General features: G+C 43.1%; 3 protein-coding genes and 1 long non-coding RNA gene across 9 annotated transcripts; 2 read left to right on the top strand and 2 right to left on the bottom strand.

Moving 5' to 3' along the window:
- Positions 1 to 38,787: 38,787 nt before the first annotated feature.
- POLR3B (RNA polymerase III subunit B) lies at positions 38,788 to 169,409 on the bottom strand. Of its 2 annotated transcripts, none has more exons than XM_039514457.1 (28): positions 169,256 to 169,409; positions 165,790 to 165,822; positions 159,745 to 159,801; positions 159,597 to 159,661; positions 159,012 to 159,087; positions 156,796 to 156,896; positions 152,639 to 152,730; positions 150,237 to 150,354; positions 148,431 to 148,539; positions 133,963 to 134,085; positions 132,802 to 132,918; positions 129,082 to 129,216; positions 119,204 to 119,365; positions 112,970 to 113,170; positions 110,449 to 110,611; positions 107,850 to 108,003; positions 104,400 to 104,474; positions 103,484 to 103,582; positions 93,721 to 93,848; positions 86,381 to 86,590; positions 84,519 to 84,677; positions 82,829 to 82,946; positions 79,516 to 79,658; positions 59,300 to 59,403; positions 57,354 to 57,520; positions 55,701 to 55,814; positions 47,766 to 47,939; positions 38,788 to 39,352 (listed from the first exon to the last, which is right to left on the bottom strand). In XM_039514457.1, exons 1-28 carry the CDS (start codon positions 169,325 to 169,327, stop codon positions 39,223 to 39,225), a joined length of 3,399 nt encoding a protein of 1,132 aa, XP_039370391.1. In that variant the 5' UTR covers positions 169,328 to 169,409; the 3' UTR covers positions 38,788 to 39,222. The 2 variants fall into 2 exon arrangements, with proteins under 2 accessions (XP_039370391.1, XP_039370401.1); XM_039514467.1 differs by lacking the exon at positions 169,256 to 169,409 and adding an exon at positions 169,067 to 169,086.
- On the top strand, positions 44,034 to 67,478 carry LOC120391119. The gene is made up of 3 exons (XR_005591226.1): positions 44,034 to 44,529; positions 58,850 to 58,892; positions 67,350 to 67,478. It is a non-coding gene; the product is annotated as an uncharacterized LOC120391119 (long non-coding RNA).
- Positions 169,410 to 181,110: 11,701 nt separating the features above from the next.
- On the bottom strand, positions 181,111 to 214,495 carry TCP11L2 (t-complex 11 like 2). Of its 5 annotated transcripts, none has more exons than XM_039514312.1 (10): positions 214,322 to 214,495; positions 197,444 to 197,613; positions 196,027 to 196,162; positions 194,915 to 195,035; positions 194,153 to 194,373; positions 192,971 to 193,107; positions 191,884 to 192,074; positions 188,692 to 188,873; positions 186,534 to 186,706; positions 183,920 to 184,164 (listed from the first exon to the last, which is right to left on the bottom strand). In XM_039514312.1, the coding sequence occupies exons 2-10, from the start codon at positions 197,577 to 197,579 to the stop codon at positions 183,920 to 183,922; spliced, it is 1,542 nt and encodes a 513-aa protein (XP_039370246.1). In that variant the 5' UTR covers positions 197,580 to 197,613; positions 214,322 to 214,495. The 5 variants fall into 5 exon arrangements, with proteins under 5 accessions (XP_039370273.1, XP_039370246.1, XP_039370236.1 ...); XM_039514302.1 differs by lacking the exon at positions 214,322 to 214,495 and adding an exon at positions 213,439 to 213,569; XM_039514317.1 differs by lacking the exon at positions 214,322 to 214,495 and adding an exon at positions 213,380 to 213,492.
- A 13,261-nt stretch (positions 214,496 to 227,756) lies between these two features.
- CKAP4 (cytoskeleton associated protein 4) lies at positions 227,757 to 240,771 on the top strand. The gene is made up of 2 exons (XM_039520783.1): positions 227,757 to 228,478; positions 237,183 to 240,771. The coding sequence occupies exons 1-2, from the start codon at positions 228,116 to 228,118 to the stop codon at positions 238,515 to 238,517; spliced, it is 1,698 nt and encodes a 565-aa protein (XP_039376717.1). The 5' UTR covers positions 227,757 to 228,115; the 3' UTR covers positions 238,518 to 240,771.
- The last annotated feature ends 18,882 nt before the right edge of the window (positions 240,772 to 259,653 follow it).

The raw sequence follows: 259,653 nt of genomic DNA, 5'->3' as shown, positions 1-259,653 counted from the left end.
TTCGATTAATAGCACAACTTATATAGAACCCTTCATTTAGAAGGCTGACAAAGTATGTTACAAACTATAGTATGCACAATCCCCCCACCTCTTAATGCAGTCACCTATGGGATGAGACACAGCTGCTGTTTAACAATATACTGCAACACTAAACAATTTAGCGGCGAATCCCACACAACACTGTCTGCAGCACCCTGGGTTTTCTCCTGTGGTCTCACATTCAAGTATCTATCAAACCTCTTCCAGGATGAAAAATTATTTGACCTGCCAAGCAGCAAAGAATAGAGGAAACTAACCCTGAGTCTCAATGTTCAGGGGGTTACTGGCAAATTTACCAAATTACAGAGCACACTACAGAACCTGGCAGAAAAAGGTCTGCTTCTTTAAATGATGTGACTGGCATGATGAGCTGAGTGATGGAAATCTGGCTATCACAGCCAATGCTAATTGGTGCAGTCAGACATTCAGCCAGGCATTTGCTGTGCACCTGGATCAAGATTTCCAAAATTGGGTCCCTAAAATTAGGCTCCTAAAACCATATTTAGCACCTTTAATAAATGAGCTTTGCAAAAGTGCTGAGCACCCACCAGTTCTCACTGAAGTTGCAACAGTGATTTGCTGTATTTTTGCTTGAAATCAGCAGGACTCTGTCCATGTGGATCTAATTGTGGCATCAGGGCAGAGATTTGCAAATGAGGGCAGAATATGGATTACATTGTTTTGTAGAGCCCACCTGCCAAGTAGTTTTGGCCCCAAATTAACTGTAGAGGAAACTATTTTTAACTCTTATTTTTTAAAAAAGTTTTTACAAAATCTAACAGCCAACACTAATAAGAATATTTTCGTGCATTTCTTAAAAGCACAAACATGTCTTTGCAGAAATTTAAATATTGCCATCAGGGACTTGCAGATCCCAGATATGGCAGCAGGGCACTAATGAAAATTTAAAAAAAGAAGAGAGAGAAACTGACTAGAAACAAAAGTGAAACTGACTGGGCTAGTTTAGTTTCTCACTTGAGCAAAAAAATACAATAAAAAAACCAACCATATGGGCAGGCCCCTGAACGTGCACAGACCCTTACAGACTTCAGCGGGGCTCTAGGCAGGCCCTGGGTCTCACTGCATGGTTGTCTTTGCAGGATTGAGGCCCAAGTATTTTTCTATGGCCTTGGGGTCTACTTAGTGGTTGGTTAGCATAGCCAGGCACAGTCCCCACAATAACAATGCAAGCCTGAGCTCCGTGAAACAACAGAAGCACATCTGTTTATTGCAGGAATGGAGTCCAAAGGCAGCTCCCCTCCTGCAGCTAGGGCAGTTTCACTTTCTCCCTTCCATAGGAAGCACACACACCCATCCGCCCCTCTTCCTCTAAGAATTACTTCCCAATGCAGAAGTCCTTCCCGCATGGGAGAAGTCAGACCTTTTATGGGCTGTCTGTGGGTGTGCTAGTAATATTTAATGCAATCACCCCATGGGGACTCTGTATAGTAATGCAATACAGTAACTTTGTTACACTATTAGTAAAGGACGCAGGTAAGGATTTTTTTAAATATAGTTTTTGAGATGACAGTTCCTCTTTAAATAATACGTAAACATATCAGGGACTAAAAGTGGACTGTCAATAAACCTGTCATTTTACATGCTGCATTTTGCAAGCTTTTGTATATTTTTTTGATATGGAAGTGAAGACAAGCACATTATAAATATACCATTTCTCTATGACCAAAAGAAGCAGACTCTTGAAACCAAGGTAATTTTTCATTCTTGATTTTCTTGCTAAATAACTTGAGAACAGGACAATTAACTTCAGAGTACTTTCATAAAGAGGATTTGAAGGTGTTTCCTCAAAGTAATGAGCATTTCCTGGACTAAATGAAATTTTCCAAAGTATTTATCATAAAGAATGAGGCTGAAAACCAATGTGTTTATTAGCCCAAAATATTTTTATTATTGTGTCTAATGAAAGCACACTCAAATTATTTCTAAGTGGACATTTTTAATGTTCTAAGTTAAACTCAAATGGAAGGAAAGGACCTACAAAAAAATAAAATGGGTTCCCATGCTGTGAAAGGTCAGTTTTTAAAACAATTTTTAAAAGGTGTTATATATAAATTTACTTCCCACTTTTTGCCCAAGTCCTGCAAAGACTTGGAATCTGCTTAACTTGAGCATAGAATCATAGGGTTGGAAGGGACCTCAGAGGATCATCTAGTCCAACATCCTGCTCAAAGCAGGACCAATCCCCTTGCAGTTTTTTACCCCAGTTCCCTAAATAGCCCCCCTCAAGAATTGAACTCACAACCCCAGGTTTAGCAGGCCAATACTTAAACCACTGAGCTCTCCCTCCCCCCCTGCATCTAGTCTTATTAAATTCAGTGGGACTCCTCATATATTTAACAATGGGAGTAGACATGTGTTTAAAGTTAAACATGTGCCCAAGTCTTTTCAGGGCCGGGGCCTTTATCTGCCTTCTTAGCTCTTACTTATTCCCACCCATTTCCTTACCTAAAAGTCAGTAAGGCTCTTTCTCTCTAAAACAACTAGTATGTCTTTGTTTACATTGCATTTCAAAACTGAACTGGGAAAGAGGGGCTGGGATTCCCCAAAGGAAACACACATATATGTAGGCTTGGAAAGATTAGATTTTTATTGGTAAATGTTGGTAACCGTCAATTTCACCGTACATACACAAACCAATTAAAAAGTATTTCCATCGATGATAATCAAAACTTACAAATAGGCAAGGTAAGAAAAATGCTGCTTGAGAACTTATTGTGGTCTCATTTACTTTGTATCTTTTGACGTGCTGCCGACGATCTGTGTTTTCATGGTTATAAAGATTCAACCTTTTGAATCTCAACATTTACTGTCATTAAATAATAATTGACTGACACCTTCCACCCCCGTTGTCTGACAACCCCCATAATTTAAATTTTCACCATTGCAGGAAATCTATAACAATTTAAAAAATGCTTAAAACTCATAATTTTGTGTAACTGTGAAAATTTAAATAGTAAAAATTGGAGGGAAAGGGGCAAGGAAAGCCTAAAAACAAACACTGATATCCGCTGAAATTCTAAAAATATAAAAATCCAATTCTGCCAAGCCTAAATATATGACAGTTGTTCTGAGGACAAGAGCCTTGATGATCTGTAGGGAAAGAGGGAAGTTAGTCAAAAGCTTTTATTTTTTATAAATTCTCTCTCACAGAAGATTGACAGCATAATTTTCTTTCCTTGTTTTTTCTCTTCTGTCATGTAAATGTTGGTGTTTTTCTGCTTCAGGTGAAGGAATTGAGATGCTGAAGTAACAGGGGATGTTGTGAAGGCCAAAACTATAATAGGGTTCAAAAAAGAACCAGATAAGCTCATGGAGGATAGGTCCATCAATGGCTATTAGCCAAAATGGTTAGGGATGCAACCCCATAGTCTGGGCATCCCTAAACCTTGGACTGCCAGATGCTGAGAGAGGACACCAGGGGATAGATCACTTGATGATTATCTGTTCTATTTATTCTGTCTGAAGCACCAGGCATTTAGCACTGTTGGAAAACAGCATACTGGGCTAGCTGGACCATTGGTCTGACCCAGTATGGCTGTTCTTATGTTCTTATATGTATTGCTGGCAAACAGCTTGAAGAAATTCTCATTACAGGAGCTAATTGGAGCTGAGAGATTATAGTAACCAATAAGACTTTGTAAACTTGCATATTCAAAGACTAGCTATTGAGATTGAGATATACTGTGTTTATGTAAATTCCTACATTTTGACTGGCTAATAACAACTGTTAGCCAGAGTAGATTGTAGTTGATGTTATATATGTGAATAATTGTACTGAAGGGGGAATTCATACAGTCATAGATTTAAGGTCAAGAGAGACCATTATGAGCATCTAATCTGCCCTTTATTTTGTCTCAGCCAATCACAGTGCAGGGATTTTCAACCAGTTATGCAATATTCTGTAATCTGGTTGTATGATTGTCATAATCATTGTATGGTTATTTCTCAGTATCCATAACTCCAATGTGCAAATCTCTCCACTCTGTAAACCTTCTGGTGTGATTGCCTGCTGAACTCAGAATTTTCAAGTGATTTAACAACAATAAATAGGACCATTTACTTCAGCTTTGCACAGGGATCAGGATTCATCCTATATGGATTGCTTCGATTTGCCGATTGCTGAGTCACCTCTGAAGTGGGATATGGCTGCCGTTAGAACTAGAAATGTGCCAAAAGAAAACATTTTGATTCAACCACCCATAACTGAACCTGAATGAGATCCACTCCTATCACTTTCATTATAGCCTTCCAACAATACTACAAAGCAGATTTAAAACTGGGTGCTAAGCAACTGAAGTAGAGGGGAAGTTATGTCTACAGATTGTGAATAGTGAAAGCAAAAACTGGCCTGCACACTACACTTGCAAAGAGTGCCAGGAGATATTTAATATCCAGATGTAGTCAAGGAGACTTCATTTTACCTGAGAGAGGGCAGTTCCTGCAACACACTTGAACCTTACTATCACGCTGTGGTATTGGTTCGACATTTTCAGAGGGAAGAGTTGCATCTACTACATCAGTCACTGCCACCTCGTTCTGCAGCCAATCCCAGTGCTGACCCAGTCAGCCACAATTAGCTATTCTTGTGACATCTCAAGACAAGGGGGTGTGGCTTGGGACAAAAATTATAGCAGGTATAAGGAGGGACTGGATAGCTCAGGGGACTGCCCCTAGGACATGGAATCTTCCATCTGTAGTTCTCCAGATCAAATGCAGCCCTCCATCTTACTACCCAAATATCATTACTAGAGAAAGACTGTCCAATGCCCTACATGAACTAACTTGTGATCTTACACCTATTCCTAGTGGATATGTGTTCACATCAGGAAAAACATGGCTCTAATAGGCACCCATGGTGGCAATCACTGGAGAAAGGCTGCTGACTGAGTGGTTTATGGAGACTGAACTCTTTTCTCGTCTCTAGAGGTGGTCTCTCTAGCCTGAAGCACATTGATATGAAAGACCCTTGCATTCCTGCTGCCCATGTGGGTGGATAGAGAACTTCAGCCTCCACAACTATTAATCAGGCAATGTTCGTGAGCACTAAATTTGCATTGACCGTCACATATTCTGTGCTTGTACAGTGATCATCACAATGGGGTGACAATCCTGGTATGGGGTCTTTGCATGCTATTGCAATGCAAATAAGCAATAATGATAGTAAAAGGAAAAACAATAGTACATCTTATTCTAATATTTCTTCTGGGGAAAAAGAAGTCCACACATTACAACATTGTCATGACCTAAATCAATCAACCATATTAACACAGAGGACAAGTCAGGACTTTTAAACTCCCAAGCCGTATTCTCCTTAACAGAACAAAACACTTTTGGTCATTGGTCTCTGCAGGACAGCCACACCAGAGTATACCCAGCAAATCGTGAAGGGCCTAATCCAGCACTCACTGAAGTCAAAGGATAAACTCTCATTTATTTCAGTGGGCACAGGAGCAGGGCCTAACAGCTATCAACCGAAACAAAAAGTTCATATGATAGGATGTAATTGTTGAACATAACATTACTGCAATAGGGACCTGCAATAGCCCACTGAAGCAAGTAGGGTCTTTCTATTCCTTTCAACAGGCTTTGGATCAGACACTAAATACATAAAGCACTACCTGTATATAAATAAAACTTTCCTGGTGGCTTCATTTTCTGCAGGAGCTGTGCCTTCAGTGTCTTTCTTATTTATTTATTTATTTATTTATTTGTGAATACTACTGGTGGTGAAGAAAACCCTCTAGCAGGGACCAGAATGTAACCAGTCTATAGTTATTTCCTGAAACAATGGGTACGTCCAGACTACCCGCCAGATCAGCAGGTAGCGATCGATCTATCGGGGATCGATATATCGCGTCCCGTCTAGACACGATATATTGATCCCCGAATGCGATCCCGTCGACTCCGGAACTCCACCAGGGCAAGCGGCGGAAGCGGAGTCGACGGGGGAGCCGTGGCCATCAATCCCACGGCATGAGGATGGGAGGTAAGTCAAAATAAGATACGTCGACTTTAGCTACGCTATCTCCGTAGCTGAAGTTGCGTATCTTACATCGACCTTCCCCCCACCCCAGTGTAGACCAGGCCAATGAAACAATGGAGCAAATTCATCCCTGGCGTCTCTCCCCTGACTTTAACAGAGTTACCTCTGGATTGAATTTGACCTAATAGCTATAAGACACTTGTCTAGTTTATCACAAGGGGTGTCAACTGGGTAGCCTAATGACAACAGTTTTAAACTGACAACATTTAACTATTTCAGTGCTAATCATTTAAGCATTAACATCTAACTGTGTTTATCCACTGTGGTTGAGTAGCATGGAAATTAGCCTGGAAAAGATCTGGCAGGTCACTTTAACGACGTTCTGGGGCCCTGCTAGGGTTGTTCCCTACTGTGTATTCTAGTCTAGGGCTTTGTCTAGTCTAGTTTTAAATGTTCCATCCCTTCCCTGGAGATGTTATTATTCACTCTAATAGACTCTTCCCTACTAGGAAGTGTATCTTCAGCCTAATGTTTCTTTTTCTTAAATTCATCCCATTACTCCTAGTTATTATACCAAGGCTTGGAGTGCGCACTCCAGAAAGCAAGCTGCCCTGGGACGGGGGCGAGAGAAAAGGGAAGAGGGACAGCATCTATGAGAGGAAAGGTGAAGGAAGTAGCAGCCCACAGGAGAAGGTGGTGGGGGGGGAATGTTGAGGGGAGAGCAAACTAGGGTGAAAGCTTGGCAATGAGGCCATGAGTCAAGCACCACCAGAATATTCTCCCCCCAGTTCAACCCTTGCTGCCATTAAAACTAGTCTAGCAGAGTTGGGACTAGCTTCCTAATAGTGTGCACTGCAGGTGATTATAAAGCAGCCAGTCATGAACAGGCTTATAGCCATAGCTAGCTGTATGTCACTTGTTCTGACTAGAAACCCACTCATGTCTTGCTCCTTCCTTATCTCCTGTAACACACGCTGTTTAGTTGCTAGTTGCATACACCAAGTGCCTCCATCGCCTGAGAAGCACACTGTACTATGCACTGTTGGAAGTGTCCTAGGATAGACTACAGCAGAGCACTGGAAGCTTTTGAAAGAATCCCTCTCTTTTAAAGGGGGGAAAAAATCACGATCACTCTGAAAACTTCACCAAAACACTGAGATTTATTTCCTAGCCCCAGCCACCTGAAGTGGGACTGGGTTACAAACAATTATACTCCTGGTACATGGCAGGGGTCAGTCGCCATCGATTCTAGTGGCTGATGTTACATCTTTTTTTAAAACAGTCAAACAAACAAATGCAACTAATATACTATCAACCCAAACCACCAACAAAAATTAATATGGACAATTAATAAAACACTGAGAGACATTTAGGCTGTAGGTTAGAGTAGATGACATCAACCCTCAGGGCAAATGAAAGGATTCTTCTGCCTTCTCTGGACCATTAGTCAATAACAATTACCTGTCAAGCTCAGTGGCTTTCTGATCACATGGCCACCTGTTCTCAGAACAGTCCTTGAGGAGGATCTGCTACCTTGTGCCTGGATGTGCTGTTTTTTGTAATTTCATTGTCGTTGACTGGATGTGTATTGTGTGTCAGCCCGTCCAGGAGTATCTTGGTTGGCCTTAAGAAACTAAGTCAAAGTCCTTCTTGGTTTTGTGTAGTTGTCTTCTATTCCTCCTGTAGGACTGATCCTCAGGGATGCTTATGTCACATAACTTTGGTGCAGCTGGTATAGCCCATTACCTTGGCAAGTTCCCAGACATGGCCTCTTTGAAATCAAACATACTTTCCCACTCGCGACAGGGGTAAGTGTGTAGCATTTTGTTGTAGTAGTTTCTTTACGTTCTAGTTTCTTGGCCTATTGTTCTGTTGGAACTACTTCAGGGTTAATTGTCTTTGGTCCAAGAAACATGTTAAAGGTCTTTGTCCTTCCACCCATAAATTTGAACTGGTGGTACTAAGGAAGCATTGTGAGGGGTGTTGTGATATTCCAACAATGCCAAGTATGGACCCTGTAAATCCAGTGGGGCCCTTTTGTTCTGTTTATCCAGTTTTTTGCTCTTTGTATTGACTTGTCTGCTAACCCATTGCCCTGGTGTGCTTGAACTGATACAGCTAAGAGAGTTGTGAATTATAGCCCATTATTTGTTATTAACGCATCTGGAGTCCCACGGTGAGCAAACTGTGTTTACACTGTGCTATTACCTTATGACTCCATGAGTTGTGCAACAGCTCCATTTTAAAAATTTGGAGTAGTATTCCACCCAAGAGGGCATATTTCAATTTTAAAAGACTGGCCCAAACCTTGGACCAAGGACATTCAGGAATCTTAGATGGTTGCAATGGTTCATTCGCATTTTGATTCCTGTATTTCACTACAAATGTTGTTTTCCATAGCACCATTCATGGCTGGCAAGACAGGAAAATCTCAAACTCTGTCCTTACCCTCCTCAGGAACCACAGGGTGATTTATGTTTGGTATTTCTGACCTCATGCTGTGTGTGGAATTATGACGACACAGCCATTCTCCAGAATCTCGTCATCTGCAGCAATTCCATCCCTATATCCTCAGTAAGTTTTTGTGCTCTGGGTGCATTTTCAATTAAGTGTGTGCATATTAATTAGGTGCATTTCGGGTTTTCCTTTGCTTGCTAGCACATATTTTGGGCAATAGTTTTCATCAGCACTATAAGCATGCACTGTTCTTTGCAATGTCAAGTCCATTTCTCACAGTAGCCTTGCTTTGACCTAGTGATCTTATACCAGAAATAAACTGGTATCTAACTGATCCATCTGTTAACTATTCAAATTCACCTGACTTAGAGTCATTACATAGCTCTGCAACATGATGGTCAATCATCTGCCCCAGCACCTGGTTTCTTTTAAAGAATATATGCCTTTTCCAAGGGGTAATTTCACATGCCTCAAAGTATTCTTGAATTTTTTGGATGACTTTATCTGTCAGTTTGCAGTCACTTTCATGCTTTCATTTTAATGTATTATGTCGATCTCCAGTGATTCTGGGTCTGCCACACATAGCAGTATGGAAAATTTTACCTTCTCTGATTTCTATGCAACAACATTTCCTTGCAGGAAGATTTGAAAGTTCATAAACACCTCCTCCTTTTCTGTGCCAGGTTCATTCCCAGGCTGAAAGGCGGCTCCCTCTCGGCACTTTTGCCAAAAATTCCATTTACTTTGAACACCATGTAATTAATGTGTGACACACACAAATGTTCACAAGAAATTGGTCTTTGTTTCTCAGTCCCAGTCACATGGCAGGGGTTAGTATCCACTCACTAGTAGCTTTTTGGGGGAAATCATCATGATAGCCCTGGAGCCTCAACCCACTAGTGCATGTGAAGAGGCATGAAAGCCCCAGACCATTGATTCAGTCCCCCAGGGGTACAAAGCTAAAGTGAGTTGGCTGGATAGAATATCTGCGAGAAGCAGGTCTACACCAAGTGCCCATGCAATGCTTCCTTCTCTGCAACAGGTGCTGCTGAATCTAACAGCAAGCCAGGTTGACCCAGCACAGTGGTCAGTGCTTAAAGTGGCCTGAAAAAATGTGTGGGGTCTATAATAATCTGGGGGAGACAACTTTGGTAAAACTGTGCTTATTGTGTGCCCCTCAGCGACCTGCTTCGATTCTTAATTTTTTTTTTTGCCAGGTCTGTGACTCCTTGTGATCTCTCCCCCTACACACACTTTAAGCACTAGATGGTGCATCAGTAAGACAGGCAGGCAAAGAGGACAAAGCAACAAAACAAGGGGGAAGAGACAAGAAAACAATGGCAATGAGGATAAGGGATGAGGGAGACAATTGAGAAGGAAAAGGAAAGTGGGAGGAAGAGGAAATATGGTAAAAGGAGGTAGCCAAGGAGAAAGGAGGATGGAGAGACAGAAGATTAAGATGGAGAAGATACCAAACAGAGAAAAGGGAGACCAGGAGAAAAAAAAAAACTATACAAGAGCCAGAGAAATCTGTCCCATCAAAACAAACACCTCTTGCCAGACGCATACAGAAATCTCGACTCTCAAAAAAGTCTAGATGGGCCATCTGAATTGGCAACAGCACTATGGAAGGGCCAAAATCATCTGATTTGAGGATACGGAAAAAAAAACCCAGCAAAACAAAGCAATAGAAATGAAGATATAAAGGGTAAAAAAGAGAACAGTATTTCTTTTAGCATTTAAAAATGCATCTAGAGAACATTTGTTTTCCAAAATTAGAAGGGGTAGCAATCAATAATAAATAAAATAATATTAATTAATAAATAATGTGCTCTAGGCCACCTAGAGATCCCAGCAAAGATCAGTGTCCCACAGTACTATGGACTGTACATATACACACTAAGAGTTCTTGTCAGAAGCTGGGAATGGGTGACAGGGGATGGATCACTTGATGATTACCTGTTCTGTTCATTCCCTCTGGGGCACCTGGCATTGGCCACTGTCGGAAGACAGGATACTGGGCTAGATGGACCTTTGGTCTGATCCAGTATGGCCGTTATGGTCTTATGTTCTTATCCCACAACGCTTACCAGCAGAGCCGGCTCCAGACCCCAGTGCGCCAAGCGTGCGCTTGGGGTGGCGTCCCGCGGGAGGGCGGCAGGCGGCTCCGGTGGACCTCCCGCAGACGTGCCTGTGGAGGGTCTGCTGGTCCCGCGGCTCTGGTGGAGCATCCGCAGGCATGCCTGCGGGAGGTCCACCAGAGCCGCGGGACCAGCGGACCCTCCGCAGGCACGTCTGCAGGAGGTCCACCGGAGCCGCAGGACCGGCGACCGCCAGAGCACCCCCCGTGGTGTGCCGCCCTGCTTGGGGCGGCGCAAATCCTAGAGCCGCCCCTGCTTACCAGCTAAATATATTTCTGAGAGGTTTCTCAACAACTCTCCACTCAGCCCCCAATACACACAAATTAAAGATTCAAAACCTAGAGCAAATTCAATTCCTTCTGCTCCTTCTCCCCTCAGAAAATAGCACAGGTTGCTCAAACTGCGAGGCTGACTTCCCAGAGAAGGCTCCACTCTCCACTCCCCACCATGCACAAGCAAGCCCAGGGAACACAAAAAAGAAACAGGAGCCCCTTCCTGTTTCGCTTACGACACAACAAGACAAGAATCTAGTCCTGAGTATTCAGCACTGAATGCTAGCTGCTCAATATACAGGCTGTTTGTGGGAGCTCCAAGTGGAAATGATCCAGCAAGCTGGAGAAGTAAACAGGCTGCTCCGTCCATGGGATTAAAATGCTCTCTAACTGCAGCCTCCCAGTCCATGAGCCTTCCTCCCCTCCCCCAGGAATGCCCTTTGCTGCCCCTACCCACACCAATTAAAATGTTTATATTAGGGCTGTCAATTAATCACAGTTAACTCACGTGATACACTCCAAAAATTAATCATGATTAAAATAATTAATCACAATTAATCATGGTTTTAATCGCACTGTTAAACAATAGAATACCAATAGAAATTTATAAAATATTTTGGATGTTTTTCTACATTTTCATATTATTGTATTCTGTGTTGTAATTGAAATCAAAGTGCATATATTAGTTTTGATTATAAATATTTGCACTGTAGAAATGATAAACAAAAGAAATAGTATTTTTCAATTCATCTCATACAAGTACTGTAGTGCAATCTCTTTACAGTGAAAGTGAAACTTACAAATGTAGATTTTTTTTGTTACATAACTGCATACAAAAACAAAAACAATGTAAAACTTCAGAGCTTACAAGTCCATTCAGTCTTACTTCTTGTTCAGCCAATCGCTAAGACAAACAAGTTTATTTACATTTACAGGAGGTAATGCTGCCCTCTTCTTGTTTACAATGTCACCTGAAAGTGAGAACAGTTCTTATGGCACTGTTGTAGACGGTGTTGCAAGATATTTACATGCCAGATGCGCTAAAGCAGGGTTCTCAAACTGGGGGTCGGGACCCCTCAGAGGGTCACGAGGTTATTACCTGGGGGGTCGCGAGCTGTCAGCCTCCATCCCAAACCCCTCTTGTTTTATTTTTGAATGTAGTTTTTTTGGTACATAATTCTACCTTTGTAAGTTCAACTTTCATGATAAAGAAATTGCACTACAGTACCTATATTAGGTGAATTGAAAAATACGATTTATTTTGGTTTTTTACAGTGCAAATACTTGTAATCAAACATAAGCACTGTACACTTTGTATTCTGTGTTGTAATTGAAATCAATATTTGAAAATTTAGAAAACATCCCAAAATATTTAAATAAATGGTATTCTATTATTAACAGTGTGATTAATCAATATTAATTTTTTTAATTGCGCAATTAATCACAATTAATTTTTTTAAATCACTTGACAGCCCTAGTTTATATTGAGGTGAGGGGGCAAATATTGTCTCTGTCACCCTGTGTTTAGGAGAGGAATGTTGGCACCAAGTTTGGGAAACCCAGGGCTACAGAGCAGGGCCGACGAGGGGGGCATGGGAGGGAAGCCGGTACAAGTTACCAGGACCCGGCTTCGTTGGCCCTGTTTAGCTGGTCCACCCTTGCTGGGGGGTCCGAAAAAAATTTTCACCGGGGCCCGAACCCCCTCTCAGCAGCCCTGCTACAGAGTTGACCACACGTTTGGGCTCCATTATCATTGCCGTTGGTGAGAAAGGCAAAACAGAGGACCAGATCTTCAGAAGAGTTCAGCACTCAGCAGCTCTCATTGTTTTCAGAGGAGGCAGCGGGGTGGGTGGAGTAAATCTTAGGTACAAGCATGAGCCTTACTTTGCAATATAGTTTGAAGGTCTGTTTTTAAACTCCACTATTCCCATGTGTGATGGAGTTCAGGGCCATGAACCTGCAAGGAGCTCTGCTGGGGCAATGAGGCTGTGTGCAGGTGAAGAGGCCCACTCAAGCAGAACCCCTTTCAGGCCCCAGGGCTTCCTTCATGGCACAAAAATATGTCCAGTGGTAGATTTTAGAAGCCCAGGAGAACAGGCTTCGCCAGAAGCTGGACGTATGTTGTGCTGATTTAGGCCTTCCCCCCCCACACACCACATTACCTCTGGCAACTGGTTTTCATCACCAATAGCACGTGCGCTCTGTCTCCGTGTAGCTTTAGCACTCATCAGATATTGTGCAGAAATGAATACAATACAGGAAAAGTATGTTTTAACCCACTATGTCATTCCATTCAGTGGATCGCTAGTCACCCTACATCTCTTTTATCTGCTGTAATCAAGATGATTTCTTATGGTAATTTTCTTTGCCATTTTATTGCAGTATAAATGTACCACAGGCTAAGGGTGGAATCCAGTGTCTCTTGGCTTCAATGGAGAGACTCCCAGCGAACGACTCCATTAGGCTCTGGTTCAGGCCCTGTAAATCTGTGTAACAACCTAAAGTTCACAGCATCTGTATTTCAGTGTTTTGCTTACTCAGGGCCTGATTCTATAAATGCCTACTCCAGTGAGTAGCTGTTACTCCTGCAGGTAGCCACATCCAATGTAATGGGAATGCTCACATGAGTCCAGGTTTGTGGTGTCAGGCCCCGGTTAGCTGCATCATCTGAAATAGCTGTGCTGGAGAAAGCTGGCTACAGGAAGCCCATTAGTATTACTCTGATCAGAGCAGGTTTTACAAAAACTTTAAAAGTGAGTACTGATTAGAGGGAAGAAAAAAAAAGCAGTGACTCATATGTCTGAAGACATTTCTCCTTAATCCACTACAATTTCTAATCATCTGCTCTTGAAGTCCTGACTTCAGGCAAAACTCCTATTTCTTTCAAGACTGGCTATCAACTTTGTAACTGAATTAACCCACCCCCTTGAAGAACAGGGTTTACAATGGATGTGCTGACATAACATAAGAGCCTAACCCTGTAGTACTGATTTGCCCAAAGTTCCTATTGTCTTCAATGGCAGTTTTGTTCATGTAATGATTGCAGGATCAGGTCAGGAATAGCATAGAGAAATCATGAAATCAAAATGCATATCAAGAGCTGAATGCTTTAGAATAACTCTCTCTTTCTTAATGCTGTGGGTTTTAGTTGGGACTGTTTCTCTGAAAGACACCTGTCTATCCCGCTATCCTTGTTCTTCTGTTGTTGCTCATCATCATAATAGAAGAGCTCGTATTTAGAAAACCTGGTGAGAATTTGTTAATTGTGAACTCCGGTGCGCTAGCTGCTGAGAACTGGCTATTTCACTCACATAACAAAGACCATTTTAGAGAAATAATTTCACTTTCCAAACCCCCTCCCCCCCACACACACACTTAACTGCAGTCACAGGGAAAGAAACAACACATTCCTGAGCCCAGCATTTTGTCCTTTCTTGGACAGGTGGGGGCATTTTAAACTGCATGGGAGCCTTTTCTCAGTTATTGAAGCCAGTGGGCCCCATCCTCCTGCTGACCCCCTCTTTCTTTCTCGATGACAGATTTATCATGAAGGAGAAAACTTGCCAAAAACATTTAACATGATCAATTACTTATGCTCAGAGGGTGAAATCTTGGCCCCGTTTGAAGTCAATGCAGCTGATGTCTTATACTTAATGAACAGATCTTCATGCAAATCTCTAAGAAGAGAATAAACAGGAAGGGGGCAAACCCACAACTGCCAGTTACACATGTGACATGGATGCAAAATAAAATTACATATTCACAAGCATTATAAAAACTCATTATAGGTCAAGCCCTCTGTATGAGGAACTCCCATTTCCTTCAACAGGAGTTTTCCATGGAAGGGGTGGGGGGTGGAAATGGCAGGATGGGGCCCTCTATCAAGTAGAAAATTATACTATATACACACACTTACATATGAATGCAAATGAAACATGCACACACAGACACACATGTGCATACACAAATTATACCACCCATCATCCTAACTAGAATGTCAGCAGTCCATTTACTCAGCTGCTATGAGTTTCAGGCTCCAGCAGGATCAAGTCTTAGAGCATATTTGTTTTCAGTTACAATGGCATAAATATAAAATTCAGCACAGGTCCATGGAACTAGACATGAGGGGAGAAATCAGGAAATTCACCTACTTCAGTATTCATACAATAGCGAGTTGATTATTTTATTGTCCTATAATGTCAAATACCACTCAAAGTGCGGACTTTATACCTGCGTTAGGTACATGACAGCCCACCACTGCTCCAAAGGCTTCGTTACAGTTCTGACTGTACTCGAGCCCACCTCTTTGAGTCTTGACCTGAAGGGGGATGTGTGTTCAGACACCACCCACAGTTTAGCAATCCCAGCATTGCACCTTCATGTCAGGATTTTGCTGGGGGAGGCTCCAAAGTGTGGAACCCATTCCCCTTGACGTTCACCCCAATTCCTCTATTCCTACTTTATAAACAAACGAGAAAGCCTGGTGTTTTACAGTCAGATGCTACTGCCCCACCCAGCCTTTCCCCCTCTCCTCCATACTGCCCTTATTTTTATTGAACCCCTCCTCCCCGCGGACTGATTATTCTTTGCGGAGGAGGGTTAAAATAATAAGGGTGTCTTCAAATTATGCTTCATTATATTTTAATAATATTGGCATGTAGCACAGAACCCTAGTGTCTCAGCATGAGGGTGTTAAAAATAAAATAGTCCTCACTGTATGAACAGATTAAATATTCTATGTGAAACTTTAACTCAGTAGACAAGAACAACTGCAGTAAATCAGTTATTGGACTGTTCTGTATTTCAGATGAGAGTAGGGGGGGTCACCAGTGCACAATGTCCACTGGAAGCATCATTGCAGTCTCATGCACATGTCCAGAGGGCCCAGTTCTGGAGCCCTTTCTTCAACGGGAGTTTTGCCCAAGTAAAATGTTCAGGACTGTAACTTAAAAAAAGGATTTTCTCACTCTACTTGTGCAAAATGAGGCACTGTTGTGCCCCTCTCCAGGCTATTCATGTGCGTATTTTTGTTTTAAAACAAGCATTTATAAACAACAGGCAAATAATGCACCTTCACTCATTTTACACACACAGCTGAGAAAAATACCATGTTTTTCCCTCAATTTTTTGGAAATAATTCAATAGCAATTGAAGAAAATATAAATGATTTTTCTCCCCGACTAGAACTTTGAACGTCAATGTCTAACCTCAGTCCAAAAATCTCTGAAAAGCAAGATTTAATATAAATGCATTGATACAATGTAAGGGCTTGATCCTAGTGCCTATCCCGTTCTCACTAAGAGTTCCTCCAGCATAACACCCAAAATAATGCCAGCATCACCACGATAGTACACAGGAGAAAACATTTCTACCTCTTTCACTGGTGCATTTCTATGAAGTCAGATAATGCGGTTAACAGGATTTAGACCATATAGGACTCAACGCAGTATTCTTTGTGTATCCACACCTCATCAACTTCAAGGTGTAAAAGGAATACAGGCTCAGCCCAATTAACATAATGCACTATGTATATGGGAGTATAAAATCTAACAAGCATATTTCTACCACAACATAAGCGATCAATAAAGAAATATAACATACTCTTCAGCCATAATGAACAGTTTGTCTCCTAGATAACAATGCAAATTGTTTTGGAAACATCTTATGAAAAGATAGGTAGTTTTCCAGCAACAAAGTAAACCACTAATTTGCATTTCAAAAATCTTGAGATCTAAAGTTAAATACTGTATTATTCTTCAAATGTTTTAAAGTTTTATAATCAATCTCTTTGCCAACTAGGACACTAATATTTGTTAAGATTTAAAGTGGTTACATCTTTATATCAATTTGCATTAACAAAATCAGTGTATGAAAGCCTTTATTGCTATTATGAGTGAACGTTTACATTCTAGATTTTTTTGAAAAAACGCAAATGAATCAAACAGAATGTTTGTTACTAAAACATATGAGTTTATTTTAAAGCTATGTAGCTATAATGTCAGTTTCATTCACAGGGAATCATAATAATCCTCATGCAGTGATGAGAATATATCCCAAAATTAGACTAATGCTAAAATGCTTTCATTATTTCACGTGATTTAAGCATTTCAGGGTTCACACCAAAAGTGCTTTAAGGGCTCTCTGAAATCAATGTAAGCCTTTTGATTGGGTTTAATGGGCTTTGGATCAGGCCCGAAGTGTCAGCTTTAGGTCCCACCACTCCAAAAGGACCTGATCCCTCTCCCACTGAAGTAAGTGGAAGTTTTGCCATTGATTTCATTTGGAGCAACACGGGACTCAAAAATCTGTAGCAACAAGTGTCTCCATATTTTACACATACATCCAGCAGAAACGTTCTACTGCAAAACTATCTCCTTTCCATTATCCCCCAGCCCTGACATCCGGTGGTAAAGAGCAGTCTCAGAGGGTTTTATAATGCCTGGCAAGCTGGCAACACTTGCATGGTCTCTAGTTCCCTTCCTAGGAAAGAGACGCTGTTCTTCTGGAACCCAAAAGGATGGGAAGTGATGGAGATTTCGACCTCTGGGACATGGCTGAAGGTATGTGGAGGTAAAGCTACCCACCAAGGAAAAAGGACAACACACACACAACTGCCCTAAAAATAACTAAAACATCACCACCACCAAAACAAAGCTACTGTTTTGCTGAAAGGATTACATTCTGACACATCATGTGGGGGAGGGAGGGGAATCATTCATTGCAGAACCCTGTTTCTTGTGGCATCTCTGGATGTGAGGCCTGTTTGGTGTCTGTGTGACTCAGTGTATCATGCAATACTAAGATGACATGAGAGAATTCCTTTATTCTTTTGGGGAAACTAGCTCTTTGCCCTGTCCTGAAAATATAAGAGCTATACTGGTAGCCTGCTTATTCAACAGGTAGTAGACAGAGGCATTTCAAATCTTAGCTCAACACATCACTATTCTCCTTTGCCTTTGCACCTCTGCTTCTCTCTCTCTCTCTCTCTCTCTGTGACCGTTTGCTAGGTAGCTCTGTGGAGCACCTAAGAAGATTATGTCAACCAAAGGTGCTATGCAAAATCCAGCTACATTGTGTGAGCTGATGAAAAGAAGTGGGTAGGCTGCAAGGAAGATTGCTCTCCGAGGTGGCCAAAGAACTGATGGTTCTAGATGCCCGTCCCTCCCAAGTTTGTTTGGACAGGATTGTTAATGAGTGATTAAGAATGATTTGTTGGAGCTGTTCAGCAGGGTTTCGCCTCTTCTCTTCTGCATGGTTTTATTTCACAGCAAGCTGCAGGGGCTCCTGCATTGTATGAGGGGGGCACGCATGCTCCATTGGATCCTTGCTCCTTCCACTCACTCACTCCCCCTTTGTTGTGGGCTCGCTGCTGCTTTCTCGGTGCCCCCTGCTCCCAATCTCCTTTTAAAGCACCAAAACAAACAAACAAACAAACAAAACCCCAGCAAACTTATAATATTTTGCTACCCCCTTCCGGGAGCTGCACCCCCCCCCAGCTCCCTGCAGTTACCATGGTGATGTCAGTAGGGGGGGCTGTGGCTATGGAAATCTGTTATTAGTACTTACACTGCCTTGCAAACTTTTTCTTTCTGTGTGCGGGAAGGCGCAGAGCGGTCCTGTGCGTTCCAGCGGCTGGGCACCGCTCAGGGCGCGCAAGGTACCATCAGCGCGCACAAAGCACCGCTCTGCGCGCCCAAGGCTCCCTGAAGCCAACCCGAATTCTACGTGCGGTAACTCTCAGCCCTCTCCCTGCAGCAGCCCCTACTGGCCAGGACTCCCATTGATTTCAATGGGATTGGCCCACCCCGGGGAGCATTCCGCCCTGTGAAAGGCCCTAGAGGTGGCTGTGAAGGGATAGGCTATTCAAAGCAGCAGGGGCAGATGGTGATGATTTAAGGGCCAAATTCTGTTCTTACTCACACTTTGCCTACTTCAGTGGCGTTGCATCGCGGGGGGGGGTACTACACTTTGGCCCTTATTGTGAGGAGGCACAAGTCTGGAGATAACTTCCCTACCACAGAAGTCACTCTGCCCAGCTCTATGGAGAGGCTTCTATCTGCCTAGGTGCTTACCTGCAGAAGAGCGCTGAGTAGCTGGAAAGCTTGTCTCGCTCACCAATAGAGGTTGGACTAATAAAAGATAGTACCCCACCCACCTTGTCTCTCTGGGTGCTTACAGTGCAGCCATCAGCATGGTGCCCGAGCACCTAGCCCTGTCCCTGTGATTGCAGAATTGTGTCCAGAAACGAAGCCCTCCCCTCCAGTCCTCACCCTTGCAAGGCACGGTGGGCAATTGGGGGGGGGCGGTTAAAGACGGCAGGATCCGACCCTTCTTGGCTTGGTTCATAATGTGTGTGTGTGTGGCAGGTGTAGGCGTGTAGCCCTCTTGCATGCAACGCGACTGGCCAGACGGCGGCTACTCTCTCCACAGAGTCACTTCCTCCCTGGCCAGCCGCCCTAGGGAATGGCTCCCCCTCCAGCCCCCAGAGAAAGATCCTAGCTGGATGGCAAAGGGGGCTGCATGGAGCGCAGGAAGGAAGGGGACCCAGGAGGAACTGGGGAGGGGAGAGGAGGGGGGAACTGGCAGGGATTTGGGGGGAAATCCAAGATAGTGCAGTGGGTGTTGGACTCCCCCTTTGACAGGGGAGGTAAAGGGCATGTGGGGGTGGGGCCGAGGTAGGAGTAGGCAGGGGCTTGGTTGCGGGGTGGGATGGGCCTGGCCATGAATCTCTCTCCTTCACCCCAGGGCAAACAGGTACTAGTACTAGGCTGGTTGTTTGGGGTCCGTTTTAATGAGCCTGGAGGAGCCCTTGGAGGAAAAGCTCTCTCTGATTATGGCCATAAAACCCAACCCCTCGGTGAAGATCCCCCACTACTCTTTGCTCTTCCTTTGTACGTCTAAAACAAAGGGCAGGACGAGCTGCCAGCTAGCAGTGCGTCTGCAGGGCCTGGGTTTTTACACTTTTCTTCTGCAAGGCGCTGCAAGTTAAACAAAATCAATCTTTGCCCAACACTGGACCCTAAGTGCCTTTAAACAGCATCGCCAGCAAGAGTAGGGTTCCCCTTGCAAAAAATAACAACGGCCTATCTTCATCGGCTATTAAGGGAGGGGAAGGGCAGACACACTAATAACCGTCTATCCCGCGCGAAGAAATCTGGGGGCTTTTCCCTTCCTGAACACGGGTTGGGTTCTCTCCATATAGCAATCGCCTGTACAGCCTTGTTTGAACAATCGGGAAATGCCTCAGCTATCAGGGGCCAGGACCACCAGTTCTGTTGCTGCTTCCTCTTGTCTATTTCAATTAGTTTCCAGACCGGAGCTCCTGGATCCCTGCTGCTAATAAGAAGTGATTCTCTTCTTCTTCATCATCTCTCTGCCCTCCTGTCCCACACCTCAGCTAAAGGATATTTCTTTAGCAGAACAAAAAATGAGAAAGAAACTGAATCTCTCCCTGGGTGTGTGGATGCATCCTTCACTTTCACTCCAGCAAAATTTTGCCTTTGATTCTGAGCACTTGTTGCATATTAAGGGAGGGGGGTGTCTTTGAAGATTGCTGTTTAAAACAAAAATCCTACTAAAAATTCACAAGACGATGCTGAAGATCTCATTAAAAGGAGAGGGGATTTTGTAATACTTCCAGATTTGTAGCAATCGATTTCTTCTTTGAATTGGTTTAAAAATAACTAATTTCCATGCACGCTGTATGTTAATTGACTATTAGCTAGGCTGGATTTAAAGCAGATGACCTTTTATTTTACAAGGCAAAGATTATTAAGTGATTTCCGTGCCTTGCAATTAAAAGTTAGAGGGTGGTTGGGTTCCCCCCTAACAAAAAAAACCGATAAAGAGAAATTAAAACATGGCTGGTTTTTTTTTCCCCAATGAAGCTATATTTCTCTACAAACGCCATAGGATCTTTACATAACAACTGAAACTCAGAAGAAAAGCTAATTGGATTAAGTCCTCTGAAAGGGAGGCTAAGGTGTCTGAATGAGACAACTGCAAAGCTCCACTTTTCTTGCCATCTGTTTAGCAAGGCGAAAATGTTTTCTGATTAATATTATCTTCATCAATCGTTGCCATTTATCATAATCATACCGCACTTGAAGAACGGCAGCACAGAGAGGCGGCCGCAGGGGCACAGTTTTGACTGTTGGGATTGAAAGTATCTGTGATCCCAGTCGCCTGTTACACCGATAAGTAACAAGCAGTGCCCATAAATAAGTCTGGTTTGCGTCCCTGCTAAGAGGGGCAACTTTCTCCTACTGTTTAACGACTCTTCACTGAAAAGTAGGCGCAGTGTGGGCTGCCTTAGAGCGCGTCTTGCAAATCAGCCAGGACAACGCTTCATTCATTTCAAAACATTTTCATCCTGAGAAAACAAACTCAATTTTTTTTTGGTGAAAGGGTCACATCTTTTTGTAAATTAGCCCCAGTCAGACTTTTTTTTACCCCCTGAAAGGTTTTGAGTTCCAGCTGTTGCGTTTAGTTCTCAGTGCATGCACATAATTAGAGCTTCAGCAGCAAAAAGCCAGTACAATGATCTCACACTCTGCATTTAAAAAAAAAATCTATTAAAGATGTAAATATCGGGCGTTTGCTTATGTGGGTGCATGCAGGAAGGAAGCTCACATTTAGGTGGGGAAGCGTCTTGCTCTTTAAACTTGCATGCGATCCGGTAGTAGACTTTAGGCTTTCTTTATATCTGTGGCCCCTTTCAAAAGCCAGCATCGACTCCTACCCGAACCGGTGATAATTGGTAGAGAGCGGACAGGCTTTCAGGGGGTCTGAAATGTTACAATATTTTCACACACACATACCCACAACTTACTTCTGGAGAGTCCTTCTAATGCTAGCGGTAAGTCTCCCCTGGGTTCCTTCCCTCAGAACTGCCTAAAGACACTGACCTGGAGGAGAGAGGTTCTTTGCATCCGAGTGAAAGACACACACAGGAGAATTCCCAGTGGAAAATACAGCTCGGCCAGGGAGAAGGAGCCAAACAACAGAGAAGTTTTAGTTCGATTAGGGTGGATCCTGTCGGTCTTCCTCGGATAAAACTCTCATGGAGTCGCTGGGAGTTCTGAGCGCGTAAGGACTCGAGAATCTGGCCCATAATTACTCTTTGATCAATATTACAGGCACGATCCTGCACCCATTGAAGTCAATGGCAAAACTCCTACTGACTTCGTTGGGAGAAGGGTCGGGTCCCCAGTATTTGTTCAGCCCGGCAATATATAATTAATTATAAATTACTAAAACTCGATAGAAACCCGCATAAGGGGAATATAAGCAGCAAATCAGGGCAAACGTCCACTTACGATTTCTCAAGTGAAAAATGGAAATGATTCCAGGTTGGGCTTATTTTGAAACAGGACTTTGCCGACAGAGAGAGAGAGAGAGAGAGAGAGAGAGACACAGAGAGCCCGACCTGTTTGGAAAGTTTTTTCTTCTTAGAAAAGCGCAAAGGTTACTGGTGAATTCAGGGATCTGCTTCTGAGTGGGAACTGGTTTCCTATGTCAGGACAGGCTGGTGTGGCCCAATGTAAAATCCGTCTGGACATAGAATAAATCTAGAAATGTCAATTCTATGTGTGCACGATTTGTACATCGATTTCATAATGGGAAAAGGGGGGACGCCAGGTGACCGGTCCAAAAAGAGAGGTGGGTTCGTTTCGGGAGGTAGCTAACTGACAGCTGGCATTGGGAAGAAATGGAAGGCCTTACACGACTGGAGCTAATAAAGCATGTGTTTCAGTGAATACTCCGAACCTATCCACAACATTACAAGCCACCAAAGCTGCAATCCACTGGCACCTGATTTCCAAAGCACGAGCCTTGCCAACGCTGCAGTGCCAGGGGCTGGCAGGAACCGGACAAATACACTTTAGGATACTCCTCTGACTTAGCTCCGCATCCATCCCCTCTAGTCTAAGGAAGCCCGGGGCTCTCTTTGCATGCCGCGGTTACGAAGAGGTTAGCCACGATACCCGTTTCATTCCAACCAAGGTCTTTACACCTAACCCTGGCTTGAATTACAAAAAATCCGAAAAACTTCCTACTCAGTCAGTCCGCCCCAGCGATGGACTCCTTTCCAAACCGTCTTCAATTCTAGCTATTCCCACAAGACGCCATTTGGATGAGGTCATTAAAAAAACCCTTCCTTATTAATACCGTAATGTATTGCCCTGGAAAGGCTCCGCTCAGATCTAGTCACTGCCTAAAACTGAAGGCAGAGAGGAAATTAGTTTGCCGATATCCCGAGGAAAAATCCAGCCTGCACCGCAGCTACAAGTGTAAACTCAGGGCTCCAACCAACCCTGTACATTTTAACACAACTTTTTTGCCCCCACCCCACCCCCTTGGGCTCTTTCTGGTGAACTGAACACACACACACACACACACACACAAATGCACGTTTGATTGGAAGCCGGGTAACTTATCACCCTATTAGAGTCTAGTATATTTCCTCCGTGATCACTGTCAAGTTGAATAGCCTCCACTTGGCTGCAATGGGAGACTGCTGTCTCGAGTCTTGGACTAACCTGTGGAATCCATGTCAGGTTCCTCCAGTAACCCACAATGCATGCTCTTCCCATGGGCAGTACAGAAGCCCCAAAGTCCCGGGGTCTGGAGATCCCCTAGCTCAGAGATGCACACCAAGAACAGAGAGGGTGGGGGAGAGAGAAGGGTGGGGGGAGGTTAGAGAGAGGGAGAGAGAGGGACACTCAGTAATCCAGCAGGGCAAAGCCAGACCCGTCAAAATGTTTGCGGATGTTTCATGGGAAAAAGCATCATTTTATAGGAGCCCTGATGGGAGAAATGTCATTGATAGGCCAGCCAGCCTGATGAATGGCTGCTAGTCAGATGGGGATGTGGCAAGGCTCAATGTGAAGCCCATTGTGATGCTGTTTTGAATAAGAAAAGCTTTCCTCCAAAAAGGGGGGCCTTAGATCTACGCAATCCCAACACTTCGACTTCCCTCCTCGGTTAGAGCATTAGAAACGTTTTTCTGATTTAAAGTTCCAGCGGCCTTTCCACTCCTCCCCACCCCCCCACCCCCCAAGTATTTGGTTCATTACAGCCTGAGCTCAAATTTGGCTCAGCTCTTCAAACAAGCAGGAGATGTGGGTGCTGCTGTGTCTATCGATCGACACCCCCCGCCCCGCAGTTTAAATTGGGCTCTGCGCTGCCTTCCCCACAGGCCTTGCAAGCTCAGTTTGGCTGGGGAGGGGTAACGGAGAAAGTTGCCCGTGATCAGAGCTGACGGTCCAGTTTGTGTCCCTGGCACACACACCCTCCCCACCCCCCAGGCATTTTTGCTTGGCTCGCCGGGGACTGCACGTAAACTGCATGTGTTGTACAGGGCGGTGGCACGTTGTATAAGTTGTATGCACTTGACATGCCAGTCTGTAAGAGAAGGGAAGGTTGTGTGTGCTCCCCGGGATACGAGGAAAGAACAAAATGTTACCTGCGATGTTTAGGACAACGTTGTAGGGGTGGAAGGGAGCAGGGCTGCAAAGAAAGTTGCCTATTCTGCAGGCGGTTCTAGGTGCTGGAAGTGGAAGTAAAAGTGCAAAGCTCGGGCTCTGCTAAAGTGGCTGGTTTAGGGAAGGAAAAGCTGTGATTAGAATATGAATAGAGCTCCAGGAGAGGAAGAGAAAGGGGGATTACAGCTGAATTACTTTGACCATGGACAGAGCCAACGTTTTCTACTCTCTCCCCTACACCCAGACTTCCCCCTCCTTCCCTTCCCCTGGAAAAAAAAAAACCCAGCAAAACAAGCAGCGCTTCTGCTAAACAGGAAGCCGAACATTTCATAGTACCTTCAAATCCATATTAAGAGATGAAAGGAGACAAAAGCGCTCCTGCTAGTCGGCTGCCGCTGGCCCCTATTCGGATTCTGAGCACTCATGCAAAAAGTCTCTGGGCCGAGAAGGGAGATGCTGACACACTTGTCAGATTTGCCGAAAAGACAGTAACACAAAGATTGTCGTTCTGGGCAAAGGAGTGAGGAGCAAAACCTGGAAAACTCGAGGGGGGTTTGGGTGGGAAGCGAAGTATGGCTGAATAAGAGGTTGAAAAAGGAGTAAGACTGAGACAAAATAGCGCCTGAAGCAACGGGTGATCGATTGAAAAACCCTTCAGGGAAAGGTAAAGAAATTGGCCTGTTAAATTTCACAAATGCTTCCTGCTGCAAAAACATTCCCCCAAAAGACCTAGGAGCAGGGGCAGAGCAGGCTTCAGCAGCTGCTCCAGAGCAGCTCTGGAAAGGTTGGCTATTGCAGGCTGGGATCAGGCACACAACAAACTGACCCATTTGATCCTGGGTGTTTATTGAATCCCAGGGATGAGATGATAATGAGGTGATGGGACATAGTATCAACAGGAGCATATTGTATCGGGCCATTTGGGGGAGAATTTGGAGAGTCCTAAAGAGAAATCCCAATGTTGTTGGCTCAGCAATTCCAGGAATATTGGTATAGTGTAAAACCAGACTGTAGCCCCCATAGTGGTGTCAATAAGAACTATAAGCTTGGCTGTGTCCAGCTTGTTTGTGTCTATTGAAAGGAGGGAACAAGGGTGGAATTGCAATAGCAACATTTAGCAAAGAGAAAGCAAACCTTTCCTCTGCTGGGCACCATTTGGGGATTGTCCCTTTAGGTTGCTCCAGAGTGGCAAATCCCCTATTCCTCCCTGAAAGAAGAACTGAACTCACACGTGTTTGGGGAAGTCGAATCTGACAATTTAGAGACAGCTGCTTTTTGTTGCCCTTCTTTGAAAGAATGCCATTTTCCTTCCCTTCTGGTTGAATTATGATTTAGACACTGACCATTTCTTTTGATCAGGGCTAACGGGGGGGCCAGAGAGACCCAAAGGTTTGCAGCAGCTGTATTTGGAAGGCTGCCTTTTGTCCTTGCCGGAGTGTGCTAGGAAACACGTGATGGGTTAAAGTGGGATCATGCTGCAATAAGCAGCTGGGGGCATTCAGAGCATTCACCCCGTCTCCTGTGGGAGTCTGTTTGGGAATGAGGGCACTGAGCTCCAAGGCCATCAGCACAGAAGCTGTCCTACAGGCAGTGGAAAGGGGTGGAGGGATGAGGAAATTGGGGCCAAGATTTCTCCTTTTTAAGATGGTCAAAATTTCACATCCATGGGCCAGCTCTGCTGCAGCCTGTGTGCGATGGTGGGGCATGTGAGGGGCAGCTGCCAGCATCTGGACAGCAGGGAGCTGCAGCTTGGGCAGGTGACGGGCTTGCTCTCCTTCCCCTTTCCTGCAGGGCTCGCTGCTCCTTAGGCCTCACAGGTGAATGCAACAGAGAGTGAGCCCCCAGCCACAGTCCCAGCTCCCAATCATAGGCCCCCAGGAGACTCCTCTCCAGTGCAAAGTGCACTGTGAAACTGGCTCTCCTCTACTGCCAGACCTGCCCTCTGGCCATCCAGAACCTGACTTACCTTAGTGGCAAAGGAATTCTGCCCTGGCTCTGGATTCTAGGGCCAGCACAACTGGGAGGGAGGGAGCTGGGGGTGGGGGTCTATTCCTTCTTGTGCAGACACAGCATCATTAACTCAGGCCTGGTCTACACCACATGGGTAGGTCAACGTACTCTGCCTTGCGTCAACCTAGCTGCAGACGCGTCTTCACTTAAATCTGGCTCCCATCATCATAAGTGCATCTCTACACCGATTTAGTAATACCATCTCCCTGAGCAGTACAGAGTCATGCCTGACATAGTTAGGTGGACGTAGCATCAGTGTAGACACTGCGTTACTTACCTCAACTGTTACTGGCTTTCAGGAGCCATCTCACAATGCCTCGCGCTGGCGCTACAATTGACAAGCGCACCTGGGAGGACGCGCACCGCCGACCCATGGAGCCTTGTGTACACACTCACAAGCGATGTAATAACCTCAGTGGCTGTTGGTCAACAAAAGTTAGGTCAACATAATGTTGTAGTGTAGACTTGGTCTCAGTTCCAAGCACAGGGCCAATCACTTTTCCACCGCCACAAACCTGGGTGTATGAGAGCAGAGGTTAGCCCAGGGCTTTTATTTGGGGGTTCCCTGCTCAGCTGCAAGGTGGAATCAGGGCTCCATAATTGGCTGCTCCCTTTCTCTCAACTTGAGTTTATTTTTCCTCACGTTATGACTAGAACACTGTAAAATAGAAATAGTTTATTAGGTTTAAGGAAACAAGGTTCCCCCCACCCTGAATTCCTGGCCCTGCTGAAGCCCTGCATGCCCCAGTATGAGCACTCTTTGGAGCCTGCCCGTGTTTGCTGCTGTGCAAACCTTGTTTATGGTGTGGGGATGTGCATGTGGGTGTATGAATAAATATTTGGGGCAGGGGTAGCTGGAAGCCTGTGGTGCTTCTGGGGGAGTGGGGTGGAGGGGGTTAGTCAGCTTTGACCTAAAAATAGGAAAAGCTATATGTAATGGAGCTTCCAGAGCTGGGTGTGTACATGGAGGAGTTATCTGGTGACAGAAACTGCTCCCTCAGAAATTACTCAGAGGCACAGGCAGCAAGAAGGCCAGGTGTGCTATCAAAGCATCAGGCAGTGGGGCTGGAGTGAGGGCCAGTGAGCCTGTCTGGCCAGAGGCAGGCCTCCTAGTGTGGGGCCAGGCATCCACAGGGGAGAAACAACTCCTGCTTATATCAAACAACAGGCAGAGGAGCAATGTACAATGTTGGCCTGATTTTCAGAAGTGCTGAGCATCCAGAATGCCAGCTGAAGTCAGTGGGACCTACCTGTGCATAGCATAGGGTGACCAGATGTCCCGATTTTATAGGGACAGTCCCGATTTTGGGGTCTTTTTCTTATATAGGCTCCTATTACCCCCCACCCCCATCCTGATTTTTCATACTTCCTGTCTGGTCACCCTAGCATAGCACCTCTGCAAATCAGGTCCAAGTGTTCTAACGCTTCACGAAACCATCCCTGATGTCCCAGAGTTAAATAATTTGTTAGCGAGCAATACAGCAATTACTATGAACACGTTTCTTCTGTGCTGGTGACATGGATGCAGTTCACAAGTGATTACGTGCAGGATGGGATGGCCAAGACACAGCCCTCATAGAGCTGAATGCAGCCCAGGGCGGCCCTCTTCTTTAATTTAAACCAGAGGTTTGCCTCTGCAGAGATGACAAGTCCCAGCAAGTGATGCTCCATGTGAGCACTGTATACTTCCTCCTGCAGGCAGAACTTCCAGCTCAAAGATGAAGGTGGTTGCTAAAAGGGAGTTGAACAGGTATTTGTTTTGGTTCAGTTCAGAGTCGCGTTCAGTTGCATTCAGTGTCTTTGGGTTCAGTTCCAGATCAAGCCACCAATAAACCCCCACAAAAACAGTTCAGTTACCAGTGTGAAGTGGTTCAAATCAAATTTCAATCTTAGTGGAAGTAAATTTGAAAGAGAGAGTTGAAAAAATGAAACTATTTTGATTTTTGACCATTTATTTTTTAATTTTACATGAGTTTTCTTAATATTTTAGTGTTATCAAACAAATTTTTTATGAACAATTTGTTTGAGTGAACATCTAATATTTGGTCTGTCATATTGGACCTCTGTGATGAAAGGGCACATTTGAAGCCTAAAAGTGTTCTTTCAAAAATTAACTTGTGTTGCTGCAACTGCCAGGGACGGCTCCAGGCCCCAGCACGCCAAGCGAGTGCTTGGGGCGGCAAGCCGTGGGGGGTGCTCTGCTGGCGCCGCGGGGGGAGGTCCACCGAAGCCACGGGACCAGCGGACCCTCCGCAGGCAAACCACCGGAGGCAGCCTGCCTGCCATGCTTGGGGCGGCAAAATCCCTAGAGCCGCCCCTGGCAACTGCCAATACAATTTTTGCCAGTTGATACATCTCGGGCATGACATTTTTATGATGGATCCCTGTAGTTCAGTATGTTTTCTTTCTTACTGAGACCTGGCTCATCTTCAAATTATTCAAGAATTGGCCTAATCCTTTTTGGGCTTTCCTTCACCTAGATCTCACCTTCTTTTTGGAGATTTCATGAATTTTAACAAGTTCCAATTCATCATCTCATCTTTCAGTTTCAGACATCGATTCTATGACATCATTATTTTAGACTTTTGCCTGAAGCATTTCCATTTTCATTCACGTTCGGGGGCGGAAGGGAGGGGGGAAGTCTTGAAGACCGTTCATCAATCTCAGGGGCTCCTGGCTACCTCATATGGTGTACAGAGACAAGGTGGGTGAGGTAATCTCTTTTATGGGATCAACTTCTGTTGGTGAGAGAGACACGCTTTCGAGCCACACAGAGCTCTTTTTCAGGTCTGGGGAAGGTACTAAGAGTGTCACAGCTGAATACAGGATGGAACAGATAGTTTAGCGTAAGTAGTTAATACATATTCAAAGGGACCATTCAAGATGTCCAGTTAGCTGCTTAGCTTCCCTTCTCCCTCTCTTCTATTCTCTTCTCATTCTACTGGGGTGGGGCTTTCTGGCAGCAATCACATGCCCATTTGTTAGTTTGTTGTCTTGGTTTAACATGAAAATAAGATCCCACGGTTTTTTGAAAATATTGAGCTTAAAAATGCAGAACCTTTATTTTAATCCTTTCTGTGGTAACTGTGAACGTTCTTGTTATCTATATCTATGGATGCTCCTCTTTTGAATCCTGCTGACCTCTTGCCTTCAGTAACAGCTGGTGGCAATGAGTTCCACAGAATAATTGTGTGTTATGCAAAAAATGTTTGTTTTTAAACTTTTAAAAACATGCTGCCTTTCCATTTCATTGAGCCGCACTATGCTTTTTCATCTTGAGACAGGGTATATAGAATTGCCTAATCTGCCTTCCCTACATCATTCATTATTTTGGACACCTTTATCACATTCATCTTGTTCATCCCCTCTCTACCCGTCCCAGTCTTTTCAGTCTCTTCCTGTCACCACTCTTCCATCCCTCTACTCATTGATGTTCCTATCAAAGGACCTCCCTCAATTTTGCTATATCCTTTTTGAGATAAGATAAGCAGACTTGAACACGTGGTTTGGTATCATTAGAAAGACTGTAGTCCAGGCCACCTGGTGCAACAAGTGTTGAAGATAAATAAAAAGGAACCCAGGCTGTTTTATGTCTGAGCAACTACATTTCAGTATAAAAATAAAAACATTATAAAAAAAATAAAAATTTAAATAGTAAAAAAAGCAAAGCAGCTACCTGTAGCTGCTGCAGCCATCAGAGCAGAGCTGGAGAAGAAGAAGAGAATTTATAGGTTATTTAAAGACCATATGTCAATTACTGGAATGAATCAAGTTGTTCAGCAATGGCAGCAATGGGGTGGTTAGTCAGTCTTCAGTCAGTCTCCTCCTCCTCCTCCTCCTCTGGAGACAATGAAAAAAAAAAAAAAAAAAAAAAAAAAACAAACCAAAACAGAAAATATACGTGGTCCCGGGTGTGACTCAGGTGCAGAACAACAACAACTGGACTTTCAAATAAAAAGGGTAGCAGCATTTAGGAAAGAGCAGTAGCGTATTCTTTATAGGTAGAATGATAGCAAGAGTAACAGCTTGCCCAGATAGCTGAAAGCAACTTTGGGTAGCATTTTTAAAAGCACTTAGAACTGGCCTAACGCTGCTCTCCTTGAAGTCCATGTTTCACCATGGACTTCAAGGGAAGCAGAGTTGGGTCAGTACTGACTTGCTTTTCGAAATCCCAACAGTGATGACTTGTCAGGGGCAGCTCAGAGGGTTGGTAGAGATGCAAATTCCGCATATTAACTAGGGAAAGTATTGGTAGTCCAGGTATGTTTGACTTCTGGGGCAATGTAAGGCATCGTTTTAGAGCAAATACAAGTCTGGTGCCCAGGGATTGCCGAGTTCTGATCCCAGCTGTAGAACTGACCCCTTTTGTGGTCCTTGTCAAGTAGTATTCTTGGGGGTCAGGAAGAAGTAAAGAAGCTGGAATGGAATGAAAACTTTATGGCCCAGTTTCCTCACCACAGTACCCCGTAGGAAAGCCCTAGGATCATCAAGTATTGTTAGAACATTACATCTCCTTCAGCGATTAGACAACAAGTCATTACACAGCCGTTTTGAGGGAGCCCGGTCATAGCACTGGAGTCATCAGCTGACATTAGAATTGTGTGCACGGGGGGAAATTCATCCCTCTCCTATGTCCTCTTTGCACTAGTTACAGGGCTGTAAAGCCACCCTGAACTCCCGTTAGAGAATGACTCTCATGTAGAAGGCCTCTCTGGAAGGTGCAAAGTCAGCTCTGTCCCATTCCCCCGCCCCCGATTTTATTCTGTGGTGGAGCCAGGGTATGCCTACACTCCAGCTATTCTGTATTAGTACACTGGCTCCTATGGGGCATTGCATTAGGGATATAGGCCAGCACCAGCCTCAGGGATGCTCTATCTAACCTGTGAGGAAGGCCAAGCCAGCCCTCACCAGCCACAACCTAGGGGGAGCATTCTCCTCAGGGGGGGGGGGTGTCTCTGCACCAGTACAACAGCGATTTGGGCTTTGTTGATTTAGTTTGCCAAATGTAAAATCGGGATCATACTTACAAAACTGACTTACCAGGTGTGGTAGGAGAGTGACTTGTGAAGCACTTCGAAGGTGCAAAGCACTACTTATTAGTTTTAATTTCTTCCCATCACTAACAAATGAAACAATGGTTACTAACCTTCCATAAGTGTTGTTCTTTGTGATGTGTTGCTCATGTCCATTCCATGCCAGGTATGTGCATGCCACATGCACAGTCACTGGAGATTTTTCCCTCAGTGGTATCCATTGGGCCAGCTCTAGCACCCTCTTTCTGGTCATATGCCCCAGTATAAAGGGCCCCACTAGCCCACACCCTCTCAGTTCCTTCTTGCCAGTAACTCCGACAGAGGGGTAGGAGGATGAGTCATGGAATGGACATGAGCAACACATCTCTAAGAACTGTTACGGAAGGTTAATAACCGTTGTTTTTTCTTCCTCGAGTGCTTGCTCACGTCCATTCCATGCTAAGGTAATACTTGGAGCTATACCAATCTCCTAGAACTGGAAGGGACCTTGAAAGGTCATTGAGTCCAGCCCCCTGCCTTCACTAGCAGGACCAATTTTTGCCCCAGATCCCTAAGTAGCCTTCTCAAGGATTGAGCTCACAACCCTGGGTTTAGCAGGCCAATGCTCAAACCACTGAGCTATCCCTCCCCCTCCCATCTAGTACATGCTAGGTGACTCATAAGCAGTACCTTTGGAGGTGGGCTCAGAGTTCATGGACATGCTGATTGTAATACTGCTCTTCTGAAACCAGCATTGTCTCAAGCCTGTTGGCTGATGGCACAGTGGGACGTGAAGATATGCACTGATGACCAGGTTGTGGCCCTGCAGATGTCCTGGATCTGTAGCTGCACAAGGAACACTGCTGATGAACCCTGGGCTCTTGTGGAATGAGCAGTCATGATGGCAGGAGGTGAAACCTTTGCTGGCTTGTAGCAAGTTCGGATACAGGCAGTTATCCAGGATGAGATTCTTTGGGATGACAAAAGGTAGCCCTCTCATCCTTTCTGCTACTGCTACAAAGAGTTGTGTGGACTTCTGGAAGGACTTAGTTCTTTCAATATAAAAGGGAAGGGCCTGTCTAACATCCAATGTATGAAACAGACGTATCTTAGCAGTCTTGCGAGGTTTTGGGAAGAAGGCAGGTAGAAAAATGTCCTGGTTGTTGTGGAATTGTGACACCACCTTTCGCAGGAAGGCCTGGTGGGGGCGCAACTGGACCTTATCCTTGAAGAACACCATGTTAGGGGGTTCCAACATCAGGGCTTTGACCTCAGAGTCTCTTCTGGTCAAGGCGATTGCCACGAGCAAGGTGACCTTCCAAGAGGGAAGCAGCAGGGAGCATGATACCAACAGCTCAAAGGGGGGGTCCAATGAGCCTCACCAGGACCAGGTTTAAGTTCCATGGGGAGATTGGATCATGAACCTTAGGATAGAGTCTTTCCAGCCTCTTCAGAAACTTGACCATCATCTCACAGGAGAACATTGATCTGCCATTTAGTGGAGGGTGGAAGGGGAGATGGCTGCCAAGCGAACCTTAATAGATGAGAGCGCCAGACCCTGACTCTTTAGGTGGAGCAGATAGTCCAAGATAGACTGAAGAGAAGATCATGTGGATTAGGCTGTCTGCTGACCCCTTAAGATCCTCAACCTCCAGGCTCAAGTCCACAGCAACCCTTTTCAGGAGCTCCTGGGAGCAGGTTACTAGGGCCTGCAACTGCTGTGTCCGGGGGTGAGGAGGCGGAAGCCTGTGACAGAGATGGGGCTCCCTCCTCCTCCCTTCACCATGTCCACTGGGGTCGGTACCAGAGTCAGGTCCATTGCCGGATAGGAAGAGATGGGAGCTCACCTTTCTGACACCACCGAGTATGAGAGGTGGGGTGGGAAGGAGCGACCAGTACTGGGGGAAAAACCCCAAGGATTCCAGTACTGCCACTGCTTTGGCCAGTGGCCCGGTGGCCAGGCACTGGCAAGAGGGCTGGTACCGAAGTCTGGTGTGTAGGCTGGGTACTGGTAAGTTTCGGGTGGAGCAAAGAATTCCCCTTCAGACTCTGAAGTGGATTCTTCTCCTGGAGACCATGGTGGTGCAGTACTAGCTTCTGCCTCTGGGCAGTGCCAGGGAACTGCTGCCTCGGGACCATGGAGGCCTTGCTTACCTCTGGACAGTGCTGCGGTGGTCAATGCCATGGTGACGCTCGCTGCACCTTGCTCCTTTCTATCCCCAGTCACCTTAGCTGACAAGGGGCCTTGAGGGGTCGGCAGAATGAGGAGGGACAGCAAGTCCATTGCGCCTTGGAGAGCCTCCCAGATCGAAGGGGCCAGCAGACGCCTGACCCCGTGGCTGCTCCCGGGAGATGGTTGCAGGTCCCCTACTGGACTCAGCACCTAGGCAGAGTCAATGGTGTCATCAGAGGCTCTAGGGAGGATGAGAGGCCTGATGCAGGTCTCACTATGCTACTCGCTCCCCTCTTGTTCCTCCTCTGCCTGGGAGAACGTCCTCTCTTGGGCCTGGTCTACACTAAGGGGGGGGGGGGCTCGAACTAAGTTACGTGACTTCAGCTACGCAAATAGCGTAGCTGAAGTCGAAGTACCTTAGTTCGGGCTACTCACCAGTCCAGACGCCGCAGGAACGAAGTCCGCGGCTCCAAGGTCGACTCCGCCACCGCCGTTCATGGTGGAGGAGTTCCGGAGTCGACCGGAGCGCGTGGGGAGTTCGAACTATCGCGTCTTGATTAGACGCAATAGTTCGAACTCCGAGAAGTCGAACTCTCTGCGTCGACCCGCGCGGTAAGTATAGACCTACCCTTAGTGTGTTGTTTCTTATGCCTCTTCCTCAGCACCTGGGATGGGGAGCAGTGCTGGGAAGAGCACGGTGCCAGAGGAGTACTCTGCATGGATGTCAAGGTGCTCGGCACCGATTCAGAGGGGCTCAGCTCCGAGGCCAATCCGAGGGCCTTCAGCCAAATGGCCTTCAGCCAAATGTCACTATCCTTTCTCGTGCGGGGTTTGAAGTCTGGCACTTCTCTTTAATGTGAGACTCCCCCAGACACTTTAGACAGCTAGTGCGCAGGTCACTCACTGACATCAGCTTGCTGCACGAGGCACACAGCTTGAAGCCCAGGGAGCAGGGATACCCAGCCCTTGGGCAAAGAGTCTTTCGAGGACAGGGACAACTACTAACTACTATATACACTAACTGAGAACTATATACACTGACTGCAATAACTATCAGTGGTTTGAGCATCGGCCTGCTAAATCCAGGGTTGTGAGTTCAATCCTTGAGGGGGCCATTTAGGGATCTGGGGCAAAAAATCTGTCAGGGATGGTACTTGGTCCTGCTGTGAAGGCAGGGGAGTGGACTGGATGACCTTTCGAGGTCCCTTCCAGTTCTATGAGATGGGCATATCTCCTTATTAAATATGAACAGAGAAAGTCCAAACTACTGGGAAAGAAGCCTTGGTACAGCAAAAAGGGTCGTTCTAGCAACCATCATGTGCGGTAAGAAGAAACAGGGGGCACGGGGCCAGAGGCACCCTTTCTACTGGTGCATTTCCCAAAGTAGTAAAAAAAAAAACAACCTCCAGCCTTTTCATTAGTCCTTAAAATAAGCATTACACTTTTCAACAGCTTTTTTTTCCTGTGAAAAGTGTCAGATTTTATCATTTCATTTTAAAATCCAGAAATGCAAGTAATTATTGAAGGCAGTTTTCAGTTTCTCATCAGGACAAGAATGTGCGTGTGTTTGCATGGTTCTTCTGGGCTTATAAGCAGCAAAAAGTAACACCTATTCTGTAGGCATTGCTGCTATCCACTTATATATCCCAAATATATGTTTAAAGGGGACTCTGCCATTGCCAAGGGTCTGTAGTGAATTCTCCATCACTGGACATTTTAAAGTCAAGATTAGAGGTTTTTCTAATATATATTCTCTAGTTCAAAGAGGAATTAATTCAGGAAGTTCTATGGCCTATGTTATGCTGGAGGTCAGACTATATGATCACAATGGTTCCTTCTGGCCTTATAATCTCTGAAGACAAATACATTAAAACCAAACCAATTTAACCTATTATTACATTTAGATTTCAAAAAATGTTGAAAAAAATCTTTTCACTATTTATTTGCACTTTTTGCACAACATCCTGCATGAATAATGAAACAAAACTAGCCAATTTCACTTTTGTTTATAGTTAATTTCACTTTCTGGTTACAAGGCACAAGCACAATGCTGGAGCATTTGGGAATATTTACATAAAAACTTCATTAAAAGCACCTAAAAAATTTCACTGATCTGAATGGCCCTATAATGAGGCTGTTTTTCTAAAGCCTGAACAAGTGATTAGCTAAACCCAGCTTCAATTACAGCTACAAGTTCCGGATTTTATGAATGAACTGCACCTAAACATCTTTTAGCACCCTTCTTATTTAATTGTATTCCTCATAATTACACAGCATGGCTAGACATTTATGGTATTTTAAGGGATGGTTTTCAATTCATTCATGTGGACCCAGACTTCATTTTGCAGTGGAATAATAGACTTGATTACAGAAGTCTGGGCTGGAAACTAAGTTTAACAATTCTACATTTTTAATACTGTCAAATTCTTGTATCAGAATAAATGGGATGATTTAAAATGATTTATAGGGTAGGTCTCCCAGCTAGTAGCAAAATACACATTTGCTTGTGCTGGAAAGTGGATTGTGTTCAGCATTTCAGCTGGGAGTAATACTAGTGACCTTCATGTTGAATAGTACTTCTGGTAAAAAATTTCTCCTGGACACCAAGTAGGAAGAAATAAAGAAGCTGGAATAGAATGAAAACTTGATGGCGCAGTTTCCTAACCACAGTACCCTGTAGGAAAGCCCTAAGATCAAGTATTTGTTTAGAATGTTACATCTCCTTCAGTGATTAGACAAAAAGTCATTACACGGCTGTTTTGAGGAAGCCCAGTCATAGCACAGGAGTCATCAGCTGACATTAGAACTGTGTGTGATGGCATTTCACTTTACAAAGGAAAGATCAACTTGCAGAATGCGGACAGATACAACATCTCAAATTCCTTTTTGAATACTGCATGCTAGTTCCACAGAGCTGCAAGGATGAGATTCTGAGCTGAAAGTAGCATAGGAACTGGAGGAGCTTATTTGAAAGCATAGTTTTTCTGAGGCCAGTAGACTGGAATCCTCTACTCCAGCACCTCTACCTTGAGAAACATATCCTAGGACCTAGTCTATAAAAAGTTCTCACACTGTTTCTTAGATTTACTCTGCAGTGCTGATATCATACATAACACCATGTATTATTCCGAAGTGTCTTACTAGGTCAGTAAATGTAGGTGATCATTCTTAAAACATGCGGTGTAAACATAGGTAGTAAAATATTGAATTCAGCTGAATTCTACAGTCTTATTACTCTCCCATTGTATGAGAGGCAGATCTGGATGAAAGAAACCTGGATCTGACTTTACCTGGACAAGACAGTGGTAGGTGCTTATTGTTGGGGAACAGTTTTAGTGGAATTGGTGGAGGCAGCAATCTATTGAGATACACCTGCCTATTGCCACAACTGTTTGTAGTCTCTGCATTCTACTGGATGTATCAATGCTAGATATTTCTGATAGCTATTGGGGCCTATACTGCCTTTTCTCCCTCATCTTTGGCTACCCATCTTTCCTACCTCTCTAGCACAGGCCTCACAATCATTATCCCATGACTTTGCATCTCTAAGCTCAACTGCTGCACCATACTCTTAAGGCTACCCTTTAAGGTCACCAGAAGCCTGCTTTCTGAATGGAATAGGTTATTATGAACACATTCCTTTGCTCCTTCTGATCTCTGTTCTGGCTACCTGTTGATTTGCTGATACAATTTTAGATGTTGCTTACAATCTTCAGAGCCCTGAATGGCCTGTAATTCACCCCATACCATCACAGCAATTAAGACAGGACTAGGCAGCATGAACACCTGAGTCAGACTATATTTTCCAGGACCCAGGCCAGAGCTCTCTCAGGGGAAGGCCTTAGCATTTGAAGCTCACTCCCTCTGGTGGTCCACCAGAGCCTCAATTTGGCAGTCTCTGGGAACAATGTAGGTGCACTTTATTTGGCCAGGGCTTTTTGTTAATTTCCCACCCCCTTCTCACAGCCTGGCAGCACAAAGGTAATTTGTAATTTGGGTAGAGCAGTAGCTCATAAGTTACCTTTTTTTGGGAGGGGGGGGGCACATATAATTCTGTACATGCCTTAACTTTTTGTTAATAGCATCTTGTTGTTCAGGTCACAGTGTAGGTGACTAAAAAACCCACCCAAACCTTTCCAGGTCCAGTTATTACTCTGAATGCAAAGAAAAGGAGAGATCCACCCCCTCATTTGTGAGTCTCATTACTCAGACTTGGTTCATTAACCCAGACACAAAGCTACTGATCTAAATGTTTGGGAAGCAGCTAAAAATAGTGAGCCAGTCCAGTAGCACGTCATCAGAAAAGGTATGCAAGAAAATACGGAAGGCAAGTTTATTGAAATTTCTTGGCCATTCAGGAGGGTGTGTCGTCTCTCAAGATCTCCACTATGCAGCTAATATTTTACTTTCTTGCTTGTGATCCAGACTGTTCAGCTATTTCTCTCTGATGCACCTTGAAACCCTGATCCAATAATGTGCATGCTTAATTTTGACTTCAGTGGGACTATTCATGTGCTTAAAATTAAGATGTACTTCTATCCTTTGCTGAATCAGGGCCCAAGTGACTTCAGAGTGTTAATTCCACCCACTGCTTTAGCTCTAGCCCTGTATCCCATTAACAGAAGCACAGTTTTTTTTCCTTCTCTAAATCTTCTTCGGTCACTCATGTCTGTCTCTCTGCCAGCACATGATTGTCCTTTACAGTATATTTAATAAAGCTTTGTCAAGTTTAATTTTAAAATCCCAATTTTTCTTTTAAACACATCCTGGGAGACTCTCCATTATTAGCTATAGCACTTAAATCTTGCTTTTTCAGGCCTTCAACCCTTGGAAGGCAAGTTATTATGTACTAAAATATTGTACTCAATAAGAATCAAAATATCAATCTGTCTCTATAAACCAAATTCTGCCCTCCGATGCATGCATGCAATCCACTCTAGCTGAAGGCAGCATTCGACCTTATATTTGTATCACACACATGCATCTTTTCTTTATTTGCTTAGGAAAATATTGTTCAAAAAGGTGGAAGTTTTTCAGAAAGTAAGTTTAGTCTCTCCAAACTGTCTAAAGATTGTAAATAAATGCTTCAGCACAATAAATTTAGCAATGTTGACCCTTCAAAGTACTTACCATACCATCTTTTACAACATCAACAATGGTCACAAAAGCAAAACACAGGCAATATACTTGAAAAAATTTTTTATTAGTCTTTCATACACTGTCTGTCTGGAAAAATTAAACGAATACTTAAGCAATATGGATAAACCACTGTAGTTAATAAAACTTAAGCCCTGATCCAGAGAAGCACTTGCATCCTGAATGCATGACTATCACATGCTTAAAAGTTCCGTGTGTGCAGCGCTTTGCCGGATCAGGGCCTTATTACACAATTGCTACACATCTCATTCATCTGGGCTGCCTGAGTCCCCACCAATTGCTCTTGATGTTCTCTACAGCACAGTCTCCCAATCAACTGAAAATAGCAGAGGGAAAATAATAAGGGATTCATCAGCCCTCTTCCCTCCCTCCCCCACCCCCTCAGGTTTAACAGTCACTCCTTTTAACAGAAACTCCTTCCAGTTCTGCACATTTTTTTTAATTTCTTCTTAAATCTTTGTTTTGCTGGCTCATTCATTGTACTTAGCCAATTTTAGCCTGGGTATAATGTTCATAGACTGAAGTTCTTGGAATAATAGTTTACAGGCATATGGAATGCGCAGGGATGACACGTGGCAAGACGACTTGCAGTAATGGCACCTACGGAAACAACAAAAACAAATTCATTGCTGGTTAATACATGAAGCTCTGCTACAATTATCAAATGGTTCTTGTATCCCACTGCATTTAAACAATACATATTCTATTGCCTCCATCTTTGAATGTGCTGAGCACTCTGGCCCTGTTCCAGTATTTAAGGACGTGCATATCTGTAAGTCCCTGAATAATCTCATTGAAGCCAACAGGATTACTTAAAGTTAAGCCTGTGCTTTACTGGATTGGGACCTGAGTGCTCAGCATCTTGCAGGACTGCGTGCTATATCCCCCTCACACACTGGGAATATGGACACTCAAGAGACAGCATTACATAAACAAAGGGTCAAGAGGATTCAAAATCTAAATATTTCTAAACATTTGGCTAGTTGTTCAGTTTCCATTTTACTCATTTTCAAAACAGAGAGAAGGGGCCTTCAACCTTTGTTTTCTCATCTGAGATTTCTCCCATTACCAAAAAGTGCCCCAAATCCATTCATATTAATGTAGGACTATGCTGAATATTTCTCTTTCCTCCAGCCTCCGCAAACAAATAAGCAACCAAAGCAGCACAGGTTGCAATTCAAATGGGAAATTAGTGAAGCAGCCTTTAAATGTTGCCACCACTGGTGTTAAATAGAATCTTATGATAATTTAGGGTGTTTTTTTTGTTGGCTGTATAATTATTTTTAGTACATTTGTGCAACTGGGCACGTCAAATAAATTAGAATGAAAATGCCATTTGTTCAATAGTCTAATATCAGACTATCAGGCATTCTACAGCTTATCTTTATTTTACATGGAGATAAGAACCAGCAACATAAAATTTAGTATTTACTCCCTCTAACCTTACACATCATATGAAGAATTGGAAACTCCTCCTCAAATATCACATTGCTACTTTCCCATTTTTTGATTCATTTGTTCTTGATAATACTTTATAAAGTTTAGAAAGCAATCCACTGAGGAAATTCAATGATTCAGGAATCTGGAAGGGGCTATCAATCTTTTCAATCTCTAGATGCAGGTTCAAATCCTGTCTCAGATCATTAGATCCTAAACTTCCTATTTGATGGCTGTTTGCTAGTAGACTTATTCCAAAGTCAATGGGAGTTTTGCCAATATCCACAATGGTGAGAATCAATGCTTACTCAGTCACTTGATTCTGCTGTCCTTGGGCCTGATCCAAAGCCCACTGATGTCAATAGGATCAGGCCCAGTGAAGTCAATTGAAGTTTCAAAAACAACCTCAAGGGGCGATGGATGCAGTAAAGAGGCAGACCACAGGCCAAATCCAGACTGCCAGACACTTTTGAATGGGCCCTGAAATCTTTTTATTTACTTATTATCACAATTATTATTGTTATTTTTTCTGGAGTCTGGACCTTGACTATACCTTAACCAAGAAATTTGGACTGTGACAAAAAATAATTGGCTACCTGTAGACTTGATTCAAATTAAATGCAGTGATTTTTTATTAAATTACCAGGTTTCCACTCTTGGTGCTACAGTTTCAGGATCAGAGTGAAAAATCTATAATGCTACAATTTAAATCTACTCAGCATACACGGATTATATATGAAACAGCATGGATGATAAAATGAACTGATTTGCTACAGGACTCTCTATTCTGAGAGCCAACACCAAAGCCTGCAGTAGTTATTCCATGAAACCATGCCACTTCTTTCCTGTCCTGAAGGAGCGATAATAAATAAGGCTACGTTTATGCCATGGAGGTCATGGAAATCACAGAAAGTGTGACTTCCAGAGACAGTTCACCTGAACTGGAACCCATCTTAAACCTGGTGCTTTTCCATTTAGGAGAAGGGGTGGGGATCCAGAGAGACAAAAGATTCCCACCTTGTACCAAAGCTTTAAAAGGGGGTGGAACAGAATAAAGGAAGCTGCCAGTCATGAGAAATCCCCTAGTTACCACAGGAGCTGGAACAAACAAGGACTGTACCGGGGAAAGGATTGGGCCCAGACTAGGAAGGAGTCTAGTCTGTGAAAGAAGCTTATTGGAATAACTCTGAGGGCAAGATTTACCTGTATTCAGTTTCTTAATGTATCAGGCTTAGACTTGGAGTGTTTTGTTTTATTTTGCTTGGTAACTTACTTTGTTCTGTTGGCAGGGGCGGCTCCAGACCCCAGTACGCCAAGTGCGTGCTTGGGGCTGCATGCCGCGGGGGGCGCTCTGCCCGTCGCCAGGAGGGTGGCAGGCGGCTCCGGTGGACCTCCCACAGGCGTGCCTGTGGAGGGTCCGCCGGAGCCGCGGGACCGGCGACCGGCAGAGCGCCTCCCGTGGCATGCCGCCCTGCTTGGGGCGGCGAAATGTCTAGAGCTGCCCCTGTCTGTTGGTTATTACTTGAAACCACTTAAATCCTACTTTTTATATTTAATAAAATCACATTTGTTTATTAATTAACCCAGAGTAAGTGATTAATACCTGGGTGGGGGGGAGCAAACAGCTGTGCATATCACTGTATCAGTGTTATAGAAGGTGAACAATTTAGGAGTTTACCCTGTAGAAGCATTATACAGAGTAAAACGGATTTATTTGGGGTTTGGATCCCATTGGGAGCTGTGTCTGGGTGCTGGAGACAGGAGTACTTGCTGAGCTGTTTTCAGTTAAGTCAGCAGCTTTGGGGGCATGGACCCGACCTGGGTCTGTGTTTGTAGCAGGCTAGCGTGTCTGGCTGAACAAGACGGGGTTCTGAAGTCCCACACTACCAGGGAAAATGGGGTCAGAGGTAGTTTCAGCACATCAGGTGACAGTCCCAAGGGAGTCTCTGTGACTGAACCCATCGTAGAAAGCATGCATGTTTAGGGATGTGCAGTGCATAACTCAAGATACTTAGAGGGCCAAATTGTGTAAAGAGACAGCTATGCAGTGCAGTGTAAATTACATTCACAGAAAGGCTGAATTTAAACCAGAGGCCAACATTTTTTGTGTCCATAAATTTTCAAACACCCAAAATATTGCACCTGCACAATCTCCCAAAATATGTATGGTCTCCTATGTGTCATGAACATCTTCAGAGTAAGGATCAAACCCCTTTGCTGTATTCATCAGAGCACTGTCATTGAACTCTTTGGGACTATGTACAAGAGTAAGGGGAGTAGGACCTAGTACTTAATTGGTAACCCATAGTGAATTTTTTTTAAACCTTCACTGGGAGATGCTCAGCTGCAGGGGTCCCTCCTTGCCCACAGAGGAACCAATCCTGCCACTGAGATCAATATGTTGTTACTTCCCTCAGGAAAGTACAACCCAGATGAACCACCCTAGATTGGATATACGTATTAGAAGGACATCTTGTATGTAGTCATTTTTTTCCTGGTGACTAGTGCCCTTCCTGTCATCTACAGAACAATGCGTTGCTACAAGCTTTCCCAGAGCAGTGCCTCACTGATGCTTGAGTCTCTGACAAAGGCCAGTTGAAAGGTTCTGAGCTGCTCTAATTACCTAGTTTCTACTGTGTTGCTCATTACAGGTCACTTGCTGCAACTACGGATGGATACAGCTTATTTAATAACTGAAACCACCCATTATTGATTATTCTCCCTCACCAGGGAGCTTTTTACAGAATTCAAATTGCTTTGAATGTCGGTTCCTCTCTCTGGGAGAAACTTCACCTACAGTTTACAAACTTTAAACTTTGCAACAAAGTTGAACAAAAAGGGTTTGATTGTTTAACAAACCCCTAATTTAAAGGGTTAAAAGCTTATTTTTTTACTCTCACTAATATAAGGATCAATGATTTACTTTATGTAGCCTTTCTGATTCCTCCCACCTCCTCCAACTCATTCAAGGACCCATGTTGCAGCCGTCATCTTTATTAAAACTGGCCACGTCTGCATCTGAAGCTGTACAAAGCAGAGCCTTACACAGGTGGAAGGAGTTGCTGTTGAGAAACATAAGGCGTTCTCCTTCCGCTCAAAAGTAGATTACACTCTCGGCTCATCCTTGCCCGTGGAGCCAGAGCCTGGCATTGGAAAATGAACCCAGGTTTCTTGCTCCAGAGGTCACAGCACTTATCACATGTTCATTAGTCTGGCCCAAATATATATTTTTGGTATCATGACAGAAGTGCAAAGAGCACACTTGGCACTCGCATGCAGAGTGATGCCTGTCCACACAGCTGCTTAACAGGAGAGATTCAAGTCACAAACAATGATTTTGTCTTCCCTCATAGGACTCCACATCAAACTAGAATTAAACAATTATAAAGTACTAAACAATCCAAATACGGTCTTCTCCTAAGGCCTGACATCTTCAACAGCCATTGGCTGAGTCATATAACAGAAGCACAACTAGGAATCCAAACAGTTTAAACAACATTATCGGTAAGAAAACCAACAGGTGGTGTCCTGCTGCTAGGTAGTTCTGCTGTTATTTATTTGTATTGCAGCAGCACCGAGAGGCCTGAACCAGGGATCAAAGCCCTATTATATGCGACACTTTCCCCCCGCCCCCACTCACATGGGTGCGCACGCACACACACAACACACACAGCACACAATCGCTCTCTTAAAAAAAAAATCACTGATCATTGAGGGATGTTCAGAGCAGGCTTCATGCTCCTTTCAGGGAACATGGGTGTTTAACAACCTCAATCCTCAGACTATCCACCTAGACTTCAGCTATATGAGCACAAGAGTAGAGGAAAATGAAGAGAATCCGGGACGACTGTGACATCATAATCTTACCTGCAGAGAAATTTTTTTTTCTAAGAAGGCGGCATTTGGTTAAAGGGAGACTGACAGATGGTCATGTTCCAATAAGGAAGCTCCATCCTTGCTGGGCTAGTCATGCTCTGCCTTTTCCCAGAAATCAGTGCTTCTTTCTAACATCTCCAACAGGTGTACCTTGTCTTGTATGCCATAGTGAAAGGAAGTACTTATCAGGGCTCTCTGCACAGGAGCCAGTGGGGGGAGGCAAAGCACAGATGGTGGCAATGTGGGAAATTCAGTAATCGGGGGGGGGATTCCACAGCCAGAGAAGTACAACAAATAGAAGATGCCGATCACCACGCTCATCTCCCCATCCCTCTCTTCTGCGCTGCAAGACTCGCAGGAAATTATGAAGGTTTGAGTCTGTGGTGAACCTGATCTCAACTATTCAGTAATCTATGGCTGGGATTCAGGGACATTGATACAGCTGGTCCTCCCTTTTCTAAAAGGTAAATCATTCATTTACAATACAGATGACATGGCAATCAGGTCTTTGTCTCTATTCCTGTATCCAGTTAAAGAGCTTTTTTTGTTTCTCTAAAGTTTACACTTGGAAGATTTTCTAGTAGGGGCTGGAAGTTCTCCAGAGAAGAAAGTAAAGTAATTTTCCTGTGCCAAGCATAGGGGAGAGTCCAATTCCCCTTTAAATGATTTCTGTCCTGCAAAGACGTCATCCATCAGCTCTACAGGCACTACAAAGACTCAAGGAAAAATCTGAGCCAGCAGAACTCATTAGACAGTCTGAGAACATTTGCTTTTTTAAAAAAAACAAAAACAAACAAAACCATACATACAGATCTCTCTATTGTATTGAGATAAATCTCTGTAGTATTAGAACAGCAGCAGACATGGGGCCTGATTTTTCCAGTGTAGGATGCAAGTAACTCCCACTGTTTTAAATAAAAGAGTTGCTTTTATCCTAGGGCAAGTGAATAGAGCCCCTTGAATTTTACTACTAATGCATTCTTGTGTGCTCTTCATTGTTATTTCCTGTCCTCCACTGCCCCTGGATTGCCACAGGGGCAATCATTAAAACACCTGTGCCCCTGGAGTTTACTCTGGTTCCAGAACAAAATTTGGCCCAGAGACACCAGGAGAGTGGTAAACTCTGTTCTGTAGCAAGGACAAGCACGTGGCAATGGGAGACTAAAGCAATACTAACATCTCCAAAAGATCCTTGCGGTACTGAATTGGTACAGCATAGATCAGAGATTCAGAGTTGAGCTCAGGCTCTTCCTGCCTGGTCCTCCAACCCAAAAGAAAAAACATTCTCTACAAATGAACAAAACAAACATGCCCCCATCTACTCCCAGTTGGTGTGTTAGGTGGAGAAATGGCTTTAGAGAAGAGAATCCTGCAGACTTTGCTCCTGTAAAAGGAAATCAGAAAGTCTATTGCTCGTGAGAACATACAGAAAGTATTATGGGCTAAAGGGAACTGGAGTAGGTCAGAGAACATAGGTAGAATTACAGTACACCCCCCCCCCCGCTGCCCAGTCTCAGCAACTAAGAACACCAATGGTGCCCTTTGTGTATTTTGTAACTTGCGGAAAAAACAGTATGGTAGTAAAGATTTTTTTTCTATTCGGTAGTAAAATTAAGTATGAAAGGACTCTACACGCTTCTGAAAATCTTACTGAAAAAGAATAGCAGTCTTTAAAAAATATTTACGACTGCCTTAGAAATATATGGTCCTGCGTGATTTTTTTTGGTAAAAATCTCATCACTCCCCCTTAATCAAGATAAAAGTTAATTCAATTAAGTATGAAATGTGCTAGCCTGATAACTTGGAGGACTGATGGCGGCCATTAATTTTCACAGCTAGCTACAGAAGAGGTACAGTGAGTGGCAACGCAAGCTTCCCAACAGTACACTGCCAATGACTTAGAGCTTGTCTACACAGCGAAGCAAAGTGCACCAGAGGGGTGTGATCTGTAGAGCACTAACATGTTGCGTTCTAACTGCCCCATGTAGACCCAGCTGGCGTGCTCTAGTTCACGCTGATGTAGTTCCATTTCAAGCAGGATGACATTAATCTGAACTGGGTACCATTTAAAGCACCCCAGCGGGGTCTACACAGGTTGGCTACAGCCCAACACGTTAGAGATCACACCCTTCAGTGCACTTTGCCATGCTGGGCAGACAAGCTCTCAGAGACAATTAACTAAGCCCTGGTCTATACTCAAAATTGCACCATTTTAACTAAAGATGTGATTTTAAACCAATGTAGTTAAATCCATGCAATTGTGTGCGTGGACACTTAAAACTAATTTAAGTGTCAATCAATTTATCTTAAGCTGGTTTGTAAATGACCTAAGCTAAGTGATTTAAGACACAAACCCATCAAACAGCCTGTCCCCAGTAGGAGAGTTGCAATAACTGAATTAAGTCGGTTGAGTTAAATTGGCACACAAACTCTATGTAGAAAAGCCCCTAGAGCAGAGGTGGGCAAACCGTCCTGCCTGGCACCCGAGCTCCTGGCCCATGAGGCTAGCCCCCGGCCTCTCCCCTACTGTTCCCCCTCCCCCACAGCCTCAGCTTGCTCGCTCCGCCACAGGCGCAATGCTCTGGGCAGTGAGGCTGTGAGCTCCTGGGGCAGTGCAGCTGCAGAGCTCGGCCTGACCCGGTGCTCTGTGCTGTGTGGTGGTGGCGGCGTGGCCCAGCTCCAGCCGGGCAGTGCGGCTGTAGTGCCGCCAGCCACCGGTGCTCCAGGCAGCGCGGTAAGGGGGCAAGGAGCGGGAGGGGGGTTGGATAGAGGGCAGGGGAGTTTGGGGAGGTGGTCAGGGGTGTGGATAGGGGTCGGGGTGGTTGGGGGGGAACAGGGGGTTGAATGGGGGCAGGGGTCCCGGGGGGGGCAGTCAGGAAGGAGGGGTGGGTTGGATGGGGCGGCGGGGGGCAGTCAGGGGCAGGAGTTCCGGGGGCAGTCAGGGGACAGGGATGGGGTGGTTGGATGGGGCAGGAGTCCCGGGGGGAGGGGGCACATAGGAGGTGGGGGCTGGGCCACGACCCCCTCCCCTAACCGGCCCTCCATACAATTTATGAAACCCGATGCAGCCCTCAGGCCAAAAAGTTTGCCCGTCCCGCCCTAGAGAACGAGTGAGAGGGCAGTACAGTTTCCATGTTAATTCCAACCTTATCCTGTCTCAGGCTGCCAAAAGGTACCAACTGTGACTGAGTTTTGGGACATGGAAATTTATTCCCACTTTGAGAAATGGACCACAAAAGGCCAGATTTTGTTTTGCCTTGATCCCTCAACTTCAGTTAGGGCAGAATTTGGCCCAGAGATTACTAACATTTCCCACTTTGTGTGATAACTGCACTACCAAGTCAGAAGGAACCAGTGCCTTAATAGTGAAAAGCTCTATATCCTGTTACCAATCTCATGACCATTCAGAGTGCATCCCCCCTTATGCTTACCCGGTCATTGATGTAGATTAATTAAAATGTATGGAAATGTTAACTAATGTTTGCAAAGCACTTTGAAGATGAAAAGCACTACACAAGTGTTAAGTATTATTCTGTAGCTGTATTTACTGTGTTAATCAGTTTGCTTCACATAACTTAAAGGTTCAATGGCTTTCTTTAAAGTGGACATACAGAACATAATACTGCATGTGCAAAATAAGAGGGAAAGAGATCAGGATGTAAACCCACTAACAGGAAAACATTAAAATGAGTCAACTTACCAGCCAGAATATCCCAGCAAGCCACACTGTCCACAGACATCCACTTCAAAGGCATCACTTGAAATCATCAGTCTCTCCAGCAAAAGCATGCTGGCTCCATAACCTATTAAACAATCTCGTTCCATTTCTCCAAGACGTAAACCACCATCACGCGATCGCCCTTCAGTGGGTTGCCTTTGAAATAAGCAATTTAAAGAATAAAATAAATATTTCTAGAACATATGCCCTCAAATTTTAGGAATGTATTCCCTAAGGAATAGTACCAATAGGCTTAAATAAGAGGTCTACAACCACAGGGCAAATCCTGCAAACCTTTATACATGCAAGTAGTCCTTACTCATTCACGAGTAATATGCAGTAGTTACATGAGTAAGGATTGCAGAAACTGGACCATAGTTCTTTATTTCACAGATTTAGTGGAATAAATGCAAAATAACACGAGTTTTCCTTAGCCAAGAATCCAGTTATAACTACATACGTGGATGCAAAATTAGTAAACATTATGTTTACAGAGCATTCAAAGTACTGAAATTTTATTATCCAGCTAAATAAAAGAGGAGCCAAAACAGACATTGTGTTTTTAATTTGACATATATTCTAGCTAATAGGATCTAGGAAAAAAAGCTTCACACCTCTGATAAAATTTTAAATGAGTCATTTGATACATGTAGAAACAAACAAAAAAAACCTACTGGAAAAATGAGATGTGTGTTTTAATTTGACTTTTTTTTTTTTTTTTTTTTTTACACACAAGTAAATGTCCTTTTACAGTTTTTTTTAAAGTTTATTTCACTTTAAAATTCACATTAAAAGGAAGCACCTATGCTTCAGGTGCCCCTTGACATATTTTAAAAGCTGTGTTATACCAATCGCTATTCCAGGAATCCCCTTTTGCCCAATCTTTAATATAAGTCATAATACAACAGTGAGAAATATTATGATCTCTCACCAGTGTCCTATTGGTCTCTCTCAGCTAGTAAAATACAGGAGGCTTTGCAACATGTCCATCAATGTTTGCAAATAAACATCAATAAACTAGGACTATTTGGATCCAGGACAGCAAGTTTCAAAGCTGAAGGGCCCTTGAAGAAGGCCTGGCTTGCTGCTCCCTCTCTTTCGTGTGTGTAGTAAAAGATTATTTAACGGGAAATAATTTAAAAAGACTTTTCTTAACATGTATGCAGTTTGTCTAAGCAGAAATGCAAAACATATATAAATTTGTCAGTTCAGTGTTGCCATCTCATGATTTCATCACGAACCTCATGATATTGGGCATTTTACTTAGACCCAGCTCCTGAAGACAAGTGATTATGGGAAAATCTCAGCTTTTGTTTATAAAAATAGTAAGTTTCTGCCCCTTGTGGTTGTGGAGAAATGCTTCAAAATGTGATTCAAGTGCACACTAGAAGGCTCTGAAACCAGAATGCAAATCAAAATGCAAAACTGGCCAAAAACTTTTTTTTTTTAAATGAATCTCAATTTTGGAACACTTTAAGTTGGCAATACTGTAGTCTTTGATACTCACATACTAGCACACTGCAGCAATATTTGAGTTGCAAACAGCAGTTGAATGACAAAAAAGCAACTTAAAAAAATGTAATGGAGACATTTAAAAATATCACAATGTATTAAAGAAAATAATTTACATGCATTGCCTAAATCATTACAGGATCCCTTTAAGTAATTAAAGATAGGCTGCATTTTACCCTAAAAAATACTCATTTCTGAATCTTTTATCTTGACTCCTGGTTTTCCACTCCATGAAGGTAATTCTCTTGCATGGAGTTTTAATATAGTCTATTTTGTCCTGGGTACTTTGCAAACCAGAATATGCCACATGAAATATTTAAAAGAAGATAAAAGGTTTAGGAATGGACATAAAACGGCCATTGAAATCAATGGAAGTTTCTACTTCAATGAGCCATGGATCAGACCTTTAAACACCAAGGGATAAGAAGAATTGTTTATGGTGGTCCTAAAGCACAGGTTTACCGGGTGGTGGAGCTGGATATCTGGATGCTTTGCATCACTGGAGTGGCATAAAGCAGACAGTGTGTACTAGCAAATCGGGCCTGCAACTTTTGTAATATACATATTTTGTGTATAATAATTCAAACTATTATTTCCATAGTAAAGTTGCAATTTTAAAGTGAAAAATGGTTCCAAAATTAATGGTCCCAATATCTAATTATCCTGCTTAATAACTACAAAAAGTTATCCAAGTTACTACATTCAATGGATCTTGTCAAGGTTTAAACTGTATTTACTTTTCGAAGAAGTCTTTCCTTCTTTCTCTCACCACCTTGGGAACATAAAGCTAATCTGTTTGCAATTCAAATTTGTCCTTCCATTCATGTAACTGGTTTCATTTTCTTCCTTGTTGTGACAATCGGAAGAATCTGTTTACAGTTTAACATCCTAGTTCTCACACACGGACGGTGGCATCTTCATTGCTCAGATGCCTCTTTAATGACTGATCCTGGAGCTTATCCGGCAAGGCTGTGAGGGCCAGATTTTGAAAGGTATCTGAATAAAGATGCACCTTAAGATGCACATCCGACGCAGTGGGCATTCACCCACGAAAGCTCATGCTGCAAAATGTCTGTTAGTTTATAAGGTGCCACAGGATTCTTTGCTGCTTTTACAGAACCAGACTAACACGGCTACCTCTCTGATAATAGGCACCTAAGCACTTTTGAAAAATCTCACTAGACACTTATCTGCATCTTTCATGTGCCTACCTACCTTTGAAAATCTGCCTCTCAGAACCCACAACTCCCCTTCCAGTTAATGGAATAATGAGATTCTGGAAAAACTATGTGCACTCTTTCCTTGCCAGTCCTTAAAAATCTATAGTCTTTAAAGATACAGAGTAAAGCACCTAAGTCCCCCATTTTCAAAACTGGCACAGCTGCCTAAGTCTCACTGAAAGTCAATGGGACTTAGGTGCTTTAGAAAATTTTACCCAGAGAGTGGGGTTTTCAAAACCTCGTAAGTGAGCTAGCAGCACAAGGCCTACACGACATCAATGTGACTTGTTCTCTGCACTCACTGAGGTGCTTCTGAAATCTCCCCTCCCCTTTAAGTGTTCTTTAATATTATAAAATAAAATATTTATGAAGGGTTTGCGTGTGCCTTCTCTTTTTCATCCACCCAGCCACCTCAGCTGTTGTCCCTAGCAACTACTTCCTTTCTGCATTCTAAACAGAGGCTCAAGAGACCCAAAACATGGAAGCTTGAAAAACAGAAAACATTTCAAATTTCAAAAAACAAGACGACAAACACAAATAAAACCAGAAAGCACCAAAAGCACTGAAAGTAAAAACCACATCCTTAAATGAAAAACTGGGGCCAGTTGATTCTGATATTGTTTATTTACCTATTGCCGTTAGAACTGGAATAATCAAGCAATTAACGCCAATGTTTATTTTCTTTAAAACCTCAACCCAGATCAACAATTTAATGGCATTATTCAGAAGACTGGGCTCAATTTCTTGCCCTGATTCTTGCTTCCTAGGCCAGCAGAGGAAAAGGTACTCAACCCCTGGGGATAAAAGTAGGTCTCGCTCTGCTCAACAGTGATCCCACTCATACCTGTTAAACAACAGTGCTAGCTGGCTGAATTGCTGGGCCTCAAGGATGGGGATGTTATCAAAAGGACCTTCATATCTCTGACAGGAAGAGAGGGGACACTGTGCTCCAAGGCCTTGGGGAGTGGAGGGCAACATTGACCAGTATTACCAAATTATTTTCTTACAATGCACTATGAAACTGGCATGTCTGATTATTTCAAAATGCAAGCAGGCAACAAGCTAGGACTGAGTGATTCACCCTGATAATTTTATGTGTACGTACGCGCGCACGCACACACACACACACACACACAAAATTACCGGCAGAGGAGCCAACACCGATTTCCTGCATAGAAAAGTAAATGTAGTTACGTAATACATGGAGTTGACCAGGCAATAGGATTCTAGCTTCCTCTTTGATGCTGCCTGCGAGTTTTATTTGGGGCCTATGGCACCTGTTTATGTCTCAGGGATGGAGACCCATGAACCCCAAACATTTTGCTATAGAGCAGAGAGGATAGGATGAGGCTAAAATTAGGGACACTGCCCTAACCCTTGAAGCCTTTATATTCATACACCAGCTACTGTCAGCAGGAGCGGCTCTAGCTTTTTTAAAAGCAGCAAAGAGTCCTGTGGCACCTTATAGACTAACAGATGTTTTGGAGCATGAGCTTTCGTGGGTGAATATCCACTTTGTCGGATGCATGTAGTGGAAATTTCTAGGGGCAGGTGTATATATACACAAGCAAGAAACAAGGCTAGAGATAACGAGGTTAGTTCAATCAGGGAGGATGAGGCCCTGAAGTTTTTTTGCTGCAGGATGGCCACCTGAAGATCTGCTATTGTGTGGTCAGGGAGGTTGAAGTGTTCTCCTACAGGTTTTTGTATATTGCCATTCCTAATATCTGATTTGTGTCCATTTATCCTTTTCCATAGAGACTGTCCAGTTTGGCCGATGTACATAGCAGAGGGGCATTGCTGGCATATGATGGCATATATTACATTGGTGGACGTGCAGGTGAATGAACCGGTGATTTTTTGCCGCTCCAAGCACAGCAGGCAGGCTGCCTTTGGCGGCTTGCCTGCGGGAGGTCCCCAGTCCCGCAGATTCGGTGGCTTCCCTGCGGGAGGTCCGCCGGTCCCATGGATTCGGTGTACCCGCCGCCAAATTCCTGCCGAATCCGCGGGACTGGCAGACCTCCCGCAGACGCGCTGCCGAAGGCTGTCTGACTGCCGCCCTCGCAAGGACTGGCAGGCTGCCCCCCGCGGCTTGCTGCCCCAGGCACACGCTTGGAGCCGCCGCTGGCTGTCAGGTCTCTTTCTTTGCAGTGACATTTTGCTCCCACAGACACAGCTTTCTGAAACTGACCAATTTAGTCTAACAGGGGGAAAAAGGGTCTGATTCCAAGTCAACTTTGCTCCTCTGGCATAACAGAATTTTCTACGATGAGGGTGAAGCTGACCTGTGCAGGAGACGGAGCTTTCTCAGGGGCCACTCAGATGGTGAAAAGAGGTCCCCCAGGAACTAAGGACCTTCCCATCTTCTGCTCCATTGGCAAGGTGCACTTCTGTGACCTTGCCTTTTTTTATCAGAAACATATAGCTCTGTCTCTCTCGCTCTCTTTTTTTTTTTTTTAAACCAAACACTAAAACAAGACACTCCCCTGCACACATACCTCTCCCTGGGGAAAGGATAAGAGGACAAACGTGTGACAGATGTTAGTCACATTGCTTAATGCACTACTGGAAGGCCCTCAAATACTACAATGATGGTGTAAAAACCTATATAGAACAGAATAGCAGGTTAAATTCAGATGCAAGATAATACACATTAGAATAAATAAATATAAGACTATCCATATACATATATACAGGTTCTACCTCAACTAACTGCTCATGGGAAAAAAAAAACAAACAAAAAACTAGATATCAAGGAAATAAATGAACACATCAGCTCAATGCATAGCAATAGTAAAAAAGCAAAACCTGATGTTTAAGGCAACGAGGCTGGACAGATGTGTGTGGGCATCACTTAATCTGCAGAATCTTTAGTACTAGTGATGTTCAAGAAGGAAAGAATCCAGCTTTGACTCTCGGCTCCCAGGTGGAGTTTTCCACAGTTGTAAAGAGATAGTTTTACAAAGCAAAACTAAGCACATTTTGATATGAAAATGATTGAGACAATAACCAGTGAACCCCACAATGAAATGTCATTTTTATAGGAGTACTATTCAAAGCACAGAGTCACATTTTAAGATACAGTTAGTTCACTCTGTCCTCTGTAAAATGCAACGGATGAAGAAACAAACATGAAAGTCTGGAACTCATTCTCTTAGTGGAGGTGATGGTAATAAGAAAGGATGAATTAGTGGAGAAAAACAAACAGTTTCTAAGGCTGGTGGTCATAAGACAGCTTAAATAGAACAATCTGCTAGTTTCCTCAAAGGCAAGGGGAAAACCGGATAAAAGCAGACATGGACTACTATGCAGGCATGTGAGGGTAGGTTATAAAGGAGATAGTGATCAATTGCTGTCATTCCTTAACAAGAACGGATCAAAAGGTAATGATGCTAAGATTTAGGTGGGTGCATATAAGTACCAAGGCAGGGCTAGTTAGGTAAATAGGGTTCCAGAAGAGATTTTGGAATCATCTTCACTAGTGATATTCAAGACTAGACTGGACAACCAGCTGTCTCACAGGATTTAGGGATCATGCAAGCAATCCTACTATGATGCAGCGAGATGGACAAGGTAATCCACCAGAGGTCACTTCCAAGCAAAGTGATTCAGTGATACAAGGTTTGATGGATCCTCTTGGCCTACCAACTTGAAAGCAGCACAAGCAGCCATATGGACTATAGTTGAAGGGGATGAGTCTTTGTTTGGCCTCAAGGGCACAAAGCCAGATAAATCCAATTAAAGTAAAATATTTCAGAGTCATTGAACATGTAGATCATGGGTCTCAAACATGCGGCCCGCAGAGTTATTTCCTGCGGCCGCCAAGCTCCCCACCCCGGAGCGTGCCACATCCCCGCTCCTCTGCTTACCTCCAGGCACTTCCCACCGCCAAACAGCTGTTTGGCAGTGCTTAGCACTTTCCAGAAGGGAGGGGGGGAGGAACGGGGAGCCATGTGCTCAGGGGAGGAGGCGGGGATTTGGGGAAGGGGTTGGAAGAGGTGGGGCAGGGCCACATGGAAGAGGTGAAGTGGGGGCGGGGCCGGGGACAGCACGGGGTGCGGGGCTTTTGTACTTTTATATGAAAAAGGTGTCAGTGATGCGGCCCTCAGACTGATGTACTAGTCCTCATATGGCCCTTGTGGTGATTTGAATTTGAGATCCCTGATGTAGATGGAGGTAGTAAATCTCTGGAAGTATACTGCAATACATGCATGTTTTTTCAAGCACATCCTCTGACTCCTAAACTTGAAACTAAAGACACCAGTGTTGACCCTTTTTGCTCCTGATGTAGCTGGGTAGTGTAGACTTGCCCATGTTTATTCAAGGGGAAGCCAGATGAAAGCAAACGTGACTGGAGAATCCATATTTAGTGCAATGATAGCCGCACCACGGGAACTGAGGAAGCTTTATCAGATCTTTAATGAAACAGCTCAAAATGGAGACTTATCACAGGCTTCTTTGTAAGTTTAGACACTGATGAATTGCAGGGTGTGCTGATATTGCCAACAAGCACCATGTTGAATAATAACAGAAAGGTCACCGATTGGTAAATGCCGTCTTGGGGTATAGATCTTTCTTGGCCATACCACAGGGATTGGGGTTGGGTGGGAGGGGGAAAGAGACAGGGGTGTTTACATTAAATTGTAGCCAATCCATTCATTTCATAAAGGGCAAAAGTTGGTGTCACAACATTAATTGTACTATGTAAAAATACCAGTGACTGCTCCAATATCAAAAGAAGTTTTTCTTCCTTTCACACACTGTGTTGTGAGAACACTACAGTTAAATCAAAAACAGAAGAAAAAAAGCTTTTAAAATGCCAGTGAGGACTGAAACAAAAAGGGAGAGCAATGCTCTTAAACAACCCCATAGGTCTACGTATCTGATGTTAAAAACATCACCCAGTGATTCATGTCTACATTTGCCCAGACGCAACGAAATGAGTTAAGAACAGAGTAGAAGCCTCAACTTGAATTTTATGAAGCACTCTTTGGATTTGCAAACTAACTTCCTCCTATCACAGTATCACAAGGGTTTTGTTTTTTTTCCACAATTAATATTAAACAAGGAACATAAAATATGTTAACTACTAAGCGACAAACCACCTTAATCTTTTATCGGCTTAGTGAACTTAGCACATTTCTGATTATACAGCAAGTACTCTGCACACTTTCTTCAACAATACCTGGTAAGGACAGCTCTAGGGCCTCGAGCTCTGGCATGCATCTTATCCAACACCATATGCTTTAGTTTCTGATAATACACAGGACCAAAATAGATATATGCTTCCAAGGGTTCTCTAAAGGAATAAAAACAATAAACACAATCTTCTTGGTCAGCTCATTTTTACCCAAAGATATGAAACAGTCTACTAGATAGGAACAGCAGCAAAGCAATTTGAAATAACCCAAGAGTCATGAATTATTTAAAAAATGCATCTGGACTTTTAGGACAATCTGCAATGGAGTTATGAATAAACTTCTAGAGAAGAGTTTGGTAGTGCGTCCTCATAACAGTACAGTGTATTACTGTACATTCATGTGGAGAATAAGGCTTGGAATCTGCAACTGATAGCATGGGGGCCGACTGCTGTACGTGTGCAGAGCCCTTCTGACTTCAGTGAGGCTGTGAGCAGGGCCGGCTCCAGACCCCAGTGCGCCAAGCGCGCACTTGGGGCGGCATTTTGCCGGGAGGGCGGCAGGTGGCTCTGGCGGACCTCCTGCAGCCATGACTGCGGAGGGTCCGCTGGTCCCGCAGCTCCGGTGGAGCATCCGCAGGCATGCCTGCGGGAGGTCCACCAGAGCCACGGGACCAGCGGACCCTCCGCAGGCACGTCTGCAGGAGGTCCCCCGGAGCCGCGGGACCGGCGACCACCAAAGCGCGCCCCGCGGCGCGCCGCCCTGCTTGGGGCGGCGGAATTCCTAGAGCCGCCCCTGGCTGTGTGGGTGCTATCAGTGCAAACTAAGACTCACTGTTTGAGAGAAGTGGAACTGTGATTTAAGATATTATTCACATCATTTAAATTTGTATCATTCATATAACTTATGTTATCAATAGAAAGAAATGCATGCAGAATGTATACCTAATTTAGGGATCAAGGAGTAAATAGGGAACTTATATCTAGGTGTCTCTTGAATTAATTTATATTCTAATTGCCTTGCCAATTACCTTATTCCATATGTTGAGAGGGCTGTGGGGAGGGATAGCTCAGTGGTTTGAGCATTGGCTTGCTAAACCCAGGGTTGTGAGTTCAACCCTTGAGGGGGCCATTTAGGGATCTGGGGCAAAAGATCTGTCTGGGGCTTGGTCCTGCTTTGAGCAGGGGGTTGGACTAGATGATCTCCTAGAGTCCCTTCTAACCCTGATATTCTATGATTATCCTTTCCATTGAATACATTTGATTTGTTTCTGGAGGAGTGGAGGGAGGTGGGGGAGACTAGGAGGAATAGTGAAAAAGCAGGAAAGTGGGATTAAGAGACCTTTTTAAAAGGGCAAGCATGTTGGGCCATATGGGTTTTTCCTGTTCCTAAACTATCTCATGTTCTTTGCGCTCCTTGTCTCTAAAGACAGTCTTATCAACACAGTTACAGATCAGATAACTATGTAAGAGTGAATCACTGTATAATTAGCAAAAAAAGCACATGCAGATATAGCCTAAGGAACAGACACCTGCCTCCAATTCCATATTTTACAGTATTATTATAGTAAACGTGACATTGCAAATATATTCTAAGAGCACATAAAAATTCTGCCAATTTTTTAAAAAGAAAATTACTTTAAAATTGCTCTTTCCTCACTCCTACTCTGAAATGCCTAAATTTTTGCAGCAGATTCTTACCCAGTGATGCCAGATGTTACGTAGTCCTTCCCTAAGTAGTTATATCCATGGCGAATGAGATCTTCACACACATCCTTCACTTTGCTACCTCCAAAAGCTGTTCCATAGTGAAATCTGCCATCTAGGACGCCAGCTTTCCCTGCCAAGAGCTCAATTAACTTTCCCACCTGCGCAATGGAAAACATGATAAAGTTATAAAAGGAGGAGTACTTCCTTGATATACATGTTACACCTCTGAAACACCTCGAGTTTTAAAATGTAGCATCTTAATACAGGACTGACAATTCACTGGCATATGGAGGGCAAGACTTGCAAATTCACGGTCACCTGGCTCATCCTCATCATTCACATTTGGAAGGTGAACAGGACCTCTGATCTAGTCCCCACTACCAGAGAACCAAGGAGCTTAAAGTGTCGGAGATCAGTAGCAGGAGTAGAGGAGAGAAAGATAGTGGTGAGAAAAAAAGAAAACATAGAAGTTAAAAACCAACAAGGGAGAAAGGCTGAATAAATAAAGGGCCAGATGATAGCCTGACTAGCATGGCTGTGCAAGGGCATATGGGGGTGCAAAGCGCTCCCATAGGTCTATGTACCAGCTGCTTTCATCATGGACAGTAACTCATATGGGGAAGTAGGCTTCTGTAGAGCTTATACTTCCCTCACCCAGCTGGATGGCATGTTGGCTCTGCCCCCAGTACGTTCAGTGACATAGCTATGCTGGCATGTTGGGGAGAATATGCTGTGCCTGGCATAGACTCAAAGGTTACATCCTGCCTGGAGCAGTAGGGAGACCGGATGTGAGATTGTGACTCCTGAGAGCTCCCAAGTCAATAATCTCCCCCTCAGCTGCTCCTTATGCTGGGCAGATTGTAATGTCACAGTCTCGCTGAAAAGGAGGAATGTCCTGAAGAAAAAGTATGTATTAGAGTAACAAACACTGAAAGTCAATGAAAAATATTTTTAAGTTTAACAAGGGAAGAAAAGACACATGAGCTAGAAGAGATGCATCATGGTACTGAAGGGAGAGTGCACTGAATAGGAAGAGCAAAAGAATAAAACAAGGGAGCAATAAGAAGATTATATTTTATAGGAAGCTGGCTTCTAATTCAGGATCTATTTCATGGTGGTTTAGCAGTTTCTTGCCAAAAAGAAATTTGGAATCTGAAGTTTTCCTTGGTTTCTCTTTCAAAAGTTGACCAGTGCGCCAATTTTTCCCCATGCATTAATAGACACAAAATCTGAGCTTTAAATGGGTAGTTTATTTTCATTCTTTTTTGTTAAATAGTTCAATGAAAATCATTTATTTTACAGAGTTAGTCAAATACTCTATTAGGCCTCAATCTTACAAACATTTTAGCACCCAGTTAAACTTTACTGTGTGATGGTACAGAAGTGTTTAGACTGGATTACAATGATTTGAATAAATCCAAGCTTACCAACCCAACAGTGACACAGTCAGAACTATTAATGTTACCCTTGTGTTTCTCTCTCTCTAGATCTCTTTTGAAGCACACTGATGAAGGCCAGAAGAATAGATAGGTAAACTTCCCTTGGAATGAAGAAAGCTGATGCGTAGCTTGGACAGTACATGTTAAAACTGTGTTAAGGGAAGGATAGTATTCTCTCTCTCTCTCTCAAAAATGACTGAATCACTTGTATGTTTTGCTTTCCTACAAGTCTCAGGCACAGCACCTTATGTGTGGGATGTTCAGAAACTATATCACCATTTATTTTATATATCACATTTAGATATCTTATGACATATACAAAGCAGCCCACTGAAGCATCCCAGGGTAGACACCATGTGAAAGAATGAAGGCTGGAAGAACATTTTAAATGCAATGCTGCATCTTGTTGTCCAACTTTCACACCCTGTTTACTGTGGTTATCCACTTCACTGTCCATTTTTGGGACAGCGTCTTTTTAATCATAACATAATTACTAACCGTCATACGCGATGGGAAGCCGTGAGGATTCATAATGATATCTGGACAAATTCCTGTATCACAAAATGGCATGTCCTCCTGAGGTACTATCAGCCCACATACCCCTAGAGAAGAGAAAAATATTTCAATTCACAAAAAGCAAGACAACATGAGGACTGATACTACCAAACTTTCTTACTATTCAGCCCCTCTCCTCTCTTTTTCTCATGGGTCACTTTTTAGCAAGAATAAATTCCATTACGACGACAGTCCACACCATCCAAAACAGTGCCCTGGCAGCAGAACCAGTGAAGTTAACACACCCATACATAACTTCAGTGGTAATAATTTGCTCATTCACTGAGATAAGGCATTGGAGATGAAAATATTGGTTACATTTTTCAAAAGTGATTAAAGATTTTGGGCACTTAACTTGTGACACCTTAAAAGGGACCTAATTTTCAGAGTGGATGCTGCCTGCTTTCTGAAAATCAGACCCCTTTAAGATGTCTCGTTGGGCACCGAAAATTGCCAATCTTGGCCAACTTTTGTCTGAAGTGAAGCCTTTGAGAAAACTGACCCAAAATAATGTTTTCTGTTGGTACTTATTTATTGCGCAAAAGACTGTGTACTTGTTGCTTTCTGAAACCAAGGAAAACATGATCAAGTCCCAGACACCTTACAGTTTGTTAGACAGATATGAATCCCTCTACACTTTAAAAAAAAAAGTTTCAAAAATGTCAGTCAGTTTAAAGATCATAGGTGGGGGTAAGTAGGTTACCAATTCCAAAAGCTAGTCAGATGTGTGAAACCCATCCAAATTGGTTTAAGATACTTTACAAACCTTTCCTCCCCAAACCTGAACATTGTTTCCATACCTAATTCGACAGATTAAAAGACCACCACTATACAGGGCATACAGACTGATGTTGCATCTCTAATCAGGTGCTAAAATGCAAGCACTAAAAACCCTATTCCTTTGAACCAAGTCTAGTTTTTCAGTCAATCTTTTCCAGAAGCCCTCAGAGTGGAAAGAATCTGCAATCTATTTGAGATCAGTCTGGTGCAACTGCCAGAGCACACTTCGGTCAGAAAAGTCCTACGCTGGAGGGGGCTGAGCAAAGACTGAGGGTGCTGGTTACATCCCTAAAAAGGCATCCCCCAACCAGCCAGTTCACAGAGGGATATTGGCGTCTGCTCAGGAGGGAGCTCCTCATCCACTGTCCAAACAAGACAGGGATAGGTGCATGGGACAGTAGTTAATAGAATGAGAATGGTAAGTATGGGGGAGGGGGAAAAGGGGAAGACAACTGGAGCTTTTGTATTTTTATGTTTAGTTTGTAATCTAGTACAGACTAATTTGCACCATCTCTTTGCAACAAATCATTAACAATCCTTTCCCCCAGAAAGAGGTGATCATTTGGTGAATGCAGATTAGAATACAAGAGTTTTTATTAAATCTTCTGCATACTGCACATTCCCCCGCAAATATTTATGGATATATAAATTGTGAGTTTCGCCCCATACCCTTCTAATGTTTTCATAGATTGCATGTGGATTATGGGCACCTGTAAACCAAAAATTCAATTTTAGCTAACTTAAAATTACTTGAGGCTCTGAAAACCCTTTAATATGCCAAGACGGTTCCCATAGCAGACAGCCACTGTGTTGTTTGTTTTGTGTGAAAGTAAATGATAAAAGATCCATGAAATCGACACAGAAAGGCAGAACAGCAGAAAGAACTGAGGGCTCTCCATCATAGCGGCTTCTACCCTCTGCTGACTTGTATAACAATGGAATCTACACATCCAACTGCAGATCTAACACAGCTGTGCATTTCATTAGATGAAGAGCACTAGTGACACAAGTAAATAATTAACTTATTCTGGTCCGCTGACTGTGCTTATGAGACCAGTCATAGCTGACAGATTTTAATACAAGTTAACACAAAGAGAGCATAATGAGCTTAGAAGTTAAAACAAAATATTTAGACAGACTCTGATGATCTGAAACTGAGTAGGCCATTTTTAAAGTCCCTATTTCAAAAGGAAGTTCTAAATCTTAATTCTAAATCCAGATTTTAATTTTTTTTAAAGTTACAACAACATTATATATAGTGTACATCTATATTTGCAGAACATGACTGAAGATATTTTCCTACCACAAAATTCTAAGATCATCTCACACAAATAATCCCCAGAAACTTTTTATCTAGTCTTAAAAAAAAATCTTGATGGTCTGTATATTGCATGAATTTAATAATGTTAATGACGTATTTAAATTTAAAAAACAATTTTCTGAGGACCTTGGAAAAGCACAGAACACAAAATTCATCATGCAGAAATTATGTTGACATTAAACACACTATTTACAGGTTCATATTTAAGCCCCAGATTCCATGCCCCACCTCATGAAAAATTCTTGACCCATTGTTTACAGCACAACCGTCTATTTTGTTTTTCACCAAAACACATTGTAGGGTTAAAATCCCTCTGGGGAAACAAACAAACAAAAAAACACCGAAACAGGCAAATTAGCTCTATCCAGTGTAGCCTTTTGGCAATGAAAAATAAAATGAAATCATCCATCACAAAAGCAACACTACTTTGAAATTGTATAATAGAGCATTACCCCAAAAATGTAGCATATAAAACAACCTCAGGATTTAAAGAGCTTTCCCTGTCCAAGTATGAACTGAAATTCACTTTACCTACTGATTTTTTACCATGCCCATCGACAGAAAAAGAGCACACTCTGAACTAGGGTATAAACTTCCTCTGTGGCATTAAAAGGGAAATAAAATAGTTTTGCCTGAATTCCCTATTCATCATACTTAGGGAGCTAATAGTTTTGCTCATCACCTCAAAACTTTTTTCTCCATCACATATATATTTTAATGTACACCTCAGAGTCTCATGTAATGTTACTCCCTCCCCCCCTTTAAATGCCCCATCTCTTGTGAGAGATGAGTCTGAGACTGATCTACTTAAAAATGCCGTACTATTATGGGCCACATTCTGCCTTCACCTACATGTTTCAGTTCTCATATTGGGGACAGAGCTGAACATCTATAAAGAGTTCAGGAAATGATTCTGCACGTGTTCCTCTACACGGAGTGAAACTTGTTTTTTATTTAAAAAATATGTGGACTTACGTCAGGCTCATATTTGTAAGCAGGCAGATTGCCAGATGCTTTCTAGGTCTCTGCCTAGTCACTCAACTTAAAAAAAAAAAAACCCAACCAACCAAAAAAACCCTTTAATTCTGGAACAAACTTTTGTGAAGAATTTGTTGTCAAGATCACACATAATGTAATTATTTTTTTTAAAAAGATGTTACTGAAACAGTCTTATTCCAAATATTTCAATATAGATTTTATAAACTGAACTAACAGCATTTTTAAAAATCCAGTTAATGAGAAGTACTCCCCTGCTTTGCAATCAAATCTTTTCAAGCAACTTTTCTTCCGAACAGAAGATAACTAGGAGCTGTTCTTCAACTGGTGCCATACTGTGTTCAGATATGTGATAATTTCCTGACTACATATTGGCCCCACCCTGCAAAGGGATCCATGTAGGCATAAATATCCATTTGTATGGACTTCCACTCTGTTCATGGACTGGGTCTCACAATGTGGATCTCTTTGCAAAATCAGGGTCTTAAAGATACATTGATCTCTTCACTTTTTTTATTGAGAGATTTTACTTTTCTACCTACACAGAGACTCAAAACTCTAGAATTTGTTACCCTTATGTGTTGCTGTCCTTGCTTGTTAGCAGGTGTGAATACCACTCTAAACAAGGGTGGCTCCAGCTTTTTTGCCGCCCCAAGAGACTAAGGAAAAAAAAAAAAAGCCGCAATCGGCGGCAGCTCTACTGCGTGACTTCATTCTTCGACAGCAATTCGGCGGCCAGTCCTTCCCTCCAAGAGGGACTGAGGGACCCGCCACTGAAGACCCTGGATGTGCCGCCCCTTTCCATTGGCCGCCCCAAGCACCTGCTTCCTGCGCTGGTGCCTGGAGCCCGCCCTGACTCTAAAACACACTGTTTAACAATAAAAAATATCCAACAGTAGGGGTAAGTCTCTTTAACAAGCCACCATACGGCTACTTTCCATAAATAAAACACACACACACTCAAATAAAAAAATTAATTCAAAACAACCTAATATATAAAAGCCTAATTACTGTCAACAGGCAGCACACTGGAGAGCAAAGAGGACTAACTTAAGCGACTAGAAGTGGCAGCAGAATTACTACTAATTTCTGCTGGAGAGGTGAGAAGAAGCCCACTACTGGATGAACTTGTTTAGCTCCTTTACTCTTATATGGTTAGAAAAATAACCTTAATTCCTTAATAGGTGCACTCTGGACTTTTCAATACTAGATGTGTCCAATGACAGAGTACACACTGGAATTAAAGGGATGGGCTAAACTTCCAATAAGAAGGCTCTTTTCAAATACAATTGCTGTTTTATAGTTAAAGTATTTGGGGGAGAACAGATTTATAGACCAATCTGCAAATCAATATATGGTACCAGGCATGTTTGTGTCAAATTTCTCTAATTAGCCATCATGTTTATTACACAACTATATACACAACTCTGGGGGTGGGGGAGGGAGGAGTGCTAAATCATATTAGCTTTCTTCAACACCTGAATCATTTACAGATCTATCATATCACTTGCTACATCCCAGTTGACATAAGATAGAAAGAAGAACAGAATTAAAATTAACAGATAAATAATGCATAAGTAAACTTGATTAGCTCGCTTATTAAAAACATCACTCTAAATGAGAGGAGGCGCTAGAAGACAATACAGTTTGTACACGGCTTTCCCATGAGCTGCTGAATGGCTTGATGCGATAAATTTGCATAGTCTGAAGCACACAAAGAGCTGATTAATTGAAACCCTTACAATGCTTCTGGAAGCAGCTATTGTAAAACAATAACCATAGGAACTTTACAAAATACACATGGCTGAATGAGTCAAGAGCTTAATAAAATGTGTGTTCAGGATACTCTATAATGGAATAAGATTTTTATTTTGTGCCATAAAATGCGAAACCAGCCTAATTTCAAAGGTTCAGTTGGGGATTTACTGAAAAGGTCAGAAGGTTACCTGTTTGCTATTTGAGATAAAAAATGCTGTAATTTAGTTCTCTAGACAGCAAGTTAAGCAAAGGTTTGGTTAAACAATCAGGAGCTCTAACAGAAGTTCTATGGGATTTCATTTTCTTACACTTAACTTTTGAATATAAAAATGGCAAAAAAAAAAAAAGTCCTCCTATTCTAATCCCAAGCAAATGATATCCATCTCAAATCTCTGGAGCTGTCATCTCAATTACATATCAGTAGATATCAAGCCTATTTTTAAAATAAAAATCTGCTTAATATCGCTCCAAACATTTAATATGTATTAGACCAACATACATGTTTATTAGATATAATGCCTACTGTTATGAAACAATGAAGTATCAAATTAAGAGTTATGTATGGGAAAATGCTACAAATTGCCACTTAAAGCTATAATATTTTATTTCACATGCTCCTCTTATACATACAGAACAAGTATTCTTTAACAGAACAGATAAGCAGCATATTTCTTTATTTTGTCCACATTAAAATATTTTAATAATGATCAGTTTACATGTGGACAAATATTGTGTCCACAGCAGCTGCTCAAATCAAATCAAATCAGAATTCAATGAAGTAAACCCTAAACAAGACCACACTAACAGATATATGGTATTGCAATAAAATTTATATAGTTCACAATGCAGTGAATAGATTCTATTTTGACACTAAAGAACATTGTTCATTTAGGAAAACAAAGATGGTCTTTCATGAATTTAAACTTGCTTCCTTGTCTTTAGAGTAGTTTAAGTGTAGATACTTCAGAAAGGTTTAATCCTTTATCTTAGATCTTCAGCTATTAAAAAGCTTCTGTTTGCCAGTTCAAACAATCTCTTGCTTAAATACAGTTTTTCCACTCCTCAGGAATACTGTTCAGTATTGCTGCTTAGTTCTGTGATCTAGAGGACCTTTGTTGGAGGTGTTAATCCTTTTTCACATGAGAGGCTGAGAAATGTTCTTTCAGAGAAGTGATATATTGCTTTTTCCACATCAAAGGAGTCTAACTTTTTTCCTCATTGTGACTTGTAAAGAAGCAAGGGGAAATCTGGAAATATAATAATTTAGTTTTGTATGGAACGCAGATGAAGCTTGTTTAGTCGAGTGCTCTCTCAACCTTCTTTGCATCTAGAGATGATTTCGCTTGAAGAATTTAAGATAAAAAGAGCAAGGTAGGAAGTTTTCTTACCCTTCTTGGAAATACAGAAACAATCCTTCAGTTAAACCACATGGTCTCCTATCAGTTGGACAGTAAACTCTCTCTGATGGGTATATATTTGTTTACTAGCATTAGAAGTGTGCCAAGTACTTGGTAGGCAACCAAGACAAGGGTCACTGTCCCAAACAACATACAGATGAAGGCCAGAAAGTGTGAGACAGCTAGTGATTGACTGGTGCTATGTTCATTTCCCATTTTGTTTAATTTCTCTTTCCTCCTCGCTTCTATTTTGTTGATGTGTCTTGAAGGGAGGGCTGGGATTTACAGGCAGTTTAGGAGAAGAATGCTTAAGGGAAGGACCTGAAGGATGAAAGGACATGAGCAGACTGAGCAGGTAGTGGTATCCCAGGCCAAGTGGGCATTGAAATGAGTGTGGGAGAAGGACATGAAAAAGGCAGCAAGGCAAAACCTGGTAGCATATATCTAAATTATGAGAGACCCAGAAAGCCTTCCATTAAGCTTGCCTAGTAGCCTCTTCTTGGAGCATACCTTTTGGGAGAGGATTGGAGAGATTTTACTCCACTTTTTCCTAGCTACAGTCAAATTTTCTTAAGCCTTTATTTTCTTGCATTTAAACTACAGATCTTACTCCACAAGAATATAGAAAATATGTGAAGTCATTTTAAAATGTGGCTGTCCTGATCTCATTCTACTTATTTAGATGTTTAAAAGCTATGATTACAACCATGAGTTGCCTCGATTTATCTCCACCTACACTTCAAGAGGTGAGAAGACTTCAGAGGAGAGATTGGCAATGCAGAGCTTTAAACAATGTCCTTCTCATTGAATCAAGAAAAACTGTTAATATAAACTAAACAAAAAGTTAATTCACTTGCTGCATGTGATTTGGAAGATGGTCTGCTTTTTGGAGGACTTCGGCAAAGCCTGCCTGTTGTCTTGTAACAAGTTGAGTGTATGCCAATTTGTGAGGTAGGTAACTAGCTGTATTCAAAAAGGAAGTAGAGAGAAACAGAGTTAATTGTTACAATCTAGTGACAAATTCAGAGATGTCCAACTAGAGGTCTCTTATCTAAAAGCATTACTGTGAAGATTTACTGGATTTTTGGTAACCTTAATTTCCATTGTAATGATTTTCTTCCATTCTGACTAAACCACCTGTTTTTGATGTCAGAGAATCATGATGCTAGGAACATTTTAAAACAGCTGATGAAAGAAAGACTTACGCTCTCCTCAGCATGCCTTTCTCCAGTTACTGCTCAATCATTATTTATGGCTAAGCATTAATGTTGATGTCCAGTTATACCTTTGCCTGCCTTAGGACACCAGCTTGCTCTGATGTCTTCCAATTTTTTCTTAGCTTTTGTGTACCTAAAACACACATGTTCTCTCTCCCCTTCACACTCAAGTCTTCTCTTTTCCATCCTTTTAAATTCTCTCTCCTTATTAATGATAATTTCTTACAGGTAGATCAAGTAAAGTGCAATGAATAACAGTAACTATATGTATCCTAAAAGGTCTCTTGATTCCTTCAAAACTGTGTTAAGACTACATCCTGACAAACACTGACAAGAGATTTAGGGGGCATATAGAATGAGCATGTTCTGTAGAGACTCTGAATATTTGCAACAGACTAACAGGAATTGTTTCTAACAATTTTAATACGTGTTGAAAGCTTCCAATAGGATTTAAACAATCTGGGTAAAGGGGAATTTAGCATAAGTAAATTTTAAACTTACCTTTTGTTGTTGTTTTATTACAGACCCTGAAGTGCAGACATTCTGTGAATCACTGATTCCAATTGCATGTGATGCCACACCTACCAGTGGACAATTCTGAATGCTGCCTATAAAATGTAGGATAGCTTCTCTGCTTCTATGAGGTTTCCAAAGGGTTTTTAATTATTTTTAAGAGGAGAGACAAATGTATTACAAGTATTAAACACTTTAGAAAATTGCATAAATACTTGAGAACACACAGTCAGGCTCCTGTACCCTAAGCATCATTCCCTAGTGATTTTCAATGATGAGTGCAAAGTCACTAACAGCATATGTGAAGCATTAAGAGCATGAGAGCCAATAAGAGGTCTGCACTTAAAAAGGTGCTACAGAATAATGCACATCTTACTGAGCATTTAGCTTCCCCGCAAAGCAACTTGCTCTCTGAAGTCAGAGAATATAGGGTTTTGGAGGCTGCAGCATGTAGAGGTAGAAGTGGTACAGGTTCTCTCTGCTTCTGTAGAATACCTTTATTGTTGATCTCTGGAGAGCAATGAAACCAGGTCCATTGAAATCAGCTTAAAGCAATATTTTATTTCAGAAGATGCACATCAATGGCTCGTGCCAAAAAGTGTTATGATTTTGCCAGAAGTTAAATATTTTTACCTATTCTAATCTTTTATGTAAGGTGTCCAGGAGCATCTATGATGGTTAGGCACCTAATGAAGTTACTACTGCAATACCCAGACTATATTTTTTATACTAACTAGGACATTCATTGCACCAAATACTAACAACATTGTTATTTAATATTTATGTAAGTACAGCTCTCAGAGGCCACAGTCAGGAGCAGGTCTTGGATTGTGTTAAGTGCTGTACAAACAAAACAAAACACCACAACACCCAAAAAACCCACACACACAGCCATGGCCTCTGCCCTCAAAAAGATAACTTTTTTTTTTTTTTTAAACAAAAAGTCTTGCACAACCATCCTTAAATTTTGTGAAAACTCTGAACATCACTTGAAAGACTACACAGGAAGCTTCTTGGAAGGAGGCTCTATAGAAGGCATCTCAACTACTGAACTGTAGCTGCTTTTGCACTAAACAGTGACACAGTGAGTGCCTTGAAGTTGACTTTTGAAGCTAATGACCTCCCCTTCCCTTATTAAAACTGCATTAATATGGCAACAGTCAAAAATAAAATTGGAGACTAACCTGGAGTTTGCCCAAAGGAAAACCAAGGTTTATACTTGGCAGTACAATATAAATCTTCCTTGCTGGCTTTTTACTGTCCTAATGCTTCGAATGACTGTTTTTTCCCCAATAGTGTTAATGGAGTCATCATGGAAAGCTAACAAGGGAATCCAGAAGGTTCAGATGCTTTCCACTTTGGGATTAAAAGCCATCTTGACAATTAAGTCTACCAGGGCAAACTCCTCATTGCTAAGAAAAAGGTCATTAGAGCCATGCCAACAGGAATCCTTCCATTCGGTTTAATTTAGGACACATCTGCCTATACTACAAATTTTTGCCACCAAAAGTTACATTAGCATAAAGCTGCTGCAATTAGTATATTACCTGTGCATACTTGGCTCCTTGCGTGGGCACCGCACACATTCACCAGAAGTGCTTGTTTCAATGCACAGTGCTCTGCACCATGGGTAAGTATCCCAGTGTGCAACCCGCTACCATCCAGTGAGCTGTCTTTTGGGAAGTTTCAGGAATACATGGTGGGGTAGAAATGAGTTGCACAGTGGTGACTGGCAGCAAGGGGTCAACTTCCCAGCACACAACTTTCTCCGCCCCACAGTGTCATTCCTATTCCATAATTTTCATGTTTATTTTGAAAATCCCACAACCTCATGTGGGACTTGGCATTGTCCACCATTGCTCACAGAAGCATGAAGCTAGCACAGCTCTACTCTACTGTCATAAGTGTTGCAAGCACAGGATGCATGATCCTCCAGTATTTGCTGAGCCACAAGAAGAACCTCAGAGAAAAGACGGTTACTCACCGTAGTAACTGTTGTTCTTCGAGATGTGTTGCTCCTATCCATTCCAGTTAGGTGGCATCTCGGAACTTTTTTACCCTAGCAACTCCGGCGGGCCGGCTGGCGCCCCCTTGAGTGGCGCCGCTATGGCGCGTGATATATACCCCAGCCGGCCCGTCCGCTCCTCAGTTCCTTCTTGCCGGCTACTCCGACAGTGGGGAAGGAGGGCGGGTCTGGAATGGATAGGAGCAACACATCTCGAAGAACAACAGTTACTATGGTGAGTAACCGTCTTTTCTTCTTCGAGTGATTGCTCCTATGCATTCCAGTTAGGTGAATCCCAAGCCTTACCTAGGCGGTGGGGTCGGAGTGAGACGTGGCGGAGTGTAATACCGCGGAGCCGAAGGCTGCGTCGTCTTGAGACTGTTGCACCAACGCGTAGTGGGAGGCGAAGGTGTGGACCGAAGACCAGGTGGCCGCTCGACAGATGTCCTGGATTGGAACATTGGCCAGGAAGGCGGCCGACGAGGCGTGCGCCCTCGTCGAGTGTGCAGTGAGGCGAGCAAGCTCGTAGCAGGTCTGGATACACGCAGTGACCCAGGAGGAAATCCGCTGGGAGGATATCGGCTCGCCTTTCATGCGGTCAGCAACCGCTACGAACAGCTGGGGCGAACGCCGGAAGGGCTTAGTCCGATCGATGTAGAAAGCGAGCGCCCTGCGGACGTCGAGGGTATGCAGCTGTTGCTCCCGAGGCGAGGCATGTGGCTTCGGGAAGAACACCGGGAGGAAGATCTCCTGGTTGAGGTGGAATGCTGATACTATCTTCGTGAGGAAGGCCAGATGTGGGCGAAGCTGCACCTTGTCCCCATGGAAGACGGTGTATGGCGGACTAACCGTCAGAGCGCGGAGCTCAGAAACTCGTCTCGCTGATGTAATGGCGATGAGGAAGGCCGTCTTCCAGGAGAGGTAGAGCAGGGAGCACGTGGCTAAGGGCTCGAACGGAGGACCCATCAGCTTGGCCAGCACAAGGTTCAAATCCCAGGTCGGGCGGGTACAAGCGGTCCAGGCCTTTGAGGAAGCGGGAAACCATCTGGTTAGAGAAGATGGACCGACCTTCCACGGATGGACGAAAGGCGGACACTGCTGCCAGGTGAACTCTCAAGGAGAAGACCGCAAGACCTTGCTCCTTAAGGTACCAAAGGTAGTCGAGGATGGTAGGGACCGGGACTACTAATGGATTGAGACCTCGTTGATCACACCAGAGTGCGAATCTCTTCCATTTCGCGAGGTAAGTGGAGCGAGTGGAAGGCTTTCTGCTCTCAAGCAGGACTTGCTGAACTGCCGCGGAACAGTCCCTCTCCGCGTGGGTCAACCACTCAGGTACCAAGCTGTAAGATGGAGGGACTGCAGATTCGGATGGCGGAGTCTGCCAAAGTCCTGGGTGATGAGGTCCGGCCACAAAGGAAGGGGGATGGATTCCCGAACGGAGAGCTCGAGCAGCAGGGTGTACCAGTGGTGCCTCGGCCAGGCCGGCGCTACGAGTATGACATGGGCTCTGTCCCTCCGAAGCTTCAGGAGCACTCGGTGCACGAGCGGGAACGGAGGGAAGGCGTAGAGGAGGCGATCCGTCCAGGGGTAAAGGAAGGCGTCCGACAGGGAGCCTGGCAAGCGACCCTGGTATGAGCAAAACAGGTGGCACTTCCTGTTCCCCCTGGAGGCGAATAGGTCTATTTGGGGAAACCCCCACCTCCGGAAGATTGTGTGGACGACATCTGGATGGAGGGACCACTCGTGGGAGAGGAACGACCTGCTGAGATGGTCGGCCAGCGTGTTCTGCACTCCCGGAAGAAAGGACGCTTCCAGGTGAATGGAGTGGGTCACGCAGAAGTCCCACAGGAGCAAGGCTTCCTTGCAGAGGAGGGAGGAGCGTGCTCCACCCTGCTTGTTCACGTAGAACATTGCTGTGGTGTTGTCCGTGAACACTGTCACACAGCGGCGTTGCAGGTGGGTGCAGAAGGTGCGACAGGCCAGACGGATCGCTCGCAGCTCGCGGACATTGATGTGCAGGGCGAGCTCCTGGGGCGACCACAGGCCTTGGGTGTGAAGATCGCCCAGGTGAGCTCCCCAACCGAGCGCTGAGGCATCCGTGGTCAGAGTGGCCGACGGACGAGAAGGGTGGAACGGGACTCCGGCACACACGACCTCCGGGTCGAGCCACCAGCTGAGGGACTCGAGTGTCGGCCTGGTGACCGTGACCACCATGTCGATGATGTCTCGACGCAAGCCAAGACTGGAACGGGCGGAGGTGGAGCCGCGCGTATGCGGTGACATACGTGCATGAAGCCATGTGGCCCAGGAGGCTGAGGCAGGAGCGCACCGTCGTGGTCGGAAAGGTGACGAGGTCCCCGATGACGGAGACCATCGTCTGGTGTCGAGCGCGAGGGAGACAGGCCCTGGCCACCGTGGAGTCGAGGACCGCTCCAATGAACTCTACTCGCTGTGACGGAATCAAAGTGGACTTCTCGGCGTTGATGAGAAGACCGAGCCGCTGAAAGAGGGACAGGATTTCTGTCATCTGGCCCATCACGAGCTGTCGAGACTGCCCTCGAACCAGCCAGTCGTCGAGATATGGGTAGACGTGTATCTGATGACGTCGGAGGGCTGCGGCAACTACCGCCATGCATTTGGTAAATACCCTCGGTGCGGTGGAGAGTCCGAACGGCAACACGGCGAACTGGTAGTGGGTGTTGTTGACCACAAACCAGAGATAATGACGATGGGGAGGATAGATTGCGACATGGAAGTAGGTGTCCTTCATGTCGAGGGCGGCAAACCAATCTCCCGGATCCAGAGAGGGAATGATGGTCCCCAAGGTGACCATGCGAAACTTGGGCTTGAGCAGGTACTTGTTCAGCTCGCGAAGGTCCAGGATAGGACGTAGCCCCCCTTTCACCTTGGGGATGAGAAAATAACGGGAGTAGAATCCCCTGCCCCGCCTGTCTTGAGGCACTGCTTCTATGGCACCCACGCTCAACAGAGTCTGAACCTCTTGTAAGAGGACTTGCTCGTGAGAGGGGTCCCTGAAGAGGGACAGGGAAGGTGGGTGGGTAGGTGGGGGTGAAACAAATTGCAGGCGGTATCCCGACTGGACTGTTTGAAGCACCCAGTTGTCTGTTGTTAATTGGGACCACACCGAAAAGAAATGGGAAAGGCGGTTGTAAAATAACGGGGAAGGATCCAGTAGGGAGAGTGATGGGCCGCATCAAAGGCCTGCTTGGCCCCTGAGGGCCTTGGAAGAGGCCTGGCCTGGTTACGCCGGAAGGACGACGGCGATTTTGAGCCGGCTATTATATGGTGCTGATAGAAGGGCCGGGAGGGTTGCTGCGGAAGGACCTGCGCCGTGTGCATCCCGAGGGTGCGGATGGCTTCAGGGTCTGGATCCGAGAATCCGTCTTCTCGGAGAAGAGACCCTGTGTGTCAAAGGGCAGGTCCTGCAGAGTATACTGCATCTCCGGCGCAGGGTGGAGGACTGCAGCCAGGCGGAGGCTAAGGTCCGAGCTCCGGAGTCCGCAGCGTCGAGGGCAGCCGTGATGGAGGACCTAGATGATCTCCTGCCCTCTTCCAACAGCGCCGCGAACTCCTGGCGGGAGGCTGATGGCAGGAGCTCTGTGAACAGATGTCATAGACATACCTGGCGAGGAGGACCATCTGGTTAGCAATGCGCATCTGCAAACCGCCTGCCGAGTAGACCTTGCGGCCTAGCAGGTCCATGCGCCGGGCGTCCTTGGACTTAGGCACAGGGGCAGGTTGACACCGATTGCACAACCAGCGAGTCCGGGTCGGGTGGGTATAAAGGTACTCGGGGAACCGAGTATTTACGTTCAACCCCGCGGGCCATGGGAGGAATGGATGCGGGTGTTTGCCAGAGCGTGGTGGCGTTTTTTTGGATTGTTCTGACAAAGGGCAACGCCACGCGCATGGGAGCGTCCGCGCCCACCACATTGGTAATGGGGTCCTCGTCCTCCTGGACCTCCACTACTGGGAGATCCATGGCCGTCGCCACCCGGCGAAGCAGGTCCTGGTGGGCCTTCAGGTCAATGGGCGGCGGTTCCTTGGCTGAAGCACCGGCCGCCGCCTCGTCCGGGGAGGACGATGAGGACAAGCCCTGCACTACGGCCTCCGCCGCAGGGGCTGTTGACTGCGCCTCGGCCGGATCATGTTGCATGGAGGACTGGTGGTCCGGTGGAACGGAGGGCTCGCGTCGAGGAGAAGGAGCCGGCCAGCTAACCGTCACCTCGGGGACCCTGCGCTCGGAGTCCAAGTCTTTCATTCATGCTGGGCCCAGGGAACCCAGAAGCCCCACCGTTGAGACCCCTGAGGATCGCCGTGTGGGGTCGGTGGCAGGTGCGCGGTGCTGTCCACGCCGGAGGCCACCGATGCTGGGCGGGATGGCCAAGGAGGTGCTGAGGCGCTGACAGATTGTATAGCCGAAGGCGGCAGTCTCTCCGCAGACGGTACTGAGGGATGGCGTGAGTACCTGTGCCAGGAGCTTGACCGGTGCCGGAGCTCGACCGAGCGGGATCTGCGGTGCCGGGAGTGGCTGCAGGAGTCGCGATGTCGGGAGCGGCGCGGGACTGAGACCTCGGTGGTGCCGACGCGACGGCGATCGGGACCTGGATCGGTGCCGGAGCGAAGCGGTACCGAGATGACGACGACCGACTCGACCGACCGGGCGCGGCGCGGCGACGGTACGCCGGGGCGCGGGCGTGCGATCGAATGGCGAAGGCGAGCGATCCGCAGAGGGCGGCTGGATCATCATCGCCGGCTTTCCGACGGACGCGACAGCCCGCACCGGCGGTGCCGGGGGCCGGAGGCTCGGTGCCTCTACGAGCTGTATCAGCTCATGCGCCGCAGAGAATGTCTCCGGCGTCGACGGCAGTCGTGGCTCAACCGCGGATGGTGCCGGGGAGCGTGGCGGTGCCGGACTCGACGGCCCTTGCAGCGCCGGAGTCAACGGTCCGGTGCCTGCCTGGCGCACGGCCACCGCGGGAGTCGCAGATGGCGCAATAGTCATGGCTGAGTCCTGCGCGTGGGACTTAGCGATAGCCTTTGCTAGCCTGCGCTTCCTAGCAGGCGAAAGGGAGCGGTGCCGGGTCTTCTCAGTTCCTGACTGAGGCTGCGGTGCCGCGGTGCCAGAGCGGCTCGGAGCAGCCGGTGCGCTCTGCACCGATGAGGCTCTCGGTGCCGGCGCGGCCGGTGCCGGGGGCTGTAGCGACGCCTCCATAAGGAGCTGCTTTAGTCTATTGTCCCGCGGCTTGAAGGCGGAACAGATCTGGCACTTGTCTGTGCGATGACCCTCGCCGAGGCAACGAAGACAGGCGTCATGCGGGTCCCCGATCGGCATAGGCCTCTGGCAGATTGCGCAGGGCTTAAAGCCCGGTGCCTTGGGCATGAGCCCGCACCAGGGAAGGAAAGGGAGGGAAACCCCCCTAACCTTATCACTAAACCTAACTAACTAACTATAACTATAACAACTAACTATACGTACTATGATAACTATATACAAAAAACCTTTAGCGAGAGCTAGGGTAGTGGAGGACAGAGAGCACTCCACAGTTCCAACTGGCCGTCACGGGCGGTAAGAAGGAACTGAGGAGCGGACGGGCCGGCTGGGGTATATATCACGGGAGTTGCTAGGTAAAGTTCTGAGATGCCGAACTGGAATGCATAGGAGCAATCACTCGAAGAACATCATGATGGATTTCCTGGAGTTCAGACTGCTTGGGACATAGCAAGTACCAACTCAAGATTGTTGGTGGCATTCATGGAGCAGCTGTACATGGTGGAGTGCCTCTTCTGAGCCTGAGAAACAAGCACTGACTGTGGGATTGCATCAGAATGCGAACTTGTGTTGATGAGCAGTGGCTGTAGAATTTTTGGATGCACAAGGACACATTCCTGAATTTGTGTGCTGAGCTCATCCCAGCCCTCCAGCGCAGGGACACCAGGATGAGACCTGCAATCACAATGGGGAAGGAAGTGGTGATTGCACTGTGGAAACTTGCAACGCTGGATTGCTACCAGTCAGTGGAAAATAATTTTGGAGTTGGAAAATCCACCGTTGAGGGTTGATGTCATGCAACTGTGTGGGGCTATTAATCACCTGTGTGATGGTGTCCACTCACCATAGCAGGGCCTTCCGCTGGCTGTCACAGGGATTAGCTCTGCCAGCCGTGCACCCTCTCCTTGTGGTGCCTCTCCCATCATCTTCTCTGCCTGTAGACTCGCCTAGCAAGGCATTTCAAAAGTGTGCAGGACTTTAAAGGGGGGCAGAGGGGGTGTGCCTTCTGTAAACCCCCTGAGCAGTGGAGTTCACAATTGTGACCAGTGTGTCAGGCATTGTAGGATAGCTGCCAAAAGACTGTTCAGGTCAACATAAGTATTACAGTGTCTATACAGGCATTTTGTCAAGCTCAATACATTGCCTATGTCAGTGTAATAGTGAGCTTATGTCAGTGGGAGACAAATTTAAGTGTAGACACATGCACAATTAAGTTGATGAAAGGGGATTTACGCTGGACCTAATTGTAGTGTAGACCAGGCCTTAGAGATAGAAATAAATAAAACAGGATTTCCTCAGAATGCAGCAGGTTACATGCAAGTCAGTAACCAATGGCCTTTCAAAGCTTCTTACATCTTTACGTGCAGCCAAAATTGCTAACCCACACAGAAATGTCACTGTGTTTCAGTTTCTCCACTTCGTAAAAACAAGTGGAAAAGAAATTTGCAGTTTGCGATTTTCTTGTACAGGAGTTAGGGAATCCTCAGCTTATGAGCATTACTGATCATTTATTGATGAGAGATAAGCACTTTTTAATTGTAAATCATAGGACCAGGATTAAAACTGAGAACAGTTAGTTGGTGTTTAAGGAATTTGCATTGGTTTATTTATTTATGTACTGATATAACCCCTACCACCATAGAATCCAGAAACTCCCATTTACTGCTATTTCTATTTTTAAATCCCTCTCTTGCTTCCTTCCCAGCCTGTCAGAGAAAAAGCTGGATTAATTGGGTGTCTGTGCAGGTGGGTGGGTAGGTATCTGAAGGTACGGTGTAGACATTATTGAGGGAGAGACAACTCAAAAGGACTGGAGTTCTGCCTTTACTCCTGTACCTAGTGAGGCCCATGGTCATTTATCTCTTGTGAGAGGGAGCACCAAAGCCTACATCCAGCTTCTGTGAAAACTTCATCTCCTGTCTTATAAGCCTGAGTGTAAGGATTCCGATGGAATGCACCTGTCAAGAGGGGTCACAGACATGGAGGAAGAGGTGATCTCTCAGGTAGCTATGACTAATCCCACAAAGGGCTTTGAATAGGAAGAGAGTTTGTATTGGACTGTATTCAATGGAGAACTAGTGCAGAGAGTGGAAGGACTAGGGTGATATGATCATGGCAGCCTGCACTGCTAAGCAGACAGGCTGCTGCAGTTCCAGTAGTCAAACCTGGAGGTCATAAGTATGTGGATGACTGTGGCCAGATCCATGTCTGGTAGGATGGGAAGACGTGTTCTGTTTGGCCATAGACAGAAATGTGCATTTTTTTGCTGCCATGACTGGTTAGGTAATCCAGTAGCACTGACGGGCACAAAAGGACCCCAAGCCTATGGACTGCCTATCTGCTCTGAGGAAAGAAGTTACCAGTAGTGTGAAATATATATAGGAGACAAGTTCTTTGAAGTGTTTTACTTTCTACTATCATCACCTCACTCTTGTGTGGGTTTAGCTTTAGCCAGATGCTCTTCATCCACTTGTTGATTCAGGTAGACACCAAGAAAGCGATTCAATTGGATGTTGTGCGCATATTGCTGGCATTCAGCCCATGTCATCTCACTGGCTCTCCCAAGGCCTTTACACAGATGTAGAATAATATGAGAGAGAGAGAGAGAGAGAGGACTCATACTGATGGGACTGCATATACGAGGGCACTAGAGCTAATGAGGAACTCCTGTCCCTAACAACCCTTTGGGTTCAGTCTGAGGGCAAAGGTATGAGCCATTATAGTGAGTTTTGATTCACCTGAAGCCTCTTGAAGGTGGCAGAGGGTGATTTGATAATAATCAATAATCTAAAATGCTGCAAAGAGGTTGAGTAAGAGGAGTATGAACATACTTCCCTTGTATAAGGACAGCAGGAAGTTATCCATTGAAGCAAAAAGTGCTATCTCTCTACCATATCCTGGCCTGAAGCCTGAATAAGAGGAGTCCAGAGTCCTAGCAAAGAGAGGCCTCAGATTGTGAGACACTGATCCTTAGTTCATGCAGTAATTAGAACTGGTCATGTAACATTCACCTAAACTTGGACAAATTTATTTGAAAGTGTCAGATTCAACAGTTTCCTCCATTATTCACACAGGTGTAGCGATCACTATATTCCTCCCCACTCCATTTTGCTCTAGATGTGACTTTGGCAGACATTGACTCATGCTGCTGGAGTTGAGAGATTAATGCTTTACATCATTTGAATGCTGGTTTCAATTTCTCAGATGTCAGGCAGCACTGAATTTTAGTTCTGGTGGTTCTTGAAATGGTAGCAGCTAAATTCACATAATAAGTGAAAGGGGCGTACATGGTAAGTGATCAGAGTGGGATTTTAAGGTCAAATATCTTTAAAAATTGAAGCAAACTGGCCTGGCCAATTTGTTTCAAACTTTATAAACAAACACCCCCTGCCCTCCACACCCTCCTCTGGCATGAAATTGAGTAGGAATGTTCTCAAGCCAAAATAAGATTAAAAACAATTAAACAAAGTTACAGTATGTCAGGACTAGTATAGCACTCACAATAAAGTAGTATTTGCAACCCTAACTACAGTCATACCCATGACTATTTGAATAATCAATAAAATTCTATATTTGCCGCAGAATAGATTATATCCCGATGTAAAAATTTAAACCAAGCACACATTGTCTCATTATGGGGTCAAATGGGTTGAAAATGATTTTAAAAGCAGTTTATCATTCCCTCTCCCTTGAAACTCTCTGCTTCTCGAGCTTCTGAAACTGTACTCTCTTGAGGCCTGATTCAGCGCCATTAAGGGAACTTTTGCCATTGCTTTCAATGCACACAGGATCAAGCCCCTGGTTCTCATCCTATCCCTGACTACTCCTTTAATGTCCAATCCTGTATGTGGCTGAGCAGCTCCCTTGAAAGTGTTGACTATCCTTAACAATCATTAATTTTAAAAGGAATTGAGGTCACCCAGTGCTCTCCAGAGGTGCTCAGTTCCCACAGAACGTACTAAGGACCTAATCCTGGAAGGGGTACTTCTCCTCCCCCTTTCTGGTCTCTGTTGGTGCACCTCAGAACTCTATTCTTGGTCAACTTCTCCCTCTACATCCTGGCTTGGATTGACGTCATCTAGTCACCTACCTCCATGCTGATGATTCTCAGATATACCTTTCCATTTCTCACCCTGTCTTCAGAATTGAATTTTTGACTTCCTCTCCACTCTTTCTGGATAACCCATGACAAACTTATTAAAAACATGACTAAAATCACATGTCCTTAAAAGAGAATTCTCCCCATCCTCTTTCTTGGTCATGAATGGTGACTCCAACGTCTTTCAGGCTCATAACGTTGGTATGCTTACTTCCATCGACCTCCTTCCTCATTTCCTCCCATACAGTTACTAAATTAGGCAATTTCAACAGACTATGTGATAATATATGTTTTTCTAGTAGTAACACTTGTACACCAGGCCTCGCAAACGGACCTAATGAGAACAGGAAACGGGAAACGGGCTATAGGCTGAAAGCAAGCTCTTTTTTGATTAAGGACAGGCCTACACTTAAAATGCTGCAGCAGTTGCACTGCTGTAGTGCTACAGTGAAGACGCTACTATGCTGATCGGAGATCTTCTCCCATAGTTAATTCACCTCCACGAGAGGTGGTAGCTGTGTTGATGGGAGACACAGTGTTGTCTACACCGAGGATTAGGTCAATATAACCAAGTCGCTCAGGGGTGTGGATTTTTCACACCCCTGAGCGACACAGTTATACCAATGTAAATTTGTAGTGTAGACCTGACCTAAGTCAGTCTCAGTCCATAAAAATTCAAACCACATTTTACTACATACTCATATCATTTGAGGAGAAAATATAAAAGCTTCCATTACATCTAATTACCAATATACAGTTCAATAAAAAGACTCTTACCTTTTTGTCCATGACGACTGCTAAATTTATCTCCAATTTCTGGACGTCTAGTTTGTCTCAACAACATTTTGATCAAAAAAGCATCCTCTGCATTTGAAGAGATCATTACTTTCTCAATATATGAATCAGTTGCTCCTTTGTATCTAATAGAGAGACAAAAACACCTAGAGTGACCAGATAGAAAAAGTGTGAAAAATCAGGACAAGGAGTGGGGGCCTAATAGGCACCTATATAAGAAAAAGCCCCAAATGTCCGGACTGTCCCTATAAAATTGGGACCTATGGTCACCTTAAAAACACCATTTAAATGTATATACACATAGAACCAAGTGAAATTTATGAAGAGAAATGTATAGATCAGCAGGTTTCTGACTGTAAATGTAAATTTTGTGGGTGGTATGTATATGGAAGGCCACTGAAGCAAAATTGTAATATAGAATTCAAAAGACGGATGTATTCCTGGAGAACAGAGGCATTAAAAAGGCATAGCAAAAGAGCAAGAAGGTGGGATTAAGGTCAAATACAAGACAGCAGGTATAGTCTGATGGCCTCTTCCAGATAAAGTCTCTTTATATATTGTACATTGCTGGATTTTCCATAAGAATCAATAACTGCCCAAACCAAATTACAGGTTTATATTTGCAATAAGGAAGTCAGGGAATAAAGTGAGAGCAGAGAACAAAAATTAAGTCACCAATATCCCTCACTCAAATGTCAACTATTTCAAGTTGTGTTTGTTAAATAATGAAAAAACAATCGAATATTTTCATTTCCCCCTGCACTATGCAGAAGGAGAGTTGTATCAAATAACAGGTGCCAGTCGCAATGGATGCCAGTACATGGGCAGAAATACTACATGATATATACTCCTGAGGGCATTCTGCACCAAAAAATTAAAAATTCTGTGTAAAAAAAAATTAAAATACTGCACACAATATTTTAAAGTAATGCAAAATTCTGCAAGTTTTATTTGTCAATAAATACAAGCAGAGGCTCCAGCATGGCAGTGGGGAGCAAAGGCCACTGGCTGCATGAAGGTGGGAGATCACCCTGCAACCCTACCACCCCTGGGACATGGACTCAGCGGTGAGGCTGCACCTGACCCTGACACAGCACAAGCCTGGGCCTGCCCCAGAAACACCTTGGGGCCCTGCCCCTCTGCACCAGGCGCACGGCAGGCATGCTCAACCAGGCAGGATCCAACTCTGAAAGGACTCAGTGTGTGGGGGGGAATCCAGGTGTGGGGTGAGAGGGTTCTGTGTGGGACAATCTGAGTGCAGGCAGCTCAGTGGGGATCTGGATGCACAGAGGGGCGGGCGGCTCCAGGTGCAGTGGCAACGGGACTCTGCAGGGGCTTCCAGGTGAAGGTGGTTGGGGCTCAGCAAAAGGGTCTGGAAGTGGGGGTCTCAGCAGGGGAGTCTGGGTGCTGGGGGAGTGGGACTTGGTGGGGATCTGGGTGCAGCTAGTTAGGGGTCAGTGGCAGGGGGTCTGGATGTGGGGGCTCAGGATGGTGCAGGGTGGTGGGGGTCATCAGGTTGGGGGTTTGAGTGCAGGAAGCTCAATCAGAGGTGGTCTGGGTGCAGGGGTGGGGGTCCAGAGGCAGGGGGACTCCAGATGCAGGGGTTGATGTTCAGTGGGGTGGGGTTTAGGTATGGACAGTTAGGGGGATACTGGGTGTACAGGGTGAGGCTTGGCAGGGATGTCTGGGTATGGGAGGTCCAGATGCACAGGAGCTGGGTGAGCAGCTCCCCGTATAGTGACCCCTCCCCGCACAGCTGAGGCGTGATGTGGCAGGAAGCAGGGGAGGATGCTGAGCTTCCTGCAGCTGGTGGAGGTTTCTGGGGTGGGTCTGACACAGCCCCAGCCACTCCTTGCAGGGGAAGAGGAAATCCCAAATCCTCCCCTGTCTCCAGCCCAGCCGGGACTAGCAGCTGATCCTGGCTCAGGGTAGGAGCCACTGGCTGGGGTGTTCCCAACCCCGTGGTGATTTACCTCTCCACCAGCTGCTCTGCGTGCCTGAAATGATGTACCTGTGCAGCTAGGGAGTGGTGCATAACTGGTCTTGCAGCTTCCCTTTGCTTCCCTGTCAGAAAGTCATTTTTCTGCAGGGAAGCAAATACATCTGCAGGGGATATAAATTCTGTGCATGCACAGTGGTGCAGAATTCCTCCAGGAGCAGATATTAGTAAAATATGAGAGGTAGGGTATTATAATAGAAATGAATCAAGGAACAAACTGTTTTTGAGTTTGTTTATTTAAAAAAAAAATTAGCCAAACAAGAGTGAGAGTCCTTTGCATATACTAACAGGGAAGCTGCTCCAGACATAAGAAGATGAATCGAAGATTTACCAGGACATGAACTATCGATTGCTTTGGTGGTGCAACTTAAAGTTTATGTGGAAGGAGAATGCAGAGAGATTTGAGAAAAGTAGTTTGACACGGTAGAGTAGAGAGAAAAGGAGAATTGCTTTAGTGAAATACCAAATATCATCTGAATCATAGAAGCTAACCTAAAAGGTCAACGGAACCTCTCAGCCATCTTTGGTATGAGGCTCTCCTGTTATGGTATACAGACATGACAGCGGTGCCTGTTTGCCTGTAGACTACAGGTTTTCAGACCCTTCTATGGGGAAAACTGGCTGTCCTTCCCCATTCACTCACCTCCTGGGGGAGGACAACTAATCAGAGCTGCTACACAGGCTGACAGACAGCTCATTCTATCAGTCTGTGTAGCAGGCAGTGCACTGTCCCACACCGCCAACCTGGGTAAACAGAGGGTTGAACACTAGTGAAGCCCTCACTCCTTTGCTCTCAGAAGTGGCTGGGGAGCAGCTGCTTCCTGCTCACTCTGTGGCTACCCATGTGTGCCCTGCCCTTGAATGTACCTCTAACCTCCCACACCAGTGTCCTCATATTCCTCTGTCACCCCCATGTCCCCAACCTGTGACTCTGCCCACCCCCAAACACCAAACCTTGGGGGCTCAGCTCCTCCTCTTACAGTGTCATCTGGCAGAGGCCCTGATGACCCAACCACTTTCTGCCTGCAGGGAGTTTCTAGCTGCCACCCCAACTCCAATCCTTCAGGGGGCCAAAACGAACAGAGGTTAAGTGTCTAGGGACTTTTGAAAAATCCCACTAGGTGCCTATCTGCATCTTTAGGCACCTAAAAATTTGTCAAAAGTCTGGCCCATTCTACTGAATCTAACTTCTAAGGAAAATTTATGCCTTTTACTTTTCCAGCACTGAGCATATGCTACCTGTCCTTCCTTTCCTCACTTGTAGATTTTAAAGTAGGAGATTATAGTGTGACATACGTTACTGGTACATCTTTATACTGTGGCTGTTGAGGAACATTACTTCCTTCCAGAGGAGTCTGGGTCACAGTCGGCATGGACTTGTTCACAAGCACTTGTTTGTTTTCTACCTTTTCACCTAACAATAGAAAATAAACAAACAAACAAATAAATAGAAAACCCACAAGCATCGTGCAAGTATTTTTGACCTTCTACATCTATTCAGAAATACATTTTATAACGTTTAAAATGACAAGTACACTGGGAAAGGATGAATTGAGCAAGGCGCACGGGAAATGAGGTCTGTTATATTTGTAATGCATTGGCTTAAGAGACATATCATAATAGAGGAATCAAATTAGGACTTACCCAAAAAAGGGAACTCAAGTTGTTTTTAAGTTGATAACCATTTAATATGTCAGGGTACTAGGGACCCAAGAAAATATCTAAGATGATCTGGGGGTGGGGGGGGGGAAATCCTCCATTAAAATACTGCGACTCCTCTACACCTGCATTTCTTTTTTATATAAGCAGGAGTAAAACTGATATGTTTTGGTAGCTGATCTTCATACTTTGGACACTTGCATAACTCTCTAAAGAAAATTACATACGACACCGTTACCTTCTCCTCTCCCCCTCTGCCTTTACCAGCTTCTTCCTGTTCCTTCCACTCTTTCACTCACTTCATTTAAAAAAAGTCAACCAAGTTTGCAGCATGCCCACTGGCAGGCATCAATGTTTTAGCCCTCATCTGCACTGAAGCTCAATTTATGTTTGTTGACTGTTCAGGCTAAATTAGTTTCAACGGGGTTTGGCTAGCCATTATAGTCAAGGCTTTCCATTTGGAGCCAGGTACAATCCTCTCTATCCCAATACTTTTAAGTTACCAGGGAAAACAGGAACATTTTGAGAGCTTAAAAATATTCCAATGCCTTTAAAGAGCATAATTGGTACATTTTTAGAATAAAATTTCCTTCAGGGCTTCAGTGTTGAAATTAAATGTAGTGCTTTTACAATTGTTCTACCACTGGATCCCAACAGACTAATTTTTAGGCCACTTCCTAACTAAAAGATCCCCAATATTGGCAGGACCATTCTTACATAGGTATACATATCTACATTGTTAATTATAAGGGTATATTTAACCTTTTCCCACTCTGTCCTGCCAAAACATACTTTTAGAGAGTTAAAAGGAGCAGTCTCTTTTCTCTCCCTAAGTATCCTTATTGCTTGTTTGCAAATGTTGGTAGCTGTAGAGATGATACACGCAAAAATCGTAAGGGACACATTTTAAAGATGTAGATCTGATGACAGAAGAGAGACTTAAATAGTAAAAGTTCAATAATATTACAGATGTGAAGACTAGGAAAGTTAAGAGGAAGAAAACAAGTAGTGAGAGAATTGTTTTAACAATATAGTTTCATCATTTTCTGAGGTGTCAAAATACAGACATTTAAATTTAAATTTAGAGTTTCATTTTCACTCTGCATATTAAAAAAAACCCCAAAAAACAGTCACAGGTACCAGATTATTTTCTTAACTATAACTGTTTCTGCTTTCTAATGTCCACTAAAAAGATAGAGTACTCTAAGAAATATGAAATAATAAAAAGGTGCAAACATTTTAAAGCAAATTTATAAGAAATTAAATGCTAATTTCTCCTACCAAAAAGACAACTCAAATATCATTATTGGTAGAACGTCTTATATACCTGGAGAGCAAATACCATCAGCATCTAAAATTTCATGACGCCAAATTGGTTTACGTGTAGCTGCATCCAACATTGGACCCATCACTTTGTCGAATGTCTGATTTGTGTAGCGCTTCAGTGTACACTTGGCATTCTTATACACAAGACACCTTCCAAATCCTAAAATAGAACACAGAACCTCTTTCAAATTAATAATGTACAGAAATTATTTTATAATCAAGCAGTTCTCAAAAGAAAATTAAAAATGGTTAATTTAGCTAAAAATACAGGAAACAAATGCGTAATAGCTAAAACCCCAAAAAGGATTATTTTTAGAACACTTTCAGTATGTACAGCATTGTGCAATAGTCTTTGGCCTCAAGAAGCTGACAATTTAAAATCGGATCACACGCTATATATCAAAGGCATTTGACGATGATGGCCCAATTTTAAAGCTGTGCAGATTTAAAAGGAGAAGTTTGGCACATCTTTTCCTTTTCGTGGTTCTGACAGCTAAAGATTTTACTGGAAACTTTCAGTGGTAGCTGTTTGCTCAACAGGAAAGTGCCTATTTAGTGTTGTTTCATGTACCCCCCACCCCATGTTCTTTTTAAGTAAAAACAAACAAACAGAAAAGGAAGTTTGAATTATACATGTCTCCACAAAAATGGTTTTTTAGATGAAAAACTGTGTGCTCTTTAGAAAACTTTTCTCGGAAGCAATAGCTGGTTTACAAATCTTACCTGTCATTCCCATATTCAGAAATATAGTCAACTAGGAGCAATGCCTTCTAGTAAACTAATATTTTATCTGAAGGATAGCTGTAGCCATTTACAGTATGTCTATATCATTAGATTATGTCAAGTAATTCCTGACAAGCATCACATGGTCTTTAGATTTCCCTGTAAATGTTACCAGTCTACCAGAAAGGAAAACATTCAGTTTTAAATCATGCCTGTTGTTGTTTCAGAAAGAAAGGCATAAATTAAGTGCGGCAGACATTAATGCCAAAGATACATGTCTAGGAATACTATTATTGCTGCCTAGCAACAAGCAGGAGGCGTGTTAAGGAAGGGGTAAAAGGGAGACAGAATGAACTAATGGAAGAGTCTGGTTTTGGCCACCCGATACTAAAACTAACTCAATCAAAGTGAGAATTATTCTTGATTCTAAACAGTGCTGAAGAATATGTGCAGAACGAGTGACGTTTAACAGCAGGCAGCAGTACAAATTTTACTTACACACTAATTGAAAGGTAACTATGTTTTCCCACTATGTAGATTTTAAAGAGGACATAGATATTTGTTTTTCTCTATTTTGTTTGCTGGCATTATTTTCCTCTAGCATTAAGTTCATAATGACACAAAACTAAACATGCTCTCTTTCTTCTGCTGAATACATTCAAAAGTCTAATTTCATCTATCGCTTTCAATACTGGGGGAAAGAATGAGACTTTTTTCTCTCTGCTAGGCTCAAACAAAGGTCCAGGTCACCACTAAAAAGCAAGCCCCCCACCAACAGATTATCTAACACATTAAACTTTATGCAAGACAAATATTTTTGAAAAAGGATCGCTTATCCTTTGTTATTCAAGGTCAAAAGTCAGTCATTTGTTTTCATCATACCTATACTCATAGTTAACAAGCATCTTGTGTAATTTCACCACAAAAACACCATGTTCAGGCACATATATATGTACACACAGACATCCTCTCCCACTATATTTATAGAAAAAAGCATTTTACGAAGTTGATTTCCTAATTTTAAAAGTTTTAATCTTAATTTAGGCAATATTAATTCAATAAGCATGCAATGTAATAAAAACATAGGTTATTGTGCTTGCTTTACACAAGTGACAAAGAATACGCCCAGTTGTTTCTTACCTCTGTCCAAGGAGGCCTTGTTTAAGACAAGAGCATCTTCAATATCATAACCACTGTAGCTCATCACAGCAACTGTGGCATTCTGTCCAGCTGGCAGTTTCTCAAACTCTATCAGTTCAATGGTTTTTGTTTTAACCATTGGCTTTTGTGGATATGCTAACAGATACATAAGAGTATCAATTCTGTTCCGTTGATTGTATCCAATGGTACCTATATTTAAAAAGAAAAGCAATACCATGAAAACTTATTTTACTGCTTGAAATATTTTAGATGTAAATTATCAACAAGTAAAATAAACAATGCTACATTTCACAAATGTAGGTAACATATCTGGCAATGCAAGGTCTTCAGAAGAAACAGGAAAAAAAAAACCAGAAACCTTACAATTCATATTAGAGATTGTGCTGAAATAACTTCAAATTTTTTGTTAAAAAAAGATTTAAAATGGCTTTAAGATTCTAACAAAGATCCTCAAGAAAATCCTGATCAATTAAAAACAAAAACAAACAAAAAAATCAAAACAAAACAAAAGCCCCCAAACTAAACCTCAAGGTAAGTGCCTGTGTTACTCTGAACTAGAGCAGGTTGGTAAACGTCTAGCCCTGAATAAGTCAACAAAAGCCAAGTTCATTTTCACTGTTTTCTGTTAATTCTTAATAATTGCAGTTGTTGAGAGAGGCTGTGGGCTTGATCCAAAGCCCATCAAAATACATGGAAAGACTCCCATTGACTTTGAAGGGGCTTTGGATCAGCATCTGTGCGCTCCACATCATATTTACTTCCTTTTCTGGGTAATAATTAGTTCAACGGTGTGTGTTAGAATGTCCAAAAGCATGAATAAAGCATGCAGTTAGCAGCAGCCAAGACCGATTTACTTTCTGAAGTTATCAGAGGAGTCACTGCTGGTAGGACTACAGTAGAAGTTCACCCTCCATCTATTTGTCTTTTTACATGAAATTACTTTTAAATTTACGGTTCAGAATTCAACACTTTGTATAGACCTCCCAGCTTGATACTGAGATTCTGGCCATTTCCCACCAGACTGCCAAAGTGTCTTCTGAAATCTGTGAAGAAAAAATAATTAATACCCAGCGGGGGAACATAAACTGTTGTGTAGCAGAACAATAGTGAAAGCACTCGTATGTTACTACTGTTTGCTGTGCGAGGCCCTGTGCTAGGTCTCCAGGTCATTTATAACTTATGATCTTCAAGAACTAAATACAAAGTATGTTTAAAAACCATTTAGCAGTTATGCCCCGTGGGCTAGTTTTTCAAAACGTTTGCCTTGCCTGCAGTTATTTCAAAGGGACTGGTTGCTACTGTTAGGAGAAACGCAACACAAAGATTTTGGGCTGCCAAACAACACACCAAAACACAATTCTGCTAGTAGTGTTATGACAAAAATATGCTTTATATACAAATACTTGCACTAAGTATCTATATTTGAGAAAATACTACCAAAAAAACCCAAGTATCTAAAATGGCAACTGTCATAGTCAACTCCCAAGGTTTGCCCTCCCCTCGATGCTATATTGACTGTCATAAAACACTTCCAACGCAGTCCCCTTCCCAAGGCAGAGGGAGGGACAGAGAAATACTATAGTAGAAGATGGCAGCCCTCTCTGCTGGGTCCCACAAACTATCCTGATTTCTTGCTCTTTCCTGGAGTCTGCAAAGTGGCTGTGGAGCTCTGGAGTGTCAATATTGAAGAGCGGTCCAGAGTGCAAGTGAGGCCTTGGCACAGGTGATAAATGGCTTCAGTGGCATCTTACTGGTGACCAATTTACTTTCTTCTTGGGGAGAAGAGTGATTCACCATTTGTTCGGGGAGTTTGGCAGAGGCTGTTCCTCCCTCACTCACTTTGCAATGGGAGGGGAGGGGAAGAACTGGATACTTCAGCCGGCATCTTGGGTACAGAATCAGGCTTGTCATTTACCACCATGGAACGGTCCACACCCTGAAATTCCTACCCACTGAGACAACTTTTCAGACAACTTCGTCTTACTTTCCTACACTTTGAAAAACTGAAGTTTCTCCTACTGCAGAGCATGGGGATAATTTCCCCCAATGAAAGAAACTCATTTCCACCTCTATCTGAATAATCCTTTTTTTCTAGGGTGGGCTGAATCTGTGGCACTTACTACTCAAACAAATTAAGTTTTCAGGTGATCCTAAATGCAGTTCCCGATTCTTCAGTGGAAGTTGTTCCTGAATGAGAAATACACTTTTATCGTGGCTGTGAAACACATACACATCGTTCCTCACCTCTACCTCTTAAGGGTTTTATGCTCTCTTGTTATGTTATAGCAGTGGCTCTCAAGCTTTTGTACTGTTGACTCCTTTCACATGGCAAATCTCTGAGTGCGACCCCCCCCCTTATAAATTAAAAATACTTTTTTATATATTTAACACCATTATAAATGCTGGAGGCAAAGCGGGGTTTGGGGTGGGAGCTGACAGCTCGTGACCTCCCATGTAATAACCTCACGAAACCCTGAGGGGTCTCGACCCCCAGTTTGAGAATCCCTGTGTTATAGGCTATATCTGCCATGTTCCAGTGGCAAACCAGGGAAACCAAGAAAGAGGCCAAGGTTTATGGTGTTCAACCACAGCTCAACCACATACCTGCAATCTTAGTAATGTTCAGAGAGAAAGTGCCTTGTTTCCTAAAGTTGTGAGTGATGCCATTATAAATCTTGGGAAATTCTAGTGGAAATTTACTGGGCGTGAATATTATGGTTTTCTTTCACAATGGATATTCCTTATCTTTAAAGCTGGTATTTCATCACACCAGAAGGTAATTTGAACTCGATTATTTTTTTGCTTACATCACATTTGAATGGGCATGAATGACAAATTAAATGGCAATATTTTTGAGCACCAATACATACTGTTAGCTTTCCCAGCCACGGATGCAATAGTGCTCACAATAAAAACAAAGAAACAGGAAAAAAGCAAGTAGGGGTGAGATGCCCCAGTAGGAATGTAATTGATTGGAGGAAAACTCACTCAAGCATAAAAGTGAAATGTAAGCGTGCAATATATCAGCAGTAACCACCCTTAAAGGGTGCATCCTATACGAAAGGTAGCTCTCATTGAACTAGTACGAATATTAGTTCAATGAGCGCTACCTTTCGTATACAGTACTGTAGCTGCAATAGCATGGGGAGTGACAGCATAGCTTACCTGGGTTGCATACAAACCCACCCGAACCCTGTGGATATGTACTCACTGCTGCTGTCTGTGCTACCGTGGCTACACTACCATTTATTCTTGTGCTCTCTCACTGAGCTAGTGCAATCACGTGTACACGAGCTGGGAACCACACCCCTGGCTCACAGTGCACAGTCACAGAATGCCTTCCCCCCCCTGGCTGCCAAACCACTAGCCTCCTCTGTTTGTTTAAACCCCATCCAAAACTTACAGAGATAGGAGCTTTTTTTCCCCTCCCTGAGGTCTGCTGTGCTGCAACAAGGCCTCCATGTGGGTGTTGGAAAGAAGGGAGCCACTTTTTGCGGATACAGACTAACACGGCTGCTACTCTGAAAACTAACATTTATGTCTACTTTCTAAAAGGAACAGGGCTTTTGTTTACTTGCCTCAAAAAGCCAAGCAAAGTAAAAGCACAATGAACTTCAACAAATGTACAAAAAATAAAGTATGTTTAAATATGAACCAAAAGGAGCATTTTTGTGGGTCCCAAAAGAAGGGATTGCTGGTACTTCTGTATTTCCATTTACTTCACAGCAAACTTTCCACTCCTTCCTTTCTGCAGGGGCATGGAGCTGATAGAATGGAGCTCATTGGGAATTTTACATGCTAGGTGTTTCCTGGCTGGGATAATTAGTATTTGAAAGATCCCTTTTGGGGGGGTGAAGAGGGAGAACCACAACCTGTTAGAGATTATGGGTAAATTGGGACAGAGCATGAAAGCCTGGCTCAGTTTAGGCACTACTGTGCCTCCATCCATAGAGCGAAGATCTGGTAAAAGAGAACGCACAGTGTGCAGCACAAATGCTGCCCCTCGATGGCTGGTAGCAGAACCCAAGAATAGCTTGTACAGACCAGTAATAACCCACATTGGTTTTGCTTTTGTTTGTTTGTTTGTATTCTTCCCCCTCCATCCCCCGCCAATAAACTGTCTGTAGAAAATGCTGAGACACTTTACTTCTCAATACATTGAGAAATACATCACAGATGTTACCTTAAAAAAAAAAAAAAGCTATTCTCAGAGTTGCAATCTCCTTCCTCAGCCCATTTGTGAGAATTGGTACTAAATTTGATCTGTAATATACCAGTCATCAGGGACCTCTACAGTTCTCTAGGAGCAACTGACAATATGTAGATGGCAACGGTTCTTAGTACTAGAAGAATTATCTGCAGACGTCTGAGTAGAAGTCATCTTTGTCCACTTTTTTTTTTTTTTTTTATGGCTGCTGCGGGGAGCCCCGGGCCCTTTAAATCACTGCTGCAGCCCTCCCACCGTTACCTTAATATAACGGCGTTTCACCTATAACACAGTAGGGATTTTTGGCTCCCTACGACCGCGTTATATCGGGGTAGAGGTATATAAATAAAATGCAGTTGACTTTGTAGTAGAAAAAACATGTGTTGCATTTCCTGACCACAATCTGTGTTTGTGCAGCACCTAGCACAACAGGGTCCAGGTCCATGACTGGGACTCCTAGGTGCTACTGTGCATTAAATAAATAAATAATAGGTTTTATTCATCTCTATTTTCAGAGTCTTTGATCCTTATAGCATTATGCTAGCCACATATGGAACATTACTAATGCAGGGTATTGAATTATAATCTTAATAGCACACCATTGTCTTAAATTTGAAATTATTTCTGTACTGCAATGTGCACATGCAATCAGAAGATCTTGCAATCATAACTGTACTTGCAACCTAAGTAGAGGTAACACCCCCATCCCTGCATTATGCTACATGCATCATACTGTACATCCTCTGGATAAAGTGTGTTCCCACCACTTGATTGAATTCCGTATTACCTACTATTGAGTGCACCGGCACGTTAACAAGAACACTCATTCTGTCCATGAAATATATTTTTCAGTATAGTACATTTAATAGCATTATCCTGTAGAAATGCTGACTTTGAGATTTTAATAATCTCCACATTGCCAGTTATACTGCATTATTAATTTAATTCCTAAATTGAGGGATCCGGTCAATTTATCCCTGCTTCTCACCCATGACATTACTATGTTTCTGATTGAGGAGACTGAGGACTTCCTTCAAAGCCTGTCAATATAGCTTCCTCAAATCAGCAGAGCGGTCAGTGTTGAGCAATACAAGTCCCACCTTCTCTCTAGGGAGGCAGCATGCTCTCTCAATACTCCCAGTTCTTGACACCACAGGGAGTGAGTGGACATGGGTCCTTCCATATGGCTATGCAAAGCCAGTAGGGGAGAGAGAACATTTTAAAGCGCAAAACAAGCAACAGAAGTTTGAAGTACTTGTCAGCATTTGTGTAAATACAAAAATATATGCAAACAAATGAAATCAATTACATGAATATCCTGCAGGTTTCATTTTAATACAGCTAATCTACAAGCATATGTAACAATCTTCTACAGCTAGATATCACCTCCACTTAAAAAAAAAAAAAAACAAGCGTACACAAGCTTTTCATAAAGACTCAGGGTGTTTGCCGATATTTCAGTGTACAAAGTAACATACAGCCAGGTCATGTGCCAACTTTTAAAATGTGCTTTTATCTCACTGCTTATTCTTTGGAGTCAGGTGTTTTGTAATAACAAACCAAAACAAAGGCTTTTTTTATTGCTAAAGATATTCAATGGCTTTTGTGTTCCTAGCGTCAGCAGTAACGTCAGAGGATTGTATCCAAGGAGCTAAATGTGCAAGACCTAGGGTCAAAGCAGCTGAATACACCAACCTCAGAAAACACAGACAATGAATTGCAAATGACACTCAAAACAAAACGAGAAAAAAAACCTTCACACAGAAAACTACAAAAGAACTCCACAGATACTGAATTGGCTTTCTGTACACACTGATCCTGCTTAACTGTGTGTGGTAACTAACCAAACGTTCTGAGACTAATAGTCATAAAATAGAGACTCTTTTGGGGGAAGGAAACAAAAAAAAAAACTTGTAAAGGAAAAAAATTGCCTCGACTTTTTCTTTTTTAAAGTGGTAATGCATCTCTTGTTATTTTAATTGACAAGTATTTTGACACATTAAAGTTGACCATTAAGTACAAGGCAGCTATTCTTTCATTAATTCTCCTAGAGGATTTTCACAAAAGGTGTGCTGTTTCAATTTCAGAGTCACATCACAAAACAAATGATTTTGTAAACCTAACATACGAGATCATTTTTTTTCATGACACATGGGGTTCTTTTACTGTAATCTCAACTTGTCACAAACACACAAAATGTAAAACTGACACGTACAGCTGAAGTCTGAACAGGGCAGACTGAACTGATGTGCTGCCGTTCAGGTTTTCATTGGGACTTGCTGTGGCTTGACAAAACAGTACATTAGTTAGGTGTGCAAGTTAATAAGAAAATGTTAATGGTGGTTTAGCTACTTATCAAATGGCAAAACTAGAACCTACCTAACGTAAGATGGCAGTTAAAAGAAACCGTACCAACTATTATTAATTTAAAATTAATTAAAAACCCATGTTTAAAAAATTAACTTCATTTCTTGTTTCATTGAGATGACACCATAACTGTCTCTCCCAAAATAAAGCCACAGTATTTTATATTTTGAAGTGAGAGGTCACTGAGGAAGTACTCTCCCTTACCAGAAAAGACAGAAATTCTTAGTGCCATGGTATTGAGTCTTAATGAATATATATTAAAAAACGGCAGTAGTCTAACTATTCAGAGAAAAATCACTTCTCCGTGCTTTCACTCTCTTTGTGCAAACACTTTTTTTCCTCTTTTTTGTTTGGAAACCCACAGCACACTGCAGTATAAAAAGAAAGAAAAAAAAACCACTCACTGCCAATCTTCCAGCTATGCTGAAAACTTGAAAGTAATGACTGTTACAAAAATAGGAACAATAGTGTTATAGTTTCTTCAAATTTTCTTTTGAAGTATGAAAATCCCAGAAAATTGGACTCCATTTTACTAAGCTATTTCTTAAATAACAAACAAACAAAAACATATGAAAATTGGAACAAAGTCAATTTCTCCTGGCATCTACGCCATTGCTCATAAGAAATGTTCTAATTTCCTCTGAAACATTTTAAAATGATCTAGTAGACAAGAATATTTGTAGTATTTTAGGCTGTGTGATGTTTAAAATGACAACATTCCAATCCTGAAGCAGAAAAATCTTACCCATTGCTTGCTTCCCCATAGCACACTGGTAAGTGTTTCTTGGGGACTGGTTATGGTGAGGATATGGAATAAGCCCAGCACAGACGCCAAGAAGCGTGAAAGGTTCAATCTCCAAGTGTGTTGTATCTCTTAAAAAGAAAACATACATTCTGGTTATATTACACCTTTAGACAGCAGAATGACATGATTTTACTGAATTCATTTTAGTAAAGTCTGATAAATTATTTCAATTTAATTTGTTACCATTCAGAGAAATTTAAGTGAGTAAAACCTAAAAGCCTCAATGACAAATTCTAATATATTTTTATTCAAAGTTTTAATTTGGGCTTTCATTGGGTCCAAACGCAGAGAGGTAGAAAGGACGAAGGGTACAAATTTACATGGGCAAATAGAAGGAAAAAAAAGTAAGAGTAAACACACTGACCATAGTATCCAACAAGATATAAATAGATGTTATTTTATATACGAGTAGTGCTTAATATAAACTACAAAATAAAAAGGGAGGTCGCATAAGAATGTCCAGAAAGAGAGTGTTTAAAAAATTCCAGAGAAATATTTTTCTCACTTCTGATTACATGTTCCAACAAGCTAAAAGTCTATCATGAAAGATGGAAACTCGGACTCAATCATTGTGAAACCCTGACCATTTATTCCTACCCTTTCCCACACCCTAACTTTTAAACCAGTTACTGATCCCTGAGAGGACTTTTCCTTTTATCCCATGACTGCTTACCTTGCTTAAGAGCCTTTTGTGTGAGACCATGTCAAAAACTCTCAAAGTCCAAGTATACTATATCCACTAATCAACCTTGTCCACATGCTTGATGACACCCTCAAAAAATTCGAATAGATTTGTAAATGGAAATCAATCCCCAAGCTCACCAAAGTCATATTGACTCTTCCCCAACATACCACGTTCATCTACGTGTCTGTTCTTTACTACAGTTTCAACCAGTTTTCCTGGTACTGAAATTAGGCTTACCAGCCCAGGGCTGCCCAGAGGATTCAGGGGGCCTGAGGCAAAGCGGGGGAGCTGCGGTGCTTGTACTCACCCGGCGATGGTCTGGGTCTTCGGCGGCAGGGGGCCCTTCAGTCACTCTGCGCCTTCAGCAGCACTGAAGGGCCCTCTGCCACTGGGCCAGGGCTCACAGGGCCCCTCCGGGCCCCACTTACCCCCACCCCTCTGGGCGGCCCTGTACCAGCCTGTAATTGCCAGGATTGCCTCTGAAACCTTTTTAAAAAAAAAAAAAAAAAAATCAGCATTACATTAGCTACCTTCCAGTCATCTGGTACAGAGGCTGATTTAAGTAACAGGTTACATAGCAACCTGCCTTGGGAGGTTGTGGAAGCTTCTTACTGAAGGTTTTCAAAAGGATGCTGGATAGCCATCTGTCTTGGATGGTTTAGACACAAGAAATCCTGTATCTTGGCAGGGGGTTAGACTAGATGACTCTTGCAGTGCCCTCTAACCCTATGATTCTAGCACAGTTAGCAGTTCTACAATTCCATATTTGAGTTCCTTCAGAACTCTTGGGTGAATACCATCTGGTCTTGGTGATTTATTACTGTTTAATTTATCAGTTTGTTCCAAAACCTTCTCCAACATCTCAATCTGGGATAGTGCCTCAGATTTGTCACTTAAAAAAAAAAAAGGCAAAGGCTCAGGTGTGGGAATCTCCCTCAGATCATCTGCAGTGAAGACTGATGCAAAGAATTTATTTAGCCTCTCTGCAACAGCTTTGTCTTCCCTTAACACTTCTTCAGCAACTTGATCGACCAGTGACCCCATTGGTTGTTTGGCAGGCTTCCTGCTTCTGTTGTACTTAAAAAATTTGCTCGTCGTTTTCGTTTCTTTTGCTAGTTGCTCTTCAAATTCTTTGCTGACTTGCCTAATTATATCCTTACACTTGATTTCCCAGAACTTATACTCCTTTCCTGTTCTCCTTAATAGGCTCTGACTTCCAGTTTTTAAAGGATCCCTTTTTTTTTTTGCCTCTAACCACCTCTTTTACTCTGCTGTTCAGCCATGGTGGCATTTTTTTGGTCCTCATACCGTTGTGTTTTTTTAAATTATTTGGTGTATACATTTAGTTTGAACCTCTATTATGACGTTTTAAAATAGTTTCCATGCAGCTTGCAGGAATTTCACTCTTGTGACTGTTCCTTTTAATTTCCATTTAAGTAGCTTCCTCATTTTTGCGTAGTTCCCGTTTTAAAAAGTTAAATGCTGCTGTGGTGGGTTTCTTTGGTATTTTCCTCCCTACAAGGATGATAAACTTAATTATTTTATGGTCACTATTACTGAGCAGTTCAGCTGTATTCACCTTTTGGACCAGATCCTATGTGACATTTAGGATTAAATCAAGAATTGCCTCTCCCCTAGTGGATTCCAGGATTAGCTGCTCCAAGAAGCAGAAATTTTATCGCTGCACCCTGTCCTGAGGTGACATGTATTCAGTCAATAAAGCAATAGTTAAAATCCCCCATGGTTACTGTGCTTTTTGTTTTTGTAGTCTGTCTCATCTCCCAAAGCATTTCACAATCACCATTCTGGCCAGGTGGTCAGTAGTATATTCCTTCTGCTACACTCTTATTAATCAAGCACTGAATTTCTGTCCATAGAGATTCTATGCTACAGTTTGATTTCTGATTTTTATTATATTTGACTGATTTCCCCCCCCCCCACACACACACAGTGCCATTCCCCCACCAGCGTGACCTACTCCGTCATTCTTATATATTGTGTACCTCAGTATTACTGGGTCTCATCGTTCCACCAAGTTTTTGTGATGTCTATTATACCAATAGCCTCACTTAATACCAGGCACTCAAGTTCACCCATCATAGTACTTAGACTTGTAGCTTTTTTATATAAGCACTTATAAAATTTGTCAATTGTCTGCCTTCATGTGATATAACTGAATGGGACTCTTTCATTTGACTGTTCCTTTTCAGTTTCTATCTATACTTTACCAACTTCTACACTCTCCTCTTTATTAGGATATAGAGTATGCGCTTTAGTAAATCCTCCTTTAAGTGACGTCTCTGTCCAAACCATGTACTCCTCCACACTTGTTGGCTTTCCCACAGCCCTTATTTTAAACCAGGGGTAGGCAACCTATGGTACGCATGCCGAAGGCGGCATGCATGCCGATTTTCAGTGGCACTCACACTGCCCAGGTCCTGGCCACCGGTCCGGGGGACTCTGCATTTTAAATTTAATTTTAAATGAGGCTTCTTAAACATTTTTAAAACCTTATTTACTTTACATACAACAATAGTTTAGTTATATATTACAGACTTGTAGAGCGAGACCTTCTAAAAATGTTAAAATGTATTACTGGCACGTGAAACCTTAAATTAGAGTGAATAAATGAAGACTCGGCACACCACTTCTGAAAGGTTGCTGACCCCTGTTTTAAACAATTCTGTACAATCTTTTTAATTTTACATGCCTGCAATCTGGTTCTGTTTTAGTTTACATGGAGCCCATCCTTCCTGTATAGGCTCCTCCTTACCTAAAAGGTTCTCCAGTTCCTAATAAAACTAAATCCCTCCTCTCAACACCATCGTCTCATCCACATATTGAGACCTTGCAGTTGTCTATCTGTCTAACTGGCCCTGCACGTGGAACTGGAAGCACTTCAGAGAATGGCTGTCCTGGACTTTTCTCTCTTACCTAGCAGGCTAAATTTGGCCTCCAGGATCTTTCTGCTACCTTTCCCTAGGTTATTGGTACCTACATGTACCATAACCAGCTCCTCTCCAGCACTGCACATAAGTCTATCCAGATGTCTCGAGAGGTCCACAACCTCAATTCACCATGCAGTTTTCCCGGTCATCTATATTTTTGATAATCAAATCCCCTGTTAATGTTACCTGTCTCTTCCTAGTAGCTGGGGTCCCCTCCACTGGAGGGGATCCTCAGTGCAAGAGGATACCATAACATCACCTGGGAGGAGGGTCCCATGTCTAAACAAGACTATGTGTCACGGTTGATAAAACACTATGCATCATTTTATAAAACTATACACATGGTGTCCAAAAACACCTTAGAAAGCTGAATGGTGGGGGGAGAAATTAAGAAATATAGGCAAGTTATAAAAGGTACACTTTCAAAAGATTTGATAAGCGTTGGTGCATCAGAGAAAATTTGTTCAACATGGAAGGAGCTGCAGAAGAGAAAGCTCATGCACAATAGATAAATAGGCCATTTTATGTGGAGGGACAGAGGTGTCCAGCCCTAGACAAAGATTAGATACAAAGTCGTAAGAAAGGCTGGAGCAAGTCTATGGTTTTTAAATCAAAGTGGGCAATTATGAAGCAGGGAATTCTGAAATAGGGCCAAACACTTTGAACACATTTATTTTTAAAGCACATATCTGTGGCAGTGCTCCAGAGTCATTACATAGTGTGTGGATTTCAGGTATACGCCATATGGTGGCTTCCCAGTGGGAGCTGGGCACCCAATTTGAAAATCCCCCCACGCTCAGCCCTCTTTTCTTGCAATGTGGGACATCTCATATGTTGGCTAAAATTGGTAACCCGAATTGTGTGTTTTAAGACCGCCATAAAACAGAAATAATGGCAAGATCTTTTTAGTTGCAATATATTGCAAGGGATGGCAAAGCAATACAACTGTGAGGTGGATGAAGAATCCCCAATATATACTAGCAGGGAATGCCTGAGGACAACGACTAGCTGGAACATTCCATCATAGCATTGCATGCTTTGCTGGGGAAATTAAAACCCTTATAAATAGTTTAAGAAAACTAGCTGTTAGCCTCAGACTTAGAATCATAGAAGTAGAGGACTGGAAGGGACCTCAACAGGTCATCTGGGCCGGTCCCCTGCACTCCACACAGGACTAAGTAATAACTAGAGCATGTCTGACAGGTGTTTGTCTAACCTGTTCTTTAAAACCTGCAAGGGTGGAGAGTTCACAACCTCCGTAGGCAGTTTGTTTCAGTGCTTAACTACCTTGACAGGAAAATCTTCCTAATGTTCAACCTAAACCTCTCTTGCTGTAATTTAAGCCCATTGCTTCCTTGTCCTACCCTCAAGGGGTTAAGAACAATAATTTTTCTCCCTCCTCCTTGTAACAATCTTTTATGTACTTGAAGACTGTTGTCATGTCCCCCCTCATTCAGACTAAACGAACCCAATTGTTTCAAACTTTCCTCATAGGTCATGTTTTCTAGACATTTACACTCTCTCACCAGTTTGTACTAACAGTAATAGTTCTGCTTATATTAATTTGAGTAGCTTGGAAATTACTCACTGGCATGTCAACATATGCTACTGCTCTGCATTTGACAAAACAGGCATGTTAAATGGAGATCTGTCTTAGGAAATACGAGTATTAAAGCATCACCTGCAGATGAGCAAATCCAGAATAGCAGGGCTCTTGATCAGGTACTTTGATTATTCATCACACATTATATTGGTACAACCAAAACAATTTAAAGGACATTCTTAGCCAGGTAAAGAGATTTAGGGATAACTGTAAATAAATTGTATACTAGTTCCCAGTGTGATGCTAAAACTGACAGATTTACTTCATTTATATTCAGAAACAACTATTGTATGGCCAGGGTGTTATAGCAAAATTACTGGATAGATTTAGATCAAGTTTAGATGTGTTCATGGATAATGTAATAATCTTCCATACTTATAACAGGTAATTTAAACTAGATGACCAAGTAGGGTCTCGTCCCATTATTATGTAAGAGTTATCTGTGATTCCATGCAGATTGCCAGGAATGCTCCAGGCTACAGTCTATTCAGGTGCCTTGTAGTTACTCTTTTCAACTGCAGTATGATCTGAAGGCAATTAACTTTGCCATCAGTGGTAATATGTTCCTTTTGTCCTGATCTTTGCTGATGCACTCAGGAAATCAGCCAAGAGCCCCCCAGAGCAACTTGTTAAAAGTGAAAGGGCACAAGAAACAGCAATGCAATTAATTGATGGAATGACTGTTTCATTTGGCAAAGGTGGAAGATACCAGGGGTTTGATCCAGCTCCCCTGAAATCAACGTGAGTCTCTCCACTGACTTCAGTGGAGGTTGGATCAGGCCATAGGACTTTTGAGGTATGACTACGCTGCAATGTAAACCCAGGCTCACAGCTAACTCCCCTTGTGTCTACACTGCAATTGCACTAACCCAGGGTTCAGACCAACGGTCCCAGGGTCCGCAGAGCCAGAGGGTCCGAGCTCAAGTCAAGCCAGGACCCAGGGTCTGAGCCCTATTGCTATGCAGTGTAGATGCAGCCCTGCTTGACTCAGGTCCTCGGAGTCATCTGGAAGAATCCCACAATTCCATGTGAGAGCTTCCTTAGTTCTCTCTAACCAACAATCTGCAATGCACTCTATTGAAAACAGAAGCCCCACCTCCAGCAAACGGCAGATGCTCAGGTCTGTTCTGATCACTGCTCTGTAAGCACACTATCAGAGAATTACTTGCGTTTGCAACGAAGAGCAAACCACTCAAGCAGTAAAGTTTTCCCACAGTGCACCACGTTCCTAGGGCTAGAGAGGCCACACTTTGGGGGGGATGCATATGTGTGATGATGTATAATTGAAGATGACCATTTATATCATTGTTGCTACCAGAGTTTTACAATTGCAACAAGTCTTATACAAAGTAGGTCACGTAAGGTACAACTTTTCTGTTAATAATCTGCTAAGTATGATCTTGTTTATATGCATGTATCATCTTTGTACCTGACTTCATGAATATTTGCTATGTATTTGTATCTCAAACATGTGTTTTGTTCTTGGTTGACGCCCTCAAGGTAGTTTTACATCCCATCTAGCCAGCCCAGTGTTGATGAACCTTTCAATTGTGGATGGACCACTCAGGTGGTGACAGGCTATTAAAGGAGATCAGCTCTTCAATGAGTCTCCCTGCAAATGCCTAAAATAGCAAGGAGCCAATGGGTCACCCCTGTGACTTATCAAAAACATTTAAGGGCATGTGATGTGGAAATGTGATCTAGGCCTCCATCTTTGTCAGTAACTTTCCATACATAGGGATTGTGGGCTTTGTTTGGAACAGTAAATTTCCATGCACATGGCAGAGAATATAAGAAACACCTGAGACATCTCCATTTCACCATTTTCCTGCTCCAATTCTCTGGACTGTGGTTTTACAATGAAAAGGAGTATTTTGCACTATGGACTTAGGATCTCCCAATCTTTTGGAAGTTACCAGAGCAACTTTTGCAAACCAGCAGTTTATTCCATCACTGCTACAAACCTGATACAAGGACTTTGCAATCACTTGTGTGTATATATGATCTATTAACCATTTATAACTATTCTTTTCTTTTATTCATAAATCTTTAGTTAGTTTACTATGGATTGGCTGATAGCGTGATATTTGGGTAAGATCGGAGATAAATATTGACCTGGTGGTAAGTGTCTGACTGATCCTTTGGAATTATTAGAACCTCACATATGGTGAATTGGGTTTTCAATAACCTCTTTCTATATTAGATCTGATTGTTGGGATGGGAGCCAAGGGCTGGAATGCCTAGAGGGGATTGTGTTTGGTTAACCAGTGTGATGCTGCAGAAGCTCTTTTGTTACTGGCGTGGTGAATCTAATTAAAGAATAAACCACCAGTTATTGGGTACTGTCTGCCCTGTTTCTTGCAGTTTGCCCTGAGCATGGCATTCTCAGTGTGATCCATTCCAACCCCCTCCGGTCACAGTACGGACTCTGGGACATGGTTACTTTGACTCAGGTCTGTGCAGTGCTGTGTGGATGCCAGAGCTCAAGGTTCGAGCATGCATCAGAAAATTCTTAACCTCAGGTTAAAATACAACATAGATGCTCAAGCTCAAGGTTCCCTAACACAACTCTGCTGACTAAAGTCCCACTAACCCTGGGCTTATATTGCACTTTAGACATACTCTTGAAGAACTGTAAAAATCATGCAGCGTATATGACAAAGAGATGTTTCAGAGAGGTAACTTGGGATATATTAGACCTGGCTTTTGAGTCAATAGGATATTCGCAGCTCAATAAAAGCCTGAGAAAGTGTGAATTAGTAGTCTGGAAAGAAGGTTGTTTTAGTTTTAGTGCTCTTTGGCCACAAATAGGCAGACACGGTCTAGAAACTCTGAAGTACAGAAACAAGGTACCTGTCTTTAGATGTGGATGGATTTAAAAACAAAAACAAAAACCTAAAAAAACCACACCCCCTTAAAAGCTCTCTAAAGACATTCCAAAGTAGACTAGCATAACAGGATACATAATGGTGTGGTATAAAAGTTTTATCAGGAGCTGTTTGGATGACCTGCATAACTATTTAATGGTTTGGCCAATTATGAGTATAAGATCATGAAAAACCTCACACTGATTTAAAAAAAAAAAATCAAAAAAAAAATCACATATTCCATGTTTTTGTGGGTTAGAGTTTATAACCTTAATTTCTCACAAAAAAATCAAACACTAAATTCACTTATTTGTGACTATCCCATAGATGATTTAGGATTGCTGTAATCACAAATTGTTTCCTAAGCTTCTATTATCTCCTACTTGTACACCGTTATAAACATAAGCAAGAGCTTGGTGTGGAAACAGTATCACCACAACATAGTTAGGACCCTACCAAATTCATGATCCATTTTGGTCAATTTCATGGTCATAGAATTTAAAAAATAGTAAATTTCATGATTTCAGCTATTTAAATCTGAAATGTCATAGTGTTGTAATTGTAGGGGTCCTGGCCCAAAAAGGAGTTGGTGGGTGCGAGGGTCCACAAGATTATTGTAGAGGGGTTTGTGGTGCTTCTACCCTTACCTCTGCGCTGCTGCTGGTGGTGGCGCTGCCTTCAGAGCTGGGCAGCTGGAGAGGGGCAGCTGCTGGCTGGGAGCCCAGTTCTGAAGGCAGAGCCACTGCCAGCAGCAGCAGCACAGAAGTAAGGATGGCATAGTGTGTCATAGTGTGTATTGCCAACCTTACCTATGCAGTGCTGCCTGCAGAGCTGGGCCCTCAGTCAGCAGTTGCCACTCTCTGGCCATCCAGCTCTGAAGGCAGCAGCGCAGAAGTAAGGGTGGCATGGTATGGTATTGCCACCCTTACTTCTGCACTGCTGCTGGTGGGGTGCTGCTTTCAGAGCTGGGTACCTGGCCAACAGTCACCACTCTCTGGTCACCGAGCTCTGAAAGCAGCACAAAAGTATAGGTGGCAACAGGGGCGGCTCTAGGAATTTGGCCGCCCCAAGCAGGGCGGCACGCCGCAGGGGGCGCGTTGCCGGTCACCGGTCCGGCGGCTCCGGGGGACCTCTTGCAGACGTGCCTGCGGAGGGTGCGCTGGTCCCATGGCTCCGGTGGACCTCCCGCAGGCATGACTGCGGAAGGTCTGCCGGAGCCGCCTGCTGCCCTGCCGGCAAAATGCCGCCCCAAGCGTGCGCTTGGCGCGCTGGGGTCTGGAGCTGGCCCTGGGTGGCAATATCACAACCCCTCTAAAACAGCCTTCTGACCCCCTTGCAACTCCTTTTTGGGCAGGGCCCCCAATTTGAGAAACACTGGTCTCCCCCATGAAATCTGCACAGTATAGGGTAAAAGCACACAAAAGACCAGATTTCATGGGGAGAAACCAGATTTCATGGTCCATGACGTGTTTTTCATGGCCATGAATTTGGTAGGGCCCTAAACATAGATAATGAACTTACATTTCAGAGAACAGAAAGGAAGAAGGCTATAATATACATATTTTTATTGTACCAGTATTCAGTCTGAATGTACACTTACTTAGTAATTGTATGTTCATACAGTGCAATGTTGCAGTCATTTTCCTCGTTCACGTCCAAATATTCAACTAGGCCTTCATGCAAAAAATCTTCAAAATTCCTGTAATTGCGAAAAGAGGCACACACTGAGAAACACTTTATTCGTATGCAAAAATAAAGTTAAAGTTATTAAAAGGAATGGACTTTTGTAAGGAAAGCAAACTAAACAAGTGGTCCTCATCTGCACTGAGTTACACAGATCTGAGAGAATTCTCTCTAAATATTTGAAGCAGAAAAAACAATCTCTCTTACTTGTTTGCTTCAGGGGGATTCTTTTTTAAAATAGCTTTAATATTTTCATCATATCATAAAGGTAAGTATATTTTGTGGATGGACTAACAAATTTCCACGATTTTGCAAAACTGATTAGAAACTAAACTGAGATGCTTATATATGTATAATATATATATTATACACCTTCTCTCTCAGACATGTGTGTACTCTTTCAAGAGTGATTAGTGATTTTTAATGCCTCAATTTCTGAGAGCCCAAGCTCACACTCCTGATTAAAGGTGCCTGATTTTCAGAGAGCAGGTGCTCAGCATTTACCGAAAGACTCTCTAAGGGGTCTCAAATCAGGCACCAGAAGTCACTAGTTGCTTTTAAAAATTTAGGTTATACATTTATTCTAATAACCACATATCACAACCTCAAATCAATAGCAGAATAAGAGTCATGACTTTTTTGTATTTGATTTAAAAAGCAGAGCATATCTGCTATTCTGATTCTTCATTTACACGTGAGAGCAGACTTCTCCCGTAAACATCTAACCAGCATTGCAATATCACAATAGAGCTCTTAATTCAGTCAAGGCATATTGTTATTACATTTACAGATGGAGAGGAGTGGGGGCCAGACAGTCCTGTTGAGTAATTTACCTGTATCCCTGAGCAAGTTCTTCCATATGCTTGTCTGTAACTGCAGGTTTTTGCTTCTTTACAATTATATAGGGTCTAAATTGGAAAAAGCAATGTTGGAGTGGATATACACAGAATTAATATAAATATAAATTAAAGGTAACTTCAATGCATATGACAGCTGGTTTGTAAATCCACTTTTGGAAACCAAGTGCAGACGTAGAAGTACACATCTTCTTAAACATGGTACTCATTTAAAAGAAGTAGAAGTGTAAGTAGATTTATCTGCCATTTAGTTAATGTATTTATGCAGCTATAATTAGCCAGGCCATTAACTTGGATTGTTTTAAATCTGAGTTTTATAGTACCAGTGCAAGAAATCTATGCATCATATACAACTTCCCTCCAGAGTATAAACAAATGTTACTTTTAAAAGATACATATGACATATTAAAATAAAGTTTAGAACTACATTTTAAGTAGATACATTAAACCTACAAAATTATTAAATTGGTTGCTTTGAAATATTCAAATTTTCTCAACAGTACCAGACTAAAAATAGTTGTAAACTCCTTGAGACGGGGTGTTTACATATCAGTATTTTAATCAGCGCTCAACAAATATATATTTAAGTTTGAATAGGACACATTTTGCTACTAACCGTTACCTAAAATGATATAAAATACAAAGAGCATTCACTATGTGCTGCAGTAGATTAATCTATAACTTTTAGCAGCACATGAATCTCTGGAAGCTTCACCACCACGAGGAAACACTGACACAAAGAATGGCATGCAAGATCAAAACGTCAAGGGCTGTTGCTATTTGGACAAGTTGCTCTTGCAGAGTGCAGCAAATAAGTACAAGATACTTGTGCAGTCTGCTCTGAAGTCCAAATAACTGTTTGAGGGCTAATGAGCACTTTGAAATGGTTAAGAAGAGGATCTGAACAATTGCAAAGGAAAAAAAAAAACTCACAGGAAAGTAAACTGGGTAAGTTTTCTTGGAAATCCACATTATTTCACTTGATGTTGCCTTTTTTTAGTTGGAACACAGATCAGATGTTTTGCCGGCCTGCCAGATCTGAAGTTTGATTTGTACTCGTAGTGTTTGAATTGGAGAGTTAATTTCTCTGCCTTTGAGTTCATTCCTGTCTGCGGATACTACTCAACCATCGCTGCCAGGTCTGACTTATTGCTGGCTCACACTGATGGGACGATTTTTGAGGCTTTGGAAAGCCTCAAATTGCATCAACCACCATGTTTGGTTTTTAAAAGAAAGTTACCACTACTAGACAAGATGATTGCCACTTTTAGGCATGAGTATTGCTGCTGATTGACTTACCTATGAACTGTGCACACAGTTAGCCCAAGCTAAACCATGCTTGTATTATTCCTCATCCTCTCTCTCTGCCCTCCATTCTTGTTTGTTCATCCCTCTGTTGTGCCTTGTCTTTTAGGCCCTAAACTCTTTGGGGCTGGAAACATCTTTTATTATGTATGGAAGTACCTAGCACAAGGGGGCTCTGATGTGACGGGGTCTTTAGGCACCAACATTACATGAATAATATAGTAATTTTAGTTCAAATACATAGCTATTTACAGTCTCGAAACATTGTTACCTTTTTGTAAGACGTTCTTGTCTGCGTCTTCCTGCCCCAGCTTGTTTTGGCAACTCACCTCTTTCCCTTCCCTAGCATACAGTTATGTGTTGAATTCAAGTGCTCTCTTTCAAACATAAATTGTAAGCTTCTTGGGGCAGAAACGTTTCTTTTATGTTTGTCAAATGGGAACTACAGAAATAAGTCAAAATAGCGTGACATGTTTTCTTTGAATGAAAGCAAATAAGTACATCCCATTCGACACCTTTATCTAGCCCAAAGGATATCGACTTATTTCAAAAGAACTAGTTACAATTAGAGTAAAGCCCTGATCCTGCAATGTGATGCTGAAGACAACAGGGTGCCTTGTGGATATGTATGCACATATTCCTGCAGGACTGTAATTTATGCGTTTCTTATAAAAACGGAAAATAAAAGAAAGAAGAAAAAAGTGACAGTATTTCAAATATACTTATACCAAAGTTGCTAACGTTTTATTTCTTTGGGTGGTAGGAGGGACATTTTTACTTTGTTTTCACTTCTGTTCAGAGTCATCTATTCGAGCAGCAGCTTGTTTTTTTAAACTTTGTTTACTCAATTGCACATTTATCTACATTAAGGCTGAGACTTTCAGAGGAGCCAAGAGGTCCTCAAAGCCCACTGAAATGGAATGGGGATTGGGTGCCTAAAACCCCATAGGCAACTTTGAAAACCTGATCCTAAAAGACACACAATATGTAATGGATAATTAAGTTATGTTCTTTAGAAGGATTTTTGGTGAGAAGTTGTAACAATCAAGGTCCAGATAACCCCAGGGGGAGAACAAAAGGTTTAAACCCCCAAAATGAGCAAGTGAACTAAACGATTGCATACTGTATTATTGTAGTATACAAGTAAGGTCTTGTGAAAGCTTGTAATGTTCTGAACTTGATAGTCATTAGGAGATATACATACGGAATGTAGTTATGAATCTATGTATTTATGAATATAGAAAACTGTGCTCATAATCTGTACTAAAACTGTCCTGCTGTTGTTGGAGTAAGTAGTGAGGCAGGGAGGGGATCTCCCCAAGCCAGATGTTTACATGAAACCAGCTTCAAGTAACCATTCATTGTCCAACTCGAGAAGAAACAATGATGGACCACCAGAGTTAATGAGACAACATGGAGACACCCTGGCTATCAAGCCAAAAGGGAATTTTCCCACACTGAATAACCATGAGTCATCATGGATGGGGAGGGTAAGTTTTTAAATCCAGAATTTGGGGCGGGGGCAGTCTCAAGGCGGGAGGCTGTCCATGAACACTGGATCCTTCCTATAGCTAGGGGATATGCTGAGAAACGGTTAAGGCACGAGGCAACTTATATTAGAAAAGAGTTTGTCTAATAAGGAAGTGTAAAGCCTAATGTTGCGTCTTTATGTTTATTTTCTGTGTTACTTGTACATGTTTGCTCTCCTTTATTAGTTGATCTTTGAATCTGTGGTTTTTCTATTAAATGTTGTGTTGATTTTCACCCCAAGCAGGTCTCTGGTGTGTAAACGGTGTGGAATATGTATGCCAAAACAAGCTGGTATCTGGGGGGCTGGTTTCACACCTTTGGGAGTAACAAATCCGAGAGGAACAGTTCAAGTGTCTGGTAATTAAGAACTCAGGGAGGATGAATTTGGGGAGTCTTGGGACTGAAAGGACTGTTGGTGTCATCCTGCAAGAGCCTAGGGGGTGAGACCTTATGCTGTGGATAGGTTACTGGTTCAGAGACCTGAGCCATAGCTGCACAGCACAGAGGCCCCCCAAGGTTACAGGGGCAGGGCAGGCAGTGACAGAATCCCTTACTAGTCTGGCTGGTCCCCCAGTCATCACAGAAGTTTACCTGCACAATCTTCCTCCATCAGAGGAAATGTAGACACATCTGTCAGCAAGATTTGTGGAGATTGAAACAAATTCATTGATATAACCTGCTCGCCGCATTAGCCGAAACGTGTGAACTAGTTTTGGATGGTCTCGAATGACACCAAGGATGTTACCTGTTCAAGAAAACGAACATGTTTTATATGCTTCAAAATTCTCTTCAGTTTAGAGCTTCTTTCCTTCTTAAACGTGACAGGAAATACCTATAAGGTGAGTCTATGCTGCAGCTGGGAATGAGCCTCCCACACCAGATAGAGACAAACCAGAGTTTGCTATCTTTAGTGCGCTAGCTCAAGCAAGGCTATGAGGGCATTGCAGCAAGGGCAGTAGCTCTGGCTAGCCATCTGAGCTTGGACTCAGGCAGCTAACCTGAGCCACCACCTGGGCTGCAACGTCCACACTGCTATCTTTAGCGTGTTACCTTGAGCAGAGCTAGCATGAGTCTGTCTACCCGGGCTGGGAGGCTCACTCCCCATTGCTTGGTAGACATACCTGAAAAATTTCAGCTTTTCATCAAGAAGCCAAAACATTTTCAAGTCAAAACCCCCAAAATATTTTGGTTTTGTCTGAAAATTTTAGGTTTTTCCTCCAAACAAAACAAAACAAAACAAAAACAAAAAACCACCACCAATTTCTTTCAAGGAACACAGCCACTTTCCACAATAATTTTTGTTTGCTCAAAATATCTACTTTTCCATAGAAACAGTTTCATTCAAAAATTGTCTACCAACCCTACCAATATATTTCTATCAATTTCTCCACAGCATCTTGAACAAAAAATGATGTGCTCATTCCAGTTTCATTTTAATGAATTCCTATTCAGTATGCCTACAAAATTCGCCTTTTTATGTACAGGTAAGTAACGCTTCTGAAGACTCGAACTCAAGGTCTCTTTGGCAAGAGTATGTGGGAGGGACTAACCCAGAAATATTTATGATGACTTTTAAGAAATTAACCCCCTCCCCCCAATATTTACATTAAGGTAACTGCACACAATAGCACTAGAACTTCCTTTTTAAGACCCAATTCAACAAATCATTCATATTTAGCAAAGCATTTAGCATGCATGTTAACTGCTTTGCTGAATAAGGATGGACATAAGCATTTTGTCATCATCTCTGCAGACAATAGCGTAAAAATGTACTTTTAAAGACCTAGCAGAATTCAGATCATCATAGAACATAAAAAGAAATGGTGCAGGTACTGGAATTCAGAGCAGTTTTTTTTTTAAATGAACAAACAATAGCTAGAGATTGGTAATGGGATAGGGACCCCTTTTTCTTTGTAGGTCACTGGTTCAAATCTAACATGTGTCAGTGGTCTGCAAGTCAAATTTTTAAGCACTGAAAAAAGCAAAATTGTAGATTTAATAGTGAAAGTATTTTGCTTTCATTTAATTGTGTATTTTCTATTTTTAGGAATGCTACTTATCTCTGCAAAAGACATTGCTACCATATTCCACAGAACCTGTGAACTAGGAAAAGTAAAGGTTGAGTCAGCATTTCTGTTATAAAACCCCATTTATAATCTAGGTGAAGTGTAACATGTGCATGGTTCATTAGCCTTTACAAAACACACACAGAAAAGCAAAGGAAGTCATTTTACTTCTTGAGGAATCTTTTCTGGAGAGCGGGACAGGGTACAAAAAACAAAAACAAAAAAACTTTTTTTGTTTATCTCCATCTTCTAAACCCTGAATTCAAAATATAAATGAGGCCTTTTTGTTACCAAAAGAGACCAAATACTGGATGTCTGAAAAGTGGTTAATGAATGACAAAGAGCAATTTTATTTCATACCTTTTAATCTGTTAGTATCACAAATGGTGAGACTGATATGATATTAAATGAGGATTTAGACAACAGACTCCAAGTCAATAATGTGTATGTGCATAATATACATTTTTTAAAGACACACGTCCATCCAATGTGCAAAAAAGAAAGAAGCTGGCCTGTTCTCCTAGGTGAATTTTTGTAACTATCCATGATGGTGTAGGGAGTGCTGAGGGTGGTGGACTAGATGACCTCTTTAGGTCCCTTCCAGCCCTACATTTCTATGATTCTAGGATTGGAGTTCTCCCCAACAAAGATAAAAATATTTTTCAAGAGGATAGTAATGCTAACTTTATAACAAAATAAAAATTAGGACTTCAAACCCTGCATAGCATTACATTCCAGATAATATCACAATCAGTGTGGAATTTAAAGCGTGTCCTTGTGCATGTTTCATACAGTACTGTTAGGTACCATTTAAGAGCCAATATTTAAGGAGGCTTTAACACAGCCTCCAGTTTTGTGCCAGAAATTCTGCAGCCACAATGAACTGTGGTCATAATTTTTGGGGCATAAACAACAACTACAGATGACTAAATGCCATCATTTGGACTGTCAACTCTTAGCGGTAGGAGCAGTGAAGTAGATATCAAAACATTTGCACTTGAAATTGGTACATGAAAAACTCCATCTGCACTTGATTGTGATCAAAAAAGATGCTGAACAGTTTTTAAAGTTTGCCCCCCCATAGCTGTGTCAAGATGGAGCAAGACCAATGGGAAGTTACATACCATTAAGGAAGACAAGGAACACATTTGGATATGAAAGTTCTTCTCCACATAGTAAGTTTACATCTTCTACTCCAAGGTTACTGGCTAATTTAATAATCGGGCCATCTTCCATATCAGTAGTAATGTGAGTCATCAGAGCTAGGTTTTTAACCAAACCACAAGCCTAAAAAAACAAATATGAACAAGTTATTCCAAAGCACATATACTGATGTCACAAACTGCATTGTTTTTAACATAATTCTGTAAGTATGTACAACGTGTATTACAACATAAGTGATAGAAATGAGGTTGGATACAAAATAATTCCCTCTGGGAAAAAATGGCTTATAAAAGGATCTGAGAAGAAAAACAAATAGAAAGTACATTCTAATCATCACACTGAAATTCCATGTTTTTAAATGCAAAATCTTCAATTTTGAATTCTAAAAGTGTGACTGCAAAGCTGCAGCTATTTTTCAAACTATTACACTGTAGTAGTATTAAATTATGTAAAATACAAGATATATGCAACTATTTTAATTCCTATTGAGATCAAATTTTATTTTTTTGAAAGGTGCTAAACTTATAAGGTATAAAATAGACCTTATTTATCTCTCCATGTAAAAGTTACTCTGAAATAGAATAATGCATCATTTAAAGAAATACAATAGAAAAAAAATGACTCAGCATTATTAAAGAATTTGAAAATACGTAATATAGGCCTTTAGTATGGCTGAAAACTCATCCATTCTTTTATCTATATGTAGGTCTGTTTTTATGTATTTAAGATTAGGGTTTCACTGGTAAAATTAGAATTAACCAATGTGACAATAACTTGTTAGGATGCCAAATGTATGTTTATATTATTCACTGTAGTCAATACCAAAAAAAAAGTACAGCGCTAAAATGGCAGCTTTTAAAGGAATCATAACAAAAGTTGTTTTGTCCATATGAAGGTATCTGACATCCCATATGCCGTAAAGTAAGCTTTAAGAAAATAAACATCTTAAATTATATAATACTTGGACATTTCAGCAAATCACTTCACCTATTTAATGCAAATGGTTCTTCCTGCTTATCTCCTAGTGCTGGAAAGTCCAACACTCCCATCAGGCATTGTATCAGAACAATTTACTCCCAATATCAATTGTTTGGTGAGATAGTTTTATGATTTTGTTGCATTAAGAATTAGTGAAGAAAAATTTCTTCACTAAACTACAGCAGTTTCTGTAATATTCACAAATTATTTACAATAACCTCTTCTCTGAAAGTCTAAGGCTCAGGCTGACATGGCAATCTCACAATAGTAAGACACATCCATTTATAGCATAAAGAGATAAGAGTTTAAGACTCTTTGAACCCTTCAGCCCTGGCTGGTAGGGGAAGCAAGATGAGGTTCCAAAGAGAAGACGATGCCTGATGTCATTCTGTTGCAAATCCAGATGAAGAGCTCCATACAGAGTCCCACCCAGCTCACCTCAGCCAAAAAGACGTCTGCCGTAACAAGAAATGGGGAGTGCAATGAGAGAGGACTTTGTTGGGGATCAGACGGGACATCCCCATGTCCCTTAGCTCTTCACTTGAAGTGGAGGAATAGACAATAGTGTCTCTGAATATGCCCCTTTCAACCTTTTTTTTTTTTTTTTTTTTTAAATTAGGACAGTGATACTTAGAGGCAGCAGCCAAGATTCAGAGCTCCATTGTGCAATGTGCTGTACGCACATAGAAAGAAACAGTCCCTGCTCCACAGAGCTTAACGTCTAAATAGGTAAAACAAATAAATTATTCCCATTTTACAGACTGGGAACCAATGCACAGAAAGAGTCAATGACTTACTCCAGGTCTCACAGAAAGTCTGTGGCAGAGGTGGGGATTGGTGCTTACTTGCAGCTCCAACTTGTGAATTTTAAAAGAGAAAAAGTTACCAGTCTCCCAGGGGTGGCCTGCCAAATCTAGGATGTTAGGTAAGCAGGAAGCTGAGGCTTAGCAAGCTGGGCACTCAGTGTTCCCTTGCATCCTGCAGCAGGAGCTGGGAGAGGGGCTCAGCTAAGCATGGAAAGCACTGGGAAAGGGGACAACTCAGCTATCTGTCCCCAACTCCAGGAGCAAAAGCACCCGGCCTTCCTCCACTGTGTGAAAGAAAGGAGATAGACCTTGGGGAACAGAAAAAGTGAGAGTATAGGGAAGAAGGAAAGAATGGAGATGACTTTGTGGATGGGGAAGAAGTAGAGCAGTATAGCAAGAAACTGAACTTCAAGCATCAGCCAAAGACTGCAAAAGATCCTAGAATAGGGCAAAGTAGGTAAAACAATGTGCTGATCTCACAGGAGGGTTAGGAGAACTTGTGGTGCTACTGGGAGCTTCACCTGAGTTGTGAAGTCAGCCCTTTGGGGTAATGAAGGGCAATTTCTCTTCCCTGTAACATTGTCAGCAAAGCTGATCTTCTGATATAGGACTGTCTGGTTCAAAAGACACTGTGCCTGCCTCCCTGGGTGTTGGGGGTGAGTGGAAAAGTGAGGGAAATAAAACGCAATTTCCTTACCTCTCCTTCAGGAGTGTCTGATGGGCAAAGCATACCCCACTGAGATGGCTGAAGAGATCGGGGGCCACTCACTTTTCTTGTCTTTTCAAACTGAGAAGAGATTCTTGTCATCATTCCCAGAGCAGATATATAAGACAAGCGGGACAACACCTGTGTCACACCTTGGCGGTCCATTTTGAATCTTTTCAGTGACCAATTTCCCTATACAGCAAAGAAAACATGTATTCTTTCAAAATGCTACCATCATTTACCCCTTATCCTGACCACTCATATTTCTTTTAGAGTAGTGACACTCAGACCTCAGTGGGTCAGGAGCCAAATTAGCAATCAACCTTATTCAAAAAAAGCCACAGGAGTTGGAATTCATTGTTTTATTTACTATTTTTATGTATATATGTTATTCTCACAGCAAAATGACTGACCAAGTATTATTATTTTATCAACTATAATTGGTTAATAGAGTAAAAGCATCCTGATTGGTTAATAATTAAATCCTCAGTGTTTTACCATCATGTGCTGCAAAGAGTTGCAGGAGACACGTTAAAAAGAGCCACTTGCAGCTTTTGAGCCTCCATCCCAGTATCACTGTTTTAGAATATTTCTGACAAACCAGTTGAGGATCTCTGCATCGCAGATGCTGTGCATTTTATAAACAACCTTCTACTTCCTTATTTGCATCTAAAGATATTCCCCAAGCTAGGGTCTAAATTGCATAGTCTATTCCCACAGCTCCCATTGGCTGGGAACAGCGAATTGTGGCCACTAGGAGCTGCGTGCAGCCGTGCCTGTGGACCATCAATGTAAACAAACGGTCTTGCGGCCCATCAACAGATTACCCTGACGGGTCGCAGGTTGCACACCAATGTCCTAGAGACTGTTCAAAAACTGGGGGCATAGCACTGATCCTGTGGATCTGCGACACTGTACCAAACAGAATTTGTTCTGTGTTTACCAGAAACATTCCAGGAGAATGAACATTCAGTGTGATTAAGTGCTTGGATTGAAGAGGAAAGTCAAATGAGTGTAGACACCATCAAAGCTGTTCTTTTGATCAACTGAATATTAATACTTGTTCCGTGTCATATGATAAACTCATTCATAACACCAAGATACTGGGGGGAGGGGGGGAGGAGGAGGGATGGGGGAGGGGAAATCCTCCACCTTGGCAAATACGCACATGTTGCTGTCAAGTAGGAAGCTGACAACAGCAACACCAGGACATTTTTTTTATTTTTTGAAGAAATGTACTTTTGTACTTTATAGGAGTCTTTTAAACCAAAGAAAAAAAAAGAAGAAAAAGAAAAAGAAAAAAGAAAAGAAGAACCACCACACCACGGAAGTGTCCCAGTTTTTAAGTTTGAAAATGATTACCTTTGCTATAACCATGTCGAAAAAACACTGTACCACTAATGCAACTATGCACAAGTTACTTTTGCCTGAAGGAGACCAATGATCTAAATTTACAACCTGAGCTTGCTGTGCTGAAAACTACCCCAGAATTAGGAAAGGTCACGACTACAAAACATTCAATCTTTCTCAGTAAAATAGACCAATTTCTTAATCTCTGGCAAGAGTATCACTAGTAATACCTCAGAGAGGGAAGTCGCTGGAAGCAAACATCAAACAGAGTTTAAGCTAGCTGATGCACTTCCCTCTGGTTGTGACTACCACACCTAGATTGAACAGTTTGGGTCAGGTTGGCATCGGTAGCAATTGCTGTCCTGCATTGGACTAACTGCTCTTTCCTGAATCACCATGTACATGTTGCATTTCCCCCATCCACTTCTCTTCAGTCTGTTAGGGTATGTCTACACAGCAGCTGGGAGGTGCAAGCCTCAGCTTGGGTAGAGCTAGCATGCTAAAAACAGTGTGTCCACAACAGCATGGGCAGTGGCTTGGGCTCACTGCCAGAGTACTATCCTGCCCAACCTCTGCCATGCTGCTATTTTTAGGCGCGAGCTCGAGCTGAGCTAGCGCATGTATGTCTACCTGAGCTGGGAACTACATCTCCCAGTTGATGTGTAGTCATACCCTCAAGTAGGGAGAGATTCTTCTTCATGTTTGAGTGGGAAGGGAGCCAGTGATCCAGCATGAATTTTTGCAATGATGTCAAGTAAGACTTGGAAAGATCTATGGGGACGAGAGACCCACACTTCATAATCTGAGCAGATTATGTACAGTTGATTCCTTTGTCATCTGTGTTTGACTCACTAGATCTTTTGGTCTCCAAGAATTCTTCTTAGGGCAGAAACCTGTTGTCTTTGTTGATATATAACAGTACTTGCTGGTGAACTTTTAACTGTGACTGCATTTTCCTTGCAGCTGACCACAAATCGGTGAATTAACAGAAGTTTTATCTTGGTTTCCATAATCAGCTCCAAGTCCCTCCTGCATTTGGCTTGATGAGAATGTCATCCCAGATAGGTCAAAATAGATACCAACACTATAGAGGTCTACTTACTTAAAGACTCTGGGGGCAGAAAAGAGTCCAATCAGATGTGTGTCTTGTATTGATATGGTCTGTCATAATAGAAGCAGAGGAATCTCAACTGTGATTTTCATATAGGCTTTGTCAAGTCTATCAACATCATGATATCCTCGGGATTACTGCAGCTATGGAATGGAATGTCTTTGTGGAACTTCAAATACTTAATATTTTGCTAAGGAACTTCAAGCCCAATATTGCTCTGATATCTTGGGGCCAACAAAGATATATTACCAAGAGCCTACTTTGTTCCCCTGTTGGACAGACTCCAACCTCTCTATTGACATTAGGTATTCTATGGCAAAGAACAGATTGCAGCATTTCTGCAAATTCCTGGATTTTGGAGACTATATAAACCTGTTAAATTCAGCACAAGGTCTGGGACATAAGCTCTGTGGGGAGTTCCCAGAATCCACTTGTTGGAGATAGCATGTTCTATTCCATTTTGAAAAGAAAGATTCCACCACTAATTATGTAGGTCTGTTTACCCTAGCTGTCATCAAGCTGTCTGGTATAGGACTAGCTAGTTGGAAATTTGGCATACATATCCTTCTCTGCTGTATCTTCCTCAGGATTGCCCTCTGTTGAAACCTGTGTGCTTTCTGGGGAATTCTTTCAGTAGATGCTAGCAAAAGAAATTCTTGACTTAGTTTAGGACCTAGTTGCCTGAAATCACTTCAGAGGGTGGTTTGTTGGGCTTCTTAAAGTTAGAGTTGTTACTATGTTATTCATTTTCTCACTGTCCAGAAGACTGAGCCAAACCTTGTGGCTACTTTGCCTACATATCTCCGAAGAGCAAAGCTATTTCCTGGCTGTGATGAAGGACATGACCAGGACACTTGGTGATCAGACTAGATTATTTTGTCTTTTGGGATCTTAGTTCAGTTCCCTAATTTAGACAATGGCTGCCCGGGAGAAGCATGTGGAAACTGATGAAGCTTGAAGTAAGGCACAATCTTACAATCCATAAGGTCCTTGTGGAGGAAGTCCTCCTTCATCAGGAATGAAGTCTTGGATGTGGGCCACCACTGCTACATCTACTTTGAGTAGAATAAAGGAGCAATATTTTCCTTCTGAAGTGCACAAAACTTGCCATATTGGTATTAGGCAATCCTTTTCTAGATGTCCCTAGTCTCTGAATGAGGTTTTCCACAGAGGCATGAATGGCATTTCATGGTACTTTGGGCAATACAGAATAAGCCACATTGTGGCTACAGGATTAAACTCCTCAGTCTCAGTTTGGAGGCCAAGAGCCACAATTACCCTGTGTTTCACAGACTTGAACATTTCAGGCAGGAAGAAATACTCCTGTGTTTCTTTAGCAGACTCCTGCACTCTTATTCAGACAACACCTTCTCCTCACTGAATGAGCTGTCTGAGGAGCAAAACCTTACTGAGGAAAGGGTGACTGCATATGTTCCACCTTTTGGCTTCCTTAAGCCTTTGGCCATTTAGAATGCATGTATTTCTTCCTCACTCTTTCTACTACAGAGAAGAAGAGTCCCATTGACTCAACCTCAAATTCTGGTCACTCTGACTAATCCAGTCACTACTTGTTCTTCTCCAGGATCTGATCTTAATAGCCCACTCTGTGTATTCTTGCTCTTCATCCTCACCTGAGCTGGAGAAGAATAATTCTCTTGGCAGGCACTTAAATGAAGGAGAAGCAGCCTAGTTTGAGGAGTTGTATGGACCTTTAGAAACTATGCAAACCTAACACTGTCCAGAAAAATGAGTGGCAGGTGACAGTATGTAAATGTAGATGAAACAGTACAATAACATTCCTATAACAAATAAGAAAAGCATGGTCTTTCAGAGTAAAGAGACTCCTGGTTACGATATATCTTTTCATTGTCCCAAGAGCTTGCAAACATACAGATTTAGAAATGTTTAAGCCTGTAAAATTACTGCATGTTCCACTTATTCCTCCACCCCTCCTTTTACTTTTGGAAAACTAAATATAAAGTCTGTAGTAAGCATCACTGAACACCACGCAGATGGCTGAAACAGGAATGCTATGGATTCTTCTACATGTTGTGGGTGTAATTATGAATCTGCTGATCTATTCCATGTTCTCAGGGATTATCCTTAAAAACTTTCTGGTGAGATTTGTTCTACTATAACATGAGTCTTGGAAACAGAACTTGTTTAGCTTCCTGAAGAGTATACAATGAGCATTATTCCTGGGAAATTATTTCCAATTGTTCAGAGCAGATGGCTTTTAATTGCTTGTGTGGTAGTGGGGGGAAAAAAATTCTTAAGACAGTGGAAGGAGGAAGAATTTATAGTATATACTGAATAGTTGGCAGATTTATCTCGGTCAGCCCAAATGCAAAAACTGGCATCTGCTAGAAGAAGCCATTAGGATTTAGAAGACAGATCTGTCAGTCTTTTTTAAGTTATTGGCATTATAAGATTTAACTATATTTGTTACACTCAAAACTAAACACAAGATTAGCTTTATAATTGGAATCTGCTAGTTACAGACTAAGATGTTTTTGCACGTGATTTGTAGTGCCAATTTTGTTTTTAAAAACTGAAGAAAAACTCAACCTGATGCTAAGCAAAAAAAAGACCAAGAATTCCAAAGGTTGTGCAATATGTATTGAAAGTTAACTGTTAGACTACTTTGAATTAATCAATTTTAAAAAAACCAGAATTAATTAATTCAAGGATTTCAAATGCTTCACTATTGTTAGCTAAACCTCAGTGTCCCTCATAGCAACCTCATTTTACAGTTGGGTAAACTGATGCAACTCCAGATCTGAACCTCATTGTGCTTTTGCAAAAATAAAAAGTACCTACTTGAATTTTGTTGAGATGGAAAACAGCAAGCAACTAGAGATCAAAACACCCTAAGAAGCTTATAGAATTGATCTTGTTACCAGCTTTCACCCAGTTCCCCTAAGCAACTCTAAGTTGTTCAGAACTTCTGAGTTGTACATCTGAACAAGGTTCACCTCTGAGCCCAGGTCCTTTTAACCAACAGAAAACAGATACATGGGCTCCAGAGTAAACTACATGTACATATTGAAATTAATTACTTCTTTAGTTCTTGGATCAATAGTATTTAAAAAAGCACCTAGCAGCTTGTCCAGTTTTATAGGATAAGTCAACATCAGACAGAAAGAGAACACAGAAATCCTAGTCCCCTGGTAAAACCAGTAGACTGCATCATTACTCTTAATTGCAATCACCAGTGAACAAAAAGAAGCATGGTCCCTTTAAAAGGTCCAGAGCTGTAGCAGATCTTCGGTTTTACTCAATTTACAAACTAGAGCGGGTTGAAAATTTGAGGTTTTGAAACTATTATTTTATTTTTTGCCAAAAAAAAAAGTCAACATTTTTTCTGCATTTTTCAACCAGCTCCATCACAAATATTGTTGTTTGACATCAGCTAAATCTAGGTGCCAAGTATTCACCATGAATCACTGACGTAAACAAGATGTTTTTTGATAATTTAAAATGTCTTAGTTCTCACTGTTTGTTTCAGTAGGACTTCAGAGTAGTATACATTGATGTAAATGTATTATGTTGATTATCATCTCCCTCTTAGTGAGCTCTTAGAGCTTTATTCATGAGAGTTTTATCACTTGAATCTATAAAGAATATTAATAGCTTTGTTTTCATGGACCAAGGATACTGGAACCACCAGGACAAAAATAACTCACCCCTTCATCCCAGCCACCACACCCCCTACTAAGGCTGATGAGAAACCCCACCAAGCAGCAATAAAACATAGCACTTACAGTAGAGATGGCATTTACCATGCCATTGGTGATCTGATCTTGACGCATATGCTTCACTACATCAAACTGGGCTGCTCTCTGCTTTGGAATTACCTGATCAGCAATCTTTTTCATTTCAGAGTTAAATTTTTTGAACAAATCTTCAAAGAGAAGGGAAAGAAGCTGCAAAACACAAAAAAACTGGTTTTAGAATGAATAGTGAGTGACTTTTCCTCTTTTGACAGACCAAAAAATGATGCATTTTAGGTCATCAGTGCTTACTAATGTCAGCTTACTAAAAAGGATAAAAACTGTATGTTCAGTACCTAACTTTTTGGTGAGAAGGCTTTGTTTCTCTTCATTAGAAGAGAACAGAAGACCAGATTAGAAGTAATTTCAAATCAAATCAACAAACGGCCCAGCACACCTACTCTTTTTTGATTTGTCTGCCTTTCTCCTTCACCATACTTCTCTTTTCAAAATTGTGAGCCTGCACTAGCCATTTATTGATTAAAATCCTTTTTTCAACCTGGTTACATTGTATCTCATGAGATCAACCACCACTAAGGTGTGATTTTCCTGATTTCCTGACAACTACTTTTCAAGATTTAAAACGATGGCTGTATAGAAATTTGACTGCCTTAACATCCAGCCCCAGACTCCAATGCATGAGCAGGCATCCTCAGAGAAGGAGGAACCGGAAAAACCCTCTTAGGGATTCTACTTGTACAAACAGCATCCCCTTTCTCCTCCCCAGCCCTCCCTCCGAGGGACACCTTGGGAGCAGGGAAGAAAGATGCTGTGTGTGATTGCCGTTGCATGGAGTACTTTTAGAAAGAACCCCAACAATACGGATTTTGAGGGTGGTGCATGGCTGGCATGGTCAGACCGAAGCAGGGAGGGGGAGCAGACAGTTACCACAGCTATTGCAGATAAGAGTTGGGACAAGTTCTTTCCTTTCAGTGACTCCCGGCCAGCTACCAGGAACTGCCTGCTTCCCCTCTGGCTGCAGCTGAAACTCCTTTCCCTCATTTCTGATGGTGTAGATCTGAGATGAGCTAGATTTGGTACGCTCTCTGATGTACATCTAATCTCCCGTTATTCTGTAAGATACCTAGCCTTGCTGCCATGGACAACTGATCCCCAATTTATGCAAGTCTTCATCTAATTCCATATTTATTGTCTATATTCAAGTTGCTCCTGCAATGTGCCAAACCCTGTCCACCCACAGAAAGATATAATCACTAAAATGAAGAGCCTACAGGTGCGTACACGAGTTACATACCAAGGGGATTGGGATAAAACACCATGGTATAAAAATAACTATTCAACACTGCTGCTATTTATCGGTTCCCAAACCCTCCTCTTCTTCATATATGCTCTCCACGTATTTTAACGTTTTATACAATGATTTCTTCTGCCTTTTGTCTATTATGGAGATGTCCTCCATGATCTGAAGGGTTTTTTTTTTTTTGCTCTGCTATTTGATTGTTTTCACAGCTTTCCCAACCTCCTCCAGTAAACACTAGTGGTTTCCCAAAATACCTAAATTTGCATTAAATGATACATTGTCAGTGTTTACAACGATTAGTTTTTCAAACAAGCAGTATAAATTCTAAAACTTGGCAATCCTATTCTGGGATTCTGTTTTACAGCAACTCGAATGTCAGAAAGACTAAAAATGCACTAGCTACTGAATGCCAAAAATGGTAGTTCCCAGCATACAAAGCATTGTACTGTTGAATAAACTGGGTAATCAGCAAGCACAGCTAAGACATTCTGGAGTCTACTGCATAATTTAATTTCTGTGTGTGCAGAATGAAACTGAATTATAACTGTCACCTCTGAACTGCACATAATGCCACTGCCTCCTCCCTTGCAAGCACAGAGCCAGCCACTCACTTCTCTCCCAACAAGAAGAGCCACCCATTCTCATCTGCCATCTTTCCACCAACATACCCCATCTAGGCTGCCCAAAGCATATGATCTATGCACAGTCAAAAGTCACTGGAAATCGTAACATCGTAATATTATCAGGCTTCCATTTTACTGACATCTTAGATGAATCACACCAAAAAACCAGAAGCATGTAAACTTCAGAAAGTCATTTTAAATTCACAACCTTGATGTGGTCTAACTTGTAGGTTATCAGTTCAACAAGGAGTCTAAAGACTAGTAGCTTTAACAGCAGCAGCCTGAGTGATTTTAATAGTGTGGTGCTTCAGGAGCACCAGGACATTTAATAAAATCTCTCTCTGGAATCAATCTGAAGATTTTTTTTTTAAATGTTTCCAAATTAAAAGTGATTTTCCTGAAACAGCTGAGTTCTCCAAAAGCACAACTCAAGCAGCTGAGGACAAGATTGTTACAAGCTTTAGGATCCTGAGAGATCCTAATGCCTAAACCCTAGCCCTTCTCCCACTGAAATACAGGGCAATACCTGGCAAATACCAGGCTTTGAAGACAGCAGGATTGGGTACCCTCGACTAAACTCTTCATGACAGGGAGAATATTTTCTTATATCTATGAAGCACTATGTTAGCCAATGGTACTACATTAATAAATTCTATATGTTAAATGCAAAATCACAGAAGCCTGGTCTACACTACGCGTTTAAACCGGTTTTAGGAGCGTAAAACCGATTTAACGCCACAACCGTCCACACTAAGAGGCCCTTTATATCGGTATAAAGGGCTCTTTAAACCGGTTTCTGTACTCCTCCCTAACGAGAGGAGTAGGGCTAATATCGGTATTACCATGTCGGATTGGGGTTAGTGTGGCCGCAGATCGACGGTATTGGCCTCCGGGCGGTATCCCACAGTGCACCACTGACCGCTCTGGACAGCAATCTGAACTCGGATGCAGTGGCCAGGTAGACAGGAAAAGCCCTGCGAACTTTTGAATATTTCCTGTTTGCCCAGCGTGGAGCTCCGATCAGCACGGGTGGTGATGCAGTTAAAAATCAAAATAAAGAAAGAGCTCCCGCATGGACGATGCGGACGTGATCGCTGTAAGGGCAGGCAAATCTGTTCTATCAGCGCTCCGTTACAGAAGACGAAATTCAAAATCATTTTTTAAATATCTCCAGACAGATGCCATAGCAGGGACTCAGCGCACTGCTGCGTGACAAGCGTAACGGAAAGCCAAAGAATCAAATGGACGCTCATGGACTGGAGGACTCAAGCTATCCCACAGTTCCTGCAGTCTCTGGAAAGCATTTGCATTCTTGGCTGAGCTCCAAATGCTTCTAGGGTCAAAAACAGTGTCCGCGGTGGGTCAGGGCATAGCTCGGCAATTTACGCACCCCCCCACCCCCAGAAGTGAAAGGGAAAACAATCCTCTCTTGACTCTTTTACATGTCACCCTATCTTTACTGAATGCTGCAGATAGACGTGATGGTGCAGCACTCAACACCAACATCCTTGCTCCCTCCACGCTATGGCTGGCTGATGGTACAATACGACTGGTATCTGTCCTCGTCATCAGCCTATTGGCACATGGGGCAGTGCAAAAGGACTGGTAACCATGATGACTAGCATCTGTTAGGTCGATCAAGGGCGCCTGGTCCTAATGTTTCCTGGTAGATGGTACAATATGGCTGATAACCATCGTCGTCATAGCAACAGGGGGCTGAGCTCCATCAGCCCCCACCCTTCATGTGTAAAGAAAAGATTCAAGTGCCCCTGAACTAGCAGAGGGATGCTGGGCTCCTCTCCTACACACTCCTTACTGTCCTGTCTGGACTATCATAGCAGCTGGAGGCTGCCTTCCACTCATATCTCACTAACAAGTCACTGTGTCTTATTCCTGCATTCTTTATTACTTCATCACACAAGTGGGGGGACAATGCTATGGTAGCCCAGGAAGGCGGAGGGAAGAATGGAATCAACAGGTGGGGTTGTTGCAGGAGCACCCCCTGTGAATAGCATACAGCTCATAATTTCTGCAGGATCTGACACAGAGCAGCTGTGCTCTCTGATACAGTGGTTCTCTAGTACACTTGCCCATATTCTAGGCAGGACTGATTCTATTTTTAGATACCAAAAAGGAGGGATTGACTCAGGGAGTCATTCCCAATTTTGGCTTTTGCGCCCCTGGCTAAGAGCAGCCAGGGGCACTTATGACAGCAGCAAATGGAACAGTGCAAAAGGACTGGTAGCCACGATCATCTTATTACCAATTTATGGTATGGTAGATGGTACAATATGGCTGATAACCATCTCTGCTATCATGCAAAAGCAAAAGCATGCTGCTGTGTAGCGCTGCTGAATCGCCTCTGTGAGCGGCATCTAGTACACATACGGTGACAGTCACAAAAGGCGAAACAGGCTCCATGATTGCCATGCTATGGCATCTTCCAGGGCAATCCAGGGAAAAAAGGCATGAAATGCTTGTCTGCCGTTGCTTTCCCAGCGGAAGGAGTGACTGATTTACATTTACCCAGAACCACCCGCGACAATGATTTTTGCCGCATCAGGCACTGGGATCTCAACCCGGAAATTCAAAGGGGCGGGGGAGGCTGCGGGAACTATGGGATAGCTACGGAATAGCTACCCACAGTGCAATGCTCCAGAAATCGACGCTAGCCTCGGACCGTGGACGCACACCACCGATTGAATGTGTTTAGTGTGGCCGCGCACACTTGATTTTATACAATCTGTTTTGTTAAACCGGTTTATGTAAATTCGGAATAATCCCGTAGTGTAGACGTACCCTTAGATTTACCTTAGCACCTAAGGTTGAGAATTTAAATAACCTGAAGTAGTAAATAAAGTTAAGGTTCCTACATCAGATAATTACAGCTCTTAGCAGTAAAGGGGAAAGAGTGACTGCAAAGTTTCAATCTACACATGTGAAGTATTTACTTAAACCTTCCTTTTGAATATCCAATGTCTCTATTTGATTTTGCGTTTCAGGGAAAAGATCTTTCTCCCATCGTGTTCACCATATATTAAAGGCCTCAGAGGGTATGTCTACACCAGCAGTTCTCAAACTGTGGGTCGGGACCCCAAAGCAGGTCGTGACGCTGTTTTAATGGGGTCGCCAAGGACTGTAATAGCCTTGCTGGAGCCCAGGGCCAAAGCCCGAGCCCCACTGCCTGAGGCTGAAGCCCAAGGGCTTCAGCACCTAGTGTGTGTGTACTGGGGGGGCCTCAGGTTACAGGCCCCTCGCTTGAGGCTGAAGCCCTTGGGATTTGGCTTTGCCCCTCCCCCTCTCCTCCAAGAATGGTGAGGCTCTGGCTTTGGCCCTGGCCCCCCTGCCCAGGGCGGCAGGGTTCAAACAGGCTCAGGCGAGCTCAGGATTCGGTCCCCCCTCCTGGGGTCATCTAGCAATTTTTGTTGTCAGAAGGGGGTCGCGATGCAGTGAAGTGTGAGAACCCCTGGTCTACACTGTAATCAAAGACCTGTGGCATGGCCACAGCTGGCTTGGGTCAGCTAACTCAGGCTTGTGGGGTTCAGGCAGCTGGGCTATACAACTGCAGTGTAGACGAGCAGTCTCAGGCTAAAGCCCATGCTCCGAGACCTTACATCGGGGAGGGCAACCTTTCAGAAGGGGTGTGCTGAGTCTTCATTTATTCACTCTAATTTAAGGTTTCGTGTGCCAGTAATACATTTTAATGTTTTTAGAAGGTCTCTTTCCATAAGTCTATAATATATAACTAAACTATTGTTGTATATAAAGTAAACAAGATTTTCAAAATGTTTAAGAAGCTTCATTTAAAATTAAATTAAAATGCTGAGCCCCTGGACCGGTGGCCAGGACCCGGGCAGTGAGAGTGCCACTGAAAATCAACTTGCGTGCCGCCTTTGGCCATAGGGTAACACAGGGGTAGGCAACCTATCAACAGCAGAGGATTAAAAAAATCATACTAAACTCTTGACAAAGTGGTCTGCTGGATAAATATTATCATCTCTTAAATCCCTTTGGAGGCATCTAAACAACCTTAACTCTGCAGGGCAATCATGCAATAACCTTGATAAGGACATTTTAGTGTTTGTGTACATTTATTTTTAAAGTCATTAGGTTCCCCCCCCCTTCCTCTCCCCACTCCCATATCGTATCACTACAGAGGCTGTATGAAAACCTCTGCATTAATCTGTTATGAGAACTGGGACCAAAAATAACATGTTGACACTGGGTGCAAAAATTTTTAAAGGGCCCATTTTTAATTTATTTTAACTAATTAACAGATTTACTTAAAATTTCCCACAAAATTCATTCTATAACCAAAGAGTAAGTGCTATCATTTTGGGAAGGATACACTGTATTTTTTTTAAGTACATCAGAAAACTTTTGAATCTCTGCTTTAAGGGCTTGTCCACACACTATGGGGGCTACAGCAGCTTACAATGGCACCATAGCTATGCTCTTGTAACCCCATAGCATGCCATAGATAATCTCCTTCTGTTACTATTGTGAGTTTCTGTCACTGTAGTAACTCTGCCTCCCTGAGCTGTGGTACACCTAGGGGAATGGAAACATTCTTCCATGGACCTAGCCGCATCTACACCAGGGGTTTAGGTTGGCATAGCTACAGCTCTCAGGGGTCGGAGTTTTTCACACCCTTGAGTGCCGTAGGTACATTGACCTAAACCCCAGTGTAGACCAGGCTTTAGTGCAAAACTCAAATCTTGATTACGGAGCCACAGCTGGTGCCTCCATAACAGTTGCTTTTTGGCTCAAAATCATTCTACTTAATTTTAAGTCATACAGACCATACTCTTAGGGAGGAAAAATTTTAACTGGAGTCTTCAAAGTTATACCCCTTTACTGAGAACGATGTGAGAGTGGGAGGGAACAGTTTTGCAATTTGTCCCCCTGACAATTTTAAAGATCAAGGGGCTTGAGCCAGCATCCACTGAAGTCAAGAGTATTTCCGTTGATGTAAATTGGCTTTTGAGCATACCTTAAAATGAATGTCCAGTAAGAACAGAATGTTTTAATTAGCCGACTAGAAAAATATTTTCTGCACTGAACCTGCTGATTGAAAAACAAACACTACAATTCCACTAAAATCTTCCAGTGCCAGGAACTGTAGTGAATATGGACACAAACCAAATCTCTTTTTCTTTGAGGTAATAAGTAAGTTACATCTTAAGTACACAGACTTTATATTTTCCAGCCTAAAAGCCTTACACACTTTGCTAATTTTTGTACTTTCACAGCCTCTCTGTAAGAGCAGTGAATATCTGCAAAACAAAGTCTCACAATAACCACATTATTTAGGTCAAGAGTAAGTGATTAAAAGAAAAGGGATGGAATGCCAGTGATAATATTCAATACATTTCAGAGTTAGTCCAAGGCCTTTCAGCCAGCTTAAGACAGGAGCACTAAAGAGCAAATTATATTTAAGAACAAAATACTGACAGCTCATCAATTGATTGAAAATCCTAAGGAAAAAAATTAATAAAGAAGTTAAGCTGCTGAAATACAGTTTCACCAATTAGCTTAATGTCAGAGAATTCTAATTAGGCGCCTTGAGATTGTTATTTAGTGTTTAAGCCTTTAGAGTGCCAAATTCTCCTTTTCACACAAACTGGTTGCAAAATTAAAGACATTAGGCGGCCTTAATTATATTATCAGAACAGCTGGGATTAGGCAATCTCTGAAGTCAAGGCGGTATTCTTTTGTCACAGGGTAGAAATCCCTTGCTTTCCAGGGTGCCGGATTTTGGTGCTGTTCCATATCTCACCCATACAAAGCTAGCTGCATTAGAAACAAAAAAAATTGAGGACAAAGAACAGAGTAATGCTCAGCAAATAATGAACACATTAAGGAAAGAGAAAAGGTAGGTGAAAAGATTAAGCCTGAAATCAGTAGGTTTTGCTAACACCTCTGCTGGCACCTGGCCTACCAAGCCTCTAGTGGCAGAAAGACTATGAGAAAGCTCTGTAAACCAGCTTGGCTAGTGGATACAACTCTGTTATCTAAAGCTAAAGCACATTTCATACTCCCTTGTCCCATGGGGTGTGAAATTAGCAGCTATTGTTTTCACACATTTTTATGAACACAATGCCTTTTATGTCTTTACATTGTTTAGACCGCTATGTTTTCCTCTTCACATGGGGATGCTCTTTTTTAATTCAAATCTTTAAGCAACAGGATTTTTATTCCAGAAACACAACTAGCATTTTAAAAATCTCTGCCCGTTTAGTTACACAAACTTCAGCTAATTGTAAACATTTTAAAACTCACTTAAAGAAAAAGTGAAATCTCATCCTGTGCTTTATTTTATTGTTTTAGTCCCCAAGTACAGGTAAATCAAGCTTATGCTGATAACATGTGTTTGGGGGTGGGGAGGGGGGAAATGTTAGAGGAAAGGGAATCAAATGCTCAGCTTCCAAGGATCATTTAAGAAATCCCAAGGGAACTAGAACTACTAAATCAAATGGTACAAATATATGCAATCACTGCAAAGCTATCCATGATGAAATAACTACTATGCATTGCCTTTGTTACGATGATCTTCTGCAATTAGAAAAACAAACAAAAAACACTAAAAACTTTTCCATTTAATTTAATTAATTTTTAGAGAGACAAGGTAGGAGAGGTAATATCTTTTACTGGACCAACTTCTGTTGGTCCAGTAAAAGATACTACCTCACCCACTTTGTCTCTCTAATATCCTGGGACCAACATGGCTACATTGCCACTTTAACCAACTATGGCAGTTTTAACATTTGCAACCAGAATGCTTTTGTTTCAGACTGCAGAAAGGTTCAATTTATGTTTTCTGTGATTCGACTACACCAAGGCAAATAATCAACTTTCAATCTCTATTTAGGTAGGATGGATGTAGTGGCAAATTAATGATTGCTTTTACTGGTTAAAACACTACAGAACTACAGCAATAATGTTACAAGTTAAGGCTGCAGTGGTGCCTTCATTAGAACCTTAAAACACTCGGTCAATTTATAATATTCCAGGGGGGAATTAGGTTTAGGCTGCAATTGTTCAATGCTTGTGTAAAATCAGAAAGAATTGTGTTAGGGAGGAAAGTTTGGTAAATTTTTATTAGCTGTTTGAAGAAAGGGTGTGTGCGTGTGCGCGAGACAGACAATTTTTCCAGTTTGACTCATTATATACATCAGTCTAAATTCTTCATGTATGGTCTAAGAAGATACTGAGGTGGCACAACATAAAAACACGTGTACTCCTTAAGTGCTGTTATATACCTGAATACACAGTTTTAATTTGTACCGAGTCAAGCAATGAAGTCCAACCTCAATCTAAACTACTTCCTCATCATACCTAAATAATAAAATGTAAAATAATGTAAGTTATACTAAGGTCTTGGTAACTAAAGTGGTCAATATCCTAAACTGTAGACATGTAGACAACTAACCCTTTTTATTAGGAGCATGCAAGGACATGCAGCACAGAGCTCATAGCCCCGAAGGAGGGGAGCTAAGGCTGCTTTAAGCCATCTTTGCACCTTCCCAATCTGAGCTGCTCCTGGGGCTGGAGAAACCCCCAGCATAACTCAGACAACCCAAGGGGCTTGTCTAAGTTATGGCAGTCTGCTGGGGCAGTTCTATGGGCTGCAGTACTGCCCCAAATCTCTGCAGGCCTGCAGCACATCCCTGATGTGCCCACCTGCCTCCAGTCCCAACCCCCACACCAGGGCTTTCAAGGGGATCCACAGAAGACAACCCTTATAGCTGTCTTCTGCAGTATGTGTACCTAGGGAGTTCTCCTACAGCCAGCCTGGGGCTATTAGGGCCCCCTTACACCACTCCAACCCTATTCCCAGGTGTAAAGGGGCAGAGTGAGGGTGAGAATCTTACTTCAAGTGTTTTATATTGTTTAAGACCCAATTCAGGGAAAGCATACCTCGACCCTACATCTTTTTTTTAAAGTAAAAACAAAAATCACACCACCCCAAAGTGGGGACCCACCTGCCCAGCCAATTCCAATCGCTTGTTTCCATAATAGTCTCTGTCATCTACTTTGTTTTCTCCTTGGGCCAGAATTACCCTGCGGACCATCACTGCTGTGTAGATACACTTGGCACGGAAATGAAATTCTTTTACCTGTAATTGAAACGGTTAGAGAAAAATGTTGATATCACAGGACCAATTGTGCTGTTCTGACTCAAAGGTCCCCACTTAAACCAATGGGGAGTTGAGCCTGAGTGAGGACTATAGAATGGGGCTTGTTTTACATTATGAAAGCCACCAAGAGAAACTTTAAATGTATTAGGAACATTGAAAGAGAATTTAAAATGAAATAGATTGGAATAAGTGTGTATGTCAAATATGTTATTATGGCAATCCTCTGAATTGATATCGGATATTGTCTAGCTATGAAGAAAAAAGTTGGCAGGAAATGGAATAATTCAATACTGTATTTTGTAAACATAAGCAACTATTACTAATGAATTAAAACAAAATGTTTCCTTCTATTTGAGACGTATTCACTTATTTCAACTACACTGGAAATTAAGACACATTGCCTGCCTGCCACACACACACACACCCACGCCCATAAAGCAAGTTTCTGTCCCATATCCCACCAGTAAACTCAATCCTGAGTTAGGAATCATTTATTTTCTGTTCTGTTTCAGATCTATTTCCCAAACGATATTTTTCAATTGCAACACGGAATAGCCTTCAAGACTTCCCATTTCGTTTTAGATTCAGCTTGAAAGTTATAGTGTCGGAGGTATGACCAAATCTACATTGACACCCTTAGAATAAGCGGTGAGACTTTATCTTCCAAAAATCACTTATTTCCCACCCCCACGAATTGGATACACTCTCCTTTCAAGTTCCGGCACAACAACTTTCTCTCCTGTGTAGAAGGCTCGATGGAGCTCCATTCACAATTTGAGAATGTTGCTCCTTGATCCCCCACTTGTAAGGCTTGAGGTTTTCCAGACTACATCTCTTAATCCAACAGCCACAGAATCCTCGTTTTGTTTTAATCAGAAGTGAAGCCATATGCAATCGATACATTGTCCGGTCATCACTTTAAAAATACTCATAACTGGGAAAATAGATCTTAAAATCTTCATTGGAGAGAGGAGGGACTTTTCTGTTCTGTATGTTTTTCAGATGTTTGCTAGTATAATAGCTGACATCAATAGATTTCCAGAAGAAATATATGTTTGAATGTTCCTGCACCATTTTTTTTTAAAAGACTAGCAATAAAATATTGTTTTTAGCTGCCCCCATTCCTCATAACTGTTCTAATCAAGGAACATGGAAGCCCTTCCTGTGTCACTTGTTTTTCCTCAACAAAGGAGACCTTTGTTGCAAATACCACTTCACTTGGGAAAAAAAGAGTTACATTTGAATATTCACATTCAAATAGACAAATGCTAATTTAGCAACTACTGATCCACAATACAGTACACCTCATCACACTATTTTAATAAAGTTTAGGCTCTGGCACAGAGCATGGTTGGAAAAAAATCCCTGCAAAATCAAGACATATTTGCTGGAGGACTGTTATCTCCTCCACTATACTTACTCAACCTTTTCTCAAGTGAGAGGAAAGAGAAAGCTACAGAGAGACAGTTTTATCTTTTACTTAACAGAAAGGGATACGATTTCTTCAAACACCTATTTCACGAGCGAGCTTCCTCCCCTTTAGAAACAAATTGTGAATTTATTTATCTCAAAAGTGAATGTTTGTACTCATATGATGCCAGACTGATGACACTTTCTCCCACAGAGGAGCTACAGTACACACAGATAGCCCAAATCTCTCCTCTTGTACTTTAATACTTGCTAGGAAGACTACCTCTGGGGCAAGAGGCCAGTGTACTCTACATTCTTGACTTCGCTCATAATTGCAATGAGTACTAATTATGGTGGTGGAAAGTCTTCCCCTATAGGGTTGGCTGCTATGAGGAGACTTTACATCCACTTTTCTGTTGAGAAGCCTGGAATGTGGGAACATGGTGACTAAGGTCTCAAAATGGAGACCTCTTTCCTTCCATTTCTCTCAATAATTATACCGCACTCATGGAAGTGGCATTTGAACTGGTATCTAGGGCTGCAGCTTAAGGCAGCAGACCCTCCAGATGGAAAACCCAGTGCTAGGGAGTCCATATAAAAAAGTAATTAAAACAACACACAAACCAACCAGTTCAACATTAGGTTTTTCTAGCAGTTCTGTTCAGACAGACCTCTAAAGATTTATTATTCTGGGTTTGTTAGTGTAACCCACACACCTCCTGGGTGTGGTGTTTTGTCCCATCTAGTGGCACTAAGACCACTTAGAGAGACAGGCATATGGCTTTTAGCTCATGCATTAAGATCTAGAGGTCCCAGTTCGATCCCGCCTGATGACAACTGGGGTCTGTTGGCATTACAAGTAGGGGCTCGTCTGGGATTTCAACTGAGAAGTCTCTGAAACTCGGGGTGTACGTCCTCAGTTAGGGGAAGTATGTAACCCACACACCTCCGTGTTCGGTCTTATCTAGTGGCAACAAGGGAGAGAGAGATTAATGAGTTTGCTCTGCAGCCTTAGCTAAGAGCCACATGGCTTTTAGCTCATGCAATAGAATCTCATGCATTTAGTTTCAGAGGTCCCAGGTTCGATCCTGCCCACCGATGACCGGGATCTGTCGGTGTCACATTAGCTTGCATTTTTCCACTTTTGTTTTTGCAATACCTTCATTATGTCTTACATGAAACAGGAAAGTCAAATACTAACATTTTCTAGTCTATACCATTGAAAGTGGATCTCCAGAGACATTGCCAAGGGCATTATCACAAATACATATAAGTACTCCTCCTTTGAATCCCTTTTCAATACCCACTTCTGCCATGACACCTACAAGGTATCAGCCAATATTTAATGGGCAGCTAGGAAAAGTAGATAGTTATATAATTACAAAAACTAATTTAAAAACATAACTGTGTATAAAAATTGGCATTTGATAGTCTCGCTTCCCCTACTCTTCATATGTTGCTCATCTTCTTAGATTGCAAACTCTTTGAGACAAGGACTGTGTCAATCTCTGTTTACCCAGCTGCTATCACAGAGTCCTAATCCTAACTGGGGCCTTGGGGTGCTTCTCTAACATAATTATACATAATTTTTAAAAAACTTGAAAATTGCATCCTTGGTGAGCATTCCTCCTAATGTTGAGACACAATTTCCCTTCTTCACTTTTCATCATTCCACCCGTGTATTGGTTTGCAAACAGTATTGGAAAGCAAACAGTAAAATAAATAAATATTTTTTTAAAAATCATTGTTTAAATAGACTGAGATTAATCTGTTATACAAGCAGGATCTGTTGCAGTTCAGGTTAGAGTCGTACATAGCAGTTTCTCCCCTAAAGTGTCTGCAAGCTTCAGAGGGGATGTCATTAGATGAGTATGTGGTAAACGGAAGAGCTCTACTTAGTGGGCTCTGAAGGTCTCTTAGGTCTCCTGGGCACTTCACTGTTCTTTTTAAGGTTTTACTTGTCTACTACTATGAGATTCATTCAGAACTCAGCCAAGTTCTAAAACAATTTCAGCAGGCTCTCTTCTGAATGGGAAAGTGCAACATGTTACTTAAAAATTTCAGGCATTGCATTAGAAGTCGATTTATACTAGTGGAAAACTTGTTTCACCCCCCAAAATAACATTTTTTCAAGTTAAGGGAGACACTACATACAGGAACATGTGTCAGGATGGTTGATGCTAGCAGTTCTCGCGCTTCCTCCATCTTCGTTTTCTTTGGGCCTCCCCACATCCTCTGCCTTCGTACCTTGTTTCCTATGTACTTTAATGCCTGTCAAGCAAGTACCACAGGTGTGTTTAGTACTAAGAATGTCATCTATACACGTACACAGATTTTTCACAATCATTGCAGTTTAGTTATTTGTCAGTGGCACAGCTACATAGTGAAGTCACTGAAGTGAAAAACACCACATATTTTTAAATAAATACCTTTCATTCGTGAGCATCACAGAAAGCTTCATAGGCAATCAACTTAATATACATAAATGACAAACAACATACTGTATGTTTCAATATTATACATAGGTAACATCTGTGGATGAACAGGGAATAGCGAAAGGGTGTAAGTGCCATAATATAGGGAGAACAACAAGGAGTCCAGTGGCATCTTAAAGACTAACAGATTTAAATCTGTTAGTCTTTAAGGTGCCACCAGACCCCTTGTTGTTTTTGTTGATACAGGCTAACATGGCTACCCCCGTATACTTGAATATAGAGAGAATAAACCATCACGGGGACATGAGGAGCATGGCTCCACATGCCAAAGACATTCATTCCCTCCAATTCACCTTTCATCCCCAACTCCTTCTGTCTAGTCTGTCAGTTTCATCCAAGTTAACATATTCCAGCTAATTAAGGTGTTCAGACTGAAGAGAATTATGGCCCATCCTTAACTGGTGGCTATTACTGGCTTTATGCAAAGGATTAGAATTTCAGTAGAGTTCATGCACAATGAAAGCACTCGCACACTCATGTGGAAGGTTCCTGTCTGTGGCGTGACCAACTTTAAAAAAATTTGAGGCCTTCAACAAAAATCCAGCTCTCTCAGATTATAGACTTCACTACCTGCCACACACACTAAACATGGGTTATTTCATGTCTGAGCACAAATAGATGTGTCTTGGCTTCGCTTCTTCTCCTCTCCTCAGACAATTACAGCAGAAATTTTCTTGACGTATGTGTGGCCCAAAACCAAAAGTAAATAAAAATAACAAAAAGCCATGAAACTATTGTGTCAACAACCCATGTACCAATGGCAAAATAAATAGGCATCATCTTTAGATTTCACAGCCCATAGCAATATGAAAAGACACACCTGCATCTGTGTAAAAATCTGAGCTTTTTGGCATTCTTCCAAACTGGGACCAAATGCAGCCATCACATGCTCTTCTGTACCAATCATCTGCACAATCTCTTGGTCACTCTCAACACCCATGGCCTAGGAAAGGAAGAAAAGACAGAAATAGTGCTGGCTTTATGTTAACTCACTGACATTTGCTTATGCTAATTTGGTATTGTTTGTCAGTATTACTTCTAAGCAAAAGCTACTTCTTCTCTCAGAAACCGTGCCATCTGGCATTGGCAGCCCATACTCAAGCTCTGGAAGAACCTGAGATGGTAAGCTTGATAAGCGGCAGGAAAACAAATGCTCTAGAGTGCTTTTCACTTGTGTGTGAGCTGTTCCTTATTTGCAGAAGTATAAATTTAATACAATTTCTTAATAAAAATAAAAACTGGCTACCAGTAGCCTTATAAACCATCAAAGAAAGCCTATTCAAGACCTACAGTAAGGGAGGGTGAAATTATCTAAAAGATCACACATAGGCCCCTTACTCCAAACAGTTCTGCAAAATTAATGTTACAGCATATTCTATTTAAGTAACTTTTGCAATGTACCATCTTTGCAGCTATTTGCATTTAGAAGATGACTTCACTACAGAATCCAACTTGAAAGCCATTCTATCTATTATTTCACTGATCCTTAGACACCTTGTTATACTTTATACTGTGGAAAAAGCTTAATAAACTAAGAAAGCGCTTAACAGGTTTAGAAAAATCTCTCTATAAATAAGTGTTTCAAGGTGGCAGCCAGCAGTGCAGGCCTTTGTGGATTCCAGATGGTGCTAAAGCTTTTCCCTTCACACATTTGTCTGGAATTCTGCCATATCAAGAAACAGGGAATAATCTCACTAAACCTCTTTTGGCGGAGTGATAATATGCTTCTCAGAAGTTGGGAGCAAAGTTACATTTTGCATTCATATTCTTCCTTAAGCTGTGCACAACAAAGACCATTGTACATAATGGCCTAGGAGGTATACCCTATACACGATTCTCAATAAAAATTGAGAATGTACCAAAAAAGAGTCACATTTTCTTTAAAATACATGAGTGCCTTCCTTCAAATGGTTTTTGCTGGGTGTTATTTTGTTTTTAACATCCAACTAATGCCTTGCCTTCTGCAACACATTTGTCGGCCCCTTTGTCAGGCGTTTGACACGGTTTTTAAAAGGTACAAAAGATGGAAATGCTTAAAGTAAAAAAAAATAAATAAAAAATAACCCAGCCATGTGTCTTGATGAGGTCTGAAAGCAACACCTCTGTAATGGTGTAAGTATGCTCCAGTTTCAGTATATGTTGTAGGTTTGGTGTAGAGCACGCATCACATTTCTGCAGTCCCACCAGGATACAATTATAACAATCTACAAGTAAATCTACCCAGTCCTCTATAGATTCCCAATTAAGATCTTCGTCCAAATCTTTAATAATTAAATAGAAAGAGTAGGTAAAATAATCATACATTTGTACATCATGGATAAAGGCTTCTACATAAAGATGGAAGAACAGGTTCTTGATGAACATTTATGCATTTCGCAATTTAAGTTGTTGCTGGTTGCTTAATTAAGATTTAAAATGTGATTAAAATCGTTCAAACACTTGTAAAGCAATGTGGACAGAATGTCTTAAAGAAAAAAGTGAACTGGGAATTTCCTGCTAACCAGGCTAACAAAATTGAGGGTGACTTCTGCTGGAATAGTTTCATTAAATCAGTATCAAAATGTCATGACTTGTTACTTCATACTATACACGGTGTTGCACAGTATAATGGATTTAGCTATGCATATAAGCCAATATGAATGCAATACTAATAGGACATGCAAATGAAACATTTGTTTATATTTTTATTTGGTGTGTCCAGCAGTTTGATTATTCATGTCTACCTTAATGCTCTTTTTTTCAGTACTTTGCACCCTAATGCTGCATCTGCCCACGCACAATGCACTGCAGAATCAGAGTGGTTAGCTTGTAACACAGCTGGGATCCGGAAGCCCCAAGATATCTCATTACTATTATTCAGAACATGCTGGGTATTGTACAGACCTATTGGAATGGTGTCCATGGTCTAAAAAGAAAGGTTAGGGGAAAGAAATATAAAAGCAAAGCGGTCAGGGAATAGATTTACATAGGTCTTCTTAGTTCCTTTTGGGGGAAGTGCCACAGGGGGTTATATTATGGGACAGAGGTGGGGGAAAAGGGAAATCTCAGGAAGGGATAGTTTGACCTGAGAGTTTAATAGAAAGCTGGATTGAAGCAAACACACACACACACACACACACACACACACAGTTCATACTGTAGAATGCAGTCTGCCAGCCCCACCGGTGTCCAGGGTCTGTGGAAGTTGCTGCTGCCTAGAGAAGCGTGTGTGTAAGAGTGCACCTCTGCTTCTGGAGGCTGGCCCCAGCCCTGGGAAGCCCAGCTCTTCCTCCCCCCGCCCACATCTTGATGATGATGTCTAGCGGTTGCCATGGCAGTTCCCTAGAATGCCGTTCTGTAATCTTTTAGGTTAAATTATAGAATGGAGACTGGCAGGTGACTGGATTAAAAGATGTCAGAGAAAGTTAGAGGTTGACCCCATCGCAGGTAGAATAAGTTTGTGACTTTCACAATTCAGAGATGAGTGCTATGAAATTAGAGATGTGGGAATCCATAAATCCAGCAGACCCACAGTGAGGGAGATATTAATCTGCTTCTTTAAGATTTCATATTACAAGCTTAAAATTATTGCAAATTTAACACCACTTCTTAATAAGACAATGGGAAACCCTGTTCAATTCTTTCTTTGCAGATCCCAGAGTGTGCTATTCATAGGCTTCAATACATGCAGCAATTAGAAAGGTTTCAGCGTAAAGATATTTTACTAAATTATATGGGTCCTAAAATCCAACTTTAAAGTTCCTTTACACCAATAGTTTTGGGACAGTGTATGATCTTCCATTGTTTCCAACTTCCAAGTCACTCACCCAGATCTGTATCTGCCCACAGAGTAAGAAAGTAATAGTCTCTAGGGGAAAAAAACAAAAATACATACAAAATTGACTTGCCACTGATGTGTAACCAGTACACAAGTGTAGTTTTAGCTTAATAAATTTGTGGTTTTTTGTTTGAAATCTGAACTAAGGAAATTTCTTAGAAGGCTGTTTTTAGTTATTACACACATATGTATAAATATTGCTTTCAGATCTTTTAGATGTTAGTGATGCCTGTAGTTAAGGTTGTCCCACACTTTCCATTATACAGCAGTCTTCAGTTACTTATAACTGACAAATATTTACCATTTGGACTAAATTTTTCCATGCCAAGTGTTGGCCTCAGGTTGAAAATAGATGTATTATCTTCATGAAAGTTTCAGCAAACATGCTGCAGCCATTGCCAAGAATGAAGTTGGTCAAAAGTACCTATTTTCCCCTCTGTTTAAAAAAAAAAAAAAAAAAAAAAAGGTCTTCCAATCGTTTCTTGTAAGTGATCTATTGCTTCCATCTCGTGGAGCAAAGACTTGACATTTGGTGTTGATGAACGAGGGGGAAAAGGAGGAGGAGAATAGTCTCTTACTGTCACTGTCAAAATCCAGCCAGCTAAGCTTTGGTCAAATTATAAACCCTAGGAAAATGAGCATTCCCACATGCTCATTACAGCTTGCTGCTAAAATGTCCAAATTGTACCAACTCCTATGAAACTCCCCGAATGGCTCCGTATGGTCTGCAGGCAATGCAGCCAAAAAAACCTTTTGGCCTGAAAGTCTGGAAGATACCATGAGTTCTAGCCTCATCAGGCATATGTCATGTTAGTTCCATGTCTCTTATTTTAAATAAAATATTTGTTTGCATAAGTATTAAATCTCAAACTGCTGTGGGGCATTAGCACAGTGGTCTTCCAGGTGGGGAATAGTTCAATGACTTGCCCAAAGGATGCGGTGTGTCAGCAGCAGAGCATAAAATCCAGGACTCCTAACTACAAGTACAACATTCTAACCTCTAAATCAGGGGTCTCAAAACACATGGCCCTATGCTGTGGCCCACCAACCTCCCCACCGCCCCCCAGAGTTATTTCCTGCGGCCGCCAAGCTCCCCTCACCCGCCGCATCCCCACTCCTCTGCCTATCTCCAGGTGCTTCCCGCCACCAAACAGGTGTTTGGCAGTGCTCAGCACTTTCCAGGAGGGAGGGGGGAGGAGTAGGGAGCCGCGCACTCAGGGGAGGAGGCGGAGAAGAGACAGGGCGGGGGCAGAGATTTGAGGAAGGGGTTGGAATGGGGGCAGGGAAGGGGTAGGAAGAGGCGGGGCAGGGGCAGGACCTCATGGAAGGGATGGAGTGGGGGCGGGGGCGGGGCCGGGGCTTCTGTATCTTTTTATGAAAAGATGTCAGTGATACAGCCCTCGGGCCAATGTACGAGTCCTCATGTGGCCCTCATGGTGATTTGAGTTTGAGATCCCTACTCTAAATATCACTCTCTATTTTGACAGTGTAAATAAACGCACATTACATAGCATCTTCAACAACAAAATACACCCATGTATACGCTACCATTTTCATGGCACACAGCTCTTTGCTGAAAAGGATCTTCTAAGTAATAGCAAGACTGTTGGGCGTATATTCATGATGTTAAATAAAATAATCCAAATATGGAAACAAAAAAGTTAACAGAGACATGATTCCACATGCTATATATTTTTCTCTAGTCCCTCAAGAGTTTTTCTAAGATTATAACCATTGATAAAGTGGCATCTTGAAAATGAGGAAATCTTTGCAGGTTGAAAACTATTGATGTTACTCTCCTCCAAAAGAACTAAATGTTTTATATATTTGGTAGATGAACTTAACTGATTAGAAAGTTTTGATACAATCAGAGGTTGCTAGCTCAAGTGACTAAATTAACGGACAACCTGGTTAGCCAGGAGCAGTAAGTATTGCGAAGGACCATATACTTAAAAACAAACATACATACATACAAAAAACACCAGAATATGGTTTATATGGTGCCATTCGTACCCCAGATCTCCCAAATCATTTTACAAAGTAACAAATAAAATACTGGTAGGAAAACAGCACAGCCATTATGCACTCAACAATAGCTCTCTCACATCATGGGACAAAATAAATTGTTTTCAACAAGAGAAGGGAAAACGGCTGATGCCCTGGCCAAGATTCCTTCTTAATAAACAGTTCCATGGGATCCTTAACTTCCACTTGTATCATCACCAGATGTGGTGATAAGGACCTTAATTTAATATTTCATAGAAAGGTTATTGCAAAGGTATGGAAGCCCTATCACAGAGTAGGAGAATGAAGTTGCTACAGTCAGGATTATTAAGTATACACAGATAATTGTTTATTTAGGCATATCAATAGAAATCTCTAAACTACTTTATAAAATACATTGCTAACCGCACTGCAGAGAACAGCTGTGATCACCTGTCTTACTGCAACATGATGTAAAAAAAATGTTCATGAAAGATTTACAAGAAGAGTAGGCGGGGAGGGAAATCAGTGATACATGATGAGGAATGTTGCCAGGATATGACTGAGGTGTCATTACCACATTGTAAAACAAGATTTTCTACCACTAACAGCAGAGTGTAGTTGAATACCTCTGTGTATCTGGATATTTGGACATACCACTGGGTGACAAGAAACTGACAGTTCAACTTTGTAAATAAAGACAGAATCTAACATCTTACTACTTGAGCAGTCAGATCAAGACTCGCATAGGCACATCTGATTTTCTAGAATAAAAGGAATTGAGCCCATTGCTTCTGACAGCTTTACAGTGCATTTCTACCCACCAATCATTTCTTAATCCCCTTTACCACTGGTTGCTAAAACAGACAATATTGCTCAAGTTTTTGAAGAGATCTGCATAATCAAAGATAAGAGATACTTTGGACTTGTTTCTCAAGACTTATTCTAAATATTATTCAGCTAGTTTCCACCTGCAAAAACAAAACCCAATCAAACTGCTCCCCCACATATTACCAAAATTCTAAAGCTGCCTACTAAAAGGGTCATATAGCCACCTCTGAGAGGACTGTTCTGATGTTATAAGCAGGTGCTGCCCTCTTCTGGAAATTTATTTTTGATTTGTGCAAGTGATTTTGTCGTCGTTGCATCATTTACATTTTCACTGACTATAGTAAGGATTTCACTGGCATGAAAAAGACTTTACAGATTTCCTAATCTGGGTAGGACTCTTCCAAAATTATGAAAGGGGTTGATTGAAGCCATCACATACATTAAGATGTTGGTGAGCTTTGGAAGTATACGAGAAAAATGAAACTCTGAGCAAGTAAAAAATTAAGGTAGAACTGATTTACAGAGAAAGAAAATCATATGGAATAAAATACAAGACAAAACAAGCCATCTTAAAAATGTTAACCCTAAACATTATTAAAGACCTCAATCTGCCAAGGTACAGAGGACCTCATGAGAAATGTTAATTACTTTCAACTCCCTGTGATAGCTCTGGGAGTGGAAGATACCCAGGGCCTGATCTCAAAGGTGTTAAGCACCCACAGTTCTGATTTCAATTGGAGGTTGGATGCTCAGCACTTCTGAAAAGCCAGGCCCTTAATGCATTATTAGGGTAAAGGTTTGAGCCTAGCAAAAAAGTAGGAAGGCAGCATTATCTGATTCGTAATTTAGAAGAACAGCACTGATTGGAAGAGGACAGAACTGACTGGATTGGGAGCGAGTGAAGATGAGTGAATAGAAAATGAACATGCATGGCTTCGGGGGAAATGATGTGGCAGGATTTTTTCAGTTTGCAACTAGACTTACGATTTGGGCAAGAAGGTGTTGGTAAAACTTCTATAAGCCCTGGAGCAGAGGTGAAGTTGCTGTGAGAGTTTTACTCAGAATCAGGCCTTAACTTCACAAGAGTCAGGAAATGATCAGTGCACAGTGCCCTCAGTATTCCCAATGACCTCTTTCCAAAGCTAGCTCCTTTGCTTCTGCTACCTGCATTGCTCCTCAGGCTTTCCTGAGTCCTGATCACGTAGAAGCAGCCAGCAAACAGAGCTGTAAACAGGGGAGTTTCACTGGGAGTTTACAGGGGGAGTTGTCGGGGGAGACTTAGACCTAGGCAGAAGAACTGACAGGCTAGTGAAGGGAGGGGGTGGTGGTCTGCCAGTGTTCTGGTGCCTGTTGGGGGGTTTGTTTTGGTTTTTGTTTCTTTGACTAACAGGTTTTCAGTGGAAAGGCTATGACCGATACAGAGGCAGCAGTGAAAGACACAATGAGAATGACCGGATGTGGAAGCTACGGCATGTACATGATCCTGGAGGGGGTACCTGAAAAGAGTTTCGTCTGCTTGAAGTGCCACCTGATAGAGCTGATGGAAGGAAAGATCCGAGGACTGGAGATGCAGGTGGAAACTCTGGTCGAGTTTAGAAGGGGGTTCGAGAGATGATGGAGCAAAGAAATGAGGCGGCTGAAGGGATAATCTCAGACTTGCAGATGGAAGCAGGACCAAAGAATTCTGAGGGGAGACTGCTGAGTGAGGAAAGTGGACGGTGGAAGCATGTAACTAAGAGAACCAGGCAGAGGAAAAGACAGGCCAGTGAAGGAGAAATAGAGCTCAAGAACAGGTTTGCAGAGTTGGAAAATGAAGAAGGGACACAGCAGATGGTCACTGAAGGTGAGAGGGCAAGGAAAAAGAGAAGAGCAGCTAGCCCTACAGGAAGAGGGGAAGAGTCAATGGAGACAACACCAAATATGAGCCCCAGGAGAATACAGGGTGGGTTGCAGAGGAGTGCAAGGGCAAACAGGAATCGAGAGGACTTGCAGCCAGTGGGATCAGGGGATAGACCAGAGAATCATACTGTCACCAGGAAAAGGCAGGTCTACATGATTGGGGACTCCTTACTGAGAAGAATAGACAGGCCTGTAACTAGAGCTGATCCAGAGAACAGAAGGGTGTGCTGTCTGCCAGGTGCTAAGATACGGGATGTGGACCTGAGGCTGAAAAGGATCTTAATGGGAGCGGGAAAGAATCAGTTGATTATCCTTCATGTGGGAACGCATGATATGGCTAGGTTCTCGCTGGAACGTATCAAGGGGGACTATGCCAGGCTGGGGAAGATGCTTAAGGAAATCGAGGCTCAGGTGATCTTCAGTGGGATTCTGCCTGTTCCTAGAAAAGGGCAACAAAGGTGTGACAAGATTATGGTGATCAACAGATGGCTCAGGCAGTGGTGCTATAAGGAGGGCTTTGGGATGTACGGCCACTGGGAAGCATTCATGGACAGAGGACTGTTCTCTCGGGATGGACTTCACCTGACTAAGGAGGGAAATAGACTTCTAGGGTGGAGGCTGGCACAACTGATTAAGAGAGCTTTAAACTAGGAATTTGGAGGAGATGGTTGGGAGATGTCCAGGTAATCTCCAGGCTGGAATTTAACATTGAGAGGGAAGAAAACAAAGTAAGAGAGGATACAGCCATGAGCAGAAGAATGGACATAAGGAGGAAGGGTAGTGTAGATACCAGTCTAATAGGTGATACTGGTGGTAGAATGTCTGTGCCTAACCAGATAAAGAATGTCAGTGAAGCCAAACGGCAAAAATTAAGCTGTCTGTACACTAATGCGAGGAACTAGAAACAAAATGGAGGAACTAGAGCTACTGGTGCAGGAAGTGAAACTGGATATTATAGGGATAACAGAAACATGGTGGAATAGTAGTCATGACTGGAGTACAGGTACAGCTATGTGCTGTTTAGGAAAGACAGACATAAAGGCAAAGGTGGTGGAGTAGCATTGCATGTCAATGATGAGGTTAACTGTAAAGAAATAAGAAGGGATGGAATGGATAAGAGAGTCTGTCTGGGCAAAAATCACATTGGAAAAGAAAGCTACTAGAGCCTCCCCTGAGATAGTGCTTGGGGTGTGCTACAGACTGCCAGGATCTGATCTGGAGATGGATAGAGACCTCTTTAATGTTTTTAATGAAGTAAACACTAATGGGAATTGTGTGATCATGGGAGACTTTAACTTCCCAGATATAGACTGGAGGATAAGTGCTAGTAGTAGTAATAGGGCTCAGTTTTTTCTGGATGTGATAGCTGATGGATTTCTTCATCAAGTAGTTGAAGAGCCAACAAGGGGGGGATGCCATTTTAGATTTGGTTTTGGTGAGTAGTGAGGACCTCATAGAAGAAATGGTTGTAGGGGACAACCTTGGTTCGAGTGATCATGACTTAATTCAGTTCAAACTAGATGGAAGGATAAACAAAAATACATCTGGGACTAGGGTTTTTTATTGTAAAAGGGCTAACTTTAAAGAATTAAGGAAATTAGTTAGGCAAGTGGATTGGACTAAAGAACTTGTGGATCTAAAGGCAGAGGAGGCCTGGAATTACTTCAAGTCAAAGTTGCAGAAACTATCAGAAGCCTGCATCCCAAGAAAGGGGGAAAAAATCATAGGCAGGAGTTGTAGACCAAGTTGGATGAGCAAGCATCTCAGAGAGGTGATTAAGAAAAAGCAGAAAGCCTACAGGGAGTGGAAGATGGGCGGGATTAGCAAGGAAAGCTACCTTACTGAGGTCAGAACATGTAGGGATGAAGTGAGAAAGGCTAAAAGCCATATAGAGTTGGACCTTGCAAAGGGAATTAAAATCAATAGTAAAAGGTTCTATAGCCATATAAATAAGAAGAAAACAAAGAAAGAATAAGTGGGATCGCTAAACACTGAGGATGGAGTGGAGGTTAAAGATAATCTAGGCATGGCCCAATAGCTAAATAAATACTTTGCCTCAGTCTTTAATAAGGCTAATGAGGAGCTTAGGGATAATGGAAGGATGACAATTGGGAATGAGGATATGAAGGTAGATATTACCACATCCAGGGTAGAAGCCAAACTCGAACAGCTTAATGGGACTAAATCGGAGGGCCCAGATAATCTTCATCCAAGAATATTAAAGGAACTGGCACATGAAATTGCAAGCCCATTAGCAAGAATTTTTAATGAATCTGTAAACTCAGGGGTTGTACCGTACGACTGGAGAATTGCTAACATAGTTCCTATTTTTAAGAAAGGAAAAAAAAGTGATCCGAGTAACTATAGGCCTCTTAGTCTGACATCTGTAGTATGTAAGGTCTTGGAAAAAATTTTGAAGGAGAGGATAGTTAAGGACATTGAGGTCAATGGTAATTGGGACAAAATACAACATGGTTTCACAAAAGGTAGATCGTGCCAAACCAATCTGATCTCCTTCTTTGAGAAAGTAACAGATTTTTTAGACAAAGGAAATGCAGTGGATCTAATTTACCTCAATTTCAGTAAGGCATTTGACACGGTTCCACATGGGGAATTATTAGTTAAATTGGAAAAGATGGGGATAAATATGCAAATTGAAAGGTGGATAAGGAACTGGTTAAAGGGGAGACTACAACGGGTCATACTGAAAGGTGAACTGTCAGGCTGAAAGGAGGTTACTAGTGGAGTTCCTCAGGGATCAGTTTTGGGACCAATTTTATTTAACCTTTTTATTACTGACCTTGGCACAAAAAGTGGGAATGTGCTAATAAAGTTTGCGGATGACACAAAGCTGGGAGGTATTATTAATACAGAGAAGGACCGGGATATCATACAGGAAGATCTGGATGACCTTGTAAACTGGAGTAATAGTAATAGAATGAAATTTAATAGTGAAAAGTGCAAGGTCATGCATTTAGGGATTAATAAGAATTTTAGTTATAAATTGGGGACGCATCAGTTGGAAGTAACAGAGGACGACGACGACCTCGGAGTATTGGTTGATCACAGGATGACTATGAGCCGCCAATGTGATATGGCCGTAAAAAAAGCTAATGCAGTTTTAGGATGCATCAGGCGAGGCATTTCCAGCAAAGATAAGGAGGTGTTAGTACCGTTATATAAGGCAGTGGTGAGACCTCATCTGGAATACTGTGTGCAGTTCTGGTCTCCCATGTTTAAAAAAGCTGAATTCAAACTGGAACAGGTTCAGAGACGGGCTACTAGGATGATCCGAGGAATGGAAAACCTGTCTTATGAAAGGAGACTGAAAGAGCTAGGCTTGTTTAGCCTAACCAAAAGAAGGTTGAGGGGGGATATGATTGCTCTTTATAAATATATCAGAGGGATTAATATTAGGGAGGGAGAGGAATTATTTAAGCTTAGTACCAATGTGGACACAAGAACAAATGGATATAAACTGGACACTAGGAAGTTTAGACTTGAAATTAGACGAAGGTTTCTAACCATTAGAGGAGTGAAGTTCTGGAACAGCCTTCCAACGGGAGTAGTGGGGGCAAAAGACATACCTGGCTTTAAGACTAAGCTTGATAAATTTATGGAGGGGATGGTATGATGGGATAGCCTAATTTTGGCAATTAATTTGGCGGCAATTGATCATTGATTATCAGCAGGTAAGTATGCCCAGTGGTCTGTGATGGGATGTTAGATGGGGTGGGATCTGAGTTACTACAGAGAATTCTTTCCTGGGTGCTGGCTGGTGAGTCTTGCCCACATGCTCAGGGTTTAACTGATCGCCATATTTGGGGTTGGGAAGGAATTTTCCTCCAGGGCAGATTGGCAGAGGCCCTGGAGGTTTTTCGCCTTCCTCTGCAGCATGGGGCATGGGTCACTTGCTGGAGGATTCTCTGCAGCTTGAGGTCTTCAAACCGCAATTTGGGGACTTCAATAACTCAGACATAGGCTAGAGGTTTGTTATAGAAGTGGATGGGTGAGATTCTGTGGCCTGCATTGTGCAGGAGGTCAGACTAGATGATCATAATGGTCCCTTCTGACCTTAAAGTCTATGAGAAGGCACTGGGGCCTCCCAGCTAATCCTCTCTATCTGGGCTCTTTGCTCCTCTTGCCATCTCCCCACCTCATGCACTGAAAAGATGGCCAGCTCATGGGCCACTCTCCACAATGCCTTTCCCCCTTCACTCCTGTGAAAGATGTAGTGGTTCCAACTTCTTGGATCTCTGCTCCCTTCCTCAAAAGGGACTAGCAGCATGGAGGATGATCTGCCCCCTCATCTGCTGTCAGAAAAGGAGCAAGTAGCTTTGCAGCTTCATTCAGCCCACTCTCCAAAGAAAAATCCCCACTTGCCCTGGGCAAGAAGGTTTTTCTAAACCCTGTCATGCTCCACTGTACATATGTATTATAAGGGGTCCTCCATTCTATGATCATACAAACAATGCATTAATATAAAATCCTGCATTACAGAAAATGCAGCCAGGGTTATAAGAATGGGCTAGATGCAGTGCAATTAACACTGAGAAAGACTGCTCTAAATAGAAAGGATTAATGGACAGAACTAAACTAAACATAGTACCTATCTTTAAAGTGGGGAACAAAGAACCTGGGAAATTACAGCCTAGTCAACCTAACTTCGATAGCTGGACAGTTACTGGAACACATTATTAAACAATTTATAAAGCACCTAGAAGATAACAGTGATAATAGTCAACATGGATTTATCAAGAACCAACTATGCCAAACCAGCCTAATTTCCTTCTTTGACAGAGTCTCTGGCCTAGTAGATAGGCAGCTGTGACACGGTGCTAGCTGTAGCAGTCTGGTCACTGAAGCAGCTGCAGCACAGAGAAGGCTGTAGGCTTAATTGGAGCCAAGCAACCTGTTTCTAGTGGGGACTACTGACACTGGGTGGCAATTGCTGGGGCTAATGAGAGAGTTGACTCAGTAATCAGGGGGATATACAGCTGGGAGGAACACGAAGCAGGGGGAAGTTCAGAGAGTGAGCTGGGTGGAGGACAGAAAGCTGTGTGAATGGCTCCCTCCTGCTGTACACTTGTGCCATGTTCTGTCCTGTTTGGAAACCGAGGATTAGAGGTGCTCATGGTGAAAAAGAAACAGACTGTGTGTTTGCAACAGAGACCATGAAAACAGGCTAGGCAGAGCTGCTCACTGGGTAGTTGAAGGAGCACCCTGTGATATGGGAAGCAGCAGACGTGATAGATCTTGATTTGAGTGAGGCTTTTGACACAGTCCCACATGATGTTCTCTCAAACTAGGGAAATGTGGTCTAGATGAAATTACTATAAGGTGAGTGCATAACTCTTCGGAAAAAAACACACTCCAAAAGTAGTTATCAGGGAGGACCTAACAAGTGGGGTCCAGCAGAGGATCTGTCCGGTGCTATTCAACATTTTCAGTAATGACTTGGATTATGGAGTGGAGAGTAAGTTTATAAAATCTGGAGATCACACCAAGCTGGGAGGGGTTGTAAGCACTTCAGAGGACAGCATGAGAATTCAAAATTATCTTGACAAATTGAAGAACTCATTTGAAATTAACAAAATGAAATTCTAGAAAGAGAAATGCAAAGTATTTCTTAGGAAGGAAAAATCAAACACACAAATACAAAATGGGGAATACGGGACGAGGTGGTAGTACTGCTGAAAAGGATCTGGGAGATATAGTGGATCACAAATTTAGTATGAGTCAATGTGATGCAGTTGCAAAAAAGATAGTAGTTTGGGGTATATTAACAGGAGTGTCGTATGTAAGACACAGGAGTAACTGTCCTGCTCTACTCAGCAATGGTGAGGCCTCAGCTGGAGTACTGTGTCCACTTTTGGGCACCATAATTTAGGAAAGTGTTACAGAAATTGGAGACAGTCCAGTGCAGAGCAACAATAACGGTAAGAGATTTAAAAAACCGGACCTATGAGGAAGGGTTAAAAAAACCAGGCATATTTAGTCTTGAAAAAAATAAGACTCGGTGGGGGGGGGGAGGACCTTAAGTCTTCAAATATGTTAAAAGCTACTATTAAAGAGGATAGTGCTCAATTGTTCTCTATGTCCACTGAAAGTAGAACATGAAGCAATTGACTTAATCTGCAGCACACAAGTCCCCCCTCCCCCGCCCCGATATCTAACCTAACTATAAGAATAGTTAAGTACTGGGATACATTTCCAAGCGAGGTTGTGGAATCCCCACCATTAGAGGTTTTTAAAAACAAGTTAGACAAACACTTCTCAGTGGTGGTCTAGGTATACTTGGTCCTGCCTCAGAGCAGGGGCATGGACCAGTTAACCTCTCAAGGTCCCTTCCAGCCCTACATTTCTATGAAACATACATGGTTACTTTCACCATTACTGAATCAAACACTCTTTAGTTGTTCACCAGTTCTCTGATTCAGCTAATAAAAATGCCTTAAAAGGTCTTTCAAAATACTTTAAGCAATCTACGTCTTATAGTTCTATTTTGTATCTTGTACATACACTACCTTCAAACGAAATATAGCAAGGACAGCTTTTGGCCTTTGCAGGAAGAATTAAAGGTTTGAACATTTTCCCCCGTATCTCTATATTTCACTCTACTCTCTCTAGTAATATGCTGTAAATCCAGTTATTGTCAAACAGTGTCCAAAATTCCTTTACAGAACATATTAAATCTTGAGTGCTACTACAGAGCTTTGCTCTTAAACTAAAGTTCTGTAAACTGACAGTTATATTACCTTAAATATAATAGCAATGGGAATATCTTCTGACAGAGTGTTATGCCTCAGGTAAAATCTTCCTTGTTTCACAATCATATTTGTTCTGCTCTTCTTCTCATGAGTGGAACTAAAGTTTAAAAAAAAAAAAGTATTAAGTTTGATACACATCTTGCAGTGGTAATTCCTTTGCCTAACCATTTTAAAGTGTTTTATAAAGAAGATTTCACTCACATCAATAAATTCCAATGCCTTTTATTGATTTAAAAAAAAAAAAAACAGCTACAGATGCATAGACCAGAAATAACAGAAGGTTACTTGTGATGGGGAACATCAGCACTTAAATTTAGCAGGATGAGGATTAATTGAAAATTGCAAAACATAAGTGGATAATACATAAACAGACACATGGATCCAATGAGCTCTTTCTATGCATAAGGGCTGTTACAGTTTCAGCAGTGAGATATAACCACACATCCTGTTGTAGTCTTTTTGGACTCACACGGGTTGCTTGTGTAATAGTACTCTAGAAGGAGGAGAAGTGTTAGGGGTATCTACTAATAAAGCAAATAAAGTGGCTCACAACACAGCAATAAGTGCTTTAGGATGTACTGGTTTGGGGTTAAAAATTAACACAAAAAGCTGAAATAGAAAATAAAGCTGGTTGGCTAAGAATAAGAAGCCCAACCCATAAGAATATATCTCCAGTCTTCAACAATCTGTGGAGTACAAAAACAAAACCCTCAAAAAACACAGCTATAGATTTTGGGTCCATACTAAACTGACTTAGCCAAAGATTAAGTTGCCCCCCCACCCCACCACCACTCCCAACAGATTAACTTTTTCCTTGAATGGAGCTTGTGTAAATAAGTCTTCTAATTAGCATGGCATCCATTTTCCCTACCCCACTGTGGCGATGCAACCATTGGGTAGCCCTAGATCAAGGGTCTTGTAGAGGACAGGCCCTTTCATCACTAGTTAGACGGTTCAAATCCACTTCGGATTTGTGTGACTGAATACTGCCATACTCTAATGGCCATTGAGCGGTCAAAGTAAATTGACCAGTACCAAAAAGGCAGGGAGCCACAACATTACACCTCAACTGCTTGCTGGCAGTATCAGCAGGGAGGTCAGAGTGGGTATGGGAACCCAACTATCCTCCTAGTTTTAGAGGTCATAAGAGGTCATGCAGAAGCACATTGGTGAGGCAGTGAGGGAAGGCCTGAAAGTGTCACTATGCATGCTGTGCCTGATATACGACGGAACATACGATTCAGGCTCCATGATAATTCAGACTCTGACAACTCTCAGGAACACTAAAGAAGTTATATTTCTAGAGCTTGAATAAGCCTCCTACACAGCCACATGTGGGTGAGAGGTCAGCGTGCTTATGCATGAAGGTTGGATGGCAGGTTTCCAGTGTTTACTAGAAACCAAAGACAGAAATCTTCCAATGTTGTCACTTGGAGTTTGCCACTGATAACTGAAGCAAGTTTGGGTCAAATACTACAATGTGGAGGTGGCACTTTTTTTCAGTATTTTTACAGCAAAAAAAAAAAAGTGTCTCAGCAAAATTTGCTCTATAACAAAAACTGGAACGTGCTTCACTAACTTAGGGCCAAATCTGAAGTCTCCCATTGACTTTGGTGGGAACTTTGGGCAAGTGGACTTCAGGACTGGGCTTTAAGTTACTGGAACTACGTTAGCAAGAGAGTGGTGCTAAATGTGCTTTCAATATTTGTTGCACTAAACTGAAATAAATGAAAGTTAACTCCCAAGGGATGACATAAACAAGACTCGTAAGTGATGGCAGTGCATTTGCCGTACCTGGTAACAGAAGCACCAACTGTCCCTTTTCTATCAGCTTCCACAATGATCCTGTTTTTGGATAACTGCTCTTGAATAAGAATTACTTTCTCTACACCTTTGACAATGAAGTAGCCACCTACCAAATGGAGAAAAAAAATGGGTTTGCACTTACTCTTCCTTGGCTATTATTCACCTCTTAGAATATATTTTCAATATTGTTATAATGTATAAACACACAAAGTAAATTAAAAAATTAAACTACAAGAAATGCATAAAGAGAATTATATATTAGGGAAAGAGGGGGAATAAACACCATCCCCACAAAACATTATATATATATTTATAACCCAAGGGGAACCTCTTATAACTATGGAGAGAGAAAAGACTATTTGATCTTGTTGGAATCTTGTTATGCTGATCTACTTGGGATCTTAAGATCTTGTTGGAAAGTGCTCATCTGCAACAATGATGGGTGCTAAAGAGAACTCTAAGGGAGATAGAAAATATTTATCTAAAGGATGTTGTTGAACTGTTGGTACTGCAAGTTAAACGAAAAATAAAATTGTTTGCCAGAAGAGCACCTAATTAAGACATCATAATTAAAAGGACTGACCATGTGAGGTGCTCAGCAAATTACAACATAGGGCCCCAAATTAAGAAGCTCCGTTTCCATAATTACTTTCTCCAGTGAAACATGAATTTTATATTAGCCTTTTTTTCCCCCCACTCATTTCAATTCCATTGTAATAACTGAAGCAATGAAGAATCTATTCTTCATGTTATTGTATTCTAATTAATCTGACTTGGAACAATCCTCAACTTGTATAGCATTTTACGCCAAGGTGTTTTTGTGATCATAACAAATGAACATAGTGATAAAATGGAACAGGGAAATGATAAAGGCACTTCCTGAAAGCAGTTTGATAAATGACAGGAAAGGAGTGGGGGGAGGAAGAGTGAGAAAAGTCAACATACTGATGAAAAAAATACAACCAAAGCAAGTAAACTTTTTTTTTAATCGGTCTTTAACAAAAAATAAATAAAAGCAGTATGGACAATTAAGAAATTATGAAGATCTTGACAGCTATTGCTAACAAGCAGATATATGAATACTTAGGTAGAGATAACATCTGTATTTCCCCAGCTCTCTTGATTATATATGTCTGTCTTTTTGTGGTTTCCTTACGAACCATTAAATTTTTTTTTTAAATCATGGTAAAGCCAGGTTATTGACATTAGTAACTTTAATTTTAAATCCCTACTTATATAAGGGAAACAAATGAGATGCTGTACTTGATCAGAGCACTGGGCTGCTCCTTTAAGCAAAAGTAAACCTGGCAACATTATATCGGTGAAGGGAAATTTCACTCCTACTCTAAGTTATCATCAATTTATGTCTTGAAGCGTTAGATTTGTCTCTAGCTTATGTACTCTAGCTACAAATGCTAGTCATGCATATAGACAGTTTAAGAAACTATTGAACTATTTGGTACAGTATCTTTCCTGAGCTGTGAATTCCACAGGTTAATTATACAATGTAAACAAGTATTTCCTCTCCTTTGAGGATTGCTTCTGTATATCCCACTCATGGGATATATGTATGCCCACACCAAGAAAGAACAGATATGCAGAAGCAATATACTAGAAGAACAATAGATACTGGTAAGTGACCCTTCCCTTTTGTTAGGTGCAAAATTTTAAAAAGCCATCCACTTTCAGTTTTACCACTTTCCGCCTTGGTCTTGCTCTACAGAAGAAGGGGGAACAGAAGTACTTGCTCTTTTTCCATCATACTGTACATTTTTAAAGTGTCCTTTTATCCTCTTAGCATTCCCAGGATTAATAAATTGAATCTTTACTCTCCCCTCACAAATCAACATTCTTACCTCAACCCTTTCAAAATGTTGGGATTCTGAGGCCAGGGGACCTGTCTGACCATACAGTTTTCCATATTGTCATAACTGTTTCTCATCCCTTTTAAAATACATATGAAAGCTTATTTGCGTCTTTAAGTACTAGTGTATATTCAGTAGCTACCCATTACGATAATTAGACAGAGCCTGAATGAGCTTCTTAGGAAAATAACTAGTACACTGCTACCTCGACATAACGCCACCCGATATAACACGAATTTGGATATAATGCAGTAAAGCAGTGCTCTGGGAGGGGGACATGGGGGGGCGGGGCTGCGCACTCTGGAGGATCAAAGCAAGTTCAATATAACATGGTTTCACCTATAACGCGGTAAGATTTTTTGGCTCCTAAGGACAGTGTTATATCGAGGTAGAAGTGTATATACAAGCAGATGAGATTACTTTTCTCCCAATATACATTATTTTTCTAAAAATATATTTTAGAGAGGGGAAAAAAAAAAAGACACTAAAGCCACAGAAGGAAAAATAATTGAATGAAGACAGTACCTGGATCTAAAGGGCATTCATTAAGTTTGGCAAACTCTGCTGGAGTTTTCCCAGTAAGAACACAGTTGGAGCTGCGCAGCATTATAGGCATTCTGTAAGAAAACCACAGTTATCCTTATATTGTAAATTAAGAAGAACAACAACATGAGAAGTCACAGACCTTACAACAGTCAGTGATGACGAAACTGGAGAAGATGTGTTGAACATTTAAGACCCAGGGGACTTGAAAAAGTAGAGATTAGAAGCAAAGTAACAAAAGCAAGGAAACTGAATTTAAGTTCCTCTCCTTTAACTCCATCCCATTTTGTGTAACATCGTCAAATATTCTGACAAAACGCGTAATATGTGATCCAAGCAAAAAGAGTCCGAGATCCCAGGAAACTTTCATTCAACTGTTTCACTTTTGCCAATGTATGTCTGAGCTTTTGCTGTTGGTTAATAAGCAATTCTGGAGTTCTCATAGTAAAATTATCCACTGTGCATCTGTGATAACTAGGTCTGTAAGTGATGCAGAGATACACCCATTTTCTTATTGTAGAATGCTTTTTCAGTCAGATTTACAAGATACTTTTCCAAACCTTACATTTTTAATTGAAAAAGTCTATGAGAAGTAAGGGGACTTTATTTCAAAAGAAAAGAAAATTGCGTTCTGGACATGATAAAAAGTAATTTATTCATACAGTGTATTTGCTTAAAAAACAGCCATGTGCCACGGTTCTTCCTACAGATGAGTGTAACTAATTCATCATTACAGTGAAATTCACTCCTTTAAGTGCTGACATGAGACTTCAGCAATGCTTAAGTTTCATCCTGGCCCCCTTCACTGGGATGAATTTCATCCTAATCTCTTTAAGAGCTCTATGAGGCAGCTATGCAAGTAAATATCTACTTCATCAAATGGGACTCTTGAAAACTTTAAATTCAGTCATCTCTTGCTAAATAAACTTTATTCCTTCCTTTTGAAGCTTTTCAATTTTGTGGACTTCTTGGCCATTTTTATATACTTAAATCTAAAAATAAAAAGTGATTGACCTAGTTGTGTGTAAATTTCTGTATTTAATTAAAAAAAGAATTGCTATCTTCTCACAGCAATGCATCTACGCAGATATCTTAATTGCTACAGTTATGTCTTCTTGGGACAGTGTGTTCACTTGCTCACTAGAGATAAGTAGCTTCATATGCCAGTCATTATCCTAGATCACAAACGTGATCAGCCTAATTCCTTGGTTACTAATTTCAGGAATCATAACCAGTTTTTAGAGAGAACCAAAATGGGACATGCAAATATCATGATGAAAACCCCAGGGGAACAGGTTTGACCAACCCTCAATTTTTCAATGATGGAAAACAAGTTACTTTGCAGCTTCCGTGTCACGGTATAAGACGACAGATTTACTCATTTGAGGAAAAGGAGTCAGATTGATCTTTTTCTCCTAAACAAACAGCTTCAACTGTTTTGTTTTGTTTTTTAAAAGAAAAGAAATAAAAAAATGGGGAGCGGAATAATGAGCCAATGCACATTGAAAGTGCATACAGAAATACAAAAGGCTTGCAAACTAATTTGGAATGAAATAAAATGTATGTTTGTTTTTTTCTGGCCAAAGATTTCTCTCATACAAGACAATAGAAGCCACTTTCCCCACCAAAACTTCTAGTTGCTCTATGCTCGCACTACAATGAGCGCAAGAAAAAAAAAAATTGATGTAAACTTTGTTTCCAGCTGAACTGCAAATCAAACAGGAGAGTATGATGTGCTCACTTGGGGGAAGCAAATTAACTTAAAGGCTTATGAAAAGATTAACACGCTGTTCCAAAAAGAGGTGGAAATATATTCCCAGCCAGTTATTACCTGTTTTAACATATTTAAAAATTTAAATACACATTTTTTGGAATCTATACATTTAAAAATGTTTTTAGCTATCTAGAGTAGTATCACAGGACTGATGTGTTTAATGTCTATATCGTTGGCTGTTCTTGTATATAATGTTCATTGCTAACCAGTAGTTTTGGATACTGTTTTAAAAGTAATATTTCTACTAAGTAAACCAAGCTGAAAGTTTGTTGTTTATGACTCTCCTTTCATCCAGCTATGGAATTTGTTAGTCCAGAGGTCCCCAATGCGGGGCATCTAAATGCACCTGCGTCCTGGCCGGTGGTCGAGCATCCGCCAAAATGCCACCGAATTTCTGCAGCACTTCAGCAGCGATGCCTCTCGATGACGCTGCTTGCTGCTGACAACCGTGTCATCAAGTCGCTGCCAAATTTCTGTGGCATGGCAACGCCTCTTGATGACGCCGCTTGCCGCCGACAGGCGTCGTCATTGAGAGGCGTCGCCGCCGAAATGCCGCAGAAATTCGGCAGATGCTCGACCGCCGCCACGGTCTTTCGTCTGGCGCCAGCCAGACGAAGAGGTTGGGGACCACTGTGTTAGTCTATTGCGTTTGGAATTAAAATTATAAATGCATAGGATCACTGGAGCCATTTTCAAATCACGAAACAGATTGGTAAGTCAGTGCTGTGCCAGAAGAATATTTTCTTTTTCCTTGCAGTAATGTTCTCACTTGAGAGGAGAGGAGAAGGTATCTACTGCTGCTGGTTTTTGTATACAGATAAAGGGCACTAGGTCCGTGTAATACTTTGGTCTTTTTTGGCCTATTATGTGTCATTATATAATGCCTGCATCTGTAACTTTCACTCCATGCATCTGAAGAAGTGAGGTTTTTTACCCACGGAAGCTTATGCCCAAATAAATCTGTTAGTCTTTAAAGTGCCACCGGACTCCTTGTTGTTTTTGTGGATACAGATTAACAGGGCTACCCCGATACTTTATACCATGAGTGCTTTACAAATCCTCATTCCTTCCATTGTTTAAAAATGTAGAAAAATCAAGAAAAATATTAAGTGAATTATGACAATCTAAGTGCTCACCCAGCTGCATTTCCCTCCTGTAGCCACAACATATCACTGTATCTGATGCAACGGTGTAAAAGTATCTTGAGAAGTGATCACTACATACAAGTTTTTGTGAAAATGCACTTGCAATTTAAAAAAAAAAAGTGATCCAGTGAATCTAAGTCACTGCATGGAATTATTATGAAGGCCTATTTGTACCCAGGAATTCTTTCAAACTATCTTTCAATCAATCAAAGACTCAGAAATAAGAATAAATTTGTTATTTTCATTTACAGGAAGTTTGGCTCTATACCTACACTGCTGTGACCATGTTCTCTTGGCAAATTCAATAGCAATTATTTTGCTTTGGGAATCAAAGTCACAGACTAGAGATTGTTCAGAGCTTAATCTCTTCCTCCTGCTGCTTGCAGCCAATATTCTGTCTGTGTTATTTTTCAGGTGATATATGAAATATTCTCTGTAGGCCACTGCCATTTTTAGCCAGACAGACACTTGTCTATAGAAGAGCCATTTTATCTAGTTTAAGGAGTTTTGGAATCCTGTCCTAGTGAAAACTATGGGGACTGGGTCCTCTGGCCCCTCTAGAATTCTCAGGACTTCTTCTCTCCCCATCCCCACCATTCAAGCATTCCATCCTCTTTCTTGAGGAACTAAGTTTTCTTAGCCATACTGGCAACCACATCCTTGGTTTACTCAACTGGTTTTCTTGCCTCTACACAGCCACATCTACCCAAAATATCCAATCTAGACTCTAAATTGGTAGAATTTTAAAGGAGAATTTTATCACGATTGGAATCCAGCAATGCTTGCATTTATTGTTTTTGCCATCCATTTTCAGCAGCAGACCTCCCAAAATTCTCCAATTCAGTTAAAGAAGGCTGAGGTGTGAGGCTAATGTGCCTAATTTTTGCTTTGAAATAGCCCTGCTTGAGGCTGTAGTATTTATCTCTTTTAGGTATTTCTCTCTCTAGCTAGGCATAAATCAAGTATTGGGGAAGAGATTCAAATTAAAACACTTTCAAAAGCTCTGGAAAAACAAAAGAAATTTGCAAAGAGACCAACAGAAGCATATCTTCTCAGCAGCTATTCACCAAGCTCCACTTGTGACCTTATTTTTTATTTTAAATTTTAAGGTGGAAAATGAGCTTTCCCTAGTTTTTTTATACAGTGATAAACTTTCACACCAATGGAATTGATGGCACACAGAAAAAACTGATACTGCTATCTTGATATTTGTATCTTACCTGCCAATGGGTAATGCATTGCGAATAATCCTCTGGCTACCTCTAGTGTACTCAATGTCCACTGTAATTGGGGCAGAGTAGGTCATATCTCTCAAGCGACACTTAAAAGGAAAGAGATAAATAGTTAGACATTTTTCACCCTTACTTCAGAGTGGAGATTCTCAAGACCTACTCAGAAGACCCCACTTTTTCCTGACCTCCCACCTACAACCACGAAGGATGAAAGCAAAAGAGAGCTGGATGGAGTCTCTTCTGTGTCTGTCAAACAAAATCCAAGGAATTCCCAAGTCTCTCCCCCACCCCTTTTCTTTAAAACGTTTCAAGACTTCAATAGCAGCCATGGTAACTGCTTCTTCAGATGGAAACATTGTGGCGACATGAAGCAGTTTAACTTTTAAAGCGATGGCACCTTCTTCAAATGCAGGTAATACCTTTTGCAGGTAACTGCAAAAATTGAGTTCTGGATTTCAAGACCATTCCCACTCCCACTGGTGTTCAGATCTGGTGTTTTGGTTCAGGCATGTGTCTATGTACTATATCTTAACATCAAACAGCATGAGGCAATTGAAAGCCTCATAAGGCAGATGATGTGTAAGATTAAAAAAGGACCTTTAGCTAGCTTTTTAATACAATAATGGACAATTACATGGTGCTTCTCTTACGAAAGAGGAGTTATAAAAGGTTGAAATCTTAAAATGTCACTTTCTCTCAATTCCCTAAATCCCCACATGCAAGTTCCTCAGATATCAATAGGAGCAGCATGCACAGAGCTAGGGCATAAAATAGTCCAAGACTCTGTCATTCTGAACGTTCTTGATCTCACCAGTCTTCTCTCCCCAGCCCCACGCCAGTAATCTAATGTCAAACTAATTTTGCATAAACATACACGTCTGCAATGTTAATGCAAATGAATCTTATTCATGGCCTCAGCCCTTGAGTATGTTACCTTAATTTAGGCACATAATTCTCAGGATTCTGATGTACTCATTGAAGGTTTTGTACAGCGATGAATACAGAATTAACAGTATACGGAGTAAAATGCGGGTTTCTGATGGAAGACAGTTTGCCCTATGGGTGGGGACATGTCTATACACAAGATGGAAGATAGTTTGCCCTATGGGTGGATCCAAAGGGTTACTGCATATTGGACATCTCTTTTTTCCCCTGCTAAAAGCAAACAGTTTCTCCAGTAACAAAAATTAATTGACACCAGCAGTTCTCAAACTTGTTGATTACGTGGTGCCAGCTCTCCTCCTATTTTCCCACTGCTAAATGGCAGTAAAAACATAACATTAAATAATTCCTTAATATTACTTTTGTGTGTGAGCAGGTGGGATAATTGTCACAGGAATGGTATGTGGTGATGAACTGAGAGGGAGGTGGTGATCCATGAGACAATTCCTTAAAAAAGTAGTCCAGATCACGAAAGAGCTTGAGAATACCTACCTATATTTTATCCCTTTTAGAAAATAAAATTAACACAAGCTCCATGAAGAGCAGAGAAGTGGAACAGGAGCCAGACAGATGCTTAAAATCTAAAGTCCATATGTAGGCGCTTAAGTAAATTGTCGGATTTTCAAGAGTGTGGAGGGCCTACCAGCTCTCAAAGACAGGTGCTCAAAGTCTACAAAGGTGCAAAAAAGATTACATTCAAAGAACATTAAGGATGTTCTGTTGTGGTTAAGGCACTGGATGGGAACCTAGAAACACTAGGTTCTGGGTTCTAGTCCTGGCTTTGTCTCAGACATCCAACATGATACAGGGAAAAACTATCATAATGCACAAGGGACTGAATTAATATTACACAGACAACTTTAATTCTGGCACTTCCTAACTTATGAGTGGTTGATTTTGCAAACTTAATGTTCTTTAAAGGCTGTTTTTTCTAGGAAATATGAATATATATTCTCTCATACAATATTCACTTTGGTTTACCAAGAGGGCCTACTGCTTTAAACCAGAAGAAGAGATTTTAAAAAAGTGAACAATTACTTATTCAGGTATTTAGTCATTTCACAACCACTGGAGTGATTTTCTTACAATTAGAATCTTAACTAATGATGCCTTCTTTTCCCAAACTAGGAACATACCTGGCCATTATAAGAATCTTTCCTGATAGCAAAGAGATATTGGGCAGGAAAAACTGCACACAACATCTACCCACCCACTCCCACCAGTAAACATGAAATGAAATCCACAGTTGGATTCACTATTACCTCATGAGGAGACACAGGTCTTGTTACATTAAAGCTTTCTTCAACATCTGGAACTCCCACATAAATATTGAGGTATCTGTAATACAAACATTGTTATTATCAACCACTAAGATATTTGTGTGGTAGAACTGAAGGAAGCAGAGTCCATTTTTCAACATAATTCGTTTTGACAATCTTCTGTTCTAATAATAAACAAATAGCAACTGTCTTCCCAGAGTATCTCATAGCGCTTGAGTTATGCTCTATCCGGAATTTTGAAATAAATCTTGAAATTCATACACAAAAATAAAATTTGCAAAGGTAACTTTGCAAATTAAGAGCTGTAGTGGGCCCTCAACTATGAGAATTCACCAAACTACTGAAAAATCATCACTACAACGTCTTTTTACTGCATGGCTATCAATTCTGTTTAATGTGGTCACTCAAAGCTCTATAGTGATCTCTTTTTTGGAGTGTGGTTTACCTCATCCTACTCAAGTATATCACAGTGTTACCACATGTACATTTTTATAGTCAATTACAAATTGCTATGCAAGATAACACTTATACTGCTACCACCAATACAGAAATCAACCTTATGCTTACTTTAAATACCACATTGGGTCAGCATCACTTGTGACTTTTTCATTGGCTTTCATGATTTTCTTTATCTGCAAAAAAGAAAAAAAAAAGGAATTGAGTCACATGACTTTTGTAAATTTAGGCCTATTCCCTTCCCACCAAGGAAGCATACCTCTACATTGATGAAATAGTTGAATGAGTCTATGTGCTGCTTCACAAGTCCTTTCACCTAAAATAAAACAATACATATACAGCAGAATTAGCCTCAGGAAAATTAGTCACAAAAGCAATGCAGAAATTAATATGTAGGAATTAGTTCTACTTATAATAGTTTCTGGATCAACTTTAAGGTTTTTTAGCTGAGGAGTTTCTAAAAACCCACAGGGTGACCAACCTGATTCTACACTACATCACCAGGTTTACGCCAGCATAACTCCACAGATTTCAACAAAGCCTCAACTGAAATTTACTAGTTTTATAGCACAAGCTGTTTATATAACTGAACCTCATAAGTCTGCATGACTAATGGGGAAAACCACTGTGAATTAACATTTTTTGCCAGTTTGCCATTATGGCAGATGCCTGGGATATTAATCATTTGTCAGATGTGAAGACAGAAGAACTGTGTGGGATTAAAGGAAAAGGTCAAGGAGCAGACTCAGGTTACAGCTATAAGGTGGGGGAGAAAGAGGGAGAGGTCCAGCAAGATGCGAGAGACTGAATGAGGAAAAAAAGCCTCAGACAACCTGCCTCAGAGATGTCTGTTACAGCTGTCCCCCTGCTGCATTTTTTTTCTCCCTCTCCTTTCTGCTTGTTCTGTGTGGCCGCCCAGCCATGGGCTAACAAAAGTCACAGCCTGGCCCTGCTCATGGAAATGGCTTGTGCAGACTAACTGGAGCCATTGCTCTGCTCAGGGGAGGGGGGCTTTTGGCTCCTTTGTTCAGACCTGGGCTCGGTGTAGAGGTGCTCTGCCCAGGTATGCAAGACCTAATATGGCCAAATAGCTGAGCATATGAGTCATGCCTGTGGCTTAGAACTTGCCCGGACATGTCTGTGCTCACCTGAAGTCTCCTCTCCTCCCCTGTAACAAGGGGAACCAATCAAAGTTACTGGCGGGAAACTGCCTAAGTTTGCCTTTATAACCAGACATTTTCTGATCAGACCTTAGAAAGATTCCTGCATTGCTGCCTGGTCTGATCAGCCAGGGGTTCTGGGGGGTCCTTTCTCCGCTCTCGTTTTATTTTTGAGCATACCCCCGTTTTTAAACTCCCCTCCCACGAACAACGAATTTTGCCTGGAGATCTCCTGATTATTGTGAGCGAATTGAGTCCTCTGATGCTGAAATTGCTGTGCCTACTTCTGCATTTGCTGCTGTCCTGGGGATTGGTAAGAACTCCCTCTTGCAAACCCCCCCTGTCCTGCCTGCTGGCTCTGTTTCCCCAGCAGACAGACCTAAGCTAACTCCGTGGTCTGTGCTGCTGGAAATAAACCTGTGCCACTGCCAAGCTGTGCCTCCCTGGATTCTATCCTGGGCAGCCCACTTGCAGTTGTCCCACTACTGCAGCCACACCCTTGGAAAACTACCCCTATAAGGTGCACCCATTAGGTTAGGTTTAGCCTTTAGTCTAGATAAATTGTAATTTCATTTTGCATAGCTGTGGTTAAGTTAGGTTTAGCATTGTACTCTGTAAGTTAGGCTTAGAGAATTGTTGCATTGTATTTTGTTACTTGCTGATTTGTGTAGTCTTGGTTAAGTTAGATCATAGATAAGATTTTGCTGTATTCTGTATGATTGTGATTAAGTCTGTCTTCTCACTGTCAGCCCCCCCACCCCCAGGCTTTCTCTGTGTCTCTCTGACTTGTTACAGTCTCTTTGCTGCTCCATCACATGCCTCTCTTCCCCCATCCCAATCTAGCATAAAACCCCATTGGTTACCCTTTTTTCTCTCTGATACACCTCACATTCTACATTTACACCACTGTGACACATTTTTACCTAGAATTGTTTCCTATTTAACATATTTTATCCATAACTGTTAGTTGGTTATATGCTGCTGTGACACACCCTGTACATAGAAAATTGTTAGCTACCTGTTACATTTATATTTCTGTGTTAATTGGTTACCCACTGTATTGTATCCTACTGTATTGTACCCCACTATTGAAACCCCCTTACTGTTTACCAAAAGAAACCCCTCCCCAATTATCTACCTTAACAAACCCCATACCCCCCACTATTGAATTTTCTCTGTTTTTGCATTTGCTTAATAAAGTTTATTTTGCACCCCACCAGTGCAGTAATTGTCCCCCAAGATCCCCTACCTGCTGGCAGGGACAAGAGACACTAGGGTTGGGGGAGGAATGTAATAAGTAAGATTAAGAGTCTGTAATGGGTATTTTTGGCAAAAGTCAGGGACAGGTCACGGGCAATAAACAAAAATTCACAGAAGCCTGTAACCTGTCCCTGACTTTTACTAAAAATCCCCTGGGGCTGAGGGGGAAAACAAATAGAGCACTGTTGCTTGCAGCTGCTTCAGCCCCACCCCGGTGGTGGCTGCTACTCCGACAGCTCCTGCTTCGGCCCACCCCAGGGCTGGCTATTGCCCGTGGCTTCTGCTCTGGTGGCACCCAGACTGACTGTCGGCAGCTGCTCCAGTCCCACTGCTGCTCCTGCAGGAAAGGATGACTGTCACTGCTCCAGCCCCCAGGGGTGCTCACCCAACCCCAGCCGCTACTTCAGGCCTGAGACTGCTGCTCCGGTGGCCCTGGGGCTGACAGCTGTTCCAGCCCTGCCCCAGAAGTAGTCACGGAAATCACGGAAAGTCACAGAATCCGTGACCTCTGTGAATCTTATCCTTAGTAATAGGCAAGTACCAGGAGGCACAGACATGAAACTAGTAGCTTCTAGGCCTATCCCGCAGGAGATACTTTAACAACTCCAGACAGAGCCTCTCATCTGCTTGCCAAGCAGGAAGCATGATCCTACCAGCACTTACACCACCCAGTGCTTATTGATGGTTCAGAAGCCGGACCCACCAGACATCAACATGTAGAAATCAATGCTGCAGATGTTCAGGATTAAGTTTACCCAATGCAAGCATTAGAAAGGTTGTACTGTATTATAAAAAATGGAAGGTAAATATAATACACTGCATTTTTTTTTTAAACATAGCATCTCTAAGGGACACTGGATCTCTGTACTCCACGGAAATAATTAGCGCAAGCTGCAAAGAAAAGGAAGCTTTCTTAGGGGAAGGTTGGTCCAGTGGTTAGGACTATCTATCTATATAAGCAAAGGGGAACATACAAATATAATTCACTTTATGAAAATGTGTTATGATTCCCTTTAAAATTAATTGAAAGCAATAGCTAACTCAAGAGTTACCTAGCTGGCTCCACACTGATTAAAAAAGTCTAGAAAACATGACCTATAAAAAAAAAATTGAAAAAAATTGCATTTGTTTAGTCAGAGGAAGAGACGATTGACAGGGAACATGATAGCAGCCTTTAAAAGTATGTAAAACGCTTTTTATAAAGAGAAAGGTGATCAATTGTTCTCTTTGTCCACCGAGGACAGGGCAAGAAGTAATGGGCTTAAAATTGCAGCAAGAGAGATTTAGCTTGGACATTAGAAAAAACTTCCTAACTGTAAGGGCAGTTAAGCACTGGAATAAATTAACAAGGGAGATTGTGAAATCTGTCACTGTAGGATTTTAAGAACAGTTTAAACAAAACAATTGTCAGGGATGGTCTAGATAATACTTAGTCCTGCCTCAGCACAAGGAAATGGACCAGATAACCTACTGAGGTCCCTCTTTCAACCCTATATTTCTATGATTCTATGAAGTCCCCATGGATTTAAGGAAAGCAATACAACAAAAAATGACTCCCAGACAAAATTATTTTGATATACAACATTTTACAAAAACTCATCATATGAACATGAATGAAAATGTAGCACATACAAAATATGTGGTTCTATCACTATTTGTCTAGCTTTTAAACTTCTTTCAGAAGACATGAACAGAAATTTATCAAAAATCTGACTCCAACACAAAAATCACAATATGCAGCATTTGTATTGTATGGTGTCAGCACAAATACAATGCTATGTAAGAAAAGGACACAGTGAAGGATGTAGACTTTTGATGTAAAGCATGCAGCAAATTACATCTCCACCCACGCCTGCAGAACCAGGACACTGGGGCACATGGCCCCAACAGCCCTCCTCCAGTAAGAACATTCTTACAGCCTCAGGAATTCTGATGCTGTCACTAGTTCAAGCCTTTGCAAGTAGTTTGTGGGGGTGGCTGAGAGAGATGTAAGGAAGGGGTCGTAAATGAGATGGGTATTGGGCAGGCCCAAGGTACCATCACAGCCCTGGGGCAGAATGACATTAAAGCACATAAATGACTGCTGGACTTTGATCTTCTGCACTAGATACGTGCAGGGACTCATTCTGCCCCCATGCAGCAGTAGAGGTAGTGAGAGACTCCTGTTGGTTTAACAGCCCTACATAGGGGGAGGAGCAGGACTGTCATGGAGAAGGAGTTGTGGGGTATATTGAAACGGGAATTAATAATACTATATTGCAGAGAGTCTATATAAAAGTGGAGGAAAAAGACAATGCAATAAGAATATAAAAATAGGCAGTGTGCCCACGGTCACTTTGGAAGGGACTGCAGTGATGATGCTACAGGAGCAAAGGGGGCTGTGGTTTGATAGAGAATTTATGAAGTGCTAATATTTAATGTTTACATCTAGTTGTGCACATTAGCAGCTTAGATTGCCATCTGCACGGTATTGTTACTGTTACGGTCATCCTCCCTCCTACTTATTATTACTCACAGTTTGTGAGTTATCTTTGCAGATTTGGGTCCTAAACACTTATGAGAGTAGTCCCGAGTTCAGCAGAGCTACTCACATGCACCAGTGAAGTCATGCATGCATGTATCTTTGCAGGATCAGGATTTTAGATTGTATGCTCTATGGGACTGAGACCATATCTACCTAGTAAATGTTTTACAGATCCTAGACCAATGAGCTAGATTGGCTCTTTGGGTAACACTGAAATAAAAAACAAACCAAAATCACTGCCTGTATTTCATAAACCACTGTTTCAAACTAGCTAAAAAAAATGGCTACTTCTAAAGAGAGACTGCCTCAAAACTATTCCCTTTGAGATTAATCCAGAAACTTTCATTTATGTAATAGGCTTGCCTCTCATATTATGGGGGCAGGAACTGGATGACTGTAGAGAGAATGCAAACTCCAGATGCAAAGGGGACAGGTGGTCTGGGAAATAACAGAGGAAAAGACATAGAAGAAGGTTAAAAAAAAGAGGAAAGACAGAAAGAAAAAAAATGGACTAGATAAAGAGGGAAAACGTTGTAGGGAATAATAAAACAAAAAAGCACAGAAAAAAAACTGAAACAAAATAGAGAACTTTTGAGGTTAATCAGAAAAAGGGAAGCTTTCCAATGCTCTGGAGGGTGGACTGAGGAGCATACAGGATTGGAGGAAGGTCTGGCTATACAAGGCATTAATGGATTGTGAGAGGTTGGGCAGCCATGAATTAGGCCTGGTCTACACTGGAGGGATGGGGGCGGGGGGAGAAATCAATCTAAGATACGCAACTTCAGCTAAGAAAATAGCATAGCTGAGGTCAACATATCTTAGACTGAATTAAAATTACTTATTTCGTATCCTCGCGGCGTGGGATTGACAGCCGCGGCTCCCCCGTCAACTATGCTTCCGCCTCTTGCACTGCTGAAGTTCAGCAGTTGATGGAGAGCGATTGGGGATTGATTTATCATGTCTACACTACACACAATAAATCGATCCCCGATAGATCAATCGCTACCCACTGATCCGGCAGGTAGTGTAGACGTACCCTTGGAGTTGGGAGAGGAGAAAGACCATTGGGGAGTCCTTACTTTTACAAGCAAGGAAACTAAATGTGAGAACTCCAGGGTTTTGGTTGTGCTGAAGGACAAGGGCTGAAAATAAAAAGTTTAGAGAATCTGCAAGAATATGCAATGCTGACATATGATTTTAAAATGAATACATTAGGTTTTAAGATTAAAACGCAGTTCTGACCATCTTTTATCTTGTCAAAACACTGCCTGTAGCAAGTCAGTCTTGAACTAATTAAATTATTTTCAGTTTAAGAGCTTGAACATTCACATACAAGTGAAACATATAAAGCAACACTGACCTTTAGAAAAGCTGGAAGAAGTCTCCATTTTTCCTAAAAACAAAACAAAACAAAACCACAATTTGAAATAGCTGCAGGAGTGTACCTAACAAAAATCTAAAAAACCTAATCACTATTCTTCTACCTAGGGTGGCCAGGTGTCCAGTTTTCAACCAGAAAGTCTGGTTGAAAAGGGGACCTGATGGCATCCAGTCATATCTACTGACCGGACATTCAAAGTCCGGTTACTGCAGGCAAGGGAGGCGGGAAGGCGCCGAGTCGTCACCCACGCCAGCCCCTACTCAGCCAGGGCCGCCTCCTACCTGCATCTGGCAGTTGCAGCTCCCAGCCCCAACTCTGCAGGTGAGTCCCTCCTCACCCACGGAGGAGGTGGAGGGGGGAGAGAGGAGCAAATGGGGGGTGGACCCCAGGGGAGGTTCTGCATTCCTGCTGGAGTGTCCAGTTTTTATATATTACAAAGTTGGCAATCCTACTTCTACCATTAAGACTATTTAAAAGTCAAGTCAATGCAGAGAAGAGGGACTGTAACTAGTCAATCAAAATTAGTAATACGAACAAGCAGATGACAATTTAAATAATACAGTAATCCATGTGTGCAATACAAACTATAGTCAAGGCACAGACAGTCAAAGGGATACAGTTAAATTAGTCAATTTAAAAACAAGTTAACAAAATACAAGTTTCTGAGAAAACACCACTTAAATACTATGTCCTGATTTATTTTAAAAAAGAAAAAAAGCCACTCCTTTAAAAAGTTAAAGTGTTTTGTTTTCAATCAGAGAGAAAACTATGGTCCTAATCCTACAAATGCTAATGCACACAGCCAAACACAAAGCACTGTCAAAACTGAAAAAAATACTTATTCCTGCTAACTTATTTCAGCTGTACAGTAATCTCAAGTATTACCGTAGTTAAAATGTAGATTCAAAACATTCAGACAAATGTGACTTGCAGGTTAACAGTATGTCTAACTTTATAGGTATCTAAAGAGTCAAAGACTGCTAAGATTCTGAACATTAAATAATATATTCAACCAGTCTGTGCAATTCTAAAATGAACTAAAATTAAGTAAAAAAATTGTTATTGATATATCCTATACTGGAGTCCCGGCTATTGTTTGTATCACTTGCTTTCAAAGACATGAAATTCAGTTGATTTTTATTCAGTCTTAGTCTAACTTTGTTTTTCATATTTCAACAGGAGAAAAGTAAAAAACATAAAATAAAGGGAACAGCTTAATGTTTACATTTCAAATCTAGGGAGGAAGAATCGAATGCAAATCAAGTTAAATTTTTCCACCAGTGTTTAAAAATAAACCTTGCTGTATCACAACAAACTATTTTGGTATGTAATAGTATGCATAAACATGAGCATGGAGGAAGGTGGGTTCAATAAAGAATTATAACTTTGCGTGGTTTGCCCTGTAGGATAAACTCATGTGCATCACAAGTAAAATTGGCCCAAAATTAGTTTCAGGGCAGCTGCACAGATACAGGATGGGCCTACATACACTGCAAATGGCAGCCTCAACCCTCTTGCACCTACTATATGTGGGCTTGATTCCATGAAGCACCAGGCACCCACAATTCATTGAGCTCAGTGGAAACTAAGGTGACTCAACACCTTGCAGGTAGGGTGACCACCTTTCCCTAACTGGACGGCACAGTCCCAAAATGTACATTTCAAGACCTGGTCCCAGGCTGAATGACTCTGGGTCAGCTTTTGTCCCCGATCCCCTGCAGTGCCACTCTGCACCTGCCTGAGGCTTAGTGACCGCATCAGCCTCTTCGCAGTCGCAGGGGCTGAGGTGGGCTGTAGCCCCCTCTCGCCACGAGGCCCTGCCCCTCTACTCCTCCTCTTCCCCTTGAGGCCAGAAGCCAGAGCTTAGTAAGAGCTGCCCACAAAGCCTGGGCACATCCCATGGGGCAGGGACACGGGCCAGCTACTATTCTTGGGCACACTGACCCCCCACCCAGGGCAGGTGGAGGGTCTGGGGCTCCCTGGGTGGCTCTTAGCACAGTCTGCTCCCCCTTCCAACCTGGCCAAGGGACAGGAAGAGCAGGGGCAGGGCCACAGAGTGGGTGGGGTTCTTGCATGTGTCCTCTTTTTGCACTTTGAAAAGGTGGCCACCCCACTTGGAGGATGAGGCCCTAAGGGAGCCGAGCACATAATGAGTTAACTTTGCAATGGGAATACAGTACTGGGCTCTTTGCATTGTGTGAGTAGCAGCCACTGATGCAAACACTATCAGCACAGTGATATGTTTCAGAGGTGGTAACACAGCAATGAGTTATTGGTTTAAAGGCTACATTTCTCACATCCACCTTCTGGCCACTAAACTCCTACCAAAAAAAAAGTGGGGGTGGTGAATTAAAATCTAAAAATGTCAAAAACCAAGCCCCTAACCCATGCAGTACTTTTACTCTAAAAAAGGAGAAGTGCCAGAGATGCCATGAAGTGCAGGAGGAACATTGCTATTGATTTTATGTGGAAGGGGCTCAAGTACTATGTCAAGTATCAGAGTGGTAGCCGTGTTAGTCTGGATCTGTAGAAGTTCCACTCCATACGGCTAAATGCAGTGCCTTGCATGGTGTCAAGTATCAGAGTGGTAGCCGTGTTAGTCTTGCATCCGACGAAGTGGGTATTCACCCACAAAAGCTCATGCTCCCAAACGTCTGTTAGTCTATAAGGTGCCACAAGACGCTTTGCTGCTTTTTCAAGTACTATGGTGATGGGCAGCACTAGTTACAGGGCTGGATAGGCAGATTTCCCTGGGGGTAAGAGCCAGGCTCTTTGTGTGTAACCCTCTACAGGTGTTATCAAGCCTGAAATCTCACCGCGTTAGAAAGGCTGCTACCTGCCCCATGTAGACAAAACTGGCGGCTCTCACGTCGTGTTAGGCAGCCTAATCGCGGGCGGCTAACACGACCCTGCACACGCCTGCCCGTGCCCACACGGAGTGTGTCGCTCCAGCACGGAGCAGCGGGGGCGCTCGCTGGCCTTGTAACACCCTGGGGCGGCCAAGGTCCCCGGGGAAAGGCTGGGCGCCCTCCACCCGCGCTGGGCTCCCTGGCAAGGGAGGCTGCACAGCACCAGGCCCTGCCCGCATCTCACTGGCACTAGCCCCGGGGGCTGCCGGGCAGCGCAGCGCAGCCAGCCTGCAGCTTGCGGGAAGGCGCAGACCGGCGTGGAAAGGGTGAATTGATCCCGCGCATGCGCCACAGATGACTCGGGACCCAGGTGCCTGGAGCCCGGAAAGCCCGCTGGAGAGACGAACCTAGGGGCTGCGCGCATGCGCAGCAGGGGATGCCGCTGGAAGACCTGGGGCTGAAGCAGGAGCCTCTGCGCAAGCGCAACAGGGGCCTCGGCGAGACGTCTCGCGGGGGCTCCGCCGCTCGTTGCCAGAGCGGAGCGTGCCCCTCCTCCGCGGGCCGGCGGCGCCTTTACCCCCCATCCCCTCGCTCACCTCCACCGTGTTCACGGGAGCCGCCGCCTGCTCCGGGGTCAGAGCCCCCAGCTCGGCCGCTAACGCCTCCATGGCGAGCGCGGCAGACACACAAGCCGGGAGGGACTCAGCAGCCGGCGGACGCTCCGCGCGGCGATGAAATCTGCCCCCGCTACAACACAGGCGCCGCGGGACCGTTCCGCTTCTTTTAAAGAGCCCGCGGAGGGCTCGCCCGCCCGGAGCGAGCTGCTGGTCCTGGCCCGGGGCTCGGAAGCTGGGGGAGGGAAAATGCCCCCCTGAAACGCTCAGCACAAACCTCGCTCCCCAGAGACCGACTCTGAGCTTCTCCCCCCGCCGCCCCTAAACATGAGGGGTGGGGCTGGTGAGAGGCTTGGAGAACTGCCCTGAACCTGATGCGACATGATGGGGGGCAGCAGGTTCCCCTCTCAGAACAGCTCCTCCCCTCCCCCGCACCCCAGCCAGCCGGGGGTGGGATTTCAGTGTGACTTGTGCCGTGGAAAGTTAAACTCTCGCCTAGTGTTCACCCACCAGGGGGCGCTGTGCATAAAAGACCTTATTTAAATGAAATCAGCAAAGACTCCTGTGGCACCTTATAGACTAACAGACGTTTTGCAGCATGAGCTTTTGTGGGTGAATACCCACTTCATCGGATGCAAGACTTTGCTGCTTTTACAGATCCAGACTAACACAGCTACCCCTCTGATATTTAAGTGAAGTTCAGCCCTGCTGGGCAGAGCACGCAGATGAACACACCTGGTACAAACTAAGCTCTGTAGCCAGCAGCCCACATCCCTGCATGAGTATGTGACAGTATTGCACAGGACAAGTCCCTTTGTTATTATTTGCAGGGCACCATGGGAGAGTCGCTGTCATGTCATCATTTTCTGTATAGCGGGGAAGTACAAGTGAGCCGAAGCTGGAATCAGCACTAACCTTTTTTTTTTCCTCTGTCTTATCAGCTGGTTAGGATTCCATGGGGTTGAGAACTAAAATAGACTCACAGATAATAGGCAAACCCGCTGCAGATCAGCAACAAACTCTTCGATTTTGACTTTCTGCAGAGGACAGTTTGAAAGTGCTGCTGCAGTCTCATTACCTTCTAGGTTGTCAGTTTACACTCTGCAAAGCCACACAGACTGTCAATATGTAACAGTCATTATGATATTTTTTCCAGTCTTAATGCTGTTTGCCTTGTATCCACTATGCTCAAAAACAGTGAGATTTTATATCTATGGCCTTATCTACACTACAGGACTATTTCGAATCTACTTAAGTCGAATTTGTGGATTCGACCTTAATAAGTCGAATTTGTGTATCCATACTAAATACACAAATTCGAACTTCTGAGTCCACATTCACGGGGCCAGCGTCGACTTTGGAAGCGGTGCACTGTGGGAAGCTATCCCACAGTTCCCGCTGCCCATTGGAATGCTGGATAGAGCTCGCAATGCCTGCTGGGGGAAAAAATGTGTCGAGGGTGGTTTTGGGTTAGTGTCGTCATTGAACCGTCAATCACGCCCTCCCTCTCTTCCTTGAAAGCGCCGGCGGGAAATCTGTTCGCGCCCTTGTCTGGTCGGTTACAGCGCGGACGCCACAGCACTGCGAGCATGGAGCCCGCTGCGATCATCGCTGCACTTATGGCCGTTGTCAACTCCTCGCACCTTATCGTCCACCTCTTCCACAGTCAGCTGCTGAGAAACCGGGCGAGGAGGCTCCGGCAGCGCGGTGAGGAGAGTGGCACAGACCTCTCAGAAACCAGGGTACGCCGGGCAGTGGAGATCATGGTGGCAATGGGTCACGTTCATGGTGTGGAACGGCGATTCTGGGCCCGGGAAACAAGCACAGACTGGTGGGACCGCATAGTGCTGCAGGTCTGGGATGACACAGAGTGGCTGCGAAACTTCAGGATGCGTAAGGGCACTTTCCTTGAACTATGTGACTTGCTGTCCCCTGCCCTGAAGCGCCAGGACACAAGGATGCGAGCAGCCCTGAGTGTGCAGAAGCGAGTGGCCATAGCCCTCTGGAAACTTGCCACGCCAGACAGCTACCGGTCAGTAGCGAACCACTTTGGCGTGGGCAAATCTACCGTGGGGATTGCTGTCATTCAAGTAGCCCACGCAATCGTTGAGCAACTGCTCTCAAAGGTAGTGACTCGGAAATGTCCAGGTCATCATAGATGGCTTCGCGCGATGGGATTCCCAAACTGCGGTGGGGCTATAGATGGGACTCACATCCCTATCCTGGCACCAGCCCACCAGGCCAGCGAGTACATTAACCGAAAGGGCTACTTTTCAATGGTGCTGCAACCTGTGGTGGACCATAGGGGACGTTTTACCAACATCAACGCCGGGTGGGCGGGCAAGGTTCATGATGCGCGTGTGTTCAGGAACTCTGGTCTGTTTAGACGCCTCCAGGCAGGTACTTTCTTCCCGGACCACAAAATAACGGTTGGGGATGTGCAGATGCCTACAGTGATCCTCGGGGACCCGGCCTACCCGCTAATGCCCTGGCTCATACAGGCGCCTTGGACAGTGAGAAGGAACTCTTCAACTACCGGCTGAGCAAGTGCAGAATGGTGGTGGAGTGTGCTTTCAGACGTCTCAAGATATGGCGGAGCTTACTGACTCGCTCGGACATCAGCGAAAAGAATATCCCCGTAGTTATTGCTGCTTGCTGTGTGCTCCACAATCTCTGTGAGAGCAAGGGCGAGACCTTTTTGGCCGCTTGGGAGGTTGAGGCAAATCGCCTGGCTGCTGTTTACGATCAGCCAGACACCCGTGCCGAGAGAATGTCCCAGCGGGAAGCGATGTGCATCAGGGAGGCTTTGAAAGCGAGTTTCCTCGCAGAGCAGGGTAACCTGTGACTGTCCACTTGATTTTAAGAGAGCCTGATCACAAACCAAGTTTCCCCCACTTCCAAAGGACGTTTTAAAACTAAGGACATGTTTCAGTAATTAATAATAAATCTTTCGTTGACTTTGCATTTCTGTTTCTTGGTTGAAACATGGAAGCATTCTGTGCTGGGTAAGGTGTGCACTGATGTACAGACCGCTTGTCCAAAAGAGGACGGACAGCCTCCTGCTCCTACATAGGTCTGTGGGGTGGGGGACGGTTTACGGTGGTTGTGCATGTAGGGGGAGGGTTGCAGGAATGGGTGGGTTTGCAGGAAGGGGCGAGGGGTGCCGTCTTTGGATAGGGGTTAACATGACGGCTGTGGGTTTGGGCGTTGGAAGGGGTGAGGGGTGTGGGGGAAGGGTGAGTATCTGCCCCTGGATGAGGGCTCTTTTTGGGGCTCAGGGCACCGGGGAGGATCGTGGCTACGGTCCAAGTGCATGTGAAGGGAAGCCTGCCTTTACATTCGGGGATGGCAGGCACCAGGACCCTGGACAAGCATACACATCAAGGAAAGACCCGGGGCAGCATACACCACACAGACTGTCCCTGGTGCCTAGTGACTGCAGTCTGTGTGTGCCCTGCAGTTGACCCTGCACCCAAGTCTGTACCATGGCACTGTGGGCTATGCACTGCAATTACAATTCCCCCCCACACACACACCCACAGAAAGTCTTCTGACACGAGAAACGTGACGGAAACAGTGAGTAACACCAAACCGCTTTTAATAATGTAGTACACAGTGGGGGGTTTAAACTTGGAGTTGGGACTGGTTGATGCTGTAAGGAAAGAGCTTGTACAAATTTACAGCGCGAGAGTTGTCTCGAACATTATCGGTCTGCTGCGGTGCAGGGACAGTTCTCACGGCCCCTACCGCCCCTCCTTCTTGTAACTTTGGGTGAGGGGGGGACAGGACTTCTTGGCGTTGGAAGGCGGTTGCAGATGCACTGCAGGGGCTCTCTCCTCCTGCCTGCGGTCTTGCAGAACATCTACAAGGCGCCGGGCGTGTCCGTTTGCTCCCTCATTAGACCAAGCAGCGTTTGAGTCGCCTGCTGGTCTTCCTGCCGCCACCTATCCTCCCGTTCCATGTGTGTGCGATGCTGCTGACACAGGGTCTCCCTCCACTGTCTCTGCTCTGCCGCCTCCGCTCTGGAGCAGGCCATCAGTTCCTGGAACATGTCGTCCCTAGTCTTTTTCTTTCAGCGTCTAATCTGAGCCAGCCTCTGCAAGGGGGATGCCGGGGTAGTCCGGGAAGGAGCCGAAGCTGTGTGATGCGAAAAAGTAGGTGATTTCCTTGAACACATACATGTTTGCCAACAGTAAACACAGTCTAGTCAGTTTCAGTTAACAAGACCAAAGAGGGAACCAAGTCTCAGGAGATCTCAGAACTAATCCGAGATTTCGGAATACGCTCTCATTGGCGGCGCCATTGCACTGGATAGCGCACAAGCGAGGAAAGACAGCTGCATCCCTCTTGCACAAAGTCCTGGTAAGCCTTACAGTACATACTGCTTATCAGTTAGTGGTTAGCTGTGCTCTCCTGCTAAAGGCAATGTGCAAAGCAGAAAGGATGAGCCTTTTGCAGCCCCTCCCGCCAGTGCACGGGAAAGATCACTGTATGCTTTTCCTCTGTGGCCTCCAACACGTGGCTGTTAAGCGAGGGTCATTGTTATGCAAAGTAAAAGTCTACCATTCACAATAGTAACAGTACACTAATTCCCCTAATTAGATGCAGCACTTCCAGAACGACATTACCCTGAGGCGTGTCACTCGGACTCAGAGAGAGCGGATGCTAACAGAAGCCCTGCACAGACCAGGACCATACGCTGCCATGCTTGTCGAGGCGATGCTTCCCCTTTACCTTAGGATGGCCTGGCGCGGAAGAGTGTGCTTCCACGGAGCACCCAATAAGGCACCTCTCCCAAGGAACCTCCTGCTGAGGCTTTTCCAGCTGCTCTCTGAGAGCTTTTTTGAACTGTCCCCAGAGGATTATTGCTCGATTCCTATATGTGTTGACCTACTTTTTGTATAGTTTGATATTTAAAAATTTTTATATAGTATTTCTATTTTTATATACCTGTTTCTTAAAAATAAATGTTTCCCTGTTTGTAGCACTTACCGCCTGATCCTTCCCTGATTCCGAGTCCGGGTTAAGGCGGGGGACGGTTGGTAGGGGATCTCTGTGAGGGTGATGAAGAGATCCTGGCTGTCAGGGAAAGCGGGAGTGGGTTCGCTGTCGCCTGCGCCATCCTCAAAGACCCTTCCTCATCTTCCCCATCGGCGAACATCGAGGAGGAACTGTCCCGGTACACTATTCCGTCCTCGGAGTCCACCGTCACTGGTGGGGCAGTTGTGGCAGACCCACCTAGAATGGCATGCAGTGCCTCGTAGAAGCGGCATGTCTGGGGCTGGGCTCCGGAGCGTCCGTTTGCCGCTCTGACTTTTTGATACCCTTGTCTTAGGTCCTTCACTTTCACGCGGCACTGCATCGCATCCCAGCTGTATCCTTTCTCTTTCATGGCTTTCGAGACCTTCTCGAAGGTCTTCGTTCCGCTTGCTGGAGCGCAGCTCGAGCACAGACTCCTCGCCCACACAGCGATCAGATCCATGACTTCCCTGTCAGTCCATGCTGGGGACCTCTTTCTATTCTGGGATTGCCCGGACTCCTCTGCTGGAGAGCTCTGCATCGTTGCAGGTGCTGCGGAGCTCGCCCCGATGTGCAACCAGACCGTCAGATTCAAACCGCCCAGACAGGAAAATGAATTCAAATTTTCGCGGGTCATTTCCTGTGTGGCTGGCCAGAGAATCCAAGCTCGGACTGCTGTCCAGAGCGTCAACAGAGTGGTGCAGTGTGGGATAGCTCCCGGAGCTACTAAGTTCGATTAGCATCCACACCAAGCCTAATTCGAGCTAGCCATGTCGAATTTAGCGTTACTCCACCTGCCGGGGTGGAGTACCAAATTCGAACTAAAGAGCCCTCTAGTTCGAATTAAATGGCTTCCTGGTGTGGACGGTTGAGCGGTTAGTTCGAATTAATGCTGATAAATTCGAATTAAAGTCCTAGTGTAGACCAGGCCTATGACAGTGTTTCCCTGTCAGCACCTCACAGATATTAACAAATTTATATTCACAATACTCTGGTGAGGCAGCAAATTACTATAATCTCCATTTTGCAAATGAGGAACAAGTAAAGAAAGTTGATTTGCTCAAGATCATATCTCCTGAATCCTACTCTGATGTCTTAACCACAAAACCATCCACAACACTGCAGAAAACTTTCCACAAGTGGCACTTATTGTCAGGAATTGAAACTCTGTGGGACTCGTTAGCTTTGGAATTACAAGGCCTCCTATTAATTCAACATCTGAAATTGGGAGGGAATCTGAGCAGCCATACATGTGGAGTCTTGGAATTGTCAAAAGGGAAACTCAGCAGAATACACAAAAAATCACTTTCCTATCTTTCTGTTGGAGGGGGACTTTCCAGTTGACTAAAATGACAGCTCATAAGAAGCATCAATATACACAGTAAAAGTTCCTGTGTTGATTTTGTTAAAAGTTGTGTATAATGATTTTTAGGCACCATTTGAAAGTAAAGGTCACACTGGAAACATTCTTTAAACAAATCTCTGTACTTTTTGTAATAAAAAGGAAGTCACGCTTCAATAAGTGTGACTACAGCACCCCAGGATATCTATGTACTGTGCAAACAAATAAGGAATACAGGAATTGCCATACCATTCCAGACTATTGTTCCATTATTCTGGTATCATGTCTGGTGCACATAAATGGCCAGTACCAGATGGTCAAAAGAGAGCACAAGGAATACCGCAATTGAAAATTATGTAATAACCTGCCAAGGGGGAAAAGATTCTTCTTAACCTTAGCGGTTGGCTTATGCTCTAAAGGATGATGGTAGATGTCCTAAAACTTTTATCCTACCTTATATAACTATGAATGTTCTTATCCACATAAAAGTACAATCATCCTTTGAATCCTAAGTACTTGTCCTCAGTGATATTTTGTTGGCAGTGAGTTCCACACATAAATTAAACATGGTATAAAAATCAGCAGATTTTTTTGAGATAGGAGTCCACTATCAGGTAGGCATATATTTTATTCCTTTTACGGATAGGTAAATTGCAGAAGAAAATGTACCATACCATGGTAATTTGTACCATATCAGTCAATGAATCAGAGGCAGAGCCAAGAACAGACCCAAGTTGTCCTCACTCCAGCCCTAACCCCTAAAACACATCCCAATTTTTAACATCCTTGAATAGAGTTTAAACTTAAATAATAGTATCATTACTGCATACTGATTTTTTCTCATATAGATGATGACCAAGTGGGATAGTTAAAGATACAAGGCCAAGCAGGTTGTAGAGTTTGCAGTGAATGGTTTTGTTACTAATTATAATTCTGAAGGCTGTGTAAATCAGTGGTGTTATGCTCACTTATGCCAACAGTGAGTTTGGGCCGGGGTTATTTCTCTTTAAACCTGATATGTTGCTAATTGGTTTTACAAGTGGTGGATGCTATTTTATAATAAACATTTCTAAAAGGACTGTGAGTCGAAGACATCCAAGCCCTACACCCAACCTACAATATGAACAAAAACATTTAAAAGGGAAAGAAGATCCCATCACCAATAGTGTGGATTGATTTAATTCAGAAGCAGGAAACCTTGATTTAAATAAGTTTAAATCTTGATTTGTATTTATACTTTTTAGTTATTTTCCTCAAGAAAAGCTGGTTCGTACTGGCTGATAATCCCTGAAAAATCAACAGTTTTTAACTAAATTTACCCTTTACACAAAATTTAAGCATTCCTTTTGGTAACCAGGTCAATACACTATATCTATACACATTTATTTAAACAATTATATAGCTTAATATACATTTATTCAGATTCTTAATTTTTACATTTTTTACATTAGAAAATGTTGAATGGTTCATTTCTTGTTTACTAGATCGTTAATTTTTTACTTGTGATTTGTGTCAAGCTCTACTTGGATGAAAATTGGAATTCAATTAAAAATGCGTAAAACAGCTTTTAAAAATGCATTAGGGTAAATAAAACTACCTTCAGGGTTCTGGAAACAAAAGCCAACTGTTTTGGTAAACATGTTTTGCATTTAAAATTGATTTGTAAAAAAAGGAAGTATTGTTTGTCATTGATAATTTGAAGTGATTGTTTTGGTACCATTATCCTTCAAGATTTTAGGACAGACCTCATCCTCTCACACCTAGTTTTTTTTCCACAGATTGGGAGAGGAAAATGAGTTGTCCTCCTTTATCAACTCCCAATCAGTTTCTCAACTTTGAATGAACTCTTGATTGAACTGAACTATTTGACTACGCTGAAATGAAGAAAATATTCTCTCTGCACCTGCAGAAGAGGCTACTGCTGTTAGAAGCTAGTTTAACACTTCAACAGCTCTGGTTTCTGGTACTTAGTCACTAGTTCAGTGGTTTGACTTTCTTTAAAACTTGGACCACAAACAAGTACCGTTTAATATTTTTTAAAATGTATCTTAAAATTATTTTAATAGATTATATCAAGTTTAGGCCTCAACATAGGTTGTCATAATTTCAAATTTAATTTTAAATTGGTTTATCTTTAAAGACAAAAATGTAATTTAAATTCTCATTTTTTTAATTTAATTTTTTTTTATCCATGCTGATCACCAAACACTGTTCTTCCCTCCCCTCACCTCCCACCTGAAAAGGTGGGGGCAGGAGAAACCCAAGACTGAATGGAAAGCAAAACCAGATGCAGGCAGGGTGACACAGCTGGACTTTAGCATCTGTTTAAATGAACCATGTATTGATTTGCTGTTCAGATTCTTTCCACTGAGTGTCTCTCTTTGATGGCTTTTTAAAAATTATTTTTAGCACTCTGGCAGTTGTGAGCAAAAGGGCAAGGATTGCTGGGTTTTGGTGGCTTCAGGAAGAAGATCAAAAACAATAGCTGTTGTCCATAACATCCTTTGTACATAAAAGTGAAATAAAGGACCAATAATGTATATTCAAGTTTATCAAAATAGAGATCACCAATGCATCTTCTAAAGGGAGGTTGCATGCCTAGCATTGGGTTCTAAAATAAAATATGCAGTTCCCAGGAAACCCTATGCTGTGCATTATTGAAGAAATATGTAGAGGATAATATTAATGCCTGACGATAAGCTGCAAGAAACAGGCCTGTAAATTAAAAGCAGCTTTTAGCTGTGAATTTACTCCACCACCAGTGATGTTAATTCCTGATACAAACAAACTCAAGATATTTTGCTTTTTTTAGTTTGGAATTTCTGTGCCCTCTATCTGACAATGACCAACACCAGATGCTTCAGGTGAAGATGCTCCCCCCATATTGTTCACACAGTAGTTATAGAGTAATCTACCTACAAAGTAAGATTTTCCCTCAGTATATCTCAGAGCTGGTTTAGGCCCTGAAGCATGAGGGATTTATTACAGCTGTGTGGAGAAAGGTAATTCTCTTTCATGGAGGATTTTATTTCAAAATTTGGTTTCATTCAGATTAGGATCCCAACCGTTCTCCACAAAAGGGAATGGAGCCCCAACCAAAGGCAGGCTGCCCTGAAACCATGGACCCTGAAAGCCCTCTCTGAGGCAAACCACCTGCAGCTCTGCCGAGGAGCCAGATGGGCAGGCTGCATGAAAGAATCCTAATAGAAACAATGCCTCCTTGGTTTTGAAACATACCTGGGGTCTGCTGGAATTTTGAGGGATTTCGCTGATTTGTCAAAATCTGAAACTTCTGACAAAACATCTTCTCAGAACCTTTTTGAACAGCTCTAGGTTTTAATCCCATCCAACTGTTTAGGTTTTTTGTTGGTTGGTTTTAAAATCCTCTCTACACTAACTCTGGCTTGTTATCCATAGAAGTTTGTGATCCTTTTTTTGAATCCAACTAGAGTTTTAGCTCTCAAGACTAGCTTGTGGTAACAAGTTCCCCAACTGGGTTCACTAAGAGTCCCCTTGCTCATGTAGCATGAGGATGAATTAGCATACCCAATTTACCTGCTCTACGCCATTTGTTATTGTCCGTACATACATACATGCACCTCATCTCTCACAAGTAGACAGCTGCAATCTTTTCAGTCTCTTTTCTTGCAGAGTTTGGTGCTAGGAGTTACAAACTCTTTCTGAGATTAGAAATCAAGCAGCATTCCTTCCCAGTCATGCACCATCACCAGGAAGATTATACTGGCTAGCTTCTACCATCCAACCTGGGCAATTAGTTGAGGTGCTGAGTTTGCATACATATGAAAAAATACTGTCCTGCAATTGGAATGTGTATAACAATATTTTGGACAATGTGCAAAGGAGAAATAAAATTCAGTTCAACTGCTATAGCATTACAAAGCCAACATAGGCAGCAGCGGTAAAAAATGTATATCACTAATAGACAAAGGGGTGCATGTGAGAGAATAAAATCAATTAATTGTAAGGCACTCAAGACCAGATCCTCAAAAGGTATTTGGGCTCCTAACGTCTGTTGATTTCAATGGAAGTTAAGAGCCTAAATGTCTTTGAGGATCTGGGCCCCAGATACTACAGTGATGGATGGCTATGACTAACTCTATATGAGTGACAATATAGCCATGTTCACATCCTATACATTATTGTACAAAATGTATTACAAGGCATGTCTTGTAAGGTATCATTTCAAAATTCATAATTTGCTAGGCAGTCTAATCCTGATAAAGTATGCGTAGCAACATTGTATATAATGTTATAAGATTTGCCTGTATGATGTTATTAACACATCTTCCAAACCTCACAGCCCTGCCCAAATTGAGGTTGGTAGACTGATCTGTCCTAAACAAAGGAATGTGGTCTTTGCCTAATTTGTATTTAAGCAGTAAACAGAGTCCTCCAGCAAGAAGGGAAGCAAAGAAAGCTCAAACCGGTGAGAAAAACCCAGCAGGGAACATCCTTCCACATAGACTTTTTGTCTCCTAGTGAGCAGCTGGAAATGTTTTTCAAGAGAGGGACAAACTATAAAAAGGAGGGACAAATGCCCCAAGGCCCCACTCTCTCTCCCTGCCCATTCCATTCAGTGCATCTGAAGCAAAAAAGGAAGCATTTGTTGGACTCTAGGGTACGGCGGGGTGGGGGTGGGGGTGTCCTGACCTACAGGGTTTGGTCAATATGATGGCTATCAGCGTGTGGTGAATCTGTGCTTGAATCTGTTGTAGTTTGTTAAATTAGGTATTACTAAACATCTTACGTTTATTTTTCTTATAACTATTTCTGACTTATGCCTCATTACTCATACTCGCTTAAAATCGTTGTAGTTAAAACTTCTTACAATTTTATCTAATCCAGTGTTTAAATTGAAATGTCTGAATAACTGAGATAATATGATGGCATATTATTCCCTTTAAAGAATAACAGATTTAAGATACTACATAATATCTAGGAGCGGGCTGGGCAGTACAGGACATATTTCTGGAGAAAAACCTGGGACTGGGGGTGTGTTAGGGTCACCCTGCAGTATAACCAAGACTGGTGAGAGCCAGTGTGTAACCCACGTGTCACTTGCAGGCTGCCGTTACACACAGACACATAGGGTGGGCCTTGCATACTGGAAAGCTGGCTGTGAGTGACCCTGATAGGAGCTACTTCAGCAAGGCATTGTAAGGCACCCAAGCTTGCAGGGCAGGAGTGATACAGCTTCTCATTAGTCCGGATTGGACCCTGGTATGTCACAATACATAGTTAGAAAACAGATTAGAGTCAGAAAGTGTTATTTTAAGCCACTTCTACAACTGCACTTAAAACTGCTCTTCCATTTGATTTAAATAGGATACATTCCTGAAGGACTCCTTGAAAAGAGAAGTTACAGAAGAGTCATTTTGCAATAATGTATCAAAATAACTGACTGCATTATATTTAAACTGAGAAGCAGCTTGCATGAATGACTTTCTCTCCACAGTTTTACTACAAACAGACTTTTAATGCATACAAAAACAAAACAACGCAAATGCATACCACAAAAATTCATTTGTACTTCATCTAATAAAGCTACTGCTACATAACTGTCTATTTTCAAGAAGCAAAATTCAGACCAGAGGTAAACATTTGAACCATGAGCATGCAAGAGACAGAAGTTAGAGGAAACATGTACATCCAAAGCACTATTAAAATATATCCTAATTGTAATGTTTAAGTGATCTCTGACCTATACCAACCTATAAAATGCCCTTTAAAAAAAAAGTCACATTAATGCAAACAAAACTATTATGTCCTCATTTTCTAGTGGGAAGTTACAGTGACAATTTCCCAGATGGTTTAGAAACCTCTGGTCTAAAACATACTCCAACTGATCTCACCACAGTAAATTTTTCGGTTTTACACTAGAAAATTTAGAAAGATAAATTGCAAGGATAGAAAGTTACAATACAATTTTTTGTACATGCTAAAAATAAAATCTTTTTTTTTTTAGGCCCAAAGCACAACTTTAGAATAGTTGAATTTCCCAAGATTAGGAAATTACTAACAGAACTTCCCTTTTCAGTTTTTGGGATATATTCTTCTCTTGATACATGTGAACTATGTACTGAAGTCCCATATTCATGAAGACAAGAATGTACCACTTCCCTGGCACACTTGTTACACTATAACAGCTCCTTTCAATTTTGAGTTTCTCAAACTAAAGACTGTACTCATCTATTTGGTGCAATATTTTTAACAAGGCATAAAGAGCAAATGGGGTGAGAAGTCATTGAGTAACTGTTGCAAATTGAGACTTTTTAGCCTCCCTCCACCCCCACATGTACATAGATAGAACTTCGGTAGTAGCTTTTGACACGAGTCCAGAAGAGTGTGCACTTAATACACGAGTCTGTTGTTGCTTAGTCCCACATGGAAACCTTCCAAAAAGAAAGTTAAAAATAATTCCTGCTTTGTTTTTCCTGGGACGCCAGCCTCAGTTTGAGAAACTCTTGTCTAAAAAGTATTTTTCCCCCTGCTAAACAAAAACAAACAAAAAAACAACCCTAATTCTATAAAAAGGAGGTTGGACTATAAACCAATCCAAAGTGCTTCTAATGCCCAGCCATTTTAGATCTTCATGAGAGACACACTAGTCGTACTGTATATTTATATATTGTGTGTGGCACATTAATCCCATATGGGCAAAATTTATTTTTTAAATAAAAATATACTGTATATAAAACACTAGGAAGATATCTGGAAACTTGTACCAGCCAAAGTTTACATGTTTTGACATTTAAAAATAGGATTAATTCACTATTTAACAGTCAAATACTATAATTATATATTTTGAGTATATCTGATTAACTCTGATCAAGATGGGAACATTTTATACTGAATATTTCAACACTCATATCCAGTAATGTGAGATATGCAAAATAATTTGTCTATATTGTGTAAACTTTTAGAAGTTTATTCCCATATCAAAAGGTTCAAACAGTCTCTGCAAGACCCCAGTTACCCAATACGCCTGCCCCAAAGCCCATTCATGACAGTGGGAGTCTTTCTATGGTCTTCAGTGGCTTTGGATCAGGCCAGCTTCCAGGCTGCAGTATTGGCCTAATGCGTGTGGAATTAATAGCTTTTCGCTTAAATTTTCAAAAGTGATTAGTGACTGATTTTGGATGCTGAACTTGACCCAAAAAATTGAAATATCCAGTCAGTAAACAAAATCACTACTCACGTTCAAAATTTAGGCTCCAATCCAGTAAGATATTTAAATTCATGCTTAACTTTAAGCAAAAATTGTTCCATTGAAGTCAATAAGGCTACTCTCGTACTTAAATGCTTTCAAGATCAAAGGCTTAAAGTCCCAATTCAGAGGTGCCTAGGCACCTCCGAAGATCAAAGTTGCAAACGCTACATGTATAAAAAGATTAGGCTTCCAAATGTTTAATTAAAGGACAATATGACCTCTTTTAGATAACTTTTAGAACCATTTGTTTGTGTAAGGAAATTGACGTCAGCACCCAAGTTAGTTTTCCATGAATAAAAGAATCGTTAGACTTATCTTTTATTGCTGGATTACATTTGACAAATTCTGAAATGTTTCTATTTTGCATGACATATTCACTCTATAACTGGTACACTTAACACCACTTATAGTAATGTGGCATGCACTACTGAAAGATAGGCCAAATTCTGATCCCAATAACTATATCAGCAGGATTTGACCTAATTTGAATCTTTACTTCGTTACAAGTTCAATTACACTATATTTTCATCTCTAAGTCTTTCAAGAAGTGACCCATATTCAGTTATGTAGTGTCACCAATAAAGCACTATAAGTAAAGTACATTTGAACTAATGTCATCATTTTATGTCATTGCACCAGTATACATAATTTATTTATTTTTTTAATTACTAAATACAAGTGCTAAGAGTTCCATTGATTAAATTGTAATAGTAGCAAAACCAAGAGGTACTTCTCCATATTTACACTGAGTCAGAAATGCTTGCTTGGGAAGAAGACACTTACAGTGATCACAATGAGTGTTAAAATCCATTAAACAGATTAAGTTCATGAAAATATATATATTAATTAGTTTCATTCCAATGACTTTTGGAAGCTTTACCTGTACACACTTTATAGGGTCTATTCTCCTTTGGATACACCTCTGTCTGTCCCTGTCTCAGTAACAATCATTGGAGTAAATTATGCACATTGAGGGAACAGAATTCACAATATCTTTATAATAAATACTGTGAAGGGAACAGGGCTGGTTGCATAACCAGATCATTCTTTTCCCTCAATTAGTAGAAGCATCAGTTCCTGTTTTCCGCATTGGTGCCTCACTAAAAAGCAGTTTTCGAAGAATATTTGCATAGAATGGTCCATACACTTGTTTATTAAAATTCACAATGCTTGCGTACTGAGATCCAATAGACTCGATCTCTGCCTGAATCACAGCAAGGCCTCCTGGCATCATAGGCATACATTTCTGAATGCTTGGAAGAGTAAGCAGGCTTTTCATATATAGCTGGATTCGTTTATCTGAAACAGAGAAGATAACTGAGTTCATGATAGAACAGACCATATAAATGTAAATCCAAAGTGTCAAGCCACAGTTGCCTTAGAAATACTTCACACATTGGCACATGGAAGAATCAAAATAAGCAGAGACACAGCTTGAATGCTACCTTTCCCTATCTTCCTCCCTTCAGTTTTAACTTAGAACAAAGTCACATTTTCCCCATTGTAGAGGGACAACCTTCAGACTGAGCAATAGGATTTATGTTGTGAAATAGATGCACAACTATAATGAAGATGGAGTTAAACCCGAAGTTGTGGGAGGTAGATCCTCCACTGGTGCACACAATCCGCAATTAGGTATTAATTAAATTCCCCTCTGAAATCCTGTCACTTGTAGGTTCACAAGGTATGTCTACACTATGGGATTATTCCGATTTTACATAAACCGGTTTTGTAAAACAGATTGTATAAAGTCGAGTACACGCGGCCACACTAAGCACATTAATTCGGTGATGTGCGTCCATGTACCGAGGCTAGCGTCAATTTCCGGAGCATTGCACTGTGGGTAGCTATCCCATAGCTATCCCATAGTTCCCGCAGTCTCCCCCGCCCATTGGAATTCTGGGTTGAGATCCCAATGCAAAAACAGTATCGCAGGTGATTCTGGGTAAATGTCATCACTCAATCCTTCCTCCGTGAAAGCAACGGCAGACAATCATTTCGCACCCTTTTTCCCTGGATTGCCCTGGCAGATGCCATAGCATGGCAACCGTGGAGCCCCTAGAATAGCATGCAGCTCATAATTTCTGCGGGATCTCTGGGGCTCCTCCCCCAACCCTCCTGGGCTACCGTGCCAGTGTCCCCCCATTTGTGTGATGAAGTAATAAAGAATGCAGGAATAAGAAACACTGAGTTTTTAGTGAGATAAAATGAGGGGGAGGAAGCCTCCAGCTGCTATGATAGCCCAGGCAGTACAGAATCTTTTCTTTAGACATGAAAGTGTGGGGGGGCTGATGGAGCTCAGCCTCCAGTTGCTATGATGAGGACGGTTACCAGCCATTTTGTACCATCTGCCAGGAATGACCGGGAGTCATTCCCATTTTTACCCAGGCGCCCCCGGCCGACCTCACCGAGGCCAGCCAGGAGCACTCACGGGCTGATGATGAAGACGGATATCAGTCATATTGCACCATCTGCCACCAGGAAGGGGATGCTGGTGTTCAGCGCTGCAGCACCCCATCTACCAGCAGCATGCAGTAGACATAGGGTGACATTGAAAAAAGGTGAGAAACAATTTTTTTCCCTTTTCTTTCAGGGGTGGGGGAAGGGTGTAAATTGACGACATACACCCTGAAATACCCGGGAAAATGTTTTTGACCCTTCAGGCATTGGGAGCTCAGCCAAGAATACAAATGGTTTTCGGAGACTGCGGGGACTGTGGGATAGCTGGAGTCCTCAGTACCCCCTCCCTCCCTCCATGAGCATCCATTTGATTCTTTGGCTTTCCGTTACGCTTGTCACACAGCACTGTGCTGTGGACGCTGTATCATAGCCTGGAGACTTTTTCAAATGCTTTGGCATTTCATCTTCTGTAACGGAGCTCTGATAGAACAGATTTGTCTCCCCATACAGCGATCAGATTCAGTATCTGCCGTATGGTCCATGCTGGAGCTCTTTTTGGATTTGGGACTGCATCGCCACCTGTGCTGATCAGAGCTCCACGCTGGGCAAACAGGAAATGAAATTCAAAAGTTCGCGGGGCTTTTCCTGTCTATCTGGCCAGTGCATCCGAGTTCAGATTGCTTTCCAGAGCGGTCACAATGATGCACTGTGGGATACCGCCCAGAGGCCAATACCATCGAATTGCGGCCACACTAACCCTAATCCGACATGGCAATACCGATTTCAGTGCTACTCCCCTCGTCGGGGAGGAGTACAGAAATCGGTTTAAAGAGCCCTTTATATCGAATAAAGGGCTTCGTTGTGTGGACGGGTGCAGGGTTAAATCGGTTTAACGCTGCTAAATTTGGTTTAAATGTGTAGTGTAGACCAGGCCCCAGAGAACATCCCAGAATCACTGAGAGCATTCTGCTTATATTTCTGGACTCTAACTTTGTTTCCCCCCCTTCCCCCGAACCAATCTTTCAGAAGACTGTCTTAATATAAACAATTGAAGCAGCACAGGTTTGCACACTTTATGACCCAATATTTACTGTAAGAAAGTTACTTTCATTTTAACTTTTTCACAATAAAAAATCAATCTTTAATTTTAGTAAATTAATTTAATGTTTACAGTATGGATGGGCAATTAGCCTTCATTTACTTAAAAAAAAAAAAAGAAGAAATTGCGTACATGCATACAACCAGAGAACCACATAAATTATACTAACCAATCAGGGAGCTGATGGGATTATCTTCTTCAACAATGCTACAGATCTGACCCACTAGGCTGTTTTGAATTTCCATATCGAGAGTGGGAAATCCTCTCTCAGACAGGGACCTGTTCACTTCACTGCAAATCTGAACACCTATATTACTCAGAGCCTCTTTCAAATCAAATTTTCTGAAAAGAAAAAAGTTTCAGCATTTAACTCTAACAGTTCTTGTAACCTCAGTTGCATAGCTATTCCCTCATTTTCTATTTTCTTTTTAAATTAGTCATCTCCAATAAAATAAGAGAGCCAGGTGGATTTTTGCAAACGTTGCCAGCTTTTCCAGATACAAGACACAAATCTTCCGCCCCAGGATAAGAGTAAATCCTATTAGCAGGGATGTGAGGGAGGAGGAAGAGAAAGGACTGCTCATATGATTAAATTCTGTTGGCGTCAATGAGACTAGTACATGTGCTTAAAGTTAAACGTGCACTTAAATACCATGGTCCCAGTCCAGGAAAATACTTACGTATACTTAGCTGAATCTGGGTCCACAGTTCAAATTGCCCAAGAAATGACTGACAGAGTTGTTACAACCAAACAGCTGTTTGGTGGCACATGTGAACCAAGTTTCTATTCTTAATGCCAGTCCATATAGGGCAGTGTCCACAACACACACACACACACACACAAAATCACCATCACCACAATTTGTAGCACTAGTGGCAATTGCAGCAGAGGAGCCAGGAACTGATTGAATAACGTGAAAGGTTGAAGCAATTGGCAGAGCAACATGATGAAGCTTGCACTGCCACTGTCTGTGCTGACCTAAATGGTGCATAAGTGGAGAAATTTCAACACTATACACTGAATTTGGTGTCAGATTTTCAGTACAAAAGTTTATTGTAAAAAAGAATTAAACTATATGCATGCATTAGGCCAGCGGTTCTCAAACTGTGGGTCAGAACACCAAAGTGGGTCATGACCAGTGTTCCCTCTAATTTTTTAGGTCCATGTGCGGAATGAATTTTGTTCTGTGCACCAACATGGAGGTGATGTGTGGTGGGGGTGGGGCCGCGGGGTTCGGCGTGTGGGAGGGGGCTCCGGGCTGGGGCAGAGGGTTGCTGTGTGTGGGATGAGGGCTCTGCAATGGGGCAGAGGGGTTTAGGGTGCAGGAGGGGGCTCAGGGCTGGGGCAGAGGGTTGTGGGGCAGGTTCTGGGTGAGGCTGGGGATGAGGGGTTTGTGATACAGGCTGCCACAGGGCTGCAGCCGGGGGGGGTGGGGGAGAGAGAGAGAACGCTCCCTCCAGCCCTCTCTCACCGCAGCAGCTCAGGGCCAGGTGAGAAGCACCTCTCTCCGGCTGCGGCAGCTCCAGCGGGACTGGGCTCGGCCAGGCCGGGGGAGGGGCTCCTCTCTCCAGCTGCAGCACTTCCAGTGGGCCTGGGATGGGCTGGGCCAGGCCAGGGGAGGAGCTCCTCTCCCCTGCAGCTCTGGCAGACCTGGGCTGGGCCTGGGGAGGGGCTCCTCTCTCCAGCCGCAGCACTTCTGGTGGGCCTGGGCCAGGCCGGGCCAGGCAAGGGGCTCCTCTCCCCAGCAGCTCCGGCGGGCCTGGGCTGGGCCAGGCCAGGGGAGGGGTGCCTTGCCGCAAAACTTACAGGGAGCTTCGGTCATGACCCTATTTTAATGGGGTCGCCAGGGCTGGCTTAGACTTGCTGGGGCTCAGGGCTGAAACCCAAGCCCCACTGCCTGGGGCTGAAACTGAAGCCCAAGAGATTCAGCCCTGGTGGGGGCTGAAGCCCTTGGGCTTCAGTTTCGGCCTCTACCCCATCCAGAGCAGTGGGGCTTGGGCTTTGGCTCTTCCATCCAGAGCAGTGGGAATCAGGCAGACTCAGGCTTTGGTCCCCTCTCCTAGGTTCATGTAGTAATTTTTGTTATCAGAAGGGGTGGGGCAATGCAATGAAGTCTGCACTAGGCAACTGTTTTCACTAGTACACATGTAGGTCTAAGAGTGATACATAATAAATGGATTATTACTATTGATTATATTCATATCAGTAACAAGTTGCATAGGCTATACAACATTTTAACTATTTCTGAAAAAAAAACAGTAAAGTTTGTTAAATGCCACCTGGCCATTTTCTTTAAAGAGAAAAAAAAAAGTGAGAAAGAACTTACTCCTTGTTCATCCCTTCCAGCAGAACAGCTGAAATCCTTTTTAATTTGTCAGCAAAATCAGGTAAGCCCACAATAGTTGTGCCCACCATATTGCTAGTTATAAGAGATACACAGGCTATAATCCGTAACTCATTCAGCTTCTCTTTCAACTTCTGAAGACGAACTTCATCTGTTATTAACGTCTAGAATTAGAATAGCATTGATTACTGTAAGTGATACCAAGTTGAGACTTAAGCTAATGCCCAAACAAGTAATTCAAGGAGGACAGAGGAGAAGCTACTTTCATGCAACACTGCAGCAGAAAATTTCAGTACTCAAAAGTCAAGACGTTCACAGTAACTATAGCCAACCCCTTGCATACGTATTATACAGTATTATACAGTTCCTTTAAAAAAAAACACACACACCCCATCACAATTACTTTTAAATAGATTTTTTAAAAAAAATCTTAAATCGAGAAAAATTTATGGAGGAGTCCTACCCCAACTCTTGCCCCTTTATAGAAAGTAACGAGGGCCAGAGTGGCATTAGGAGCCCTAGCAGTCCTGAACACAGGCGAGGGAGGATTTCTTCAGTTTGTGAACTGTGGAAGATTGACCTAAGGTTGCCTTCAGATGCCTCCCTTGTGAGCCCAAGTGTGTGATGGTGGTGGGGCTGCAGCTTGCTGCCCATAGGACAGTCCTAGGAGCTGGCCACTTAAGCCCCACGAGCAGCCCAGGATCAGGATGATGCTAATCATTTTCAGAGTAAATACATTCACCCACACTGAGCAGAAGAACATATCCAATATATACAGAACTGGGTTTCAAAAGAGAAGACTTAATAGTTTCAGGGGGGTTGTGTCATTAAAAATTCAAAATATTTTGACCAGCTCCAAGTAGTAATAGTAACTAGTCATAAAACATCTGTGTAGATGGATAATTTAATGTTAGTAACAGGACACGTCAGTGGATTTTAAGGTGTATCTACTCTTTCAGCAGTTTGCAATGGAAAAATAACTCCTAGAGTATCACAATGAGAATGTTCATCTAGCTTCTTATATGGAGCCCTATCACTGTGACATCAAAGTGCCTCTCCAAAAAATTAAGGCCTCGATCCTGAAAAATACCTAAGCACACTTATCCTTAGGCATGTTCGTAGTCCTGTTTACTTCACTGGGACTACTCAGATTATTTAAATACTTTGCTGGACTGAGGCCTATGTGTTCAGACATATTTCTCTTCCTTCCAGTCAAGAGAGGCTGGATTCCTCCCACACTCCTACCCCTTTTCTTAAAGATAGGGATAGTCAGGGGCAGCTCTAGGTATTTTGCCGCCCCAAGCACGGCAGGCAGGCTGCCTTCGGCGGTTTGCCTGCAGGAGGTCCCCGGTCCCGCGGATTCGGCGGCACGCCTGCGGGAGGTCCACCAAAGCCGCGGGACCAGCGGACCCTCCGCAGGCATACTGCCGAAGACAATCTGCCTGCCACCCTCACGGCGACCGGCAGAGCACCCCCTGTGGCTTGCCGCCCCAGGCACGTGGTTGGCGTGCTGGTGCCTGGAGCCACCCCTAGTTATAGTGCATTATTATGGGATGGCTAAGTCAAAGTAGTGGGTTGGCCATTTTCTCTGAAAATTCTGAGGTTCTTAGAAGCATTCTGATCTCTTGTGGAGAATTCCAGGTTAACGGACCATTTCTATCCAAACTGTTATCTGTTGCATAGAGATTTCACCGTTAAGCATAACAGTACCATTGTTGCAGGAATGTAGCTGTCACAAGAGATGGTGATCAAACAGGCTGAGGTGGTCATTCAGGGAACTTGGGCCAATGCCATACAGGGGTAGAAGATGAGGACTAAAGCCTTGACTGTGACCCAGTATGGAACAGGGAGCCAGTAACAGAGAACTACACTGGGTTCATGTGCTCTTTGTAGCCTGCACTGATGAACAATTGGATGCAGTGTTCCACACTGAAGTTTTGTTTTCAAAAAACGTAGTCTACAGTTTTCATTCATAGTACGAGAATTAAGATAATCAAGCCTAGAGCCCACATATCCATCAAGTTCCATGGATAAGTACAAATCTGACAGGAACAGGAGCAGTCTTCTTGCCAACCTTCGATGGAAGAGTTTTATGCAGCACGAAAGCTTGTCTGTCTCACCAACAGAAATCGGTCCAATAAAAGATATTTCCTCATCTACTCTGTCTTTCAGATGGACGAGGGCATATTTTACTAATCTGAGCATAACGGCATTCAGAAGTTGTAAACAGTTCAGGTGAATAAGACTGAAGAGTTAGCAGTATTCAAACAGTACATGTCCTTCAAAGTGAGGTTACTGATTTGGTAAATGCTCCTTTCTCCCCACCAGCATCACTTCAGTCTTCCTGGGTTTAACTGCTGCCAACTGGTCTTCATTCATTGTTGTTCTCAGCCAAGCATTTAGATAGCTAGCAGATAGATTAACACACCACTAATTGTACAGTTAACTGAGGTAGGCATCATTTTCTTATTGCTAGCATTTAAGTCATGCTGCTTTACCATTTTCCTCTAGTGGGTTCATACAGTTGAACAGGATTGATCCCTGCGGGACTCTCCAGATGGCAAAGCAGGTGCCAATCATGATTCCATATATGGCCCAAGGGGAATGACCAACTCTTATTAGCAGGAACCTGCTAATACTTGCTATTTCTGGCAGGACAGCAGGATTCCATGGTCAAATGTCTTAAATGCTACAGAGAAGTCCAGTAATATCAGAACAGATGCACTACCTTTGTCCATGGCAAGGAGATCATTCATAATGTGAACTGATGATCTACTGTCCTATTAATTCAACCTTGGAGAAAATTCTCTAGCCATTCTCTAGTTTGCTCTTATCACAGTTAAGGTAACTAGTAAGGCTATTGCTATGTAGGAGAGAGCACGCACACAAGTGTATACACACACACACACACACACACACACGGTATCATCAGCATTATGACATTGTAATGCAGGGAACAACAAACAACTGATACTTACCAGGAAAGTGCTCCTTGATTATGGAGCATGCTACTTTGAAACCAGGAAATTTGTGGAATTATTTGTCAAGAGAAGTCCTACAGGAGAGTTCCACAACATCTAGTGTCATGAACAGTACTTCCATGCAGTGAGAATTAAGAGTAAATTTTGAGGCACTGGGATAATTTAAGAAGAGTCATGAGAATTAACTTCTTACCTCTGGAATTGCTTTTTTCTGATAATCCCACTGTAACAGTTTCAAGTAGCCATTGTTTAGCACCAGAGTGGGACTGAGATTTGGTTTAGAGCTACCATCAACACCAGGGGATGAAGAAGTTTCACAAGAAACAGACAACAATTCATCTTTTATTGATTCCTTTATCCACTCTGTTGTTAGATCCAGAGCACCTAAACAATAACAAAATTCCATACAGGTTTATTGTATAACTTTCTATGCAAGTGTACAGTATATTGACAAGTAATGTAGGTGAACAAGACAACTCCATTTCTGATCTCTAAATAAGACTGCAGTAGACTGTTAAGTCTGCTCAAGTCAGTTTTTCCCCAAGCTTTTTTCACCTAGCCAACACTGGTGACCAGCTGAAGCTTCTGGGCAGGTTATAAAAACCCCATAGCAGACTAGTTGCACTGGAGGCACAAGCAAGATTTAAATACAGTTATCTAAATCTTCAGCAAGTCTAGTGCATTAACCATCAATGTCACCAGTTTCTCTTCCTCTTCCAAAATTTCTTAACAATGGTTTAACTGTATTATCTTTACACTGCAACAAGACTCACTTGTGCCTTCACAACATCTAAACTAAACATTTATTTTCACTAGAGAATAGGTTTTGTTGTTCTATGCTTCATTATGGACTTAATCCTGCCTCTGCCTACTACCAATTACATAGCATGCAATGGCACGTATTCTGGAAAAACCAACTACTGTGCATATGCATGTGAACAGTAGCAGATTTTCAGATATACAAAGATAGTGATTTCATATATTGCAAGATAAAACTGAGCCCTATGTATGCAGAACTGTTTTAATCAGCTATCAAAAGCTTTGATTGCAGGAACAAGTTCTTCACAAACTGTATCTTTTTGGTGTGGTCTTATGCATTTACAACAGCAGCGACCAATAAAGTCAGCATTTCACAATTATTAGTTATCATATAAAAGGTAGGATATGGTCATATTTGTCCCCAGGTGCCTTGCTCAACAGATACCTATAGTAACAGAGAGAAAGGTTGGCTTTAATGGTTTCCACTGTATCTGATTAACTGAAAACATCATAATACATACTTGGTGTTTCTTCAAGAATTTCTTGGAATTTTGTTCTTTCATAGTCCACCAAGTTACGCTGAAGCTGTGGTCTAATGTTTTGAATGGTATAATTAACCATATCCATCTTCATGAGGTCCAGAACATGGAATATTTGTCTGAAAGCAAAGACAAAATTACAGTGCAACATCTCAGAAGAAATTAAGTTGGAGTTTCAAGATGAACTCATATGCTCTTGAACAGCCTGATGTACACCTACATACTTGACTTGTTTTGTAGTCCTTCTACCTTAGAGAACAGGCTCCAAGTACTGAAGAGAAAGTATTGGCACTGCAGTGACTTTCATGGTAGTTTATATACCCAAAGCACTTTGGAGAGTTAAATAATGTATTGGGATATTTGGTGTAAGTTACAAAAAGTAGGGCAAAGATGTTGCATGATCAAGACATTAGTGCCACAGGCCAATAACAGAAAGGTTTTGAAGCAATATGGAGTCAATTAACACATCGCAGCCAAAGCAAACTGAAATTTAAAACATTCTAGCAACTCTGACTATGCCAAAACAAAACACCTCATTCCCTCCTACTTAACCACTTTGCTCTCTGTAGGTATGCCTAAGTGATGGCAAAAACATTTAAAATAGTTTCTTGCTTTATATTACAGAGCTAATACATCTGAGGTTCAGGTAGATTTGTTAATCAAACTTTAATAGTGAAGTCTTTAATAAAGGGAATGGTACAGACAAAGAATTGAGCTTCACTTTCATATTCCAGATGGAGTGTACACTTTTTCCCCCGGCCAGTTCTAAACAAGAACACTCACCTTTTAACTTGAAAAGGATATGGAAGCATGGGTTTAAAAACACATGGAACTGCATGATGTTTTTGTTTTGTTTTCTTTTTTGTTTATAAAAACAGGGACACTTTTCAGGGTATTGCAACACTAACATACACCATTGAAAAAAGATGCTTGTGAAAAATCCAAAACAATTAGAACTCTTAGATGAAGTACCACGTTACCCAACTCTACTGCTAATCTAACCCAACTTGAAAATATTTAGGCAGTTTCTTAGCTTAGCCCGCTATTCCAGTTTAATGTTAGTTTTGAGTTCCTCTCCTCTCCACCCAAAACACCTTGTCTGTCAAAAACTTGTATTTTCTAAACAAACAAACAAAAAGATATGAAAAGTAGCCAAACACCAACCTCAACAATTCTACAATATTGCCAGTTGCTTTTAACTGTTTTATATCATCATCTCTTATTGGAGCACATAATTTCCCCATAGTGATGATGACATAGTTAGCTAGCCCAAGAACGTCAACAGCATCATGCTCAGCCTGCTGTCTTATAAGATCTGCATCCAGGACTTCACAGATTTGGTTTCGAATCCTGTTTGCTCCAGGAGTCAAAAAGGAAAGAAGAGTCTGAAGTGAAAAAACAAAAACAAAAAAACCCACAAGACATTTTAATAAGTGCAGCAACGCGAGACCAGCAAGCTTAATAACTGTGATGAAATTAAAGCAGCTTTTTGAAGAAGTCAAGGGTACACTGTAGAGCCTGACTGCAAATCCCGAAATTGGAAAGGCTATTTTATTTAGCAGCATGGGAAAAGCAGCCAAAGGGAACAGAATACAGATAGACAAGCTGGTGACGACAAGTTTACCAGCTTACTGGCTGAGACCTTTGCAAGCTTTCAGAAACACCCTTAGGTCTTTACTAATAAGTTAATGAATTGGCACCAGGATTCCCAGTAATAAGGGAAGATCTTGATCCTATTTGGAAAGTTGATTTCTGACTTTGTATTCTAGGCACAGTGTATCACATCCCCATCCTGCAACAGACATGCAGAAGTATCCCACTGAGTACAGTGCGGGCCCACCCACATGGAAGCATTTGCAGGACTGGGGCCTAAGATGTCAGCACAATACTGGAGATGTGAAGGGTGTGTGTGTGAAACTAACTTGCCTCCTTAATTTCTTCGAAGAGCTTGATAGCATGATAATATTCTGGAGGATCTTCATTCAGTTCTGACTCCAAATGATCCCAGAATGCCTTATGTACAATTTGTTTCACTCTACCCTCCAAACTGTGGGGAAATGAATTTGCACAAAAAGATTTAAAGAAGTCAACAGAGTTTAAAAACAAAAACAACCACCACACACAATCTTAAAACAGTCCAATGACTGTTGGAGAACCATCATCATATCTGCTAATTGGAAGAGCTATATCTGCAACCAGATCACCCTTGGACCCCAGGTTATCACCCCCCAAAACTAAGCAGGATTAAGAATTAAAATGAGAGGTTTCCCCAAGAAAATCCTGGTACTGCAGAAAGTGGTGCTGGCAATTCAGTATTTGGGTATAAAAGACTTTTATTCCAACTCTGTATTAAACCAATTCCACTAGCTTGGTGCTATTGAGTAGTATGTTTTTGGAGAAGCATTTTTTGCCATATATAAAAAAAGAACAACCCTTACTTGTTATCAACAATAATCCCATTGTATTTTTGTAAAAACTGGCTCAATAGCATGGCCAGATTCCATTTTAAATTATAATCTCTCGGCATTCCTACTGTAGTCTAAACTGGGTATGTAAATTACTCCTTTCTTCCTCCAACTTCCCAGGAGTGTTTTAGTATGCAGAGCAGCACGAGTACTGCGTTCATTACTGAGATGAGTATAGCTGATACAGCATACTCAGTAGCTCAAATGCTGTATATAGATAAAAGCCACACATACCATACACACAGCAGTACTACAACTTTATCTCCCCCCCACACACACAATCCTTCCCAGAGGTTTTAGATTGGCAAGAAACATTAAAGGTGGACTCCAAAGTGCATACCACATTGCTTACATATCTTCCCTTATAGATAAGGCAGAGCATCATATGCTCCAGGAGAAGAAAACATGTTAACCCTACCAAATTGCAGCACTTACGCCACAATATTGCAGCCTTGAGAGTTCCGCATTAAGTGTGGAACACCTTCGCAGGTTGTGTACCTTTAGACCAGTTTCCCTTGCGTGCACACACATACCCCATATCAGTTTCTGCAAAATGTGTAAAGACTAACTTACCTGTTCTGTGGGAGGTCTACGTGTTCCATGTGAAAGTTTTCATTTACAGCAATTTCGTGAGCTAGAGTCAAATTTGACAAGTTTCTTGCAGCAGCCATCAATTCATCAAATGTAACAGTTTTTGGAGGGCTTGTTGCTGTAATGAAGGAAATGAGAGCCACAAGTCAGTTGTAGGTAAGTTCAATTTTAAAAAACGGATTGTACTGCAAAAAACAAACCTGGAAATAGTTAGGCATGATATTTTATTTCCTGCTAACTGGATACTAATTTATGAGAAGCTAGCTAGACTGGGAGTTCTTAGCATCTCCTTAAAATGATCTGGTAAAGGAATGTCTTTCCCAGCTCATCTTTGGAAGGTAGAAGACTCTTATGGCATGTTTTGAAGAGCAGCCGTTTACTCTGATATCTTGGCCAATGTACCCCTCTCACTTTAAACACAGGACCCAGCATATAACCCTGAGTTTTGGGTGGGCAGGTTTTACATAAGAGTCAAAATAAATAAGCATGCATACAGGCTGCATGTTATCACTGAGCAAACAGATGCATTTCTCTCCATAATTATTGTAACCACAGTCTAAACTCATTACTTTGAGATATGCAGCTTCTGTTCCATAGCATATGCCAGTGTCTTTGCCCCACTAATCATGTCTCTTACTGAAGAGTTTATGTTGTGAAGGACATAACACACCCTTACTTGAAAGGCGTGATTGCTCACAAAATATACAAAGTTTCTAAAATAAACTTCTGTAGTTTACTTTTCATATTTGGAAACTGTACTTTTGAAAAGAATGATATAGGACAGGGAACATACCAAATACAAACTTTCAGTTCCATTAACAAGTTTACTTTTAAATTAAGACAAATTTATACATACTAAAAAGATTTGTTAGCATCAGTGAAGTGCTCTACAATTAAGTGTATTTTATGTACAGTAGTATTTATTCTCATAAGTCATTCAAAATAACTTGCTTCTTCACGTCTATTTTGTGTTTTGACTTCTTACTGTTCAGTGAAAAAAAGTCACAACACTATTGATTTGATTTCATAATTCTGAAGTTTAAAGGCTAAATAGAGGCATCTTGTCCTTTGTATATGAAGCAACATTTGGTGGATGGACAAAATGGTACTATTTTGTAACCTATAAGCCAAAGCCAGAATAATCCAAGACAAGAATGCTCTGCCAGGCAAACTTTAGTTGCTCTTTTGGAAGGAAGTAGTAACAACTGTTGCATGTATACTAAGGATCTGCTTGTGCTTCATGGTGGCAGACTGTACCACTTGGAGCTGTGGTGATTCAAACAAGAAGCTGTGCCTTTCTCCTAACACTCCGAAGTACCAGTCATAAATTCCAAGTCCCACTACATGCATATACACAAATATAGCCTAGATATCTATTGTACAGGTTAAATCTGCTTACAAGCTGGGGAGCTGGGTTTGCTTGAAGAGTCACTAGTAAAACTCTGCCTTGAATATTCAGAGTCACTGGAAGAAGCTGTGCTTTCAGATAGCCTTGAAGAATCAAAATCACTGTTCTGGTCATCATTGAGGGGCATTTTGAATCACTTCACTTAGTACAGTACACAGAACCTGGAAAGAAATAATTTTACATGATTAACATTTTCTAGCACTTCATATTTTCCAAAGACTTCTTTATAAAAGTAGCGATATTTCAATAATTACTGTTATCAGCACTGAATATTACATTGCAAAACAGGTATAAATGCTTGCCTTCTTTATAAGGGTGTTATGAAGTTTAGTGGGTTTGTGAAGTTAACTGCTTAATTTGTAACATGTATAGGATTGTACAAATCCTAAGAATTAAACTTTTAGTTCTGCAAGAAGTTAAATGAATATTAAAGATGAATGTCAGCAGCATCAACCTCTAATCTACTCTTTATGCAGAAAGTATTGTGCTGTCAGGAGCATTAGAAGCAGAGCTGTCAAACTCTTTAAAGGTACTCCTTAAAGCACTACCCCTACTGATGAATTTAGGTGCCGAGCAGCATTCTGAAGGCACCTTAGTTTCTGCACTTTCTCCCACAAAGTTACTGCAGTTACAGGGACAGGAGCTATGTTTAAGGGGAGAGAGGGAACTAATACATCTTGTCAAAGACATTCAGTTTCTTCGTGGATCTTGAAATGCAAAAGGACTCCCCTAAAAGGAGCAAGCCACAGAATCAGACTAATAATTGTGTTGAATTGGAAAGGTTTTCTCCAGGGATGAGATGAGAAAAAAACAAAAACAAAAAACAAACAAAATAAATAAAGAAGTTACTATTAATAAAAAACTAATGTTACATTTATGATATATAGCAACTCACAGGGCCCTCAGACTTCACAAAGCTGTATGTATGAAATTGCATCCCACAACAGAGAAATTAAGTCACGTCTGGGATGGAGCAGGGCAGTTGTGTAGCTTTGCTATGCAATGTTTTGCAGACTTAGGACAGGAAGTAAATACATTAATTAAAATTGGAGATGGAATTTAAACAGATAGTCCATGTAATTACCCAAAATGGAGTTTGCGCAGGACACCAAGGCTGGCACAGTTATTCTTGCACAAAGTGCTTGATGCCCACAGTTAGACACTTCTAATACGAGAGGCTACCTAGCACCATTTTGTCTCAGAAGAAAGTGAGATCTGCTGAATCAGCAACACCAACTTCATCAGTTCTTCTTAAGAAGTTCATTACTTAATGATTAAGAAAGCTAATGGACTCAATTTATAACTACGCAGTTACAGCCGTGTCAGTGCAAGCTTCCTTACTATTTTAACTCTTAGTCTGACGAGGCCATGTCTAGGGGCTAGAGGGCAATATGTTTTCTATTTCTATTCAACCCACCGTCTCACCGATGAGAATACCCACCACTAGAGTCAGATTGCTGGAGTTTTTAATGTGAGTACCTATCCACTGCTTAACTTGTGTGAATGAGCTGGTGCCCAAAAAACATCAGAAAAAAAACAGCTGTCAGCATTGTGCAGTAGCTTTGTGGAACTATGGTAGGATTCTTCTTTCAGTTAGAGAGCTCACGGGTTCAAGCTGGGAAGTCTCTTCTGGACCTTTTAGTTGTGAGCCTGATACATGACTTCTGTTCTGTGTTATGCAGGAGGCCAGACTAGATGATCAGAGTGGGCTCTTCCAGACTTGAAATCTACAATAGTGACCTACTAAAACTACTAACTAGGAAAGAATTGAAACAAGTAACCTATGGTAGAAATGAAGGGCTCCAGATTCCTTGATCAATGTTATTCAGCCCCATCCCTCAAAAGAGAGCATAACAGAGCAAATACGATTATACTTAAAGGAGCTGCAGAGTACCTATTTTTTCCATCTGATGACAGCAGGATTGTATGTCATTGTTGGGAGCAGCAACACATCACCATATTTCAGGGCCTAAAGCACATGTGGAGAGGCATGCACACAGCTAGCTTCCAAAATATTGAATATCTGAGCTGACATTATAAGTTATTCTACCCAGAATCGGGACTTTTAAAAAAAGTCACAACGTTTATAGAGAAGTACACAATAAAACACAGGATTTATCGTTGATATCTAGGGCTCAACAGACTGATGATGTAGAGGCTTGGTCTTTACAACTAATGAATTCTGGTTGGTATTATGAAGTTGTTGCTATGGAAATTGCTGTATCACGAATACCTCTTTGTGTATCCACCATCACAGACAGAACCTGAAGCAGGTACACACCAGACTGAGGACAACAGGGCGTACATAGTTTTAATGACTGTGCTTTGACCACACAATAATTATGCTATGAAAAATCACCAAGCTGGGAAACCAGTTGGCCAAGCTGGTCTGTAGGTGAGCAGGACCAGTGGAAAGCTACCAAAGCAAAAGGATTCACAGGAAGTTTGAGCAGGAAAACATAAGAAGACAGACCAGCCACAATCAGAGTAGGCAAGCTGGGGAAGAAAGCACCACATTTCAGAGCACAAATCATGCACTGCTACAGGAGGATATTGGATGGCCAGGGCCCCAAAGGACTGCCCCCAGCCCAATGAACGTTCCAGAGTGGTGAAGAAACTGAAGCATGGAAATGAATGTAGGGTTTATTATTTTAGTATAAATGCAAGTTAGCTCTTTAATAGCAAGACGTGTGTTATAAACCTGTACCTGTTACATCTTATCACTTGCCAGAAGCTGGGATTGGCCAACGGGATGGATCACTCGGTAATTGCCTTGTTCTGTTTATTCCCTCTGATGCATCTGGCACCAGCCACTGTCAGAACACAGGATACTGGACTAGATGAGCCATTCTTTTACCACTGTGTAGCCATATCCACAGGAACATAAGATTCACAACATGGCTGGCGCTGGCCCAGGTTAGGCCACTTCGGCTCATGGGTCTAAAAATTGCTGTGCAGACATTTGGGCTCAGGCTGGAACTCAAGCTCTGGGACCTTCCACCCTCACAGGGTCCCAGAGCCTGGGCTCCAGCCTGAATGTCTACACAGATTTTTCAGCCCCAGAGCCCGAGCCCTGCGAGCCTGAGTGAGCTGACCTGAGCAAGCCACAGTTTTTTTTAATCCTTGTGTAGACATTACCTCATCAAGGGGCACATAGTGTAACCAGAAGGCTCACTCCTTCACGTGGAGTTCTGGAAAAGGTGGTATTTAAGCTACTGGGGTGGTGGGGAAGGAAGTCTGAGGGGCCAGTACTAGTTCCGGAACTCAACAGTGGGCCACATGCTCTGAGCTCTCAGAAGTGGGTGCCAGATAGATCTGCACCCCAAACGGGAAGCAGCACCTGGATTCTGTTCAGACTGGAGGCTTAAAACACACAGGATCTAGCAGCTCAGTTCCCTCACAGCAGTCTGGTGACTGGCCATGAGGAGGTGCTTGACTAGACCTCTGACACCTGGCATTATATTGCATGCTTTAAAAAAAGGTTCTTCCTCACAATGTATAATATTCACTACAAGCGTTAATTCTCAACTGTGAGTGTATTGAGCTGTCATGAATAGGTGCCTTGCAAACCTGAAGATTGAGGATGCCTGTCTCCAGAAAAAGAAAAAAAAAAAAAAGAGAGAGACTGAACAGATTGTGAGGAAAGCTTGCAATGTCACTACATGCTTCAACAGTGAGCTGGAAGGTCCACATTCATGGGGTGAGCAGTGAATCCACTTTCTATGCCCATTCAATCCTTTGACTCTGCTGATATGAACAGCCAAGGGTCTTGAATATGTTGTTTAGTGATGCACACACCTGTGTACCACCAAGTGACTCAAGACTAACACCTGTTCCTGTAGCAGAGGCATGTGTATGCATGAAACAGAGGAAACATTCCTTTTTCTGATTGTTTGTTCTTTTTTTATTAAAATTATAAAGCCCAGCAAAAATGAACAAGAAAGAACAGGAAAGAGTCTTAGTCTTGAGATTCATTTTCTTAGGCCTGGTCTACACTATGATTTTAAGTCAAATTTAGCAGCATTACCTCAATTTAACCCTTTTTTTCTGACTTTAAGGGCTCTTGAAATCTATTTCTTTACTCCTCCTCGGACGAAGGGATTAGTGCTGAAATCAGCCTTGCCAGGTCGAATTTGGGGTAGTGTGGATGCAATTCGACGGTATTGGCCTCTGGGAGCTATCCCAGAGTGCTCCATTGTGACCACTCTGGACAGCGCTTTCAACTCAGATGCACTGACCAGGTAGACAGGAAAAGTCCCGCGAACGTTTGAATTTCATTTCCTCTTTGGCCAGTGTTGTGAGCTGATCAGCACAGGTGACCATGCAGAGCTCATCAGCAGAGGTGACCATGGAGTCCCAGAATCACAAAAGAGCTCCAGCATAGACCGAACGGGAGGTACGGGATCTGATCACTGTATGGGGAGATGAATCCGTGCTATCAGAACTCTGTTACAGTAAATGAAATGCCAAAACATTTGGGGGGAAAAAAAAAAAGTCTCCAAGGGCATGAAGGACAGAGGCTATAACAGGGACTCGCAGCAGTGCCGCATGAAACTTAAGGAGCTCAGGCAAGCCTACCAAAAAACCAGAGAGGCAAACGGCTGCTCCGGGTCACAGCCTCAAACATGCCGCTTCTATGATGAGCTGCATGCCATTCCAGGGGGTGCAGCCACCAGTATCCCAACCCTGTGCTTTGACTCAGTCAATGGAGTAGGATGCAACACGGAAGTGGTTTTTGGGGATGAGGAAGATGAGGAGGAGGAGGTTGAAGATAGCTCACAGCAAGGAAGCAGAGAAACCAGTTTCCCAAACAGCCAGGATCTGTTTCCTCACCCTGGACCTGGAGCCAGTAACCCCCGAACCCAGGGTCCAGGAGCCTGCCTTGGGTGAAGGTGGAGAAGGGATCTCTGGTGAGTGTACCTTTGTAAATATCAGACATGGTTTAAAAGCAAGCGTGTTTAATGATTAATTTACCCTGGCATTCGCAGCTAGTACAGTTATTGGAAAAGTCTGTTAACGCTCCTGGGGATGGAGCGGAAATCTTCCAGGGACATCTCCATAAAGCTCTCCTGGATCTACTCCCAAAGCCTTTGCAAGAGGTTTCTGGGGAGGGCAGCCTTATTCCATCCTCCATATAGGACACTTTACCACACCAGGCCAGTAGCATGTAGTCAGGAATCATTGCAGAACAATGATTGCTTGCATCTGAAGAAGTGGGTATTCACCCACGAAAGCTCATGCTACAAAACGTCTGTTAGTCTATAAGGTGCCACAGGATTCTTTGTTGCTTTTACAGATCCAGACTAACACAGGCTACCCCTCTGATACATTGCAGAACAAGTATCAGAGAGGTAGCCGTGTTAGTCTGGTTCTGTAAAAGCAGCAAAGAATCCTGTGGCACTGTCAGAGTCTACCCTCACTTGAACTGGGGGGTTTCAAAGTGAGGACCCGCATGTTTTCCCCCACCCCAAAATTCTAGGGTAGGTCTCCCCTTTGCTGCCACCATGTCATAGTCTCACCCCCACTTGGAGCTGTTGGGCTCCAATGTGAGGACCTGACTTGGTTTCCCTCTAAACTAAAATTCTAGTTTAGATCTAGTAAGCTGCCACCACTCAATCAGGAAATGTGGATTGAGACACAGTCCTTCCCCAAAATCCTAGGGGATTCCAAGAGCCCCAAATCCATGGAGTTCTTACACCCAGGAGAAATAAACCATTCCCCCTGCTTCCTCCCCCCTCCCTTTTCCTAGGAGAGACACCGGGATCTAACTACAGAGGGATACCTCCCCCTTCTCTTTCCCTGAGAATCCACCCAAGGAAAGACCAAACAAGTCCTTAATAGAAAAGAAAAGAATTTATTAAAGAATAAAAAGAAAATACAGAATCTCTATGAGTCCAAGCTGGACACTCATAGGGTGTAACCTTGCTAAGTTCTGGAGAGAATCCTCTCTCCTTCCTTTCTCAGTAAAAGCAATATCAGCAAACAGGAATAAAGAATTTCCTTTAGCAAACACACAATTGCAAATATAGAAAGCAACTAAAAAGACTAATTTGCCTTTCTAATTAATACTCACTATTAATTAGTAGAAACTACTCCAGGAGAACTTGGAGACATGACTGTTCTTTCTTAGATCCAAAAAGAGCTCTCTGAGCAAAACAGGGAACACAGACAAAGACTTCCCTCCACAGAGATTTGAAAAAATCTTGTCTCTGATTGGTCCTCTGGTCAGGTGGTCATCAGGTACTGCATGTTAACCCTTTACAGGTAAAAGAGACCTTAACCCTGATCTGTTTATTTATGACAGGCACCTTATAAACTAACAGACGTTTTGCAGCATGAGCTTTCGTGGGCGAACACCCACTTCGTCGGATGCAAGACTTGCATCTGATGAAGTGGGCGTTCGCCCACGAAAGCTCATGCTGCAAAACGTCTGTTAGTCTATAAGGTGCCACAGGATTCTTTGCTGCTATTGCAGAACAAAGCATTGCAGCGTATGGTCCCCGTGTTTGATGGCATTCAAACAACATCCGTTCTTTATCTCTCTCTGTTAAACTCAGGAGAGTGATATCATTCATGGTCACCTGGTTGAAATAGGGTGGTTTTATTAAGCGGACATTCAGAGGTGCCCGTTCCTGCTGGGCTGTTTGCCTGTGACTGAACAGAAATGTTCCCCGCTATTACCACGAGGTGTGGGGAGGGTTGAAGCCATCAAAATGCGACCTTGTAACAAAAGCACATATGCTATGTAATGTTAACAGCAAGGTTTACCATGAAAGAGTCTACCCATTGTTCTATAACATGTGTCTTTTTAACTACCACTCTCCCTTCCCCCCCCCCCACCTGCTGCATATGTTTCTCCTTCCCAGAGGCTAGCGAAGATTAGAAGGCGAAAAAAATGCATTCGAGATGAAATGTTCTCTGAGCTCATGCTGTCCTCCCACACTGACAGAGCATAGCAGAATGCGTGGAGGCAGACAATGTCAGAGTGCAGGAAAGCACAATATGAACGCGAGAAGAGGTGGCGGGCTGAAGAGAGTAAGTGGCGTCAGCTTGCTGACAGAAGGCAGGAGTCAATGCTCAGGCTGCTGGAGCATCAAACTCATATGCTCCAGCGTATGGCTGAGCTGCAGGAAAGGCAGCAGGAGCACAGATCGCCGCTACAGCCCCTGTGTAACCAACCACCCTCCTCCTCAAGTTCCATAGCCTCCTCACCCAGACGCCCAAGAACGTGGTGGGAGGGGGGGGCCTCCGGCCTCTCAACCATTCCACTGCAGAGGATTGCCCAAGCAACAGAAGGCTGGCATTCAATAAGTTTTAAGGTTTTAAAGTGCAGTGTGGCCTTGTCCTTCCCTCCTCCCCCACCCCACCCCACCCCACCTGGTGCTTCCCTCCTCCTCCACCCCTCCTGGGCTACCTTGGCAGTTATCCCTCTATTTGTGTGATGAATTAATAAAGAATGCATGAATGTGAAGCAACAATGACTTGATTGCCTCTGCAAGCGGTGATCGAAGGGGGCAGGGGGGAGGGTGGCTAGCTTACAGGGAAGTAGAGTGAACCAAGGGGTGGGGAGGTTCATCAAGGAGAAACAAACAGAACTTTCACATCGTAGCCTGGCCAGTCATGAAACTGGTTTTCAAAGCTTCTCTGACGCGCACCGCATCCTCCTGTACTCTTCTAACCACCCTGGTGTCTGGCTGAGCGTAATCAGCGGCCAGGCGATTTGCCTCAACCTCCCATCCTGCCATAAATGTCTCTCCCTTACTCTCACAGATATTGTGGAGTGCACAGCAAGCAGTAATAACAGTGGGAATATTGGTTTTGCTGAGGTCTATCCGAGTCAGTTAACTGCACCAGTGTGCTTTTAGAACATCCAAATGCACATTCTACCACCATTCTGCACTTGCTCAGCCTATAGTTGAACAGCTCCTGACTACTGTCCAGGCTGCCTGTGTATGGCTTCATGCCGCCCCTTGCAGAATGCCGCCCCAAGCACCAGCTTGGAATGCTGGTGCCCATGGCTGGGTCCCCAAGGATACCTATAGGCATTTCAACATCCCCAATGGTGATTTTCTGGTCTGGGAAGAAAGTCCCTTCCTGCAGCTTTTGAAACAGACCAGAGTTCCTGAAGATGCAAGCGTCATGCACCTTTCCCAGCCATCCCACATTGATGTTGGTGAAACATCCCTTGTGATCCACTAGTGCTTGCAACACCACTGAGAAGTACCCCTTTCGGTTTATGTACTCGCTGCTTTGGTGCTCCAGTGCCAAGATAGGGATATGGGTTCTGTCTATCGCCCCACCACAGTTAGGGAATCCCACTGCAGCAAAGCCATTCACTATGGCCTGCACATTTCCCAGAGTCACTACCCTTGATATCAGCAGCTCTTTGATTGCGTTGGCTACTTGGATCACAGCAGCCCCACTGGTTTGAGCATTGGCCTGCTAACCCTAGGGTTCTGAGTTCAATCCTTTAGGGGGCCACTTAGGAATCTGGGGCAAAAATCAGTACTTGGTCCTGCTAGTGAAGGCAGGGGGCTAGACTCAATGACCTTTCGAGGTCCTTTCCAGTTCTAGGAGATGGATATATCTCCTATTATTAGTAGTAGTAGATTTGCCCACTCCAAACTGATGCCCGACTGACCAGTAGCTGTCTGGCATTGCAAGTTTCCACAGGGTTATTGCCACTCGCGTCTCAACTGTGAGGGCTTCTCTCATCTTGGTATTCTGGTGCTTCAGGGCAGGGGAAAGCAAGTCAAAGTTCCATGAAAGTGCCTTTACGCATGCAAAAGTTTCACAGACACTGGGAATCGTCCCAGACCTGCAACACTATGCGGTCCCACCAGTCTGTGCTTGTTTCCCAGGCCCAGTATTGGCGTTCCATGGCATGAACCTGCCCCATTAACACCATGATGTGCACATTGCCAGGGCCCGTACTTTGTGAGAACTCTATGTCCATGTATATGTCCTCATCACTCTCGTCACCGCGCTGCCATCGCCTCCTTGCCTGATTTTGCTTTTGCAGGTTCTGGTTCTGCATATACTGCAGGATAATGCAAGTGGTGTTTACCGTGCTCATAACTGCCCCAGTGATCTGAGCAGGCTCCATGTTCCCAGTGCTATGGCATCTGCGCTGAAAAAAGGTACACTGCCATTGCTCTGACGGAGGGGCGACCGACGACACGGCTCACAGGGAATTAAAATCAACAAAGGGAGTGGCTTTACATCAAGGAGAAACACAAACAACTGTCACACATAATGGCCCCCTCAAGGACTGAGCTCAAAACCTTGGGTTTAGCAGGCCGTTGATTTCACACAGGGATGGGGGAGCAAATGAATACAAAACAAATCAGGTCTATTTCTTGTTTTGATCCACTCCATCTATCTTATACACCTTAGGCTGGCAGCAGATGGTGCAGTACGACTGCTAGCCATCATCATCTCCTGGGTGCTCAGCAGAAGCTGCTGCATTACGATTGCTAGCCATCGCCATCTCTTGGGTGCTCGCCAGAAGACGGTGCAGTATGACTGGGGAATGACCTGGCTGAGTCACTCCCATGTCTGCCCAGGCGCCCCGACCGACCTCACTGAGGTCAACTAAAAGAGCACCCAGGAGTACGATGACGATGGCTACCAGTCGTAATGCACTGTCTGCTGCCAAAAGGCAATGGGCTGCTGCTGCTGCATAGCAATGCAGTCCCACATCTGCCAGCACCCAGGAGATGTACGGTGACAGTGAAATGAGCAGGCTCTATGCTTGCTGTGGTATGGCGTCTGCACAGGTAAGCCTGGAAAAAAGACATGAAATGATTGTCTGCCATTGCTTTCATGGAGGGAGGGAGAGGGGGGTCTGACGCCATGTGCCCAGAACCACCCGTGACACTGTTTTTGCCCCATCAGACATTGGGATCTCAACCCAGAATTCCAATGGGCGGCAGAGACTGCGGGAACTGTGGGATAGCTACCCACAGTGCAACGCTCCGGAAGTCGACACTAGCCTCGGTACTGTGGACACAGTCCACCGAGTTAATGCATTTGGAGCATTTTGTTTGGGGGGACCCACAATCGACTGTATAAAAATGATTTCTAAAAAACGACTTCTATAAATTCGACCTAATTTCGTAGTGTAGACATACCCTTAGAGAAGTTCTCAGGGGTGTTGGGGGAATGCATTCTGCACAGATCTTAATATTGTAGATCTGGACATTACTGGAATATTGTCACTGTAACAGATGCACCAAACAATAAGCATCCCCCCTCCCTGTATTTTCTGTGGTATAAAAAGCAGAAATTGGAAATATAAATTCAGTACTTTAAAAAAATAAAAAAAAAAAGCTCATCCAACTGCTACCAGGTGAAGGAGAAAGAGACCCCTTAGGTATTTGTCAGAGGTAAGTACAAACTGCCCAGGTGAGGACTTCACATTTTCTAAATGTATGATATATATACACCCTGCATCCATAAACATTAGTGGGCATTCTTGATGCAGAGGTTCGTTGCTATGTAGCGCGATCATTTCTCTGCAATGTAGTCTCCTTTCTTCCAAGTTGTGCACTGTTTTTCTTCCCCGATTTTTTATATAAAATGTTTATTATCCCTGATAAATCTGGGAAATCTCTTGTACTCCCTCAGATTTGGAGACTGGAAAAAGAAAGCCATCTGTCTAAAATGTCTCTTCTTGATTTAGAGCGTTTGTATCCCCCCATTTGTGGCCACCAATTGGGTAGCTGGCAAGAGTCAAACTTAGCTTTTTACATTCAGGGCAGTGAGGTAGTCTGCCCACATGATAGATTAGTGAAGATCACGGGACAGGACTATCTTGTTTTTTATATGTTCTTCCCAGTGACTTTTATGTGTTGGTCCAATGTCTTAAGTATTTTTTTAATACGGGGTGGTACTGATCATGTTACTTGTCAGGATATTATAGTTGTTCAGCAACAATATATGGGAATGGATCTGGTTTTCACTTGGATTTTTTTTTTTAATAGAATACCTTCCAGAAGCTTGAGATGGAAAGCAAATTTGCTGTGTTGGCTAAAACAGCACTAGAAGGAGGAAAGCAATAACTCTGCTCTGCAGTCATTGTTTGGGGTGCAGTGTGTGGCGGAAATGTACCTGTATCCGTTTGCAGATGTTTTACAGAGTTTATCCCCAAAAATGTAATTAACTGCTAAAATTGGGCTCCAGACTGCACTTCTACTTAACAGACTGGGTTGAATTATAGTATTATGTTTCCGCAATAGTTATACTGGAGGGTTAACCTAGTAGTTTATTGTGTAAATTGGAAGAGCTTTTTTTATAGCCAGTCTAAGCTCCCTCAAATTTATTTTGGAAGGCCAAGTACAAATATAATTTAGCACACGTTCAGTTTCCTTATCTCTGTAACAGCATTTTAAGTTTGTTTTCAGACTTTTGAAATGTATTTGTTTTCCAGTTTCACTTACTAGGTTCTATGTGCTGCCATCTTATCTAGATGAGAGTACAACTACATAGATGGGATTCCCACTATACAAGTGAGAGAAAAGCTTAGGGCAGGTCTACACTACTGCTTCAGTTGATCTAACTTATGTCACTCAGGTATGTGAAGAAAAGATACACGCCCCGACCTAAGGAGATGCTGTTCCATCGACCTAGCTTCCGCCTCTGGAGTAATAATGTCGACAGGAGAGCACTCTCCCGCTGGCATCAAGCATCTTCACCAGACGCACTGCAGTGGTGCAGCTGTGCCAATGTCACGCTTCTAGTGTAGACCTGCCCTAAGTCTGATGATTGTTCCAATAAGGTTGATAAGTCACTAGCATGCAAGAAGGTTCAACCTGAAGTTACATCCTGTCTTATTCCCCTTTTTACATAAAGGCCTTTGATGGCATGCTTGTTTTTATCCTGTGCTGGGTGGATTGCACATGAATTTTAATTAGGTTCTGTGGTTTTCCACCAATTCTATTGTGCAGCAATTTAAGGTTCATTCCTGGATGCTAGACTGAGTCAACAATTATTTTTAAATCTTCTCCCCTGGCTTTTTACATGTTTGGTATGAGGACACAGGATACCCAAAACACTGTTAAAAGCTCAGAGGGACAGAGAGCATGGTCAACAACTTCATTCCTTTGGCACAGTGGAACTTGCAGCAATAAAAGTAAAGCTTATCTGTGTGGAAGACAACCTTCTCTGGGGGTGGTCTGAGACCATGGAATGAACTCCACCAGAAAGTAAGCACTATCACAAACAGCACCACTATCTGCTCCAAGTGCAAGGCACATTTCTTTGACCTTGCCTTCTCTCACACACACACACACCCCCAACAGGTATATTTAACAAGATAATCCACTCGTTTCTCCCTCTGGGGAAGAAATGAGAGAACAAAACAACAAATGACAGCTGTGTAGCCACATTGCTTAACATACTATTGGAAGGTGCTCAGATGCTATGGTGATAAACGCAGTATAAAAGCCTATATTGAACAGGACCCGTAAGGTAAAGATGTGATCAATTTCTCAGGAAGGAATCCAACTTGACTTTCACAGATTAAGGGTACCCAGAAGTCACCTACTACAGGCCAGGCTCAACAAAGAAAGTAACAGAACGCCACTAGTCATCACCTACAGCCCCCAACTAAGACCTCTCCAGCACATCATCAAGGATCTACAACCTATTCTGAAGGACGATCCTTCATTCTCACAGACCTTGGGAGACAGGTCAGTCCTCGCTTACAGACAGCCCCCCACCCTGAAGCAAATACTCACCAGCAACTACACACCACACAACAAAAACACTAACCCAGGAACCAAACCCCGCTGCCAATTCTGTCCACACATCTATTCAAGGGACACCATCATAGGACCTAACCACATTAGCCACACCATCAGGGGCTGGTTCACCTGCACATCTACCAATGTGATATGTGCCAGCAATGCCTCTCTGCCATGTACATTGGCCAAACTGGACAGTCTCTACACAAAAGAATAAATGGACACAAATCTGACATCAAAAATTATAACATTCAAAAACCAGTAGGAGAACACTTCAATCTCTCTGAACACTCAATAACAAACTTAAAAGTGGCAATTCTTCAACAACAAAAACCCTTCAAAAACAGACTAACAAGAAACTGCAGAACTGCAATTAATTTGAAAACTGGACACCATCAAATTAGGCCTGAATAAAGACTGGGAGTGGATGGGTCACTACAAAAACTAATTTTCCCCCTGCTGATACTCATACCTTCTTGTCAACTGTTCGAAATGGGCCATCTTGATTACACTGAACTCATTAGCACAACAAGAGTGATTTTCCTCCCTTCTTGTCAACTGTTGAGAATAGCCCACTTCCACCATAATTGAATTGGCTTGTTAGCACTGACCCCCAACTTGGTAAGGCAACTCCCATCTTTTCATATGTTGTGTATTTATACCTGCCTCTGTATTTTCCACTCCATGCATCTGATGAAGTGGGTTTTAGCCCACGAAAGCTTATGCCCAAATAAATGTTAGTCTCTAAGGTGCCACAAGGACTCCTGGTTGTTTTTACAGATTCCATTGTTAGTCAAATTTTGTATTCTTTTAAAGGAAAATACTATGGAATATTTTGCTGCTGACTTAGATACCTCTATAGTTGTTTGGGTTGAGGGAATCTTGCTTTTATATATTAGGCTAATTAGTCCATATGACACATATCAGGGAAGTGTCTAGATTGCAGGATTAGGTAAAACAGTTTTAGAATGGCTGCCTGGGTATATTAGGTATCTTCTTTGACATTATCTGGGCCATGTGATTTCCCCCAGTTTAAGTTTCCTGAAGGTTTTCCTTAGTTCATGTAATATACGAGGTATCTTGAGGGAGGATTGGCAGTTTACTTTAATGGAGGCTTCAAGCATATTTTTTTAAAATACAGAGCTCCCTGATTTACACAAGCATTCTGTTCCAACCATACATATCTCCAACCATTATGCAAAACAACCCTATTTCTATCTTACAGAACTTTTTCCCATAAGCTCGGATTTGCGTATGTCAGGTTTGCGTAACTCAGGAAGCATCTGTAATGCTGTTTTGTTCAAGTAAGATTTCCATGCTGGATCCCTTTGTGTAGGCCTTGGAAGTGTTCTGCCCAATGTTTACTAGTCTGGATTGATGAGTCTTGTTTCTTTTCATTTGGTTTACGTTCTTTTTACCTTTGCCAGAACAAGCCAATGCCTATTGCAACTTCAGTTTGTGCTACTTTCCCCCATCACCACCCAGATCAGGTGCCCTGACTTCTGCTGTAGCATTGATATGTACTCGTACAATATGTCAGGGCTAGTGGAAGCTCTGTTTTAAAAGTTAGACAATTCCCTCACTTTCCCTCTTAGTCTATGGCAGTTTGTAGCAAGTTGTTAGGCTTGTTTGGTTTGAACCACCAGTCCTTTTTTTATTGTTAAGAAGTGATTTGCTGAGAGATCTACACAAGTTTTTTTATGTGACATCTGTATCTTTTGTCTACAGCATTTGTTTAGAAACATCAATTAATTTTCTTGATGGAGGTTTACAGGGCTTCCTCAGTTTTCTTTCAAAGCTTTATTCCCATATATATTTCTTCAGGTCTGTGGCATGTTTATTGTTAGTTGTCTATGTAAATTTAATCAACCAGTTAGCTATGGAAGTATGATGATGGTTAAGGTACAAGCACATTTATGTCACTAAAGTTTACACCAAGTACAGCACCCTTTGTCCTTTGCTACTATAAAGGAAAAAACTCTGTCTAGAGCTCCCTCTTGCTTTTCTATTGAGAATATACAGACAAGTTGTTTGTGGTTTTTCTGCCCCCCCCCCTTTTTTTACCCCCTCAGTCAGTTTTTTCCTATGTCAGTTTCAGTAGGGCTAGGGCAGTGATTTTCAATCTTTTTTCATGTTAGGACCCCTAAAAATTTTAAAATGGAGATGCCAAAGCCTTTTAAAATCTTACACCTAGTTTGCAGACACCCTCCTCAAGGGTCCACAGGTTGAAGATCACTGTCCTAGGGTACTTTATTTTCAAATGTGTGCTCCTTGCCCTCTGAAGGGACGGATGCTGCTTCTCTGCCAGTCTAGGTGAGCACTGACGTCTCCAGGGGTAACATCTTTCTACTGCTTAACAGCTGCTAGTTTCCGAAATAAACTGTGTCAGGCATGGGGCAAAGTGGGCTGTCACGTAAAGAAGCCGTCCTCAGAGAGCGGCAGCAGGCCGGTGTAACGCTGCGCGGCAGAAACTGCAACTAGTTGCAAAACGGGAGGGTTGCACAATGTGTCGTCACACCTGCCCGGGGATGTTCAGCCCCGCAGGCAGGCTGACCTTTCCGCCATGGGGAGGTTGCCAGCCCTTGCAGCCGATCGGAGCCTGGATGCAGAGTCCCGCGCGGGCAGCGTGCAGGAGCCACTTGTCCCCACTCCCTCCCCTCACACACAAGCAATAGGACGGCGGCTCAGTTCCCCCTTCTCCCCCCCCCGCCCCGCCCCGCCCCGCCCCGCAGCCGCACCACGGTGCGGGCCCCCCACTGCAGGCCCCCTCGCCCCGGCGGCTCCGCCCCGCCGGGCCAGGGCTCCTCCCCCAGCGGCGCTTTTGGCCGTGACTGGAGGCAGGAGCTTTGGCACAAGCCCAGAAAAACAAACAGCGCTTCCAAGGGAACCCCGGCCGGGCTCCGGGGAGCCCCCAACTCCCACCGCGCACGGCCGCCCCCGGCCTCTGCCAGCGCCCCAACGGGGGGGGGGGACAGTCCCCCAGGGCCAGGCGGGGTTTGTTTACAAACACGGGGGTGGCATCAGCGACCCCCCCCCACACACACACCCCCCCGCCAGAGGGGCTCAGCCGCCTCCCTAGTACAGCGGGGCAACGTCTGCCCAGAAGTGACACCCCAAAACCCAGCCCCCCCGCCCGTCTGGGGGGGCAGATCCGGGGTCCCCCGCAGGGGCCCCCGCTCACCCAGTCCCCGTGGGGCAGCTCCCCGGGCAGTCCCGGGATGGGGGGGGCGGGGGGCTCACCCTGCGGCCCGGGCTGCCTCTCGCGCTGCCGCTCAGCTGTCGGGGCTTTAAACCCCCGGCCCCCCCGCGAGACACTTATCCGAGACTATTAGTAGCTCCTTGGGCGCTTCCATTCCGCCGAGAGGCGGGGGGGGGAGTTTTAACCCTTTGTAGCTCGCTCAGCTCGGCCACGCAGATGGAGGCTGGAGGGAGGCTCAGGCTGGGGGGGCAATAATCCGAGAGAGGCAGGATCCCCCTTCCGCCCCGCCAGTCCGCGGTTCCCCCGGGAGAGGGGGGTAGGTGCCCCCCCTCTCCGGACAGAATGGAACCGTCCAGGCGGGAGGGGGAAGGGCTGGATGGTGTTTACGGAAGGGCCCTGTCCTCGGTCCGGCCCCACCCCCGGGCCCCGGCTCAGGAGATGCCCGAGGGGAGGAGGAGGGGGGTCACCCTGCTGCCCCCTCGATACCCTCCCCCATCCTCACCCCCCCGTCCCGCACGGAATCCCTCACCCGGCTCCCCCCCCCCATAGCCTCCCTCATTCCCCCCCATCCCTCCCACTGCTCCGCTCCCCGCACCTCTGATACCCTCCCGCATCCATCCGCTGCTCCGACCCCTTATACCCCCCCATCCAGGGGGGGCTGGAATAAGGGGCGCTGGGGGGGGAGCAGCACCACGTGGCTTGAAGTGGTTTCCAGCATGTACAGAACTGACAGTTTTGCTGAATAGTTTTGAGTACCCGCACTACAGAAATTGTTCTAATGCTGCTACCCTCATCCTCCCCACGGCACTGAATCCCTCCCCGCCATCCATCCTCCCCAACATCCACTGCCCCGCTCCCCCCAGGGAGAGAGGCGGGTTCGCAAAACCTTTGCTGGTGCACCAAGAATAGGAACATAGTCCTTACGTTTGCCAGCTGTGTTGGGTGCTGCTGTGGGCGCTGCTCCTCCGCAGGGCACCCACCAGGGACCTGGTCAGCCTGATCTCCGGGAGCGAAGCTCCATGAGATACACAGAGGCCCAGCTTCACTTTGTACACTGCCAAGGAAAGTGATGGCTGTAAAAGACGTTTATCTCCAACAGCCAAGCTGTTGTTAGGACGGAAGTTCGGATTTAAAGGGACAATTTTTTTTTAAATTGTCCTTGTACTTTACATTGCATAACAAGCCGGATAACACGTGCATGCCAAGGTTTTGTTTGCACTTCTGCCATTTTCTTGTTTTGTGGCCCTAGCCCAGTCACTCACAGCCTCTTTGCCTCAGTTTACTCATGCGTCTAGCTCACTGCTATGGTGTAGGGCTTGCTCAATCCTTTGAGCCTGCCAATGGAATGTGCTAAGGAAATGCAGACTGTCATTACTGTGGCTATTCCTACAGCTGTACTGACTTCATCAATGAAGCCCAAGTACTGCAAGATTCCATTATTTACTAGTAATAGTGTATGACATAGTAATCTTGCTTCTTGCTAAAAATTCCTGAGCCATGTGCAATGTGATCTCCTACCAGGAAGCAAAATGTTAGCAGTCATCTTACTGCACTAAGTAGCTTTTGGTAATAAATCATACCTTGTTTGTCCTTGTTATACATAGCTCTTCCTCCCTCCTTGTGAAATAATTCCATTACCATTAACACACCTGACAAGTAGTACATGTGATGAAGGTTGTATTACCTTCTATTAAATTGTAAACTCTTTGGCGGCAGGACTGTTTTTTTGTTCTGTGTTTGTACAGCTCCCAGAACATTGGGGTCCTGGGGCATGTTGGTGCTCCCAAGCCAGGGCCAGCTCCAGGCACCAGCCCAGCAAGCAGGTGCTTGGGGCAGGCCAGGGGAGGGGGTGGCACATGGGGCTCTTCAGCGGCTATTCGGCGGCGGGTCCTTCACTCCAAGAGGGACTGAGGGACCCGCCACCAAATTGCCACCGAAGAAGAAAGTGGTGCGGTGGAAACTGCCGCGGATCGTGATCGTGACTTTTTTTTTCCCTACCACTTGGGGCGGCAAAAACCCTGGAGCCGGCCCTGTCCCAAGCACTACCATAATGCAAATAATAAATAAAAATAAGAATGCTGATGCCTGCAGTACCTCCCCATTAACACAAGCTCTGCTAAAGAAAACTGATTAATAAGAGCTGAAGGTGTGCGAAGGAAATCATGCATGCTGTGATTCCTAGCCCCCTGGTTGAATAAGTGCTTATTTTTCCAAGAGATGCATCCCACCAGTCAATCTTGCCTTTGGTGTCCCTCACTCTGAGACATTAGATGGGATTACATTCAATAGCCTAATCCGATGATTTCCACAAGGAAGAAAACATTTCTAATGCATGCTTGTTTATTTACAGTGTCCTAGTTTTGCATCTCATTGGGATACAACCACCTCAGGGAAGGTCTCTTTTCATGAAAACAGCCAGGGAGAAGTCCATTTGTAATGCCTAGCCATTTGAGAACTCACAGTTTCTCCTTCCAGGGATACCATTCACTCCCTTTAAATTAGCGTTAGTTAAAATTATTTGTTTACCCATTTTTGTAGAGTATTAAAAACAAACACTAAACACCTCTTACAAGAAAATTAAAATGTTCAATTCCTATAGAGACTTGAGAGGCTCAGCTGAAATTTATTATTTGTACTGTGATAGCGCAACTGGCACCAGACAGTGATGAGGGCCCCACTAGGCTAGACAGTATATAATGAAAGATAGTGCTTTCCCTAAAGACTGTTGTGACGGGTTGGATCACAGAAACTCCCTTGGGAACTGCCAACTGATATGCCAAGACTACTTCTGCCCCTGCTTTTCCTGCCAGCTTGGGACTCCAGCACCCTGTCTTGTTGAGCCAGACACACCAGTCTGCTCCAACACAGACCCAGAGTCTGAACCACGTGCCCCAAAGCTGCAGACTTAACTGAAAGCAATTTAAGAAGTATTCCTGTCTTTAACACTCAGATGCCCAATTCCCAATGGGGTCCAAACCCCAAATACATCTGTTTTACCCTGTATAAAGCTTATGCAGGGTAAACTCATAAATTGTTCGCCCTCTATAACACTGATGGAGAGATATGCACAGCTGTTTGCCCCTCCCCTCCAGGTATTAATACATACGCTGGGTTAATTAATAAGTAAAAAGTGATTTTATTAAATACAGAAAATAGGATTTAAGTGGTTCCAAGTAGTAACAGACAGAACAAAGTGAATTACCAAGAAAAACAAAACACACAAGTCTATGTCTAATACAGTAATAAAACTGAATACAGACAAAATCTCACCCTCAGAGATGTTTCAGTAAGTTTCTTTCACAGACACCTTCCTAGTCTGGGCACAATCCTTTCCCTTGGTGATAGCCCTTGTTCCAGCTCGGGTGGTAGCTAGGGGATTTCTCATGATGGCTCCCCCTTTGTTCTGTTCCACCTATTTATATATCTTTTGCATAAGGTGGGAATCCTTTGTCCCTCTGGGTTCCCACCCCTCCTTCTCAATGGAAAAACACCAGGTTAAAGATGGATTCCAGTTCAGTTGACATGATCACATGTCACTGTAAGACCCCAGCCTCCATTCCTCCCAGGCTGACTCACAGGAAGGCCTGCCTGCAAACAGAGTAATCCACAGTCAATTGTCCTGGTTGATGGGAGCCATCAAGATTCCAAACCACCATTAATGGCCTGCACTTTGCATAATTACAATAGGCCCTCAGAGTTATATTTCATATTTCTAATTTCAGATACAAGAGTGATACCTTTATACAAATAGGATGATCACACTCCGTAGATTATAAGCTTTGTAATGATACTTTACAAGAGACCTTTTGCATGAAGCATGTTTTAGTTACATTATATTCACACTCATCAGCATACTTTCATAAAATCATATAGGCTTTGGCTACACTTACACTTCAAAGCGCTGCCACGGCAGCGCTTTGAAGCGCTAAGTGTAGTCAAAGCGCCCCAGTGCTGTCCATACTCCACCTCCCTGTGGGGATTAACGTACAGCGCTGGGAGCCGCGCTCCCAGCGCTGGGGCTTTGACCACACTGGCGCTTTGCAGCGCCGCAATTTGCAGCGCTGGAGAGGGTGTGTTTTCACACCCTGCTGCAGCGCTGCAAATTTGTAAGTGTAGCCAAGCCCATAGAGTGCAATGTCACAACCGTATAGTTTAAATCTGGAGCATGGACTCTGTTGCAGAAAAGACAGAGGAATTAGGACTGGAGATAACTCAAATAATACATATATTGAATTTTGGTTTAGATTTCAGAGTTTGACAGTTGAATAGTCTTTATTCATGCTAAACTGGTTCAGCTGCAAGGGAGAACAGAGACTGTTGAAAGTCAGACATAAGGGTGGGATCAACAAAGGTACTTAGGCACCTAATCCTCTGACCTAGGCACCTAAATCCCAGTTTTAGGCTCCACTGTGATCTATTCTGGTGGGGGGGGGGCTCCCTCAATCTCTCCTATTAAAGCTGTGCCACTCTGGATAAATAATGAACGAGTGATTGGAGCGGGGGGACTAGATTCTGGTCTCCCATGTGGATGCCCTAACCACTGGATTACTGAGTCACTCTCTCTGATCCAATGACTATCTGCTGTGGATAAATACTTAAATAATCGTTGGGTCAGACAGAGCCAGACAGACTATCCTTAACTCGAACAGATGGATGTTAAGACACTGAATTTCTTGGCACCTTCAGGCCTGTTTTTGGTAATAGGCTCAACAGTGGGGCAAATTCAAAAAAGCTGGTGTAGGGATGTTTAAAATATACACTTCCTGCATCACCTAGGTTTCTTGCATCCTATGAGGAATTCAGACTGGTGGGAGGCAGACAGTATTTCTGCCTCTTCCTTTCATCTGGTGCCTCTTCCTGCCATGGTGTGCAGCTTTAACTCCCACAAGGGTTCCATAGGATGTTTGCATGTGAGTGCCTCTGAGGGGAAAAATGCATCAATGAACTTCCTGAGCACCCTTGCTGTGCATGCATTTCAGCCAGCATAGCCTCTTAGGTGCTTTTCCCCATAGCAAACAAATGAAGTTGCAGCATCTTTGTGCCAATGCACCCTCCCCTCCTTGTCAGAACTGTCACCATGTTTCTCTGTCATCATTTAGAGGAGTACAAAATGAGAGTGGAATTTGGCTCAGCATGTCACGAGGCAAGGTGAAGCTGTAGGAATGATGGCCTCCCAGCTTCAAAAGAAATAGTCTGCATCAGACCATAGGAAGAGCCTCAATAATGAGAGATCACAGAAAATGACATCAAGTCAGCCAGCATGCCACAGCCACAAGATAAACCTTTGTTGGACTATCTTTGGTTTGTGGGGGTCTATTGAAAACTAAAAATTACAAGCTGTCACTTTAACCCTGGTCCTGCTTGCTCGTTATGGAGCTCTATAAGGCAATATACAATCTGGGCTTAGCAGAGTCGGTTTGCAGACAGATGGTAACATTCAGAGTACCTTTCCCTGACCTGAAGAAGAGTTCTGTGTGCCTTGAAAGCTTGTCTCTCTCACCAACAGAAGTTTGTCCAATAAAAGATATTACCTTACCTACCTTGTCAGCCTACAGTAAGGTGAGGTGAGCTGTGTCTCGCTGCCTTAGGTAGCAGCCTGTTTTCTCTCCTACTCTGTATTCTGTGTGTTCTGAATTCTAAGAAATAAAGTAGTGTTATGCTGCAACCTTCCTGCAAGAGTATTAATGTTTTTATCTAACTTCTGTGTGTCTGTGGTGCAAAACATAACAGTTTGCTGTGCCCTTCAGAAGCATTCCTTGGAGTAAGACAATTCTCCCACCCCTGCAAAAACATTTTCCCTGTCATGTCCCAACTGGAGAAGGAAATACAGTAGAATTTAAGTTATCCTCTTGTTACATGAAACACATTCACATCCCCAGATGCTTAACAGTGAAAATTCCCTTGATTATTTAAGCTTATGCATCATCTACCATGATGCTAATATGTCTGAGGTTGTGTTGTAAAAGTCTTTGAAGGAGAAGGTCCATTACTAATTAGGCTTTAGGATGCTGCAACAAACTCACTTGTTGCCTTTTCTAGGGCCTCCCCAAATACTCTGCCAGCCTACAGCATAAGAAAGCTAATTTAGACAAAGATTGAAGTCAACATTCCACTTGCTCATCTATTTTATTTATAAGATAGTCCAGATTCCCTCATTTTCCCTCCCACCATTATCCCTGGGTCTTCTATTGCAATTATGTTCTGGGTGCAGAGGACTGACCCATGACAAGTAAACTTAATTCTATTCCTATTAATTTGAAAAAATGTGATTAAATATTTTCCTAGCACTTAAGGTAGGATATAAAATTTCTGCAGAATTAATATATTAATCAAAACTTCTAAGAGAAGCTGTCATGCTGTCTGGAGTGGCTCACAACTGTGACGGTCTCCCTCAGCAAACAGTCAGAAGCCAGGGCAGACTCCCCAAAGTAGGTGGTATATTCTATCTTTAGATTTCACCAAGCCAGTAACAAATATGAACTCCTGGATAACTATACCCATCTTACCATGGAGTCATAGGCAGTCCCCTCAGACTATCCAGTCTATCCTGCCACCCAAGCAAATTGAACTTCATGATAAAAGGTTCTTTAAACCAAAAATCACACCATACCAGGTTGCTCCTAGTGCCAAGAGAAGAGACCAGTCACTTACCCCAGATCAATTGGCACTCCAGATCTTACACCAAAGACAATACTGGCAGCCATTCTATAATAAATTAACTCTAGATTCATCAGGGCTGGATTAACCTTTTGTGGGCTCGGCGCCAAACATATTTGTGGGCCCCAATAGGGACAATGGAGCATGGCAAGAGAGGGTTGATCCCCAGACTGAGGGGCCAGCCAGGGGCAATGGGGCATGGCATGGCAGGGGCCTTCCTGCTCCACCCAGCCCAGTGCAAGGGCACTATTTACAAACCAGAATTTGCCAGATGCACACTAGCCTGCCCGGCCCTGTATTGCAAGCATGCCCCTTCCCCTCGGAGGGGGGGTGTGCCCATGCTGTATCACACAGCCCACCCCCTGCCCACCAGGAACACCCCCCAACTCCCTATGGTCAGAGCACTCCCTTGACCTGCTATGCCTAACGCACCCCCAGAACCCTTCCACAAATGCACAGCACCCTACTCAGTGCCCCCCTGCCCAGCGCCCCCCTGCCCACAGCCCCACCACAAGTGCCCAGCACCCCACACAGAATCCCAACTCCCTAGTGCCCCAATACACACAGATCTTCCCTGCCCCCTCACAGCCCAGCATCCCCCCCAGGCCCTCCCCGAGACCCACTCCCCTACGCCCTGCCTCACCAGCCCTGCTGGGAAGTGACTGTGTCTTCCCTGTAAGAGTCCATACAGTTCAGAGATGAAGGATTGTTCTTTGAATTCATTTGTGTATCTTCTTCTGACAGAAGACAAGCTGACAGTATCTCTACCCACATGGACTTTTCCTTTGATGACAGTGAGTTAGTCTTTTGACCTCTGACCATCATTTGTAATGGCCACTGGGTTTGAAATTAGCATTTTCTGTTAAAGTCCTTAAATCCTTCATTAGCATTTCACAAGATTTCTTTGATAGCTTATTTAGTTACTAGGGTATATACAATGTAAATGTTTTCTATTACATTATAATAGGAACAGATAAGTGAAAACAATACAAGTAACATTCCACTAGTTTTCATGAAGTTTAAACACCTGAATACATTCTAACATTTACACTCATTTTGATCTATTCTAATACACTAGTGAATTGGCCTGTGGCCTGGATCTGACCTGGCTGCCAGCGTCACACAAACCAAGAAAGATTAGCACAAACATCACATCCTTATAGGAAAGCAGAGGAGAATCAATACACAGGCAAAAGAAAAGTTAAGATTCAGCCAAGATAGTACAATCGTACAATCCAATGTAGTTCTTTTACGACATTCAAAGTGAACAGGTAAAGGATAACACATAACCATTGTCTCCTCAGGATTAATTTTTTTTCATGCATACCCATGTAATGAACCTCTGTTCATGGTGTGCCTCTCCATAATGAAATGTAGTTAAAGCACAAAGCAAGAAAAGCTACATATCAGTAAAATAGAAAGGAACAAATCAAATTTGCTTTAGAAACACAATAGATTTAGACTGTTTAAACTTTAAAGTGTAGCTGTAGAAAGCATCCTATTGTAAAGGATCCTGCAAATACTTAAACAATGTGTATCTTCACTCATATGAGTAACATTACACATATGCTTAAATATTTGCAGGATTTGGGCTATAAAGTGCTTTTTTTCATTGGTTCTCTGGATGCTTTACACAAAGTCAGGTGATGTTTTTTCATCCCATGAAGAAATTCAGTAAGGGCAAATATTGTCCCTATGCAGCCATGGATCAATGCTGCTTTAGAATCAGACTAATACAAGCCATAGATTGGATTAATTTTTCTGTGTACGCAATTTAACAGATGTGTTCACACAGAAAGAAAAATACATATTGAATGGCATGGTTAATAACAGTGAGGGACAGTAACATTTTTCATTACTTTTTTCTATTTTCCACCAACTTTGAAAACACCATGGCTGCCATTTGTGGTCTAGTAACCAGTTTGCTGTTGATGCCTGATTCATTGTTTAGTTATTAACTCCAGGCAGGATGCAAAATGGATGTAAAAAGCTACTAAATAAGAATGGAAGCATTTTACATCCACTCTGCACAGGGGTAAATGATTGCACAACATACAGGGCAGTGATGAATCAGGCCAAATTATTCATCACTTTGTATTGAAGTTAGAGGCAGTCTTGAACGTGCTTGGTAGAGTTCACCTTATGTCACGGATATTTCCTACCTCTATGAGAACTGGTGAAGGAGCTGGTCAGAAATTATATTTCAGACAGAAATTTGGTTCCACACATTCTAAACAGAGGGACCAAACTGTTCATAGAAGTTTCTGTAAAATCCTCCAGATTCCCCCATTTCTCTCACCATTATCCTTGGGCCTTCTGTCACAACTGAATAGTGGTGGATCCAGGTCCCTCTGCAGCCTGTTGACAGTGCTCAGAGCAGCAGTCACTTGACTAAGAAGTCATTACTTCCAATCAGATTCTGCCAGTTGATTTCCTTGTGGGGTTGGACAAGCCACTTAACCTCTCCATCTCAGTAGCCACATTTTATAGATGAGGAAAAGAATACTTATTCCCCTACATCAAAGGGATGGTCAAGTAATTATAATGTTCATGCAGCACTTTCTGAAAAATGTGGAATGCTCTGTACGTATTTTTATTACTATGTTACAGTTGGCATCCCTGTGCAGTACCAGCAGAGAGGCAAAGGGCTAATGTGGGTTGATGGAGCAAGACTGAGTTGATAGCTCGCTGCTAGAAATGGGCCCTCCAAGCCAAGAGTGATGCATGTTGGCCGACAGTGTATGAATAACTTTGTCCAGTTGTTCCTTGTGCTGTTAAACAGTGGGATTCAGAAAATACCAGTTTCTAACAATCAAAGACGACCTTTTAAACACTGAATCAAAACTAAGTTTTACTCCTAAAAATTGAGGCCCAGAACCACAGAAGCAGAGTCAATAAAACACCTCGGCCTTAATGACATACACCGTACAGATGAAGGTATTGTATATAGGTGCACTAACTCCACTCAGGGCTGGCTCCAGGCACCAGTGCAGCAATCAGGTGCTTGGGGCGGCCAACGGAAAGGGGCGGCACGTCCGGCTCTTCGGCGGCAATTCAGCAGTGGGTCCCTCAGTCCCTCTCAGAGGGAAGGACCTGCTGCCGAATTGCTGTCAAAGAATGAAGTGGTGCAGTAGAGCTTGGGGCGGCAGAAACGCTGGAGCTGGCCCTGACTCCACTTGAAATCCCTCGGAATAGGGATTTCATTGGGCTCTAAATGTCATAAAAGTCACCATGGCTAAACAGCAAAACAGATAGATATACTGTACATCAGAAGGTGTTTATCTACAAGGGTTGCCCTGAGCTAGAACTAGAGCTGGTCAAAAAAGGGTGAAAATATAGCAAAATTTCAAAAGAGTTTTGAAATATTTCCCAATTTTTTATATTTTCCAACTTGTTCTATATTCAGTCCAACAAAGGGGAGGGGGAAGGGGAAGATGGAATTAATGGAGAAAAAAGGAAAAATCATCTCCCTCTCCCTGCCATATCTCCTCTGAAAAATGCCAACTCCCTCTAGGACCATTTGAGGATTCAGAAATAGATTAAGACATTTAAAAGGTAACCACACACACCAAACCATCCAGCATTAGAGAGAGAAATTTTTTAAACAACTTTAAAATTAATCCCAAATGAGGACATCTTCCATCCAATTTGGGACAGCTGTGCAGTGTAAAGGTCTCTCTCTGTATATATTTCATAAAAAATCCCTATTTTACAAGAACGATAAGGTTGCAAAGTCAAACACGCAATAGTTAGGAAGTACCAGAATTAAGATTGCCCCCTTTTGTGTATTCATTATGATACATGATCACATATTATTTCCCCCAACTTCATTCTTGGAAATGACATTTTAAAAAAATTCAGTCTGAAGCAGCCACCCAGTATTGAAAGTTTCAGCCCAAATGGTTAAAGATTGGTAAAGTTATAAGAAACTGAAAACTGCAGTATTGCCATGCCAGCCTTGCCAATGGAAAAGCTCTCTCTGATTGGCTGCTCTTGCTCAGGAGGTGAGGAAATGGGGAAGGCAGCCAATCAGGGCTGCTGCATGAGATAAGTTGCTATCTCTCCCCTCAGAAACCCAGAGGCATTTTGGGATAGGGGAGGGATGGGGAGAGGAAGGAGCAGATAGTCCCCAGCAGCTCAGAGAGGTCTGGTTCCTCTTCCCCTCTTGTGAAACAAAGTGATTGGTCTGCTCTATGCTCCTCCCCATCCCCTCTCCATCTTGCAACACCAGGCATGGGAAGGGGGAGCGGAGGTGAAGAACCCTTGGAGCTGCCCGTCTCCTCAGCCTGGGAAGGGGGAGAAAGGGACATGCTGGATCTTCCCTCCCAGACCTGGAGTCTGGGGGAAGAACCCTTAGAACAGCAAGAGGAGCAAAGGGCAGAATGTATGTGGTCTGGGGGCTGCACTGGGGGCTGTGGAGTGTAGGGACCAGCATTCATTCATTCGATTTTTTATGGTTTGGGAGAAGCTGGCAGCTCTGCATCATCTGGCAGCCAACCGAGAGCACTTGCAGTGGGGGGCCACAATCATCTCATTGTTAGGAGAGTTAGCAACACTGCTACTGTCCCAAATACTTTGGGGCTGGGCAGGAGGACTTCAAAAAATCAAAAGCCACATGCAAAAAACAATGTAATTTATCATTATTTTCATTTTCTTGACTTTGGGGCAGGTCTGACTTTTGGGGCTGGCAAGGCTGGTAGGGCTGCCAGTTTTGGTTTGACATATTCCTGGAAGTTTCATCACATGACATAATCTTTCACTAAAGATGAATCTTTATGTCCAATGCTCAGTGATGCATTGCTTAGCCAGGGTGGACGAGAGGGGAGGGAAGCTGGTACAAATTACCGGGGCCCAGCGGTCTGGAAGGGGGCCCGGGGCCCAGCTTCCCCAGCCCTGTTTAGCCGGTCCGCCCTTGCTGGGGGGCCCCCCAAATTTTTTTCACCGGGGCCCGAACCCGCTCTCGGTGGCCCTGTGCTTCGCACCCCAGCAATCCCTGTGCTTGCGTCCACATTTGGCACCATCTTTCAACAGTTTGTGTACTGCGTACCCTGCCTCTTTGGGCTGCAGGAATGGATCCCGAACTGTTGACCAGTATGCTGTTCACTCTGACCAACACATCACAAGTGGCAGTGGAGTTATTCCTTAAACTACAAAGGCAAGAGGAGTGCAACATTGATCTCACCACACGTAGTACCTACGACACAAGATTACTTGTGGCATTCATGGAGGTGCTAACCATAGTGGAACACTGCGTTTGGGCTCTGGAAACAAGCACTGAGTGGTGGGATCACATCGGGATGCACATCTGGGATGACAAGCAGTGGCTGCAGAACTTTTGGATGAGGAAAGCCACATTCGTGGGACTGTGTGATGAGCTTGCCCCAGCTCTGCGGCACAAGGACATGAGAATGAGAGCTGCCTTGCCTTTGGAAAAGCATGTGGCGATTGCACTGTGGAAGCTGGCTACTCCAGATTGCTACCAATCGGTTGCTAACCAGTTCAGAGTGGGAAAGTCGACCATTAGACTCGTGTTGATGGAAGTGTGCAGGGCCATTAATCGCATCCTGCTCTGAAAGACCATGACTCTGGGCAATGTGCATGACATTATTGATGGCTTTGCACAAATGGGCTTCCCTAACTGCGGAGGGGTGATAGATGGCACGCATATTCCAATTCTGGCACCAGACCACCTAGCCACCGAGTACATTAATTGCAAGGGGTATTTCTCAATGGTTCTCCAGGCGCTTGTGAATCACCGTGGGCATTTCACAGACATTAATGCAGGCTAGTCCGGAAAGGTGCATGATGCAAGCATCTTTCGGAACACTGGCCTGCTCAGGAAGCTGCAAGCAGAGACTTTCTTCCTGGACCAGAAGATCACCATAGGGGAAGTCGAAATGCCCATTGTGATCATGGGAGACCCTGCCTACCCCTTAATGCCATGGCTTATGAAGCCATACATGGGGCAACTTGACAGCAGCAAGGAGCAGTTCAACAACAAGCTGAGCAAGTGCAGAATGACTGTTGAGTGTGCTTTTGGCTGTTTAAAGGCCCACTGGCGCTGTCTCTATGGGAAGATGGACCTGGCCGATGACAATATTCCTATGCTTATTGCCATGTGCTGTAGGCTCCATAATATTTGTGAAAGGAAGGGTGAAAGCTTCCGTCGAGCTGGACTGCAAAGCCGTCGAGCTGGACTGCAAAGCTGGACTGCAAAGGCTCAGAGCCTGGAGGCTGAGTTTGAACAGCCAGAGACCAGGGCTGTTAGAGGGGTGCAGTGCAGGGCCTGATAATCATTCCTGTCCCCACATTTTCCACAGGATGTGATCATTATGGAATATATCTCACTGCTGAGGGTGAGCAGGAAATCAAGGGAGGGTCTGCTCCAAGACTGTGGCTTCCACCCTGGCCCCTATTCGGCTCGCCTGTGTGCACTAATGGTCCCCCAACCCATGACGGCAGAGTGGTGCAGGAAAGTTATCCTTAATGCGGCAAGAAACAAAGCAGCTCCACTGAAAAACCTGAGGCAGCAGATTACCTAATATCTCCATGGGTGTTTCCTGGATATCTCTGAGGGAGATTCCCGTGAAGCGAGGGAATCAATCAATAGCCTGTTCTGCCACTCAGACTAGGCATGTGGTGGGAGATAAACCTGCTTTCTACAACCCTCCTGCCCCCAACAACTCGGTTCACCAATTCCCAAAATCAAATCCACTTACCAGGGGCCTCCTCTCCTGTTTGCAATTCCGCAACATCTGACAGCTGTGACTGGCTAGACTCCTCCAGAGTAGAAAAGAGCTCCTGGCTGCATGCATCTCTGACCTCCCAATCATACTCTGCCTCCCCCTCCCCCTGGCTCAGTCCACTCTCGACTGGCACACGAGCTACCAAAGAATCCACAGTGGCCTATACAGTGGAGGTGGGGTCACCACCAAGTATCGCATCCAATTCTTTGTAGAACTGGCAGCTCATGGGCACAGCACTGGAGCAGCAGTTTGCCTCCTGTGCCTTATGTTCCGCAGCTCCTTCATTTTTATCCTATACTGCAATGTGTCCCGGTCATGGCCCCTTTCTGTCATGCATCGTGAAATCTGTCTGTAGGTATCGTAATTCTGATGGCTGGAGCACAGCTGGGACTGAACAGCCTCCTCTCCCCAAATGCTGATGAGGTCCAGCAATTCAGCACGGCTCCAAGTGGGGGATTGCCTGGTGCGTGGAGCAGGCATGGCCGCCTGGAAAGATGCGCTGAGACCACTGCACGCATCACCGAGCAAACAGGAGGGGACTTTCAAATTTGCAAAGGAATTTATGGGGTGAGACTGACAGTTGGTCACCTGAGGGCAGGGCAGTAGAGTGCAAACCGAAGAGGTGAGAACAGGCATTGTGGGACACCTCCCAGATGCCAATCGCAGGGCTGTAATTGCCAGGGTGTTTACACTGTCACAGCGGCACTGTACCCAAGCACAGAAAACTGTACACCTCATCAGTATGTGGTTTTTTTTTGTGCTACAAGTGTGCAGTTTCTGCACACTATGTGGCTTGGCAGTGTGCACACCTTGGGAGTTACAGCACAGAAAGCTGCTTTACTGTGCAGAAACTTGCCAGTGTAGACAGGGCGTTAACTGTAGGCTTGGCTCCCTCCCCTATAGTTTGGCTAACAGACTTCAAACGGAAGATGCCACAGAGGCAAGGAGCAGGGGTTGCTACTCTCTCCTCTCCCCGCTGCAGCAGTGCATGGCTCCCCTGTGAGGTCCCGCGGGGGACTGGAGCTGGGTTGGTTGGCTGCTTTCTCTCGGTGTGCGTGGCAGCTCCCCCTTCTCCCCGGGCTGGGGAGGCGGTGCTGGGTGTGCAGCAGGGCGGGGAAGCCTTCGCTCGCGTGGCTGGAGTCACCCCACCCTCCTACCCCATAGCCTCTGCCCGAACTGAATGGGGAGCGAGCGCGGCTCCTTCCCGCAGCGCTGAGCCCTTCCCGCGGAGCCCGCGCTGATCAAACAGCGTAAAGCGCCGCCGGCCTCTTTCGCTGGGCAGCAGCGGCGCCGCCCGCGCTCCCCCGCACCCGGCATGTCCGCCGCCAGACAGCGGAGCAGCAAGGGCAGCGGCTCGGCGGGCTCGGAGAAGGGAGCCCAGTCCCACTCCGGCGGCGCGGATGACGTGGCAAAGAAGCAGCAGCAGCAGCAGCAGGCGGCGGCTCCCGCCAAGGGGAGCAGAGCGGCGGCCGCAGCGGCGGGAGGCCGCCCGTCCCCCTGCAGCCTGGGCAAGGCGCTTCACGGGCTCTTCTCCCTGGCTCTGGTGGCAGCCGCCGCCTTCTCGGGCTGGGGCGTGCGGCACCTCCTGGGGGAGGTCAGCCAGCTCAGCCTGCGCCACGAGGGCTGGGCGCGGCAGCGAGAGGAGCTGGCTCACGCCCTGGAGGGAGTCGCGCAGAAGGTAAGGGCAAGGAGGCGCTCGCGGAGTTTGCCAGGACTCCCCAAACTTTGAAGACTCCATTGCTGTGAAGGCCGAGGGAGCGCGTGGCAGTACTGCGCTAAGACAGGCCAAGCCTGGAGGCAAGGCGGTGCTGGCGCGAGGCATAAGCAGGCAGAGGGCTAGTCTGTACTAGAAACGCTGCATCCGCACAGCTGCAGGGGCTGGAGCACATCTGGTGAAGAGGCTCTATGGCGATGGGGAGAGCGCTCCTGGCTAAGGGCTTGACTACACTGTCAATTTACAGCGCTGCAACTTTCTTGCTCCCGGGTGTGAAAAAAACCACACACATTCCCAGCGCAGCAAGTTTCAGGGCTGTAAAGCGCCAGTGTAGACTGTAATAAAAAAAAGGTAATAATTGGAGATATACCAATCTCCTAGAACTGGAAGGGATGTTGAAAGGTCATTGAGTCCAGCCCCCTGCCTTCACTAGCAGGAGCAAGTACTGATTTTGCCCCAGATCCCTAAGTGGCCCCCTCAAGGATTGAACTCAGAACCCTGGGTTTAACAGGCCAATGCTCAAACCACTGTTCACCAGCGCTGGGAGCCATGCCCCTTGTGGAGGTTTTTTTTTTTTTTTTTTTTTTTTTTATTTAGTGCTGGGAGAGCTCAGCGCTGCGCAGTGACCACACAAGCCACATTAAAGTGCGGCTCCAGCGGCAGCGCTTTAGCATTGCCAGTGTAGACTAGCCCTATAAATCCACCCCCGGGGAGAGGCAGTAGCTGTGTCGGGGGCAGAGCAGCTCTCCTGCTGACCTAGCGCTGTCCATGCTGGCACTCAGGTTAGAGTAATGTATGTTGTTTCGGGGGGTGGCTTATTCACACCCCTGAGTTACACCGAAGTAATCTTGGATATTACTACACCATAAATAGCAGCAGAGCATGATTTGCTTTCGCTGTTTTTGACTATGCAGAGTATCGCTCTTATTTTCCTGAAACTTTCAGTGGCAGTTGAATCTGCTGCATACTATGAAAAGCAAAAATCCCACCTGTTTTTAAAAGCAATAGAGGTAGCACCAATACTGCTGATTGGCTGCCCCTTTACTGCTTACAGTGTCTGCTAAATTCGTACATTATTTCCAGCCAAGAGGATGAGACCAGCGACTTCTGTTGCAACTGGTGTCCACAGAAGTGTAATGAAGTACGGTAGTCAGCAAATGGTGTGGCCCAATTGGTCAGAGAGGTACCCTTTTCCTTGAAACTGTAGGATGCTATTTTTGCTCAAATGGAATCAGCTTCTAGGCTAGGTTTTCAGGCACGGCAGTGCAATGCATGTCCCACACCTTTCAGGATGGCTTAAAATATTTCACCTTTTAAACAAACATTAGAAATACTGTCAACTTAAAATAAAAATCACACTTCTGTTAGAAAGTTGTTTTACATACAGTAACACCTGAGATTATTATAACTGAAATGGACCAGAATAAAAATAGGTCTGGTTTCTTCAGTTTGCATTTGTTCATCTGAGAGCACCCTGTGTATAGTCATTCAGTTTCACTGTTTCCCCTGTGTGATCATTACGGCCTCAAACTGTAAGCTGATCCATGGAGATGAGGATTTTCCATGTAGGTGAAGAGTCTGCCCACATAGGTCAGTGTGCAGGATAGGGGGTTTAGTTGGTCAGTTTCTTGTTTGTTTGTGTGTGTCTTTTACACAGCAACCAGGGAAAGAAAAACACCTACAATGAATATGTGATGGTAGATCTCAGTTTTTCATGCTGACTGGATTTCAAGTTCACATGGTACTGACGAGCTTGACAGGCACAACATTTTAATTTGCCTAATATTTGTTTAAAGCTATATGGGGGAAGGGAGATTTTGGGATCAAAAGCTGGGCATGTATGACATAGGAATATACTACATGGCCACAGTGTAAGAACTTAAGTAGTTATATAATTATATATTGTATTTTCTATGGCACTCATCACTTCAGTACCTGAGCAACTCACAGACTCTTGATTCATTTTTTCCAAAGGATTCTATGATCCTTGTGAAGAAGGGAAGTATTGTTTTCTCCATTTAACAGATTGGATGCTGTGGCTCAGCCAGATTAAGTGATTTGGCTAAGGTCTCACAGACAACCTATGGTAGAGCCAAGAACAGAAGCCAGATCTCTTGAGTCCCAGTCCAGTGCCATCACCACAAGCCTATTTGTCCTGTAATAACTGACAAGAGATTTAAACTAAGAGGAGTCCTGATCTGTGAAACTTGTTGGCACACAATTCAGATCAATTTCTGTCCTCTGCTTACTCAACAGACAGGGGCTGGCTGCTGTGTGTTCTGTGTGAGCACAAAAGAGAGAGAACCAAGAAAGTGCAACATTCAAGTTTTAGTTTTTCTTCTACACATACTGTCCCTCTCTCACCAAGCACTCGCTGAAAGTAGAGTTCTTTATGGCTACACTAGAAATGCTGCAGTGGTGTCACTGTAGCATAAACATTTCAGGGATGGAAAGGATTCTTTCGTCAACCTAGTGATGTCTACATTGGGCCTTAGGTTGGCTTAACTACGCTGCATAAGGTGTGAAATTTTTCACAGCCTGAGAAATGTAGTGAAGCTGACCGCAGGGCATGTCTTCACTAGCCACGTTAAAGTGCTGCTGTGTAGTTGCGGCAGAGCGCTGGGAGAGAGCTCTTCCAGCGCTATAAAAAACCCACCTCCATAAGGGGAGTAGCTACCAGCGCTGGTGCACTGTCTACACTGGCACTTTACAGCACTGAAACTTGCACCACTCAGGGATGTGTTTTTTCACACCTCCGAGTGAGAAAGTTGCAGCACTGTAAAGTGGCAGTGTAGACAAGGTGTAACTTTGTAGTGTAGACTACGCCTAAGTTTCTAGACATAACCATGCTATCATTTCCCTCTTGAAAAGCCTGTTACAGCCATCATTTCCCAGGGCTAATATTTTTTCCTGTAGCAACAAGACATTTTTAAGGAGTGCTTTTTCTGAAAGACGGCAATTCAAGTTCAGGTCCTGTAATGCCAGGCAGTGTCTCTTTTATGCTTCCTTTGCTTATCAAAGGGAAAGCTGAGGTTATTGAAGCATAAGCGTCACTTCCGGTTGAGATCCCAGTGCCTGATGGGCAAAAATCATTGCAGATGCCATAGCATGGCAATCATGGAGCCTGTTTTGCCTTTTTGTGACTGTCACCATATGTGTAGAGATGCCGCTTGACAGAGCGATTCAGCAGCTACATAGCAGCAGCTTTTTTTTTTGCACAGCAGAGAGAGAGGATACCAGCCATACATACCATCCCATCTACCATGGTCTACTAGTTTGAATACTTAGATTGGGATTTTCAAAATCTATGAGATTTGGGTGTCTAGTTCCCTTTGAAAATCCCAGCCTTAATTTGTCCTGAGCCTACCAAGCATAGGGATATGTAAAATGTGATCCCTTCATCTCTACATTGCTGTGGCCAAAATCACAAGTTAATACCAGGCTCTGAGAGAGAGAGGCGCGCAAATGATGTTTTAAGTAATTAGTTATCCAAGGTGTGCCTACACCTTGAATACTGTGTCCAGTTTTGGTTGCCCAATCTCAAAAAGGATATAGTGGAACTAGAAAAGGTTCAAAGAAGGGCAGCAAAGATGATCAAGGGTTTGGAACAGCTTCCATACAAGGAGAGAAGATTAGGACTGTTCAGTTTAGAAAAGAGGTGACCAAGGAGGGGGGATAAGATAAAGATCTAAAAAAATCACAAATGCCATGGAAAAAGTGAATAAAGAAGTGTTATTTACCCATTCCCACAATACAAAAACCAGGGTCACCTGATGAAATTAATAGCAGCAGGTTTAATACAAGAGGAAGTACTTTTTTCACACAGCTAACTTGTGGAATTCATTGCCTTGGGATGCTCTCATGTTGAAAAGTATAACTGGGTTAAAAAAAGAACTTGGGTACATTCATAGAGGATAGATCCATCAATGGCTATTAGCCAAGATGGTCAGGGACACAACCATGCTCAGGGTGACCCTAAACCTCTGACTACCAGAAGTCAGGAGTGGAAGACATGGGTGGATCACTCCAAAATTGCCCTGTTCTGTATGCTCCCTTTGAAGCTCTGGTACAGGCCACTGTTGGAGACAGGATGCTGGGCAAGATGGACCATCATCTGACCCAGTATGGCAGCTCTTATATCTGCGTTCTAGTTCCAAAGGGAAATAAAACTCCACCTACATGTATATCCGGGATGGTTAACTTTAGGCATGCATTTCTAACGTAAGGATGAAAGGCAGAGGGAGGAGATCAATTCATGGTTTTATATCACTATAGGATCCTGTGCTATACAGCACTGCCAGTTCAGGCTGCTTTGAGGAAACTCTGCCGCCCCCACCTTTGGTCTTTTGCCATACCAGAGCCATTGTCAGAAATAAGAGTTATATAAGCTCATCTGCTATTCACAGCTGTAGGAAGGGAAGGGAAATGAGAGGAAAGTTGTAGTTTGTAAATTGTGCTATACTACAAAGACTGAGGAGCTAAGATTATTTGATATGTTAACATGACTGGTTCAAGGAGAAAACTGGTTGTCAGTAGAATATTTTTCTGTCTTATATCTGATATTAAGCCTTTCAAAGACTGATTGAAATCTATGTCTTTGGGGGCACAGCTAGACACACACCTCTTGATTCATTTTTTCCACAGCATTCATGATGTTAGACATTTATGATGTCTCTCTTCCCCCCTCCGCCCCCAGTCATCTCTCTTCTAAACTGAACAGCCCTAATCTTTTTAGCCTCTTCTTGAATGAAAGTCATTCCAAACCCTTGTTTTATAATGAATATGACCTGTTATTTTGAAGTTAGGGTTTCATACCTTTCTTGCAAAGGGTTCATGTAGGGACCAGCTAGCCGTTGTTTAGAGTAAATGGGCTGAGTACATATTAAGATGAATTAAATTAGGAATTGGTCTAGCTTGACTATTGTGGGCAGCTTGATTCTTAGTTACATCAGAGGTCTGATTCTCAACCACATGGCCCTGTAGTAAGTTAAAGGTGCAGGGGAACAGCTTCAATCTACATCACTTGGCATATGGTCCATTAGGGTCATTACAAGAGGAGAATCAGGCATAGTAGAGCTCCATTCTACCATGCCCTGACACACACCCTTCTCCTTATGTCAGGAAAGAGGGTGGGGATCTGACTCCTAGACTCACAGATTTTAAGGCCAGATGGGACCATCGTGATCATTTAGTCTGACCTGCACATTGCAGGTCACAGAACCTCACCCACCCACTCTTGTAATAGACCCATAACCTCTGACCGAGTTACCAAAGTCCTCAAATCATGTTTTAAAGACTTCCAGTTACAGAGACTCCTCCACTGGCCATATCTGGCATTTTAGTACTGACATGGATAGCCATATTGTGACATTAGAGAGCCAGATTCTCTGGTCCAATAACAGTAACAATCGGAGATAGGTTAGTTAATAGGATGAATTTAGCACATTAGTTTAATTTTACAGCTGTATCTCCAAGAGGAGTTGGATGAGCTATAGTTTCCCTGCCCTATGTAAGGCTTATAAACATCTGATGTGTGACATGACAAGTTTAAAGAGATACAGAAAAAAAATCTGTAGTGAAAACCTCTGTATATGGTAAAATCAGACTGAAAGACCACTGGGCGGTAGCTACTGATAGAACCACATTATCAATTTAATACCCAAATTGCTATGTGGCAATGGTTAACATTATTATCCACATTTTCCCATTTAATTTCTTTCTAGTCTCATAAGATCTTCAGAGTACAAACTGCTTAAAATGTAATCCTTCCTTTAAGTTTTAAAAGTGGTCTGCAAAGGAAAGGATTCTGTTCACCACTACCACTACCACACACACACACACACACACACCCTTTTTGGTTCTTTATGATATATAAAGGAGACCTGGGACTTTTTTTTGATGTGAGAGGGGTAAGGAGTTAAAGGCATGAGCAGGGTAGGATTCAAGAGTGGGTTTTTTCCTACTTATTTTTCTATTAGAAATATCAGGTCTTATCCACTCTGTTTTTCCTGAACTGAAGAAGCAGTGAGATTATAACATAATCAAATTAGATTTAAACTTGAGCAGTTGAGAGGGAATTTGATTTTTGAACAAGCTGTTTAAAATTTTGCTTTTTGTTAACACTCGTTTACCTCAGACACCTGACAAATGTTTGGGAGAAATAATGTCTTTGTTAAAGATTCGAATACTCTTATCCCTTCAACAGAAGGCTGAGAAAACTCCCCTTGGTGCTCCAGCAAAACAAGAAATAGATATATTATTCCTGGTGTTTCTTAGGGCTTGTCTACACTATTGCTTAAGTTGATGTAACTTACTTCACTCAGGGGTGTGAACCCCCCCCCCCCCGAGTGATGTAAGTTACATCAACTTAAAGCGTTGTGTACATCGTGCTGTGTCAGTCGGAGACGCTCTCCCGCCGATATAGCTTCCGCCTCTCCTTGAGGTGGAGTAATTACGTCTACGGGAGAGCGCTCTTCCATGGACATAGCACGTCTTTACCAGACGTGCTACATTGGCACAGTGCGGTGGTGAAGACAAGCCCTAAGGAATACATTTAGTAGACTTTGAAAAAAATTGGAGGATGGGGAGAAACCTTTTACTCCTCTATACATACTGAAGAAAAAAAGGATAGTAAAACCATGTTTCCTTTGCAGGTCAACTGTAAAGTTTACTTGGACCTGTCAACAGTAGATCATTTAATGTTTGCCCTTAAAACAAAATTCAAAGACTTTTGGACAAATCCTGCGGTCCTTACTCAGCTCAGACTCCCACTGAAACCAAGGGAGGTTCAACCTGAGCACCCAAACCTGCAAACATGTATCTGAATAACTTACGTACTCATTAGTAACTGAATTAATTAGCTAACTTGTGTGGGACGTGTTTGCAGGCTCGGGAGCTGAATGAAGACTTCAGGACTTGGCCTTTTATAGTTAAAAATAAGATATTTTCTTTTAAGTGCATCCATTTAATAATGTTATTTACAAAATGAAACCAGCTCTGAAGCAGCTTATCTAATCAATAAACCTGACAGACTGTGTGGCAGTACCGATTAATGCACAATCCACATGTACAGCGGGGAATGAGTCAAGACAGTGTCTCCAGGACTCCTGTAGCATGCATTATTCACCACTGCCACACAGCCAAAACCTAGAAGAGTTCTTTTGTGCGGGATCCCCACTGAAGTCAGCATGAGTTTTTAAAATCACTTTTTTAAAAATTGTGCTTGTGGAACATGCCGCCTTCATAGACCCAAAGACTGAAATTCTGTTTATCCACAGAATGGGACCAGCCAGGCAATCGCCGTGCAAGCTTCCCCACTCATAGGCCTAGATCCTTGTTCTAGGGAGAGGTAGTTCAGTCTTCATGCCCACTGATGCCTTGGCCTCTGAGCTGAGACTGCCAACAAATGTGCCAGTCATAGCCAACTGTGGAGGTAATTTTTGTGATTTGGACAGGGAGCTGGACTGAGATCATCAGCTAATACCAAACAGGCAAAGCCCTTCATATTCTCAGAAGAATTCCTGGGTTTTGAAAAAGCCACTATTTGTAGGGTGACCAGACAGCAAATGTGAAAAATCGGGACGGCGGTGTGGGGTAATAGGAGCCTATATTTTAAAAAAAAAGACCCAAAAATCAGGACTGTCCCTATAAAATCGGGACATCTGGTCACCCTAACTATTTGGTTTTTACAGACTTCACTTCAATTTTGGCTTTTTCACGACCTGGAAATTTTTCAGAGACGCTCCCCTGCTGACCCTGGCCCGTCAGCACAGCCAGGGGGCACACAGCCCCATCTGCTCCCCTTCCTGAGAGAGCCTGTACAGGACAAGCTCTCCTCCTGACTCCAACCCTTTATCAATACCAGTCTGTCCACTTTCCCTGCAAAGGCTGTCTGCACTGACGGGCCGGGGTCAGGACGGGAGCAGAAGGCTGCACTCCGTGAGCACTGGTCCTTCTATTGGACAGAGCCCACTCCAGACACTGGTTCTTCAGCGCAGCCCCTGGGCATAGAGCTCCATCTCCATCCCCTGCTGGGCATAGCTGTGCTGGCATAGCCCCCTAGCGTAGATGCTGCCTATATCAATGGAAGGAGTTGTTCTGCCAGTGTAGGAACACCACTGCCCTGAGCAACATTAGCCACTTGGCTGGAAGTATTCTTCTGTCAAGATGCCTGCATCTGTACAGAGGGTTTTGTCAGCCATAACTATGTCGGTCAGGGATGTGTTTTTTCACACCTCTCTCCAACACATTTATGCTGGTATAACTTTTCAGTGTAGCCCAAGCTGTTGTTTCTTTGTGCCTCAGTTTCCTATTTGCTAATACACCTCTACCCCAATATAACACGACCCAATATAACATGAATTTGGATACACCATGGTAAAGCAGCGCTCTGGGGGTGTGTGGGGCTGCACACTCTGGCGGGTCAAAGCAAGTTCGATATAATGCGGTAAGATTTTTTTGGCTCCCCAGGACAGCGTTATCTCGGGGTAGAGGAGTAGTACTTCCCAGCATCACAAGAATGCTTTGAGGGAGGGAACATTAAAGATTCCGAGGTGCTCAGACACTACAATAGTGGGGGTTATAAGTAAATTAGGTAGATAGCAACATCCTTATCAACTAACATAAGATGAAAATTTAAGTTGCAAATATGTGGATTTCTGTTTTTTAGGTGCATTACCTTCAAGCCATGTTTGGAGATTTTGAATCCACGATGAAAAGTGCTCAGCATAAACAAGAAGTTACGGAGAAGAGTGTTAAACAAGGGGAGAGTGAAATAAATCGAATCAGTGAAGTTCTTCAAAAACTACAAAATGAAATCCTGAAAGACCTGTCTGATGGCATCCATGTGGTAAAGGACGCAAGAGAACGAGACTTTGTGTCGCTTGAAAACACTGTGGAAGAAAGATTAACAGAGTTGACCAGGTCTATCAATGATAACATTGCCATATTCACTGAAGTCCAGAAAAGGAGCCAAAATGAAATCAACGATATGAAAGCAAGGGTGGCTTCGCTGGGAGAAACAGATGTATATAAACATGAATTAAAGGCGCTGAAAGATGCTGTTGATGAGATGCAAACATCCATGAAAACCAAAGAAAAGGCCATAGAGTCTCTGAAAAGTACAATAGAGTCCATGGAATCTGATGTTTATACTGAAATCAAAGCATTAGTCAACCTCAAACAGGAACTTGAAAAGTTCAAAGAGACTGCAGACACAGAACACCTTTCATTAAAAGCTTTTCAAGAGAAAGTTCTTAAAGCTGAAGAATCCATTATGCAGCTCCCTGATGAGATTAAAAGACTTGATGAAGATTTACTGCAAATTAAAGCCAACCTTAACAAACAGGAAGAAAATGTACTCTCCAAAAATGTGTTAGAAACCCTTGAAAAGAACAGGGAAGACTTTGAATTCAGATTCAGACGTGTAGAAGACCATTTTCAGTCTCTAAGTTCTACTGATGCTCAACAGACTGAAAAGATGGAATCACTTCTTTCTAAGCACGAAGAGTATGAAAGCAAGCTAGCTGTTCTAGAGGAAGCCATTGCATCTCTACGTAGTACCTCAGATGTTGATGTACATTCAATAGCAGACACTGTGCGAAGTCTTAGTGAATCTCAGCTCACATTATACAATGATGTTGATGAACTGAGAAGAAGTGTGAGTGACCTACCAGACTCTGCTGATGCACTTCATAACATCCAGAAACAAGTTAGTGCTTTGCTGGATCAAGAAAAGCCTCAGATGGGCCAAGCACAATCTCAAGACTATCTTGAAAAACTGTCTTCTGTAGAAGACTCTGTAGACAAATTAAGATCTTTTGTCAATCAAGTCGAATCTGACTTGAAAATGATAAGAACTGCAGTAGATAGTTTAGTTGCTTACTCAGTGAAAATAGAAACTAATGAGAACAACGTGGAGTCCGTGAAGAGTTTGGTAGATGACCTGAGGAATGATCTGGATAGATTGTTTATGAAAGTAGAAAAGATACATGAAAAAGTTTAAGTGAACAGTGCTAATTGTGCAATTATTGAATTTAAAAGAATAGCTTTTGTATACCCAGTGTTTTGACACCTCCAAAGAAAACAAGGACACATAATTAGAGACAGTTCTGTTTAGTTCCTGGATCTCTCTCCTGTTTAGTTTCATTTTTTAAAGTTTTGTGTTTGGATGGATAGGTGGGTGAGTAGGGTAAATTACTAAGGCCTAGTCTACACTAGAAAGCTGTACTGCTTTAAGTATACTGGTATAGTCACAGCAGCACAATATCCCTACTGTAGACATAGGCCTGGTCTATACTTAAAATTAGATCGACCTACCTTCATCGCTCAGGGCTGTGAAAAATGTGCTCTCTCCAACGTAATTAGGTTGACCTAACTGCCTGTGTGGATGCAGCTAGGTCAAAAGAAGAATTCTTCTGGTGACCTTGCTACCACCTCTTGTAGTTAATCCATCTCTCCATCAACTGAAAAAACCCTTCTGTCATTGTAGAAAGCATTTACACTATGATGCTACAGTGGCACAGCTACAATGCATAGCTGTGCCACTGTAGCAGCTGTAGTGTAGATATACCCATAGATATATTGATATAAAAGTGCTTTATACTGGGTTAGCTATTCCCATAGTGGAAGGGGAGTAACTATATTGGCATAAGGTACCTTATACTGCTGTAACTGCATCCACACTAGGGCTTTTAGTGGTATTTACTGTTTTGATTAAAACCAAACACACCCTTAATCAAAATAGTCATGCTGGTAAAACTTTTACATGTAGACTAGGCCTGAGGCAACTCATCTGTTTTTTCAGCTTATTCCACAGGGTAGGGAAAGAAGCAAGTTCTGACTGCCATGCATGCATAACAGCACACAGGAGAACTCATGGAGCTGGGAGAAGTATAGGGCAACTACAGACTCTAGATCTCCAAAAAACCTGAGCCGAGAGCTGCTGAGGGGTGTTCCAGGGCACTGCTAAAGAGTACACACACATTTGTGCCCATATGCCCCTTTCCCCAGCTCCTCCAAACCCCCATGTACAGATCAGCATGGCTGGGAGGGGGAATCTGAATTGAATTCATTGCCAGAGAGCTCAGTAACGTTTTGCCATGTTATTCTGAGATTATTTAAATTGTCAGAATCTTTCCCTTGAAGTCCTAATTCCTTTTGTGTGATATCACGGTTAGTTGTTGTGGAGATGATCGGAGCTTTGAGTGAGGAAGACTGAGGAGACGAACTAAAAACACCACCGCCTATGCCGGCACAGTCCCCTAGTGTAGATGCAACATACACTGACACAGGAGTTGTTCTGCCAGTGTAGGAACACCACCTCCCCCAGTGACTTTTGCTATGCCTCTTCTGTTAGCACACAAACGTGGGGGTTTGTCAGCATACCTATGTTGCTGCATGGGCGAGGGGCGTCACACCCCTGACTGACGTAGCTATGCCAGGGTATGTTTTAGGTGTAGACCAGGCCTAAGCCTGCTAATAATACCACAGGAGGAGGAAGAGAAGATTCAGAATGATACCAACATAATTGTTTCTAAATAAAATGCCTTTCAAGATTGCCCCTGAGGTGACAGTGACTTTAATTAGTATTATTGTATTCTGTACCACTGGAGTCAGTGGAAGTGTGTCATTGACTTCAGTGGAGTGGGAGCAAGCCTCAGCTTGGCTGAGAACAGAATATGTGTCAAATATTAAAGAATTTCAAGCACTCTAAGAACCTCTTGAACATGGAACTTTCTGGGGGTTTGTACCCTAGAAAAGGATTTCTGATTTCTTTTCTTTCTGAGGTTTACTTTTCAAAGGTTGTTTTTCAAAGGTATTTATGCCTAGGTGCAGACCGCTTTGTACATGGGGATATCTGCTAGCCCACATTACAGAGAGTCTATTGCATGCCCTATCTTAGCCAACTCTTTGGCTGCATTAGAGAATGATTAATAGAATTAGCACCTCCCAAAGGGGTAATTTCTGGGAACAGCAGAGGTAAAGAGGGAGTCTCCTCCGATATTTAATAATAAAATACCCAGCCATCTGTAATGCTGTTCCCACTGTACATAGTGAGAAGTTGCTAATAAGTCAACTAAGTCTTAATAAGTGAGGTGGATGCACTGCATTGAGATAATTTTGTTGTTACTTTTTGAACTGCACTGTTCTTGTTGACTTTCCTTTGCAAGTTTTTAACAGTTGTTTAGGTTACTGTGAAGTGAACTGTATGGCTTATTTACAGTATTTTTAATACATAATAAACACTTGGAATTGTATTTTGATTTTTTTCATGTTGCTTATTGTGAAAGGTACTTAATTTAGCATTTTACAGAATATTCCCACTGAGGTTCAGGAGCTAGCTGGTGGTGGGGTGGAAAAGCCTCTCTCTTGTTCATCAGAGCCTCAGGTTTAATTTCAAAACCAAAAGTAACAATCTAGCAGCTGTTATGATTGTGAAGAATACCTTGACAATGTAGCCTGAGCATAAGTGATGCAACGATGTTCATCTGAGTTTGCAAAGAGCCTGAAACAATAGCCCTGGGTTGTGAACTGTCCCATTTATTTCAGTGAATGCTAGTTCAGATCCCAGCAATGATATTTTAAAATGACAATTAACTATTTCACTGCCCAAAGCATGTAAAAGAGAAATATTTGTCAGTTCAGGGCAACTGTACCTGTATTCCCCCTTTATGGTCTAGCCAGGATAGCCAGTCCAGGCTCCTCAGCCATCACCTCTCTGGGGTGGGTACCCAATCTCTTTTCCTTCTGACCAGGGTATTTCCAGGCTGACCAGTTCCCTGCTACCACTGTGTTTTTCTCATTAAAGAGTACCCTAAGCAGGCCAGCTTCGCTTCTCCCTTCAGATGATATGCAGTAATAATTGCTACAATTTTAAGTTACCACACAGTTCTTTCTAAGCGAGCAGATTTTATTTTTAAGGTAAAAGCATCACAGAGAGAACCTATTAAAAACAATAAAGAACTTGCATGCATGCTGATAAACTTACCAGAGATCACCCCAACTCTGATGTGGGCTCTGAAAGGTGAGCAGCCCTTTTCCTAGGGTTTCAAATTCATAACACCCCTTGCTTAGAACAAGAACTCCTATGAATCTGTGAGTGAGTCCTTTATCCAGTTTGGGGTCTTTGAAGAGACTGGGAGTAGGTAATCAGCCAGACAATGTGTCCCCTCCTCAGGGCAAAGCTTCAAACGGATGAGATCTTTGCCTAACCAGAGGGGTTATATTAGCATACACCCCACTAGAGTTTTCCTGGGAAATCCACTTAATTTTACAAGTTCACATTGTTTCAAAAAATCATTTGAAGTTCCTAACATATTCCAAGGTTTACGTTAGTCATGTCTCCTAGAGGAGTTACATGTACTTCCACAATAACACATAAACAATTGCATTTTAAATATGATGGACCCCAAAGGTATAAAACAAACTTTCAAATTTATCCAGGAGATTGCCCTATTTGGCACAGTGGGTATGTCTACACTGCAATTAGATATCTGTGGCTGACCAGTGCCAGCTGACACACCCTGAGCCCCGTGAGCCCAAGGGGCTGATTAATTGTGGCTGCAGCTGACGCTCTGGGACCTCTTATACTTGAAAAGTTTGGGAAATGCTGATTTAATGTAGATTTTTTTCCTCATAAAGAAATTAAGCATAAGATGGGTCCAAAATAAACTTGTGCACAAGCTCCCTCTGAATTTGAGGGAGTCGAGCCCAAACTAGCTGACCCCAGTCTCAGAATGAGCAGAGCAAAACCAAACCTCTGCAGATTCAAACACCCACTATCTTCAGGGGCTCAAAATCCAGGCCAGAATTTTGCAGTTTAGGCCCACCAATGGGAAGAGCAAAAGGAGAAATTACTTGGTGTTGAGAACATTCTAGTGGTGCTTTCCAGAAGTCATTACTGACAATCTCAATTTGGCCCAGCTCCACAAAGGTATCTAGGCCTAAATACCTTTGTGGATCTGTGTCTTCATCTTATTTACAGCAAGACTTTTTGGGTTTGGTAGACGAGCTCACCAGCAGAATTGTTGCTGTTAAGAGGATGACAATTCCACTGCTTTTAGACTTGCTGTGTTCTGTCCCAGACTGATACCAATAATACCATGTTGGCAAAGGATTAGTGATCATTTTAAGATCTGATATCTCATGAGCCATCAGCTGTAGAAATACATGATTTCTATCAGAAAGACAATAGGATTTACAGGATATACTCTATTTATTTTCAAAGTATATACAGGGACCATGTGCTACAGGTTTCAGATCCTGGCTCCCATTCTGGCTGCTTGTGCAACTCATCATGGCCATAGTGTTGGTGGCTCAACACCCTGAGAATTCACCCTGCGTGGGAGAACTCCTTGGTAGTGCAGGGCTCCTGTACACTTGGCATGATCCTGGGAAAAGGAACTGGGGCATCCTTACATCCTGGTCATACCTGGCTGTGGGCAGCCGACCGCGAGTTAGAGCAGCCCTGAGGTTGCTGTAACATTCACTAAATACAAGCCCTCAAAAAAACTCTCTCTGTGGATGTATGCTGCATCAAACTAGGTCCATGTCGCCATAGCTATGCAGACGTAGGCTATATCTACACTACAGAGCCTAAGTCACCAATCTTCTCTGACAGTCTAACAAGATTAATCAATTAACAGAAGGATACCAAGGGAGGAAAAATAACTTTTGAAGTGGTAAGAAAGTGGCCCATTACAGATAGTTGACAGACTGACCTCACACTTGGTAAAGCAACGCCCATCCTTTCATGTATTTATACCTGCTCCTGTATTTTTCACTTCATGCATCTGATGAAGTGGGTTCGAGCCCACAAAAGATTATGCCCAAATAAATTTGTTAGTCTCCAAGGTGCCACAAGGACTCCTTGTTGTTTTTGCTGAAGCAGACTAACACGGCTACCACTCTGAAACCTTTTTGCCTCCAGCCTTCCCTACACTGCAATGGTCAGCGTAAAAATAGCTTGCAGCGAAACACCAGTGGTTTGCTCAGCCCCAACAGCAATTTCTGTGCAGTTACAGAGCATGAAGGGGAACGCACAGCTGCTGACAGCAACCCAGTCTCTGCACTGACTCCCCCAATCACATCAGAGTCACACCACAGACCTCTGCCACTGCTTCTCAGCAGACTTCCTCTTTGGGGTGAGGCATGAAACTAAATTAACTACCAGAGAATGACAACAAAGAGCTACCAGATTCGAAGTAGGAAAAGTGGCAATAGGCACAGCATTATGATCTCTGGCTCAAAAAGCTAGCCTCTTCCAGTAAGCAAAGCTCCTGCGAGAATTTGGGTGTCTGACATCTTTGCCCCTCTCCCCTCCCTAACCAGGTTAAAGCCTGCCTAACAAGGACTAAGATTTTTTAACCCAGATAGTTGGAATCCCATTTGCTAAGGGGAGACCAAGGCTTTAAACCAGGGGTGGGCAAACTTTTTGGCCCGAGGGCCACATCTGGGTGGGGAAATTGCACGCAGGGCTATGAATGTAGGGCTGAGGCAGAGGGTTGGGGTGTGGGAGGGGGTACGGTGTGCAGGAAGGGGCTCAGGGCAGGGGGTTGGGGTGCAGGAGGGAGTACAGGGTGCAGCAGGGGCTCAGGGCAGAGGTGTGGGGTGCAGGAGGGGTGCGGGCTCCGTCCCGGCACCGCTTACCTGGAGTGGCTCTTGGGTGGCAGCAACACGCACCAGGGCCAGGGCAGGCTCCCTGCCTGCCTGCCCTGCCCCCATGCCGCTCCCGGAAGCAGCCGGCACCACGTTCCTGCAGCCCCTGGGGGACGTGGACCAGAAGGCTCCGCGTGCTGTCCTTGCCTGTGGGTACCTCCTCTGAAGCTCCCATTGGCCATGATTCCCTGTTCCCGGAGCTGCGGGGGACGGTGCCTGTGGGTGAGGGCAGCACACAGAGCCCTCTGCACACACACCCCTCACCCCCAGGGGCCACAGGGACGTGGTGCCGGCCGCTTCTGGCAGTGATGTGGGGCCCGCGGCGCTACAGGGTTGCAATCTTGCAGGCCGGATCCAAAGCCCTGACAGGCCGGAATTGGCCCAAGGGCCGTAGTTTGCCCATCCCTGCTTTAAACACTCCATGAATTCCAAACCCTCCCCTTGCTGCACTATAGACACATCCATCAGTTGGACTCAGATATCCATCTTCACTTTTTCCCACTCTAACTTGACTCTGGAAGAATCTCCAATCTTCTGGCACTAACCCAGTCTCCAGTTCTCTTCTCCTGTTCTTAAGGTCATCTTTGATTCTACTGAATTTCCCATGCCTCCTCATCATTTGCACATGGACTAGAATAAGTGGCAAGTCCCAGCTTTCTCTGCCTCCTAAAGTTTGTGGTTAGAGCAGAGAACTGGTGAATCCTGGGTTCTCTTCCTACTGCCCACACTGACATGCCATGACAAGTCACTTAACCACCATGCCTCAGTTTCATCATCATCATTATCATCACTCCCATAACCACATTGGTCGTTGGGGTACTATCACTGATGAGCAATCAACCAATTGTCTCCACCCCTGATGATTGTGTGTCAGTGCTCGAGTCTCCGCGAAGTCCATTCCTATCCATTCTTTTATATTGTCAATCCATCTCTTCTTCTGCCTACCTCTTCTTCTCTTCCCCTGTACTGTCCCTTGGAGGATGATCTTGGATAGGCCAGATGATCTTGTTACATGGCCATACCACTTCAGCTTCCACTTCTTCACGGTCATCAGGAGGTCTTCATATGACCCAGTGCACTGGGTGATGATATTGTGGACCTCTTCATTAGTGGCGTGGTCAAAGTAGGAGATGCCCAGGATTTTACGGAAGTCTCTCATCTCTACTACCTGTATTTTCTGTTCAAGTTCTGCTGTAAGGGTCCATGTCTTGCATGCATACAGAAAAATGGAGATGACCAATGCATGCAGCAGTTTTAGTATGGATTCCAGGGAGATGTTCTTATTCCTCCATGATTTCTGGCTTTGGTTTTGCCTCTGCTGCTGTTGTTTGTGTAGTTCTTGCCCAAATTTCTGCCTTGGATCCTTCATCAGTGATGGTTGCCCCCAAATACTTGAACTGTTTCACTGTCTCCAGCTCTTGTCCACTGACAGTGTTATGTGAGCTGATCCCATCATGTTTGTTTGTCATCAGCTTGGTTTCCTCTGCACTGATTTCCATGCTGTATTTTGCGGAGGTTTCATCCAATTGTTTCACAAGATTGGCAAGTTCATGTTTGCTTCCTGCCAGGCCATCAATGTCATCAGTGATCCGAAGATTTGGGATTGTTCGCCCCCCAATGCTGACTGTGCATATGTGATCTTCGGTCATTATGCGCTTCAAGTAGATGTTTACCCAACTGTGAAGTAGGGATGGAAATGACTGTCTACTTTGCAGGGGTGTTGTGCGGTTTAATTCATGTTTAGAGAGAGCCGTGGGATCTTCAGCTGTGAAGGTGTTATCAGACAGTAAAGCATGAATAGTGTAACAGTGTTACTGTATCATACTCAAACCCAATATTCGTCAGGGTTACTGTAATTAAAGCAGGGCAGGGGTGTATTCTCACTGCAATGCACAGGGTAGTGCTTGTGTAAAGGCATCACTGCATGGGGGACAGCTCTGTGAGTAGAGTTTAGCACTCCCTCCTCACACTGCCTCTTTTGGCCCAGTACAGCTGGCCAAGTCTCCAGCTCCTCTGTTTGCTGCTCTCTCCTCCTTCCAATCCGCCTCTTTTCCTCATGCCCTCTGGCCAGCCAGCATGCAACTCCTTTCCTGCAGTCAGCACACAGGACTAGCTCAAGGGGTCTGACCCACTAGGTATGCATCTGCCAGGCCTCCAGCCCAGCCCCAATCTGCTTACTTTGCAGCTGCTCTCCCTGGCTTATCAGCCTGTGTCTCCTACTTCTCTCCTTCTTGGCTGTGTCTTCAGCAGCTGCTCTTTCAACCTACTTCACCACCCATTTGCCTCCCTCTTGCCTTTCCCCCACTGATCTTGCTTCTCCTTGCCTTCCTTTCTGGTTTCCTGTAACATCTCCTTCTTCCACCTGCCCCTCCTGACCACACTGGCTCTGATTGTCCTCCTCTTGCTGTCACTCATCTGACATCTCCTTTAAGATCAAACCTCCAGCTGGCTTCCAACATTAAAAAGAATTCCAGGGTGAAGGAGCTGAGATGAGAATATACATGACTCTCAGAGTATTTTCCATATGTAGGTAGCACAAGCTTGACCAGCTGACAGTAATTTGCTGATCAAACAGTTTAAACCTGCCATCTAGTGGCAATAGTTTGCAATAGCAACACTTTCAAAATATGTTTTTAAACACTGGGCCTTTGCTAAGTACTAATTTAGCACGTATATAACGTTTGTCATCGATCCATAGCTCTTAAAGTGCTTGACAAAGGGAGGTAAGCATTATTCCCAGAAGTACCTGCCAAAATTTGGATACTCCCTCTAGACTATTAGGACCAGATTTTTCAAGAGCTCAGCGGCTATAAATTGGGCCAGATTTTCAAAAGAATTCAGCTCCCATGAACGCACTTAAACAGGGACCACATTTTTCAAAAAGGCTCTGCACCCAAATGTGCTGAGCCCTGCTAAAAATCTGGCCCCTGCTTTGATGCTCTTGAAGATTATCTTTAGAAGACAAGACACTAATAGTTATTCACTTTTTTAATTTAAATTTTACATATTTAAAAAATAAAAGTAAAAAAGCTGTGATGTGTGGTGAGTCCAGGTAATTGCACATCAGTGGCTGATGCCTCACAATGGACACTAATGCGGAGGTATTTGGCCTAATCTCTTACTTTGGCATTGGACTGGGGAGCAAGAGACCTGGGTTCTAGTTCCATCTCTGCCACATACCAGCTGAGGGACTTTGAGAAAGTCTCTTCACATCTTTGCACCTCTGTTTATCCATATATATAATGGGGATCAAGTGCCACTTCCAGCTTCTACCTTGGAAATGTATTAGGGTTCTGCGACCAGCCCCCAGGCATGTGAAATGCACATCTGGTTGCTGGAAATGGACAGGGTGATTTTGAACCAACACCAAAAGTTTGTAAGCACAGAGTTATCTCTCTGCAAATTAAGATGGGGGTGGGGAAGAGGGGGGCTCATGAAACCAAGCTGATGATAAACAAACAGACTTCCATAATCCAGGTAGGACATTTGGGGAGAGAGGCAGGGCTTATTAGCAGGGAAAAGGGAGTGACACTTATCACTGGGGGAGCACTGATTCCCTATATTCATCTTTCAAAGTAGAGTGGCATAGTGCATCCGGAAGTGGGGAAAGCTTTAATGGAAAGTTGAGGTGAGGTTGACAGTGGCCCCAAAAGTGTGACTCACCATCTACCTGTACATTGACACACGCCTAGGGTCACCCTGGGCACACAAACTAATCAGCTCCATCCTGTCCCCTCACACTTTATTGAATAAGTATTAAAACGGACCTAGAAGTTACCTCAACGGGCATTTCCTGTCTGCAGAGAGGTTCCATTCCCCATGGAGTACAGAATAGCCTCTGCATCTACAGAGCCTAGGAAGCTTCCCTAGATATTCTGAGCCTCACAGCTATGCAGGCTCCTTTTGCCTAGCTTATGGCCCTTTGTCTCATCTCTTTTTATTGATTGGAGACTATGGGGCAGGTATTCATTTGGCAAGTATGCACATTTAGATATTTGATCCAGAAATCCTTGCTGAGCCAGTGCTCTCCATGGTTTTGTTTATGGGAACATTTATTCATGAAAGATTCTAGCTTTGCTATGAAAGAAATGAACCCCAAAAGAAACAATTATCTATTTTACTACACATCTCTTCAGAAAAATGATTTCAAACAAAACATTACCTATCTCCTTCCTTCCCTATCTTCCACCCACAACTCCAGAGGAAGAAGCTAACCGAAATGGGCCATGCCTTACTCTGCTCAGAAGGATTTTCCCCTTGGCACTATCCAGACATAAATAGACTGAATCCCGTGGAGAAGACTTTCTTGTCACTACTGGTTGGGTCGGGGTAGAGATGAAATCCTACAGTTACGAGTAAGGACGGAAAGCATAATAAGCAGACCGAGACTCAGAACTTCCTTGGATCCCTTCTGGCCCTCTGAAGTTTTGTTTTGAGATTTGTGAGTTCAGAATGAAGTTTTTTTTTATAAGGTTTTGCTGCAAACAGTCCATTTTCCCATTTGGTAAAACATCCACATAGATGTATGTGGTTTGAGGGAGGAATAATAAGCTATATTTATTACATGTATTACAATAGCACTCAGAGGTCACCACCAAGATTAGGGCCCCATTGTGCTGTGCCCTGTACAAACACATGCTTAGGAACAGTACCTGTAAAAGGCTTTACAATCAAAATAGACAAGACAGACAAAAGGTGGTAGATTATTTAGAGTAGTGTGGAGAAAGGTAATTCCATTCCAGGGAAGATTTGGCTATCCCAAAACGTGGTTTTGTTCTGAATGAAAACCAGAAATTCTCTGCAAAAGGGAGCTCTGACTCAGGGGCAGTCAGTCTGCTGGGTTGCCTTGGAGCCACAGAAACTGGAAGTCCTGGGGTCCCTGACTTTTGAGCAATCCGCATGGAGGTGAGGGGTATTCTGGGGCCACAGATCCTGGAAGGCTGGGTTTCCCAGCAGCCCACCAGTCAGGCTACTGAGGAGCCAGGTGGGTGAATTGGCTGGAAACCAGCCTAGCAAGAGGGTTTCAAAACCTGCCTGGGTTCCTTTGGAACATTGGAGAAATCAGTCCATCACCACAAAATGTTCCAATTTCGCCAAGTCTGAAAATTCCAATGAGACATTGTTTTTTCAGAATTTTTCCAACCAGTTCTATTATCATCATCCCCATTTTACAGATGGGGAACTGAGACACAGATTATGAGTCTGATCTAGTTCCCACTGAAGTCAGTGGCCAACTCCCATCGATGTCACTGGTACAAAAGTGATCGGAAGCCAAATGGCCCTCGTTACCCAATCTTTACCCTTCCTCTCCTTACAGAAAGTTAGAGCCGTTGGTAAGCATCTGGAAGCTGTTATCATCTTCCCCACTTTGCAAACCCTATGCAGAGACTGGCTACAACTGCAGCCCCTGCACTTCTCCATGTGGAAGGTGGTGTCCCACAGCCTTTCCACAGGAAGTGAGGCAGAGGCAAGACCATGCCTCCCCAACGGGGATTGGCCAGTACAGCTGGCTGGTGACAGAGGAGAATGTATGCTGCACCCTCCTAAGGGGTGATGCTATGCTGAACGCCCACTGGACTGTGTCTTAATTGCATCCTCTGTCATTAAGGGCCAAATCCTGGTGCCATTGAAGCCGGAATTTGACCATGACGTACATGCCTTAGGGGTGTTTAATGCTCAAATCAGCTATGTATGGTAGCAAGGGCAGCCCTGTATTGAGAGGCTGGTAGCCACATTCCTTGATCAACCATTGACCATATCTCAAACGCAATCTTAGGGCTCCTTTGCTGATAACTAGTGCACAGGGCATGAAGCTAGTCTTGCTAAACCGGCCTTGGCCAGGAAAGCTTCTTTTGCCTTTTCTTTAGTGGCTTTCAACACAGAGCCAAAAGGGGGTGGAAAATGAGTAAGTCATCCCTCTTCAGCAGCCCTTCACTAGCTCCACCAAACTTACATTATTTTCCCAAGGGAGCAGTTGCAATCTATTTAAAGTCGATCTAGCCCAGAGCGCATGCCCTACTACAACCATGATGTCTCAATGTTTTTGCTAATCAACACTATGTATTCTGTGGCAAACTGGTCTTACATTTTGCAGGATTCTGTGGCATTGTGGTGCAGTCAACTGAAAAATTCTGGGGCAGCTTCATTTCAATGGAAAACCCAAGGTTTTATCGAAATAAGTATGGAAATGAACAATGCAATCACAATAGTATTCAATTGATTTTGTGCTGTCCCCACACTTTCAATAAGCCACAGATTTTTGAACTGACAGTGTATCACTACATCCTGGGCATTGTCAAGGGGAGAAGTTGAGAGCTTTGCCAATTGTGTAAGTAACAATTGGGGATCTTGGCATCGGAGGAGGTGGTTTGCAACTGCGGAATAGGCATGTTAGCTGGAAGTTTCTGTTCAAATGATCAGTGGTGAAATAGTTAACACCACAGATATTGAAATGACCACCATTAGACTCCAGAGTTAACACCCAAGTGGCATTAATCATGGTTGTTCACACCTCTCAGAGTTACTGTTTCAAGATGTCTGGAAACTCTGGCAGACAATACTGCATCACTTTAAATTCAGCTCATGCTATTAAAGTTTTCTGCACAACCACAGGAGCTAGAAACACAAATGATACTGACTAGTCTATTTCTGTTGTCCTATGTGAATGAAGCTATTGCTATCGCTTGTTTTGTGTAGTGCTGTTGTGCTCAGAGACCCCAACCCTACTGTGCTAGGCACTGAACAAACACAAGACAAAAAGACAGACCCTGCCCCAAAGAGCTCACAGTCTAAGGATAAAAAATAAACAAGGGGAACAAATGGTGGAAAGTGAATTACATTTTTTAAAAATGATTTAAATTTTAATAATGAAATCTGTTTTCAGTAAGGCAGGGAGTGCCGTGTGGGTCTTTTCATATGATTTTTAATCCAATAGTGTTTCTTTGAGCTGTAGTCAACTGCACGCTCACTCATCCCAATCCTGCAAATAGGCATATAAGTATCTTTACTCATTTGAATCCTATCATTAGTGTTAATAGGACTATTATTTATAGTAGCTCCTAGAAGCCCCAGCCAGCCCCATAGTGCTAAGCACTGGACAAACATCTACTAAGAAAAGCTGCCCTGAAAAGCTAACAATCCAAATAGGCAGGCAGACAAAGGTTGGGATTCACAAAGAGGTGAACTGTCAGGCCCACAATCACGCAGCACATCAGTGGCAGAATCTGGAACAAACCCCATCTGTCCTAGCTCCTAACTGACTGCCTTTTTCCTTACAGGAGTGCAGTTACCCACATGTGTAAGTGTTTGCAGCAGCTGGCCCCTAGCGAAGAAACATATACATATGGTTAGACATCAAAATCATGTTAATGACAGGCTGTTAAAATGACAAATTAAAAAAAGCTTAAAACGTATTCTATCATCATGTTGTGACAGAAGGTAATTTCCTGCTTTATTCCAGTTAAACCTTATTGACTTAAGTATAAGTATTTTAGGAGTGCATTGAATTAAAAATGCAAATGTTGACGTGTTATTGTGGGATTGTATATAATTTCTTTAAGGAGAAGACATGGCTAATGTAAACCCAAGCACTTCAAAGGACTCTTTGAAACAATGTGCTAGACAGAGAGGGGGGATTCCTAGGAAATACTTGGGAGGAGAGGAATGCAAAATAAGCCACCTCCAGATCCATCCTTTTGAAGTTGCTCCTCAAGCAGAAACCCATTATCTGGCTGATTAACTATTTGCGATCTCTTCAGAGACTCAAACTGGAAAAAGGAGGGACTCATGAGTGTGCTAGTTCTGAGCAAGCACCGTGATGAACGTGTGACCACAGGAGAAAACCCTGTGTGCAGTTTGTTCTCCGGCCAGAGTCCTTGCTGGAGTTGTGGGGATCTCTGATAAGCTTTTATCTTTTATTGTTTTTAATATGTTTTTTTCTGTGATGCTTTTACCTTAAGAATAAATGGGCTTGCTTAGAAAAAGCTGTGTGGTAACTATAACTGTGGCAATTCCCACTGTTTACCATCTCTGAGGAGACAAGCAAAGCAGGCCTGCTTAGGCAGTCTGACTTTCCTGAGGAGGTCACAGTATAGGCAGGGAGCTATGCAGTCTGGAAACATCCTGGTCATGAGAGAGAAACAGGAGTCAGACTAAGAGAAGTGATGGCCAAGGAGCTCAGAGTCTAGAGCGGGTGCCCTTACTGGACCACAGAGGGGGAATACTGATGCATTTGCTCTGAACTGTGACACGCTATTTTGTTCTGTCCCTTTAAAATTTTCTACATAATACTCCATAGTAAGGTAGATCTACTAATGAAATGCTTGTGAGAAAGAAACTTTTGCTGCTGACAAAGACTGAAGGTCAGTCAAAATGTCCTGGGCTGTTTTAATAAAGTCATCATTTTTTGAATTTTAAATTTATGCCCCAGAGCTCCACTGAAATTAACAGAGCTAAACTGGTTTATTCCATCTGAGGACCTGGTCCTCTGCATTTCACCCCTTGTGTGGATAAGTGGATGAACAATCAAACTCAATTTAATGGTCACTTTGAATCTGGGACATTGTCCTGACAGCATCAGGCTTTGAAGCTTTATGTTTTGTCTACATTCTTGCACACACCTGTAAGGTCTGAGGCCTTTTTCTGCAGCCATGTTAGGAGAGCAGCAGCCATGAGCCAAGAAGCAGAAAGTCACATCCTCACATTCCATCTAAATTACATAAAACTGTGTAAGATCGGGCTGTTAAGAAGGTGATCCTATCCTAATAGAACCCACCATCACTAGATAAAGAAACAGATCCTAAGATGTTTAAAGAAAACTTTGTTTGATAACATTCTGTCTGACAAGGAACCACTTATCAATAGTTGTGGGTATGAAATCTCTACTTCATTATTGTTTGGCTTTTATGGCCCCCACTTCTCTATTGTTCATCTGTATGGTCTTTGTCTGGTTCTTTGATTGTTTCTGTCTGTTGCATAATTAATTTTACAAGATTTAAATCAACTAAGGTGGTGGGGTATGATTGGGTAAAGAATTATTACACAATATGTTAGGATTGGTCAAAGAATTATGTTGTAACATTTTAGTAAAATGATTGGTTTAGCGATAGCTAAGCAAGACTCAAGTTTCACTATATAAACTGAGGTCCAAGAAGGAGACCAGCTGGGAAGGAAAAAAGAAAGGAAAAGGGAAAAGAATAAGAATAAGAAGGAAAAAACCTGGAAGAAGAAGAAGAACTTGCCCCCAAGACACAGCCTAAAATCAGAGCTACTAAGAATCTTCTGCACGACCATGACGTGCAGCAACCAGAACCCAGATGAGACTGACCTTGCCTGGCCAACAGGGATAGTCCACCTGCGTGATCAGGATTGGTGAGCATGGCACTGTATGCTTAGTGTGTGTATTTTGCTTGGTAATTGTTAATAAATAGGGGACAAGGGTATTACTGTGTAAGGCTCTTTCACCGGTAAAAAGATCCTGCAAACCTGCAGAGGAGTACGCCCTAAGCCCTAGGAACTGGGTAAAGGTGGGTGCCCTAGAGTGGGCGGGTAACACACCCAGTCATTCTAACACTACATACAAACATGCAATAGGCATCACCATTTATGGAGAAGTTCGCAGCTAAAATTTACAGCTATTATTTTTCTAATTTTTTAATTGAAGAGAAAGTACACTGTAAATAACTTTAAAATATAGGAAATTTTGCATACATGCGGATCTCGGTATGAACTAAGCACCAGGCTGTGTTTGAACACTGAAGTCTTCATGTTCAGTTTTGTATTGATATTTTCATTGACATGTCTGTCACAGTTCAGGATAACTGCACCTGTAATTCCCCCTTGTGATCCAGCCAGGGCATCCACTCTTAGGCTTCCATCTCCCCAGCCACCAACTTTCTTGGGTGAAGACCTGCATCTCTCCCTCTCCTTTCCAAATTGCAGTTTCCTGCCTACACTGTGAATTCCCCAGCTACACAGACTGCCTCAGCAGGCCAGCTTTGCTTTCTCTTCAGAGGCTGTGAACAGTTACCATACAGCTGTTTCTAAGCAACCACATTTATACTTACATAAAAGCATTACAGAGATATATTAGAAACAATAAAAGAACTTACAAGCATGCTGATAACCTTACCAGAGATCACCCCCAAATCCAACAAGGGCTCTGGCAGGTGAATAGTCCTTCAAACCCCACACTGGAGTTTTCTTGTGGTTACAAGTTCATAATTTTTTCCTCAGAAGAAGAACCCCCTGTGACAGTCTGTACCCTTATGTTCACCCCTTTTACGAGACTATGATAAATTTTGTACAAAGTATGCGGTATCATTTGTATGAGGTATCTTTTGAAGACTCATAATTTGCTGATCATTGTTTTCCCGGCAAAATATGTGTGGCAACATTGTATGTAAAGTTTTAAGATTCCACTGTATAATGTTATTAAGACATTACAAATCTGGGGAAGCAGCCACAAACCAGTTCCTCAGAGACAAAAGGCAAACTAACACCTCAGTCAGGTGTCAATGAAATCAAATGGACCATCACCTAGTTAAGTGGCCATTCTTTGGCAGAAAAAGGGGTGTAAGTGAGACATTTACATCTTGGCAAAGGAACAGTGGGAGGCTCCCATCCCCACAGACTTCCTGTCTCCTGAACCCCAGCTGGAGATGATTCTCAAAGAAGAGGAAAAGGTATAAGAATGGGGTACAGATGCCCCAAAATATTCTTTCCCTTCATCTCTACTCACGGCATTGACAACACTTGAAGGACAAAGGAAGCATCATTGGATTGGGGAGGGATCCTGGCTGAAATTAATTCAGCTAGTAAGACTGCTAGAATAGCTGGTGAGAGAGACCTTTTGTTTTGAATTCACTTAGCTTGTTAAATTAGGTATTAGTTGCGTTTTACCTTTTATGTCTTTGTAACCAATTCTGACTTGTATGCCTCATTACATGTAATCACCTAAAATCCATCTTTCTGTATTAATAAACTTGTTTTATTGATTTACCTAAAGAGTGTGTTTGGATTGAAGTGTTTGGAAAACTCCATTTGAGATAACAGAACTTGTGCATATAATTTTCTATTAATAAAATGATGGACTTTGTATGAGCTTGTGTTGTCCAGGAGAGGGCTGGGCAATACAAGATGCACATTTCTGGGGAAAAGCCTGGGACTGGGAGTTTGCTGGTGTTGCTCTGCAGTGTAATTTCAAGAGTGGCTGGCCATAGCACTCATACAGTATAGCTGAGAGTGATTTACATGCTGGAGGCTGTGCATGAGCAGGCCAGGAGTCATTGTTCTCACAGCAAAGCTGTGTAAAAGGCTGGAGAATTGAGGGGATACAGCTATTCAACAGTTCAGATTGTACCCTGAGTCATGTCACACCCCTATGAATTTATGAGTTACTCCTTTATGATCTTTGGGGCTTTGGATCTTGGGATTAGGTAATTTGTAGACAAAGGTCCCCTCCCTAGGGCAAAGCTTTCAAGGATCAGGTCTGGCAGTGGACATTTGCATTCCCCTCCACCCACATATTTCCTAGGAAACCTAGTCAACTAACAGTTCATTCTTGTCTTAGCCCATTGGCTTAGCCCATTGTTTAAAAAAGTCCTTTGAAACTCATAACACTTCCCAAGGTTTACGTTAGTCATATCTCCTAGATAAGTTACATACAATGCCACACCTGAACACCTTACAATCTTTTAATGTATTTATCCTCACTACACCCCCGTGAGGTAAAGAAGTGCTATTATCCCCATTATACAGATGGAGGACTAAAGCACAGAGAAGTTAGGCACCTAAATATCATCGGGGATCTGGGCCTAAGTTACTTGCCCACAGCCATACACCACATATCTGGTGAAATAGGGAACTGAACCTGGGTCTCCCTGTGCCATTGGCCCACCCTTCCTTTTATTACATTTGGGGAACATTAAGGGAACCCTTTTACAGTTTATTTAGCACTAGGTAAATTCTCATCAAGACTAAGCAAAGACAATGTAGCATGGTGCCGAAAGCATCAGGCCAAAATTTCCAAAACTAGATGCATAAAGTCAGGGCCCTAAATACATGTTTGGACACCTGCGGCATTTTCAAAAGTGTTGAGCACCCACCAGCTCCCATTAGGGCATTTTTTTATATACTTAAATATGGACTCATGAGCCTAACTTTGATAATCCTGGCTTTTGCCTTATATAGCCCATCTAATGGTTGTACATTCAAATCTTATTCAGCTTCTACGTTTATTAACATGTCTATAAACTATTTATCAAGGCTATCAACATTCTTATAACTTTTTTGGGAAAGAAATTATATTCTTTCTAGTGTGTTGCATGTTTTAAAACAAGCCAGGCTAGATAAAGAACAGTTCAACCCTACAAAGAGGAGAAATTTATAAAACCAGCCTTGTTAGGCTTTTGTGAACATGAAATTGGTGAAAAGATAATTAATGGTTTCCACGGACTCTAGGAACTGAATCTTTATAGTTAATTAATAGAGGTGATAATAACAGTGTTCAGATCCTGGGATACTATCTCTGTACTTTACTCAAATGCTATATCAATTTTTACATTAATTTTTAATCAAACAACTTTACAGTATGCCAGAAGAACTAGTGGGGCTCCAGTGATTGCAGGTTGCATAGTAGGATCTTAAAGAGAATTGTATATATTCTATACATCACATATTTATTATTAGTATTATTGTAGCAGAGCAATACCCAGAGGCCTCACTCAGAATCAGGGCCCTATAATGCTAGGTACCATATATACACATAGCAACAGACAGTCCCTGCCCAGTAGCTTACAATCTAAATAGACAAGGCAGACAAAGGTTGGGGGTAAATGGATGGAGTAGGCAAAGAAATGCACCGATTAAGGTGATAGCTGGCAGACATCATGCCAGTTACATTTGTTTATATGTTGTTTTTAGGGGCATCTGTCCCGCTCCCACTTTCTATCTGTCTTTTATGAGGCATGATCCAAAGGTCTTTCAAGTCAATGAGCCCTCTTCCTTTGGTGTCTAGGGGGTTTGGAGCAGCTCCATAGGGAACAGGCTGATGTGATGGTGGAGGGGATGAGTTAGTTACAGATCACAGAGAGTGGGCGGAGCCAAAGCACTGGCCACTCCCCCTCCATCCCAGCCCAAGATTATGGCCCCAATTCTGTAAACCACTTAAGCACATGCTTTAGCCATGGGTACATTTAAATTGAAAGTTAAGCACGTGTTTAAGTACTTTGCTGATACAACCAGGGTGGGCTTGATGTAAGGCGTTTGTACCTATTGGGTTCTGGGAATGTAAGGTGCTTGTAGCAGGGTGGTTACCCCGCACCTGCCCTGAAGGGCTTAAAACAGCCCTGGGGGAAGGTTGTGGCTGGGAGCTGCTAAGCTGGGCTGATTGGGAAGTGGCTGCAGCTGGGCCACACTCCAATCAGGCCCAGCTGGTCCCTATAAAAGGCTGTGAGCCAGAGGCCCAGAAGAATTCTCTCTCTGCATTCAGTGAGAGAAGGGCCTGGCTGCAGGGAGCTAGAGACTGGATACCTGAGTGGAGCAGGGCTGGGGACAGGCTGAGGAGCTGGGGAGCTCCAGCCTGGAAAGCCCCAGAGGGCAGCCCAGGGGTAGGCCAAGGGAGCAGGTCCAAACCCAACCTTGCCAGTGATGAGTAGGCTGATACTGCAGTCTGCCCCAGGGCGTGGAGCTAGATGATGACTGGCAGTAGCCTTATACTGAAGCGAGGTGGGGATAGTGGGTGGGGGTTCCTCGGGGAGGGGAGACCCTAAGACTGAGGGGTTACTGGCTAGGGGGCAGCACCCCAGGTAAGATGGCACCGGGTCCAGGGAGGGACACGGGGGCCAGAGGACAGGCGGATCACTGACCTGCAGAGGGTGCTCCGGAGCTGGAATGAGCTAATTCCCAGAAGTCACCAGTAGGAGGCGCCACAGGGGTGAGTCCGCACGTATACAGCGCTGAATGGAACAGATGGAACTTGATCCTTTTGAATAAGAATAGAGGAGCCTCAGTGGAGAGTAACCAATGTACCCTTAAGACAAAATTCTCATTGAAAAGGGGACAATAAATGCTATACTGACTGGGATTTTTAGTCTGCAGAGGAAGAATATTGTTCCTTGAGTTGAAAAATGACTTCCACTGAGCAATAAATGATGCAGGCCTCAACCTATGGCTTTGGGCATATCAGCCCATTATTTGTCATTTCCCCATAAAATCTTGCAATTCTTTACTTTTCGTTTCTTACATTTTGCTGCCTCTTTACACATGTTTGTAATTAGCTTTTTTTTTAAATGTTTCCTTATTATAGCCTGCCCTGTTCCATGCTGTCAGTTATGTGTTTTGCCATCTCTAAGGCAGTATGCATTCCTCACCAATATGCCCTCTTATGTTTTTACTAAGGGAGACCTCCCCTTCCTCCAAATTTTTTCCACTAAATTAAATGTCTAGCTAGTCTTCTACACTTAAGGAAAATTCTCCCCTGGGAATGGTCCAAGGTATGGTTGAGGGCTTTAGATTGCTGATTAACCTGCTTCCAATAATAACAGTGACATTTAGAAAATGGTTGAAGTTCTCATTATAAATGTTGATCTTAGTAATTACATGCACCCTTCTGATGATGAAAATATCCTAGTGACAGTATTTTTGATTCTCCTCTGTAGCTGGTCAAAGAGAAATGTCTGGTGTTACAACAGTTCTCTTGCAAAACTCATCAGAAATCCAAGCAGTAGGTCTATTTTTAGCTATTTTATTAACTAATCCAGGTTTTGTGGTATCTTGAGGCATACCATGTTTTCCATGCTGTCAGTGAAATACTGCTGACCTTACTTGGCAATAACCATCAATAATTAACTGCAGGAGACTGGCTACTCTTATCCTGAGCATGCATCCTCTTATTACTTGCATTAGAAGTACTTGTTGTGGGAATTGGGCTCAGCTTGCTCTTTTGCAAAGACAAAAATAAATGTTAAGACAGAGCACAGCAGCCAACCATCAAAGTAAGTCTCGGAGGGCTGCCAAAAGGATGAAGGTACCACTTTGTCCCAAGATCTTGTCAAAGCTTTAACGCTGAGCAGATATGGTAGCTGGGTGAGAGACCTGCAGGGAACACATAGGCTGTCCAGGCATTGGTGACTTACATGTAATTCAGTTTGTGCATGGAGATCCTCTTATAGCCTCTAATCCATCTTTTCTACACAGCAGTAACTCAGTGGAGTGGGAGCAGCAGTGCTTCCTAGCTCATGCAAGTGACAGAATTCAGATTTGGGCTGGAAATTTTCAAAGGAGCCTAAGGGGAGGTAGGTGTTCAAACCTTTTTGCAGTTCAGTGGGGAAACGGGTACCTAAGGCTGCTTTGAAAGTCCCAGCGTAGGTCTCCATATATTGCTGTAAGCACATTGTCAAGCCCTCAGCTAGATGTCCTTTGTGCAGCTGGGTTGGCACCACTCTTATAGGGGGCCACTTGCCCTTGGCTGCCCTGAATAGGTT

This window comes from Mauremys reevesii, linkage group 1, assembly GCF_016161935.1.
Source record: "Mauremys reevesii isolate NIE-2019 linkage group 1, ASM1616193v1, whole genome shotgun sequence".
NCBI classification, from domain to species: domain Eukaryota; kingdom Metazoa; phylum Chordata; order Testudines; family Geoemydidae; genus Mauremys; species Mauremys reevesii.
Note: the sequence above shows the minus strand (reverse complement) of the source record. Positions and strands in the feature narration are given on the sequence as shown.

Bases quoted from the DNA above. Each gene is read 5' to 3' on its own strand.
- POLR3B (XM_039514457.1), bottom strand. From the start codon at position 169,327: ATGGAGGCGTTAGCGGCCGAGCTGGGGGCTCTGACCCCGGAGCAGGCG. The intron at 156,897-159,011 runs GTAATAGTGAAT...TTTCCTTTTAAG, and splicing joins GACCTGTGTCTCCTCATGAG to TGTCGCTTGAGAGATATGAC. The intron at 110,612-112,969 runs GTAAGGAAATTG...TTGTTTTTTTAG, and splicing joins CAGACACTCCTGAAGGAGAG to GCTTGTGGTTTGGTTAAAAA.
- TCP11L2 (XM_039514312.1), bottom strand. From the start codon at position 197,579: ATGCCCCTCAATGATGACCAGAACAGTGATTTTGATTCTTCAAGGCTA. The intron at 188,874-191,883 runs GTAAGAAGTTAA...TTCTAATTCTAG, and splicing joins AGAAAAAAGCAATTCCAGAG to ACGTTAATAACAGATGAAGT. The intron at 184,165-186,533 runs GTTAGTATAATT...TCTCTGTTTCAG, and splicing joins TCCCATCAGCTCCCTGATTG to ATAAACGAATCCAGCTATAT.
- CKAP4 (XM_039520783.1), top strand. From the start codon at position 228,116: ATGTCCGCCGCCAGACAGCGGAGCAGCAAGGGCAGCGGCTCGGCGGGC. The intron at 228,479-237,182 runs GTAAGGGCAAGG...TCTGTTTTTTAG, and splicing joins TGGAGGGAGTCGCGCAGAAG to GTGCATTACCTTCAAGCCAT.